The sequence below is a fragment of the Diabrotica virgifera genome, chromosome 7, assembly GCF_917563875.1.
Source record: "Diabrotica virgifera virgifera chromosome 7, PGI_DIABVI_V3a".
In the NCBI taxonomy this organism is placed as follows: domain Eukaryota; kingdom Metazoa; phylum Arthropoda; class Insecta; order Coleoptera; family Chrysomelidae; genus Diabrotica; species Diabrotica virgifera.
In genome coordinates, this window is record NC_065449.1 from 238226509 (window position 1) to 238499783 (window position 273275).

General features: G+C 32.3%; 10 protein-coding genes and 2 long non-coding RNA genes across 13 annotated transcripts; 5 read left to right on the plus strand and 7 right to left on the minus strand.

Moving 5' to 3' along the window:
- Positions 1 to 7084: 7084 nt before the first annotated feature.
- On the plus strand, positions 7085 to 76690 carry LOC114327925 (aldehyde dehydrogenase 1A1). Its single transcript, XM_050656360.1, has 10 exons — positions 7085 to 7253; positions 19750 to 19956; positions 22646 to 22811; positions 44335 to 44639; positions 46876 to 46978; positions 58671 to 58855; positions 58970 to 59134; positions 74702 to 74859; positions 74921 to 74998; positions 76490 to 76690. Exons 1-10 carry the CDS (start codon positions 7218 to 7220, stop codon positions 76557 to 76559), a joined length of 1473 nt encoding a protein of 490 aa, XP_050512317.1. The 5' UTR covers positions 7085 to 7217; the 3' UTR covers positions 76560 to 76690.
- Positions 32994 to 35727, minus strand: LOC126888263 (uncharacterized). The gene is made up of 2 exons (XR_007699480.1): positions 34046 to 35727; positions 32994 to 33175 (listed from the first exon to the last, which is right to left on the minus strand). It is a non-coding gene; the product is annotated as an uncharacterized LOC126888263 (long non-coding RNA).
- A 4844-nt stretch (positions 76691 to 81534) lies between the features above and the next one.
- LOC114327936 (FAD-dependent oxidoreductase domain-containing protein 1) lies at positions 81535 to 116870 on the plus strand. Its single transcript, XM_028276656.2, has 7 exons — positions 81535 to 81983; positions 83415 to 83683; positions 89966 to 90191; positions 96332 to 96480; positions 111908 to 112151; positions 112444 to 112558; positions 116625 to 116870. The coding sequence occupies exons 1-7, from the start codon at positions 81657 to 81659 to the stop codon at positions 116762 to 116764; spliced, it is 1470 nt and encodes a 489-aa protein (XP_028132457.1). The 5' UTR covers positions 81535 to 81656; the 3' UTR covers positions 116765 to 116870.
- Positions 116871 to 119329: 2459 nt separating this feature from the next.
- LOC114327942 (isoleucine--tRNA ligase, mitochondrial) lies at positions 119330 to 122315 on the minus strand. The gene has a single exon (XM_028276668.2). It carries the CDS (start codon positions 122172 to 122174, stop codon positions 119355 to 119357), a length of 2820 nt encoding a protein of 939 aa, XP_028132469.2. The 5' UTR covers positions 122175 to 122315; the 3' UTR covers positions 119330 to 119354.
- Positions 122316 to 122578: 263 nt separating this feature from the next.
- On the plus strand, positions 122579 to 138145 carry LOC114327956 (uncharacterized). The gene is made up of 6 exons (XM_028276675.2): positions 122579 to 122747; positions 122809 to 122895; positions 126224 to 126460; positions 129267 to 129484; positions 135761 to 135959; positions 136013 to 138145. Exons 1-5 carry the CDS (start codon positions 122693 to 122695, stop codon positions 135926 to 135928), a joined length of 765 nt encoding a protein of 254 aa, XP_028132476.2. The 5' UTR covers positions 122579 to 122692; the 3' UTR covers positions 135929 to 135959; positions 136013 to 138145.
- A 4216-nt stretch (positions 138146 to 142361) lies between these two features.
- Positions 142362 to 149404, plus strand: LOC114328348 (arginase, hepatic). The gene is made up of 4 exons (XM_028277181.2): positions 142362 to 142728; positions 145448 to 145633; positions 146657 to 147088; positions 149046 to 149404. The coding sequence occupies exons 1-4, from the start codon at positions 142554 to 142556 to the stop codon at positions 149402 to 149404; spliced, it is 1152 nt and encodes a 383-aa protein (XP_028132982.2). The 5' UTR covers positions 142362 to 142553.
- Positions 149405 to 152554: 3150 nt separating this feature from the next.
- Positions 152555 to 195164, minus strand: LOC114327963 (fumarate hydratase, mitochondrial). The gene is made up of 7 exons (XM_050656363.1): positions 195005 to 195164; positions 181083 to 181172; positions 180730 to 180855; positions 159534 to 159756; positions 158373 to 158688; positions 156959 to 157183; positions 152555 to 153157 (listed from the first exon to the last, which is right to left on the minus strand). The coding sequence occupies exons 1-7, from the start codon at positions 195017 to 195019 to the stop codon at positions 152653 to 152655; spliced, it is 1500 nt and encodes a 499-aa protein (XP_050512320.1). The 5' UTR covers positions 195020 to 195164; the 3' UTR covers positions 152555 to 152652.
- On the plus strand, positions 173784 to 176986 carry LOC114327970 (uncharacterized). The gene is made up of 2 exons (XR_003652076.2): positions 173784 to 174120; positions 176869 to 176986. It is a non-coding gene; the product is annotated as an uncharacterized LOC114327970 (long non-coding RNA).
- On the minus strand, positions 184529 to 194854 carry LOC126888264 (uncharacterized). 2 transcript variants are annotated; one of them, XM_050656361.1, is made up of 4 exons: positions 194181 to 194849; positions 193918 to 194118; positions 193730 to 193855; positions 184529 to 190122 (listed from the first exon to the last, which is right to left on the minus strand). In XM_050656361.1, the coding sequence occupies exons 1-4, from the start codon at positions 194797 to 194799 to the stop codon at positions 187796 to 187798; spliced, it is 3273 nt and encodes a 1090-aa protein (XP_050512318.1). In that variant the 5' UTR covers positions 194800 to 194849; the 3' UTR covers positions 184529 to 187795. The 2 variants fall into 2 exon arrangements, with proteins under 2 accessions (XP_050512318.1, XP_050512319.1); XM_050656362.1 differs by lacking the exon at positions 193918 to 194118 and having other exon boundaries at positions 194181 to 194854.
- A 4931-nt stretch (positions 195165 to 200095) lies between the features above and the next one.
- Positions 200096 to 212680, minus strand: LOC114327976 (fumarate hydratase, mitochondrial-like). The gene is made up of 6 exons (XM_028276708.2): positions 212479 to 212680; positions 207960 to 208100; positions 206773 to 206995; positions 204843 to 205158; positions 203514 to 203738; positions 200096 to 200659 (listed from the first exon to the last, which is right to left on the minus strand). The coding sequence occupies exons 1-6, from the start codon at positions 212602 to 212604 to the stop codon at positions 200155 to 200157; spliced, it is 1536 nt and encodes a 511-aa protein (XP_028132509.2). The 5' UTR covers positions 212605 to 212680; the 3' UTR covers positions 200096 to 200154.
- A 3898-nt stretch (positions 212681 to 216578) lies between these two features.
- LOC114327983 (uncharacterized) lies at positions 216579 to 249273 on the minus strand. The gene is made up of 10 exons (XM_050656364.1): positions 248853 to 249273; positions 242732 to 243001; positions 241638 to 241853; positions 240606 to 240857; positions 237676 to 237997; positions 230993 to 231296; positions 230200 to 230458; positions 222496 to 222790; positions 218778 to 219001; positions 216579 to 217072 (listed from the first exon to the last, which is right to left on the minus strand). Exons 1-10 carry the CDS (start codon positions 248991 to 248993, stop codon positions 216944 to 216946), a joined length of 2412 nt encoding a protein of 803 aa, XP_050512321.1. The 5' UTR covers positions 248994 to 249273; the 3' UTR covers positions 216579 to 216943.
- A 10372-nt stretch (positions 249274 to 259645) lies between these two features.
- On the minus strand, positions 259646 to 261396 carry LOC114327993 (dnaJ homolog subfamily A member 2). Its single transcript, XM_028276728.2, has 2 exons — positions 261213 to 261396; positions 259646 to 261052 (listed from the first exon to the last, which is right to left on the minus strand). The coding sequence occupies exons 1-2, from the start codon at positions 261279 to 261281 to the stop codon at positions 259907 to 259909; spliced, it is 1215 nt and encodes a 404-aa protein (XP_028132529.1). The 5' UTR covers positions 261282 to 261396; the 3' UTR covers positions 259646 to 259906.
- Positions 261397 to 273275: the final 11879 nt, after the last annotated feature.

Here is a 273275-nt window from a genome sequence, read left to right on the forward strand (position 1 = left end):
CTTGATCGTTATTTGTTGCAGCAGCTGGTATAGGTTTGAAACCTTCTTCTAGGTATTCGCCTAAAGTTTCTGCCTTTTCATTGTTTGTTCTGGCCCATGTTCCGTTGGATTTTCTAATTGGTGGGATATGACGATGTTGCTGTTTTAATTTTTTTGTAGCCTTCCACAGCGCATAATCGCTGGCATCTGACGGCGTTCAATTTTCTAGGTATTCTTGAACGCTGTTATTTTTTAGTTGTTTTAGTAGTTCCTTCAATTGTCGTGCTGCTCTATTGAGCCTTAACTTATCATCTGGATGTCTAGTTTGCTTCCAAGTTCTACTCAGATACCTTTTTTCAATTATTTTTTCTCTGACATTTATTGGACAATTAATTTTTTGTTTTGCTTTTGTTGGTGGAGGTGTTGATTTCCATGCAGCTTCCTGAATCGTTGTTGTGTAATTTTGGATTTCTTTTTCTAGTTCTTCTGGTGACTTTAGTGATACGTTTAGTTCAATATTTGCTTCAACCCTTTCTCTGAAAGCTTGCCAGTTGGTTTTGTAATTGTGCAACTTAGGCAGAGGCTCTTTTTCTTTAATTCCTGAATGTACAGTTGCTACTACAGGAGTATGATCAGACTCTATATCAAAATTTGATTCGATACTTAGATACCCCCTTGAGAACCCTTTTGTAACAAAGAAATCTAAACAGTCGGGAACTTTCTGCTGGTCTGATGGCCAGTATGTAGGCTGATACGTAGACAAATGGTCCAAGTGTTGTTCTGATATGATTTGATGTAGTACCCTGCCTCTTCCAGGAGCGCACAGTCTTGAACCCCAACTAGTATGTTTGGCGGTATAGTCTCCACCTGCCAGGAAACGGTTACCAAGTTGGTTAAAGAGATTACTTAAAGAATTTTTGTTAGCTCTATAATTTGGTGGGCAGTATACAGCAGCTATCGAGATTGGTCCGATCCAATCTTCTATTTCAATGGAGACTGCTTGTAGGTTCAATCTTGTGTAAAAGATGGTGTTTTATACCCTTTCTAATGATTATAGCTGCTCCAGCACTGGCTCTTCTTGCTGCGTCTGGATGGGCAGCATTGTACATTAAATAGTTGGGTATTTTAAAACTATTCTCTGATGTTAAGTGAGATTCAGATATTAGAATTATATCTAGATTGTGAAATTTTAAAAATGCCTCAATTTCATTCTTCCGATTTATGACCCCATTGGCGTTCCATAAAGCTATTTTAAATATTTGAGCCATTAATTGTTGGATTTAGTGTTTTGCTGTACTAGATCTCTCAAATGTCTTATTTCCTTGGTTAGTTCAAGGATTGCTTGCTGTTGCTTTTCTATTTGTTGTTGAAGTTGAACGTTTTGTTGCAGGAGATAATTATTTTGCAGTTGAAGGAACGTGGTGAATTGATTGTTTGTTGACTGCGGTAATAACTCTACCCTGTTTATATTTTGAACTTGATTTTGATTTGAAGCTGCTTGTGCATATGTTTTTACCTCTGCTGGAGCGTGTGAGCTGCTTATAGTGTTTTGTGATTCTTTTTCTTGTACTTTTGGTCTTGTCACTTGATTTTGTACAGCCACACCATTACTGGAGGGATATCTTCTATTTAAAATTTCAAGGTATACCTGACAACCTTTATAATTTGCAGGATGTGCTCCTCCACATAATGCACATTTTGCTGGATTGCCATCCTCTTTTTTCTTTTTGCAGGTACGGTAGTCGTGATACACAGCACATTTCACGCAGCGAAATTGTTGAGTGCATTGGTTTCTTGTGTGTCCATAACTTTGGCATCGTTTACATTGCACTATAGTTTGCTTTTTGTGGGGTGTTTCGAATCTAACAACTGCATTTAACAGTTTTGAGATTTTAAAGATATCACCGTTATTTCGATTTCTCTCAATGTCAATAAAGAACAAGTTTTTGGGTGATTTTGTTTTTTTGTCATGGACATTCATTATTTGTTTTACCTTATGACCTTTTCTGCTAATGCTGCTGTTATGTCTTTTGTGTCTGTGCTGTGGTGTATGTTACGTAAAACTACTCTGTACGATTTTTCTTCTGGTAGTTTATAGGTATGCCTGACGATTTTATTGTCGTCCAGCAGCTTTTTGATTGTTTTGTAATTGTCGATAGTAGTTGTCTGGATTTTTATTTTGTTTTCTGATAACAATTTGTAAGCAAAATCTGACGTAGATGAGCGAATTAATGTTAGAAGACCTGGTAAATTTGACACTCCATATAGTATAAAAGGAGGAACTTTATCTATTTCCTTTTTGTTATTATTTCTTTGCTCTGTATCATCTTCATTTGATAGTGAAGAAAAACGATTTTGTGTGCTAATAGAATTTTCAACTTCACTTACCTTTAAGGATTTCTTTTTCATTTGTGGGCTGTTGCTATTTCTTCTCCGCTTCTTATATTCAATTTTCTGGAACTCATTTGGTTGAAATACTTCATTATCTGAATTTTCTTGCTCCATTTTTTCATTTTCTGACAGTGAGACGTTTCTTATTTGGTTTTGATTACTTGTTGTTACTAACTATAGTTGTTACTAACTACATATTTGTTACTAACTATAGTTGGCTTTACTGCATCATAATAATAATTTATCTTCTGCTGAACTTTATTTTGGTGGCTTTGATCGGGAATGGCCTGTGTTGACATCGTGAATGGTGTACATTGCATTTGTTGTTGAGTGAGAAACATCCCCTGTTCGTAGTTGTTATGAGCCGCATAATTTTGTGGTACCATTGAGATGGATTGATTTGCATCAAATGCAGTTGGATACTGAACATTTTGCGTGCCGTAAATGTTTGGGATGGGTTGCATTTGTATATATGGTGTCATTTCCCCTATATTCGTATTTTGATACATTTTTGGTTTAATAATTTATTCACCTAATTTATTAAGTTACGCCACTGATTAAAATAGTCATACCGATTATTGTGTTTAACTTTTTCACAGTATTAGGTATTAATTGTTATTTGTTTGGTTTCTTAACGATGGGTAATTAATAAATAAATAAATACCTTTATACGATCACTGATAACAGCTATCACAAAGCCATAAGACACCTGCACCGGTTTTCGCCGTCAGATGCAGGTAACTTCTTTTTATGTAGCGTAAGTTGTTGTTAAGTTTTATTTTTAAAACACAGCACAGTTTGGTTATTTTATCGCATAACTTTTTTGTCTTTAATTTTTAAGAATTTTTGACTTTAGATTATTAAATTGTGAGGTATGTATTCTAGTACTAAAAGTTATCTTGCTATAAGTTGGTAAAACACACCGTTTTTTTTTGAAAAAATTTTTCAATTTTTTTTAAATTCCAAAAACGAAAAATTTTCAAATCGATTTTTCTAGAAAACGGTGTGTCCTACCGATTTAAATCAAGAGTACCTTTTAGTACTAGAATATTCTAAATATCATAATCCAGTATCAAAAATGCTTAAAAGTTATGCGATAAAATAACCGTTATCCTACCCAAAACGGACGCCTATGACCAGTACTAGAAATTCACAATGGATGAAATCGATTTATCTCTGGAAGATAAATATGTGTACCAATTTTTGTTTTTATAAAAAGAAGCGTTCTGGAGGCATTTAAGAAAAACTAATTACAAGACGCCATCTTCAAAGAGCTCTAGCTCCCTTATGAAGCATTTTCGGACTAGATGAATTGGGAATTGGGTAAAATGTCTTCAAATTATATGAGGAATCTCCTGTCTTTGTTTGTCAGTAGAGTTTCTGGACACCCTGTGTATGTAGCTGGAGAAGGAATCCAGCAAGTCGGACAGTGTAACAGAACAAGCCAGAAATGCTTTCTTTGAATCTTCATAAATTTCTGACTTATCGCACGTTCAATTTCAACCTAAGATACATAGTGCAGTCACTGAATGTTTTCACCTCCGATTTCGTTAAACCTCCATCAATTTTCATGAAAATTGGTGAGTAATTAGAGGATACCTCAAGGAACAAAGGTGACATGATGCTAACTTGCGCTTTTACCCTGGGGGTGAATGCCACCCCTTCTCGGGGGTAAAAATTATTTTATTAAAAATAATACCATAAGTCGATAGAGAGACAAATTATAAGAAAAATTTGTTATATAAAGTTATTAAAATAAATCAACACTTTTTGAGTTATTAAAGACCAAAGATTTTATTTTTTCGTAAAAAATGCATGTTTTAAATCGATTTTTCACGTATAAATCAAAAACTATAAGCTTTTACAAAAAAGTTGTTATTACTGAAATTGAAGATAATAAAAAATTTATAATGTTCATAAAGAACTAAACTAGTGTTAGTTCAAAGTGAGTTATTGGCAATTGAATGTGTATTTTTTCGACGTGTACTCAAATCTAAGTATTCAAGCTTAAATAACGGGAAAACGATGCAATGTATAAAATATTCCTACTAAACATTTGTCAAAGTACTTCGGAATACCTATCAAATGATCTTCAGAACAAGGTAATAGCGTCAAAATTAAGCAAGTTATAATGAAAATAAAAGAACCGTTTCGAATTTTGTAGTAAAAAGTGAAAAATGAAACATACGCCATTTCCACAAAAATGAAAATTTATAATAATCCTTACAAGAACTTCTTTATAGTAGCATAAGTAATGTTTTAGATAATTTTGACCGGTTTGGATTGCATATTTTTGAAAAAAAGATATAATTTAAAAAAATCATACTTTTTAAAATTATTATAATTCTCATATTCTTTTGATAATAACTCCAAAAATACTAAATATACGTAAAAAAATTATATATAACCAAATCTTAGTTTTTTTCTATGCCAAATATTTTACCTATTTTACTATTTCTATAGGGTAAAAAATAACCGAGATAGAAACGTTTAAATCTTAAATTTTGTTTTGCGAACCATGCAACCTTGCGAACCATGCATTTAACCTTTTATTTTTAAAAAAGTAAGGGGTATAAAAGATTAGTTTTAAAGTGCTTAAATAGCACTTGGAATTAACTTTCAAACAGTTTTTAGATGAACCTGATATAGTAAACACGAACGGAGTTATTAAAAAAAAAAAGTTTCATTGGTCCAAAGTGCTGTTTTGAAAAAAATTGGGATTAAAATAAAACATTTTTTTTAATTTTGAAAAAAATCGTAAATGTTTATGGAATTAACTTAAAAACAATTAGGAATACCAAAAATCTCAAAGAGTAATAAAATATACGTTTTGCTTTTCTGAATATTTTTGATTTTTTGTTTTATCTTATTAGACAAAAATTGGTTATGCTATGGCTGTTCAAAATTTGCCTAAACTCGTGATTAGTTACTCGTTCAAACCATTTTAACTACAGGTTTTTCAAAACGAAGCACTTTGAACCGATGAAACTTACAGATCATATAAATAATACATAGATAAAGTAACTTGTGAAGTGCTAATATTAAAATTTATATGTGATGCTAATTAGAGGGTGATTTTCGCGATTTTTTCACCAAAAAATAAAAGGGACCAACAATATTTTTTAGCGTAATTCACTTATTTTTAATATTACAAGTTTTTTTAAAAAACAAAACTAAACCTTTTTTTAAATACTTTAAAAAAGTTGAAATGAATTTTCCCCTAAAAGTGTTCCATTTTGTGTTATTTTACATTGAAATATTCGATTTGGAATTTGACGAAGAAGAACCTACTTTTCATTAGCTGCAACTCTGCTTCTACTGGGTCTACAGACCTCATGTATACACCATTTTTTTCAATTTTTTATGGGCTATATTTTTGCTAAGAATATTTTTTTCGCTAAAATACTTACTTTTTGAGTTATCTCCGAAAAACCGTCCAAAAACATGTTTTATTTTGTTAAACATGAACATATTCACTCGCAAATAACTCAAACAGTATTGACTTAGTGAAAAAATTCTATAGAAGAAAAGTTGTTTAGAATTAGACATTTTATTCAATTCCGGTATTATTTTGAATGTATTTTTTTCATCTTCGAGAGGGGAGTATTCCGGATGTAGAATTGTAAACTTTTTCTTATATAATAATAGACAATTTCAACTACCTATTCCCAAATTTTCATCCTTCCTTTATTTTTTTTGGGGTCAGATTGTTCTTTGATCGGGCTATAAGAAGAAAGTATACAATAATAATAAGGTATTGTTACAAAACTGACTTGACTTTTCTATGATTTTTTAGGCACTAATGTTTAGTTTTAGCTGACTTTATTTATTTTTAATAACTAACTTCTAAACAAATGAAGAGACTGAATTTATATCTTTTATTTTACAAACCACGATATTTAATTTATTTATTACACCAAATCTATTATCTAATTACAAATTATCTAATCACAAATTCAAAAATATTCCCTGCCCGTTACATATCAAAGTACAGCGACTATTTCTAATTCACAACTAACTTACTAATTCAAAATCCCCTATTTATACATTATTACAATGTTCCAAAAGAAAGATTATTACGGAAGAATTCATCTTATTCTCGAATAACAATCGAAGGGTTATTTACATTAATATCAAATAAGCATTGTCTTGAATGAAAAAGAAATATCGAGGTGTGTACCTGTTAAAAAGGTCCCCTTTTAAATGCATTCACAAACACATAAATCAAATTCGGTAAACAAAAAGGGTCTGTTAATCAGATCGATAAACACTTATTCAATATTTTTGAAAAATCTATCAAATGGCATCAAACACGACCCCCCAAGGAGGTGGAGGGGGGGGGGGTTAATTTAAAATATTAAATAGGAGCCCCCATTTTTTATTGCTGATTTGGATTCCTTACGTAAAAATAAGTAACTTTTATTCGAAACATTTTTTCGAATTATGGATAGATGGCGTTATAATCGGAAATATCGATTGTTGGAAATGGAAAATTAAATTAAAAAAAAATGGCAAGCGCTCACTAATATGGAAAACTTTACTTAACTTTTTTGGTTTTAGGACCTACTCTTCACAACCCAATAGATCCCCAAGGCGCTCGAGTGACTGCTCATTTAGCATACTTTGCTCCCCTACTATAATATATCTTTTGAATAAACAATGTATATTAAAAATATAGGCAAACTGTAAACTTCTATTTAACCTTCCACTATTATAGCTAATCAACAGGCAAGCGCAAACCAAAGTAAACTGATAGGTACAATTGATATCAACTTTAATGGGCGGCAGCTCATTTTCAAATTTAGTCTTCAGTTAACGTGTGGTTAACGTTTAAACCCATTCCCAACATGGCTTCGAAAAAGGTTGAAGTAAAATATACAAAAGTGAGTATATATATTTTTTAATAAAACATCAATATTTTTCCAAAAATTTATTATTTGAAATAATTACTGTTATGTTTTTCGGAAGTTTTTTTCAAAAATTAAATTCTACTGGGATTGATTTTTATACCTTTCACTAAGATTAGATTGGGTCAGGATGCAACTTTTAGATTTTTATCTTACTATACAGTGATGAGCGCACTAATAACCGGCAAAATAACACAAAAGATGCAAATCATATTAAGTTAGTGAGATAAAAAGCGATGAACCTAGTGGTGTTAAATTTAGCGATAGATATTAACTTATATTGATTGGTTCTCATCTTCAGACGTATCGGACGAGGTTGAGAAATGCCACTGTGACAGTTTTAATTGACATACTCCTCTGATACGTCTAAAGGTAGGAAACAATCAATATAATGTCAATTTATATGTTACTAAGTTACTATCGCTAAATTTAACAACTCTACTAGTTTTATTTCTTTTTATCTCACAATTTAATGTGTTTTCCATCTTTTGCGCTATTTTGCCGGTTATTAGCGGGCTCATCACTCTATTTTTTGTACCTGTACCTACATGTCTCTGAATCATGCTGGCATGCTGGTTTCGTTAAATAATGTTTCTTCCTTTACTCAGATACTCTGTAATATTTCATAAATATAAATTTTGCTTTCATGATTTTTGTTTTTGTTTCGGTTAAGAGTTTACATCCCTTAAGAGTGTAGGCGTAAAATTTCGGGCCAATGCTTTTTAAATGCATTCCTTTTTTCGAATCCTGAGAAAACTAATAAATATTTTTGAAAATTTTAAAAGCAGAATGAAAGATTACATTATTACCGAGGATCGAAAGTCCCTGAAAACCTACATATAATCTTTATTTTAAAAGTTAAAGGGGTGAAAAAAGAAAGAGAAAATTGAGTGTAATTTTTAATTTTAAATATCTCATTCAAAAGAAACTTCTTGTTTATTCTAAGGGACTTTCGGCCCTCGATAATAATGTAATTTTTCATTCTGCGTTTAAATTTTTCAAAAATATTTATTAGTTTTTTTAGGATCCGAAAAAAATGAATGCATTTAAAAAGCGTTGAGAATTATATTCTGATTTAGACTATTTACTTTTTTTGTTTCTATTGTTCTCTTCGAATAGTTTTATTTTTTGTTGACGAATATCTTAATGTTACGCTTTTGGGATTAGGTATTTTCTATAATAGTCGAGGACATGAAGCATTTTGGCTCGCAATTTTTTCGTCCAGCATGTATTTACTTGAAATTTCCACAGAAGGTAGGGAATAGTCCTATGATCATTTTCTATATTATGCCACTGTACGCTAAAACCTTGGGGGTGGTTGCCACCCCATCTTGGGGGCGGGAATTTTTTATTACATTTTAACCATGTGAATCGATGTAAAAAGTAATTCTAAGAAAAAAATGTTTTTTGCATTTTCTTCGCAAAACTAATATTTTTCGAGTTATTCGCGCTTGAAAGTAACAGTTTTTCGACGATAAAATCGACTTTTTTAGAGGGTTTTTTGAGAATACCTCGAAAAATATGCATTTAATCAAAAAAACAGATAACAAAATTGTATCTTTTAGTAACACAAACCAAATTCATTTTCTATAATATCTTTAAGACCAATACAATCCGAGATACGGCATGTTAAAAGTTAGCTTTTCTCGTCAAATGCATAATTTGAAATATTCAAAGCCAAATAACGCGAAAACTTTGCATTTCTCGAGGAAAACTTAAATTATCTTTTTCCAAGCATACAATTTAACCTTTCAAATAATAATAATAAAAAATTTCTTGCATGAAAATAGAGCGACTTATGATCAAAAAAAGGTCAGTACCTGCTTTTCTCTACGAAAACATCAGTGAAAATAACCCTCTAACTACCCTCCTAATTAAAAATTGCTATTCAGCTTTCTCTAATTCCTTTTATATTTGTATTGTCAATACACCCAAGAAGTTTGACCTATTTAAAGGGATTAATTTTCGAAAAATTGGAGTTTAAAGAAAAATTGATTTTTTGTAATTTCGTATTTTTCACCTTTTACTTCAAAATATCTCAGAAAATACTGGAGATACGAAAAAAATGATAGTCTACTAAATTGTAGGTTTTTTACTAACTAAAATTATATTTTAGTTAGTAAAATTTTATTTTAAAATATAATTTTATTTTATAAAATTATATTGTACCGGGTGTCCCAATAAGAATGGCTCTTGGCCATATCTCAGGAACCGTTTACAGTAGAGCTTTTAAATAAAAAATTTTATAACAAAACTTGCCTCAGGAAAAACCTGGAAATTATTTTCATAATTGTGGGTCCACCGCCAGAGGGCGTAATTGAATATCAAAAATTAAAAAATCTAAATTTTACAAAATTTTTCTAATGAAGGGGCACTGGAAATCCGATTATTGTATTCTTCATCAAATTCTGCGCATATTTGATTTAACAAGTTTAACTCTACCTTTGCAAATAAGAGGTGGGGGTGAGTGGGAACCTTGTTATGAAAAAATGGCTGTAAGTCCGGTTCTGCTAAATCAAATTTTGAAAACTGGGTCTTGTTGAAGACAGATTTTTTTCTTCAATGTAAGCGTGATAATTTTGAACCATCCTAATAAGTAATAAGCCAGCTGGGAGGCGTTATTTAATTTTTTTCAGAAATCTAGTTTTCTTTGGAAAATATTAAATACAAGTATGCATTTTTAATCATACTTTATAAAATTAGATTAAATTAGCAATAGAATAGCGAAAACCGCATGTCGATAACTTTTTTCTATCTCAAGATATCTCGAGAAACGTGTAAATTTTATACATAACTGTTACTATCACCGGTAAACTAAGTTAATGAAAAGTGGTGTGCTGTGGAAAAAAACAAAATAACATTTTCCAGATGTCAACGTATAAAAATATAATTAATTAAAACAACAATATAAAGAGAAACAATACTATTAAAATTAAATATAACACAGAACAAAAAGAACTACTTAGTGACGACCTAAATATTCAAATTGTTGCCCATCATACACTACTCTAGAATACATTATCCAGAGAATACTAAACGCTATTCAAAACATATCGAGAGCAGAAATTGAGACTGCTGTTCAATCTACTCTTGAAAGAGTAAATGTTTGCAACGAAAATGATGGGCAAAAATTTGAACGTTTATGTCATCACTAAATAGTTATTTTTATTTCTTTGTAATAGGGCTTTTCATCGCTTCTCATTTGTTTCGAGCCTCTGTCATATGCCGTATAATCCGTGTATAATATTAATATACGAGATATGAACGAGGCTCGAAACAAATGAGAAGCGTTGAAAAGACCTAATATACGTTGACAGCTGGAAAATGTTTCTTTGTTGTTTCCATAGCACACTACTTTTAATGAATTTCGTTTATCGGTGACAGTAACAGTTATGTTTTTAAATTTTGCACCTTTTGTAAGATATCTCGAGATAGAAAAAAGGTATTAACATGCGGTTTTCGCTATTCTGTTGCTAATTTTCTCTAATTTTGTAATATGGTATTAAAAATGCATGTTTGTATTTAATATTTTCCAAGGAACACTAGATTTCTGAAAAAAATTAAATAACGCCTTCTAGCTGGCATATTACTCAGTAAGTTGGTTCAAAATCATAACTTTTACATTGACGAAAAAGATCTGTCTTCAACAAGACCAAGTATGCAAAATTTGATTAAGCAGAACCGGACTCACAGCCAGTTTTTCATAACAAGGTTCCCACTCACCCCCACCTCTTATTTCTAAAGGTAGACCTAAACTTGTCAAATCAAATATGCGTAGAATTTTATGAAGAATACGACGATCGGATTTCCAGTGCCCCTTCATTAGGAAAATTTTGTAAAATTTAGATTTTTTAATTTTTGATATTCAATTACGCCCTCTAGCGGTGGTCCCACAATTATGAAAATAATTTCCAGGCTTTTCCTGAGGCAACTTTTGTTATAAAATTTTTTATTTCAAAGCTCTACTATAAACGGTTCCTGAGATATGGCCGAGAGCCATTCTTATTGGGACACCCGGTACATAGATTTTCATTACAGTAAATAGTTAGCGAGATATAGCTGTTTAAAACCTCTATTTATGAGCAAACACCCCCTTATTTGATCCCTTTTAACCCACCCCATTAAAAACTAAGCGATCTTACGGAATTAAATTTACACAGTCTTATAGCTCTTCAAAAATCGTACAAAATCATTTTTGAAAAAACTTTTTATCGCCAAAAATGAAGGAACTATGTTTAAAAAACGATTTTTTTTTCGAAATATTCGAATAGTCCGCTTATGGAACATTTTCAATGCATGTACAATACCACAGAACTGGTTCGTGTACTGGAAGATGACTTAAAAACTACTTGTATTTGTTCTTCTACATATTTGTAAATTCGTATTTTTGTGTAAATAAATGTTTTTGTAATTCTTTAATTCTACTTTTTTCTGTGTAAATTTAAATTCTCTACTTATAAAAATTGTAATGTTCTTAAGGGTGGTTTTTAAGGGTTGAAATATTATGGTATTATATCCTAAAGCATAAAACAATCATTATTTTTAGCCAATCAAAACCAAATTTTACCCATATTAAAGTTTACAATGTTTTTATATTATTTTTGACAATAAGGCGTAGTTTACACCCCTAAAAATGAGCCCACGCTCATTTTACACGCGTGGGCGTTTACACGCCCACTTGAGCATGATATAGAATATCAAGTACAGGGTGAGATGATCCTAATCCCAAATTTTTATGTAAATCGATGCAAGCCGAAATTATTTTTTCAGGATAAGTAATTTTTTATAGCTCCAACAACGGTGGATTTAAGTTGACAAATGTTGACAATATTAAAGTTTAAAATGTTATTTTATAATTTTTACAAGTAGTTTTTTAGGGGTAGTTTTCACCCTTAAACAACTAAAAGCGTACAACGGCTCAATATAGAAAATGAATTAGAGGGTGAAATGAGCCTAATCCCAAATTTTTGTACAAATCGATGCTGGACGATTTTTTCAGTTTCATTTCCTCGACTATAAAAGTTCTACCGCTGTAGTAGACCGTCAGATTTCAATACAAAGTTCAACTACGATTTTATCCCTTATTTCTTTTTGCTAAAAATTTCATATGACATAAGTAAAAAAGAAAAGGAAATTTAGGTTTGCACCGGGTTCGTTTTTAAAAAATCGAATTTTTCTCATTTTCTGTAACTTTTCCAAGGTAACATTTTTCGTTCCCCAGACCTGCTGCTATGCCCTTTTCTGACAGGCCCTTATCGTGAAAACTAACAAACTTTCAAGTGACATGAATGAGAAAATCACGGACACTGATCTATATTAACATTACATGTTTAGGCCATAATTAAAATCTTTAAAACACCAGTAGCCCTTATGTCAATTTTTTTAAAAATATAATCAATACTCCTCTGTCGATTCGTGAAATGGCACAAGGGAGAAAAAGATCGCAGTACAAACGATTTTCTTTACAAAAGAAAATTCAATTTTCCTAGGAAACTCCACAATTTTCACATATTTAACTCTCCTCTATTTCATTATATCTTAAAAAAATTACTGATAATAATATGAGTATGTACTTAAAAATTTAAGTGCTGGAATTTTTTTACCCGTCTGTGTTAGCTAAAGAGGCAAACTTTTGATATTTGTTTTGTTTATACACACACCGGCAAAATTAGCCGAGCACCTTAAAAATGGGACATGTTTGATGTCACGAATTTCCTAAACCAGTGGTCCGATTTGAGTGATTCTTTTAGCATGTTATAGCCTTATTATTTAAGAATATCGTTGTAATAATAATGTTGCTAGACAGCTAAATATCATTTTATACCGGGTGTAACAATAATACTGTGTTTTTTTTCTTAAAGTTTGGAACACCCTGTGGACTATTCTAGCATATATAAAATATTGAAATTAAAACTCAATTATAGCGTCAGGCTTTCTTAACATTCTATTTTTTGATTCATGTGCTTATGTTGGAAAATAAAAAAATTATGGGCTCTAACAACTAGCCATGTTTTTTATCGATAAATCCTCATAGTAGGGGAGGAAATTATGCTAAATTTGCAGTTACTCGAGCGTTATGGGGACCTATTGGATTGTGAATAGTATGTACTAAAACCAGAAAAAGGTTAAGTTAAGTTTTCCATATATTGGGGGACTTTTCATTTTTGAATTTATTTTCCATTTGAAACAATCGTTTTTTTCCGATTATAGCGTGATCCATCCATAATTCCAAAAAAATGTGTCCAATAAAAGTTGCTTATTTACGTAAAGAATCCAAATCTGCAATAAAAATTGGGAGCTCCTATTTAAGATTTTAAATTAAATTCCCCACCCCACCTCCGTGGGGGATGTGTTTGGTGCCATTCGATAGATTTTTCAAAAATATTGAATACGTGTATTTTGCAGTTTTTCGATCTGATGTTCAGCTAGTTCAGCTGAAATCCACGGGAGGTCGTCATTGTGACATCGCTTATTAATTTATTTATTTAATATATCTATTGAATTACTTTAGGCTTGTTTATTAAACTAAGCAGATAATGATGGTAGGGGAGCCCAATCGGGGATTTTTTCAGTTACATGGGGAGAAACTTTGTACCCTGTAAATGTACCTATACCATAAATTAGTTCTTAACACCAGGGAATTCATTAAGGGGGACAGAGAAAAAAATCTATTCTTAGAAATATAAAAAATCTATTCGCTTGGGAGGTAAATTAAAATTTTTTAATACGATATTTCGCGAAATGAACATCAGGTCGTAAAACTGCGAAATACAAGTATTCAATAGTTTTCAAAAATCTATCGAATGGCACCAAACACGTCCCCCCACGAGGTGGGGTGGGGGGTTACTTTAAAATGTTAAATAGGAGCCCCCAATTTTTATTGAAGATCTGGATTCTTGACGTAAAAATAAGCAACTTTTATTCGCAACATTTTTTTAAATTATGGATAAATGGCGCTATAATCGGAAAAAAAACGATTGCTTTAAATGGAAAAAAAAATAAAAAATGAAAAGTCCGCCAATATATCGAAAACTTAACTTAACCTTTTTCTGGTTTTAGCACATACTATTCACAATCCAATAGGTCACCATAACGCTCGAGTAACTGCAAATTTAGCATACTTTCCTCCCATACTATGAGGATTTATCGATGAAAAACATGGCTAGTTGTCATAGCCCATAACTTTTTTATTTTCCAACATAAGCAAATGAATCAAAAAGGAAAATGTTAAGAAAGCCTAAGGCTATGATTGAGTTTTAATTTCAGTATTTTATATATGCTAGAAAAGTCCACAGGGTGTTCCAAACTTTAAGAAAAAAACACAGTATTATTGTTACACCCGGTATAAAATGATATTTAGCTGTCTAGAAACAATATTAGTACAACGATATTTTTAAATAATAAGGCTATAATATACTAAAAGAATCACTCAAATCGGACCACTGATTTAGCAAATTCGTGACATCAAACATGTCCCATTTTTAAGGTGTTCGGCTAATTTTGCCGGTGTGTGTATATAAATTATTAAATTCTTTTATAATGCATGATTACAAGATTTATTTTGTTTGTTCAATTTAATATATTAAAAAACCCGTGTATCTATGTAAAATAAAACAAATGATATATACGTCATTCTACAACCTTATTTTAGTCCTTGACTTTGTTTTATCTATTTACAAAACTATTTAGTCCAGAGAAATAAGATTTTTCTCGTGACACATCCCCCTACAGGCTGAAACCAAATTTTGTGAGTAGGATGGACATCTATATTAATAACTTATTTTCCGGTAGCCGATTTTGATGATATACATTGTTATAAACAAATTTAGATAAAAAAATGGTAAATTTTCGCTTTTTTCGTCTATTACTAAAAAGTGAAGCATTCTAAACAAATTTGAGGTTAAGAAACTCATAAATCATATAAAAAACTTCAATATGGCGTTCGCTGAATATGTCTATCCTTATTTGTTGCTTAGAAAATTGCAAAATAAGTCATAAATTTTGAAATTTTATAAATGTTCAAAACTTATGTAAAAATTAAGTTACAACCTTCTTTTTACACGTAATGCTGAAACTTCTTGTGCTTAAATTATATTTTAAATTTCAAAGCAATTGGTCAAATAGTTTAAAAGTTATTTAATTTGTTTATCCCAAATTCATTTTTTTTGCAACACTATAAGTCATGAAATTACGAGGTTACAGTAATACTTCCGACAGTTTATGAAAGAAGAACATTTATAGATACTATTAACTTAATTTAAAAAAGATGACCAAAAATAATTTTAAACAGTGTAAAATTATTTTGCAAAAACGTCGATTTTTTGCTTACTTATAAACAATTAGAATAACTTTTTAACCGTTAGCCGTAGAAAAAATATATTCTCATATTTAGAAATACTGACTTTTTATATACATTTAGAAAGAAAAACAATTGTCCTAGGACAATTAGGGACGAAGTTAGCCCCCCTTTTTTAATTCACATGTTCTTGCAAAATAATTTTGAAATATTTAGAATTATTTTTTATAATTTTTTTTAATTAAAATAATAGTGTAACTCTTCTTCTTTTATAAACTATCCAAAGTATTACTGAACTTCATCATTTTCTGACTTATAGTATTGCAAAAAAAATTAATTTGGGAAAAACAAATTAAATAACTTTTAAACTATTTGACCAATTGCTTTGACATTTAGGGTATGATTTAAGCACCAAAATTTTCAGCATTCTGTGTAATAAGAAGGTTCTAACTTAATTTTTACATTCGTTATGAATATTTATAAAAACTCAAAATTTATGATTTATTTTGCAATTTTCTAGGCAACTAATAAGGAAAGACATTTTCAGCGAACGCCATATTGAAGTTTTTTATACGATTTATGAGTTTCTTACTCTCAAATTTGTCTAAAATGCTTAACTTTTTGGTAATAGACGAAAAAAGCGAAAATTTACCGTTTTTTGATCTTCATTTGTTTATAACTATATCATCAAAATCGGCTGCAGGAAACATATAAATTATTATTATAGCATACTCTCAATAAATTTAGTTTCAGTCTGGAGGGGGTTGTGTGTTGTGTCACCAACAGGATATTTTTTTTCCTTATTTCTCTGAACTAATTTGGTTTTATTCTGCATAGTTACCTACGTTTTTTTATAAAATAATTAAATTAAACAAACAAAATAAATCTTGTAATCATGCATTATAAAATAATTCTAATACTAAAAGTTACTCTTTCTTAAGTCGATAAAATACACCGTTTTATTTTGGAAATCATTTTCAAATTCAAATTTTTTTTCTAGAAATGGGTGGCTGCATCCTACCGCCTTAAAGAAAGAGTATCTTTTAGTAGTAGAATGCCTCACAATTTAATAATCCAGTGTAAAAAATGCTTAAAGTTAAAAACAAAAAAGTTATGCGATAAAATAACCGTTGCCCTACCCAAACGGACGCCTATGATCGGTACTAGAAATTCGCAATTGATGGAATCGATTTATCTCTGGAAGATAAATAGGCGCACCAGATATCGTTTTTCTAAATAGAAGCGTTCTGGAGATATTAAAAAAAAATAATTCTTCAAAGAGCTCCTTCAAAAAGGAAGAGCTACCTTAGGAAGTTTTTTCGGACTAGGTGAATTGGGTTGAATTATCTTAAAATTATCTGAGGAATCCCTTGTCTTCGTTTGTCAGGAGAGCTTCTGGACACCCTGGTTAAATGAAAGTTAAAGGTAAAATCAATATCATTACAATGATTATTAAAATTAAACTCACCAGGCTTCCGGAGTGAACCGCATCGATATTCTTTGGTAGTGACGGTGATTATAGTTACTTTCGAGTATTCGTTACAAATCGTTACTTTTGTATAAAGTAATCATTTACAGTATTCGTTACTTTGATTACTATGATTACTTTTGTTACTTTTGTATTTGAGTACCTACCGGTAATAATCATATCTAGAATCGTATTTCTCACCCACATAACAATTTCATGTTCTTAGTAGATTCATAGAACATACTTTTCAGAAAAAGTATATACTAAGAATATGCGTAATTACCATTGCGAATGTGCATAGCACATACTGAGTATAATATACTACATTACAGTACTTAAACGTTCTAAGTATATACTTAGAATGTACTACCGCACTTCTTTTCAGTATATACTAAGAATATTCTTTTTAGAACATTCCAAGGACGTGCTATAAACCTTCTATTTATATACTTATAACGTACTACCGCACATATTTTTAGTTTATACTAAGAACGTACTTTTTAGAATATTCCAAGGAAGTGCTATAAACCTTCTATTTATATACTTAGAACGTACTACTGCACATCTTTTGTATTAGAAGAATATATTTTTAAGGATATTCTAAGAAAGTGCTATCAAGTGCTATATTGCTCAGAAGTATGTTTTCAGCATCACCTAATCTCATCTTAGGTTCTACGGGTTCTACCAAATACCTATTATATTTACATATTTTAATGGCAAATGAGAATGTAGTTAGCACCTACATTCTGCAATATTAGTTAAAAAGTAAGTACATATTTATAAATTTTAGCTGTCTATATAAACTATTATATTATAATATTTAGCTAAACTAAACTACGTGTGAGTAACTAAAATTTATATACTTATATGTACTTACTTATATGTATTTATTAAATAGTATTGAGTTACCAAAATAGATTATACCTATTTTGAAGCACCGCAAACAAATTTGTTATTTAAATAAAGAGATTATGTATGTTCTTTAGTCCTAGTAGGTACTTTATTATCATTCGTCTTCATCCAACACTGCAACACTGCGTAGTGTGCATAGATACATAAATATTTTCGATTTCATGTTTTACCGTTGTTTCCTACCCTGATCCATTCTAAGAAATGGTCAGAATTAGACAAGACGGGGGTAGGGGGATACTCTTTTTTCCTTGTCTATGGGGGTAATGTATTGTGGAAGTGGAATAACAACATCGGTGCACCAGTGAGTGTTGCCAAACGGAGGGAAATTTCACTTTTTGCGGGAATTTTCAACATAAAAGGTGATAAAGGGACAAGTAAAAGGGAATTTTTATTCCAGTCCAAATTGTAAAATATTAAAAAAAAATCAAAATATTTGAAAATAATTAAACATATCTTCTCAGATTTTGTAAACAGGAAGGAATTTTTTTATAAAAGTGGGAATTTTTAAGGTTGACGGAAAAAGCTTACTCGATGGTTGGCAACACCAATGCCTTTGCGGTTGTGGGTTTTGGCATGCTTTGGTTCTGGAATGGCCCGTATCACAGCCTCCCGTATTGAATTGAATGTACCTAAATTCAAATTCCAACGATGTAAAAATACTCGTGATAAACTCGAAATGGTAAAGTTATTTCAATTATGAAAACGAATTTTTAATAATAAACGTTAATACAATTAATGTTTAAACTTTTTTACCATACAAAAATTTTGAAATGAAATTCGTCCAATACTACCTACATACATAAATTTTATTAATTATTCTAAAATATAAAGAAGTTGATAATCTACAAGGCTAATATTATACTTTGTATACATACTTATACATATTTATAAGATATTTTAAAAGTATCTACTTATAAGTATGTGTTAAGAATGTACTTATAAGTATGTGCTAAGAATATTCGATAAAGGTATATTCTAAGAATAAACTTTTACGAATATTCCGAGTAACTACGTACACGAATGTACTCACTATATTCGGTACGGGAATATACTTTATAGTATATGCAAAGAACATGAAATTTAGAATGTTTTTTAAGGTACATGCTATGCTTGTACTACGCATATACTAAAAATAATATACTCCGACGAATGTTGGTAGTATATGCTTAGAACATGATACGAACATCATTGTTATGTGGGCAGTAGGTAGCCATTTTGTATAGGTATTCCGATATTACAACGACCTTCACCGATCTGTTTAAGGGATAAAAATGATTTGATTAGAATGATTACTTTTGTATTTGAGTACCGGTAATCATATCGAGAATCGTATTCCTCAGTAGGTAGGTATTTTGTATAGGTATTCCGATATAATAATTAACGACCTTCACGAAGTACGAAGTAATCAGAGTAATCAAAGTAGTCAAAGTAGATACAATAGTCGTTACTCGCTCTAATACGATTGGTATGAAGTAACGAAGTAATAAAAGTAGATACAATAATAGTCGCTACTAGCTCTGATACGATTGGTACGAAGTAATCAGAGTAATCAAAGTAACGATTTGCCCTCTGTATAGTAATCGTTACTTTCGGTATTCGTAAGTAACGAGAATACTTTGTAACGAATAGTTACTTTTTCAACATCACTATTCTCTGGGCCGAGCTTTCGACGTCCTCCCTGACGCCATCTTCAGGATTTCCGGGGTCTTAGTCTCCTGAGGCTCCAGACAGGACACTCTTCACTACTACTGCTATAGTTGTTGTTATTAATTTTTTTTATTAATTTTCTGTTTTAGCTATTCATTAACAACCAATTTGTTGATTCCGTCAGCAAGAAAACATTCGAAGTTCTAAACCCAAGCACCGGAAAACCCATAACCAATGTTGCGGAAGGGGACAAAGAAGACATCGACAAAGCTGTACGTGCCGCAAAAGCTGCATTTGCAAGAGGCGCGCCATGGAGATCCATGGATGCTTCTAGTAGGGGAGCCATCATTAACAAGGTAAATTATTTTACATTTACCTGCGCTGTTCACCTTCCTTGATGTTATATCGAAATTTTGCAAATCTTCTTCTTCTTATGACACTCCATGACTCTGTCTGTTTTGTCAATGTGTTTCCAGTAAAGTTGTCGTTCCATAGTTTTTTGTGGTCTTCCCACTAATCGTCTTCTTATTGGGTAACCGTCTCTCACTCTCTGTCCTACTCTATTTGTCATTCAGATCTTGATCTTCTCCACTTTGCATCATCGTCGTTTATCTATACTTCTCGCTCTATACCATATTGTCTTACATTTTTTCACACTGCCTTTCACTTCTTTCCCAATATTTTTATTTCTCCATATTGTTTCATTCAAGCATCCTGCTGTCCTGCTGCTCCGTCTGCTCTATTCACACTTGATACTCCACTCCTGTTTCGAGCTTTCTGTAGCTAGATAGTCTGATGCCTTTATACTGAAACTTCATTACTTGTTATATTATCTGTCTCCCCAGCTCCAATTTTTATCTTAGTACATTTACCGTTCTGGCCATGCATTTTCGTTTGTTGGTGACAAAATCATGTTCAATTTTCTGGCAGTTAAATTAAATTGGTGAAGCATACGTTATAATAAATCATCTTCACTTTAAGCGATTAGTATTGTCAAATACCTTCTTAAGGTCTTCGAAACTCCATTGTATAATATCTCTATTGGTTATGAAAAGTTTTGAAAATCGACCAATAATATTTTTTGTTGTTTTTGAACACGATGAATTTTTAAGGAAATAGCAGTAGGAATTTACATTTAATCACAGATATTTGCAGATATAACTGATAATGTTATGTATTATTATTATCAAAAAATTTTACTGAGCTAATAAATATTTGATAAGATATCAAATTACATATTGGTTGTTTATTAATAAATACAGAAATAGTATGTAATTACTACCAAAAATTTATTTTTAAATTGGTATATTTATTTTGACAATAATAACATATTGATAAAAATTTTAACTTCTGTTAATATAGTATTGATAGATTATCAATATTTTTATTAGAGGTCAAAACCGAAAGTTGATAGATTATCTAGCTATTTTGAACACTAATAGTTCTTTTATTCTACTACAATTATACGATCATTTTTTGATTTTGCTAAACGAGTTTTAATTATTGACCAAGGTTATAATATTTAATGTGTTTTGTGTATGTTTTGATACTTTTGAATACTTTTTCAACATGCTGTCAAGTTCAAGTTTAAGCCGCTATTATACTCTTCCTACTGATTTTTTATTGACGCAATTTGTATAAATAATAAAATTTTATGTTTAGCTTGTGGTATCAAAAAACTTAATTGATTGCATATCATAATTACAAAAAATATTCAAGGATGATATATACAGATTTATCAATTTACAAATTATTGGGATAACAGCTGAAATAGAAGACTCAGTGTACTCTTTTCTACGATTTCAATATTTCGTTAACAGTATCTAATCGTAGAAAAGAGTCCATCTGGAATATAAAAGTCACATTCTAATGTTTTGACAGTTCTCTTAATGTTTTGACAGTTCTCTTACGTAAAAAATTTTGACCTACGTAATATCGCTTTTGTAGTAAAAATACTATATGCAAAGTCCGCAAATAGTGTGCTACTTTTTTTATAAACAAAATGGCGCCCGAAAATGGTGATTTTTTAATTTTTGCTCTATAACTCCAAAGGTTTTAACTTTACACCAAAAACACTCAAATAAAAATTCACCGTAATTAAATTCTGCATAGAGACGTGTTTTCTTCGATTTACTTCGACGAAAATTTTCCAACAAAATCTTTAATTTTCAACTAAAATTTTAGATAAGTAATTGTTTATCAATAATTAAATAACTTGGTAAGATAAAAGCTCTTTTCATATAGATTATAATTCCAGAAGCCGATGGAAATTGAATGAACAATTTAGCAACAACTGAATTGTTAATTTAAAATTTACGGTCGCTATAATAACCACAATAATTATGATACATAAGAATAAATATTATTTTTGTATAAAAAGATACTGTACCTATCTAATCTACTTTACATAATTAAAATTGGACTATTTAAGCGGCCTCAGGAATATTTTAAAATTATAAACAATCATTTGGCTTATAAACAATTAGAATATCTCTGGAAATATTCAATTAAATTAAATCATGAAAACGGTATTGGAAAAAAAGCGGCACCACGCTTCTTTTAAAAGAAAAACATTTAATTGTGATAAGTGGTTCCTGAGATACGATCGGTCAAAGTTGACTGGCATTTACGGCAAAGATATAAACAGTAGGATCATAATTTTTGAACCATTACCTTTTTATTTTGTTCTCTTTCTCCACACCAATTTTCATATCTTTAGAATACTCAAAAACACGTCTCTATGCAGAATTTAAATACGGTCAATTTTCATTTGGGTTCTTCGGAGTTGTAGAGCAATAATTGAAAAAAAAAACGATTTGTCGGTGCCATTTTGTTCATAAAAAAAGTAGAACACTATCTGCGGACTTTGCATACCTATAGTATTAATATATACAATCATAATATTCGATTCCAGCAATAAAATTGCTGGTAAATAACTTTGCCCAAAAATGGCCTATTTTCAGATAATCTGCCCAGACTACTCCTAATTGCAATCTCTATAGATTTTTGTTGGTCTACGTAGTTGTTAATGTAATATCTTTGTAGTTTGCAGATCTTGTAGAACAACATCTAGATGAAATATCAGAACTGGAGGTGCTTGAAAATGGAAAAACTTTGGAATTTGCTAAAATGTGTATCCAATTTGCCGTATCATGCTATCGGTATTATGCTGGTTTCTGCGATAAAGTATATGGACAAACTATTCCAGCAGGTAAGTGTTACTCTAATGACAGTTCATTGTTTTCTTAAAAATAAAGTTTCTTTGAGTAAGATAAAAAAGGGGTTCAAGGCAGGTTTTGTTTATATTCGATTCAGAGTTGGACTACCATCTCCATATAGCAACTATTTCAGCATCCTTATGCATCATCAGTGAAGTTTATGCAGTCACAACTCTGAAGGGAATATAAACATTCTGCCTCTTTTAAGGCAAACCAGCGCGATGCAATGAACCCACCTTTTGAGACGCAATCTAGCGACATCTCTCGTATTACGAGGAAAACAACGAAAAGCCCCAGATACAAAGTTTACTACTTTTTAAACAATTAGAATAGTTGAAATAAAAATATAATAAACAATATTTTAAATCTAAGACTTTTCGTTAATAAACTGCTTTCTGGCTGCATCCCATATCTCCGGATTTTACAATATATAATCACGTAGAGACGACGAAAATAGGAGAAAGCAAATAGAGGACACTTAGGCCACGCATTTACCTTCTCTTCGTCTAGGAAAAGGACCGAAAGACAGTTTCTAAATACTCAAAAACTGAGTAAAATGAAAAAGATAAAAAAGGGTTCAAGGCAGGTTTTGTTTATATTCGATTCAGAGTTGGACTACCATCTCCATATAGCAACTATTTCAGCATCCTTATGCATCATCAGTGAAGTTTATGCAGTCACAACTCTGAAGGGAATATAAACATTCTGCCTCTTTTAAGGCAAACCATCGCGATGCAATGAACCCACCTTTTGACACGCAATCTAGCGACATCTCTCGTTTTACGAGGAAAACAACGAAAAGCCCCAGATACAAAGTTTACTACTTTTTAAAGAATTAGAATAGTTGAAATAAAAATATAATAAACAATATTTTAAATCTAAGACTTTTCGTTAATAAACTGCTTTCTGGCTGCATCCCATATCTCCGGATTTTACAATATATAATCACGTAGAGACGACGAAAATAGGAGAAAGCAAATAGAGGACACTTAGGCCACGCATTTACCTTCTCTTCGTCTAGGAAAAGGACCGAAAGACAGTTTCTAAATACTCAAAAACTGAGTAAAATGAAAAAGATAAAAAAGGGTTCAAGGCAGGTTTTGTTTATATTCGATTCAGAGTTGGACTACCATCTCCATATAGCAACTATTTCAGCATCCTTATGCATCATCAGTGAAGTTTATGCAGTCACAACTCTGAAGGGAATATAAACATTCTGCCTCTTTTAAGGCAAACCATCGCGATGCAATGAACCCACCTTTTGAGACGCAATCTAGCGACATCTCTCGTATTACGAGGAAAACAACGAAAAGCCCCAGATACAAAGTTTACTACTTTTTAAACAATTAGAATAATTGAAATAAAAATATAATAAACAATATTTTAAATCTAAGACTTTTCGTTAATAAACTGCTTTCTGGCTGCATCCCATATCTCCGGATTTTACAATATATAATCACGTAGAGACGACGAAAATAGGAGAAAGCAAATAGAGGACACTTAAGGCCACGCATTTACCTTCTCTTCTTCTAGGAAAAGGACCGAAAGACAGTTTCTAAATACTCAAAAACTGAGTAAAATGAAAAAGATAAAAAAGGGTTCAAGGCAGGTTTTGTTTATATTCGATTCAGAGTTGGACTACCATCTCCATATAGCAACTATTTCAGCATCCTTATGCATCATCAGTGAAGTTTATGCAGTCACAACTCTGAAGGGAATATAAACATTCTGCCTCTTTTAAGGCAAACCATCGCGATGCAATGAACCCACCTTTTGAGACGCAATCTAGCGACATCTCTCGTATTACGAGGAAAACAACGAAAAGCCCCAGATACAAAGTTTACTACTTTTTAAACAATTAGAATAATTGAAATAAAAATATAATAAACAATATTTTAAATCTAAGACTTTTCGTTAATAAACTGCTTTCTGGCTGCATCCCATATCTCCGGATTTTACAATATATAATCACGTAGAGACGACGAAAATAGGAGAAAGCAAATAGAGGACACTTAAGGCCACGCATTTACCTTCTCTTCTTCTAGGAAAAGGACCGAAAGACAGTTTCTAAATACTCAAAAACTGAGTAAAATGAAAAAGATAAAAAAGGGTTCAAGGCAGGTTTTGTTTATATTCGATTCAGAGTTGGACTACCATCTCCATATAGCAACTATTTCAGCATCCTTATGCATCATCAGTGAAGTTTATGCAGTCACAACTCTGAAGGGAATATAAACATTCTGCCTCTTTTAAGGCAAACCATCGCGATGCAATGAACCCACCTTTTGACACGCAATCTAGCGACATCTCTCGTTTTACGAGGAAAACAACGAAAAGCCCCAGATACAAAGTTTACTACTTTTTAAACAATTAGAATAGTTGAAATAAAAATATAATAAACAATATTTTAAATCTAAGACTTTTCGTTAATAAACTGCTTTCTGGCTGCATCCCATATCTCCGGATTTTACAATATATAATCACGTAGAGACGACGAAAATAGGAGAAAGCAAATAGAGGACACTTAGGCCACGCATTTACCTTCTCTTCGTCTAGGAAAAGGACCGAAAGACAGTTTCTAAATACTCAAAAACTGAGTAAAATGAAAAAGATAAAAAAGGGTTCAAGGCAGGTTTTGTTTATATTCGATTCAGAGTTGGACTACCATCTCCATATAGCAACTATTTCAGCATCCTTATGCATCATCAGTGAAGTTTATGCAGTCACAACTCTGAAGGGAATATAAACATTCTGCCTCTTTTAAGGCAAACCATCGCGATGCAATGAACCCACCTTTTGAGACGCAATCTAGCGACATCTCTCGTATTACGAGGAAAACAACGAAAAGCCCCAGATACAAAGTTTACTACTTTTTAAACAATTAGAATAATTGAAATAAAAATATAATAAACAATATTTTAAATCTAAGACTTTTCGTTAATAAACTGCTTTCTGGCTGCATCCCATATCTCCGGATTTTACAATATATAATCACGTAGAGACGACGAAAATAGGAGAAAGCAAATAGAGGACACTTAAGGCCACGCATTTACCTTCTCTTCTTCTAGGAAAAGGACCGAAAGACAGTTTCTAAATACTCAAAAACTGAGTAAAATGAAAAAGATAAAAAAGGGTTCAAGGCAGGTTTTGTTTATATTCGATTCAGAGTTGGACTACCATCTCCATATAGCAACTATTTCAGCATCCTTATGCATCATCAGTGAAGTTTATGCAGTCACAACTCTGAAGGGAATATAAACATTCTGCCTCTTTTAAGGCAAACCATCGCGATGCAATGAACCCACTTTTTGAGACGCAATCTAGCGACATCTCTCGTATTACTTTGAGTAGATATTGAAAAATGGGTAATACAAAGAGTCTTGTGTTACAGCTCTACACCCCTCCTGTGCGGAAATCTTGTTCTAATCTCACACATATAACTGCATGACTTTCCGTGTCCAAATCATCAACAACTTGAAATTCTGTACTTCCAAGTCACTATTCTGAACCGCCCTACAGTCGCAGGTATCGTCCTCTTGGTATCCTAATTTTTTTCAGGTTACTAGCACAACGTGAAACGCTGGTTCTTAGTCCGTTTAACATTTTCCATGTCGGCAGATAAATAGGGAGAAGTGTACTTGGGAAGTGTACTTTTGAAGTGTGTAAAATAATTCCTAGCTGAGCGCTTTCGGCTTATAAAGCCATCTTCAGAGCTATGGTCAAAAAGTTAAAAATACCACTATGAAGAGAGATGGATCCCATGTACGATATAAAAATAGTTCAATTTCTTATGTAGTTTTTTAATAATGGAAAAAACCTTGTCTGTCTGTTGAAAAAATTGCTCACTTTTGCTGTTGGTTTTTGTAGCCGGGAAAGTTAAAAACATCAAATACGAGCACAAAGGACTTTCACACAAAAAATTACATTACATATAACGAATATTTGATCAGGGGCGTGCGGTGAAATTTGAAACAGGGGAAGCAATTTATAAAAAAATTGTAAAAACACCTATTTATAATGTAATTCAATTCTTCTACAATTTTTCGAAAACTTGCCTATAACTTCCTTGTACAAACGTGGATATTGTGACATTTCTTTAATCAGATTATATTTAATTGAAAAATAAAACAAGTAAAATCCTTTATAAAAGGTATACATACTACTAGGTATACTCCCTAGGTAGTAAAAGTACTTTGCAACCCTAGGAACGAAAAGTAGGTACGACTTTCCTCCCTACAATCAGGTCAGGAAATGTATACTTTCGGTAGAGGTAGGTGGAAAAAAATATTAGTAACTCACTGGCAATATTTTTTGTGTCAATATTTAATATCCTCAGTCTCATATAAAGCTGTTAGTTCTGAACGTAATGAAATCAAGTCAAAATATTGTCCATAAAGACGCATCAAAGATTTTGTTTGTTTTTCAGGAAAATGTGTTTTTTTTTAATGTATTAAAATTGCACAGCTAAAGAAAGTCTTGGTTATCAAAATTCTTAAAACCTATTTTCCATTCGTTGGCATATTTGATCTAAAATCTGGTAAATAGTATAGTCAGCGGTAGCACGATTCGACATCTCCAACATTATCAGTGCGTATCTATTCGTTTCCTTTTGGGCTCAAAACTTCTTGCCATCATATTATTCGAGCATTTTTCAAAGTCATCTCTCTCTTTGTTAAAAATATCTTTAAATACGCTAATTTTTTTACATAGAAACCAATCTAGTTTATCTTGCATTGCAATACATTAAATAAATTATCTGAGAATAGAAATATTGCTGAAAAAAGCTAAGTTAAAAAGTAAAATCAAATAATCTTTTAAACTATCCAAAAATCCTCTCGAGCTATTTATGGTTTCTGTATCCCACTTTTCACATTTTCACAATTTTCCAAAACACTAATACATATTTTATAATATATTTATATAAATAATATTCAGTATTTATAATATAAATAATTCTATGTATTTATTTATATAAATAATTCAATAAAATCCATCTTCATACTTTCAAAAAATCAGTCAACGAAGCCCGTCATCGTCAAACGCTGGTAAATCCCATTTAAATTCACGAAAAACATCTTCGTATGCAATTGACAAAACTGCTTATAAGCTAAAGATATGCCCGAAATTTGAACTCACAGCTCACCGTGTAACCCCGATGATTTTTACATAGGCTGGAGTCGCTGGAGAGAAGCAACTTGAAAATCAGATTATTATGCCGATATAACTCCGAATACCACCGTAGAAATACGATCATGGTCCAAGTACGGAAGGATGCAGCATGCAGCGCTGCTTATAGGAGTATGAGAGTATGAGTACCTATTTCATTGCTTTGTTATTTACTCTATGACAAAAATAGAGTAAAATACGTTTGTCTTTTCTTATTAGGTAGGTACTTGCTGCTTGTACTACATAATTAAATATTCTCGTATGCAACTTAAAATCATGTTTATTATGTGTTTGTTAATTTTTTTTTAATTATCTCAGTTACTCAGTTGGTACGGCATTACTACGGAAACCAAGGGAAGCAATGCTTCCCTTGCTTCCATGGACTGCACGCCCCTGTATTTGATCATGGTAAGTTCAAGAAACCCTACCATCTGAAGTGTACGGTGTCAGCATGCAGAATATTTCAGTCTTTACATTTTCCATGTCGTATACGGTAAATTGTGTCAAGCAACCATTTCCTCTGAGGGAGCAGAATGTGTTTTGGTAGGTGACGCTTGCCATACCATTCACTTGATTACATGGAATGTTTTTTAATTTGGCATAGAAACTAGTCTTTTGATATCAATAATTTTTAGTAGTTTAAATATTCTACAAATAAACCGTTTATTTGCAGATAATATAGTATCTATTGCATATGGCATTATATACAGCATATATTTTTTATTTTTGTATGGATATTGATACAAATATTTCAAAAATAAAATACTTCTTTATAGGGTTATAAAGTTGTCAATAGTTGTTTATTGATTTAATATTTATACAAACAATTTTGGGCAGAAATTTTTCATTTATTATAAATTAATAAATGGAAAATAGTTTCTGTCCTTGTGGGATCGGTACTCACCGGAGGGACCGCAGACGTTCGGATACAATTAGCGTCTCTTTGCAAAGACAATGACGTCGACTTTGCAAAGTAACAAGACACTTACTCAACACACACACTACACATTACTCCCCTGACTTAGTGATAAGTTATATAATTACGTGGCTAAAGGTTCTAGTTCTAAACCAAAGCCAGAATCAGAGAAAAAAAAACAAACAATTTTATTTGTTTTTTTTTATTTGTTTAATGTAATCTAAAATAAACAAGCTGAAAATACGAGCATTATCATAACGAAAACTTTGATTATATACCTATTTAAATTCATAATATAGAAAATTGCTATTACGAAAAACTGTTTAGAATTAAAAATTATGTTTTAATGTGCAAGTACATCATTCTAATTTAAATGTTGTGAACTATAAAGATACTTTACTGGAAATTCATATTTTTTTACATACCTCGTATAAAATTTGATTCATGATGGTTGCATCATAAGTCTTAGACCAAGAAGAGATTTTTATGAAGAATAACTTTTCTTCCTCAAATTAAAAATACAAGAGTTATAAATGAAAATGATGTTGGTATCCATAATTTGAGAAAATTCGTCAAATATTTTTTTCCATTAGGATATAATTTCATATATCAGAACATATTTTTTTATTCCAAACCACATTTTAAATAACAATTTTTCAATATTGTAAAATAAATAATACATACATGATAACACAAACCATACATACTCATAGACGTTTCACGACCATGTTAATCGTTCGGATCGAATTAACGCCATCTCTTGATTGGAATGGGAACTAAATTGACAAATTTTAAATTTTAATTACAGGGGAATTTCAAATTATAAATTTTGCGGGATTTTTGATAAAATTTCGCAGGAAATTAAAACAACAGAAAGACAATTCAATGTTTTATTCAATGTTTTACTGAAAACTTCAAATATTCCTATTTGTTTTCAAAATGCTAAACACTACTGCCATGTGTCACGTGAAAGCACTGATGTGTAATATTGAGTTGAATGAAAATTTTTGAAAGAATCTTGTAGGATGATTGTTTAGATAAATACCTTATAATCTTTTACACACTTCCAAAAATATATAGGCCCGAAATGTTGATGACACACTTGTCTATTGGAATAAACTGTTTCAGGATCTATTATACCTATTGGTTTTTTAAATGTGGAGAAACCAATAGGCCATTTCAAGACTTTGACGTTTATGACACTAATTGAAAGCTGGAAGGCAAACATTGAAATTATTTATATTTGTACCGCATTGAGTTTCTTAAGTTTTTTACGTTTAATAGTTTTTTTATAAAATAGTTATTGTTGTTATAAAATAGTGGTCTATATAATTGTTTTTATATAATAGTTTAATCGTTGTATAATAGTTTTTTATAGTTGTATTTTCCGAACATTTTGCTGTTGACTTCTGTAGCTTCCAGCTGTAGAAGTACTTTAACGACTGTATTTAGTTGTAAGCAGTGAATAAATAAACATAAGTAAATATTTTCAAAAGCTTTTGGTATATAGATCCATTTTCCCTCAAGGGGTATGAGTTAACCTACAGTAGAAAAAGTTTTTCAAGGGTGACAACATGGACAAATATAGTTACTTACATGGACATAGTTTTTTTTGTATTTGGAGCTTAGTAATAGTTTTTACACAGGTCAACAAATGAAGGCATTCAAGAGTTTAAATTCTTACAAATATTTTGAGGTAGGATTTGTATATAATTGTGGAGCTATAAAAATAAATAATTTCATCATAGTGGTTCACCCCAGATATCTTAAAAAATTGACCTTTTAAAGAATTTGTACAGTCGGAAAAATGAAAGAATACCCATGAACGGTCACGTCAAACAGGTACAATCACATATTTTGTATTTGCTGTTCTTTTTCTATAAATAACAAACGATAGAGATTATGTTAATAATATGTGATCGTTCATGGGTACTCTTTCATTTCTCCGACTGTACCTGCAGTGAAAAAATTTCAAGAGAAGAAACTGAGAATCTGCCGGAAGAGGTGAAATGTTTTTTGATTTTAGACAACGCTCCTGCTCATCCCTCTGAAAATATTCTATGATCAAAACATGGCAACTTTAGTTGTATGTTTTTGCCAAAAAATACATCGCTTATTCAACCCATGGATCAGGAAATAATTTTAGCAACAAAATGAATATATCGCAGAAAGTTTTTAGATGAAGTAATTGTATGATTAAGATAACACAGAAGATACAAGAGGGCAGCATACTTTGCAAAACTTAACTGTTACAATTTGAAATCAACAATTTGTTAAGTTTGCTACAGCATGGAAAGGCAGTTATTAAGGGGTTACATAGGTCTTGCGGGTAAAAAAGTGACTTTTTAAAAAAATTATATCTTGGAAACTAAAAATTATTTTTATTTATAATTGGAACATGTAAAAGTATAGTACACTCAAAAAAATTTCAGCCAAATATATTCATTTTTGTAGAGTTGACTGCAATTTTTCGACAACAGCCCTTTTTTGCGGTGAGCAGCATAACAAGTCCAGTCTCATCTGAAATTTCTTGTAGTTTATACCTCTGGTTAGTGAATGAACAAAGATTTTTTTATTAGATGAGGTCATTTTTGTTTTATCAAAAAAAAACTACTTTAAAAATGAGAAAAATTGGGGTCAAAAATGTGTTTAAACTTATGTAAAATCTTCAAATTTCATTTTTTTAAATTCCTTCGTTCATTTACTAGCCAGAATTATAAACTACAAGAAACTTTTTGATTTCAAATGAGACTGGACTTAGTTATGCTGCCCACCGCAAAAAACTTAAACTCTACAAAAATGAATATTTTTGGCTGAAACTTTTTTTGAGACTACCTTAAGTACTATACTTTTACATGTTCCAATTATAAATAAAAATAAATTTTAGTTTTCGAGATATAATTTTTTTAAAAAGTCACTTTTTTACCCATAAGACCTATGTAACCCCTTAAAAAAATGTTTGATGGCCAAGATGCATACATATATTTAGAAGGAAAGTTCCTAATTTCTGTAGTATAATACATAATACCGAAGAGGAAGTAGCTCTAAGAGCCGGACTCAACTTGCGATTTGTAGTCGTGAAGATTGAACACATTCTTTCAAATAGAAGTCAATCCATGATTATTTAGTTACAAATGGATTGACTTGTATTTGAACAATGTGTTCAATCTTCCTGATTACAAATCGCAAGTGGAGTGTGGTGCTAATAACACCAAAATATTCCATATATGTCCATAGAAGGTACACAGACATTGAAAAATTCCTGGAATATCCCCGAAAACACATTCCCTGAACATCCCAGGAAAATCCTGTTTCAGCATTTTAAAAATTACCTGAATGTCTTATTGGAACATTCCATGAATGTCCACGAATGTTCTTTGGACATTCAAAATATATTTTGTAGACATTCCCTGGATATACCAGAAATACAGTGATGAGCGCTCTAATAACCTGCAAAATAGCACAAAAGATGGAAAACGTATTAAGTAGTGAGATAAAAAGAAATGAAACTAGTCGAGCTGGGAAATTTAGCGATATTAACTTATACATTTAGATTGTATTGATTGTGTACCACCTTCAGACGTATCAGACGAGTTTGGAAACTACCACTGTCACAGTGACAGTTTTAGTTGATATACTCCTCTGATATGTGTAAAGGTGGGAAACAATCAATATAAAATAAAATTTAAAGGTTAATTTCGCTAAATTTCCCAGCTCGACTAGTTTCATTTCTTTTTATCTCACAACTAAATATGTTGCCCGTCTTTTGTGCTATTTTGCCGGTTATTAGGGCACTCATCACTGTACATCCTTGCTGATGTGACAATACCTCCTATCTGTTTTTTCATGAGTTTTGTAGGAGAGATGGAAAAACATGTTTTAAGGTCACCTCCTGTGTTCATATGTAAGTTTTGACTTGTTTTGTAGTTCATAGATAGTTTAATTTACTACAAAACAAGTCAAAAAATATCATATGAAAACAGGAGGTGACCCTAAGACAAGTTTTTAGTCTCACGAAACTCATGAGAAAACAGATAGGATGTATTATTACATCACTGACGATATGTGGCCATACCAATTAATACATCCTTGATAAATATAAACATTTTTATTGAACAAAATCTTTTCATACATTTTTTTAATGCAATTTACTGATATTCCTAAATATTTCAAAAAAATGTGTCACATTTGCTTTGTAAACCTTTCTTTTGCCTTTCGTAGCCACATATTCCGTTTCCTTCCTGGGTTTTTGTAGACCACTTCTCTCAGCTGATTCTAAAAAAATAAAATAAATGGTAATTTTTCTATCCTTTACAATTAACAATCAGAAGAAATATTTACAGGTAATAATATGCATAAATAATAATATTTTGTATTTTGACAATGACGTCTGATTTGGAAGTCGAAAGATTAATAAAATTATTTTTTAAGTTAAATTGTGGCTTATTTCCCAATTAGAATAGTTAATTACAAAAATGCCTCAAATAACTAGCTTCAGAACAATAAATAATTCGTTTCATACCAACATTCGTCCAAAGTCAATTATACCTGTAGTATTTCCATGAAAAGATTCTTTAAGTGAATTTTGCATAGTTTTCTTTAAAATATCTCTATCAGGCCAGAACACAAATTTTTTTTAACCTAAGACACATTATATACAAAGTATTTTTGAAATAAGTTGATACCGGGTAGGGTGAAATACTAAACCTATATCCCAAATCTTTATAATCTAAGTTTAAGCTTAGTTTAGCTAAAGTAAGCAATACTTGATCACTTGGTGACAAAACAGTATTTTGATGGTATTTGATAAATGGTGTAATATACTTTAAAGCTATTTTAAAAACATTGTAATTTGCTAAACCAGTAAAATTTTTAGTTTTGGCATCATCATTTTCTATACTTTCACAAGATAAAGCTAATTTCTTAGCTGATATTTAAAATCCTGTGTTAATGTTAATGACATAAAATGTATTTGTTAATTTTTCCATTGTAATATATGTTTGACTATTTGGCAAAATCTTGTCTTCTACTAAACTAGCTTTTATACCAAATAACTGCTATCTACCACTAAATCCACTGTTTCTAAATCTACTAAAGTAACAGTAATGTATCATTAATGAAAAATGTGTAAAATCATAGACCTACCTAGTATTTGTAGAATATAAGACAGTCCAGTGTCTTATAAATCATTTCAAGAGGAATAAAAAAGCAATTTTTTCTTGTAGGTACCATTTTCTTTTAATTCTCCTTTGGTACACTTCGCGTCAAAAAAAACTGGTACAAGTCTTATAACCGAAAATCATGATTTTCTAGTTGTGTAAATTGGTCTTGTCACATATGTCATTCTTATTTCTAGGCAACGTTGCCAGTTCATCTAAAATATTATATCAAACCAGGTAAAAGCAGGGCTGTGCGGCAGACCGTAAGTTTTTAGTAGGTTTACTAAAAATTAAAACAACATCGAGCATTCTCGATTAGTCAGTCACATTTATTTAAACAAGCATCCTAAAAAATTCTCTTATTAATTTTGTAATGTTCCGTCATCTCAATTAAGTACCCATTAAACTAATTCGTGTTCTATTATAATTTATGACAGATATGACATGAATGACAGATAATAACTCTAGACATGACATTAAATTATTATGTTTAATTTAAAATCGAGAAATGTGAAGGGTTTCTCGTAAAGGTGTGGGATACTAATAAATAAAACACACTGGAAAAATTAAAATTTGAAATTAATACAAAATGAATAACTTTTACAGTGAACAAGTGTGGAACTTAAATATTATGTATTACAATAAAATTCGAAACTGCTGAAATATTAAGCACATAGGTGGAAAATGTCGCCTGTCAAAATGTTCAATGTGTTTTATTAAATGTATTAATTTTTTTCGAATCATGAGAAATATAATAAGATTTTTTCACAGAGCGTTCGGTCACAGTGAAGTTATTATAAATATTGACAATTTGAACTGTCAAAATTTTTAATTTATCATTTCTTGTTTAAAAAATAATAAAATTGATAAGATAGTCTCAGTTGAGGAGAAAGTAATAATAATAAAGATATGTTATTCAGTCAATAGTGTGCGAACAATCAGGTAAATAATAACGTGGGCCTAACTTTTACACACATGCCTACTGTGGCAAATGTAGGTATTTTTCAAAATGTTGGAATGTGTTTAAATCCTAGAACAATTTTAGCTTTGTTTTTAATACAAATTTTAATCCCCTACAAATAGCTTCTCATGACTTTTGTTGTAAAATGATTATTGAAGCAGGAATTTAACAGTTTAGAATTTTACATTGAGTTACCTATGGCCCGTTTTACGATTCACCACCATGATTTTTATTTGAATGTTATTTTTTGTATTTAGATTTAGTGCAATTCCATTATCTGTGCTGGCAACAACGCCTTGATTCACGAGCCATTGTGCCCAGTGTGAACACAGGTTTACATTGGGAAAAAAAAGTGTACCAGTTTTTTTTGACGCGAAGTGTACCTTAATTCCCATTTTAGATTTTGGGGAACTCATTTCATTGTGTTTATATACCCCATATTTATTGAAGGAACCCAATCTGGATTGTTATTATCAGTTAAGTCGGCTGGTTTTCCTACAAGATTAGACTGTTAACATCTTCAAAAATCGTTAATGTTCAAATGTTGTAACTTACCAGATATAAGATGATTACAGGGGAATTTCCATTTTGCTAGTAAAATCTTTATATTTTATTGCATTTTACCATTGTTGTTGTCTCTCAGATGATAACTATAACTTATTTAGTTAAATTGGTTCAGTTTTGTGCTTAGAATGTAGCACTGATGGTAAGTGGTAAAAGCTAACTTTATCACGATTACTTTGCATTTCACACTTAAAACACAACACCAATGAGGCATATTATCTTTCTAAATTAATACTTCCAGAGAAAATGTTAAATTAATCTTTGTACAACAACTAAAATGATCTAAAACCATAAGAACCTGATAGAATAATATTCAATGTTTGCCTTCCAGTAGCCATATTGTTTTAATTTTGACAGCATCTTGGAACGGCCTATGAACTGTCAATACGGATGGAATAGGCCATAGCCACCTTTACTTTACAAGCCATGAAGTTGAAACTTGGCAACATCTAAGCGTAGACCGGTTAATTCTGACAGTTCTCATTTATTTTTAAATGTTTTTAAATAATATTCACTGTATTTACAGAAAAACTCAAACATTTTACAATATTTCGTGCTCCAAATTATAAAGAATATTAAAAGGTATGTATTAAGATGATTTTAGTTCAATATAATATATTTTTATATAATATATTTTATAGTATAATATATTTTTATATAAACTTACGTGCATATAGAAATGCGTCCACTTAAAATTTTTGTCATTTTTGATGTCTTATATTTACTAAACCTGTTGGCCGATTCAAGTGATTTTTTTAATATGTTATAGCCTGATTCTTTAGCAATACCGCTGTAATAATATTGTTGCTAAGCAGTTAATTTTTTATTGTATAACGGGCATTTATAAAATAGTGAAATTAAAACTCAACTATAGCCTCAGGTTTTCTTAACATTCTGTTTTTTATTCATTCGCTTATGTTGGATAATAAAAAAAAGTTAGCTACTTTAACAACTAGATAATATGTCTTTTATCAATACAGGGTGTTTCTAAATAAGTGCGCCAAACTTTAAAGGGAAAGTAACAAAATTCAAAATTTTGACCCCTGTCAAAATTTTCAATGTATTTTAAATGTAATCATTTTTTTCGAATCTTGAAAAATCTAATAAGTATTTATGAAAAATTTAAACGCAGAATGAAAGATTACTTTATCACCGAGGGCCGAAAGTCCCTTAGAATGAATATTCCATAGGGTGATGCGAACTTTGAAAAAAAAAAGACAGTTTAATTCGTACACCCGGTATATATACAATGAAGATTTACTTATTTAGCAACAATATTATTACAGGGGTATTGTTAAAGAATCAGGCTATAACATATTAAAAAATCAATTTAAATCGGCCAACAGGTTCGGGAAATACGAGACATAAAAAATGACCAAATTTTTGAGTGGGCTGATTTCTATGCACGCAAGTTTATATAAATTTCTTTAAGTTTGGTATTTTACATACGGCATACCTACTTATAATTTTTGTTTTTGTAGATGCCAAGCCGTTGCTGTGTGCCAGAGTGCAAAAGCAATTACGATAGCAGTCTTAAAAAGAATGAACAACCAGAAAGCACTTTTTTATTTCCAAAGGATCCAAGCTGCGAGAACTTTGGTTACAGTGTATCCACAGGAAAAATTTTGTTATTGGAACATCAGCGGTAGTATGTGCCAAACATTTTTATTCTGATGACATCGAGAGAGTTAGAGAATGGGTAGATAAGGAAGGCAACAAACATGTAGAGAAATTAACGAATCCTAAGTTAAAACCTTCTGCAGTTCCTCGCATTTTTCCAATTCAGGATGTTTCTAAATAAGTGCGAAAAACTTTAAAGGGAAAGGAACAAAATGCAAAATTTTGACGCCTGTCAAAATTTTCAGTGTATTTTAAATGCAGTAATTTTTTTCGAATCCTGAGAAAACTAATAAGTATTTTTGAAAAATTTAAACGCTGAATGAAAGATTACTTTATTACCGAGGGCCGAAAGTCCCTTAGAATGAATGAAAAGTTGTTTTTGAATGACATATTTGAAACTAAAAATCACACTAAATTTTCTTAATTTTTCGCCCCTGTAACTTATTAAAATAAACATAGAAGTTTTCAGGGACTTTCGGCCCTCGGTCCTAACGTAATCTTTCATTCTGCGTTTAAATTTTTGAAAAATACTCATTAGTTTTCTTAGGATTCGAAATAAATTAATCCCATGTATATTCTTGTTATTGGTTTTTTTTTGTATAATAAACGTTACTTACAAGGAAGTACTTTTAATTTTATTTTGTACAAACTTCTAATTAATAATATTTTCTTGTTCGACTCAAAAAATACTATAAATTTTACCAGAATTTCTACTTTAAAATTGTGTTTTCAAAAGCGGTAGTCCGAAAGTCGGACTACGCACGTCATCAATTGCGATGTTGCCTTTTTCTCTTCATGGCTTGTTAAGTAAAGGTGGCTATGAATAGGCACAAAGACAACTAATGCAGCCACGATACAAGAGAGAGGTCCTAGAGAGAGACAGACAAGGTGGTGGAAACTTTGACAGGCCGTGTAATTTGAGTTGCCTATATCAACTTAAATCGGGGAAATATAAAAGTCTAAATATAAAAGTAACATAAATAAAAACATAATCAAGGACTTCTTCACTTTGTATAAAACAGTCACTAATTTAGTATTTAAATAGTTTTAAAATTATTTAACTCCCAAATACTTTAGGAAAGTAGGTATTTGTTTTGATAAATACAAATAACAATTCTGAAAAGTATCTAAACACCAAGTATGGCACTGTGTACTCTATTTATCCCCTAAATACAAAAAAGTGGTTAAATTTTGAAATATATACTGCCAATCAGCATTAGGCCTTAGCCAAGTTAAAATATAAGTTAAAATATTCAACGAACTGTGAATACTGATTCAATCGGGTCCATTTATATAGGCAACTCAAATTACACGGCCTGTCAAATTCTCCAACACCTTGTCTGTCTCTCTCTAGGACCTCTCTCTTGTATGTTGGTGTCAATCTTGCTTCACTATTTGAATGGGACATGGCATAGCCACCTTTACTTAACAAGCCATGAAGAGAAAAAGGCAACATCGCAATTGATGACGTGCGTAGTCCGACTTTCGGACTACCGCTTTTGAAAACACAATTTTAAAGTAGAAATTCTGGTAAAATTTATAGTATTTTTTGAGTCGAACAAGAAAATATTATTAATTAGAAGTTTGTACAAAATAAAATTAAAAGTACTTCCTTGTAAGTAACGTTTATTATACAAAAAAAAACCAATAACAAGAATATACATGGGATTAATTTATTTCGAATCCTAAGAAAACTAATGAGTATTTTTCAAAAATTTAAACGCAGAATGAAAGATTACGTTAGGACCGAGGGCCGAAAGTCCCTGAAAACTTCTATGTTTATTTTAATAAGTTACAGGGGCGAAAAATTAAGAAAATTTAGTGTGATTTTTAGTTTCAAATATGTCATTCAAAAACAACTTTTCATTCATTCTAAGGGACTTTCGGCCCTCGGTAATAAAGTAATCTTTCATTCAGCGTTTAAATTTTTCAAAAATACTTATTAGTTTTCTCAGGATTCGAAAAAAATTATTGCATTTAAAATACACTGAAAATTTTGACAGGCGTCAAAATTTTGCATTTTGTTCCTTTCCCTTTAAAGTTTTTCGCACTTATTTAGAAACATCCTGAATTGGAAAAATGCGAGGAACTGCAGAAGGTTTTAACTTAGGATTCGTTAATTTCTCTACATGTTTGTTGCCTTCCTTATCTACCCATTCTCTAACTCTCTCGATGTCATCAGAATAAAAATGTTTGGCACATACTACCGCTGATGTTCCAATAACAAAATTTTTCCTGTGGATACACTGTAACCAAAGTTCTCGCAGCTTGGATCCTTTGGAAATAAAAAAGTGCTTTCTGGTTGTTCATTCTTTTTAAGACTGCTATCGTAATTGCTTTTGCACTCTGGCACACAGCAACGGCTTGGCATCTACAAAAACAAAAATTATAAGTAGGTATGCCGTATGTAAAATACCAAACTTAAAGAAATTTATATAAACTTGCGTGCATAGAAATCAGCCCACTCAAAAATTTGGTCATTTTTTATGTCTCGTATTTCCCGAACCTGTTGGCCGATTTAAATTGATTTTTTAATATGTTATAGCCTGATTCTTTAACAATACCCCTGTAATAATATTGTTGCTAAATAAGTAAATCTTCATTGTATATATACCGGGTGTACGAATTAAACTGTCTTTTTTTTTTCAAAGTTCGCATCACCCTATGGAATATTCATTCTAAGGGACTTTCGGCCCTCGGTGATAAAGTAATCTTTCATTCTGCGTTTAAATTTTTCATAAATACTTATTAGATTTTTCAAGATTCGAAAAAAATGATTACATTTAAAATACATTGAAAATTTTGACAGGGGTCAAAATTTTGAATTTTGTTACTTTCCCTTTAAAGTTTGGCGCACTTATTTAGAAACACCCTGTATTGATAAAAGACATATTATCTAGTTGTTAAAGTAGCTAACTTTTTTTTATTATCCAACATAAGCGAATGAATAAAAAACAGAATGTTAAGAAAACCTGAGGCTATAGTTGAGTTTTAATTTCACTATTTTATAAATGCCCGTTATACAATAAAAAATTAACTGCTTAGCAACAATATTATTACAGCGGTATTGCTAAAGAATCAGGCTATAACATATTAAAAAAATCACTTGAATCGGCCAACAGGTTTAGTAAATATAAGACATCAAAAATGACAAAAATTTTAAGTGGACGCATTTCTATATGCACGTAAGTTTATATAAAAATATATTATACTATAAAATATATTATATAAAAATATATTATATTGAACTAAAATCATCTTAATACATACCTTTTAATATTCTTTATAATTTGGAGCACGAAATATTGTAAAATGTTTGAGTTTTTCTGTAAATACAGTGAATATTATTTAAAAACATTTAAAAATAAATGAGAACTGTCAGAATTAACCGGTCTACGCTTAGATGTTGCCAAGTTTCAACTTCATGGCTTGTAAAGTAAAGGTGGCTATGGACATGGCCATTCCATCCGTATTGACAGTTCATTGGGAGAAACACAACACGGGATGATCATATGATCAATGTAAACTAAAAATTCTACTCATAAAAACGGAGAGGAGGTTAATACAATTGATTAAAATTGTGATTAAATCTAATTAAAAACGTAACACCACTATAATCAAATAATTAAGCCACAAACTGTAAAATAAAAAGTAAACAAATTAATTTAATTGTCAACTGTCAGTTGTTAAATATGACAAGAGAATTGACTGACAGCGACATCTCTGGATTGGAATGGTAACTAATTTACTGTCTTGACCACAAACCATACATACTCATAGACGTTTCACGTAAATTGTCAAGGTCAAGACAGCAAATTAGTTACCATTCCAATCAAGAGATGTCGCTGTCAGTCAATTCTCTTGTCATATTTAACAACTGACAGTTGACAATTAAATTAATTTTTATTTACTTTTTATTTTACAGTTTGTGTTGTGGCTTAATTATTTTATTATAGTGGTGTTACGTTTTTAATTAGATTTAATCACAATTTTAATCAAGTGTATTAACCTCCTCTCCATTTTTATGAGTAGAATTTTTAGTTTACATTGATCATCCCGTGTTGTGTTTCTCCACATTAAAAAAAACAATATAATAGATCCTGAAACAGTTTATTCCAATAGGCAAGTGTGTCATCAACATTTCGGACCTATATATTTTTGGAAGTTTGTAAAAGATTATAAGGTATTTATCTAACTAAACAATCATCCTACAAGATTCTTTCAAAAATTTTCATTTAAGTCGATACACATCAGTGCTTTCACGTGACACATAGCAGTAGTGTTTAGCATTTTGAAAACAAATTGGAATATTTGAAGTTTTCAGTAAAATATGGAATAAAACATTGAACTGTCTTTCTGTTGTTTTAATTTCCTGCGAAATTTCATCAAAAATCCCGCAAAATTTATAATTTGAAATGCTCACGTAACTAAAATTTGTCATTTTAGTTCCCATTCCAATCAAGAGATGGCGTTAATTCGATCCGAAAGATTAACATGGTCGTGAAACGTCTATAAGTATGTATGGTTTGTGGTCTTGACCTTGACAATTTACCTATGAGTATGTATGGTTTGTGCATGATAAAGATACTAGGGAGTTTTTGTGCACACAAATACGTAAACGTAACGCATCTTTTTGACATGTACGCTTGCGCATTAATGGTTGAACTCCCCTATCTCGATGCGTATTACCTAAAGTAACGTTCTGATTTTCTGATACGTACGTGAGAACGCATCCCTATCGAGACGAAAGTCACCGAATGCACACGAGGATCTTGCCCGATTACCTACCAAATGAACATTTCATCAGCGATTATCAACATTTTAAGGTTATATTGGTTTAGTCTATTTGAGTAAAATTATTCTGTTTGTAATTGGAAATTGGAACTTCATAATATATTTAAAATTTTATTGTTTTTAAGTTGTCTATTAATAAAGCAAAACAAACAGATCTTGTATTAATTTAAGAAATACAGTGATCACCACAATTAATAACTAGATAAACAAATGACCTAGTTTCAGTAAAATTTTCAAATAAATATTACCAAACTATTTACATTATACTGGAATTCTGATGTAGGTACAATAATTTACAACTAAAAAGTAGGTATAAACAAAAATAAAAAAAATTTAACCTAAGGAAAAATAATATATTTATATTTAAATAGAACCAATTAAAACCATACAATTTCATCATTCATTTATCTTTTTTTACATTTGTATATTAATTGTATATTGTGTGAACATTGTTTTATTTTTTTAATGTCAACGGAATTTAAAAATGACTTTACGATTTGCTTTACGTTACGTTAAGGGAGTTACAAAAACTACCTATTTTAACATTCATCCTCTACGACACGTTAGTTGCTTTACGTATACGGAGATGCGTACGTTACGTAGCAACAAAAACTCCCTACTGTTTACTGATGAACTTTACTTGGATCTACAGACCTAGCGAGTCTTGTAAATTCCACGGCTTTGCGCCACGCTTCACGCAACCGTATTTGCCTACTTGTGTTTTGAGTTGTGTGCGCTGGTCGCTGGTCGAGTGGAGTTATAGATAATTTACCAAATTTAAATATAATCGTTTCTACTGATTCATTATTAATATAGTATAATATGTATTATTGCTTTCAAAATATACTCAAATTGTATTTTTATACATTTATTACACATATTATTATAATAATTAAATTTACTATAAAATGTCATTTATATTTTATGAATAGCTAAATAATTTAAAATTTACTTTGACATTAACGAAGTGTCAAACTCAAATATAAATAATAACATTTGCTTTGCTTAACAAATTCAGATTAAAAAGTAGCCTACTTCCTAATCAAAGATTTCAGCTGACGTTTAGTGCCTGGTAGGAGATAACCGGATTGTGACGTCACATTTTAGATTTTGAGGTCGATTATCTCGAAGACGGTTTGAGATATCGAAATGCCGTTTTCAGATTTGGATTCAGAAGACAAAACTACATAAGAATCCATCGATACATCTGCTCTAAGCATTGCAGGAGCGGCGACGCAATAACACACAGACTTTTGCAAATTTATAAACGAAAAGTTTTCGTTGAAAAGTGTGATGTGTTGCAGGACAACCGAAAGAGAAAAAGCTTCTTATATATACATACATACAGTGTGTCTACTTAAGAGGAAACAGTAGCGATCAACAGGTAGCGAAAACGCGTTCCAAGATTGCGGCTGTAATTTTGAATATTTTTTCGAGATATTTGGCACACTTATTCGTAATATAATAAAGAATGGCGGTACAGAGCCCAATTTGAAAAATATATTAATATGTGGAAATTACTCTGTAATTAAATACTATATTAAAAAAACGAGCCTGTACCGCCATTGAAGAACAAAAAAAAATACACTTTCTTCAAATAAACTTTTTTATCCGATGCCTAGATTTTGTGTCATTTTGGAACTACCAAATTTTTTTATTTCATTAGTAGTTCCAAAGTGACACAAAATCTAGGCATCGGATAAAAAAGTTTATTTGAAGAAAGTGTATTTTTTTGTTCTTCTTAATTGCGGTACAGGCTCGTTTTTTTAATATTGTATTTAATTACAGAGTAATTTCCACATATTAATATATTTTCCAAATTGGGCTTTGTATCGCCAGTCTTTATTATATTACGAATACGTGTGCCAAATATCTCGAAAAAATATTCAAAACTACAGCCGCAATCTTGGATCGCGTTTTGGCTACCTGTTGATCGCTACTGTATCACCTTAAGTTATTTTGATTATTGATTTTACGAAAAAAAACTCATTCTTCACAAAAAGCTTTTGCATAATCTAAGATGCAATCATCTGATATAAAATTTTATCAATCTTATATGAGGTAGGTATGTCAAAAAATATGAATTTCGCTCAAGATTAAAGGACCTGTCACAATATTCAAAATTGATATTATGAAAAGTTGTTTTTAATCAAAAATTATACTTTAATAAGTATTAAGTATGTATCAGTACGTTACGTGTGAAACAATTCCTAGAAAATCATTTTAATGGAAGAGTTCTGAAATTTTTTAGCCTCCTCGGCCTCCATATTTTACGCCACTCGATTTTTTCTTGTATATTAATTTATACATGATATACATATAAAAATTGTTTTCAGATGGTCCAATTATGTGTATGACTCGCAAAGAACCTATAGGAGTCGTAGGACAAATCATCCCATGGAACTTCCCTGCTCTGATGCTTACTTGGAAGTGGGGCCCTGCTCTGGCCGCTGGTTGTACGTTGGTCTTGAAACCAGCAGAGCAGACCCCTCTCACTGCATTGTATATGGCTGCTCTAACTAAAGAAGCCGGTTTTCCAGATGGAGTTATTAACGTAGTTAATGGGTTCGGCCCTACTGCCGGAGCCTCGTTGGCTTTACACAAGGATGTTAGGAAGATTGCATTTACTGGCTCAACCGACGTAAGACGTTATCTACTACTTAATTAATTTTAGTAACTATTTACATTATCATCATCATCATCATTCTGTTAGCTTTTCTCCATTTAGCTTCCCTGCATTTCTCCATAAGTTTCTATCTTGGGTTACATCAATATTAATCCCCTTTACCAACATGTCCTGCCTAATCGTTTCCCCCCAGGTCTTCTTTGTTCTTCCTCTCCTAGAGGAAAGTCGCCAATTATGGAATACCATTTTGTTTTGGGGATATAAAATAATACCTTTATGGAAATAAAAACAATTTAATGTTATGACACATCAGTTCATACATTTTTATGTAGTAATTAAAAGCCTTCTATTAAATATCTTAATTAACAAAAAAAAATCGAACAAAATAACAAAATCCCAAATGACTTCCTAACCAAATATGGAATAGGTACCCATATATGGAATATATGGGTACCTAATAATTTAAATAAGAAAATTGTGAAAAATGAAAGAAGTAGCTTAATTCACTTGCAGACATCACAGATCCATGTATGAAACTCTGGACCAGCACAATCATAATGAGCCCACTTACACTTAATCCACTATTCCATAATTAGGCACCAACGACTGTCCACATTTGGATTTGTACATTAGTTCAAACTAGTATCAAAAATATCAAAATAAAGGTACTATTGATATACGCAAATAGCATAACAAGTCTGTATTCATTCATAATACCCAATAATACTCGTTGAATATATTTACCTTTGAAATTTTCTGCGAGACGATAAAACAAAACGCGCCTGTCGGACACGTATCGTTCGCGCATCTGACACAGAGTTGTGAATACGATAATAAAGAGAGCGACTGAAATAGAGGATGGTCTTGTAGTACGCTTCCAACTTATATTTTCGGAGAAATCAAGGAATTCCATATTAGGGCTCTATTCCATATTTGGTTACTTTCCTCTACTCTTTCCAGGAACCTGCAGTTCAAAAATTCTTCGTATTGGGTGACTGACGTCTCGACGTTGAACATGACCAAAACAAACCAAACAAAATGACCTAGACTTCCCCTAATATGCTCATTCCTAATCTTATTCTTCCTTGTCACTCCACTCATCTATTTAAAAATTCTCATTTCCGCCACATGCATTCGTTGTTCTCTCTCCCACATTTTCATGGTGTGACTAAGTAGTTTTGTGGCCCTGTAGTTTTACATTGTATATCTCCGTTGTTTTTGTAAACATGAGAGCAAAAGTTACGTAGCGATAGCTCTCATAACACTAACACTAGACTTTCTTTGTATTACTGGCAGCAATACAAAGATGTGAAAATTAATAATAAATCGTGCCACGTCTGAGCACACTCATAATGAGATTATCGATTTCCTCTTGAGGTATCTCATCTCAGGCTACTTGCATCTCGTGCCGAAATATGGATAGAGTCTGTGGAGGACGTGGTACTTAAATGAAGTAATCTTCTTCCTACTCGTATAATGTCCCAAACGTGTTTAATGAGTGAAAGATTGGAAGATCTAGGGGTCAACAAATCGACTTAATTGTCTTCCTAATCTTATTTTTGGTACGCCTAGCTGCGTTGGCGATCATCATGGCAATTTTTATCTTGTCTGCAGCAGAGCGTAAAAATTTTCTGAACCTCGCTTTCCAAATATTTTTCCTTGCAGGATGGCTTGTAGGAAGGCATATCTGGATTCATTTGGCATAATGTGTCCGTAGTACTGTAGCTTTCGAGATTTGATAGTGGTCAGTACCACTCGGTTCTTCTTCCGATGGAGCTTCATTTCATATGCTTCCAAACTTCTGCACGTATCTTCGTTCAAGGTCCACGAATTATCATAAAACAGAATAGGGAATACGCGGCATCGCAGCAATGTTACTTTAACACCAAGAAAGATATTCTGGCTCTTAAAGAACGTTCATCTCTTATCTAGGCGTTTGGTTGACGTTGATTTGATCTTCTATTATCTTTTTCTTGCTAATTATCATGAGTTGTGTCTTCTTTACGTTTATATTGATTCCATATTGTTGACTGGAACACGTGATTTTGTTCATCAGGACTTGTGGGGTTTCTAGGTTGTCCGCAAATGGTATGGTGTCATGTGATGCCATATGAAAGTAGAGTGTCTGATATTTAAGTTATGCTGTAGGTCGACCAAAAAATAATACATATAAAGAAAATGAAATACCTACAAAGATCACTTGTAACAGCACAAAATTTCGAATGTTAATATTTATTGATCTCTTTTTCAGATTGGACACCTCATAATGGAATATGCTGCAAAATCAAACTTAAAAAAAGTGTCATTGGAGCTTGGAGGCAAAAGTCCTTTAGTAGTTTTTGATGATTATGATGGTAAGGAATTTGTATAAAATTTTTCAAGGCATGTAATCTTATATATTCGTAATTCATTTTATACCTCAATAGATATTCACCAATATTGCATTGTTGATAAAAAAATTCGATCAAAAATAGAGCAATCAAGACAGCCCTTTTGAAGATGAGGAAATTTCTGAGTAACCAAAGACTCAATCTGCAAATCCGATATCGGATGGTAAAATGTTATATCCACTCTATTCTTCTTTATGGTGTCGCAGCCTGGACAGTTAATGTTTACTCAGTGAGAAAGCTGGAAGCTTTTTAGATGTGGCTTTTTAGGAGAATTTTGAAAATAGGACCGGTTATATTAAGAAGGAAATAGTGTTGCACAGAATGCACAGATTTATTTTTAATCCTATTTTTTTATTATTTTATATTTTGGTCTAATAGCATTTCCCATTTCTTCTTTGTCTTTTGCTTCTTCTTCTTCTTTCAGTACCCTGTCCGATTATCGAACTTTGGCGATTATTTTGGCAATAATAACTTTGTTTACGACAGCTCTAAACAGATTAGCGGTGGTCTCTTGATACCACTCCCGGAAATTTCGGAGCCCGGATTTTCTTTTTCGGTCTGTGCCTCGTCTTCTGGCGATCTTGCCCTTTATTATGAGGAGTATAAGGTTATACCTCTCTTTCTTTTTGAGTCTTTTGCTATTAGCCCAATGGCAATATCATCGGCCAATCTCAGATGGTTCAGGATTTCGCCGTCTATCGTCACTCCTTTATTTGTCCATTCTAAAGTTCGAATCATATCTTCTAGAGCTAAAGTAAATGGCTTGGGTGAGATATAATCTCCTTGTCTAACCCCTCTCTGTAGTTTGATCATTTCTGTTTTTACTTGCGATGTTGCATTATCATAAATATACCTACTTAATTATTCCTAATAATTCTTAAGTAATTAAAGAATTTGTCCTGTAGAACGAATTCTCTAGGAATTATATACAGGGTGATTGATTAGTGTGAGGAAGCTCAGTAGATCTGTTATAGTAAAAGTTACAAAAAAAGAATGTGTGTTGTCAAGTCCTTTGTACTTAAAGGACGTAAGTATTTGTAATGAAATAATACTCGATGTAAAATACTTTATTTTACAGAATTATGCACATGGTTTCCATTTTCTATCGCAGTATTAAGTAAGTGACCGCTGTCGTTCAGATGACAGTAGTACCAACCTACATTCATGGTTAAGGGAGTTTTACACGAACATAACACCTCCTCCATTGACCATGAATTACAAAAGTTAACTAGAAGTAAAAGTACTTACAAATTCAGTCTGGTAACAGGTTTCCTTACTCTAGTGGAACGCCTTAAAATGGGTTCCTCAGTTTCAGTTTGAGCCCCAGGTACACTATTCGAACTTTCCATATTGTTTGAAATTTCGGATTCATCAGTAATCACTTCGGTAGGTGGTGGTGAGACACTGTGCTCTGGAATTGATGCCTCCCTCGGAATCAAATTGTGAGTAATGGTATCCGGAATGTAACATGTTGGATTATTTTGAGATGGAGTATATTCCCAATTTGCCGTATTTGGTCTACATGACGTTTCCATGTTCTACCATCATCTAACTGAATTAAATAATGCAATAACCCTAATCTGAGTACAATAATGCCAAATTGCCATTTAGAATGAAAATAATCCCTCACGGAAACCCTAGTTCCTATATCAAAGTTTCTTAGACTCATATCAGTATAGGTAACTCTATCACTACATGAAGGTTTAAGTAAATCTAATCTATTCCTTATTTGTCTTCCTAACATAAGTTCTGAGGGACTTTTACCTGTAACTGTATGTGGGCTTCTGCGGTATTGCATAAGTAGCTTACATAATTCAAACTCCCTGTCATTTCCCTCACTTCGCATAGCCCTTAAACATTTTTTCAGTATTTGGACATATCTCTCTCCCTGTCCATTAGTTGCAGGATGGTAGGGTGCAGTAAATTTTTGTGTAATTCCATTATCTTTCATAAAAGTTCTAAACTCATGAGAGTCAAATTGTCTACCATTGTCTGTAACAAAAACTTTAGGAATACCAAAAGTTGTAAAAATTTTTCGGCAAATTTCAATAGTAGTTTTTGTAGTAGTATTTTTTGTAAAATGAATTTCAGGCCATTTACTGAAGGAATCTACCAATATAAAATAATAACCTCCATTGAAAGGTCCAGCGTAATCAGCATGCACTCGTTCAAAACAAAATTTTGGTGGCTCCCATATATGAGAATTATCTTTAATTGGGTTGTTCTTGTGCTTATTGCACTCTAAACAATTTTTACAAAGTGACTCAATATCCTGGTCTATGTGAGGCCACCAGCAATAACTACGAGCTAAAGATTTCATTCTAACTATTCCAAAATGTGCAGTATGTAATTCTGTCAAAATTTTATTTCTCAATTTAGTAGGTATAACTACTCTTTGTCCTCTCATAATAACATCAGATTGTAATGAAAATTCAGCTTGATTTATATTGAAGCTAAATCGTTTATCAACAGGTTTTCCTGTTTTTAACCCAACAAGTAATTTTTTTAAGGTATGATCATTTTTTGTATGAAAAGCTAGATCTCTAATATTTGTAGGCAAAGTTTCAATTTGATTTATTTCAAAAATATCTGGCTCATCATGTGTGAAATTTTGTTCTGATTTTATAGGTAGACGTGAAAGTGCGTCAGCATTGAGATGAGAATCTGTATTTTTGTAACGAATGTCATAATTCAAACCTTGTAAGAAAATTGCATAATGTTGCATTCTTGTTGCACTTAAAACTGGTAGGCTTTTATCAGGTGCAAAAATTTGAACTAACGGTTTATGATCAGTGAGCAAAGTAAATTTCCTAGCACATAAATAATTGTAAAATTTTTTTACTCCAAAAATTATGCTGTAAGCTTCTTTGTCTATTTGTGAGTACCTTTGCTGTGTAGTAGTAAGAGTTTGAGAAGCAAACTGTAAGGGTCTCTCTGTACCATCTGAAAAGATATGTGAAAGTACTGCACCTACCCCATAGGGTGATGCATCAGTTGCTAGGACTAATGGTAAATTTGGGTCATAGTGACATAAAACATTTCTAGAACAAATGAGTTTTTTTGCTTTGTCAAACGCAGTTTGACAAGTATTCGACCATTTAAAATTGACATTCTTTTTAAGTAAATTATTTAATGGTTGTAAAATTGTAGAAGTATCTTTTAAAAAACGTCTGTAATAATTAATTAGGCCACAGAAACTCCGAACTTGAGTTCTGTTTGTAGGTATTGGAGCATTTGCAATTGCAGTTACCTTATCTGCACTAGTAGACACACCTGTTTTACTCATCTTATATCCACAGTAGTCAATCTCGTCTTTGAAAAATTCGCTTTTATCCAAATTTATATGTAAATTATGTTCAGATAATTTCTTTAAAACTTGTTCAAGTCTTTGTAAATGTAAGGTATTATTTGGAGCTGTAATTCTTATATCATCCTGAAATATTGAAATACCATCTATTCCTTGTAGCATTTGCTCCATTAAACGTTGCCATTTGGCAGGAGCACTAGCAATTCCAAACATTAATCGATTTGGTTGAAATAAGCCTTTATGGGTGTTTAATGTAAGTAAATGTTTCATTTCATCTTTTATTGGCAAGTGTAAGTAAGCTTTCGTAATATCTATTTTTGTATATTTGTCCCCACCTGCTAATTGGGAAAGTAGGTCATCTGGTGTAGGTAAAGGGTATTCATCCACTTCAATGCAAGGGTTTAATGTGATTTTAAAATCACCACAAATGCGTATGTCCCCATTTTGTTTAACTACAGGAACAATAGGAGTTGCCCAGTCCGAAAATGCTACTTTCTTTAAGACTCCCTGATTTACTAAGGACTCTAATTCTGCCTCAACTTTAGGGCGTAATGCAAAAGCTACAGGACGGGCCTTACAAAATTTTGCTTTAGTACCAGGTTTTAGATAAATTTCAGCCTCTAACCCTTTTATTTCACCAACTGACTTTTCAAATAAATGTTTATATTTATCTAACAAAGTTGCAATTTCAAAATTTTCATGTAGAATTGTATTTACCTGATGTAAATTGATTTCCAGAGCATGTATCCACTCTCGACCAACCAGTGAGTAGCCATCACCATCCACCACATACAACTTTAGAGTGTGCTTTAATTCCTGGTGCTCAACCTCCACTGAAACTAAACCTAAAACATTCAAATTATTTTTGCAGTATGTAGTTAATTTAACATCCGATTTTTGTAATTGTAATGCAGGAAAATATTTTTCAAATATATTTTTATTTATGATTGTAACAGCAGCGCCAGAATCAATTTCAAAATTTAAAATATTACCATTCACTTTTAAATTTATAAAAAATTTATCTTTGCAATTTCCAGCATTTACTTCTAAGACCTCTTGAGCAGAGTTTACTGAATTTACTTGCCTGTGTGAATTTTGTTGTGCCTTTAAACAAACTTTTTGAATGTGTCCGACGTTTTTACAAAAGTTACAGATTAAATGCTTTTTATTACATTTATCGGCTAAATGCGAGGTGTCTCCGCATCTATAACAAGCTCTATTACGGTTATTTGACATTGTAAAAGTATTATTAGGAGAGCTACTATGATTATTTACTGTATTATTATCATTAAATTTACTAGTGTTTGTATTTTTATGAAAACTTTTTGCTTTCGCATTTAAAACATTTATACTAGCCTGATTGTAATTATTGTTGTGAGAAAATTGATTACTATCCTTTTCTGAAGTTTCCATGCTTGCTGCAATTTCTACGGCTCGGTCCAAGTCCAATCCCTTTGTTTCTAATAGTCTGGCTTGAATCCTCTTTGACTGTAAACCAAAAACAAACTGATTTCGTATAGCACTTTTTAAATATATGGAAAAGTTGCAGTTTATGGCAAGTTTCTGTAGAGAATGTAGGTATTCTTGTATACTTTCGCCTTCTGCTTGTCTTTTTGATTGAAACCTAAATATTTCAGCAATTTCAAGTGGTGCAGGGTTGTAAAAATTATCCATTAACTTAACTGTATCCTCATATGACTTGTCTTCAGGGACCTCTGGAGCTAGTTTATCGCACAGTGTATCGTATGCTTCCGACCCCATGTAATGTAGTAAATAGGGCAATTTCATTTCCTCTGGAATTTTAAAAACTTTGTATGCTCCTTCCAGCCGTTTTACCCACCTGGACCATTTTGTAGCTGTCTGGTTAAAAGGTTCAACGGAAAACTGGAATGTAGAAACTTGTGTAGACATTACTGGAGCTGTAGCAGGTGCAACTATCGCAGTTGTAGTCGAGGAACTCGTGTTTGTACCGGCTGTAGTTGGGAGCGTTGTAGTTGATGTAGTGTCTGTAATATTTGTATCCATTATCCTCGTCGCCAAATGTCAAGTCCTTTGTACTTAAAGGACGTAAGTATTTGTAATGAAATAATACTCGATGTAAAATACTTTATTTTACAGAATTATGCACATGGTTTCCATTTTCTATCGCAGTATTAAGTAAGTGACCGCTGTCGTTCAGATGACAGTAGTACCAACCTACATTCATGGTTAAGGGAGTTTTACACGAACATAACATGTGTGTACTTTGTACGCACGTAAGAAGTTATACTTCTATTATATGATTTAAACGAAATTAATATACGTTTTATTTATATTTTGTTTAAATATTAAACTAATTTATACTTACTACTTCTCAAACATTTTTATTAGAACAGTGCCAAAAATTAAAATAATAAAAGAATAAAACACACACAAACACATTAAACAAGCCACAAATGATGTCTGAACATTAATTGTCGAAATTTTTTTTAACTAAATACGTATTTTCTGAAAATACAATTATATAATAAATATACTTACAATCATAAAATGTATTAAAAAAAACAAAAAAGAAAGTTTCTATTGGGACTCGAACCAGCGCTGATAAGAGCGGTTGGTATTGGAATTCATTCGCCTTCTCCGCTTAGCCACGGACACTATGTGTCATTATTTACGAAGATCTACTAACTAAACGGATTAAACTTGTGATATTTTGAAAATTGATCAAATTATTTTAATTTTGAATTGAAATGATTTAGAATTGAAAAAATACAACAAAACATAGAGTAAAAAAACAATATATTAGGTGAATATTGATAGAAATTTTGATGGTAATCAAATTATATAAATAAAAGTATTACATACTATGTATTTTGGCAGATCAAATAGCCCACATAACAATTTCATGTTCTTAGTATATTCATAGAACATACTTTTCAGAAAAAGTATATGCTGAGAATATGCGTAATTACCATTGGGAATGTGCAGAGCAGATGCTGAGTATATACTACATTACAGTACTTAAACGTTCTATGTATATACTTAGAATGTACTACCGCACTACTTTTCAGTATATACCAAGAATATCCGTTTTAGAACATTCTAAGGAGGTGCTGTAAACCTTCTATTTATATACTTAGAATGTACTACGGCACATCTTTTTAGTATATAGGAAGAATGTACTTTTTAGTATATGGGAAGAATATTCCAAGGAAGTGCTATATATTGCTCAGAAGTATGTTTTCAGCATCACCGAATCTCCATCCTAGGTTCTACTTTCTACTAAATTTACATATTACATATGGGAATGCAGTTTGTACATTCTACAATATTACTTAAAAAGTAAATATGAAATATATAAATTTTAGTTAGTTATATAAATATTATATAGGTAAGTAGGTATATATATATTTAGTTTATTTGCATATAAAAATAAAAATGCTGAATATATAAATACCTATAATACCCAAATATATATTATGTAAAATATGTATGTAAATAACTAAAATTTATGTTTTGTTTATATGTACCTATATACATACTTACTATTTAAGTAATATTGAAGTACCAAAATGAATTTTTTATTTGTAAGTTGACCGCAAACAAAATAAAAAGGTTAATTATGCATGTTCCTATTCCTTGTAGAAATACTCGGTCTTCCTCATAACACAGCACAGACCAAAATACACATCCCACAGTCCCAAGTCCCGCATAGACAGTGATAGTGTTGACTGTAGATACAAATGCCAAATGCCTAACTGTTTTTCATATTTTGTATTTTGCCTTTGTTCCCAACCCCTTACCCCTTATGCAGGTATGCAGCGGTCGTTTCCTCATTGTTTGTGGGTTTTGGCTCAGCTTTGTCAATTCCATGTAAAAATAAAATTCTAAGAATACTCATGATAAACTTATTAAATCAAAATAGTAAATGCATTTCAATGATAAAAGCGAAACGAGAATTTCTCCTTTTTCGTTAATACAATTAATTTTTAAACATTTTTACCATACTATTAAAAACAATTTTAAATAATGAATTCGGTAGTTCAATAGTACTGCCTACATAAATTTTTAAATTTTATTAATTATTCATAACGAAGTTTATAATCTATAAGCTAACATTATTCTTCTTATCCATACACATATTCCTTGTAAGATATTTTAAAAGTACTTATAAGTATGTGTCAAGTATATACTTTTATGGAATATTCGATAAAAGTATATTCTAAGAATAAACTTTTTTGAATATTCCGAGATACTACTTACACGAATGTACTCAGTATATTCGGTACGAGAATATTCCTTAAAGTATATGCAAAGAACATGAAATTTAGAATGTTTTTTATGGTACATGCTACGCTTGTACTACTCATATACTAAAAAGAATATACTCCGACGAATGTTGGTAGTATATGCTTTGAACATGATGCGAACATCATTGTTATGTGGGAGGTAGGTTTATACTCATGATACATTAACAATTATTACGTACCTGTTGCTTTTAAAAACGATTTAAAAGTCACTACAATATTATAAACTTTTTTGTTTCTGTCCGCACAACAATAAAACTAATATATTATACATTTGTTTACCTTTACCTTTACCTCCAAACCACAGCTGCCATATCGGATAATTTTTGACATGTCATTTGAACATCCAATCAGAAAAAAGTTATAATGCGCATGCGCTGGGCTGATAGGTTTTAACATATAAAAAAATCACCCTCTATCGCCGGTAAAGAAGTAAACTTCAAAAACAATATATTATTAGGTGAATATTGATAGAAATTTTGATGGTAATCAAATTATATAAATAAAAGTATTACATACTATGTATTTTGGCAGATCAAATAGGTAGGTTTATACCCATGATACATTAACAATTATTACGTACCAGTTGCTTTTAAAAACTATTTAAAAGTCACTACAATATTATAAACTTTTTTGTTTCTGTCCTCACAACAATAAAACTAATATATTATACATTTGTTTACCTTTACCTTTACCTCCAAACCACAGCTGCCATATCGGATAATTTTTGACATGTCATTTGAACATCCAATCAGAACAAAGTTATAATGCGCATGCGCCGGGCTGATAGGTTTTAACATATAAAAAATCACCCTCTATCGCCGGTAAAGAAGTATAACTTCAAAAAAAGTTATTAACAAAAATTGTAGGTATCTTTAAACTTCACATTTTAAAATTAGTTACAATCTTACAGGGTGTTCCATAAGATGGTGGCAGCCTGTATTTTATTTTAAATCTGAAATCTGCTTCACTTCCACATCACAACAATGTAAAGTTTTATTATGTTATACCGGGTATTTAAAAAGTTATAACCAATGTTACCTGAAAATCGTATCAAGTTTAACTCCCTGTATAATTAAAAAGGAGTTTAGGAACATTGATCTATTGCAACCATAGTTTTTTAATAATTGCTAAAAATTATAAAACATATTCGTTTTCATAATATTCGTTAAATCAAATACAGGGTAAGTCATAACGCAAGTACATTATTTTCTTGGTAATTTTAAATAGAACACCCTGTATTTTATATCTCTATCGAAAATTACTACTATCGTACTTCAAATTTTATGAAATACTCCCTATACCTAAAGTTATCAGTTTTCTAGATATTTTTATTTTTCCATCAAAGTATTAATTTGGTAGATATTCTAACGTTTACCAATAATTATTGTGAGTTGGGCATGATTGATTTGTCAGAAACCGACAGTTTGACATTATTGTTTATTAATTCAGTATTGGGGTACACCGTAAATTAGCAACAATTATTAATTAGTAATTCAGTAATTAATTCAATTTAAATTAGCAGTAGGTATTGAATTTTACTACTTATGAAATGGTAGATAATATGATCTGGATTTTGGGAGAATGCAATAAAAATTCATTACTATCAGCAAGAATTTATCAAGAACGGTTTCCAGATAGGTGACAACCTAGACTAGATACATTTGAAAAATTGAAAAATCGACGTAACCGCACTGGTTCAGTGAATTATGAAAAACATGAACGAACACAAACTAATGTGACAGAGGAAAACGAAATGAGTGTGCTGATGGTAGTTACAGAAAACCCACACACAAGTATAAGGAGTATTTCCGATGAACAAGAACTTATTTACTACTCTGTTTAAAACATTTCATCTAAAAACAAGATGCATCCTTATCATATTCAAAAGCACCAAGAATTAAATAATGATGATTTTCAGAAACGAATAGTATTTTGTGAATGGGCCTTAAAAAAATTAATGAGCAGAGAGAGTTTTTTGATTATGTCCTATTTGCTGATGAAGCTGCATTCCATCGAAACGGTTCTATTAATAGGCATAACTTTCACTACTATTCAACAAGTAATCCATACCACATAATAACACATAGTCAAACAAGATGGTCTCTAAATGTGTGAGGAGGTATCGTCGGTAACCATGTAGTAGGACAATATTTTTTTGAAGATAACTTAAACGGTGAGATTTATTTAGATTTTATCGTAAATCAGTTACCTATATTATTAGAAGAGGTTCCACTTAATATCCGTTAACAAATGTGGTTTCTACATGACGGTGCTCCTGCGCACCACAACGAATTAGTACGTGCTGAACTTATAATGATCAGTTTGGTGAAAGATGGATCGGAAGGGATAGACATAGACGGGTAAGGTGGCCCCCAAGGTCACCAGATTTCAATAAAATGGACTCATTTTTTTGGGGTTACGTTAAGAACGAAGTATGTAAAATACCTCCAACAACAAGGGATGATATGAAAAATAGAATCCGAATTGCATTTTAAAATATTTCTTTACAAATGCTTAGTAATGTAAGCAACTCTTTCAATTACCGCTTTCAAGTATGCATAAATGTTTTGGGAGGTCATTTTGAACACCTTACTTAAGTAAGATAAGTTAGAATTACTGTTGTTTTTTTATTTTTCTATGTGTTATTTTTTTTTAATTTTCCGTCGGTTATTTTTTATAAATTTTATTTGAAATAAATTGTTTTCTTTTTAGGTCTGGATCCCGCGTATGAAAAAAAAGTTGATTATAATAGCAAGCTGAAAATTTGTTAATAGCTTAAGGGTGTCTAGTCGGATAAACTTTGATATATGGGAACACTGGAACAGGGGCAGTTTTAATTGTGGAACAGGTTAAAAATTTGGAACGGCCAGACCACGAAAACGGCACATTTATTTTGTCCGACAGAATAGACTTAAACTCTCCGAACAGAGATTAAACTCTCATGCAAAAATCAGAGTGCTATTTTTCACCAAATGGGCGTTTTAATGAGTGGAACATGTAGAATATGTCAAATGACAGGAATTATGACCGGTGATAAATAGCAGTCTGATTTTTGCATGAGAGCTTAATATCTGTTCGGAAAGTTTAAGTCTATTCTGTCGGACAAAATAAATGTGCCGTTTTCGTGGTCTGACCGTTCCAAATTTTTAAGCTGTTCCACAATTAAAACTGCCCCTGTTTCAGTGTTCCCATATATCAAAGTTTATCCGACTAGACACCCTTAAGCTATTAACAAATTTTCAGCTTGCTATTAATCAACTTTTTTTTCATACGCGGGATCCAGACCTATTTCTGTGTCGTTATTTCGTTACAGAATTAATAAACAATAATGTCAAACTGTCGGTTTCTGACAAATCAATCATGGCCAACTCACAATAATTATTGGTAAACGTTAAAATATCTACCAAATTAATACTTTGATGGAAAAATAAAAATATCTAGAAAACTGATAACTTTAGGTATAGGGAGTACTTCATAAAATTTAAAGTACGATAGTAGTACTTTTCGATAGAAATATAAAATACAGGGTGTTCTATTTAAAATTACCAAGAAAATAATGTACTTGCGTATTGACTTACCCTATATTTAATTTAACGAATATTATGAAAACGAATATGTTTTATAATTTTTAACAATTATTAAAAAACTATGGTTGCAATAGATCAATGTTCCTATACTCCTTTTTAATTATACAGGGAGTTAAACTTGATACGATTTTCAGGTAATATTGGTTATAACTTTTTAAATACCAGGTATAACATAATAAAACTTTACATTGTTGTGATGTGGAAGTGAAGCAGATTTCAAATTTAAAATAAAATACAGGGTGTTCCATTTAAAAAAACATAAGTTTGGTCTGCCACCATCTTATGGAACACCCTGTAAGAGTGTAACTAATTTTAAAATGTGGAGTTTAAAGATGCCTACAATTTTTGTCAATAACTTTTTTTTGAAATTTTTACTATAACAGATCTCCTCACACTAATCAATCACCCTGTATGTTGATAAGATTTTTATAGACCAAGAGAATATATTCTATTGTTACTTTTTCTATTTCCAGTTGATGAAGCTGTCAAAATTGCTGGCAATGCAATCTTCGGCAACCATGGCCAAAGTTGTTGTGCTGGTTCTAGAACATACGTACAATCTGGAATATACGATAAATTTGTGAAGAAAGCTGCCGAATATGCTAAAACCATTACAGTAGGTGATCCTTTTGCACAAGGCACAGTTCAGGGACCACAGGTATGTCGATGCTATAATAAAAAATGTGTTGTGTATTTAAAAAAAGTTTAAGTTTTTATTTATATAATTTGAATTGTGTTAAATATAAAATAACTCGACAAAAATCCATTTAAGATTGACGTACCATCTTTAAATAAAATTCTCACCATGATTGAAAGTGGGAAGAAACAAGGAGCGAAACTAGAAACTGGAGGTAGTAGGATAGGGACTCAAGGCTACTTTGTACAACCAACTGTATTTTCGAATGTCACAGATGATATGACCATCGCAAGAGAAGAAGTAAGTATATACTCACATATGAGATACCTTTCAAATTAGGTAGGATAGACAGCTTTAGGTTCCCTTATAGGTACTCATAAGTGTTTTTCAAATAAGAATAGCTTTTGCTGAGTGTTTCATAGATTTCATTTGCAATTTCTGTTGAATTTCTTACATTTTTCCCATTTATGCTACAGTTTCCCAACGGCTTCACTGAATAAAAAGAAAATTTTTGACTGTTTGGTATCTTTCTTGTCGGATAGTAAAATATTATTGTAATTAGTTATAAGTATTTGTAAAATATGTTTAAAAAAATATAAAAAAAATAAAAAGAAAAAAAAATTAAAAAAAAAATAAAAAAAAATTAAAAAAAAAAATAAATAAAAACATGAAACAAAAAAAAATAAATAAAAAAATTAATAATTAAAAAAAAAATTAAAGAAAAAATCACTAAGAGGATTTAAACCTCCGCGGGGATGATAGTCCTGTCGCCAAGGGGGGTACAACGGCCTCCTGTATTCAGATGGACTTACCCAAGTTTTTTTTATGTATTTTGACCTGTAGAACACGAATTTTTTGGGTAACAGTTGATCCGGATGTCGATAAGATTGTTATAAACCAAGAAGTCGAGGAATCACATAACAGCGATTTCTCGCAAAACAAAACATTTTTTTGTATTTTTTGGGTCATTCTAACCAAAAAATGTTCCTACAAGTTTTTTCGTAGGATGCATAGTTTTCGAGATAAACGAGGTTGAACTTTCAAAAAATCGAAAAATTGGAATTTTTGAACCCGAAAAACTTTTGATTAAAAAATAAAATAGCAATTCTGCTTACCGCATTTGAAAGTTCAAGTCAAATTATATCGGTTTTAATTATTTGTATTGCCAAAAATGTATTATTTTATTGTTAAAACAAAGCTGTAAACACCTAGTGCTTGAGTGACGTTTCAATGATTTCTCATTTAAAATCGAACGAGTACGTAGAGGAGGTAAAAGTGCAAGCGGGGCTATTTCTAAGTAGCATGCAATAAAACGCATTTATTAGGCACGGGAAACAGTATGTGTTTATAGCTTTTTTTAACAATCAAAAAATAAATTTGTAGCAATACAAATGTTCAAAACAGATATAATTTGACTTAAACTTTTAAAGGCGGTAAGCAGAATTGTTATTTTATTTTTTATTCAAACGTTATTCGGGTTCAAAAATTGCAATTTTTCCATTTTTTGAAAGTTCAACCGCGTTTATCTCGAAAACTATGCATCCTACGAAAAAACTTGTAGGAACATTTTTTGGTTAGAATGACCCAAAAAATACAAAAAAATGTTTTGTTTTGCGAGAAATCGCTGTTATGTAATTCCTCAACTTCTTTGTTTATAACAATCTTATCGACATCCGGATCAACTGTTACCCAAAAAATTCGTGTGCTACGGGTCAAAATACATAAAAAAAACTTGGGTAAGTCCATCTGAATTAAGAAGGCCGTTGTACCCCCCCTGGCGACAGGACTATGAACCGGGTTGACATCCTATCGTAGTGACAAAAAAAAAAACAAAACAAAAAACAAAAAAAAACTAAAATAACATACAAAAAAGAATGCATTTATTTTAATATTAAGATTAATATTTTTATTTGTAAAATGTATACACTATGTGTTCTTGATAAACATTAAGTAATATAATATATTTATATTTATTAACATAGTATGTACATTAGCTGTAATGAGTAGGTAAATAAGAAGTACAAAATTGTAATAATATAATAACCAAGTTTCACTAATTGGCAATATCTTTAATACATTTACTTTTGATTGAGACTGGCTGAATGACCATAGTCCAAGCCAAAAAAAAAAAAAAAAAAAAAAAAAAAACGGCTTCAAATACATTTTCAAGTACGGCATTTCTTGTGGAAGTATAAGATTCTGATGGTAGGTACCTATGCACTTTGGAAATCTATTGCACTAAGGACACTGAATTGTGATACTTTAGACACCATTTCCTCGATATTTAGTAGATGATAGACATCAAGTTGAGTGATTCGATTAATTGTCTGAGAATAATTAATGACAAAGCACTTCTTGTGAGTTTCGTTTTTGGTGATAAGGACTTGCGCTCTCCAAGGGAATTGATATTCTTCAATAATGCTATCGTTCAAAAGCTTCACCTCATTTTTAATACCTATTAACTTTGGAAGCAGGGCCGCTGCTACCATGTGTGCAAAGTATGCATCGCACACGGGCGGCCGATTGTAGGGGCGGCCAAAGCAGGCCACTGATGATAATACTTTTTTTAAAACGAAAATAAATTTAAAACATTAAATAGTAATGCTTCAGATATTTCTCTAAACTCTAGTATTCCAAACAATCTAAACAAAAATGCCAAAAATGTTATTTATTATATGCACTGCCCTTTTGCAGCTGTTGTCCGGGAAGTAGTTCCGGTAATGCTTTTTAATTCAAAGTGGCTGGCGGTTTTCGGACTTGTGTAAGATATTTTTATCTACGTAGTCCATATGCGATTGTTTCAAATTCTGAACATTTAGATTTGTTTAGAGAGTACGATACGACAATAGGATACTTTCCGTGAATTTAGATAAGTGCTTGTTAAGTTGCTCCCAGTGAGTAATAAAAAAGTCTTTTTTATTACTCGATGGTTGCTCTGTTATAATATTGTTCCTTTATGCTTATGTACCTATATAGATGGGTTATAGTTTAGTCTAAGTTGAGAATTTGATAATTTTAGATACTCCTGTTTCTTTTGCACACTACTGTATTTCAAATAGGCCTGGATGTCGCGTACCAAAAAAAGTTGATTAATAGCAAGCTGAAAATTTGTTAATAGCTTAACGGTGTCTAGTCGGGCAAACTTTAATGTACGGGAACAGTGGAACAGGGGAACTTTTAATTGTGAAACAGTTTAAAAATTTGGAACGTCAGCTTACGAAAACGTCCCATGTATTTTGTCGGACAGAACATCCAATTGATTTGTTACCCTTTCATTAAACTCTCATGCAAAAATCAGACTGCTATTACTAACCTGATATGTCCTTAAGTACCTTAACCATTGTTTAATTAATAAGACCACTGTCGATGGAATAATTCATATTTATTACTCATATGTTATTCAATACATTTTACATTCAGTTTTTCTATAACTACTGTCTTTGCCCCGTTGTTCTCTCCCCTACCTGTCAGTCCGCATGGAACATCACCGCAGAACAGTAAGTGCCAGATGGCCATCTCTCTCAGAGCTACCAACTCACTTTAAGCTGTGTTTACACTTAAAACATCCCAACTTATCACCCTCACCCTTAATTTATATCTACCCAAATATGATTAATATGATTATGTAAAACCTAACTGAACAATTTTTTTTTTTTTTTTTTTTTTGACTTACTCTAGAATGAAATCATTGTATTTCTTTGGCATATTTGTAACGCGTCTGCTTCTACCTGTTTGAGACATATTATCAGATGGATAATTAACAATAATGTTTTGTTCATTATCTGACCTGTAAACTGTATCAGTTGATGATCTGTTGCCAGTGTCTGAAGAAGTAGCCATGTCCAGCAAAACTGGCTCACCTTGGGTTTCCATCGTTAACTTCTCCAAATTTGATTCAGATTGTGTTATACTCTCACCTACCGGATGTACTACGTTTGGTAGTTTTATATATTGAAAGTCATTGTTACTGTCAAGTTCATTTTCCCTGTTGTTTGCAAACTCAGTGCTACACCTGCCTACCTGATTCGTATGACGCTTCCATACCTGACCACTATCTAATCTGCAATAATAAGTTTTCTTACCTACTTTATTTATTATTTTAGCTGCCACCCACAACTTTCGGTTTGTTTCCCTATAGTCTCTTACCATAACCCTTTCTCCTATTTCAAAACATCTTTTCTCCTTTATAGAAATATTTTGCTGTTCTTTACTGGGCTTTTCGGCCATCATTGATATTCTTGTTCGCAATGATCTATTATATACAAGTTCAGCTGGTGACTTTTCTGTTACTGGGTGTTTTGTGTTGCGATATGTTAGTAAATATCTTGATATTAATGTAGACAGTGGAATACCAGAGTTTCTTGGATCATCTAGGGCTGTTTTCAGCTTCATTTTAAATGTCCTGACATACCGTTCTGCAGCTCCGTTGCTGGATGGATGGTAAGGTGCCCCTGTTAAATGCTTAATCCCATTTTTCTTAAAGAATATTTCCATGGTTTTGTCAACTAGTTGAGGTCCATTGTCACTCACACATAACCTTGGTAGTCCCATTCTGGCAAAAACTTCCCTTAGTTTTTCTTGCGTTTCTGCTGCTGTCGCCCTACTCATAGGAAATACCTCTACCCATTTGCTGTAAGCATCCACCAATATTAAGCACAACTTGCTTTTTAATTGCAAAAAATCTATATGCACTCTGTCAAATACTTTGTCCACTTCAGGCCACGGTGAAAACTCTGATGGAGGGTTGTCTCTATTCTTTAAACATGGACCACAACTTTTTACCCTATGCTCTATGTCGGAATCTATTTTAGGCCAGTAAACATATGATCTCGCTAATGACTTGCACCTGACTATTCCAAAATGTCCTGCATGGAGCTCATCGAGGATTTGTGGTCTTAGACTTGATGGTACCACAATACGATGTCCCCACATTATTATGTGCTCATCTAAATACAACTCTTGTCGTTTATGGTAAAATGGCATTATTTCATCACTTAAATGTTTGGGCCATCTTTCCGTTTTAATATACATCTTTATTGCCCTTAAAATGCCATCTTTGTCTGTTTCTTCTCTAAGTACTTTGTTGTTAATTGGCCAGTATTCTATAGACTCCGTGAAATGAATATATGTCATTCCTTCCGCTGGTTCCTCTACTGTTCCCGTAACCTGCACTGGTGACCTTGATAAATAATCAGCTACAGGATTGTTTATTCCCTTGATGTGTTCAATACTGTAGTCAAACGATGACAAAAATAAAGCCCACCTTTGTATCCTGTTTGCGGACATTTTAGGGATGCTCCTGTGTTCTCCAAATAATGCAACTAGCGCTTTTTGATCTGTCCTTAATTTAAACTTATTACAGCAGAGGTACTGGTAAAATTTATTTATGGTAAAATGAACTGCTAAAGCCTCTTTTTCAACTGTAGAATATTTTTTTTCTGCTGGCATGAGAGTTCTTGACACACATGCTACTGTTCTCTCCTCTCCCTCTTTAACTTGGCTTAACATGCCTGAAATACCCTTGTCACTTGCATCTGTTGTTACTATTATTGGAAGGTCAGGGTCAAAATAAACTAAACAATTATCTGATGCTATTATATCTTTTATAATATTGAATGCCCTTTCACATTCTTTTGACCAGAAAAACTTTACATTACCTTTTAAAAGCTTGTATATTGGTTCTAAGATCTGGGCAGCCCGAGGTATAAATTTATGGTAATAATTTACTAGCCCTGTAAAAGCTCTAACTTCTGTTATATTTTCTGGTTTAGGTGCATTTATTATTGCAGCAATTTTACTATCTGTTTTCTTAAGGCCTTCTTTTGATATTTTGTACCCCAAGTATTCAACTTCCTCTTTAAAAAATACACATTTTTCTTTACAAACTGTCAGCCCAGCCTTTTCAAGTTTGCTAAGAACTTCCCTCAAGTTAGTCATATGTTCTTCTGCTGTTTCCCCCGTTACTATTATATCATCTAAAAAGTTTGTTACATTTTTCATGCCCTTAAAGAGATTTTCAATTTCTCGTTGAAATATACTACTTGCTGATTTTATTCCGAATGGTAATCTTTTAACTGCGTACAAACCCCTGTGAGTGTTCCACGCTAACAACTTACTTGATTCAATATTTAAGGAGAACTGCATATAAGCTAGTTGTAAATCAATTTTTGAAAAACGTTGACCTTTTTTTAGTTTATTCCATAATTCATCAATTTTTGGAAGTGGATATTTCACATCTTCTAAATGTTTATTTATTGTTGTTTTGTAATCCCCACATATTCGTATTTTCCCATTTGATTTTTGAACAAAGACTAAAGGTGTTCCCCAATCTGAATTGTCTATTAATTCTATTACTCCCTCTTTCTCTAACCTATCTAACTCTAACTCTACCTCTTTCGCATAGGCTAAAGGAACAGCTCTGTGCTTGCAAAAAACTGGTTTAGCATTTTCCACAACTTTAATTGAAATTTCCTTATGATTAAAGTTTCCTAACTTACTAGTAAATACGTTTGAAAAACTGTTTATTAGATCTAGAATTTTACTATTACTTACAATTTGATTCATCATTTCAAGCCTAATATTGAAGGCCTTTATCCAGTCTCTCCCTAGAATATTTGCAGAACCTTTTTGAACAACGTATAGCTTTACTGGTATTTTCTTGCTTTTATAGCCCATATCTATTATAAAATATCCCTCTGGTGAAAAGACACTACCTTCATAACTTTTTAGCAACAGATCATCACTGGTTAGCCTAAAATGAGAAAAATTATTTATATATGTTTCTTTTGTGATTGCACTTATACCAGCGCCACTATCAATGATCATCTCATATATTTTGCCTTCAATCTTTACCTGGATTTTAAAGGGATTGTCTACCTTGACTTGTACATGGCACAGATCAACAATTCTTGATTCTATGCTGTCTAATGTATAAATGTCCTCTTCCGCCTCACTATCTATAAAATTAACACTATTTTTATGTGCCAAACAGACCCTAGCCAAGTGCCCAATTTTTTTACATATATTACAAATGTAATCTTTATATTTACAACTATTTTTGTGTTTATTTCCACATATCTTACATTTTGACATCTGATTGACACTTGAATTTACATTGACGTTTGAGCTGCCATGCATTGTCCGCCTTGTCCCATGTTGCCAACCTCCATCCTGTCCCTGCCGACGAACTCGAGAACTCGACGATGACGAAGCTTGCTGATGATCTATCACATGAACATTTACAGTTGACCTCGAGCTTGTTTTTGAAGCCATAATAGCATTTTCTGTCTTCATTGCCAAACTCACCATCTGCTCCATCGTCACCTTTTCATCCTCTTCGCATAATCTGTCGAGAATTTTACTAGGACACATACCACTCACGAACTTATTTAGCAGCACTTTGGTTAGATCTGCCCCAAACTTGCACGTAACTGCAGCACTTCTTATCCTAGCATACCAGTCCGCTATTTTTTCCTCAGTTTCTTGCCGCAGGTCAAAAAATGTACATCTCTCTCTCCATGTACTCACTTGACCTCCGTAATGGGTAGCTAATAACTGTGATAATTCTGCAAATGTTTTGGTTTTGGGAGCTTCTGGAAAACATAGATCTCTCAACAAGGTGTATGTGGGTGCACTTACCGAACTGATTAGGATCGCCACTTTAATAGCTTCCTCTTCAACCCCATTTGCCACAAAATGTTGTTCCAATCTTTCTTCGTAAATATTCCACGGTTGTAAATCTGGAATAAATTCTTCGAACTTTTTGTTCGCCATCTTGATTCACTAACAAAGGTACCTGACATCGGTTTACATAAAACAATTGGTATTTACTTCGTTACCACTTTTATCCTCGTCGCCATTGATATGTCCTTAAGTACCTTAACCATTGTTTAATTAATAAGACCACTGTCGATGGAATAATTCATATTTATTACTCATATGTTATTCAATACATTTTACATTCAGTTTTTCTATAACTACTGTCTTTGCCCCGTTGTTCTCTCCCCTACCTGTCAGTCCGCATGGAACATCACCGCAGAACAGTAAGTGCCAGATGGCCATCTCTCTCAGAGCTACCAACTCACTTTAAGCTGTGTTTACACTTAAAACATCCCAACTTATCATAACCAACATGATTCCTGTCATTTGAAATGTTCTTCGTGTTCCACTCATTAAAATGCCCAGTTGGTGATAAACACCAGTCTGATTTTTGCATGAGAGTTTAATGAAATGGTAACAAATCAATTGGAAGTTATGTCCAACAAAATATATGGAACGTTTTCGTAGACTGACGTTCCAAATTTTTAACCTGTTCCACAATTAAAACTTACCCTGTTCCAGTGTTCCTATACATCAACGTTTGTCCGACTAGGCACCGTTAAGCTATTAACAAATTTTCAGTTTGGTATTAATCAACTTTTTTTTGGTACGTCTGATCCAGGCCTATAATTTAAATATATGTATTATTAAACAATTAAGCATACCAAATGTTGTAAGTAGTCTTGTAGATATAGTAGACATTGAGATAATAATAATAACTTTTTTTTGGTACGCGGGATCCAGGTCTAAAAGTAACGTCGAGATCAGAGCAATTATTATTCATATATGCGTTACGGTCTCCTGCACATTTCTATAAATACTAGTAGGTACCTATGTTGAAACGACTAAAGTGTTGGAAGGGGGCGGCAAATATTAAGTTGCACACAGGCGGCCAACACTTTAGCGGCGGCCCTGTTTGGAAGACACTTGCAATATAGGTAGGCAATTGTAGGTATTTGGGTGGAAATGGCAGAGCTCAACTTTCAGGTTTATGCAAATCAAAATCCAACATTCAGTGTTCTACCTGGTAACTAGCCATTCGAATCACAGAGCTCTTTAACGAATTCTGAAAGTGTCATTGCCAAGTTTTATCCTATTGTGTCTGTTTGAATTATATACAATTTTATGTTGATTAAAACATTATCATATAGAATTTGCTTTTTCATTTCAGTTTTCTTTAGGTGTATTTCCATCCCATTCTTGGTATGTTCCTGTTCCAGTTTTATCATCAAAAAATTTAGGTCATCTTCATCTTGTGCGATCACTACCCACATAACAATGATGTTCGCATCATGTTCTAAGCATATACTACCAACATTCGTCGGAGTATATTCTTTTTAGTATATGTGTAGTACAAGCATAGCATCTACCTTAAAAAACATTCTAAATTTCATGTTCTTTGCATATACTTCAAAGTATATTCTCGTACCGAATATACTAAGTATATTCGTATACGTAGGATCTCGGAATATTCGTAAAAGTTTATTCTTAGAATATACCTTTATCGAATATTCTTAACACATACTTATAAGTACATTCTTAACACATACTTATAAGGAGATACCTTTAAAATATCTTAAAAATACTTTGTATGTATAGGAAGTATAATATTAGCCTTATAGATTATCAACTTCGTTATATTTTAGAATACATAATTAATAAAATTTATGTATGTAGGTAGTATTGGACGAATTTCATTTCAAAATTGTTGTAGGGTAAAAAAGTCTAAACATTAATTGTATTAACGTTTACATAGATACTATTAAAAATTCGTTTTCATAATTGAAATGACTTTACCATTTCGAGTTTATCATGAATCATTAGTATTTTTACATCCTTGGAATTTGAATTTAGGTACATTCAATTCAATAGGCCATTTCGCAGAACCAAAACGTGCCAAACTGCACAACCAAAGCAACCAAAGGCTTTGGCGTTGCCAACCGTCGAGTAAGCTTTTTCCGCCAACTTACCTTAAAAATTCCCACTTTTATAAAAAAAAAAACTTCCCTCCTGTTTACAAAATCTGAGAAGATATGTTGAATTATTTTCAAATATTTTGATTTTTTCTTAATATTTTACAATTTGGACTGGAACAATAATTCCCTTTTGAGTTAACTTTTTCCCTTTATCACCTTTTATGTTGAAAATTCCCGCAAAAAGGGAAATTTCTCTCCGTTTGGCAACACCGATTTTGTTATTCCACAATACATTCATAACCCCCCCTCCCCCCCATCATATTCTGACCATTTCTATTCTTACCTGAATGGATCAGGGATAGGAAAAAACCGTGAAATATGAAAAAGAAAACAGGCATTATTTCATTATTTGTATCATCTATGGATCTATGCAGTTCTATGCATAGATAAATAATATAGTATTACCGGATCTATGGATGAAGGCGAATGATGTAGTACTAGGACTAAAGAACATACATAATCTGTTTATTTTGTTTGCGGTGCTTCAAAATACATATAATCTATTTTGATAACTCAATATTACTTAAATAGGTAAGTACATATAAGTATTATATAAATTTTAGTTACTTATTATGCATAGTTTAGTTTAGCTAAATATTATACCCTAACAACACACAACATTCCAGGAATGTACTACCAAAGTTCTATCAATATTTGAATGTCCTGGACATTTAGGGAACATTCGGTGAACATCTGTTTAAATTATTCCTGGAATGTTACCATAAGACATTCTGTGAACATACTACCAATGTTCCTATATTTTAAGTTGCGAAATAATACATACGTGTAACAGATACAACATTACTTATAACATACCAGACAAACTAAGTGACACTTTAGGCCTACAGTGCAATAATATGTCAAATTTAAAGAGTTTCCCAAGATTATAAACATACAAATGTAATAAAAATTATTGTTCGCGAATATTCAATTTGGAATGCGATTTTGTTAATAAAAAAAATACTTATAACTTATGCAAAACCCAAGAGAGGCATTTATATTTATTTCTTTTGCGTTCATTTTCAAATTCGCCGTGCATATATTTTTGTGCATGGCGCTTGAGAGGGCATCACGTGACTAAAAACAAACGACCAACCAACGACCTCGCTTCGGCCATCTTGGCATCTTCATCTTGGCGACCTTGCCTTGCCGTGGATTGTTTTTAGTTGTTTGTATTATTTGTGCTTTTTAAGAATATTTTTTTAATTCGGATACTTTTATAATAGCTTTAATAGTATTATTAACATAGTGCATAAAATGGTGTCCTGTTTTTAACGCAGTTGGAGTAGCAGAAACAAATGTAGATAAAAAAATCTGCAGGAATAACGTTTCAATTATGACAGAAGCTCAAAACAAATGACTGTGAATGAAAAGCCCTATTAAAAGGTTAGTATGCAAATATGTAAACGAAAGCATGCCCTGTATTTCAGAAAATAAATTAATACCCTAATAATACTATTCATAAAAAATCTTTTAAGTAACGTAGATATAACAAAGTGAATAAAAGGCATAAATCAGAAGAATTATTATTTTATTTTATAAGTTAATAATTGGTCATATCCATTTATTATTTTAATAATAATTGTGAATAAGCCACAAACTTCGCTTATTCCTAACTAAAATAGTAAATAGAGATAGGTAATAACAAAAGGATTTGTAAAACTAAAATAATTCTTTTTGCGTTTTTGCTAGTGTATGCGTTTATAAATAGGATGGTAGACCACACACTATAATATGCAGTACCAACTAATGAATACACAGAATATTATAGTCGATTTGCTAAACTCAGTCTCAGTACTAATTACTGTAATTTTGGCAAAATTGGCCAAAAACAAAAAAAATTACCTACTAAAATCACTAGCCAGTTGTGTCTGAGTTTGGGGAACCGACTATACTAATAAACAATTTCTAAGCTGTTTTATAATAATTTTGTGAGTTCATTAATCATATTTTTTATTTAAAACTAAAATTTGTTAATAATGCTTAGTAATGCATATATTTTGTATTTTTAGCTTTCCAGAAGATCCTGCGAAGAAGACATGAAGTATAGATCAGATTTGTTAATAGAGGAGTATGTTCAAAACACTTTTTAGAAAAAGATATTGACAGAACTTCACTTTCATCTGTTCGTTTGAGAGACTGTGCTGTTCCAATAGCTTATGTCACACAGGTATATGCATAACCTAATTAATAATACAGTCCGTACAATATAGATACTGTTGTAATTCATTATCTACATCGGAGATCTAAGTTGACATTGTTGCCCAACTACAAAAAATTTTTGAATTCATTTTAAGTCAAATATATCACATAATTATTGCGAAGTAGATTATACAACAAAACAGATTAATATTCAATGTAAATAAATAAAAACATCAGAAATCGAAAACAAGAATTAAGGTATAATCTTATGTTACAGTTATTAAGGTACCAAGGGTATTATAGGGATATACGTTGACCGAAAGCGTTATTATTATAATACCTGTGGTGCCTTCAACGTTTAATGCCCGACTAAATTATTCTTTATATGCGAAAAATTTGAATGAATTTTGAATTGATTAGTTTTTAAATAAGTACATTTACCAGTAACAGTAGTAACGTAATTGTGGTAACCATAGTTTTACTTAGGTTGATATTTGTCAACTTGACAGTATCTAAGTCGTTATTTAAATTTAATGCCCAAGGGCGTTATATCGTACTTAACAGACTTCGAAATGTCATTATTTGTCAAATAATGTACCAGTAGGACATTAAAGTAAATAATAAAAACAATAAATATAATGAATACTAAATACTTATTTGTTTGTGAAAAATCTATTTCTTTGTGGCTTTTTTGTAATTAATTATTCTAATGGGGAAATAAGCCACAATTTACTTGAAAAAATAATTTTATTAAGGTTTCTACTTCCACATCGGATGTCATTGTCAAAATACAAAATGTTCATTATTATTATTTTATTTATTAAATATTATTTATTATTTATTTAAATATTATTTAATATTTATTTTTTTATTATTATTATTTATGCATATTATTACCTGTAAATAATATTTCTTCTGATTGTTAATTGTAAAGGATAGAAAAATTACCTTTTATTTTATTTTCTTTTAGAATCAGCTGAGAGAAGTGGTCTACAAAAAACCAGAAAGGAAACGGAATATGTGGCTACGAAAAGCAAAAGAAAGGTTTACAAAGCAAATGTGACACATTTTTTTATAATATTTAGGAATGTCAGCAAATTACATTAAAAAATGTATGTAAAGATTTTTTGCAATAAAAATGTTTATATTTATCAAGGATGTATTATTTGGTATGGCCATATATCGTCAGTGATGTGACAGTACCTCCTATCTGTTTTTTTCAAGAGATTTGTAAGATAGACTAAAAACTTGTTTCGGCCACCTCCTGTTTTCATATATTTTTTGACTTGTTTTGCAGTAAATTCAACTATCTATTTACTACAAAAAAAGTCAGAATACGTACGAAACCAGAAAGTGACCTTAAAAAATGTTTTTCGTCTCCTGCAAACCTCATGAAAAAACATATAGGAGGTATTGTCACATTACTGACGATATATTTCAGTGAATGTCTAAAAAATATACTGTGAATGTTCAAAGAACGTTCGTAGACATTCATGGAATGTTCTAACAAGACATTCAGTCTAAAAATATACTGTGAATGTCCAAAGAACATTCATGGAATGTTCCAACAAGACATTCAGTCTAAAAAATAGACTGTGAATGTCCAAAGAACATTCGTAGACATTCATGGAATGTTCCAACAGAACATTCTAAGAATATTTAAAATGCTGACACAGCACTTTCCTGGTACTTTCCAGGGACATTCGTGTGCATTTGGGGACATTCCAGGAATGTTTTCAATGTCCTGTGTGTACATTCTAGGAACATTCATGGAATGTTTTGTGTTATTAGGGTATAATGATTTATATAAATAACTAAAATTTATAAATATGTACTTACTTTTTAAGTAATATTGTAGAATGTAGGTACTAACTACATTCTTATTTGCAATTAAAATATGTAAATAGATATTTGGTAGAACCAGTAGAACCTAAGATGAGATTAGGTGATGCTGAAAACATACTTCTAAGCAATATAGCACTTGATAGCACTTTCTTAGAATATTCTTAAAAATATAATATTCTTCCCAGACAAAGATGTGCGGTAGTACGTTCTTAGTATATAAATAGGAAGGTTTATAGCACTTCCTTGGAATATTCTAAAAAGTACCTTCTTGGTATAAACTAAAAAGATGTGCGGTAGTATGTTCTAAGTATACACATAGAAGGTTTATAGCACGTCCTTGGAATGTTCTAAAAAGAACATTCTTGGTATATACTGAAAAGAAGTGCGGTAGTACATTCTAAGTATATACATAGAACGTTTAAGTACTGTAATGTAGTATATACTCGGTATCTGCTCTGCACATTCGCAATGGTAATTACGCACATTCTCAGTATATACTTTTTCTGAAAAGTATGTTCTATGAATCTACTAAGAACCTGAAATTGTTATGTGGGTATTTGATCGTCACCAAAACTTAGGGTATACAGGGTGTTTCATTAATAATTGTCCATATAGTAACTGGAGAAACCTTAGCACAAAATACGAAGATTTAACCTAAAACACTTAAATAAAATGTGGTTCCTTACTGAGTTACAGGGTGTTTTATCTAAAAATTTAAAAATTATTTTTGCTCAGCATTTTGAAACTATTCGACATATCCTTTTTGCATTTGACAGGAAGTTTACGTACTGTACAAGCTACTAAATTATGTTAAACAAACGTTTATGGCTATTACCAGAGGCGTACGACGGGGGAAAGTGAATGGTTGACCCTTTCCAAATTCTACGCCACTAGCGAAATTGCTATGTTAGTTAAATTTTTGGATTCTAAAATACTTTATATGAAAATAATATACTCTTCATTCGTAACGATAAAGTCATTAGTTTTCGAGATATTTGAAGTAAAAATGAAACGACACGGTCACTCTGATCAGTGTATTGCGTCGCTTCATTTTTAATTTCAAATATCTCGAAAACTAATAATTTTATCGTTACGAATGAAGAGTATATTATTTACATAAAAACTATTGCAAAATCAATCAGTGGCGTAGAATTTGGGAAGGGTCAACCAGCCACTATCCCCTGTCGTACGCCTCTGGTAGTAGCTAGAAACGTTTATTTATCTTAATTTAGTAGGGTGTATAGTATCTACACTTTCTGCCACGTATGATAAGGATACGCCAAATAGTTTTAAAGTAATGGGTACAAATAATTTTTAAATTTTAATCATAATATGAATCATATCATAAATAATTAGGTAATCAAAATAACTGTGCCGTTTCATATTTAACTTCAAATATCTCAAAAACTAATGACTTTATCGTTACCAATGAAGAGTATATTATTTACGTAGAAAGTATTGTAGAATCTAAAAATGGCACTAAAATAGTAATTCCTCCAGTGGCGCAGAATTTGAGAAGGGTCAACCATTCACCATCCCCTGTCGTACGCCTCTGATAGTAGCTAGAAACGTTTGCTTAACATAATTTAGTAGAGTGTCTCGTAGTCACACTTTCTGCCAAGTATGAACAGGGTACGTCAAACAGTTTTAAAATGCTGAGCAAAAATAGTTTTTAAATTTTTAGATAAAACACCCTGTAACTCAGTAAGGAATCACATTTTATTTAAGTGTTTTAGGTTAAATCTTCGTATTTTGTGATAAGGTTTCTCCAGTTACTATATGGACAATTATTAATGAAACACCCTGTATAGATATTCGTTCCTTACTGGTATAATCATTCTTTCGCACTTTCTTTTCTATGGTTTCATGGTTTTTTCCAGGAATATTTTGAATAGGGTAAGAGATGTGGAGTAGCCCTGTAATAGTCCCTTTGTCGTCTTAGAACAAGGAATCTTGCAAGAACCAAGATCCCTTTTTGTAGACTGGACAAATGATACCCCTTTTACAAAATAACAAGTTACAAAGACAAACGAATGATTCCCGGTTTTGAGAGCATAACCATGTTCTAAAATACGTAATTTTTCAGATTTTTGGACCAGTCCAATCTATCTTAAAATTCGATACTCTTGAAGAAATTATAGAAAGAGCTAACGACACTGAATATGGATTAGCTGCTGGAGTTATCACAAATAATCTTACCACCGCTCTAACGTATGCGCGAGCTGTTGAGGCTGGTTCCGTTTGGTAAGATTAGATGTTTTTTTTTATTTCTTTTTTGACAATAACATATTTTTTATTACTTTAGGATAAACTGTTACGATGACGCGATAAGACCACAAACACCATTTGGAGGTTACAAGAAATCTGGAATTGGCAGAGATTTGTAAGTAATCTGTTGATATTATTTCGTACACAAGTATCAATTTTATTCAATGATGAGCGTGTACCAAGACATCATAAAGGTCGGTACACATATACGAGCCAAACTATTCGCGAACCGTTTGCAAACGCTATGTTCGTATAATTTGTACGGCAGGACGAATCACTTGCGAGATGTTCGTTCGTCGCTCGTCACGAACCACGGCCTGCCGGTTTTTGGGACGAATACAAAAGATATTCACAGTTCTTAGCAACGATATTGTTAGTTCGTGTCGTCGCATCGAGATTGTGTGACTTGTAAATTATAATAAGTTAATTTGCTTGCACTCCAAGAATACACCACACTTTTAAACAAAACTGTTACTTCGCACAAGTTGGTTTGTAGTTGGTTTGTCGCTTTTCATGGATCGTGATGAGTTTGTGATGGGATCGCTGTAAATATATTTTCAACGAGCTGCTCGCGAACAGTTCGGCTCGCATATCTGTAGGTAACGACCGAAGTGTGGGAATTTCGAACATACAAGAATTTGGTCCACTTTTATAAATCGAAAAAAGGTGAATAACAACTTCATAAGTATATGACTTCATTCAATGTTCCACGTTCATTGCTGCCACCATAATTTACCTTTTAGTATGGTATAACTAGACCCAAACCCAGACATCCAAAGTGAAAGATATCCTCCAACACCAAATTGTTCTATATGGTCCACATAATGTTCAGAAAAAAGTCACACCATTTTGAGCGTCGGGTTTGGGGGGAGAAATCGGTGAATATAAAAAGTATCGAAAACCTCCACTTTCACCCTCCGTAACTCTGGAACCGTTGATTTTATAACAATTATGCATGGACCTCTTTTGTTTTAAATTTTATGTAGAATATGTTTGTATAAAACATTGTTTACGCTAAAGCATAGTTTTAGAACTAACGAAAAACGTAAAAAAACTACTAATTTACCGACTTGTCTCCCATCTCCCCCCCCCCAAACCGAACGTTCAAAATGATGTAACTTTTTACTGAACAATATGTGAGCCATATAGAACAATTTGGTGTTAGAGGAAAACTTTTACTTTGGATGTCTGGGTTAGGCGTTTTTTTGGACCAATTACACTATACTACCTCCGTAACTTTGGAACCGTTCATTTTAGAAGGATTATGCATAGGACCTTTTTTATTTTAAATTTAATGTAGAACATGTTTGTATAGAAGGCGGTTCATACTAAACCGCATAGTTTTAGAATTATTGACGAGAAACGTAAAAAATCTACGAAATTACCGATTTCTCCCCCCTCTCCACCCCAAACCCGACGCTCAAAATGGTGTGACTTTTTTCTGAACATTATGTGGACCATATAGAACAATTTGGTGTTGGAGGATAACTTCCACTTTGGATGCCTGGGTTATGCCATTATTTGGATCAATTTTATCATACTATTTATGATTTATTTTATCCATATTTATTAGATCATATCTTTAATAGTTAAGTTTTATTTTTAGGGGTCCAGAATCGGTGTACGAATATCTAGAAACCAAGACAATCACTATAAAAATGCCTTCCAAATTCTGAAATTTATAATGAAAGCTAAAATGTTTTCATTTACAGATATTGTTAATCACTCAGTTATGAATGTTATTAAAATGTTTGTTGTTTTTACCAAATTATTGTTAATATTTTTTTAAATAAATTTTGCAAATTTTGGTTGTGTTTTTAATAGTTTGTCCAATTAAAAAATATGTTGTTAATCAGATTCTGACAGTACGGAGTACAATATTGGCGCCCTCAAAATGTATCAATACCATTCTTTATTTAAAAGCCTGCATAAAATTCAATACCTATAGAGCTCTCAGAGTTATAGCCGGATTTATGAGGTCTTCTCCAGTTCATATAATTTTGTCAGAGTGCGGAGAAACACCGTTAGATTTTAGAAGGATATATACATATCTAGCATCTAAATTTGTAGTGGTAGCATATGACAACCCAATAGATATATTCCTCAATCGAGCAATTTCATTAAGTCGTTCTGAATTTAGTTTCTGGACAAGAAAATACTTTCTACATTCATGAGGTAACACATAACTCCTTATTTCTCCTATGGTTTATGAAACTGTTAATATTGAAAAAAAAAAAAGAAAACAACCAAGCCAAATTTATGTCATTGGACCTCGACAACTGGTCTGGATATACTAATTTTCACAGATGGATCCAAAGATGGACAAGGTAATGTAGGTATTGGAATATACCCTAATGAGAGCACATAATTAACAGCACGATTCTCTCTCCTATGGCGCTACAGACCAAGTTGGGCCCTGGCCTCCCCAGCGTTCGCCTGCAAGTATTTCTCTCCCTGGCTGCTCTCCTCCAGTTGTCCATCCTCAATATCTCTTTAGTATCTTCATCTATCCACCTCTTCGTTGGTCTTCTCACACGAATGTGTACGAATAGTAACGACAGAACACCCCTACTAGCTGTTCTGTCGTTATCCATTCTTATAAGGTGACCTGCCTAGCGCAATCTTTGTATTTAATTCAACAGAATGAATTAAAAAAAACTTTATTTGCATTGATTCAAAAAGTGCTTTGGAGAAAATTACAAAACCAAGTTTAAGGCTGCAACAGACACACAAACTTTCCAATTCAAACACAAAATTTGTTAACTTTATGAATAAAATATAGAAATAAAAAATTTGTGTGGATTTCAAGTTCCACGTCACACAGAAATTGTGGGGAATGATAGAGCTGATTATATTGCTAAATTTGGAAGAAAGTTACCTATTACTGAAGAATCAAAGTATTTCAAGCAAAATATAAAGAAAACCTATATGGATTAGTTGGAAAAATCGGATCCAATAAATAGGACAGGTAAAAGGTGTTACAGTTTCGTATTGTCACATATATGTTACGGTCCATATAAAAAGTCTGGTTTATAAGGTTCATCAACCTGGGTCGAGGTATAATTACACAAATGTGTCTTATGAGGAGTGGGCACTGCAGTGTTTCATCAGTAGGTATAGGTATTTATTCAGATTAAAAGTAAGTAATGAATACAAATCAGTCTTTATGTGGCAGTTTATGCACTTTACAGCATGTTTATTGGAATATACTAGATACCAAAGAAAGTCCACGCTGCTTAGAAGGAAATTACAAGGTGATCCAACATTTAGGTAGGTACCTCATGTGTTGTTCAAAAATTTTAACCCTAAAGACAATACTGGCAGCGCAAAAAAATTTTAGCGTCAACAACGACAATGTACTTTATTTAGTGCGGTAGTAGAACTTATGTAAAAGAACTTATAAACATTAATTTTTATTTATTGATTTTTTTTTCTTTTAACGATTATTGCAAAAAAAAATTAAAAAAAAATTAAAAAAAAAAATTAAAAAAAAAATAAATAAAAACATGAAACAAAAAAAATAAATAAAAAAATTAATAATTAAAAAAAAAATATTAAAGAAAAAATCACTAAGAGGATTTAAACCTCCGCGGGGATGAACCGGGTTGACATCCTATCGTAGTGACAAAAAAAAAACAAAAAAAAAAAACTAAAATAACATACAAAAAAGAATGCATTTATTTTAATATTAAGATTAATATTTTTATTTGTAAAATGTATACACTATGTGTTCTTGATAAACATTAAGTAATATAATATATTTATATTTATTAACATAGTATGTACATTAGCTGTAATGAGTAGGTAAATAAGAAGTAAAAATTGTAATAATATTATAATAACCAAGTTTCACTAATTGGCAATATCTTTAATACAATTACTTTTGATTGAGACTGGCTGAATGACCATAGTCCAAGCCAAAAAAAAAAAAAAAAAAAAAAAACTATTATTGCAGATTCAGGAACTATGGAAGGCCCCGTCTCACCATCAAATAATTGACAGTTATTTGATCAAACTTGACAGTTAGTGACACAAAGTGACAGTTAGTATGTATAGTTTGTGTCACTAGTCAAGTTTGACTGTCAAGTTTGATCAAATAACTGTCAATTATTTGATGGTGAGACGGGGCCTTGATGAGCTTAAAGTTTAAACCAGTGCTCCCACATCACTGGTTTAAACCAACAACACAGCATAATAAACGAAACGTTTTGCGTTTTCTATGCTGTGCCATAGCCACCTTTACTTTACAAGCCATGAAGAGAAAAAGGCAACGTCGCAATTGATGACGTCCGTAGTCTGACTTTCGGACTACCGCTTTCGAAACTACGACTTTTTAAAGTACAAATTCTGGTAAAATTTATAGTATTTTTTGAATCGAACAAGAAAATATTATTAATTGAAAGTTTGTACAAAATAATATTAAAAGTAATTCCTTGTAAGTAGGTAACGTTTATTATACAAAAAAAAAACCAATAACAAGAATATAAACGGGATTCATTTTTTTCGAATCCTAAGAAAACTAATAAGTATTTTTCAAAAATTTAAACGCAGAGTGAAAGATTACGTTAGGACCAAGGGCCCAAAGTCCCTGAAAACTTCTATGTTTATTTTAATAAGTTACAGGGGTGAAAAACTGGGAAAATTTAGTGTGATTTTTAATTTCAAATATGTCATTAAAAAAAACTTTTTATTCATTCTAAGGGACTTTTGGCCCTCGGTAATAAAGTAATCTTTTATTCTGCGTTTAAATTTTTCAAAAATACTTATTAGTTTTCTCAGAATTCGAAAAAAATGATTACATTTAAAATACAGGCATCAAAATTTTTCATTTTGTTCCTTTCCCCTTAAAGTTTGTCGCACTGATTTGGAAACACCCTGAATTGATAAATAACAAATCTAGTTGTTAAACATAAGCGAATTAATCAAAAAAACAGAATGTTAAGAAAACCGGAGTCTATATATAGTTGTTTTAATTTCAGTATTTTATAAATGCCCGGTACACCATAAAAATTTAACTGGTCAGCAACAATATTATTACAGCGGTATTGTTAAAGACTAAAGGCTGTATGACACTATACATTTTCTTGTATCATTTCTAATATCGTTTCTGATATGTCAAAAAAATGCATATAGTGTCATACACAGATACAAGAAACGATATCAGAAACGATACAAGAAGCGATATCAGAAACGATACAAGAATTTGTGTCAGGCACAGATTATTGTACAAGAACTGCGCCAATTTCTGCGCAAAGAGCAAAAACGTAAAACCTGCTGGTAAAACATCTAAAATGTCAAAATTACTTACTCATAATGGCGGCTGAAATGAAAATGGGATAATGTATTGATGAATTTATTTGTGTTTTTGTAGGTATTATTTATAAATCTTTTATTGATACTTAATATACCGTTTGGTAACGACTACAGTTCTACTTATAACCATATATTTAGCTCCTAGTAAAGTTCAAACTATAAATTTAGGTTTCATGGTGCATAATTTTTTAATAGACGAAAATACAATAGTTCCTAATTTGGATCAAACTGAAGATAACTCTAATGCAAATATTTTAGCACAAATATCAAAACAAAATAAAAACACAAATAATCAACCTCAGTCAACGTAAAATTCTGGTTAACATTAAAATGTTAATTATATAAAAGTTTATAAATTTTATAAAATATTTATAATCAGCTGTGTCTGTAGATGCAGTACTACCATAACGTGACACAGGGTGACAAACAAAATTTCGATCAATCACGTGCCGAATTTCATACAATTTTCGATACAAGAACTTGCATATATAGTGTCATACAGGGCACAAATGTACGTACAAGAAATGATACAAGAAAATGTATACAAGAAACGATATCAGAAACGATATTAGAAATGATACAAGAAAATGCATAGTGTCATACAGCCTTAAGGGCCGGTTGTTCGAACGCTAATCAGCAATGATCATTATCAAATATTTAATTACTGTCACCAACTGTCAATGTCAACTTTGTTTGGGTTGCTGAAAACATAATTGATTACAATTATGAGATTAGTTAATCAATTAACATAACAATTATTAACATAATTGATTAATAAATCTCATAATTGTAATCAATTATGTTTTCAGCAACCCAAACAAAGTTGACATTGACAGTTTCATGACAGTAATTAAATATTTGATAATGATCATTTTTGATTAGCGTTCGAACAACCGGCCCTTAGGCTATAGCATATTAAAAAAATCACTTAAATCTGTCAACAAATTTAGGAAATATAAGACATTAAAAATGACAAAATTTTTAAGTGGACGGATTTCTATATGCACGCAAGTTTATATAAAAATATATTATATTGAACTAAAATCATCTTAATAACATACCTTTTAATGTTCTTTATAATTTGGAGCACGAAGTATTGTAAAATATTTCAGTTTCTCTGTAAATACAATGAAAATTATTTAAAAACAAATGAGAACTGTCAGAATTAATCGGTCTACCAATAGATGTTGCCAAGTTTCAACTTCATGGCTTGTTAAGTAAAGGTGGCTATGCCAACAATGTCCAGATGTACACGTACGGCTCTTAAAAAAATAGTTCAAACACACAGATCCTAGCCAAATAGCCCTGCTTGCTAGTAGGTAAGATCAAACAAATGAATGAAAGAAGAAGTTAACATAACCTATAATTTACTTTTAAAAATTAAAACTTAAAAGTAAAGTAGGATTTAGAATTTATAAATAAATAGTAATAAATAAAATGCGCTTATAACAAAAACAAATATGAATTCAAGAAGTTTGTGCACCATTTGTAACAAAGTATTTCAAAATAAAAGATATTTACACAGGAGTATTCAGTTAAACAAAAGACAACATGAAAATCCCTTCTGGAGGACTATTAGAATATTAGGTGATGACTTTAAAAAGTTTAAACAACATAAAGAGCCTACAGAAGAAGAACAACAATGGCTCTTAAGAAGGCACTTTCCAAGACATGCAGATATTGTAATTGTTGGAGGAGGAGCTGTAGGCAGTGCTATTGCCTACTATTTAAAGTTAAAATCAAATTACGATGGACTGCGAGTTTTAGTTCTTGATAAAGATCCCACAGTAAGTCATAAAATAGTAGATATTTACATACATACATAATCATTCCTCTTCTACCCTTAGGTGTCGAGGGAGGTGCATCTAGCTTTTGATGAATTTTCTGCATTATTTGCTGTTATTTGTCATGTGTGTTGCTTCCTGTCAAGATTTGCCCTTATTTTGTAATATATCTGCTATGTCGCTGTTCCACTCTTTTATTGGTCTGCCTCTTCTGTGTATCATTGGTTTAGCCTTCCCACACTCTTTTCACTTGCCTTGACTTGTTACTGTCCATTTCTGTTAAATGACTGAACCATGCTAATTTTTTTCTCCTTTATTGTGTTAAGTAACGGTTTGATTTTTAAGTCTGTTTCTTATTTCTGAGTGTCTGTCCTTCTCACCCCCTAGTGTTTTTCTGAGTTGTTTTATTTCTACCGCTTATATCCTACTCTGTGTCTTCTGTTTAAGATACAGTTTTCTGCTCCATATATCAATATATTGGCCTATATTGTTTGATATATTGTCATCTTCGTTTTCCTTGATATTCCTTTTTTGTTGAGGAATCCTCTATTTAGAGCCTGGAATAGTTTTCCTATACTCTAGTCTCTTATTGAGATCGTCCTCGATGCTTCCCCTATTATTTATTACTGTTCCCAGGTATTTGTATATGTTTGTTTGCTTTATTTTCTGTTGATCTATCTCCACTTCGATTAGGTCATCCTTGTCTTTTTTCTTGTTATTTTCATTATCTGTGTCTTCTCTTTATTTACATTTAGGTTGTATTTTTTTGCTTCTGAGTTCCATTTTTCTAAATTATGCTTTAGTTTTCTTGCTGTTTTGGCCAATAATAATATGTCATCTGCAAGTACACATATATCTGCATTTATCATTGGCATTCTATTCCATCCTATACAGTATTTTTTAAAGGTTTTCTTACATTCTTTCACTATCTCATATATTACATTTCGTCATCCTAATCTGTAAACTGCGTAACTCCACAATTCTCTGAAAATGAGTTATTAATAACTGCCATCTTTTTCAAAAAGTCCCTACTTATCATTTAAAAAAGGATGCACATGCATATTTTTACCAGATGAGTAAATAGCGACCTCTTTGTATACACAGTATCTCTCTTGCCACCAAATTTAGTATGAAAAATATGTAACTCCCTAGGTTGTCATACCACACGACTGACTTATTATTTCTGTTAGTTTTACTCCTTGTTTTAAGCAGATGTCGCCACAGCATCTGTATATCTTGTTTCTTTGTGAGTAGATACTACTGGCCTGCTTTTTTTCAGTTTGTTCAGAGAGAGTCATATATGCACTTTCTGAAGAGAACCTAACAAGGTTCGAAACCGGTTAAGGTGCTTATGGCACTCTCCGAATGAACTAAAATATAAGACAGCTCTTGTTTTGTTTTACAACAAAATTATTATTTATTTCTTTATTATAGTTTAAGAAGTGTACAACAGCAATATCTATGGGAGCATTAACACAACAATTCTCATTGTCTGAAAATATTCAATTGGCATCATATGGTGCAGAATTTCTGAGGAATATCAAGACCCATCTGGATGAAAGTGTTAACATAAATTTTGAACCCAGTGGTTATCTGGTGCTGGCAAGTGAAAATGGGGCATCACAGCTTGAAGACAATATAAAATTACAACAAGAATTTGGAGCTATTAATATGTTGTTAACTCCACAAGAGTTAAAGAGAAGGTAAATACAATTTAACACACATAAGTTAGTTTATAAAAGTGAATTTAGTTTATCATTGGTTGGTAAATTTTATGAAAGTTAGAAAATAATTTTTTTCAGTGTTTAATTGGTATATGCTGCACCAGATGGCTATAGAGTCACTGACAATGATGAGAGAATTTTAGCCCTTTTGCTCACCTTTATATTTGATCTCCCAAAACTTGTTTTTGGATGTCTTTTGAATGGATCATCTTAAAGACTTTCACAGTAACATTTAAATTCGGTACTTATTACTTCAATTCAGGGTGGAAAATGAAGACAAAGAGTGAAATAGTCACCATATATAGTTCCATCCGTCCTATGGCTCTATAGCCCAATTCGAGTTGTGGCCTACCTCAGCAAACCTCAGTCTGTAGCCATTCTCCTCCATGATCATGATCAACTGCCAAAGAGATTTCTTGCATCCTCATCCACATCATACTCCCATCATATTTAAGTAACAGTTTTTTAGAAGCGTCTTCTTCCATCCTAAATATATGGCCTATTCATTGGAGACGCTGTAGGCAGACATACTGAGATAAAGGTAGTTCCTTATATACCCATATTATATTATTAGTAAGCTTAGAGAATCCAGTTTCAGCGTTTCCAGAGACCAGACAAAGATGGAACTTGAGGCATATAAGGTGGCCAAACGAGAACTTGAAGAAAGAAAGGCTGCTGGTGAAGTTAATTTAAGTATAAAATATCTCAATGGTGTCCCTAAAATAATAGAAACCAAACAAAAAACTAGTCTCGTGCCAGGGTTGTTTTGTTTTAAACATTTTGTTTTAATCAACTGTTTTAAACATGTTTTAAAAGTTTGCTTATGTTTAAAACAGTTTTTGTTTAAAACACTTAAACAAGTTTTTTTTTTCATTTTCTTTATTAATATAACATCAAAAAAATTCTCAAATACATTATATAAACTTTTTAACATATATATTACATATTTATTTATTAATAATCTGAACACAAAAAAAATTGGAAATCTGAAAATATTTTGCAAAAGAGTTAATCAATCTCTCAAAACTGTTTCAGACTCATAGTAATCTTGTAATTTAAATCAGTCACGTCATCACTGATGGAATTAAGCTCTTTAAAAATTGAAACCAACTTAGCAGCTTTGACATTGCCTAGCCGATTACGTAGTTTGGAATGGTAAACCTTATGATGAGAAGAGTCTTTCTATGTTGGCTGACGATGCAACAGCTGTCTGAAGCTGTTGAGCAAGTTTCAATGCTGTAGTATACCCATTTATTTTTTTCTTAGAACGCCACCATGCCAATCGTTTTACATTCTCAATATAGGTGTTTAGAAAACATATGGAGTAAAGGGTACACACTTTGCCTGGTAATAATAATAATCTAAAATGCTTCTGGATGATAATTTATAATGGATGGTTGATAAGTTTATTTTCAATAAAGCGATGATCGAGCAAATTTGCCAAAAAATGAGCTGGGGTCACCAAATCATTTGCATGTTAAAAAAAACACTAAGCACCACCAGAAACAGCACAAAATAACTGACAATGGACGTTATTGCAATAGACAACTTGTAATGCGGATTTATAAATAGTAAATAGTCTGGGGTTCCCCAGGCAATAGCTCCTAATTTTGCAATTGGTTTTCTTATCTATTATTGAGTAGAATAATAATAATAGATCAAACACTTTCAATTAATATTATGTTTAGGAAAATATGATTTAAACAATGTTTTCTTGTAAGTTTTATTTGTTTAAAATATAAAATTAAAAAAGCATTTTTAAAGCAAAAATAACGTTTAAAAAAACATGTTTAAAACAAAAAAAACGTTTAAAACAAAAAAAAACGTTTGTTTTGTTTAAAATTAAAAAAAAACATTATTTTTTTGCAACCCTGTCTCGTGCCCATTAACAGTATATTATCAAAATGTTGGTGGCCTTCGAACCAAAATTTTTGATGTAATAAAAAGTGTTTCCTGCTGTTCCTATGACATAATCATTTTTATTGAAAGTAACCTGAACGAAAACATAACTAACAGTGAGATTAAATGTAACGGTTTTAGTGTCTATAGATGTGATAGATCTATGAGGACCAGTGCCAAGAAAAGTGGTGGTGGTGTTCTAGTTTTTGTCAGCAACAAAATACAATCTCATTGTATCTCTATTACTGAAGACCGAGTTGAGCAATTATTTATCCAATGCCACCACAATAAAAATAAATTTGTGATTGGAGGAGTATATATCCCTCCACAATCTCCTCAAGAATTATATACAAGGCATTGTGAGACAGTTGAATACATATGTCAGCAAAGTGCGTCAGAAAACTTGTATCTTTTCGGTGATTATAATTTGCCTAATGTCTTATGGTCAAACGACGAATTTGGAGTTGTGGTCCAGTGTCCAATGGGTGATTCTGCGTTAAATGTGGCACAAACATTTGGATATCTTAGACTATTTCAGATTAATACTGTACCTAATGATAGGAATGTTTTCTTAGATTTAGCTTTTAGTAATAATAGAGATATAGTAATTACGAGGGCTTCAGATAAACTTTTTGACAGTAGTCTTCATCATATTGGATATGAGTGTTCTTTACCTATTAGCTCTTCTAAGTGCGGTAATCTGGCTTATAATAAATATTATGATTTTAGAAATGCTAACTATAGAGAACTTAATAGTTTCTTGGCTTCTTTTGACTGGCAAATAATTCTTAACACAAATTATGTAAATGTATCTACTAATACTTTTTATGAAATACTTGCTATAGGTATAGCTTACTTTGTTCCATTGAAAAAGTATAGAACATCATCATTTCCAAAATGGTTTACAGTTGATTTGAGAAAATTAACCCTTCAGAAAAAAAGGCACATTCTATATATGTAAATAATCGTACTTATTGTAACTAGGTATAAAAAATTCTCAGATTTGCGTGCTGAATGCAAGCGTCTGTCAGAAGTTTGTGTTTCTAACTATATTGGGTGTTTTGATTTGAAACTGAGGGATAATCCAAAATCGTTTTGGCAGTTTATTAACGATAAAAGATCAAATTACAGTCTTAAAAATTCTCTGTCTTATGGAAATAGGACTGCTTCTAATGGTCAAGATATAGCCAATTTATTTATGGAGTTTTTTCAGACGGTGTATGTTAATAATCATGATTCAACTTTTTCATTTGACACAGTTGTGGATGATGTTGCTAGCAGGGATATTAACTGTTGCGAGATTATAATTAATGAGATATTTGATGCTATAAGTAGGCTCCCAAAGAAGCTTTCAAAAGGACCCGATGGAGTACCAGATTACTTGCTGAAAAAATGTGTTTGCACAATAGTCTTACCTCTATATATACTTTTTAATAAATCTTTACAAACATCTGTATTTCCCGATGCTTGGAAGGTGAGTTATGTTGTCCCTGTTTTTAAAAATGGTCAAAAAAATCAAGTAGAAAACTATCGTAGTGTTTGTATACAGTCTTCAATACCGAAACTGTTTGATTCCCTAGTCAGCAAGCAGTTGAGTTGGCTATGCAAAGGTTTAATATCCGATCAACAACATGGTTTTTGCCAAAATATATCAATTTTAACAAATCTACTCCATTATCAAACTGACATTTTGCAAAACATGGAACAGTTTAAGCAGATAGATTCCATTTACACAGATTTCTCGAAAGCATTTGATCGGGTGCACCATCGGATCCTTTTGCAAAAGTTGCAAAAGTTCGGGTTCCATCAACAAATTGTCTTGTGGTTTCAAAGTTCACTAATTGGCCGGGTTCAGTATGTTAAAATTGGTGGCGACCTCTCTGAAACTATATTCCCTACTTCTGGTGTTCCTCAAGGGGGACACCGTTCTCCTTTACTGTTCAATGTTTTTGTTAATGATATCGTTAATTGTTTTAAACGTAGTCACTGTTTAATGTTTGCAGATGATTTAAAACTTTGGAGGATTGTTGAGGGCCCAGACGATCAGTTGCTTTTACAGAATGATTTAGACCAATTACACTGTTGGTGTCGGGTTAATAAGCTGGATCTCAATGTTAAAAAATGTTGTTTTATTAGTTTTACACGTAAAATAATCAAATACCAGTCTTCATATGTCATTGAATCAACCACTTAAATATGTTACTACTATCAAAGACTTGGGAATCATATTTGATGAGAAATTAACTTTTATAAATCATATTAATTCAATAGCTGTAAAGAGTAGTAAAATGCTTGGTTTTGTGCTAAGAAATTGCCAATACTTTTCAGTTCATACTGTCAGGGTTGTTTATTGTTGTTTGGTCAGATCAATTTTGGAATACTGTTCAATAATTTGGTCTCCTTATTTTCAAAATCACATGATTTATTTGGAAAGAGTACAACGTAGATTCTTAAGAGTGTGTGCTTTTAAATGTGGAATTACTATAGCTAATCATAATTACATGGAGATTGAGCAGCACATTTCATTGACTCCACTAAGCATCCGTAGAGATATATTTTCACTAATATTCTTATTTAAGTTGGTTAATGGTCTGTTAGATTGTCCTAATATCTTAGAATATGTTACTTTCCACATACCACGTCGTGATTTAAGGCAACAACCAACTTTTCGAATTCCCTTTCATAGAACAACTTATGGTGTGAATAATCCTCTTGACAGATGCATGTCTTTGGCCAATAATCTGCAGATCGACATTTAAATACAGTTTGAACCAACTAAAGGGGTACCTATCTTGTGTTACATAGTATTAGGTTTGTTTTAAATGTTTTTGTTTTAATAGTTTAAAATTATTATTTTTATAATAGCCTATGTACTAGTTATCTCAATGATCTAGATTCATTAAGTCTGATACAATTATAATTACTTTGAATTTTTTTAACTTGGATATACCTAGTTATAAGATCTAACCTGTCTTAAATATTTAACTTATGTTTTTGTACTGTTAATGGGGGTTTCCCGTAAATAAATAAATAAATAAACAAATAAATAAATTATATTTCCAAGAGACATATTTACAAGCCCTAATTGAATTTCTATCAGTGTTAAACCTTAAAATGTTAAGGCCATCAGTACATAATTCGCAAAGTAGTAAAATTCACACTGGTATGAATATGTAAACATTACTAGAACGTCATTCTACTTGACAATGTCATGATTAACTTTAAAGGGATGGGCTTTTAAATGTATTTGGATAACTGTTATTTGTATAATTGCAAATTATTAATTCAGTTAATAAATGTGATAATTTTTTCACTAACTATGTATTCAGTGATTGTAATAATTTATATGTACAACAAAAATTAATACTCAATCGAGAAAAGAGGAAAAGTGTTAAAGTGATTTCTTAATAATATATTGTTACTATGGAACGCTTACAATTTTGAACATCTTTAACAACAAAATACTTGGATCACAGAATATATTATCCTGATGTATTCTCTGCTTAGATCTTCCACAAATAGTACACAATAAATAACTTTTTATTAAGTTCACATCTTAAATCAATTATTTATCAAATACACTATATCAACATTATTTAATCAACAACTAAAAATATTCCTGATGCCATGTCAAATATTTAAAATTGTCACTGATTGTCACTGTCTGACTGACAATATGCTGACAATATTCTATTCGACTGAGTGCGTTGTAAGACAAAGATTGATTTGGAAAATAATACCACGGACATTGTTTTCATTTTTTTCAAATCCTGGAAAAACTAATAAATATTCTTGAAAAATTTAAACGCAGAATGAAAGACTAAAAAATTATTACCGAGGGCTGAAAATCCCTTAGAATAAATAAAAAGTTTATTTTGAATGAGATATTTGAAATTAAAAATCACACTAAATTTTCTCTTAGTTTTTCACCCCTATAACTTATTAAAATAATCATTATAGAAGTTCTCAAGGACTTTCGACCCTCGCTAATAACATAATCTTTGATTCTGCGTTTAAATTTTTCAAAAATACTTAATAGTTTTCTCAGGATTCGAAAAAAATGAATCCCCATTTAAATAACATTGCAGCCGAAAATACGTACCCATCCCCTTAAAACGTCTGACTACAGTCCCAGTTACCTGAAAAGACTTACAATTTTACATAGCATCTGTTAATACAGTGCTGCTATCTCTGAATGAGGCCTAAAACTTATCAAACTACCTTAGTATAGGTATGTTTAAATATACCTGCATGGTTATTTGTACATTATTTCTTCTTTACATATATCTTTATACAAACCTTGGAAGAGTAGATGAGTAGATACTCCAATGAAAAATAAACTTATTACCATTTAAATTCTAGATTTCCGTATTTAGACGTTACTAATGTAGCTGCCGGCAGTATAGGACTAGAACGAGAAGGCTGGTTTAATGCCTGGGACATGTTAACAGCTTTAAGAAAAAAGTCTATGGACTTGGGAGCGCAGTATATTACTGCTGAGGTAGTTGACTTTTTATTTGAAGATAGAACAGATATAGTAATTGAAGGAGTGGATGTAGGAAATTACCAGAGTACAAATGAAATTGTGGTAAGGAACATTTTTCTTTGATATTTAACTTTGGAAATTGGTTAGTTGAGTTAACATGTAAATGATAAATTGCTTATACAGTGCTAGTCAAAAGTCCGTACCCCCCCTTTTATCTTTTGAACGGTTATAACAATGATAGTGAAATTTGGAGGGAGGAAATAAACGGATGTAAGCTTCTTAACTAGTCATGACAGGTGACGTAATAGTGACAGATGACGTTACAGAGCCACTGTGACCGATAATTTTAAATGGGACCTTATGGCAAGTGATACCTCGTTTGAAAGGTATTGAAAATACCTATTCAGTCATACTAATTTTGTTTGGGTTTAAGCTAATTTTGACGAATAAATGAAATAAATATAAAATTGTAGTTTCGCATTTAATTAATAAAAATTCAAAATTCCGCTTATGATTACTTGTCAAACAGTTTGACGTTGACGTAAAAACTATTAGAGAATTGAAAGGCGTCAACTTTTTTGACAAAAAAACCATAGGCGGACATTTGAATTTATATCAATTAAATGCGAAACTACAATATTATATTTATTTAATTTATTCACCAAAATTAAAATCAACTGAAACTCAAAAAAATTAATATGACTGAATAGGTATTTTGAATACCTTTCAAACGAGGTATCACTTGCCATAAGGTCCCATTTAAAATTATCGGTCAGAGTGGCTCTGTAACGTCATCTGTCACTATTACGTCACCTGTCATAATTAGTTAAGAAGCTTATGTCCGTTTATTTCCTCCCTCCAAATTTCACTATTATAGGTATAACCGTTCAAAAGATAAGAGGGGGGGTACGGACTTTTGACTAGCACTGTATATCAATTATTTTCTCAGTTCATTCACTAGTATCTATCAAAAATAATTTTAAGGAATAGGGAACTTGCATAAAATTTTAAATTCGAAAAAAATGGTATAAATCACAACAGAACATAATTTAGAATCTATATCAAAAATAAAAAAGTTTTGTTTGTCTTTCGTTTGGCCCCTAAAGACGACTAAAAATTCAACTTATACCAGCCACCCCAAAACGCGTCGTGACGTCACTGGGTTGTATGTTTACATTCTACACCAATTGTATATATATATATATATATATATATATATATATATAATTTTGGATTAGACATTATAAACGTCAGTAGAAAATACAGTTATGTGACGTTACAAATGTTTTTGATCGTTTGAACTATTCATAGAAAATTTGTACTTTTACAAAATGGTTTTATTTTCAATAGTAAACCTTCTTTCCTTTCCTTCAAAAACTGTATCAAACTGCAATCTCAACAAACTGGTATATTTTATTACAGTGACATACGATAAATGTCATTAGAATATAAATATTTTTCCTTTATTCCCCGACGACGATCTGGCTAAATACCCAAGTAGGTGGAGGCCAATAAACTAAAGAAGAAGAAGAAGAATATACGTAAATATAACCATAAACTGAACCACATAGTCAAATTCTGTGACGTCACGGGTCGTTTGAACTATTTTAAGATAAAGAAGACTTTAAATTTGTACTTCTAAGTTATGCGTGAAATTTTGGAAATCTCATTTTTATACAAAACTGAACATTATTATGTAATAAAAAATGTGCAAGTTCCCTATTGTTCATTTTCTTTGTGTAGACCATGATGCTTATTTTTAACAGATCCCTGGCAGAGGGTCATTTTCCATCACAGTTTAAGAAAGCCTATGTGAATCCCATACACAAATCTGGTGATAAGTCATATTTGTTTGTAATTATCGTTCCATAACAATTCTTTCTGCCATTCCTAAGATTTTTGAAGCCCTGGTAACTGATTTCTTGGCGGATAATTTGAAAAATCAACTCCATACTGATCAACATGGTTTGCTGTCTGGCCGTTCTATTTCGACCAACCTTTTTCTTTACACAGATCATATTGTAAATGCTTTCGTGGACGGTTTAAAGGTGGATTCCATTTATACTGATGTGTCCAAAGCGTTCGATAAGGTAGATCATTGCCTTTTATTGCATAAATTGGAATGTTTTGGTGTGAGTGGTAAACTTCTTTGCTGGTTGAAAACTTACTTGCGGGAGAGATCTTTATGTGTCAAACTGAATGGTTTCACTTCTAATGATTATTTTCCACTCTCAGGAGTGCCTCAGGGGTCCAACTTGGGACCTTTATTGTTTGCAGTTTTTATTGACGATGCTATTGGCCATGAGCCGATGGGTAGAGGGGATTTGACAGCTTTCGCCAGCGCTGTTAGTGGCAGTTTTGTGCATTTATCTGATAAATTTAAATGGCGCGCCATGGGTAGAGTAGAGGGGATTTGACGGTTTTCGCCACAGCTGTTAGTGCAGCGTTGCCACATTTAGTAGATTTTTACTTTTTTGGTAGATATTTGATATTTTTTAAAAAATTCTAGTAGGCAATATTTTTTAGTAGATTTTTGGTATATTTCAACATTTTCTTATGACTAAAATAAAATTTGCTTTTTAATAGTATTTACCCCATTTCTAAATTAATTTTTAGACGTTTTGTTACAATTTCCCAATGTCATTACCGAAAATAAGATTCAGGGGTGGGATTCTGTGTACAATCGCTAACACCGCCGACCGCTTTCTATCAATGTCAGTATATTTGAATTTTTAGTTTTAATTCAAATATTTTCTTGTTTTACAAGTGTCACTTCAGCATCAAGTAGCAAAACTAGAAAATAATTCAATTAAAGCTAAAAATTCAAATATTTTCACGACAATTGACATCGATAGAAAGCGAAGTGTAGATATCTACAGTGCACGTAATCTAGCCCCAGGACGTAGATGATGAATATTAAACAGAAATGAAACTGGATTCTGGTGTAACAAACTTGCAGATTTCAAGTAGCAGTGCAATCAGTACCTATTTCAGGTGTTATTGAAGAGTTCTGGTATTCGGTGGTCGGTGAGCCTGTTAGAAGCTAACGATGGAAAACTAAAATATCTAAGGCCCGGTCTTTTCACCTCCGAATAAAAGTTATTCGGAGGTTTATTTGACAGATTTACATGTAATCTGCCGGATAAACTTCCTAATAAATATTTATTCGGAGGTGAAAAGACCGGGCCTAATTATAATATATGTAACTTTGCAAAACAACAAATGTTGTGTTTGCGTGTTTCTAATGTAAAATGCGAAATAATTGTTTGAAGAATGTGATCCAGATATGCAGATGTTAAAATCAGTGGATGACAAAATATTATATACAAATATTAAATATGAAACTGATAAAAATTAATTATAGTTGGTCATTTTGTTCCCCAGTTAAAATATAAAAAAGTTTGGTTTTTGTTTACAAACAGTCATATTAATTTCTAGTTAAACTCCCTCTGTGGCTCAGTGGTAAGAGCGCCTACCTTTGGATCGAAAGGTCCGAATGGTCGTGAGTTTGAATCTCACCTGGGTAGAGAATTTTTCGTTTATTATAAATTAATAAATGAAAATAGTTTCTATCCTTGTGGGATTGGTACCCACCGGAGGGACCGCAGACGTTCGGATACAATTAGCGTCTCTGCAAAGACAATGACATCGACTTTGCAAAGTAACAAGACACTTACTCAACACACACACTACACATAAAGTCGACTTTACACTACATGATTTATCTACACTACATGACGAGCCGCATGACAATGCTTATGATAAAACACAATGCTTATGGCAAAATCATATGACAAATCACACAGTGTAAACATGTAAATTTTACTCCATGACCAAATCATATAACAAATCACATGATAAATCATGTAATGTAAAGTCGACTTAACACTAGCTACCTAATTGGTAAAATCCACTGTACCATCACCATGCCAATGCCCATTAGTTGTCGAGGCATTAGCTAAATAAAAAATAATTTCTAGTTAGTCAGCTGTTATTTTTATTATAAAAAATCATAAATTATATACAAATATATTAATAAAGTTTTATAGTATATTTTAGTTTTTGATAAGTAGATTTTAGTAAGCTAAACTTAAGTAGATTTTCTAAATAAAATGTGGCAACGCTGTGTTAGTGGCAGTTGGCAGTTTTGTTTTGTGCATTTGATAAACTTCACAAACTGAAATGGCGGGTAATATGGATTTTTCAAAAAAGAAAACAAGATATTGCAGCTGTTGTATTGATTCATGTAAAAATATTGAATATAACAGTACTGGATGCAGTTATTATATTCGGAAACATTGCGTACATGTCCTGTATCAACTAAATCCTTTCCTTTTTGGTGTTGCTGATTGAAATTAGATATCATGGGAAATAAGACTGAATCCAGTATAATGTTTAATATCCATTTTGATAGAATTCAAACAAATTACAATTCATACAAATTACAAATTTTAATAAGCAAAGCAGTAAGCACACAAAGATAAACAGAGGTAACCTTTAAAATGTTAAATAATTCATATAAACTTATTCTTTTATAGTTTAGTAATCAGGTTACAATAATATTTCAGTTCATAATTTGTGTCTTTCTAGATAAGTATCTATTTTTCTCGTTTTGTATATTTCACATACATAAATTTTATCAGAAAAGTATAAGTTTCAAACCGCGAGATAGCGCTACCGTCGAAACTCACAGCCAATTAAATATCATTGACTGACTGCGAAGTGTTGGCAATGCCGATGACATAAAATTGTTTTGTTCTGTTCGGGATTACTCTGATTGTGCTAGGCTACAGAAATCTCTCGACTTATTTGCGAATTGGTGTGATAATAACAGATTAAGCATTAATCGTGACAAGTGTCAGGTTATCCAGTTTCATCGATCAATGGAAATGGTAGATTTTGATTACAATTTGGATGGTTTTTTGATTGAGAGAGCAAGGATCTTGGTGTCATTTTTCAGAGAGACTTATCCTTTAATGTGCATATTGATTTTATTTGTAATAAGGCTCTTAGGCAGCTAGGGTTTATTAAGAGGCATACAAAGGATTTTCATAACATTTCTTCGCTGAGAATTTTATACTGTTCTCTGTATATTCCACTATAATCTGGTCTCCCTTTGTCCAATCCTCTGTTCAAAAGTTGGAGAGAGTGCAAAGACGGTTCTTTATGCACTGTGCCTTTAAACTACACAGACCTTATTCATATTCTGATATGATGAGATACTTAGAACTTGATCCTCTGTCAACTAGACGTATTAATTTCGATCTCATCTTCATGTTTAAATTGGTTAACGGAACGATACATTCACCTGAACTGCTTCAATTGGTTTGTTTCCACATTCCCCCCATGTCCTTCGTGAGAATACACTATTTCATATTCCTTTTCGTCGAACTAATTATTCTGTGAATATAGGTCTGGTCAGGCTTCTTGTTCATGTTAATCGGTTGCCTCATGAGACAGATTTTTTTAACTTGTCCTTAAGTGCCTTTAAACAATCTCTGAAGCGTTAAATTTAATTGTAATTCTATATACATATTTATTTTATGATTTTGTATTTTATTTAGTATTTGTTTGTAATGTTTATAAATGTTGCTTAATTGTATATTTTTGTCAATGGGCTATAAATAAATAAAATCCATAAATACCCAAACTCATAATAGGGTGCTCAACTACCCATTTAGTTCTGTACATAGTTGGTTTAACCATCTTGGCAGGGTCACCATATAATAGAACTCGTTAAATACGGGGTGTTGATTAACTGGAGGTGAGGGTTGGTTTGATAAAACACTACTTGTTCATACTTATTTATTGAATACTACTAAATATATGTATTAGTAACGAGTTGGTGTGCTTACGGTATAACCATCTTATGATGTATTTGCTTTACGAATGATAATTGATAACAGATCGAATTAGAATGAATCACGTTTCTTTTGCTGGATGTATAAGTAAAGTGTAAGGTGCTGTTGTTTTGAATGCTGATACAGCGTGGCCGTGAATTACAATAATATTGACTGGCTGACAAAGCGTTATTGCTGATTAGTGTACTTGTGTTGAGAAATCTGTGTCACCTACTTAATTGAAAACAAACGTGGTGTTTGTTTTTCTAGGACATTTAAAAATTAAAAGAATATGTCTTGCTCTTATTTTTGGATGTTGATAATCCTTTACAGCCCTATCCCCTAATATTTTCCATGGTTTTCCTCTTTTTACTATGTGACTCTTCCATCTGTATTTTTCAGGTACAACTTCCAGGAGAAAAGGAAACTAGAACTATAGAATTTGCGCATTGCATCATAGCTTCTGGACATGAATCAGCAACAGTGTCAAAGTTGGCAGGAATTGGAATGAAACCTGGAATGCTGTCAATACCGTTACCAATAGAAAATAGGTAAATTTTTGTTGTTTATCCGATGAGTTGGTAATGACTATTTTTCTTTATAGCTCATTCTAGTGTTCCTACTATTGAAAGGTTCTATTATGTCCTTTTCTTAAGAACCAATTGATTTCAATAACTGATGTCTGAGATCATTTTCATTAGTTTTTCTATGCCTATAATATAGTTAGTAATCGCCAGCGAGAAAGAACTAACATTCGCATCTTGGATGTCTTCGAATGGTCTTTTTCTTCAAGTTCTATCTTCTATTGACAGATATAATATCATGCTCCCAAGTATCTGTAGTTATAATATTTCTCTCAATTGCAATATTTTCAGTTGAATGTCTGCAACTACCGATTTATGATGATCATTCACTTTTTCTTCAAATTAATCTTCATTTACTATTCTTATTGGGAATAGGCCACCATTTTACTTTAAAAAGAGTTTCAATTTCTACTTTTCCATATTGTTCTGAAGCTATTTCCTTGTGGCATTTTTATAATCAACTATTTTAATGGGAAATAAGCCACAATTTTACCAAAAAAAAAATGATTATATTAACGTTTCGAAGCCCAAATCGGGTTTCGTTGTCAAAATACAAAATACTACTAAAATAAACAAAAATGTTGTTGCTAAGTAAAAAAATTCTAATAATTTATTTAATCTGACTCATTTATATTGGCAATTCAGACGTATATTATACATTTATATATAATTTATATATAATGCGCAGTAACGTAAAAATTTATGTTGGATCCTCTTGACCGTATCGATATGGTTTTGATAGTAAGGGGACCAAACTACCGAACAGTACTCCAACAAGGATCTAACAATTGAGCAATAAACCAATCTCGTTGCTACCACAGAAAAACACTTACAATTTCTCATAACAAAACCTAGAAGCTTAGATGCCTTTACAGAAATAGTATTAATGTGTTCTACAAAAGAAAGTTTTTCATCCATAATAACACCTAAGTCTTTAATGGAAGAAACGCGATTGAGTGGTTGGTTACATATAGTATAACTCGTTTCAACCCTCCCAACCTTATGTGTAAAACTTATGAAAGAGCACTTATTGGTATTTAAATTAAGTCTATTTTGAACACACCAGGCAGTCTAAATCCTCCTGTAGCAAATCTTGGTCTCTAATCGTTTCTATAACTCTCCAGAATTTTAAATCATCAGCAAACATTAAGACACTTACTATTACAAAAACAGTCAATTATATCATTAACAAAGATGTTAAAAAGGAGAGGTGAAGTATGACCACCCTGAGGAACTCCAGAGCTTACTTTTATTTCATCGGAGAGATGACTACCAATCTTCACCCTTTGACTGCTATCCGTTAAGTAATTTTTTATCCACTCGACAAATCCAGCATGAAAACCAAACAAGACCAGCTTACACAAAAGAATCTTGTTACATGACCATTATCGATCGTTGGATATTAAGTTGGCTACCATGTTCGCTATCGTGACTTTATTGAGAGCAGCTCTGAATAACGATGTAGTCGTTTTTCCATACCATTGCCTTAGACCTTAGATTTTCCTGCCATGATGTTCTTTTACCAGGACCACCTTGGATCTTTCCCTGGATGATCAGATGTATTGTTGTTGTTTGTTTGGGTTTATATGACTGCGGACACTAAATCCATTCGCCAATTTTACTATTTTTTATTTTATTAGTCATTTTTTCGTATCTTACCCTAAAACTAATACTAATATAATAAACAATTCTACTAATAAATAATTATTTTTGTATTTTTTTTAATAATTTTTTATATATTTTTTTTTATTTATTTTTTTTTTCTAAATGATGTTCTCGGAGTTCCACAGCAAAAACTGCAACATTCTTCTTTAGCCTTCTACTTAATTCGAAAGCTATTTTACTATAGACTGTCCAAGTTCGTCATTCATTTTTAGCTACATATTTTTTTTATATTTTTTTAATTATTATATATTTTTTTTTCTATTTTTTTATATATCTTTTTTATATTTTTTTCTTTCTTTTTTTGTTTTTTTTTCTATTTTTTCTTTCTTTTTTTTTGTTTTTTTTTTATTTTTTTTATTATTTTTTTATATTTCTTTTCTTTTTCTTTTAACATAAAACAATTTACAAGAAATACTTACTCTATATTTTACAATTACAATTTAAGCTTAATATCTAAAATATGTTTATACAATAGTCGGTATACCAACTCATTATTTTCTAATGTTAATAAATAATTTAAATTAATGGGATGGTGGACATCAGTCAAAGAATACAGTCAATTTAAAAACATATTAACTTTACTAGAGATAAGAGAACAGGTCAAAATTTTGTGTGGTAGATTGCCCAACTGTCCACAAATACATTGTGGACTATCAGCGATATTAATTTTTTAAACGCTTTTATTTAGTTTAATAGATTGCGTCAAATCTTTGGATGTTAATTTGACTACCTTTTCTTCCATGCAAATGAATGAAAATTTGCAGACATATGCATTCGCGGTGACAATACACGAATAGACAACAAAAGATTTTTGTTTATGTTTATTAATTGTTTAAATAAAAAAAAACGATTTTAATGGAAAAAGGCCTAAATTCTCTTGTTTTTTTACAATGTAGAAACTTGAAACTTTTACGGATGGTAGCTAATGATATAACCTATACATAATTTCACTTTTTACGTTAATTGTTTACGTTATGCGTCATAAATAAACAATAAAGTTTTAAATTTTGAACACTCATATATTTAAAAATGAATAACCATTTTCAATTTCGTTGCAAAACGAAAATACAGTGTAGAATTCCCTCATCTTCCTTAGTCTCAGCATCCGTATGGCTTGCAAATTGTAGAAGCCTCGGAGGTGTAACCAGAGAAGGTTCCCATTGTTTTTATTCTGGTGGGATATGTTATGTGCCATTAGAGTGAAAACTTAGTCTTTTGCTAGCAGTTGCCGCTAGGGCATCTATGCCATTTCGTTCGTTGCAATTCGGGACTGCACGCTGGGGTTTGTTTTGGTTGGATCAGGGAGAGCAGTATATGTGCCTACTGATGAGAGACTAATAAGTTTCAAAACCGGTAGAGGTGCTTGCAGCACTCTCTGATTGGACTGGAATATGGTTCGGCTGTATTTTCGTTTTGCAACGAAATTGAAAATGGTTATTCATTTTTGATTTACATTTACTCTGTGTGGAGTATGAAGGGAACCAGTCTCGTTGGAACTTTACCGCGCTGAGCAGATGTGACGTGAATTGTAAATTGTAGAATTCCCTCATCTTCCTTAGTCTCAGCATCCGTATGGCTTGCAAATTGTAGAAGCCTCGGAGGTGTAACCAGAGAAGGTTCCCATTGTTTTCATTCTGGTGGGATATGTTATGTGCCATTAGAGTGAAAACTTAGTCTACTCATATATTTGTTTATACAGTACGATGCAAGTGAAAGGAATAAATTCGTTATTTCGTAAAAAGGCGACTTGAACCCTGGAATGCTACCTGGGGTACACTTGTACCCCAACCTTGTTTGTAAGTTACACCAATTTGCAGTAGTGGGTGTAGAAAATATGAAAATAAACTTGTGAATAATAATATAATAAAATATTTTTGTATACAAAATAAATTCTTAGCATGTTATCTTAAGATTGTTTTTGTCATAAGTTCTTAAAACATACATATATAAATATTTTAGGTCGATTTTATTTGGGGTACCACTGTACCTCGATGTAGCAGATTGAGTTTAGAAAATAAGTGTAACAATCCAGGGTTAAGGAAAAATCCCGAAAGAGGTCGATTTTATTTTTAAATTGCGATATTTTGGCATATATGTCATACTAATGACGTCATCCTTCTGGGCGCGATGACGTAATCGATGATTTTTAAACGCTTTTATTTAGTTCAATAGATTGCGTCAAATCTTTGGATGTTAATTTGACTACCTTTTCTTCCATTCAAATGAATGAAAATTTGCAGACATATGCATTTGCGGGAACAATACACGAATAGACAACAAAAAATTTTTGTTTATGTTTATTAATTGTTTAAATAAAAAAAAACGATTTTATTGGAAAAATGCCTAAATTCTCTTGTTTTTTACAATGTAGAAACTTGAAACTTTTACGGATTGTAGCTAATGATATAACCTATACATAATTTCACTTTTTACGTTAATTTTTTACGTTATGCGTCATAAATAAATAATAAAGTTTTAAATTTTGAACACTCATATGTTTGTTTATACAGTACGATGCAAATGAAAGGAATAAATTCGTTATTTCGTAAAAAGGCGACTTTAAAGAAAAATCTCGAAAGAGGTCGATTTTTATTTTGAAATTACGATATTTTGGCATATATGTCATACTAGTGACATCATCCATCTGGGCGCGATGACGTAATCGATGTTTTTTTTAAATGAGAATAGGGGACATGCGATAGCTCATTTGAAAGGCAATTCAATTCTTTATTCAGTAATGTAAAAATTTATATAATTATTTGTACAGGGTGTCCAAAAATAATTTTTTAATTAAATTATTTGACAAAAAGAAGAATGTATGTAATTTATTTAACTCAGAATACATTTTACAGTTGCCCGTAAACAGAAAAAATGTGTATTACAGAAATAAACATTGCTTTTCGATTAAATTAAATATTCAAGCCAGCTCCCGCCAGCCACCTGCCTCTTGGAAGTTTTAACATTCAATTTAAGCGAAAGGCAATGATTATTTGTGATATAAACATTTTTGTCTGGTTTATGACAGCAGTAAAATGTATTTTAATTTAAATTTAATAAGTTACACACATTCTTCTTTTTTTAAACGCTTTTCTTTAGTTCAATAGTTTGCGTCAAATCTTTAGAGGTCAATTTGCCTGCCTTTTCATCAATGCAAATGAATGAAAATTTGCAGACATATGCATTCGCGGGAACAATACACGAATAGTCAATAAAAAAAATTTGTTTATGTTTAATAATTGTTTAAAAAAAAAACGATTTTAATGGAAAATGCTTAAATTCTCTTGTTTTTTACAATCTAGAAATTTGAAATTTTTACGGATTGTAGCTAATGATATGAACTATACATAATTTCACTTTTTACGTTAATTGTTTACGTTATGCTTCACAAATAAACAATGAAGTTTCAAATTTTTTGCCGGTTCCGACTACTTTTTATGTTTGTATATCATATGTTTTATATACATATTTTAATAAACATGACGATATATTTTAATGTTTGAAAAGTGTAAGACTAAAAAGTAAAAAATAAAAAAAATATGAAAAAAAAGTTTTTAGGAAACGCTTTTCTTTAGTTCCGGGTGACTAAAATTATAAATATTAAAAAATCAACTAAAAAGCAAAAAATAAAAAAAATTGAAAAATCCAAAACATTCGTTAAAGAAAATCGTGGGGCGAAAACCGTTTATTCGATGAAGACGCCCCACGCTTTTCTTTGACGAATGTGTTGGATTTTTTCAATTTTTTTTATTTTTTGCTTTTTGGTTGATTTTTTAATATTTATAATTTTAGTCACCCGGAACTAAAGAAAAGCGTTTCCTAAAAACTTTTTTTTCATATTTTTTTATTTTAAATAAATATGATGGAGTAAGACAGTGGTCAAATCTCATTCTGCATATGGTTTTTGTCATATCTTTTGTCGATTCCATTTTAGAAAACCAAGGTTTATCCGTTATATAGTTTCTGATTGATCTGTAGTGGTTGATCTGTATTTACGTTTTCATCAATATACCTTTCTTTCCATTCTTTCTTAATCTCTTTGAATAAATTTGATTCAATATCTTTTGGCGTACAAAGATAATGGGTTAATACTCCTTGTGTCACCGCGTTTTTAGCCAATTCATCTACCATTTTATTTCCAGTTAGAATGATCAGATGTAAGAGATCATATTTTTCAAGTTGTTTCATAATGTGACCGAAGTATTCCAGCTTGCGTCTCTTTATTATATTGACCAGTTGTGCTGTTTGGTTCAGCCGTCTAAAGCAGCGCCGGATAAAGGGGCGGGCGAGCCCGGCGACCGCCCGGGGCGCCAAATTTTTAGGGACGCTGATATAAAAATAAAATATTTTTAAAATTTTATATATGAATTTTGAACATTTTTCCTAAGACATTGATTGAATTATTTTCTAATATTATTTAAAAGAAAACTATTTTTATCTATAGTCAGAATTTATAACTAAAAAAAAAAGAATAATAGAATAAAACCAAAGCCCGCTATTAAAAATAATGCAACCTAAGAATCGTTATGGCTATTATCACTCATATAAGATTACTCCAGACTGCAGACAGATTAAAAAGTTTATTCATTTTTTTTAAACTGTTATTTGTCACGTATGCCAACAATCTACTTAAACAATACAAGAAGATAAATTTTAAATTATCAGCAAATTCATGAATAGACAACGATACTACTATATTGGCGCTTATGTCATCATACGCCTCATTGGTTAAATAATATTTTTATTTTTTTTTTTTAGTATTTCTGTAAATTTGCACGCGTGTGCTTTGTGAAACAAAAAAAGTTTTTTAAGATATTGATATTGGTTGTGGAATTAATGAATTTTTATTATAAATTTTATTATAAAAATTTTTATTATAATATAAAAATATTTTTATTATAAAAACTTACGTGCATAGAAATCGGCCCACCTAAAAATTTGGACATTTTTGAAGTCTCGTATTTCCTAAACTTGTTGGCCGATTTAAGTGATTTTTTAATATGTTATAGCCTTATTCTTCAACAATATCGCTGTAATAATATTATTGCTAAACAGGTAAGTGTTATTTTACACCGAGTGTAACAATGATAGTGTGTTTTTCCTCAAAGTTCGGAACACCCTGTGGAATATTCTAGCGTATATAAAATATTGAAATTAAAACTCAACTGTAGCCTTAGGCTTTCTTAACATTTTGCTTTTTGATTCATTCGCTTGTTGGATAATAAAAAAGTTAGGTATTTTAACAACTAGCAACGTTCTTCTTCAATACAGGGTGTTTCAAAATAAGTGCGACAAACTTTAAGGGGAAATTCTGCATGAAAAATAATGACCGTTTCATTTATAAACATATGTCCGCAAATGCTTCGTTTTCGAGATACGGGATGTTGAATTTTTTTTTCAAACTGACGATTTATTTACTGCTCTAAAACCGGTTGAGATATGCAAATGAAATTTGGTGGGTTTTAAGAGGTAGTTATTGCGCATATTTGACATACAATTAAGAATTTTATATTCACCATTGGCGTGCATACGGGTCATATTACCCGTATGCACGCCAATGGTGAATATACAATTCTTAACTGTATGCCAAAAAATGCGCAATAATTACCTCTTAAAACCTACCCAATTTCATTTGTATATCTCATGAACAAATTCAACATCCTGTATTTCTGAAACGAAGCATATGCGAACATATGATTATAAACCTAACGGTCATTATTTTTTCATGCAGAATTACCCCTTAAAGTTTGTCGCACTTATTTAGAAACACCCTGTATTGATGAAGAACGTTGCTAGTTGTTAAAATACCTAACTTTTTATTATCCAACATAAGCGAATGAATCAAAAAGCAAAATGTTAAGAAAGCCTAAGGCTACAGTTGAGTTTTAATTTCAATATTTTATATAGGCTAGAACAGGGGTTCCCAACCTTCTAGCAACTGCGTACCACCTGATACATTTTGAAGATTTTGGCGTACCACCAAACACCGATGGAGGGGGGCATGGAATGGAAAGAAACATTTTTTTTAGAAACATATTTGCTGTCAGAAATATGTCCATTGGCTTGTTTAATTTTATCCAGAAGTCAATTAAGGATTTCTCTTTAAAACTGTCTTCTGTGAAATCGATTAATGTTTCCTGTAAATCCTGTAATTCCAACTCATTTGAGAAATTCCAACTTGATCCAGTCAAGTTTGGAATAGTCTTCAGAGAAATATTTATTAAAACAGTCTTGAAGAGATTCCAAGTGAAGAATTATATCAGCAACCACATCTGGTATTGGAGATATTTCGTTTTCGTTAAAAAATGGTGACAGCGTAGGACACCTTTTTCTTGAAGGAGTTATTTTCTCATCGGCTGTGAAGGGTGTTGTGTTTGCTCCCTGAAGACCTATTTTCAGCGTGTTGAGTCTGTCAAAAATTTCAGCTAGATACGCCAATCTTAGCAACCATTCTCCATCATAGAACAACTTGTTCATGTCATTATTTTTTCCGTTAAAAGCATTAAAACTTCTGACCTCAGTTTAAAGAGACGGGTGAAAAGACGCACTAGCACTTCCTCAGACAAAGGCCCATCGTAATCGCTTGTTTCACAAAAAGCGACGCGTACCACCTGAATTCTTCCCGCGTACCACCAGTGGTATGCGTACCACCGGTTGGGAACCCCTGGGCTAGAATATTCCACAGGGTGTTCCGAACTTTGAGGAAAAAACACGCTATCATTGTTACACCCAAAATAAAATAACACTTACCTGTTTAACAATAATATTAGTACAGCGATATTGTTGAAGAATAAGGCTGTAACATATTTAAAAAATCACTTAAATCGGCCAACAGGTTTAGGAAATACGAGTTTTCAAAAATGACCAAATTTTTAGGTGGGCCGATTTCTATGCACGTAAGTTTATGTTAAATATGTTATGTTTATTATGTTATGTTAAATTAAATCCACGTAATAAAAAAAATTAATGTATAATTAAATTTATGGTAGGAAATCATATTATCTAATATTAAATTTTACATTATCATGACGTAAATGACGAGAATTTTGAACATTTCAAGTCATTTTTTAAAATTATTATACTCATCGATCTTAGTAAATAAATTTACCTATTCTTTCATTGTAAAGTGATGTATTTCTTCTTTTAAATTATTTTTCTACCAAACTGGTCAATTAAGAATCATAAGTTCTTCTTGATATAAATGTATAGAAACCTGTTTCGAATACCTTGTAAGCGTTAAGATGTTTTATTTTTTGCATAAAAACGGCGCGTCGTCGTATGAAAAAAGGGGTAGATTTTTTGTCATAAATTGAACGAGGAATTCCAAAATGATTTTTTTATTTTAAACATCTCAGTGACGTACTGCTTTTTTAATTCAGACCGATGTAAAATTATCGATATAAAATTCTTAATTGTATGAAAAAAAGATGCGCAATAACTTTAGAGCAATAAATAAATCGTCAGTTTGTTAGAAAAAATCCCAAGACATACATTTATAAAGCAACCTGTCATCATTTTTCATGTAGAATTACTCCTTAGGCCTTAGAGTTTGTCGCACTTATTTACATAGAAACACCCTGCATCATTTTTAAGGATTTACAGTTTTCAGTGTATTCCTTCACTCAACCGTTCTCTCCAGTTCTTTCTTTCATCTGCAGGAAGGGCCAGTCCCCTTCCTGCAGATTTATTTTTTCCATTACTTCGTCCACTTCATCTCTGAAAGATCTTCGTGGTCTGCCTCTCTTTCTTTATTCTATCAATTAGAGGACTATCAATTAATAAACAAATATTGTAGAAAAACGGATTCCCATGGTGGAGCGGCCGTTTTTTCTAATAAAAAGTTTGATTTTAGTCCAGTTGTTAATTTAGAAACTGTTTCAGTAGATAATAAAATTGAATTTACCGTTGTAAACAATCATAATCTAAAATTAGTAATTTCTTGTATTTATAGACCCCCCTCGGGAGATTTGCAAATATTTTTTAATCTGTTGTGCGATTTGTTAAGTGAACTGTATTTAAAATACAGAAATTACAATTATATAATTTGCGGCGATTTTACTATAGACTTAGATTGTAAGAATAGGAATGCTTTTGATTTTGAAAACATATTGACAATGTATAATTTAATACCAACTATTTTAGAACCTACTAGAGTAACAATAACGTCTGCTACACGAATAGATAATATTTGTGTTAATTTGAATCCTAAACTATTATTTGAGGGGTCTACATTTGAAGTAGGAGTGTCTGATCACAAAGCTCAAATTTTAACCATAAGTGTGGATAAAGCTGATGCTAATAATCAATATCATCTGGTTAGATCCTTCTGTCAAACTAATAAATTAAAATTTCTTGAGTATCTTCGTCAGTGCGACTTTAATGATGTGTATGAAATATCAGATGTGGAAGTAGCTTATAATGTTTTTAATGAAAAAATTGGTTCGGGCTTCGAATACGCGTTCCCGACTAAACGTAAAAAAATACATAACAAAAGAAATTTTAAAGGTTGGTTAACTCCCGGAATAAAAGTATCGTCAAAAAACAAAAGATTCTTATTACAACTAAAAAAATATACAAATAATATTACCATAAAAAACTACATTAAAACGTATTGTCGATGGTTACAACAAATAATTAAAGAGGGAAAAAATAAGTACTTCCACGGTATAATCAACTCCTCAAATAATAAATCTAAAGTAAATATATATAAATATCTAAATATATATCTAAATATATCAAAAGTAAAAAATCTAGTGATAACTATTTGCAGAGTTTACCGGCAAATAATGTAAGTTCATTGTTTTTTGGACTTTTAATAGAAACTGATGTCAGGGAGTGCATTTTGTCACAAAAACCAAAGAAATCCGCAGGGCTTGACAAAATTCCAATTACCCTTGTAAAAGAAAATATTGATACCCTTTGTAGGCCTTTAGTTTTTCTTTTTAATTTGTCTCTTGAAAACGGAATATTTCCTAAATGTTTTAAAAAATCGGTAGTTATTCCTGTACGTAAAAAAGGTGATAGGTGTAATATAGAGAACTATCGCGGAGTGTCTCTATTACCGTCCCTTTCTAAACTATTAGAATGGTGCGTAAATAAACAATTACTTCTTTTTTTAAATAAACATAAAATTCTAACAACTTCTCAATATGGCTTTAGATCTGATATGAGTACTACAGATGTGCATAAAGAAAATGTGCATAAAATCTTGGAAGCAAAACACCATCCTCTTGGTATTTTCTGTGATTTATCGAAAGCATTCGATTGCGTAGACCATCAAATACTACTGGACAAGATCTACTACTACGGCATTAGAGGTACACCACATAAATGGTTTCAGACATACCTATGACACAGAAAAATGTGTGTTAGAATAAATAATTCTGATAGTAGCTGTGAAGCATCCTATTCAAATTTCGTAGAAGTTCAGTGTGGAGTTCCACAAGGGTCTGTTTTAGGACCAACACTGTTTCTTATCTATATCAATGACTTGGTAGCTAGTTTCCCGAATACCACATTTTCACTTTTTGCAGATGATACGAGTATAGTAATTAAAGGCGATAGTTCTGATACATTAACATCCTGTGCCGCTACTACAGTTGAAGAGATATCAGACTGGTTTCTCGCCAATAAATTGGTTCTGAATATTAGTAAAACACAAAGTATCCGTTTTAATTTGTATCAAAATGTGGAAGATGTTGTTATTAAAGTAGATCAAGAAAGCATTACTTCTTGTCATACAATTAAATTTTTAGGCATCAACATAGACAGCAAACTTGATTGGAGTTACCACATAACTGAACTTAATAAAACCCTCAGCAGAGCTAAATATGCCATAAGAGCAATTAGACAAAATACAAATTTTTGTGTGGCAAAAATAGTTTATTTTGCTCAATTTCAAAGTATTATGCAATATGGTGTGGAATTTTGGGGCGCGGCTAGCACAGCAGAATCCACATTTGTGGCTCAAAAACGAGCAATTCGAGCACTATTCAACTTGACAAATAGAACTTCATGTAGACCTCTCTTCAAAGATCATGGAATAATGACGCTCATTAATATTTATATTTATAAGATGTCTCTACTTATACATAGAAAACGACATGAATTGTTAAAACCTTCTGATATACACAGTCACAATACACGCCGGCAAGATATAATTCTTCCCAATCATAATTATAGACGTACTCTAAATGGTCCATTGTACTCCGGTATTAAAGTATACAACCATTTGCCCACTGGGATTAAAGCACTTTCAATATGTAAGTTTAAAAAAAAAATTAAAAAATTGTTAGGTCAATATGTTTTTTATAGTCTGGATGAATTCTTTTTAATAAATTTTAATGATCTAGACCAGTGGTTCCCAACCTTTTATATCTGGCGACCCACCTTCTGATGTTTTTTCGTATTCGCGACCCCTCCCTCACCCATAATGATATATATTTACGTTATTCAGCTACTGTAAGAGCCCCTCCGCGACCCACCTGAAATCCGCCCGCGACCCACTAGTGGGTCGCGACCCACCGGTTGGGAAACGCTGATCTAGACGGTTCCAACGCTTAGGCTAAAATCACATATTGTTCTTGTACAAATATTTTTGTTAAAATTATATTTATTGTAAATTTGTGATTTTTTGGAATAAAGATAACTAACTAACTAACTATGGGGCTCCACTCTGTTATTCTGTTTATCCATCTTTTTTGTCTGCTCTTATGACTGTTTGTACCAGGTTAATTCCTTCTGTTCTATGTAGTCTATTATATCTGAGTTCGTTCCCATTCTTTTCTTAATCTCTTTGTTATTTATTCTATCTCTTTTTGTTACTCTGAAGCTTCTTCTCCTTCTTAGGAATTCCATCTCTGTTGTTCTTATTTTGTTTTTGGTTTTCTTATACAGTTTTCACACCCATATGTTATACTGGATACTTCTTGGATACTTCTTGTCATGGTGTATATATTCTTCTTTTTCTAACTATTTAGTTGTTTCTTTGTTTAATATTATGAAGCCTAAATCCTTGTACTTGTCTGTTCTTTTGATTCGTTTACCTTTGTCTATTTTCAATTGTTTTATTTCTGTATTCTACATTGTTAGGATTTCAGTTTTCTTTAGGTTTATTTCCATTCCAAATGTGTGCGATCACTATTTAGTTGTCAGCAAAACTTAGAGTATATACGTATTCGTTTCTTAATGCTATGCCTATTCCTTTACATTTTCCTCTTCATGATTACAGATATTTTTCCAGAAATATTTTTAATGGGAAAGGGGATGTGGAGCAGCCTGTAGCAGTCTATTTGTCGTCTTAATTGGACTGCATATTCTGTTGCCCATTATTTTGATAGCAACTTTGTTATTCTTGTAGAGTGCTTACACTGCTTTTATTAATATTCGTCCAATCTCGGTGGTTTCTTCCATTGTTCCTATGTCCTTGGGTCTAGGTATCGAGTCATAGGCCTACACCTGGCCTACATTATTATAGGTATAAAAAAGAATGTGTGTGTACTTTGTACGCACGTAAGAAGTTATACTTCTACTACATATTATGTGATTTTTAAGACAATACCAAAAATTTAAAAAAATAAAAGAATAAAACGCACACAAACACATTGAAAAATGCCACAAAGAAAAAATGATTTCTGAACGATAATAATTGTTGGCAAAAATTTTAAATACGCATTTTCTGAAAAAAAATTATATAACAAATATACTTACAATCATAAAATGCATAAAAAAATAAAAAATAAAAACTTGCATCGGGAATCGAACCCGTGAATTTCGGGGTGCTTTGATTCGTAATCGAAGCCTAGACTCACTCGTCCAATTCCACATTATTTGTCATGTGGAAAAATAGGGTAATTGAACGTTTTACTGTTTGACAGTTGTTTTGAATATAATTAAATTATGTAGTTTAAATTTTGTGGAAGAAAATATTAAAATATAACAAAACAGTAAGAAAACAATATATTAGATGAAGATTGGTAGAACTTTTGTTGGTAATCAAATTAAGTATGTAAATCAAAGCATTACATATCTACTAGATAAATAAATCTACGCCAAAAAATCATAATTTAAAACTAAAAATCGGACCTAATTTGGGATTTCTCTCTAAAATCCCCATTCTTGAGAAAATAAATGTACAGTAGAGCGTCGATTATCTGAACGTCGATCAACCGAACGACCGCTTATTCGAACTATCGACTCCCGCGTCCCGCACTCGAATACCGAGCAGCGTTAATAATTGACGCTTAAAATTTCTTCAATTTTCTTCAATATTGTATCCAAAAATAATTATTTTGTTGCAAAGACTGCACTTTTTTGTTTAGTTGCTAGTTGTCATTATCAAGATATAAAATAAATATGTAGGTATATAAATATGGCTTTTATTCACTTGTGGATAAATATGTTTGACTATAAATATGTATCAATATATTGTAGTTCGATTATCCGAACAAATCGGTTTTCCGAACACCTATGTCCCCCAATTAGTTCGGATAATCGACGCTCTACTGTATTTCAACCTAATCCAAATGTATAATTACAATATGATTATAATAAAAACTACTGACCAAATTAGAATGAGTTTTCCTTGTCCAAAATAGTCCAAAAGTCCAAAAATATAGGTATATGAAAACTATTTAAAAAGGCAGTATAACTATTAACTAACTTTTGTTTGTTGTTTCTTTTCACACAAATTTTAAAACGCAACAACCATAAATAATCTACATAAGCATCTAAATAAACTACAGCTGTGCCACAGCCGCCATATTGAATAATTTTTGACATGTCATTTGAACATCCAATCAGAACAAAGTTATAATGCGCATGCGCCGGGATCATAGGTTTTAACATATAAAAATTCACCCTCATATCGCCGGTAAAGAAGTATAACTTCAATAAAACAATTAATGAATGATTTTCAATTGAATTTAGATGATTGTAGAGGCCAAGGATATGACAACGGCTCTATAACATGAGCGGAAAAATAAAGGGGCGCAAGCTCATGTTTTGATGCCATGTGGATGTCACTCCATCAATTTAGTCTGCCACAATCAACATCTTTTTTGGTATTATACATTTATACACACATGTTTTTCTGTTTGTTGAAAATGTGCATTTATCTTTATCTTTTCTCGTTCCTTCGTCGCTTGAACTTCAAATGCGCTTGTTATGTTATGCCATATGTTGCATCAGTTATTAAAATATATGTAAAAATACCTATATTATAAATATATTCAAGAAATAGTACAATAGTTATTATTAATTATAAATAGTTATTTATAATAACTGTTGTACTATTTCTTGAATAAATATATTTTTACATAGTTCTTTATTATGAAATTTTGATGTTTTGACTTTTTGACTATTTCTAATATTTGCAGTAAATTTGTATGTTAGTATGAAAGGGCGCCAAATTCTGTTTTGCCCGGGGCGCTCAAAACTCTAGAACCGGGCCTGCGTCTAAGGACGTGGACCTCCTCATTTATAACTCTGTCGACCCAGCTTATTTTTAGTAGTCGTCTGTATACCCACATCTCAAAGGTTGTCAAGCTTTTAAGCATAACCTCACTTAGAGTCCACGCTTCTACTCTATACAGTAGGACAGGAAAGATATAGGAATACTATGTCATTCGAACGCGAAGGGCAATACTAAGTTACAAAGATAAACTGAACCTCTTTACTATGCATTTTTCTAATTAGCTCTGTTTTATTATTTAATCAAACTATTTATTTCAAGGCGGAGATTTGTGTTTGCCTTTAATTGCGAAAAAGATGTGCCAAGCATCAACACTCCGATGATCGAAGATTTCTCAGGAATATATTTCAGAAGAGAAGGATTAGCAGGTTCTTTTATTGTAGGTGTCGCTCCACAACCAGAGTTTGTACCGCTCAATGACACCGAGGAAGACAGGGCGAATTTTTTTAATGAAATGGTGCATCCGCTATTAGCAAATAGGGTTCCAGCTTTTAATGATATTAAGGTAACATGATATAAATAAGTTGTTTGTTCATTATTTGTTCAACTTTTATTGTTTGTAAATTATGCAAGGCATAATACTATTTTATTGTTGTTCTGAAGCTATTTCCTTGTGGCATTTTTATAATCAACTATTTATAATGGGAAATAAGCCACAATTTTACCAAAAAAAGATTTATTAACGTTTCAAAACCCGATTTGGGCTTCGAAACGTTAATAAAATCTTTTTTTTTTGGTAAAATTGTGGCTTATTTCCCATTATAAATAGTTGACTATTTTATTATTTAAAATTTTAGCTAACGGGGTCATGGAGTGGTGACTATGATTATAATATATTTGATGGAAATGGTCTAGTTGGACCCCATCCGTATTACTTGAACATGTATATAGCGACTGGATTTAGCGACCAAGGTATGTAATCCATACATTTTATTATTGATATAAATTATGATTTGAATACATAAAATCCTCCTTTTGTATATTTTGCAGTCATATTGTTCATATACATGTTTTTCTCAAGCTTGCAAGTCATTACAGTAACGCAAGCTTCTTAGAATTTCTCTAACTAAGCTACTCAAACAATAAACAATTTACATTGAAACGTTATAATAAACTTACGTGTATAGAAATCGGCCCACTTAAAAATTTGGTCATTTTTGATGTCTGATATTTCCTAAACCTGTTGGCCGATTTAAGTGATTTTTTGAACATGTCATTCTTCAACAATAACGCTGTAATAATGTTGTTGCTAAACAGGTAAATTTTCATTGTATACCGGGTATACCAATCAAACTGTGTTTTTTTTGTCAAAGTTCGCATCATCCTGTGGAATATTCTAGCATTTATAAAATACTGAAATTAAGACCCAACTATAGCCTCAAGTTTTCTTAACATACTGTTTTTTGATTCATTCGTTTATATTGGATAATAAAAAAGTTAGGTACTTTAACAACTAGACATGTTCTTCATCAATACACGGTGTTTCTAAATAAGTGCGACAAACTTTAAGGGATAATTCTGCATAAAAAAATAATGACAGTTGGCTTTATAAACGTATGTCCGCAAATGTTTCATTTCCGAGATACGGGATGTTGAATTTTTTCTTACAAACTGACGATTTATTTTATTGCTTTAAAACCGGTTGAGATATGCAAATGCAATTTGGTAGGTTTTAAGAGATAGTTAGCGAACTGATAAAGTTGGTCAACGAGAAAAACCTAGACATAATAGTGGAACTGTTCAACGCTATCTATACTACGGGAATCATCCCTAGAGAAATGTTGAAATCAGCATTTGTGTGTTTGCCAAAGAAAATGAATGCCAAAGAATGCAGTGACTACCGAACCATAAGCTTAATGTCACATACCTTGAAAATTCTACTGAAAATTATCCACGCCAGAATACACTTTAAAGTGGAGCTGGATATTAGTGACACTCAATATGGGTTTCCGCAATGGTATGGGTACCAGAGAGGCATTATTCTCGTTCAACGTGCTGACACAGAGATGTTTGGATGTTAACCGTCCTCTTTACGTCTGTTTTATAGACTACAATAAAGCGTTTGATAAAGTAAAACATGATCGACTATTAGAAATTCTGAAAACTAAAAACCTAGATGAAAGAGATTTAAGACTAATAACACACCTCTTTTACAATCAGCGAGCAATAGTAAGAATTGAAAAAGAAACATCTGAAGAAATGGAAATAAAGAAAGGAATCAGGCAAGGCTGCATACTATCACCTCTATTATTTAACGCTTATTCTGAAGAAGTAATGCGAGAAACTCTGGAAGATGAAACAGTCGGCATAAGAGTAAATGGAGTCTTAGTTAACAACATCAGATATGCAGATGATACAGTAATAATAGCCGATAGTTTACAAGACCTGCAAAGACTCATGAGTAAAATAGTAAGGTGTAGTAGGGAGTACGCACTCTCTCTTAATATCAAAAGACGAAGTTTATGAAAATTAGTAAAAACAACCATAATACTAACGAAATCTTAATAGTAGAGGGCCAACAGATCGAAAGAGTAAAAAAGTACACTTACCTAGGAACACTTATAACAGAAAATAATGACTACACTGCAGAAATCAAAGTCAGAATCGAAAAAGCACGTTCTAATTTTATGAAAATGAAAAAGGTCCTATGTAGCAAAGATTTAACATTGGCTCTTAAAGTACGCTTAACAAAATGTTACGTATACAGTGTACTATACTATGGAGTCGAATCATGGACGTTAAATGTAGAGACAGTGAGACAACTTAACGCCTTTGAAATGTGGACCTATAGAAGAATTATGAGGGTTTCCTGGGTAGATAGAGTTACGAACAACGAAGTACTGAGAAGAATAGGTAAAGAGAAGGAAGTTAAACTTAAAATTAAAAAAAAGAAAACTACAGTATCTCGGACATGTGATGCGGGGCGAGAAGTATGGCATCCTGCGACTCACAATGCAAGGAAAGATAGATGGCAGAAGAAGCATCGGAAGAAAACGAATTTCATGGCGGAAGAACCTGAGAGAATGGTTTCGATGCAGCTCAAAACAACTATTTAGAGCTACTGCCTCAAAAATTAAAATAGGTATGATGATTGCCAACCTCCGTAGCGGAGATGGCACCTGAAGAAGAAGAAGAAGAAGAAGAGATAGTTATTGCGGATTTTTTGACATCAAATTAAGAATTTTATATTCATCATTAGGGGTAATATGATCGGTCATATTACACGTATGTGCGCTAATGGTGAATATTAAATTCTTAATTGTATGTCAAAAAATGTGCAATAACTACGTCTTAAAACTCACCAAATTTCATTGGCATATCTCAACCGGTTTTAAAGCAATAAAATAATTGTCAGTTTGTAAGAAAAAAATCAACATCCCGTATCTCGGAAACGAAACATTTGCGGACATACATTTATAAAGCCAACTGTCATTATATTTTCATGCAGAATTGCCCTTTAAAGTTGGTCGCACTTATTTAGAAACACCGTGTATTGATGAAGAACATGTTTAGTTGTTAAAGTACCTAACTTTTTTATTATCCAACATAAACCAATTAATCAAAAACAGAATGTTAAGAAAACATGAAGCTATAGTTGGGTTTTAATTTCAGTATTTTATAAATGCTAGAATATTCCACAGGGTGATGCGAACTTTGAGAAAAAAACACAGTTTGATTGGTACACCCGGTATACAAGGGAAGTTTACCTGTTTAGCAACAATATTATTACAGTGGTATTGTTAAAGAATCAGACTATATCATGTTAAAAAAATCACTTAAATCGGCCAACAGGTTTAGGAAATATGAGACATCAAAAATGATCAAATTTTTAAGTGGGCCGATTTCTATGCACGTAAGTTTAGTTAAATGTTTATTTGTCTTCAAGTAATTTAAGTATCATTGGTAATTATCCTTCCAAGATAATCTTATGCGGTAACTATTTACAGTTGCGTATTTTTGCATTTTATATTTATTTCATTTTCTTCCTTTTCGCCGATGACCATTATTTTATTTTTCTCGATGTTAATTTCCATTTTTAGATCTCCATTTCCTCTGTCCATTTGGTTTATACGCTTTTACATTTTGGTCACTATTTTTACTGGCTGTAATCTGTGGTATCCTATTATTGTCCGTATTTGGTTCGTTCTTTCTCCAAGTATTTCCAATCAATTCGTTCATGACTACGATGAATAGTAGTGGGCTAAGACTGTCTCCTTGTTTGGTACCTCTTTCACAATTGAATTCTTCAAATTTTCCTCCTGCTATCTGTACACGCCATTTTCTTACTCTGTAAATACTTTCAATTTTTTATCAATGTAATTGGTACTTGCATTTTCTGCAAGCATTGCCGTATAATTTTTCTTTCTATAGAGTCGAACGCCTCTTGTAGATCTATGAATGCCAGAATTAGTTTTCCCCAGAGTCAATTCTTCTTTCTATTATATTTCTAATGATTTAATATAGTTTGTCTATCTTTCTGTTCTAAACGCTGCTTGTTCTTCTCCCAGTTGTTTTTCTACCTCTTGTTTTAGCCTCTTCTCTACTATTTTCGTGTATACGTACTTTAAAACTCATCGATGACGTACATATTTCTCTATAATTTTCGCCGTTGATGTGTTCTCCTTTTTTGTATATTGGCACCATAAGGTTATTTTGCCAGTCTTTTAGGATTTGTTGCTCTTTAATGGTTTCTTTGTGTATTTTCCATAACTAGGTTATCCCTTCTTCTCCCATGTATTTTACCATTTCCGGGTGTATGTCATCATTCCCTCCAGCTTTGGCTGTTTTTATGTTTGATACTTACTATTACTTCTTCTCTACTTATTTGCACTATTTCTTTGTTCTCGCCATCCTGATATGTTTCATTTCTAACGTCTGTTGTTTAATTTAAAGTATTTTCGTAGTATTCTTTTCATAGTTTAGCTATCTGTTCTGCATTTCTGGATGGTCCATATCATTAATCATTATTTTTTTGTAGGAATCCAACAAGCTCCTGGTATAGGGAGGGCAGTATCAGAAATGATTATAGACGGAAATTTTAGAACAATCGATCTTACTAGATTAGGATTTGACAGGTTGTTAGTCGACAAACCAATGTTCCAGTTGAAGATAACTTAGTTGCTGATTTTTAGTTGGTTGTTATAAAAATTTTATTTAATATAATTTTGTACATATTTGTTAAACAGTTTGAGAACTCCAATGGAATAAAGAAAATATTTATTAATATTGTTGTTATTTTTTCAAATTTAATTGATAAAGGACTTCGACAAGGATTATGCCTGTCACCAACTTTATACAGGGTGTTTCATTAATAATTGTCCATATAGTAACTGGAGAAACCTTAGCACAAAATACGAAGATTTAACCTAAAACACTTAAATAAAGTGTGGTTTCTTATCCTTACTGAGTTACAGGGTGTTTTATCTCAAAATTTAAAAACTATTTTTGCTCAGCATTTTAAAACTATTCGACGTATCCTTTTCATACTCGGCAGGAAGTGCGACTACTATACACTCTACTAAATTATAATAAGCAAACGTTTCTAGCTACTACCAGAGGCGTACGACAGGGGATAGTGAATGGTTGACCCTTCTCAAATTCTACGCCACTAGAGGAATTACTATTTTAGTGCCATTTTTAGATTCTCCAATACTTTCTACGTAAATAATATACTCTTTATTGGTAACGATAAAGTCATTAGTTTTCGAGATATTTGAAGTTAAATATGAAACGGCACAGTTATTTTGATTAATTTATGATATGATTCATATGATTAAAATTTAAAAATTATTTGTACCCAGTACTTTAAAACTATTTGGCGTATCCTTATCATACGCGTGTCCATAAATGTGTGGGTCTGACCAGCCGCCACTGGGGTGCGTACGTTATACAGATGGGTGAAAGTGATCCTACCAAAATAACTATGCTAAATAGACCAGTCGGAAGAAGGGGCAACCTAAACTCTGAGATGTGCTGGATGATTTAAAGGAGGTTGAGAAAACAGATACTCGACAGGAAAGAATGTTTTGATGCAGACCAAAGCTCACGAAGGCCTGTAGCCATGACTTATGATGATGGTTATTAGAGAGTTATCAAGTAACCCTATGAGAATACGGTAACGTTATAAATAACATGTAAAGTATACAGTAAAATAGCGTTACCGTATTCTCCTAGGGTTACTTGATAACTCTCTATTGTCTTATATTTGTGTTTCGTTACATCCATTTTTATTGTCTTCTTCTTTAGTTTGTTCAGCCCTTGCTTGTTTATGTTTAAATTTTCTCAGAGTGTCCTCCATAAATAAGAATATCATCATCATCATCATCATCATGGCATCCACACTCCTAGCGGAGTGATTGCCGCCCTCTTTGGGCTCTTCCGATTCGTTTGTCGCGGTGAATCAATCCGCGTTAACATTTTGGTTTTACAATTGGTTGTGTGACCTGGCATCTTCTACAATTTTTCTCCATTTGTTCCTGTTTTTGCTTATGGTTACCCATTCTCTGACTCGCATCTTCTTAAGGTCCTCGACTATCTGGTTCTCCCATCTAGTTTTGGGTCTTCCTCGTGGTCTGCCTGATACAGGTCTTCATTTGGAAATTTTCTTGATGACGGCTTCTGGATTTCTCCTTTCCATATGTCCCATCCATCTGAGTCTCTGTGCCTTGATAAATCTGACGATGTCTTCTCCTTTCAGAAGTCCTCTTACTTCGTGGTTCAAGAGTTTGCTAAATTCATTGTTACCTAAGTTTAGTGGATCTGCTATCCTCCGAATTATTTTCCTCTCTAGGATCCTCAATATTTCTTCCTCTGGGTCAGACACATTACTTCAGCACCATATGTGATTACTGGTCTAATTGCTGCTTTGTAAATTTTTAGTTTAGTATTCTGAGTAAGCTTCTTATATTTGAGGAAGTTATTGTATTTCCAGTAGGCTCTGTTTCCTGCCGGGATTCTTTCACTGATTACGATGCTTCTATCATTAGTTCCATTAACTGAGACTCCAAGATATTTAAAGTGTTCTACCTTTTCAAACTTATATTTACCAATATTTAAACTTGTCACAATAACTGGATTTTTTCTTGAGAATATTAGGCATTTTGTTTTGTTTTGATTTATTTCTAAACTTCTTTTGGATGCTTCCTTGCATAACTTCGTAAATTCTTCCTTTAAACTGTTCAGGTTTCTGCTAATTAATGCTATGTCGTCAGCATACGCCACAAGTTGCGACGTCGATGTTATAATTGTACCTTTTATTTCTGTAGCTCTTATTGTTCCTTCTATTGCGACATTAAATAATGACGTTGATAGAGAGTCACCTTGTCATACTCCACTTGCTATTTCTATATTTTTGGTGATACTGTTATCTGTAATTATTGCTGTAGTCAATCCTTCCATTGCCATTTTCGTAAGTTTTATAAGTTTCATTGGTATATCTAGGTTTTTCATGTCTTCTATTAGGTCGGGTCTTGTTAAGCTGTCAAAGGCTTGCTTGAAATCTATGAAAAGGATGTGTAAGTAGATATAATGTTCGTAACAAATAAGAATATACCTACCATAAATATTCTACAGAATATAAAATTTCCAATTTCGAAAGATACAAAACTGCGTACAGTAATAAAAATAGAAAGTTTCAATTGATATGAATGATTCAACTGATCAACAAGTAGAAAGAATAAAAGATTTTACTATTTTTTAAAAATATTTATTATATACCAACAGCTGTTTGACTTTTCATAGAATTACATGCTTCATAACACCTCATACACAATTCATTCTCCTTTTCTGAACTAACTTTTCTGCATCTCGGACAACTGCACATGTTACTCTGACTCACAGATATTTTATAAGGATCACTAAGGTCACTTTCAACAATATTCACATGAGAGACTTGTAATATGTCTACTAATTGTTTTTCTAATTCTTCCAGGCTAGTTAATGGTTTAATAACGTTTTTGCAGACATCTTTCGAAAATATAATATCGACAACTTTATTGACAGTGTTTGCTCCAGTCTCTTTATTTACTTCTCTTTTGCACCCTAAGATAACTTCAAATAACTTTTCAATTTGACTATCGTTCCAATCTTCAATGGGTTGCAAATGCTTACTAGTAAAGAAAGTTTTGTTTTCTTTCTGCGTAAAGTGTAAGTATAATTCTTCAACTAAATGCGGCAACATGGGAGCTACTGACTGTGCTATGATTTCAAAAATTTGGAACAACGTAAATTGAGCGGCTCTCCTCTCAGTACTAGTTTGTATATCACAGTAAAGTCTATCTTTTATGGAGTTATAATATAATGCAGATACAGAGTTTGTTAATAAATTGATAACAGCTCTTGACACTTTGTGGTACTCATAGTTTTGCATATGTTGCGTGATTTTATCGTGAAACTGATATAATAAATGCAACATATATCTGTCAATTAATAATAAGTGAGATTTATTCAAGTCTTTATGTTCATAGTCATTTAAACATCCAAGTGCAAATCGTAGCACACTTCTGATTTTTTGCACTTCTTCAGCACTCGATTCTAGCACATTTGTGCTCACATTAGCTAAAGCCTGTTGATTAGCATGACAAGCAACCCACCACCTTAATGTATCAACTCCATAGACATTCTTTCCTTTTTTACCTTTCGTAATTTCCTCAGGGTCTACAACATTACCTATAGATTTAGACATTTTTATGCCATTTTCATCAACTGCGAAACCATGTACATAAATCGTTTTATATGGAGCCTTGTCTCTAAGTGCTACGGAAGTAAGTAAAGAAGACTGGAACCAACCTGTGAACTGATCTACACCTTCAAGGTACATATCTGCTACTTTTGGACCTTCTAAAACCTTACCCCACGAAAGACCACTATCCAACCAGATATCCATTATATCTTCACATTTTTCGATGTCGTCTGACTTTGAACATGTATTTTCAGGTAGCAGTTCTTGTGCGTTTAATTTCCACCAAAAATCAGTACCTTTTTCATCAATTAATCGGCAATGATGGCCTATAGTGTTCTCATTTATGATTGTTTCTGAAGTAGTTTTATTGTACAAAACTGGTATTGGTACTCCCCATTTTCGTTGTCTGGAAATACACCAATAAGGCCTCTTTTCGATCTGATTAATTAAATTTGTTTTATATATTTGACTTCTATCGTGTGGAAGTATATTCACATCTTCTAAAATTTCAACAGCCCTGGATTTAATTGCTTGTGTGTTAATAAACCATTGCTTACTAGCTTTAATCATCACAGGTTTCTTTGTTCTCCAATCGTATGGATAACTGTGAGTCAACATTTCCTTGTGCAGTAAATTTTTACCTAATATTTCTAAAACAGCATCATTCCCATCTGTCAAACACTTTTTTCCTTGAAGAGAAGGTCCTGCTTCAGTTTTGTAACAACCTCTTTCATCGACCAGATCTACGATCTGCATTTGATTCTTAAGACAGACTAGGAAGTCGTCTGGACCATGGGCTCCAGCTAGATGCACTAAACCTGTACCTTTAGCATTGGTAACATGTGTTGATGGAAGAAAATTATACAGTTTATCTTTATATACAGGATGTTCGTAAACAATATTATCTAAAGCATTTCCCGGCACAACCTGTACTGTTTCGAAATTGATATTTAGAATCTTTGAAACATCGTTAACAAGATCTGTAGAAACTATGTAGATCTTATTCGTATCAGGATTTTTCAGAATTGAGTAAGAAAATTCCCTATTGAAACACACAGCTTGATTTGAGGGTAATGTCCATGGAGTAGTAGTCCAAATTATTGCGTAAACATCTTTCTCCACTAGCGAAGAAATTTTTGGCACACTTTTAATATGTAATTGAACATAGGCACTAGGACTCTTGTGTTTCTCATTATACTCCAACTCAGCTTCCGCCAGAGCAGTTTGTGATGACGGTGACCAATACACTGGCTTAATGTCTCTATAAACTAAATTTTTCTTGTATAACTTAAAAAACTGTCTGAGTTGCAATTTCATATAGTCTTTTGAAAACGTAGTATAGAAATGTTTCCAATCCCCAGTAACTCCCCATGACATGAATACCTTCTTTTGCTCCTCGATTGCTTCCTTAGCGAAATTTCTTGCCCTCTTTCTAATTTCAATAGGATCTTTCTCTTTCGAACCACTTAACGCTTTTAACTCGATGGGCAATCCATGGCAGTCCCAACCTGGAATGTAGTGTACTTTATTACCTCTTAAAATGGCAGTCCGTAAAATCGTATCTTTTAAAATTTTGTTGATGGCGTGTCCCATATGGGGCCGACCGTTTGCATAAGGTGGGCCATCATGTAACACAAATTCTGGTTCGGATAGATGCCCCCTCTGCCAATTGTATAGTCTCTCAAATTCGGCACTGGTGTATACATTTTCATCTCGTTCTATAAGCTTTTTACCAGTCAATTTTAAAGGAAATGTTGTCTTTGGTAACAATACTGCATACTTTTTTGCGTTTGTACAATATGCCCTTCCAACGTTTTTTAAACTTTTAAAATTTCCATTGAATAACATACTAGAACTGTTAAGTACGACCAGGGTCGTCGAGTTTTAAAATATTGATAATGGACATATAATTAATTACTTATTAAACATATTTTTCTTGGAAAACAAAAAAATTTATATACAAGTGAGGTTATGTGATTCATTCATAAATTTCCAGGACATTTGAACTATTCTTAGGCGTACATACTTAATTTTGATAAGGTTGAAAAATCTTATTTTTCAACATTTCCCATCCCAAATAGAAAATATTGATTAATCTATTATGAGCAATAACTTTAGAAACATTATTTTTTGACTGTAAATATTATATGAGGGTAACATATTGAGAAATTAATGTCTTCAGATTTTAAAATCATTCATTTACAATCAAGATCAAGCAAGTGGTTGAAAAATGAAGTAGTTCATTCGTTCATTGACATTTAGAAACGTGTGGATTAAATAAATCCTATGTCATTTAAAATAAAGAATTCAAAAAAATTTAAAGAAAAATCAGTTTTTTTTCAAGATTAGACGATATAACTCAAAATATGGATGTAGAGGGTACCTCTTCGTCTGTTAAAGGAGAATTATTTGAATCAGAAAGTAGGTATATCTACAATTATAATAACTAATATATTTATGATTTAATTTGTAATTGTTTTAGAATGGGTAATGACAAAAAATGTAAAAGGAGCTGTTAAAGTGGCTACTTGTGAGGCAGACGAAACTCAATTATATAACAAAACAAGAGGTATGCTTGTATAGTTGGTTCGCTAAACTCAGACGCAACTGGCTAGATATTTTAGTCAGTATTTTTTTTGTTTTTTGTCAATTTTGCAAAAATTGGCAAAATTACTAACTATTTAGTAATTATTAACTATTTAGTAATTATTTTTTGACAATTTTAGTACAATTGGCAAAATTACTGACTAAAATATCTAGCCAGTTGTATCTGAGTTTAGCGAACAGACTATAACACATTTATTTTATTTATACATAGTATCACAAGTAGTATAAAGCAAATGAAGGGTCAGGGGGAAGAAGGATGAATGTCTCATCTGGAAGCATTTTCGGTAAAATGAAAAACAACATATTCATCGTTTTCTCTCCTTGCGTCCAATATTCTGACGTGTTTTTAAGGTGATTCTTATCGTTATTTTCCCTTGGCGGTTCACAGGTTAATAGTACTCTTTTTAAGCTAACAAATTGCCCAAGAATCGCAAAATGATCAAGAAATTGACATCCATCATTTTTCCCTCTGACTCTTCAATTGTAAAATAAATATTAAGAAATTAGAAAGGAGATACCATTTGGAAAGGTGTAAATTTGTATGTTTATATTTTAAGGGTTTACATATACCTAATCATACTAATATGACAAGTATGAATGAACCTAGCATTGGTAGGCCCATCAACATAAACAGGCTGTGGTGGCTAGGCCACTTGAGAGAATGAATGAGATGGAACTGTCAAAACACACTTATAACTAAAGATTTGATGGAGTGAGTAAAAGAGGCAAGCTCAGAGAACGATGTAAGGATGACGTGGAAGATGACTTGACAAGTGTTAAGAGTATGAAATTGGAAAAGTAAGGTGGAAAATAAGGAATGGAAGCTGATCATAGAACAGTCCAAGGGTCACTATGGGTTGTAGAGCCAATGATGATGAATATGACAAGTAGTAAGATAGGTAGGGTTACTATATGTCCGGACAGTCCAGATTTGAAAGACATGTCCGGATTGGCATTCGGATATGAAAAATGTCCGGATTTTTTTCTTTACTAAAAAAATGGAAAACACTTGGCCCAGTGGTGGGAAATTTCGTTGACGTTTTGCCATTAATATTTAGGTAGTCAAAACACCAGTAATCTTGAGTTTTAACAAATACAATAAAATTATAGTTTCTCAGAATTTTACTACGTGAGAAATATTCAAATGCATAAGCGTAACCAGGATGATCCTAAGGGGGGGGTTACAACTACCTGAAAGGGGGGGGGTTACAACTACTGGAAGGTCTCTGAGGGCTATGGTGTTAAGCGTATAGAGCTCAAAGTACATCCCAATGGGGGGGGTTACAACCCCCAAAACCCCCCCCTGGTTACGCCTATGTTCAAATGAAAATCTTTGAGACATCTTGGTCTATTGTTAAAATTTATATCCTACCTACTACTTGAAAGTTTGTAAAACATTTTAGTTTAGGGTATAAAATAGGTTGTAAATATTATTCAAATTATCAAAGACTCGCCGAAGCATATTGTTTAGAGATTATTTATATAGTATAGTATTCGCGGTGTGCAAGTACTCGGAAGGGATACGCGAAACGATCGTGCGTGAATAGTGGAGAAATATTGCAACTGTCTTAAATAATTCATATTGTCAATTGAAATTGTCAAATTGACGTACATTTCATACCTATTGTCATTTAAGAAGAAAAATTATATATTGCTTCACAATATTGATTTGATATGCAATTATTATATAAAGGTAAATTTTATTAATTTTATTTTGCTTGCAGTACTGCATTTTAATAACTAATTTTATTTACTACATACAATTGTTCGCGTTTTAATAACATAACCTGAATCTTATTTTTTCTTATTATTTTTTTTGGACTATGGCATTGACAATTATTATCCAGTAACCAGGACCATATGATTGGCCAATATAATTAAAAGTGCGAATAAAAGTGCAGAGCGAAGAAACCAGGTGTCGCTTTTCCGAACTTGCACGGTCCCAATACTGACAGCATTTTATTATTCCACCTTCTGCGAAACCTTCGGCTTCGTGTTGGCCGAAGCCGAATTTTGGTTGAATGTTTAAATATTGGCTGAAGGTGACAGAAGCCGATTAATCGGTTGGTCTCTAATAATATGTATTTTAAACTTTCAGAGATTTTCAATGTTAGTTGCATCTTGTAGCGAAACAGCTGTACTTTTAATTGTGCCATATGCAATTCGCATATATATATACAATGTAGAGGTAGCAACACAGTCAAATTTACATTTTACATTTTCTACAACCCCTTGGACTACCCCTGTCCGGATTTGGCCTTAATAAATTATGGTAACCCTTAAGATAGGTCATATATAAAGAAATAGTAGTTAGGGTTTTAAGCTGAAAATAAAACACCTAACAAGACAAACAAACAGCAAGGTAGGTCCAGTGTTGTGGCACTAAGTTTTGTTACAGCATTTTGACAGAGCTGAAATGGATTTTTAAAAAGTGAATTGAAATCAGTGGCGGATCCAGAAATTTTTTCGGGGGGGCATGGGTCTTGAGGGAGATTTAATTACTTGTTGCTGATGCAAGGTCACTTAGCCTTACCAACCCTAGGATAAGTGGGTTTACAATTTTGGGGGGGGGGGTCATGACCCCCCGTGACATCGCCCATGGATCCGCCGGTGATTGAAGTGTGCATATAATAATAAAGAGGAAGATTGTTGTATGCTACCAAAAATAACTATGTAGGAACATTTTGATTTATGGTCTGTGGCCCATCATTAAAAAAATATTACCTCCCTCTTAAGACTTTTTTATTCAGTTATTCATATTGAGGCAGACAACTTTTCTATTTCGGAAAATTTTCGAGAGGGGGTCATTTAATAAATATGTATAGAGGTTACTAAACTCTGGTGAGTCCAACAACTTAAAAATTTTTCAGACAATATTACCAGTAAATTGTAAGTCATTTTATCAAACAATCCTGCAAAAATCAACTGAGGGTATAAATTTTATGAATCTTTGGCGCCCTATGGGGGGCTCACCATGGAGCCATAAATGATAAAACCCAAAAATTAAAAATAAACACAATCTAACTTTAATAATATTGGAATATTTTTCTTGTTGATTTATTTGCAGCTAATAAAATTGAAAAAAATTATTTTATTGGTAAAGATATTACATTTTCACAAGTGTTTGAATTTGTGTTAGCATATTTTTTGTTGAGTTGACTTCTTTCATCTATTTCCTTTCAGTGTCCCTTTCACTGTTAATGTGTATTTAACATTATATTATTATCTCTTATCCAAAAATTCTCTTGTTCAGTTATAAATTCTGTCTTTTATATACATTTATTTTTTAGACTGGATAGTTACTGAAGATGAAAAGGATCCAGAATATGGTCCAAAAAGTAATCCAAAATATGAACAAACTCCAATGACTTCTAAGAATATTGGAAGATTTTTCATCCGTGATTTACTTACTGCTGAAAAAGTCGCTGAAAATGCTTTTGTTTGTAAAGATATTACCTTTTCACAAGTACTTCTATGTGGTAATGTAGTTAATAAATATGAATATTCTGAGCATTACTTTATAGATGGTAAGTCAATTACAATTCTTTGTATCCATGTCACTTCCCGAATTTGTTACACATTCACAATCAATACAAAGCGGCACATTTTATGATAAAACCGTTGACTGATAAATTATACTGGTATAAATTATACCTTATTTATCAATCAACGATAAAACAGTATTCAATTTTACCGACTTTCTAAAAGTCACATTAGTGAGCATGTAAAGGTTGGAATAAATTAATTTTTTCATGGGTGATTTTGGAAATAAATCCTGAAACAGGTCTATTTTTATTTTTAAATTGTTATTTATTGGCATATAATATCGTTGGTTTGGAAGAACACTGTCACAAGTCGAAAAGTTCTAATTTTCAGGAGCAACGTTTTAAAATTTTAATGTGCTAGTTTTCATTATAATTTTGGTAAGGTAAAAATAAGAGGTAAAATCTTTTACAATATTAAAGAGTTCATTATTATCATTTAAATATAAATAGAAAGACCTTTCTACCTGTAATTAGTATTTGGAACAGTTTTTCCCAAAATTTGTTCGAAATGTTACTGTATTGCTCATAATAATTACATATATATAAACGCACATATCATATTATAAGGAATACTTACCTAAGACGAAATGTAACTGTCTTGCATTAAATATTAAACACAAAATCCCAAAAAAATACGTTCCTTTTTTAACTTGTATCACTGTTCTCCAAACGTGGTAACTTCCACAACAACTGAAACACAACTATATTGCGCCGCTCTTCCATAAAATGTAATGCATGGGTTTGACAAATTCAAACTGTGATAAGTCGCCATCTAGCGGAAATTATATGAGTGCAACTTCTGACAATTTTTCCCATAATAAAGTTTAATATTTAGAGTTGGTTAGAGGGTAAACCTCAAAAATGGCAATTTTTGAGTTGTTACATTCTTCTTCCAAACCAACGATATACCATACTAATGATGACATCTAGGCGTGATGTAAATGAGAATGGGGGTCGTGTGCTAGCTCATATAAGGATATTTAATTCTTTATGTAGTAATATATATATAGGGTGTCCCAAAAGTGGCGGAACGGTCGAATATTCCGCGAACTAAACATCGGATCGAAAAACTGAAAAATACGTTTTCAATCATTTTCAAAAATCTATCCAATGACACCAAACACCAACCCCCACTACATCCCCTGGAGGTGGGGTCGGGGTAACTTTAAAATCTTATATGGAAACCCCCAGTTTTTCTTGCAAATTTGGATTCGTTACGTAAAAGTAGGCAACTTTTATTCAAGACATTTTTTCAAGGACATTTTTTCGAACTGTGGATAGATGGCGCTATAATTGGGAAAAACGATTTGTCCGGATACCATAGGTAAAATTATAGAAACGGTCTAATATCTCCCGAAATACACTTTCAAATGAGAAACCAAAAAACAGATTTTTAATCTTTTTCGAAAACCTATCGAATAACAACAAACATGACCCTCCAACCCACCCCCTGGAGGTGAGGTGGGGGGCAACTTTAAAATCTTAAATAGCAACCCCCACTTTTTATCGCAGATTCTGATTCGTCATAAAGAATTAAGCAACATTTATTCGAAACATTTTTTAAAATTTCTGACAGATGGCGCTAATAAATCGTATTTTTCCAATTAAAGCGCCATCTATTAACAATTCTAAAAAATGTTTCAAATAAATGTTGCTTAGTTTTTCATGACGGATCCGAATCTGTAATAAAAAGTGGGGGTTGCTATTTAAGATTTTAAAGTTACCCCCCATCCCACCTCCAGGGGGTGGGTTGGAGGGTCATGTTTGGTGTTATTCGAAAGGTCTTCGAAAAATATTAAAAATCTGTTTTTTAGTTTCTCGTTTGGAAGTGTATTTCGTGAGATATTAGACCGTTTCTATAATTTACCTATGGTATCAGGATAAAGCGTTTTTCCCAATTATAGCGCCATCTATCCACAGTTCGAAAAAATGTCTTGAATAAAAGTTGCTTACTTTTACGTAACGAATTAAAATCTGCAAGAAAAACTGGGGGTTTCCATTTGAGATTTTAAAGTTACCCCCCACCCCACCTCCAGGGGGTGTAGTGGGGGTTGGTGTTTGGTGTCATTGGATAGATTTTTGAAAATGATTGAACACGTATTTTTCAGTTTTTCGATCCGATGTTTAGTTCGCGAAATATTCGACTGTTCCACTACTTTTGGGACACCTTGTATATTTATACACTGTGCTCAAAAATTTTTTTTAATTAAATTAATTGACACAAAAAAAAGGATGTATGTAATTTATTTAATTCAAAATACATGTTACTGCTATTAGAAAACAGAAAAATTTCACACATAAACATTGACTTTCGCTTAAATGTTAATCAAACTGCCAAGATTCAGGTGGGTGGCAGCTTTACCTTGAATTTACGTGAAAAACGATATTTATTTGTCAACATTTTTTCCTGTTTTCTGACAGCAGTAAAGTATATTTTGAATTAAATAAATTACATACTATTCTTCTTTTTGTGTCAATTGATTTATTTCCAAAATCACCCATTCACAAAAAAATGAACTTATTCCAATCTTTACTTGTACACTGTATATTTATTATAAATAGTTATCTAAATGAAATCAGTTGTCTGATTAAATTAGCATTTGCCATTTTCTTTAAAAAAAACTATCAACAGGGAAAACAGCAATTTCAATTATAACAGTGCCTCCTATGGAATTGGCCTAGAACAGTTCATTTCATCCTCATACATAAATATCTTCCAGATGTTAATTATAAAATTACCATTTTTTATTTTATTTTTTTATTTACATACATATTTTATATTTTTTAGTTGATGATGGAACCAGCGCCATCAGATGTATTATTGGTGTAAATGATTTAAATAAACTAAAAACATTAGATAGTGATTTAGAGACCTGTAAAGAATGGTTGCGAAGAAGTACAACAAAGAAGACTCCTTTGGTAAAAGGAGCGCAGATCACCTTGTCCTCAATTAATTATTTACAGAAAGCTATTCCAACCTTTAATGAAATTGAATTAGGAGATACGGTAAGTTAAAAATATAATGTAAAATACAATACTCTTGCTAGTCTAGGGCGCATCTGTTTTGAGATGGACGTTGAGAGGTGACTCAATTTTTTTTGCAGAAATTGCTTGAAAATAACTCGAATAATAATATTTGAGTTATCCTCCCACTTAAAATGGTCCGGAACATTGTTTAAATAATCAAAATGTCAAAATATGAAGGAAAAATTCGATTTTTTTATTGGTTTTATGATTATAGCTTTAAAAGTATTCATTTCTGAGAAAAGTTGTACTGACATAAAAGTTGCGTAATTAAATTTCCTACAATATAGAATTGGTTGAAAATTTAAAAAATAGTCACCCTTGTTGCAAAATAGCAATAATTGCGAAAAAAAACATACAAAAACAAGTATTCGCATTTTACGTTTTTCAACCATTTATGCTACACTTAGGACCTTCATATTTTACCCAGAAAAACTTTATGATTTAGTAAAACAACACTGTAAATTTCATTAAGATCGGTTTAATAGATTTTGCAAAATAAATTTTGCAATCCAGCTTTCGCAAAAAAAATTCATTTTTTTTAAATGTTGCAGGACTAAAAATAAAGCAGATAGTAAGTTGAATTTTTTTTACTTGTAGAAGTGTACTGTTCCTTTCATTTGCAATTTGCAAAATTAAAATCGATTAATTACCACGGCGTCAAGAATTTTTTTAAATAAACATTAATTTTTGGTGCTACGCGCAGGACAGCGGTGTTCAATTCACACAAGTTGATTTCCACCAAAATTTTTTCGAATCTTTATCTAATATGTTATTTTCGGGTCTAGGACATTTCGGCGTCGCCGTTTCGGCGTGGCCATTTCGGCGTGGCCGTTTGGGCGTAGAGCCGTTTCGGCGTAGGCCGTTTCGGCGTCGGCCATTTCGGCGTCAGAGATTTTATTTTAGTTGACTAAATACCTACATTGGAGTCTATTAGTAAGACATTAGATTATACCTACGTTACTTTTTTAGAAATTTAAGAGGCTCTTGATTTATATCTATACCACACTAAAAAAATATATTAAATGTTATTTTTTCCAACTTTTGTAAATGTAAGCTATTTAATTGCACATAATTAATTAAAAAATTAATATATTATATATATTATATATTATACAGTACAATTTTCAAAGGAGGAAGACCTAACCCTTCGGTCCAAACCTAACTTTCGGGTATTATTTTACATCTTCTAAAATTAAAATGTCGAAAATTGTTCTCCTGACTCTACATTTTTTGTTAAAGAAAATTTCAGACTATCATACATTAACAACTATTTTTTTTCTCTCTCACTTTGCCAAAGTATCTGTCGCCGAATCAGCCGGCGCCGAATCGGCGGGCGCCGAATCGGCGGGCGCCGAACCGGCAGGCGCCGAAACGCCGACGCCGAATCGCTGGCGCCGAATCGCCGGCGCCGAAACGGGCCATCCCCATGTAGGGTTATAAAAATATACATTCTGCAAATATTTTTGCTTAAAAAAGATATTTTAACAATATTAAAATTCTCCGTCTATATACCATATAATGTATGTCTAATTAAAGTTGAAAAATGTCAGTTATCATCTAATTAGCTCTGGGACAATTAAGAGAACAGCAATTATTATTAATATGCATTAATAAAAAATCCAATATAGGTATTTGCAGAATAAAATATAACAAAATGTTTATAAAAGAAATATATTTAGTTTATTTTTCTACTTGACCATTAATGTTAAAATTGTGTGACCAATGAACTCCAATGTATTTAAATAACTATATTAAAAGATTTTTTTCCAAAAAATTGCCTGACCAATAAACCTCAATGTAGGTATTTAGTCAACTAAAATAAAATTTCTGACGCCGAAATGGCCGACGCCGAAACGGCCTACGCCGAAACGGCCTACGCCGAAACGGCTCTACGCCCAAACGGCCACGCCGAAATGGCCACGCCGAAACGGCGACGCCGAAACGTCCCATTCCGGTTATTTTCTTCCTCTATATTTTGTTGTATTTTAATATTTTAATTCCACAAAAAACAGACTAATTTTATTATTGTTTGTGAAATATTGTTTAAACAATTGCATATGTTTAAAAATAATAAACTTTTATTCTCTAAGTTAAAATATATGAACAAAGAAAGTTTTTGCTAAAAAAAGTGTTATTTCAAAGGATAGAGTATGTGTTTTTATTTTGCAATAAACAAATTTATCTATTTATATCGAAATGTAATAAAAATTAAAATGTATCAATCATTATCAAAGGTCATTGGAATGCCCAATCAGAGCAAACTATCCGCGGTCCTGCGCGTAGCACCAATAATTAATGTTTATTTAAAAAATTCCTGACGCCGTGGTGGTTAATCGATTTTAGTTTTGCAAATTGCAAATGAAAGGTATAATACACTTCTATAAGTAAAAAAAAATTCAACTTGGTATCTGCTTTATTTTCAGTCCTGTAACATTTTGAAAAAATGAATTTTTTTGCGAAAGCTGGATTGCAAAATCTATTGAACCCATCTTAATGAAATTTACAGTATTATTTTACTGTATCATAAAGTTTTTCTTGGTGAAATATATATCTGGGTCCTAAGTGTAGCATAAATGGTTGAAAAACGTAAAATGCGAATACTTGTTTTTGTATGGTTTATTCGCAATTATTGCTATTTTGCAACAAGGGTGACTATTTTTTAACTTTTGAACCAATTCTATATTGTAGGAAATTTAATTACGCAACTTTTATGTCAGTACAACTTTTCTCGAAAATGAATACTTTTAAAGTTATAATCAAAAAACGAAGAAAAAAATCGAATTTTTTTGAGAGGGAGGATAACTCAAATATTATTATTTGATTTATTTTCAAGCAATTTCTGCAAAAAAATTTGAGTCACCTCTCAACGTCCAAATGTACTAATATTTTTACAGATGCGCCCTGGTCTATGCTCCCATTGTCTCATTTCTTTGTGATATTCTCAGTCTTCCTCTCTTTCGCATTCCTATTAAGCTCCAGTCTGTCAAAATGATTATGCATTCTGAAGATACCTTTATGTAAACAACATTGACATCAAATAAAATTTAAGAAACCTGTATACTAAGAAAATTTCGGCTCCAATGTTTTTTAAACGCATTAATTTTTTCGTATCCTGAAAAAACTAATACACGTATTTTTGACAAAAATTTAAACGCAGAATGAAAGATTACGTTATTACCGAGGGCCGAAAGTCCCTGAAAACTTTATAATGTTTATTTTAATAAGTTACAGGCGTGAACTCCATGAGCAATCAAATGACAATGGCAATAGGTTAATAAACCTAGCAAGATCACTTAACATGGTGATTGCTAGCACATACTTCGCTCGCAAAGATATACACAAAGATACCTGGAAATCCCTAGATGGACTGACAGTAAATATGATAGATCATGTTATTGTAGACTCGAGACACCAATCGAATATAATAAACGTCCGCACCAGAAGAGGGGCCAATGCTGATTCTGATCACTACCTGGTCAAAAGTAGAGTAAGGGCTAGAATTTCAAACATCAAAAAGGAAAGAAGCTCTAAACATGAACGATACAAGGTAGAAGGACTCAAAGAAACAAACAAAAATAAAGAGTATAAAGAAAAGATAAGCATCAAACTAGAAAACAGAACAAAACATGAAAACCCAAATAAGGAGTGGGAAGAGTGCAGAGAAATCATAAAAGAGGCAGCTAAAGAAGTATTAGGCATAGAAGGTAAAGAAAGAAGAACAAGAACGAATGACTGGTTTGACGAAGAATGTCAGATCATAACAGACAGAAAAAACAGAGCATATTTACTGATGCAGGGGCACAGAACCCGACAAGCAGAGGAAGAATATAAACAACTGCGCAAATAAGAAAAGAAAACTCACCGAAGAAAAAAGAGAGAATATATAAACAAAGAACTTCAAGAACTGCAAGAACTAAGTAGATCAACAGAGACAAGAAAATTTTATCAGAAACTGAACAAAAGCAGAAAAGACTTCAAACCGAGAACAACGATGTGTAGAGATAAGGAAGGTAATATATTGACAGAACAGCAAGAGATACTAAGAAGATGGACATAACATTTTACGGAAAAGCTTGAAGGAGATGGGAGTGGGACGAACCCTGATATACAATTAGACCAAGCAGACAACAGAGAAAAGAGTCCACCAACAATAGCCGAGATTAGAACAGCAGTAGACAAATTAAAGAACAATAAATCACCGTAATCGGATCAAGTAGCATCTGAATTACTGAAGGAAGGAGGAGACGCACTACAGAAAACAATACATGAATTGATAACAAAGATATGGTCAAATAAACAGCAACCAGCGGAGTGGAATAGCGGTATTATTGTACCATTACATAAAAAAGGAAATCAGTTAGAATGTGGAAACTACCGTGGAATCATGCTGCTGAATGCAGCATACAAAATAATGTCCAACGTCATTTATGAAAGGCTTAGACCACACGCTGAAAAAATAGTTGGCAAATACCAAAGTGGCTTCTGTAGACAGAAGTCAACAATAGACCAGATATTTGTTCTACGACAGATCCTCGAAAAAACAAGTGAACATAACATCGACACATCATCTCTTCATAGACTTCGAAAGCGCATATGACAATATAAACCGAGAATTCTTAATTAAAGCAATGAAAGAATTTAATATACCAACACAACTAATAGAACTGATAAAGGAATCTCTAAAAGTAGAAAGTAAAATCCGGATACAAAACGAACTAACGGAAATAATAGATGTGAAAAAGGGACTACGCCAGGGAGACGCTCTATCATGCATCTTGTTCAACATCGCACTCGAGCAAATAATGAGGGACACAACAGTCAATACTCGAGGAACAATCATTAATAAAAGCGTGCAAATACTAGCATTTGCAGATGATGTTGACATAATCGCAAGATCAAGAAGGGAAATGATAGAGGCATTCAATCAAATAGAACGAGCTGCACAAAATAGTGGCCTTAAAATCAACCAGAACAAAACAAAATATATGCAGGTAAGTAAAAACGCAGAAATAAGGTAGCCACAAAATATAACAATAGGAGAATACAACATTGAGGGGGTAAAAAACTTTACATACTTGGGATCCCTAGTCACGTCTGCTAATAACGTAGCGAGGAAGTGAAGAGGCGAATATTTATTGCCAATAAAAGTTGCCATGGCTTAATACGGCAACTAAGATCAGATAACGTCGCAAGAAAAACAAAATGCCAAATATACAAAACCTTAATAAGACCGGTACTCACATACGGCTCAGAAACCTGGACACTCACTAAAAGAGAGGAAACATTGCTAGCCACCTTTGAAAGAAAAATCTTGCGACACATATATAAGGGCACAAAAGAAAACGGAATTTGGCGAAGAAGGTACAACTTTGAACTATACAAAATATACCAGGATCCGGATATCATAACATTCATTAAAATATGACGGCTGCGTTGGATGGGACATGTAAAAATAATAGAAGACGGAGAAATACCAAACAAAATATTCAAACAGATGCCAGTAGAAAAAAGAACAAGAGGAAGACCGAAGCTGAGATATTTAGAACAAATAGAAAATGATATAATAACCTTAAAAATAAAAAAACTGGAGAAAAAAAGCACGAAACAGATCAGAATGGAGAAGAATCATGGAACAGGCCAAGACCCCGAAAGGGTTGTCGAGCCAGTGATGATGACAGGGGTGAAAAAAAATAGAATATTTAGTGTGATTTTTAATTTCAAATATCTCATTTAAAAGAAACTTTTTGTTTATTCTAAGGGACTTTCGGCCTTCGGTAATAAAGTAATCTTTCATCCTGCGTTTAAATTTTTCATAAGTATTTATTAGTTTTCTTAGGATTCCAAAAAAATGAATGCATTTAAAAAGCACTGTAGCCGAAATTTTGCTTCTATGCCCATAATAGAATGTATTAATTATTGCCTTTCAACTCCAATATGTGAGGTTTCAATCCTTCCTACATTCCAACCACGTGGGAAGAGTTCCTGTGTTGCCCTGGGTAATCCAGGAATATTTGCAACATCACAAAATATTATTAAAAATATGTAGTATATAATAACACTTTTCAACGTTTAAAGGGTTTAAACCCAAAACATTTTGGTGGCTCAGGCACAATATTGGCTTTTTTAAACACTGATGATGGATTTTTTAACCCGAAAACGTTATGTGATGTAGTGTATCCCTTATTTAGGGACTTTTAAATATACCTTTTACAAAGGATCTAGTATTTTTTTTGTATTAATTATATTAATTTTTAGATTAAAGTATATGGGCGTTTAAAAGAAAATTCTTATGGCAGAAATGTATTTATTTCGAAAATATGGATGGAACAGAACAATCCTTTAGTTTTTAATAAGTATTTGGAAGAAATGATCGATGTATATGAAAATCATTACAATATTCGATTTAATAATCGTTTCGATTAACTAACCAAATCGAATTCTATTAATAAAAAAGGTGGGTTATTTAGAAGACGTCATTTACTGAAAGTTTTAATATTTTCGTTTTAGGTCGATATACAGAATTCAACACCAGAGTTAACAGGTTTCTTGTAATAGTAATGCCGAGATCAATCGGCTGTAATATGTTGTGATTTGTCAAGCATGCATACAAAGACACTATACAGGGTTGCGAAAAAATTTTTCCTGTTATATTCCCTATACCTAAATGCCATAATTTCGGATTTATGGCTACATTTATTTAAAAAAAAAAAAAGAATGTGTGTGTACTTTGTACGCACGTAAGAAGATATTCTTCTATTATATAGGTAATTTAAACGAAGTAAATATACTTAACAGGTTATTTGTATTTTATTTAAAAATTAAACTAACTTTCTTATCTACCACTTTCAAAAAATTTTTATTAAAATAACGAAAAATAAAAAAAAGTATGAATCGTCCAGGATTAGAACCCGCGACCTTCCGTGTGCTTCCGTTCTCTGTCCCACCGCTCTGCCAACTACGCCATCGAGCCACTTTAAATGACCCGTATGTTTCGGATATAATTACACAACACGGCGACAACAATAATACATTTCCTAAAACCACTAATATATTCTTTTAATGACTTATTTGCACGGTTACAGATACATACATACCTATCTTGAAAGATTAGCAATGAACTACATACTGTCAGTGTGCGCAGGCGCGTGGTTCATGTACAATTTTACCCTCAAACGATTCGCCGCTAAAGAAGAATATCTTCAAAAACATTTTTAAACAAATTACAAAACTCAATTTTTTCGGCCCGGGTAGATATTATTTTAGGTTCATTGGATCATTTGAAACAAAAAAAGTCTTATGTAGTTTTCCTCTAAAGTTAATCGTTTCCGAGTTATAAACAATTTAAAACTGAAAAAATGGAAAAATTACGATTTTTTAGGCTCAAAAACACAAGTAAAAATACGATTTTTGAAACTACGAAGTACCTAAATTCAAGTTCAAACCTTATTTTATCAGATACCGATAAGCAATTTGGTATTGTTTTATTTTTTTCTATTTTATAATGGCTTTGGCTTAGCCAATTAGCCAAACTATTTGTTTTTTGTATGGTATTACAATAACAATTAATTTAATTATCTAAGCCTACTTATAATCTAAATTTACAGTGTTTTATATTCATTTTATTTTAAAATTATTGTTTATTAGTTGTGAATGCAGCCCGATCGCCCGTCCTCTCATATTATGCGCTTTATTAATAATTAAAAAAAAAACAATGTTTTACAATAAAACGAGCCAAAAACTCTTATAGGTAGCTGACATAAGAAGGTTTGAGCTTGAATCTGAGTATGTACCTTGTTATTTCAAAAATTATTTTTTTTAATTGTGTGTTTGAACCTTAAAAATCGTCATTTTTCGTTTTTTTTTTCAGTTTTAAATTGTTTATAACTCGAAAACGATTAACTTTAGAGAAAAGTTAAAAATGACCTTTTTGTTTCCAATGATCCAAAGAACCTAAAATCATGTCTAGGCGTGCCGAAAAAAAAAATGATTTTTATAATTTGTTTAAAATTTTTTTTTTTGATAAATGTAGCAATAACTCCGAAATTATGGCATTTAGGTATAGGGAAGATAGCACGAAAAATAATCAGTATTTCTTAAAGATTTTAAAACGCAAAAAATATACAGGGTGTTTCATTTGAAATAAGAAAGTTCAGTAGATTTCCAGAAAAACGGAAGATTTGGCAACAGTGTAATTATCACTATAATATCGGCCGCATTAGAAGACCCTTACCCATCAAAATTTATAAAAATCGTTTTAGTGGTTTCCGAGAAATTACCGTGTTGCCAGACTTTTTCGCAACCCTGTATATACTAATAAGACATGTTTTTTTATAACATCAAATTGCGTTTAATAGGTGAAGAATTAACGATCTACAGACATAGTTTTATGTCTTTTATTTCATAGAGAGAATAATTTCAAAAAGTTATTTTTATACATTTTGTTTGGACTGATTTTTCTGTAATCTTTGTTATTTACATTATATAGCTATTATTTTCTAGATATCTAAATATAATTTCCTTATAAAGCATCGAATCTGATATAATAATTTCTGTCTTAACTGTTTACTGTCTTAACTGTTGCTTTAATAGTAGCATACTATTAAATTTTTATACATTTTTATAATAAAAAAAAAATGATTGTATTTTGTCATCTTCATTCTAATGACAACCATCCCTGTAAAGAAATATGCGACACGACTTCTAAAACCAAGCCTCACACAGCGCAGTAGTAATATCCTAAATATCTACTTAAAAAACATAGAGGGCGTATAAGGCTATATAAAAACTATATGGTTGAGTCTAAAAGAGAAACAAGTAAGCGAAGACCTGATGAAAGCAATAATTATAAATAACTATATGAAAACAATAAATACAATAAAAAACAAAATATGCAATCGCAACCATTTGAAACAACGCAAGGAGTTAGACGAGGCGATAGTTTAAGCCCCGTACTTTTTATAAATGAAATAGATGAGATAATGAAAGAATGTAAGAAAGGTTTTAAAAATATTCTATATACATTTTATTGTATTTTGATAACGATTTCCGAAGTGGAAGCCGAAACGTCAAATACATTTAATTTCAAACTTAAATTGTGGCTTATTTCCCGAATAAAATAGGTAGTAAATTTCATAAGATGCCACATAGTCCATTCTTTCACGGTTTTTGCTCTAAATTTTAAAGAACCGCTTGGATTGACATGAAATTTGCCATACACATAGCTTACATGTCAAAGAAAAAAAGTGATATTGTGCCGACGTGTGCTTTTGCCCTGAATGTGTTTCACCCCCTCTTGGGGGTGAAAAAATATATGTCCAAAACAACTCCGGAAATGGGTAAACTGACTAATTTTAAGTAACTTTTGTTCTATAGAGCTTTTTCGCCAAGTCAACACTTTTCGAGTTATTTGCGAGTGAATATGTTCATTTTTCAACAAAATAACCACATTTTTAGACGGTTTTTCGCAAATAACTCAAAAAGTAAGTATTTTGTCGAAAAAACCGTTCTTAGCAAAAATATAGCCTATAAAAAAAGTAAAAAAAATGGTGTACGCGTTAGGTCTCTGGATCTCGTAGAACCAGAGTTATAGCCAATGAAATATAGATTCATATTAACCAAATTTCAAATAGAATATTTCGACGTGAAATATCCAAAAAATTAAGCACTTTTTGGGGAAAACCCATTTTAACTTTTTTAAAGTGTTTAAAAAAAGCTTTATTTCTGTTTTTACGAAAAGCTTCTAGCATTAAATTTAAGCAAGTTACGCTCAAAATAAAGTTGGTCCCTTTTGTTTTTGCAAAAAAAAATCGGGAAGACCACCCCCTAATTAGCAACTTAAATGAAATTAATCGTTGCCGCTCCATAAATTATTTTACTTATATTGTGTTTATATGATCTGTAAGTTTCATCGATTCAAAGTGTTTATTTTTGAAAAAATTTGGTTTCAAAGTAAAATTTTTAAAAATTTAAATTTTGAAAAATATGCTTTTTTCAAAATAACTTAAAAATTGTTAGAGATACCAAAAGTCTCGAAATACAAAAAAAGTCAGATTTGCTTTTCTGAATATCATGTATTTTTTTGTTTTTCTGTTAGACAAAAATTGATCAAGATTTGGTGTTTCTAAATTTGCATACATTCGTGATCAGTGACTCGTTCAACCCCTTTTAACTACAGCCATTTCAATAATAAGGACCTTGAACCGATGAAACTTACAGATCATATAAACAATATATACACGAGTCAAGAAACTTGTGAAGTCGTTACGATTAAGTTCACTTAAGATACTAATTAGGGGGTGATTTTCTCGATTTTTTTACCAAAACCAAAAGGGACTAACTTTATTTTGAGCGTAACTTGTTTAATTTTGATGCTAGAAATTTTTTTTATAAAACAAAAATTAAGCTTTTTTTAAACACTTTAAATAAGTTTAAATGAGTTTTCCCCGAAATGTGCTTCATTTTTGGTTATTTCACGTTATAGTATTCCACTTGGAATTTGACGAATATGAACCTATATTTCATTAGCTATAACTCTGCTTCTACTAAATAAAAAACGTGATATACTCACTATTTTTTTAAATTTTTTATAGGCTATATTTTTGCTAAGAATGCTTTTTCGACAAAATACTTACAATTTGAGTTATTTGCGAAAAAACGTCTAAAAGCGTGGTTATTTTGTTGAAAAAATGAACATATTCACTGCCAAATAACTCGAAAAGTATTGACTTAGTGAAAAAACTCTATAGAACAAAAGTTACTTTAAATTAGCCAGTTTACCCATTTCCTGACTTTGTTTGGACGAATATTTTTTAACCCCCAAGAGGGAGTGAAAACCACCCCCAGGGCAAAAGCACATATCGGCACAATATCACTTTTTTTCTTTGACTTGTTAGCTGTGTGTATGCCAAATTTCATGTCAATCCAAGCGGTTCTTTAAAATTTAAAGGTTTTGCAATATTTTACCGTTAATGAATGGACTAACAAGGAAATAGCTTCAGAACAATATTGAATAGTAGAATTAGTTCGCTCGTTGTCCATTCTTTCGGTATTATATTTTTACGAAAGTTGTATAAGATTGATCCCTCTTCGTTTTCGTCAAGCTGCTGTCGTAACAATATTTCTTTTTATAATTTTGTTAATTGTCCTATTATTGCTACTTGTTGTTAATTGTTATATTATTAAAAGTGTTTATAAAAGCTTTATTTTAATTGGCTATAAAATTTAGCATTAAAAATAAGCGAGTTACGCTCAAAATAAAGTTGGCCCTCTTTTTTTTGGTAAAAAAATCATGAAAATCTCCCCGTGTTTAGCTCCCCAAATGAAATTAATCGCTACTGCTTTACAAACAATTTACTTACTTATCTATTTTGTATATGATCTGTCAGTCTCACCGGTTGAAAGTGCTTATTTTTGAAAGGTATATAGTTGAAAAAGCTTGAACGGGTCACTAGTCACGTGTATGCAAATTTTGAACAGCTATATCTTAACCAATTTTTGTCTTACGGAAAACAAAATGGTACTAGCATATTTATAATAACAAAACCTACAGTAGGAAAAATGAAAGAATACCCATGAACGAATATATTAAACACGCTGTATTTTCTTGTCACCGTGTCACACAAAAAATTGGCCAGCGCAAGTACATGTAATCATTATTATTAGATGTACTTGCGCTGGGCAATTTTCTTTGTGACACGGCAGGAAAATACAGCGTGTTTTATATGTTCGTTCATGGGTATTCTTTCATTTTTCCGACTGTATATTTTTTTACTCTTTAAGATTTTTCTTATCACTAATACTTTTTTAAGTTATTTTGAAAAAAGGAAATTTTTCAAAAAATTGTAGAAATTTTTTTTTACTATGAAACCAATTTTTTTCAAAAATAAGCACTTCAAACCAATCAAACTTACAGATCATATAAACAATACACACAAAGTTACAATAAATGGTAAAGCGGTAACGATTAATTTTATTTAGGGTGCTAAATAGAGGGAGGTTTTCACGATTTATTTTACCAAAAAAAAGGGGCGAACTTTTTTTTCAGTGTAACTCGTTTATTTTTGATGCTAGAAACTTTTGTAAAAAAAACAAATATAAAGCTTTTTTTTAAATTATTTAAAAATATTAAAAAGCTTTTCCCGAAAAGCGCTTAATTTTTCGGTGATTTCGCGTTGAATTATTCGATTTGGAATTAGACGAATAAGAACGTATTTTTCATGAGCTACAACTTTGCTTTTTCTCAATTTATAGACTTTACTGATACACCATTTTTTTCGTTTATTTATAAGCTACACTTTTACTAAGAATATTTTTTTTATAAAATATTTATTTTTGGAGTTATTTGCGAAAAGCTGTCTGAAAACGTAGTTTTTTTGTCGAAAAATCAACATTTTCAATCTCGAATAACTCGAAAAGTATTGACTTTATAGAAAGTAAAAAACTGTATAGAACGAAAGTTGCTTATAATCTGTCAATTTACCCATTTCCGGGCTTATTTTAAACACGCGTTTTTCACCCCCCCCCCGAGAAGGGGTTACTGCCAACCCCCAAGTAAAAGCAACCAACGGCACAAATTCAACTATGAAGTGAAGGGTAAGTAGAATCTAAATCCAAATTTTCATGCAATTCGGAGTTGCCCCTGAAAATTACACTCCAAAACGGTCATTTATTGGGCTAAAGGTTAAAATTCAATTAAAAAAAAGAAACAGTAAAAAATTTTAAAAAATGGCTAGATCACAACGATTTTACTGTTTTTTGTATTACATGGTATACAGCCAACTACAGGAAACCTTTTTCGTTGTGGAAAATTAAATTAGTTAAACGACGGGAATAATGATATTTTTTTACAACTTCTTAATATCCGTCAATTGAATATTTAATAGTAATATAAGTAATACATCGATAAGATAACGAATAATTTGCGAAATTTATTTTAAATCTAAAATCTTGTTTTTAAACAAAGTGGTATTGCATTGTTCCAAAGATAACCTTTTGAACTACTGTCGGTTAATAGTGAATCTTCTTTAACGATAACATAGTTGAGTTAGACATGTTGAAGAAACTTATCACGGAATGTGTTTTCGCAAAACGCCAATATTCTGCGGAAGCGAAAAAAATTGGTATTTTGGGTATCCCTTTCAGTAAAGGGCAGCCTAAAAAAGGAGTTACAAATGGACCGGATGCGATAAGAAAAGGAGGGCTAGTTGAACAATTATCCCAATTTTGTAAGTTTTATTATTTTTATTTGTAAACAAATCAGTTTTTTTATTTTAAACTGTCATTTATATCTTCAACTGTCTAATTTTAATTTATTACCGTTTTGTAAAGCATGATTAGATGAACTGTCCGTAACCATAGACCGTTTATAACACATTGCGGTAGATACTATGGCGGTATTTACATAGTTGTCAGATCTTGCAGTTTTCTGGAAATCTAATGAACTTCCTTATTTCAAATGGAACACCCTATATATTCCTTGCGTTTTGAAGTCCTTAAGAAATGCTGATTAGTTTTCATGTAATGTTCCCTATACCTGAATGACATAATTTTTGGGTTATTGCTACGTAGGTATATTTAAACATATATGATAAAAATCAATTTTTTCAACCAGGGCAGATATATTATTTTAGGTTTTTTGAATTATTCGGTACAAAAATGGTCTTTCGAAAAAGGTTTTCGAGTTATAAACAATTTAAAACTGCAAAAAAATGAAAAATGATGATTTTTAAGGTTTAAACACAAGAAAAATATTTTTTAAAATTTCGAAATGCCTCAATTTAAGTTCAAACCTTGTTCTATCAGTTTTCGATAAGTATTTTGGGCTTGTTTCATTTTAAATACTGTTTTTTAGTTATTAATGCAGGTCAATCGCCCGCCCTCTCATAAGATCTTCTTCTTAACGTGCGTTATCAAGTCTCCTTGACGTTGGCGATTAACATGGCGAAACTGTCTCTCTCTCTCTCTCTCTCTCTCTCTCTCTCTCTCTCTCTCTCTCTCTCTCTCTCTCTCTCGAGCTATTCTAAATAGTTGTTCTGCTTTCTTTATTCCTGTCCACTCCCTGATATTCTTCAACCAAGGGTCCTGCTTTCTACCAATTCTTCTGCGTCCTTCGATTTTACCCATCATAATAAGTTGAAGAATATTATACCGGTCTCCCCTTAGTACGTTTCAAAATAGGCCATCTTTCTATATTTGATGTTATCAACAGCTGGCGGGCAGCATTTGCTCTCTTAAGGACTGCCACATTTGTCAGCATAGCCGTACATGGTATTTTCAGTATACGTCTGTGCAGCCACATTTCAAAGGCCTCCAAACGATTAATGGTGGATTTTTTTAATGTCCATGCTTCGACACCATACAAGAGGACTGGCCAAATGTAACATTTAATCATGCGCTTTCGAAGTTGAAGTTGCAAGTTATCATTACAGAAGAATGACCTCATTTTTAAAAATGTCTATTATTTATTCTATATTTTATCTCTTCATCTGGATCTAGTTGTTCAGTAATATGGCAACCAAGATATTTAAAACTGGGTTCATCTGGATCTAGTTGTTCAGTAATATGGCAACCAAGATATTTAAAACTGGGTACTCTTTGAATTATATGACCATCAACATAGAACCGTGAATCTTGATGGGTCAAACGGCTAAATACCATGTATTTGGTTTTTGAACAGTTTATGTTTAGGCCAAAGTCTATTCCCACTGTATCAATGGCATTTAAAAGGTGTTGTAATCTATTCATATCATCACTTAAAATAACTGTATCGTCTGCATATCTGATCGTATTTATCAGAATTCCATTAACTTCCACACCCCATTCCAAATTATGCAGCGCTTCCAGCGCTTATGCAGGTCTTCATTAACAATTAACAAAGAATATTTTAGAATAAAACATGCCAAAAAATCTTATCGGGAGCTAATAGAAGAAGATTTGAACTTAGGCACCTCATAATTTTAAAAATAATATGTGTTTCTTTGTGTTTTTAAGTCTTGGAATTAGTCATTTTTCGTTGTTTTTTTTTTCAGTTTTAATTTGTTTATAATTCAACAACGATCAAATTTAGAGAAAAATTACGAGAACCATGTTTTGTTCCGAATGATCCAAAAATAATAAATTAATAGATATCTGCCCCAGCTGAAAAAATTTATTTTTATAATTTATTTTAAAAAATGTTAAAATAAATGTAGCCATAACTCCGAAATTATGGCATTTAGTTATAGGGAACATTACATGAAAAATATTTTTCCACCTACCTCTACCGAAAGTATACTTTTCTGGACCTGATTGTAGGGAGGAAAAGTAAAAGTGACGTCATGCTATTTCATTCATGACTTAATTGACGCCCTGTACAATATCTATTTTCTATTACGTAAGTATCTATACATTTTAACGTTTATTTAAAAACATACTGTATTTTGCAGAATGGTTTTGACAGTTATATTGTACCTACTTGTTTTAGTTCTAATAAATTTTGTTGGTTAGTAACATAAATAAAGTAAAAATGAAAAAATTACTTGTTATTTGAGGAAGGTGAAAAAACCATATGTATAACATGGGAGTAAAGTGCCTTTTCCTCCCTTGAATGATTACTGCCCTCCGCTACGCGTCGGGCAGTAAACTTCATTCTCCGGAGGAAAAATAGCACTTTCCTCCCTTGTTGTACAAATAGCTATTCTTAAGGACTTCAAAATGCAAAAAATATACAGTGTATTCCACTTGAAATAAGACAGTTCATTATATTAGATTTACAGAAAAACGCAAGATCTGACAACAATGTAAATACCATCATAATATCTGCCGAATCACATGACCCTTCGTCTCAATTATCTCAGAAATCGTACATTTCTGAGATAATTGAGGCGTTCCATATATGATGTCCTCCCTAAAAGTAGTAACAGTAAGAGTAAAGGCTTATTTCAATAAGGTTTTTCTTTGTTTTAGATAACAAATCATTAATTAAAGACTATGGAGATCTTGACTACCCCCTTCTCAAAGAAATTGGTACAGTAGAAAACATGAAGTCCTATGAAGAAGTGATGTCGTGCAATAAAGAATTATCAAAGAAAGTACAAGAGATTGTAGCTGACAATCGTGTGTGTTTGAATCTAGGGGGAGACCATGCAATAGGTAAGAAATTATAAGCAATATAAATGTTTAGATTTTTCTTAAACATGTATTTACTTCTCCATTTAATCCCTGTTCACTTAGTTTTCTTTTCTTTTTTTTTCTTCTTCTTGTAACCTATCCGTTTCGAATGTTGGCGACCAGCATGGCAATCTGTACTTTGCACACTGCTGCTCTGAAAAGCTTTGTGGTTGTTGTGTTGAATCATGTACGTAGATTTTTCAGCCAGGAAATCCTTCGCCTTCCTGGTTTACGTTTCCTTCTACTTTTCTCTGTAAGATTAGTTGCAGCCGTCCATATCGTTCACTATTACTCATGATGTAACCAAGGTATTCGAGGTTGGCTGTTTTTACTGTTAGCAACGCTTTTTATTTTTGAAATCTCAATAAAACATTCTGATTCGTAACGTCATCGGTATAGATATCTTTAAGATTCGACGACATTTCGAAAGCCTCAATTTTCTTGCAGGTGGCGTCTGTGAGAGTCCACGACTCAACTCCGTACAACAGTACCTATAGGAAAGATACAACATCGTGGTAACCTGATTTTTATAGCTATTGATAAATCGTGATATTTGAATAGCTTAGCCATTTTTTTAAAATGCATATCTCGCTTTCTATTTGTTTGGCTGTTCACTCTGATTCGTACAAATTGCTGTTCCTTCTTAGAGATCATCATACATTTTGTTTTCTTAGTGTTTAGTGAAAGTCCATATCTCTTATACTCACTTCTATCATTCTATTTATTAACTCTTGGAAGGCTTCAGAACTGTCAGTGAATAACACCGTATCGTCTCTGCATCTTATTTTATTGATACATTATCCGTTAATTCGAATTCCGGCTTCAATATCATCCACTGCTTCTTGAAAGATTTCCTGAAAATATAGGTATGTTGAGCAGCAGCGGTGATAGTATACATCCCTGACGGACCCCACGTTGGATTTTGATATCGTTGGATTCTCATGCCTCTTTTTTTTTTCTACATTTCTGTATTTTCCTTCACCAGACTTTTATTTTATTTTTTAGCTATCGGATCTATCGATGGACATCTGAAAGCAAAAAAAGATATCTGTGTTATATACGTCGACGCACATTGTGACATCAACACAAACAAAACATCGGGAAGCGGTAATATCCATGGTATGCCAGTTTCTATTGTAACAAAAGAAATGTGCGAATATTGGCAGGATTTACCAGGCATGGAATGGCAGGAACCAACATTATCTGTAAGAAATATAGCATATATCGGGCTACGATCGGTAGACCCGTACGAAAGAGTGTTCGTCGATAAATTTGGCATCGCTGCTTTTAGTATGGCTGAGATTGAAGAATGTGGTATACATACTGTCATAAATATGGCCTTGAAAGCTATAGATCCTGAACAGAACAGATCCATACATGTTAGTTTTGATATTGATGCTCTCGATCCAAATGATGCTCCTTGCACATCTATAACAAGTAAGATTTTTTTCTATAATAGTTAAATTAGGGAACGTGGTAATCTTTTTATAAATTCTGTTATGAAACTACTTAAAAATTGAAAATTCGTTTTGTAGTGTTTGTTGTAAAAATAACAATTTTAAAATTTTTTATTTTATTTCCGTTTTCATATTGCATTTTGAATCTTTTGGAACAGACTGTACCTTTTTACGATAAAGATTTTCGATTTCAAGTGTGAACGCGTTGTGTTATATAAAAAAACATGTGTCCCATTAAGATAAGTGCCGTACAAATCCATCTAGCCAAAATTAAGGGCAGTACGCATCAAGTTAACCAACAACTGTGTTTCTTTCTCGCGAAAAGAAGAATGCGGTGGTAAGACTCTCTCGCTATTCTAACCCTGAAAAATTCACGATCTTATTACTGACTCCTTTCACTTCGTCCTAGTAAATTGTTTTTAAATTATTCTGTTATTAAATGTTCTCTCTCAACCGATTATTTTTTATTCCCATCTGAAGTGCAACATTACAACACCAAGCACGTCTTTTGAAGTTTGCTAATAATATCGAAGGAAAATATCCTCTCTCTTTTTCACAATACCATGGCCCTTAAATATTTAGTATTGTACCCTTACAGGAAAAGCATTGAAATAACCTTTTTGTCAACAATTATGGAAATTAAAGTAAAAAAGGAGTTAGATAGGGAGACACTATGTCTCCAAAATTATTTACTCTTGCTTTAGAAGATATGTTCAAGAAGTTAAATTGGAAACAAACAGCAATTGATGGCACATTTTTAAATCATCTAAGATTTGCCGATGACATAGTCATAAGCAACAATACAGAAGAACTAATCTCCATGCTAAAGGAGCTTAAGAGGAAACAGTAGCGATCAACAGGTAGCAAAAACGCGTTCCAAGATTGCGGCTGTAATTTTGAATATTTTTTCGAGATATTTGGCACACATATTCGTAATATTATAAAGAATGGCGGTACAGAGCCCAATTTGAAAAATATATTAATATGTGGAAATTACTCTGTAATTAAATACAATATTAAAAAAACGAGCCTATACCGCCATTAAGAAGAACAAAAAAATACACTTTCTTCAAATAAACTTTTTTATCCGATGCCTAGATTTTGTCATTTTGGAAGTACTAAAACTTTTTATTTCATTAGTAGTTCCAGAATGACACAAAATCTAGGCATCGGATAAAAAAGTTTATTTGAAGAAAGTGTATTTTTTTGCTCGTCTTAATGGCGGTACAGACTCGTTTTTTTAATTTTGTATTTAATTACAGAGTAATTTCCACATATCAATATATTTTTCAAATTGGGCTCTGTACCGCTATTCTTTATTATATTACGAATACGTGTGCCAAATATCTCGAAAAAATATTCAAAATTACAGCCGCAATCTTGGAACGCGTTTTCGCTACCTGTTGATCGCTACTGTTTCCTCTTAAACAAAAATCTGAAAAAGGCGGTTAAAAAATGAATTTAAATAAAACAAAAGTGATGACATATCAAGATATCACAATCGACTTAGATGGAAGTCAGATCGAAAGTGTCGAGAAGAGTATATATACCTAGGTCACACACTCAAACTAGGCAAACAGAATCAAACGTCAGAAATAACTAGAAGAATTCGAATGACTTGGACAGCAGTAGGAAGATTCAGTATGTGTTAAATAACAAAAAGATACCAATAAATCTAAAGAAAAGGGTATTCAACAGTTGTATCATCAAAGCAAAAATGGGGAGAAACTGGCACCAAATATCACAAAACAGAGAAGAATGGAGAACTCATGAGGAGGCCTTTGTCCAGGAGTGGATGCAAACAGGCTGAAGAAGAAAAAGAAAGTAAAAATTACACTAGTGTTGGAATTTCAATAACACCTCTTAACTTTTTTCTTAACTTTAAAATAACTTCTTGGGCTGAGTGACATTTTATTAAATATCTAATTATTTTTTAGTTCCTGGAGGGTTGACAGTAAGAGAAGGAATACACATATTAGAAAGAATTCATGATACAGGCCGATTGAATGTTATGGATATTGTAGAACTCAACCCAGATATAGGAACTGAACGAGACGCTCAAAAAACGGTTGGAGTCGCTATTCAACTTCTTGCGGCAGCCTGTGGTTTCAAGAGGGGAGGAATCAGGCCCAAAGATGCTACTTTACCTTTGCAAAACAATCAAAATAAAAATACTAATAGTTATATATTTTTTTATTTTATGCGTATCGCAACTTTCCTTTTTTACGAGAGATATATCGCTTATGATGCCATTTCGACCTCTCCTCGTCTCCTGAATGTTTCTCACCTCTGGTAAGCCATCAAAGGAGCCATATACTTTGAAGGCCATGAACGAAAACAATTTATTAATATTGTTTTGTCATTTGAACACAAAATATGCAAAAGTTTATATCTAAATCTAGCAAAGCTTGTAGGATTTTGACACCAGAGGGCTATCCATTTGGTGGATTAATGTAATTGTCCATTGGGCTAAGTCACAGGATTGATGGATTTATTAATGCCACTTTTGAAAGAAGTTAAACGCCATTTCAGGGGATCTTTATAGCAATTTTAACAGGAAAATTATTGAACAATTTATTGTTTGTCTTATGTATCTGTTTGTTTGAATTTATCTATGGAGCAGTGATATGTATAATGCCAGTTAGTTTATAGATGAATTGATCCTAATGATGCTCCATAAAAGAACTAGAAACTCAACGTAGCCAAGTTGGACGCGGCCTAATCCAGAAACTGAGTGTGTTTAATATTCATTTTATGCATGAAGAACTACTAAACATCATGAACCAAGCTAAGAAAGAAAAGAAAGTTCTACTAGGTTGGCAGATAGGCATTATAACACCGTTGTATAAAAAAAGGAGATAGCAAAGAATGCTCAATCTACAGAGGAATAACACTTGGCCACAGTAGGAAAACTTTATGATAGTATTATACTGGAAAACAGGCTAAGAGAAAAACTAGAAAACACCTTTGAGGAGAGCCAGAGTGGTTTCAGAAAAGAAAGAGGGACGAACTCCCTCGAAGAAGAGAATTAAAAGAGAAGATATTTGGAAAATACTAGAGAAGAGAAAAATTGAACAAGATCTAATAGAGAATCCAGAGTTTATACGAAAAACCGAAAAGCTATGTAAGGACAAGAAATGAAAAATCAAAAATATTCGACAACATTGGATTAAAACAGGGTTGTGTCCTGAGCCCACTACTCTTTAACCTAGATGACGTAATAAAAAATGCAAACACAAATGAAATAAATATAACGTAGTATATTGGAAGTTGAGAAAGTATACAAATAACAGAACTATGCTACGCAGACGACCTAGTGATCATTGGATAGCCAGAAAAACAAGTACGATAAAATATAAACCTACTGTATGAAGAGCTAAAAATCAGAAACATGAAACGGTACAAAGAAAAATCAAAAACAATTATAATTGGAAGATAAAAAGAAAATAGAAGTAGATGGCAAGCAACTTAAACAGGTAGACAGAGGTAATCTTTGGGGGTAATCATAAGCCGGGATGCAAAATTAGAAGATGAGATAAATGAAAGAATTGCAAAGACTGGCAAGTTGTACAATAATATCAAGTGTCACTTTTTAAATAAGAAAGAAATACCTAACGATATAAAACGGAAACAGTAAAAAATATTGTGAACCCCACTCTAACCTATGCCTGTGAATCTTAGAAAGACAAAAGAATAAACTAATAAGCACAGAAATGAGATTTTTGAAAATAATGCAGAGAAAAACAAGGAAAGATAACATTAGAAATCAAACCTTTGGAGAAAATCTAAAAATACATCCAGTTACAACAATCGAACAAGGACAACTTATATGACACGAACATGTACTGAGAAGAGAAGAAAAAATAGTAAGACAGATATATGAAGCGAAAGATATGGGAAGAAAGAAGAGGGCAAGACCAAGAAAGACGTGGACAGAAGAAGTGAGGGAAACGGCCGACAAAAGAGGAATAAAATGGGTGGAAACAAAAGCATTGGCCATGGATAGAAGGAAATGTGGAAGAAAAAGACGGAGAACCAACTCCACAATGACTCACACTGAAAGGTACTAGAGTTCTGGATTAACTAAGTAAGTTATACATGAGCTTGATTAGTTGGCCTAATCCTGGCACACACTAGTATAATAGGATTATTAAAAAACGCAAATTTTGAAGTATTACTTTTTTTAATATAGCCTTATACTGTACGATCCTGCATGTCACATTTTTATTAATAAACTAGCTGATCCGGCTGACTTCGTACTACCTCAATAGATAAAAACAAACTTTTGTAGGTATACAATAAACTTAAAATAAACAAAAGGAATTCGTAATTAATAAACCAAAAATGCTCGATGTGGATGAGGTTTTATTATTATTTTTAATTAATTACACATGATTTTTGAAGTAAAGTTTAGTTAGAAGTAACAAAATAAAGTTTGTAGTGGAACTGTTACAATCTTAAATTTGTTTATCTTATAATGAATATAACAGCTTTATTTTATCTACATTCAAAACAGAGTATTTATATAATTGGGTTCGGTGGTGTCCAACTAGATAGGTGTTGATTAATCAAAATAAAATTAAATATTAAATAAAATGAAATAAAATTTCATCAAATTGAATAAAAGTAAATAAAATAAATGAAACTGAATAAAATTAAATAAAAATAATAAATAAATTTAAAAAAATAATAAAATTAAATAAAATAAAAAAATAAATGGAATTAAAAAATGAAATAAAATAAACTAAAATAAATAAAATACTTAAATTAAACAAAATTAAATAAAATTTTATAATTTGCTTGTTCTTTTCGTGTGCTCAGAACTTTTCTCCTGCTTGCCGTTCTTCAGAAAAGTTCGGTTTAGAGATATTTTTTCTTCACTATTCTATCACTTTTCTTCGATGAAATTTGTTGCTCGTCCTTCTTCTGTCTTCAGAATATTTCGATGGCTTAAGATATTGTATTTCGGACACCGATTGGGCAGAGAAAAAATTTTAGTACGGTTCTGCTCGGAATTCAGCAAGGAGTCTACCTACTTAATTTCGTATTTTTCACGTCATTATTGTGAGAGTTATGGCGTCACGGGCAATCCCCTTATGACGTACGGGTATGAAATATAGATAACAACCTACTCCCAGTCCGGTCGAATATACCATATACCTGCCAAATTTCATAAAAATCGGTAAAGTCGTTTCGGAGGAGTATGGCAACAAACACTGTAAAAAGAGCATTTTACACATATAGATATAAAAATTTTGGTGGCTACTAAAATGACTATATAAAAGCGTATAAACCTTCCCTGAACTTCTACAAATAATTCAACATCAAAATTAGCCAAATCGGCCCAGCCATTCTCGAGTTTTAGTGAGATACACGAACAGCAATTGATTTTTATATATATAAGATAAGCCTACACTGCCTATACACACGAAATAAAACTACCAAGTCGAAAATAAATATTGTAATGAGAAAACATAAAAATCAAAAGTATATATACAAAAAAATCCTTGTAAATCCGTATTTAAATTACTGAATATATATTTTTTACTTAGGTCCAAGCATATCTTCAGGTTTGACCCACTTCGCGAACTGTTCTTCCGTAAGAAGTCCTAACCTGATAGCAGTTTCCTTCAAAGTGCTATTTTCCTTGTGAGCAGTTTTCGCAATAAGAGCAGCATTATCATACCCAATATGGGGATTCAAAGCTGTAACTAACATTAAACTCTCGTGCAATAACTTATGGATTCTTTCTTTGTTGGCAACGATACCGTCGACGCAGTTCTTGGTGAAGCACTTGGAGCTGTCGCCCAGCAATCGGATAGATCTAAGTACGTTCGACACGATCATGGGTTTGAATACGTTTAGTTCGAAATGTCCATTGGAGCCACCGATGGTGACTGCTACGTGGTTGCCCATCACTTGAGCTGCTACCATGGTGATGGCTTCGCATTGGGTGGGATTAACTTTGCCAGGCATGATTGAGCTACCGGGTTCGTTTTCTGGAAGGGATAATTCTCCTAGACCGCATCTGGGACCAGAAGCTAAAAATCTAGAAAAAGAAGAATACCGTTAATAAATTAGAAATAATTAAAAATATTTTTGTAAATAATATTACAGAAGAGACAGAAGCGGCTCATAAACATTAGAGATTTAATGCCGGTTAAATTTAAAATTAATTTAATTACTGAAAAGGAGCAGGTTTGCAGGTATAGGGATAGCCAGCTCGGAAAGCTGGACTGAGTAGGTTCATGACAACTGAACACGGAACGCTTGATCTGTATCTGCGAAATCTGAACATACTTGAAATGGTAGGGGAGACCAAGCGGGGATTTTTGCAGTTACTCGAGCGCGTCAGATTATCATATGGGGAGAAACCTTGTACCTTGTAAATGTACCCCTACCATATATTGGCTCTGAACACAGGGAAGTTCGTGAAGGGGGGGCCCGAAAAAAAAATCTATCCTTAAAAATAGTCGAAATTGTCAGATTAAGATAAGGTAAGTTAAGTACATGCAAAAGAGTGTATGTATATTTAAAAAAATCTGACGATTTGAGCGGGGCGTAAGGAAATGGGTGAGGCAAAAAGTTTCACAAAAAAGCGAATATTTCGCGAAATGAACGTCAGATCGAAAAACTAAAAAATACGTCTTCAATATTTTTGAAAATCTATCGAATGGTACCATACACGACCCCCACCGAAATGGAGTGGGGGGTTACTTTAAAATCTTAAATGGGACCCCCAAATTTTTATTGCAGATTTTGATTTTTTACGTAAAAATAAGCAACTTTTATTCGAGACATTTTTTCGAATTATGGATAGATGGAGCTATAATCGGAAAAAACGATTGTTGGAAATGGAAAATTAAATTAAAAAATGGAAAGTTCCCACTAAAATGGAAAATTTTACTAACTTTTTTTTGGTTTTAGGACCTAATAATTATTACAACCCAATAGGTCCCCATAACGCTCGAGTGACTGTAAATTTAGCATACTTTGCTCCCCTACCATAATCAGGGAATATGTCTATAGTCGACAAAGAAGGTTGTGAACTAATTGTGAGTGATATCCAGTAAAATTCCATAAAAGTTTAACTGCGCCAGTGAAACAGGCACAAAAAAGGTGATATTGAAGAGTTATTTCTATTAATATTCAAAAAGAACGAAGTAAAATATGGTAAACAGTGACGATAATAGATCAGATAATGGGGAAAGGAAGAAAAAAGATGGACAAGAAGAAATATTTTGCAGAAGTAAAAAATACACCGAACACCGAATAAGATAAAACCAAATAGAGAAAAAAAATTAACTATAGAAATATGACAGAAAGAAAACCAGAACAATAAATTAATAACGAAAGGTTTGCCAATAGATACATCAGATGAAGAGCCACTAAAAATCGAAATAGAAAACTTTATAAACAAAGAATAAAAAATAAACATATAGCAAAAAAATAATGTGCAAAAAAATAATGTACATAAGCAAAAAAATAATGTGTGTAATTGAATTTAAAACATTCAAAGAGAAATTAAAATGTTGTTCTGAAGCTATTTCCTTGTGGCATTTTTATACGCTCTGAGCTTCGCTGGTGTCGCTCCTAGCGGTTACTAATTCAACTTTCACCGGTAATGTTTAAATTTATTATTTAATTGTTATCGCTTAATATTTACAACGCTAAAAAGTAATTAAATTGTAATAGATTTTTTTAAGATTTTGCTAATCATTTTGACGTTCTATTGATGAAATATTAATTTCTTACTTCGGATACTTTCATAATTATCATGTAGATGGCGCCAAGATTTATTTATAATTACATATTACAGAACATTAAAAAACGCAAATTTAGTATTTAAAACGTAAGTATATTTAAGGTAAAAATATAAACCACAGCTTTGATCAACTAATATTTTTTATAATTAATGTTTTTAATTTTAATTTAAAATTAATCACTTTGACATTTATGTCAAATTTCCGGTAAACGTTTACAGACTTGTCACTACTGGCGCTCACGAATTTATAAATATCCCCTCTACGTACGAGCTCACAGCGTATAATCAACTATTTATAATGGGAAATAAGCCACAATTTTACCAAAAAAAGATTTTATTAACGTTTCGAAGCCCAAATCGGGTTTCGTTGTCAAAATACAAAATACTACTAAAATAAACAAAAATGTTGTTGCTAAGTAAAAAAATTCTTCTAATAATTTATTTAATCTGACTCATTTATATTAGCAATTCAGACGTATATTATACATTTTAAAGTAGAAGACTTTAAAATGATATCGTCAATATTTATGAGTTGCGTTCCTGGGACGACTTTACTAAAAGATAGTTCATTCGATTACATGAAACCAATCCCAACTCAAGAATATCCGTCACAAAAAAATATCATAGCATGTGATCTGTCTTTAAAAAGACAACCAAATGCAACGATGACAGTAAAATTCACGCGTTAGAGATTTTATAGTAAATCACGAGGGAAAACCAGGAAAAAACCTCGTGATACTATCCCGATATCGTAAGTATTTGGTCTTACATTTAATTTACTTTCAAAAAACTAATACCAAATTCTGACTTTAATATGTTTAAATTATAAATAATATTAATAATACATAGATATACAATAAGTAATACTAAAATATAAAATTTTAATACACGATTAGTAAGTCGATAACATATTGAGTTAGTACAAATTTTATATTTTAGTATTAATTATTGTATATCTATGTATTATTAATATTATTTATAATTTAAACATATTAAAGTCAGAATTTGGTATTAGTTTTTTGAAAGTAAATTAAATGTAAGACCAAATACTTACGATGTGGGGATAGTATCACGAGGTTTTTTCCTGGTTTTCCCTCGTGATTTACTATGGAATCTCTAACGCGAGAATTTTACTGTTATCGTTGCATTTGGTTGTCTTTTTAAAGACAGATCACATGCTATTTTTTTGTGACGGATATTCTTGAGTTGGGATTGATTTCATGTAATCGAATGAACCATCTTTTAGTAAAGTCGTCCCAGGAACGCAACTCATAAATATTGACGATATCGTTTTAAAGTCTTCTACTTTAAAATGTATAATATACGTCTGAATTGCCAATATAAATGAGTCAGATTAAATAAATTATTAGAAGAATTTTTTTACTTAGCAACAACATTTTTGTTTATTTTAGTTGTATTTTGTATTTTGACAACGAAACCCGATTTGGGCTTCGAAACGTTAATAAAATCTTTTTTTGGTAAAATTGTGGCTTATTTCCCATTATAAATAGTTGAGAAATTAAAAGTATTGACAACCAAAGATACATTAACAAAACAGAAAATTATTACTTAAATTCTGTTAGACAATAACATGAAGATCACGAATACGCATTTTCAACACAAAAAGATACAAAAGATCACAAGAGAAGTCCTGTAAAAAGACGAACAACCAATTATTGATTATACTATAGTGCCAAACGTGCCACAGAGAAGCTAGAATAAAGACGTAAGAGTGAGAAGAAACTATGAAGTACATACTCAGTGATCACTACCCTAGTAGAAACTACATTTAACAGCAAAGGAATAGAAATCATAAAAAGTACAGAAGACAAGAATAATAAAAACAAGAAAATATTTTTAAAATATATAAACTAAGGAAAGAAACAGCTAGAATCAAATGTAAGGAGAAGTTAGACAAGAAAATGGATAGAGAATCTCTCATAAGCGCTTTAGTAAAAGTTTTTTTTATAAGACAACTGTTCTAATTTTGGGATAGAACAAAACAAAAGTATTTAGAATTAAAAATAATACCTTTATTATTTTTCAAAATATTTACCGTTTTGTTCATTTGAATATTAACATTACCTGATATCATTGGCGATCTTCATTATGGATACTGCTATTACATTCAAGGCTCCAGAAACCTCAACCATAGCATCGTGGGCAGCGAGTGCTTCGAATTTATTTGGTGCTGACGTGAATGGCAATCCAGTTAGTTCTGAGATTTTGGCTGCACATTTTTCGGCGAATCCTTTTCTTGTATTAAGACCGGTACCGACAGCTGTACCACCTAAAGCCAACATCCTCACCCTAAAACACACAAATCAACCATTAGTAAAGTGCCCTAAACAATTTTTATTTGAAAGATTACTTTGAAACGTATTTTAGTCTAGTGTTCAACAGAATTCCGTCGATAGTTAGTAGTTTCTAGGCATTGATTTGTAGAATATTGTTACACCAAGCCCTTGCTACGCCCTACGTAGGAACCATCTATTAAGGAGGGAGCAATGTTACGCCAGCTTTCATGCTAGGGCCCTGATCGAACATTTCGGCGTTGGATCGAGATATGCCGCTCACCTGATATCGAGAGACTTTCACTGTCTTTCTAGAAAGACTCGAGCGATTATATTATAAAAACATAAAATAGATTTTGGGAGTCAACCAACAATTTACAATTTAGTGTAAAAAGACTAAATACATTAAAATACACATTACAATATAATGCATCGAAGTAGATAACAAAGGACACCGCACACATCTTATGGAAAATATAATGTCACTCAAATTCAATAAAATGTATACCAATAGATTCGTTTTAAATTAACGGTCAATTCTTATCAGTGCGCCAACTCTTAATTATGTTATGATTAATTACGTCGCAAATTGCAATTAAAGTTTATCCAAATCACATTTTTGGAGTCAATAAACGCGTCAGTTACAATCACTATTGCTCTGGGTGCTATTCAAAACAGCTTAAACCCCGCTAAGCCTAAGCGGATTAGTAAAACTATTATAAGGTTTGTTCGTAGAACGATCAGCAACCGTTGCCAACCATCAGAGGCATGCGCGTTCGTAATTTACGAACTCTAACTGTTAACTGCGCAGCGCCAACGGTTAACTGCGCATGCGTCTGATGGTTGGCAACGGTTGCTGATCGTTTGGATCGTACTACGAACAAACCTATAATAAGATGCTTAAGAGCCCGAGAAGATTTATGAAGTACTGATAATTTGGGTATTTTAAAATATTTTTTCTCTCTCTAACTTATGTACCTATCCATTTGATTTCAGATTGATTTATATCACAATTTCTGCTCTTATTATTGAAAATTAAGAGTTGGCGCAATCATAAGAATTGACCGTTAATTTGAAACGAATCTATTCATATAAATTTTATTGAATTTGAGTGACATTATATTTTCCATAAGATGTGTGCGGTGTCCTTTAGACAGCTACATATTATATAAACATACCATCCAATATAATAAAGAAGTACTAACCTTGGTAACGTAGCATTGATTCTATCGATTGCAAAAGCTACTTGTTGGGCGTACCCGCTAAATTCTTGCCCTAACGTTAAAGGTGTGGCGTCCTGGGTATGGGTTCTTCCTATCTTGATGATATCTTTGAACTCTTTGGCCTTTTTATCCAAAGCTTCGTGAAGCATCTTGAGATTTGGTAATAGAGTGTGTTCTATTTCTACTGCTACTGCGATGTGCATAGCGGTGGGATAAGTGTCGTTACTACTCTGGCTCTTGTTTACGTGATCGTTTGGATGAACGGGGGTTTTGGATCCTAGTTTGCCGCCCATAATTTCTGAAAAGTAAACGAAACATTGTATGAACAACAATACTAGGGTGTTCCAACCTTGTAACATATCGGCAAAAACATATTTCTTTCCTAATACGGCTGTAATATATTTCTAAATCGCTAGGAGCCAAATCTGGTGAATACTGTGGATACTCCTTTAATTCATGGATTTTAGCCACTGTTAAGATACTCATGTGACACGGTGTATTGCTTGATGAAAAATATTTTTTTTCCTTTGTACACCGGGTCTTTTTTCACAATTTTTTTCCTACGAAAATATTTAGAATTTTACCAGTTTGCAAGAAATCCACAAACACATTACCGCTAGCTTCTTGTGATTTAGGGTCATGGTGATAGACTCAAGTCTCATCCATAGTGATGAATCGACGCACAAAATCCACTATATCCTTTCGAAAACGCTCTAAATCTTGCTGAGAAAGTTGCATTCTAGCAAACTATAGCTTACACTGTCCAACGAGATGCCTAAGGCTTATACTAAATCTCTTTCAATCACTCGACGATATATGACATCCTGTATGTTTTCTACGATTATGTTTTCTACGATTGCCGGTTTTGTTGCTGTTTTTGAACGTCCTTGTGGTGGATAGACTTCAAGGCTTGTACGGCCACATTTAAATTCAGCAAATTATCTTTCTACTGTACTAATTGAAGGCGAGGAGTCCTTATACACTTGCGTTCATAGATTTCATTTGCTTCTAAACCTTTCAAAATAAAAATTCAGTCAATGAAGGATAGTTAACAAGAGGGTACCAACATAATAAAAAAACTAGGCTAGTAGCAACGCCCTCTCTTATCCAACCGCAAAACTTATTGAAAATATGTTTATTTACCTATAGCTCTGTTACTGATGACTTCGTTGGTGTTCATGTTTGTCTGAGTACCGGATCCTGTTTGCCAGATTACGAGAGGAAAGTGTTCTGAGTATAGTTTTCCTGAGATGACCTCGTCTGCTGCTTGAGAGATGGCATCGGCGACTTTTGGGTCCAAACCGTAGTCTTTGTTGACAATTGCGGCTGCTTTCTTTAAGACTCCCATGGCAGTAATGACTGGATACTGAAAGAAGAATGAACATTTTTTCAACAACATAAACAGCCATACTGTTCAAACGGTAGCAAATCAGTAGTTTTTTTGAATAGGGATTTGTATTACCCATACAGTTTAAAGGAGCTTCTACGTAATTTTTGTTATTTTTGAAGATTTCGTAGGTATTGTTGATTAATATCACTATATGTACGATGAAAAGTTTTCGACAAAGTAAACCACAGTTAATTTATCGATATTCTCAGAAAAACATGTAACTATACAAGATAATGATCTGAGGATCATAGGACACAACAAAAAGGCATCCTTAAAGTTGACAATAATTATTACGAAACATTTAATATCCCGAGAGGAGTTCGACAGGGTTGTGTTTTGTCACCCTTATCGTTCAATATTTACTTCGAATACCAATTTAGAGAGACGATGGCAAATATTTAAGGACTTTTGGTAAATGGGATATTTATGACTAATTTCCGATACGCTGACGTGAGACGGATACTGTTCTTCCTACTCAGGGGAGGTTTCTCCATTGGTTCACTTGTGCAGTGAACACCCCTTAAAAGTTCATTAAAATACAATTTTTTTAAATCTCATAAATATTATAATATAATTAAAATATTTTGTTAATCTCATAGAATCATTAAAATTTAACTTTATTTATTAATCATATTTACTTGCTCTACGCCGCTGGATGCACCTGGCAAAGTACAGATACTATGCCCTGGTGCAGAATTCAAATTGAACCAGCCAGTACTAACTTACCCCTGTGTTAGAAAGAGAAATCTTAAAATCGGTGAAAAAGCATTTCGCCTATCTAAAACAGTGAGGATTTGTGCAGTGCACACAGAGACCAGTGCAGCGTTTCGGTTCACAGTTTGTAATTTTCTGTTGAGGGATTTAGTTAAATGCGGTTAAATCTTAAATACAATATTAATAGTTTTATCGCTGGTACCTATGATTAATATGATTCCTAATACATTTCCATTGAAAATAATAACTCTTTGATAAGTATTGACGATTACAATTTTTTTTATATGCGTGTCCGCGAAAATTATAACTCCCAAAATATTTATAATGAAAAGAATTAGTTCATAATAGATGTCGACGAAAGAACTTTTTACTAATTATAATTTTCGTGGACCCACAAACAGAACTGATGTTTTTTGCCGATACTCCTCAAAAAATAAATTTTTTCGCTAACACTTTATTAGGGATTATAATTTTCATACGTGCGGTATCAGGGGTGACCAGACGTGATCGTATAAGAAATGAAGACATACGTGAAAGGTGCGGTGTTGGAAGGACCTTGACAGACTTGAAACGAAACAGTTATCGTGGTTCGGACATATGGCGAGAATGAGTGAAGGTAGAACTGTAAAGAGGGTATGGAAAGCGGCATCTGACAACAAACGAAGAAGAGGCAGGCCAGCAAGAACGTGGAATGCAAATATTGGAAAGGCTTGCGGAAAAAGAAATATTGGGTGGAGAGAAGCAGAAAGACTAGCTACCGACCGAAAGGCATGGAGACGTCTCATTTCTCCACTTACCTCGACACCGTAAGGCTACGGCTCCACGGGCGGGAAATTGACGCTAGCAGTAGCAGTAAAATGAACTTAAGGTTCCGCGGAACGGAATGGGAATAGCCGAACTGAACCGACTACGCACAAGTCGTGTAGTCGGTACAGTTCGGCTATCCCTATTCCGTTCCGCGGAACCTTAAGTTCATTTTACTGCTACTGCTAGCGTCAATTTCCCGCCCGTGGAGCCTTAGCCTTAGGTTCAAGAGGACGGCTTAAGTAAGTAAGTAAGTAATTTTCACAATCATATATTCGAAAATAATATTTTTCGCGGCGTTCATTGAAAGTTCTACTCTTAACGGCATTTTTCGGAGTTATACTTTTCGTAGGCGGCGGCGTTATGATGGAGCCTTATTCAGTGGAATTTATAAAAGAAAATGCAAATAGTTTTGAAAATCGACTTCTTATAAAAACGTATGGTCAACTTTGGCCGGAGATAGGTACAAGAATGTGCTATAAAAAACAAAAAGTTTAAATGTTGCTTTAAAGTTGAACAATATAAAAAACTACGTGGTTGTGCGGATGTGAACTACATTCTTTGTTTAGTTTTCCATGTTTAGTATTTTCAAAGAATGAAACTATTTCTTCAGAGTGGACAAAAATGGGCGTTCGGGATTTATCTCATTTATCAACAAAAATTAAAAAACGCTGGACGGAAGGGCCGCCCGAGAACTTTATCGTACCGATCTATTATCGTTATCGTACTAGATACTGGCATTCTATAAAAATAACAAAGTTACTCGTTATTTTGATATTTTAGAAACACCTTGTATACTTGAAAATATTTTATGGTTCTACGCATCATTAATTCCCGCATTTGAGAAAATGTTCGGGGACACATTATTGCATAAATCAATAGAATATTAGTCATACTTTCATTTCAAATTAGTCCATTTTTCTGAGAAATTAATAGTTTACAATATTTGCATTTTACTGCATGGATTGTAATGAAATTTTGGGAGTAGCCCAAAGCCCAATCTCCTAATTCAAAGTCTATCCTATATACTATGGTGCTTTTATCATGGGGGCGGTTCTCACCACTTCTCGGGGATAGAACATTTTTATTTTCGAATTGCATGGAGCAGAAGGAAGAATTTTAAGAAAATTTAAAAATGCGCTCTATAATTTGATCTTATTTTTTTCACCCGTCCAACTTTTTGAAAGTAGAAATAACACTATATTAAGAGGTATTGCAAAAGAAAAACAATGCATTTAAATTCTGGTGAATGAGGGGTTAAATGTATGTACTTCTCATTTTTCCTTAAAGTACATTACAGTATTTCTCATGATCATCTTTCAGTGCGTCACAGGTTTTCGATTTCTTTCTAACGCATTAAATTGTATGTGACAGAAAAAAAGGCACGTCGGTGATTACATTTCGTCGGTGACATTTTTATAACATTTATTCTAGTTATTCTAGTTGTCGATAGATGGCCCCATAATAAAAAAAATAATATTTTTTTAATTAGATAATAATATTACAAATATAATCTGTATAATTTATAAGACTATACAAATCAAAGAAAATATCATTTTATAAATGCAAGAAACACTTTTGATTTGTTTTTATTCCAAATTGAAAATAAAATGTGACAACTGTCAGATTTAACTAAAATGTCATGTTAGAATAAATGTCATAAATGTGTATTATCACGGACTTACCCTTTTTCCTATCATTTGTTACGCACTGACAAATGATCATGAGAAATACTGTAGTCATATATTTTTTTGCACCATATCTCGCTTAGTTTGAATGTAACCGACATTTAACGGTGCTCGTTTTAAAGGCCTTTTCAAACACTACAAAAGCATGAGCACTTTGAGCATGCACCAAAAAACAAACTCTTTTTACCTACCATATCTCTTTTTGTATTATAAATAGAAAATTTACGAAGGAACGAATCTCTTTGTTATTTATAATAATTTTTATATAGTGTTTTTAGTTTGATGCATAGTTTTTAAGGTATTCACAAAAAACCGTCCGAAAACGTGTCGTTTTTAAATGAAAATGGCCAATTTTCAACTACGCATAACTCAAAAATTATTGAGTTATGCTTATTTTGACCAATAAATTTTCCACCCCCTTGAAGGGGTGGGAATTGCCCCAAGATAAAAGCGCCATAGTATATAGGGTAGATTTTGTTTCTTGAGCTATTCCCTACTTACTGTGAAAATATCAAGTACATCGATGTAGTAGGATGGAATTCGGAGCCAATTACCCTCACTGACTGCCCTATTGGGACCGTGCAAGTTGTGCAAAGCGACACCTATTTCTACGCTCTGCACTTTTATTCGCACTTTTAATTGTATTGACCAATTACGTTAGTCCTGGTTGAGGGATAATTGTCAAGGCCATAGCCCAAAAAAAATAAGATTCAGGTTATGTGATGAAAACGTAAACAATTGTATGTAGTAAATAAAATTAGTTATTAAAATGCAGTACTGCAAGCAAAATACAATTAATTAAATTTACCTTTATATAATAATTGCATATCATATCAATATTGTGGAGCAACATATAATTTTTCTCCTTCAATGACAGTAGATATGAAATGTGCGTCAATTTGACAATTTCAATTGACAATATGAATTATTTAAGAAAGTTGCAATATTTCTCCGCTATTCGCGCACGATCGTTTCACGTATCCCTTCCAAGTAATTGCACACCGCGAATAATAATGCTCTGCTATGATCGCGTGAGAGGGGACACACACAAGATTCTAGCAAAATTTCAATTTTCTGTAACTTTTCGAGTTTTTGAGTTACAGCAACGAGTTTTATGTCATTGGAAAGATAATTTTACATTCTTTCAAAATATGTAAAAATATACAGGGCGTATGTAAAAAATTAAGATTTTTTTTTCATTTCCGGTTAAACCGGAAGCCATATTGTGGGTAAAATTTATTGTGTTAATAGATAACAAAGTACTATATATGTCTGCCAAATTTCAAATTTTAGTTTCTATTACAGAGGTAGTTACGGGCACTCGAATATTTTTTTATAAAAAATTCATAACTCCCCTCCTATGAGGAGTTAAGAAATCTGACCAATGTTATTCAATTTACCGATAGGATATCAAAAATATATCATAAAATAAACAAATTCCTTGGAGTCATTTTTGAGAAAATCTAGTTCAAATTTATGTCAAATTTTGACCCCTTAAATATAGGCAACCCATAACTTCATGAAAAACGATAATATTCTTGTTATAGCCCCATCTTTAGGCTATATAAATGTTTTTTTTCAAATTAAATTGATCTTAAACAAGTTTTTAGATTGGTAGGGCAATGTATCGGGTGGGCGGTCGGCCATGCTGGCCGCAATTTTGGATTTGGAAATGTCAAATTCCGTATTTCTATTTACCTATCGATGAGCTAACTTTAAGTTAAATTTCATTCGTTTTGGTCAAAATTTGCAAAAATAGGCCCCAAATAACCCCCCTATGTCGGCCCCCCTTTGAGAGGTTTTTTTCAAAAGCTTAGTTTCTCGACAAAATTCTCTTAAACTTACTCATACCGAATTTCATCGAAATCGGTCCAGTAGTTTTTGCTGGGCGGTGGTGGCGACATACGTACATACGTACGTACATACGTACATACTTCCGACATGTTTTTTTTTATTTGCTTTTTAGACTCAGGGGGACTCAAAACGTCGAAAAAAAGTGAAATCTGAAAAATTTTTTTTGCACGATCCTATAACTTTATCTATTATACTGCGTATGTAGTACGATAAAGTAAAACATGGATCTTCCCAAATTAATTTAAAAAATGAATTGCCACTCTCAGATATTGGCAATATTGATGTTCGCCAATTATTAGATTCTGGATAGGAAAAAAACGCGCCTTGCATTTTACCTCAATGGTGGCGTGGAAATGAATGCATTGTTTAATCAAAATTAGTTACAGATTTTATGTATACCTACCATACATAAATAATAAAAAATGATTAATATTCCACGTTTAAACAGGCGAAGCACTCACTATTGATAATTTTTTAACGAACGCCTATGCAATAAGTGAATATATAATTTGGTGAGAACCAGGAAAGTATAATAGTTTCACTAATCCGCTTAGGTCCCGCTGGGTTTTTTCCCCAAAAATTTTTCGCCTGTGCCGCAATTGCCCGCGGCTTTTATTCACCGTTTCCGTTTCTATAATTACATTCCTTAATTGAACACCCTTTTTAAATTACCACGAGCCGCCACTGTTCCTACTGATAGTTTTTGGGGTCGCTGAACACGACTACGCCATAAGAACCGACTCCCCGAGCACCAGGGTCACTGTTCAGGAAAGTCTCCTGGAGGTTAAGACGGTTACCGGAACTAAATTGATGCAAACAGATTACTTGCAGGTTTTTGGAGACGTTGAACACGAATACGCCATCAGAACCGATCCCCGGAGCAACTGGTGCCCAGACTGCTGAGGCACCTCATCTAGAGTTTCGAAGTTTTTCGACACTGAATGCATGCAAATAGATTACTAGGCGGTTTTTAGGGCCGCTGAATACGAATAGGTCATCAGAACGGACCCCCGGACCACCTGGTACCCAAGGTCACTGCTAAGGCACGTTATCCTGGATAAGGGTTTTTGGGCACCAGGTGCACCGGGGTCGGTTCTGATAGCATATTCTTGTTCAACAACCCCAAAAACCCCCGAGTAACAAATTCTAACCCTTAAATACAGTTATTTTGACATGTTTATGCACTTTTGAATGCATTTTATGCACTTTAAAATGCAAATATGTATTTTCACCCATTTTTCTATACCTAGTACACTTTTTTCTTGACATCATTCTGAACACAATGCAAAAAGTCTCTACACTAGATTCAAATAAGACATGCAGTGCATGTAAATAAAGATCACAGTTGTTAAAGGTACTCAAAACATACCTACTCGTTCCATAATAACAGTATATTATTAAGATCACGTTATCACTTTGTCTCTTTTCTCGATTATTAGATCTTATTGTTAGTGTAGAAACAGAGGTTGAACTTAGCAAACTCGACACAAGTCCGGTTTTATTTTCTTCTGGTATATCAAGCAGTGCGTGTATATACATATGAGCCTTACTTTTTCTTAAAATATTACGCCCCGGAATACCCATTTCCATCCCTTTGAAGTAGGTACTTTGTGGTTTTTGAGAAACGTAGCCCTTCCTGTAGGTTTTTGGAAAAAAATCCTTAATAGAAATATGAGGAGGACTATATTTCCTACAATTTATTCCGCGACAGCATATGTCTATCACCCACCATTTAGCGGGGTTGGTGCCCCAAAGTTGACAAGTTATTAAAAAAGATGTTTTAGGAAAAAAATTATTTTTTCCTAACTGTAACAGAAATCAAGAAGAAACCCTGCGGCAAATAATTGGTATAGGTTTCATTTAAGGGCAATTGACCATTTTTTAATTACAGGGTGTTAAATTAAAAAAAAAACCCCTTTTTATACCATCTGAACCGCTTATGCTAGCGTAAAAAAACTTTCAGCGGTTACCCATGTACAAGTGTTATTTACAAATTTGTATAATGCACCCCCATATTACCCGGAACCACCCCAAAAAAAGGAGAATTAATAAAGAGAATAATACGCAAAATTTGCTTTTGGGCCACTACTGTGTGTCAGACAGTGTGTTCTTTTATTTGCCATAAGTACGTTAAAAAAAAAAACAAAAAGTGGAGCCCGCCAAAGCATTTTTGAGGTTTACGGCGCCACTGTGCAGTAACGGTTGCTTATACGAAAAAAATACATAGCACCTTATTTTTAGAGAAAATAGTGGTCTTTAATCTGTGTAAGTTTTGTTTCAAAAAAATGCATAGGTAATGAGAAAATCGTAAAAACATGCTCGCAAAACTTATTTTCAGGGATAGGGGTAGTTTCCGCAGGGATGTGCATTAACCATATCTACACAGGGTGTAACGAAAATACAGGTCATAAATTAAATCACATATTATGGGACCAAAAATAGTTCGAATGAACCTAACTTACCTTAGTACAAATATGCACATAAAAAAAGTTACAGCCCTTTGAAGTTATAAAATGAAAATCGATTTTTTTGAATATATCGAAAACTATTAGAGATTTTTTATTGAAAATGGACATGTGGCATTCTTATGGCAGGAACATCTTAAAAAAGAATTATAGTGAAATTTGTACACCCTATAAAAATTGTATGGGGGTTTTGTTCCCTTAAACCCCCCCCCCCCCCAAACTTTTGTGTACATTCCAATTAAATTATTATTGTGGTACTATTAGTTAAATTCAATATTTTTAAAACTTTTTTGCCTCTTAGTATTTTTTCAATAAGGCAGTTTTTATCGAGTTACGGCTTCTTTTTTAATATGTTACCATAAAAATTTTATGGGAGTTTTGTTCCTTTAAACCCCCCAAATGTTTGTGTACGTTCCAATTAAACTATTACTGCGGTACCATTAGTTAAACACATTGTTTTTAAAACTTTTTTGCCTCTGTATTTTTTCGATAAGGCACCTTTTATCGAGATGTGGTTTATTTTTTAATATGGTTCAAAATATACCTAAAAATGTAAATCATAAATAAATTTTCATATTATTACCAAGTCTCCATAATCGTACTTAGCCATATACAAATAGGTGGTGGATTTGACAAATATTCAAAATATCTCGATAAAAGCTGATTTTTCGAAAAAGTACTAAGAGGCAAAAAAGTTTTTAAAACATTGTGTTTAACTAATGGTACTACAATAATAATTAAATTGGAACGTACACAAAAGTTTGGGGGGTCTAAAGGAACAAAACCCCCATAAAATTTTTATGGGGTGTCCAAATTTCACTATATTTTTTTCTTAAGATACTACTACCATAAGAATACCATATACCTATTTTCAATAAAAGATCTCTAATAGTTTTCGATATATTGGAAAAAATCGATTTTCATTTTGTAACTTCAAAGGGCTGTAACTTTTTTTATGTGCACATTTGTACTAAGGTAAATTAGGTTCAATCGAATTATTTTTGGTCCCAGAATATATGATTTAATTTATGACCTGTATTTTTGTTACACCCTGTATATTTATGAAAAACCCTATTGATGATGGAATATAAGCCCATATGGGTCAAAAAGCGAAAATATTTTTTTTCTTTTTCAACCCCCGTTTTATTTCTTTTTGGTTACAGCGTTTGAACCAGGAAATCGATTTTGGTGTCCATGCATGGGTAAAATAAGAACGTGCACAAATTAATATTATGCAGCATTTTAATAAAGGAATGTGTGTGTGAAGGATTTCAAGAAAACCACTTTTTTTATTATTTCTCTTTTTTTTTGGGGTAGTTTCGGGAAAAAATGGGGGTGCATTATAAAATTTGTAAATAACACTTGTACATGAGTAATCGCTGAAAGTTTTTTTACGCTAGCATAGACGTTTCAGATGGTATAAAAAGTGTTTTTTAAAATGTAACACTTTACTCACAAATGTAACTGTAGGTGCTGTATTTAAAAATCGATTTATTTTGTGCTAGATGCCCTGGACTCACTGATGTATAAGTTAACCTACATCTCGGACCGTAAAAAACCTAGCAATTAAATACAAATCACTTCCAAGAGAAAGCGATTTTATTACATAAGCCATAGAACTCTCTCGTTTAAGTGCAAAACAATACTGGTACCACCAGTTCCAAATCTAGATTACGATTCCGTTGTACAAATATAAACAAAAATTGATTTTTTTGTTAATTGTTTATGTTAATTGGAATTTATAACTAATATTGTGTTTATTTTTCAAGTTATATTGTGTTAAAAAGTTATAACATATTATGTATATAATAGTTATATTATTATATTATATATAGTTAAATGTAAATATACATTATAACTATTGAAATACGTCTACGGACAATAGGCATTTCCTATTTATTAGATTAATAATTGACAGTAGGTACAAATTTAAGCTTATAATTTTTCAGAAACGAATAGAACTTATATTGACTATTTCTAGTTGTATTTTTACAATAAATAATAATTTGGTAATAGTAGGCAACCAATTATTCAGCCACGTACTAGGGGTAAATAACATTTAGGTAGGTATTCTTGTAAATTATTATAATTGAAATCTCGAGTAGTTGATAATTAAATTTTTTACTAATTAAAATAAAAAAGGTCGTAGAAAAAGTATAGTATTCTACTCGCATGTAATGGCTATTACTCACTCTGATGAATTACGACACTCGCCGCAAACTTCATCATCGTGAGTAATAGCCATCATTACATGCTCGTTGAATAATATACTATTATTTTCTTATGAGTTGTTCAAATGGAATTTTTTTTAATTTTTATTGCTCAACAGGCCGTGTAGTACTGCAGGCTAAAATACAAATAGATCATTACACATTTTAAAATATACAGATTGTCCATTTAAGTGACTTCTAATTTAATCATGCTCCTTGTATGCTAACTTCATGTAGGTACTAAGCTCCTCCATTCATATCTGTCTATTGTTTTTTTCCAGTCATGAATCATATTTTTTTAAGATCTTGTACGCTATCAAATCAAATTTGTCTTGGTTGTCCTTTCCTCCTTTTCGTGATTATACCCCGTTTTGGGACTATCTTTAGCATCCTCTCATTTTCCAGTCTCATTCATCTAGCACTAGCTCATTGCGACCTCATGAAAAGGCTAATGCTAGATTCATCCGATGAGAAGCCTCTCGATGATCTATCATTTCATGTGTTATTCAGTATCATCTTATTAAGGGAGGGGGGGGGGTATGGTTTTAAATCAACATATCAAGCACATTTTTGTGACTTTTTTCGAAGCTATGGTAAAATTATTTTATTTTTAAATTAAACAAACATATTAAGTAGATTTCAGAGAATATTTAAAAAAAAATCAATCCAAAATATTGAAAAAAGTCATTGGTGACAAATTTTGAAAAATGGATTTTGCGGTGGACATCAGAATTCGTCACTGAATTATACGAAATAAAAAATTCAAAAAGATTTAATTAGCTTATGAGTTTCACGAGGTAACAACGTCGAGTTTTTTTATTTTTAATGATTTTTGAATTTTTGGTATCACTCAGAAATCAAAAATACGAAATTTTTACTAAAACTTTTGTGAAAATCAACAGATTTATTATTGTTGAACAAAAAATAAGCACAAAATGAAAAATATCTCGACGTCGTTACCTCATGAAGTGTCTAAAGAAAATCCATGCAAAATTTCAGGTAGATCGGTCAAGTAGTTTTTCAGTTACAATGACCACCGCATTTGAAAAAGCAGTTTTGAGAAAAATGCGTTTAAAGTTTTGACAACTGCATCTTCATCTTCTTATTTGTCTGCCAAATCGTAAAGTGATGCACATTATGCCAGTGATGCCATGTTTTTTGAATCGCGGAATAATCTACAAAAGAGAAGGTGAACAGTTGTTTAACGTTTCTCACTACGCTCAAGCGTGCTGGCCCGAAGCCGCGGCAAAGTGAGTTGAAGGTAGGGATATTCAACACGCTGCGCTGTATATCTGGTAATTTTACTCCGATCAATCTGAAATTTTCAGAGAGTTGTCTTGAAAGTATGCACTTTTATTTGAAATAATAAAATAAAATATTTCAAACCATACCCTCCCCCCCCCCTTAAATTAACCAGTTTCGTGGGTCTATCCAAGAAAGCTCAGTGTTTTATACATTTCATTACTTTTGATACTATAACGGCCGGTTTCACAAAGTAAAGTTAACTTGTGGTTAAGAGATAACCAGAGGTTACCCCATAATATGCGTTTTAGTTTCAGGTCAACGGCGAAGTATGGTTAACTCACAGAATTTTTAACCAGAGGTTGGAGTGGGTTACCCTTATGGGTATACCCAGAAGGGTAACAATTATGAAACTGAAACGCATATTTTGAGGTAATTTTGAGGTTATCTCTTAACCACAAGTTAACTTTACTTTGTGAAACCGGCCGTAATTCGCCTACTTAAAATACACGAGCAACACATAGAGAATTATCTATGCTTATAGCAATTGGTCTAGATATCTTAGTGTAAAAATCTTATCCGCAATTACTTCTCTTCTACTTTTATACAGAAAAATATCCTACTTTTCTTCGACTTAATCGATTTATTTTTTGATAAATTCACTGGACTTATCCCAAAGTGTTCAGATCGTGTAGAATCGAATATTAGGTTAAGTTTAGCTTATTGTACTGCACCGGTGTTGACGGTAAAGCTTTCTTTGTTTATGGTTTGGATCCCGTGGATTCCTAATACATGGTTCTGCTTCACAAGTGCATTTCGTGGGCGTACTGGGAAAATCCACTAACTCCATTTTTTTTTCAATTTTGACATTTTAATACCATTAAATCCACAAACATCAATATATTAACAGGAAAAACCGTATATCTCCAAATTCGTCATCCACCGTGGATAAATCGGTAGGTATATTCAAAGACAAAGAAAATCAACTAACTCTACCTTTTTCCAAGTTTTCATGAATAAAATAATGTTTTTCCAAATAATTTTATGTACATGTATGTGCACACCACCTGTGGTTAACATCCTTCAAAACCATATCCAGGTACCAAAACTTGAACAGCCACTGTACCCGATTTTTCAGAGGTAAGCCATAAGCTATAATAGGTTTGTTCCAACACGACCGAGAACCGTCACGAAACGGTAACGCTCCTGCGCAGTAAACAAAATCCGTTCCAACAAAAATATGATCGTCCTCGGATCGTCCTTCCCACTGTTCCAACAAGAATTGTGATCTTTTAGTGACGGTTTCGTGATGACCATTTCAGTAATTGGACAATAGGGTTTTTCATTGATTGTCATCTGTTTCGAGCTTCTGTCATGTATCACATAATATTAATATATCTACGGCATACGTCTTTGGTTTTTATCATTGGATTACCGTCATCGGACGATAACTGGGCGATACGGTTACGAACATGCGCACAACAAGCGGTACAAGTAGTTCCGTGACGGTTTCTGGACCGTCCAAAAGTTCATGTTGGAACAAACCAAATAATGTTTAAATGCGGTTTTCTCAAAACTTTACTTTTGTGAGTTAGTGGATTTTTCCAGTACGCCCACGATTTGACCATTCTTTAGTGAAAGTGACCACGACACTGATCGTATCAGCCCCTACCTCCGTCGGAAGGGTGGACACCATAGCACCTGTTTGTTAATCAACTTCTAATTACTTTAAACAGTGTCATCTTACCGACAATTGACTTAAAATAACGCGCCGCTTAACATGGGTCATGAATATAGTGTTCGGTATTAGCTTAAGGATCATAAATCACAAATTTTGAGAGACATTTCGCTATTTCACGTTGCGTTGATTCCTGTCTTTGGTTTTTATCTTTTTCTATTACAATTTCCCTCTCTTTCTATTACACTCCATTGGATTCGTTACATGAAATCAATGTTTTTTTTCACATATAGACGGGTCTTAATGGAAAATGGAATAATCAATTTTGTGCGTCAGTCTGTCTATAATAATTGCGTAAAAAATGTAAATATTTGCTTCTGACATTGATTTAATAACTTGAACGTGAAATCAGTTATCATCCAAATCGAAATGGAATTTAATAACACACAAGAACACAAACATACTAACTATTTATAGAAACGATTATTTTTATCGTTAGGTATTAAATTGTTGTTTACCAACTTAACACAAAGTTTGAATGGCTTAAGTTGGGACACTCGATAAGGTGATAACGTTTATTTTTTATTTAGTATTTCTAATCGTGTAAATGGAATGATGTCATGTATCCTGATAAAATTTGTTGCTAAGAATAAATCGGTATTTACCTATAGTCTGCAATCTAATATACTGTGTCTGTGTACGCCAGTTGTATATTTTTTATTGATCGAAAATGTGGTTATTCCGGTTTTATAAACCGGTAGCAATCTCATCAAACTATGACAAAATGATTATCACCAAAATAGCCCATGTTGCGAGATCGCTCCCGTGTGCAAAATTTCTGATTCGTTGAGAATCCCTGTTCAAAAATGTCCCCTTTAAACTAATCATTATTTTGTTCCAAGCGAAATTTTTGGACAGAAATTGTTTACACAATGTGTTTAAACAAAGTAAAAAGGTTATCTTTTTTGCTCCGGCTTAAAAGTTGACTGGACGGGCATAATTCACAATTAAAAACAACGGTCTATATTCAAATAAGCACCGGTTACTCGTCAAAATCTTAAAATTGAATGCTTAGACTTCAATTTAGACAATTCCAGATTTTACATCGCTTATAACTCGAAAAATATTAACTTTTGGAAAAAATTAAAAGAAAACTCTTATGATCAAAATGGCCTAAACCCAAAAATATCTTTTCCGGGACAAAGAATCTATTTACAATTTATGCCAAAAAAATTTCGCCCGGCACTCTTCTGATTTGTTTAAAGGGGACATTTTTGAATAGGAATCCGCAAAGAAACTGATTCAGAAAATTTTTCATACGGAAGCGGTCTGACAACATGGACTAAAATACCTGAACATCTGCTGAAAAAATGTGAATGTGCTGAAGTGAAATAAACAGCTTGTCAAAATTTATGGATATTGCTAGTATTCAATAAAAATAATATTTGCCATAAAAAATGTATGTTCTCAAAAAAATTCGTAGATATGTTTTTAAATAACTTGGGATGTAGGCGTTGTCAAGTGTTTGATCTGTTTCTAGCCTGATCAAATAAAATAAAATCAAAATAATTCCGTACAAGTTGGAACCAATTTTATATCAACGTTTAGGTGAAAACAAAAGATATTTTCAAGAAAGTATATGATTCATATGAGAGGATAATAATTGTTTAAATAATGAAAAAAGGGTAATTTTGAACACAATTTACTTTTTTAACTACTGAACTAATTAATTTATGTTTTTATGAAGTTTTTTCTGAAAGTTGAAGGAAAAAGCTGTCATTTAAGACTTGCCTAATTTATTTAAATAATCATAAATAAAGCTTGAAAAACAAATTTGCAAAAAATTATTATTTGCATTATAAATAAGCACTATAAATATTTTATTTTGCAGGAAAAGTTGCGTTAAGCTACCAATATAAAGCAAAAAAAATTAGGTGAAAAATATTCGCTAGTTTTGGAGATATTTAATTTATTTATTAAATGTTACTACACTCCTGTCCAAAAAAATCGGGACATCTTAAAAATGGGTAATTTTTGATGTCTCGAATCTCCTAAACGTGTTGTCCGATTTTAGTGATTTTTTGAATATGTTGTAGCCTTATTCTCTAAGAATATGGATGTAGTAATAGTGTTGCTGAACAGGTAAATGTCATTGTATACCGGGTGTAACAATAATACTGTGTTTTTTCCTGAAAGTTCGTAACACCCTGCGGAATATTCTAGCCTTTAAAAAACATTTAAATTAAAACTCAATTGTAGCCTTAGCCTTTCTTAACATTCTGCTTTTTGACTTATTCACTTATGTTGGATAATGAAAAGGTTAGGTACTTTGTGCGACAAACTTTAAGGGGTAATTCTGCATGAAAAAATATTTTTTTTTTTTGAAAAATGGCTTTGGCAGAGCCAATTAGCCAGACTTGTTTGTGATTGATTGCAGATTCATAGTCATAAATTTCTTATAAACATAAGTACATTCTACAATATTATTTTTATAGATACATTGGTACATTGTGTAGCTTTTTTTTTATTTTGTTTTTTTTTTAATTATTTTACTGTTTTTTTAATATATATTTTAATTTGTGCGAAACACTTCTTTTTTTTATGTTTGTTTCTATTTTTTTTCTTTTTTTTTATTTATTTTTGTTGTTGTTATTTTATTATGTGTTTTATATATATATATATATATATATATATATATATATATATATATATATATATATATATATTTTTAATTTTTTCAAACCACATTAACAAATTATGCCTATTATATTACGTTTACAACTTGTATTTACATAATTTAACATGTTTATAAATGAGATGAAGAATTTCCATATCATTTGCAAATATTAAAGTATTGGTTTATTGGGAAAAAACATTTTAAATCTTTTAATTCTTTATAAAGGTCGTTTACGTTATTTATGTTTAAATGACATTCTAATATGACATGTGTTAGATCTCCGATTTTGCCTCATTATTTTTTTAATAATTTTGAGTTACAATTATGTATGTTATATTCACCATTGGCGTGCATATGGGTAATATTACCTGTATGCAAGCCAGTGGCGAATATAAAATTGTTAGTTGTATGTCAAAAAATGTGAAATAACTACCTCTTAAAACCTACCGAATTTCATTTGCACATCTCAACCGGTTTTAGAGCAATAAATAAATCGTCAGTTTGTCAGAAAAATTTCAACATCCCGTATCTTGGAAACGAAGCATTTGCGGACATATGTTTATAAACCAAACAGTCATTATTTTTTCATGCAGAATTACCCCTTAAAGTTTGTCGCACTTATTTAGAAACACCCTGTATTGATGAAGAACATGGCTAGTTGTCAAAGTACCTAACTTTTTCATTATCCAACGTAAGTGAATGAGTCAAAAAGCAGAATATGTTAAGAAAGGCTAAGGCTACAATTGAGTTTTAATTTCAATATTTTTTAAATGCTAGAATATTCCACAGGGTGTTACGAACTTTCAGGAAAAAACACAGTAATATTGTTACACCCGGTATACAATGACATTTACCTGTTCAGCAACAATATTACTACATCCATATTCTTAGAGAATAAGGCTATACCATATTAAAAAAAATCACTAAAATCGGACAACAGGTTTAGGAGATTCGAGACATAAAAAATGACCAATTTTTAAGGTGTCCCGATTTTTTTGGCCAGGAGTGTATTTTTTCAATTGCAAAAACGCGGTTGTTGCCGACAGAGTATATATGTACTTTTAAAGTCGCATTTTTTTTATTTTATGTATTTTTATTCTTTTACACCTGAGGAGTCTTTGAAACAAACATATAGATTTGAAAAGCAGTATAGGCTAGTTCATATTTACCACTCAGATGTAGGATTTGTAGTGTACTTATAGTTGCCATCAAGATATTTCAGCATAACCTAAATTTTAAGCTTATTACAAAAAACCAAAGGAGTTTTTTGGCAACAGCTTGTTGAAGAATTTGCTATGCCATTAATAATTGAAAAGCAAGCTTTCAATTAACAGATCATGCTACATCATTGGACAAAACCAGAAAGTGTTGTGAATCCCAAAAGCCAGTGGGTGACGAGCATACCACCAAAATAACAAAATGTAGTCATTAATCTGGTTTGAATTGATTTATTAAAAGAATATATGTATGTATAAGCAAGTGTTGTGACCATAGATATAATAACTAGTAGATTAGGCAAGGTATGGCCAGCTCTGCGCATCGAGGTGTAACGCCAATATTAAGGATTGAGTAGTCTAGCCATCTTTGTCTGTCGCATGCATGGTATCGCTTGGTCAAAAGAGATAGATAGACTGCTTCCTCGTTACGCTTCTTTGCTCAGTATGCCTTGTCTACCCAGTACCCTTAATATGTCTATGGTTGTGACACTACAAGTATTTTGTAAAGTAGAATATGAAAATTGCTGAATTTCTTTTAGCTCTTATAGTGTATGGAAGCATTAAAAATGTTGTCTATGGACTTATCAATAGAAATTAGACATCTACAGACATTTGGTCCATCAACGTGTGAATAAATAAATAAATCATTAAAATTAATATTTGTTTAAATATAGCTATTTACTCCCTTTTTGCATAAAAATATTCAAATTTTACAAGAAATCCACGAGTTTCCTAAGTGGGTACCCTGGTAACAGGTTGGCATATATCGTCCCTACCATTTCCAACTATCGAATGTGAAAAATCGGGTTTTTCAGATTCGATACCTTGCCCTCGCATTATGCGATAACGAAAATGGTTATATTCGATACTTTTGTTTTGTATAAATATAACTAAAGGTATATTTATTGTACAACGCTAAATGTCGAATGTGTCTCATTCGTTAGTTTGTGTTGTAATTTATTTAACAGGTATTTAATTATAATCTGTAAACTGTCGAAAATGTTAAACTGCTTAGAAGAATACAATGCATGTGTTTACAATTTGTGCGAATTTTGTTTCAGTATCGCTTTAACAATCAGTAATCTTTGATTAATACAAAAAGCAATGTAACTAATGTGATTTTTTGGATAGAAAAAAATGATAAGCAGTTCAAATTTGTTATCAATCTAAAAAGGATTAAACATTACATACAAAAAATATAAAAATTTTCCCATTTGTCAATGAGCTGATTTAGGAGTCTCTAAAAGAGAGTTATTTTGTTCTCCTGAAAAGTACCACTTTTCACATTCGATAGTTGGAAATGGCAGGGATGATAATAATATGTGTCTTTATTTTCAAAATGAATATTTTGTGAGTTCAAGTCTATAACATCATATATCTATTAGTCGAGGAAATGAAGCATTTTGGCTCGGAATTTTTTCGTCCAGCATGGATTTACTTGAAGTTTTCACAGAAGGTAGGGAATAGTCCAAGGATCATTTTCTATATCATGCCGCTGTACACTAAAACCTTGGGGGTGGTTGCCACCCCATCTCGGGGACGGAAATTTTTTATTACATTTTAACCATGTAAATCGATGTAAAAAGTAATTCTAAGAAAAAAATGTTTTTTACATTTTCTTCGTAAAACTAATATTTTTTGAGTTATTCGCGCTTGAAAGTAACAGTTTTTCAATGAAAATATCGACTTTTTTAGAGGGTTTTTTGAGAATACCTCGAAAAATATGCATTTAATCAAAAAAACTGTAGATATCAAAATTGTATTTTTTTGTAACACAAACCAAATTCTTTTTCTGTAATATCTTTAAGACCAACACGAACCGGGATATGGCATGTTAAAAGTTAGCTTTTTTCGTCAAATGCATAATTTGAAATATTCAAAGTAAAATAACGGAAAAACTTTAGATTTTTCGAGGAAAACTTAAATAATCTTTTTTCATGTATCAGTGAGGCCTTTCAAAAAATAATAAAAAGTTTTTAGCCTGAAAATTAAGCGACTTATGATCAAAAAAAGGTCGGTACCTGCTTTTCTCTATGAAAAAATAAGTGAAAACAACCCCCTAACTACCCTCCTAATTAAAAATTGATCTTCACCTATCTGTAATTCCTTTTATATTTGTATTATCAATACACCCAAAAAGTTTGACTTATTTAAAAGGCCTAATTTCAGAAATATTTTGAGTTTAAAGAAAAATTAATTTTTTGGAATTTCTTATCTTTCACCTTTTACTTCAAAATATCTCCGAAAATACTGGAGATACGAAAAAAATGATGGATTACTAAATTGTAGCTTCTTTAATAACTAAAATTAATTTGTGCATAGATTTTCATTATAGTGAAACCTCCATTAAAACCATTAAAACCTCCATTTACGAGCAAACATCCCCTTATTCGAGCCCTCTAAACCCACCCTAATTAAAAACTAAGAGATCTTACGGAATTTAGTTTACACAGTCTTATAACTCTTCAAAAATCCTACAAAGTCATTTTTGAAAAAACTTTTTATCGCCAAAAATGAAGGAGCTATGTTTATAAAACAATTTTATTTTTTCGAAAACTTCGGATAGTCTGCTTATGAATAATTTTCAATGTATGTATAATACCACAGAACTGGTTCGTATACTGGAAGATGACTAAAAAACTATTTGTATTTGTATTTGTACATATTTGTAAATTCGTATTTTTGTGTAAGTAAATGTTTTTGTAATTCTTTAATAGAGACCGACCGATTAATCGGCTTCGGCATCGGCCACCATCGGCCAATATTTAAACCTTCGGCCAAAATTCAGCTTCGGCCAAAACGAAGCCGAAGGTTTCGCCGAAGGTGGAATAATAAAATGCTCCGAGTATACTATACTATATAAATAATCTCTAAACAATATGCTTCGGCGAGCCTTTGATACTTTGAATAATATTTACACCCTATTTTATACCCTAATAAACCAAAACGTTTTACAAACTTTCAGGTAGTAGGTAGGATATAAATTTTAACAATAGGCCAAGATGTCTCAAAGATCTTCATTTGAGTATTTCTCACCTAGTAAAATTCTGAGAAACTATAATAATTTTATTGTATTTGTTAAAACTCAAGATTACTGGTGTTTTGACTACCTAAATATTAATGGCAAAACATCGACCATCGACTATCCCTACTATAAATGCAAATATTTAGTCACCTTCGGCTTAGGCTTCGGCTTCGGCCAAAGGTATCCTTCAGGCCGAACTTCGGCATCGGCTTCGGCTTCGGCCAAAAAAGTCACATTCGGTCGGTCTCTATTCTTTAATTCTACTTTTTTTCTGTATTGATCTATTAAAATATCTACTTATAAAAACTGTAATGTTATTAAGGGTGGTTTTTAAGGGTTGAAATATTATATTATATCCTAAAGTATAAAACAATCATTATTTAACTAATCAAAACCAAATTTTACCCATATTAAAGTTTACAATGTTTTTATATAATTTTCGACAATAAGGGGTAGTTTACACCTCTAAGAATAATCAACGCCCTTAAGCATGATATAGAATATGCAGTATCGGGTGAGATGATCCTAATCCGAAATTTTTATGTAAATCGATGCAAGCCGAAATTATTCTTTTAGGATAAGTAAATTTTTTATATATAGCTCCAACAAGGGTGGTTTAAAGGGTTGAAATATTATGATAGTATATCTTGAAGCATAAAACAATCATTATGTAACTAATAAGAACCAAATGTTGACAATATTAAAGTTTAAAATGTTATTTTATAATTTTTTACAATTAGTAGGGGGTAGTTTTCACCCTTAAAAAACTAAAAGCGTACAACAGCTCAATATAGAACATGAACTAGATGGTGTTACTGGTGAATTATTTTTTAGAAAAAAATTATTCTACAAAATGTACCTCCATGAGTACCAGTTTGGAAACACAAGGGTTTTGGACTTGTTTGGATGACCTCAGCAGCTGAATGTAAGCACAAAGCAGCTTAGTGGTTGTATCCATCAGCAATAGGGAATGCTTAGTAAATCTAACAGTGGCTTGTGTCTGAACGCTACCGCTAACTCAGCTGTCCAGCCACTAAGGTCGTCTGAATGTACCCAATGTTTCTACTTTATTTAAATATCTGTTGTAATAGACTAGTCACTAGTCTATTACACCAGTATATTTTAGAGTTAGAGTATTAAATAGTACACCTTGGCTGCATTACGAGACAAACAGACCTCGTATTACAGGTTGACTGTGTCAACTGAGTGGTAACGCACTGTGGCAAATGTTCACTTCGAGACATATATATCTCGCAATACATTCAACGCACTCAACATAAATTTATAAATATCTCTAAACGCAGCCAAGTTGTTAAGTATAGTTAAAAAGTATGAGTATGAAACAAATATTACAAAAGAAAAAATTTGTACTCACCGGCATTCGCTCAAATTCTCCTCCAATGGGGAAATTCATAATAGATCTAACAGTTTGCGCCCCATAATACTTGTCCACCGGCACTTTCAGCTCTCCAAAGGTGTCTTTTTCAACTCTGTAGTCAGCCTGAAAATCTTGAACTCTTACATTTTTGTACTTACAGTGGACACAGTGTTTACATTTACAATCATGAGACTTATCTTTATGTGTGTGCATATTAAAATAATAATAATTCTAACATTTTAATACTGTGTTTTACTGTCAAAAATTTGATAGAATTGTGATTGTCATTTTTGATTTGATTAAATACTTTTCAAATATTATAGAGTATTTGCCGATGACATAACACCTACCATATTTGCTATTTGAGGGGTGAAAGATTCTCTGTAATTTCTGAACAAAAACGTAATTCTCGCTCCCAATCGCCGGCTGGGACTGTATAAACGCGATACACAGTACACCCCCCATAGTAATGCAAGTACCGTGTTAACATCTGGGGAGAGAGTTTCGGCGCCATCTGTCGATTGCGCCCAATATGTGCCCAACCGGCGGGAAATTCAAAAAATTTCTTCTTCTTATTTAACTGCCTTGTCCGTTGCGAACATTGGCTATTAAGGTTAATCAAAAATAATTTAGGCGGCAAATTCAAAAATTATGTTCTGAATTTTAGTTTAGAGCGCCCCCTGGTGAATGGGATGGTATATAGCCAACTGAGTGGGGTAGTATGGGCGCCAAATTCAAAAATTAGGATCTGAATTTTCGGCAGTAAATTCAAAAAGTGTGTTTTGAATGTGAATGAAAAATATAGTCGTAAAATAACAAATAAAAACTTATTCTATGCCAAAAAATATATTCTCTTACCAAGAATATACTATACACTTATGCATTATTATATTGCATAAGTGTACACTATATTTTTGGTCAGAGAAAATATATTTTTGGCATACAATAAGTTTTAATTTGTTATTTTATGACTCTATTTATTTTCCATTCACATTTAAAACATACTTTTTGAATTTACAGCCGAAAACATCTACATGTATGTATTATATAAATGTATCAGAAAGAGACTCATACGTTTTGGTACAAGATAAGTGTTTATTTATTATTTTATGGCTATATCTATTTTCCATTACGTTAAAACACTTTTGTCCATTTGAAAACAAAAAAAATAAAACATTCTTAAAAACTTATTTATTTCTGTAAATTACTTTATAAAATTATTTGAGCAATCAAAATTTGTATGGAATTACAGAAGTATAATATAGATATATTTTATAAGTGATTGCTACCATTCTGGTCTTCACCTATATCCTTGTGCAGGGATCCACGTTACACTCCATGGAAATAGGTCCCATTCTGAGCTTAGGCATCTATTCACCCTGACCTACAAAATGATAAATGGAATTACTCACGAGCAAGCAAGCAAAAAAAGTAAACCCACCTGTAGAGACTTGCATGCCCATATGGCCATTCAAGCATACAATTCATTGGGGTGAGAAGGATTGGTCCGAGTAAATCAGGGACCACTCATTCGAGCTCCAATGCTCTCCAGGCTTTCCTCCACCCCTTCCATAGCACGCTGATGCGCTATGGAAGGCTACTTTCATCAAAATGATTGCTAGATGAGAGTTCCGGCATAAAGAACCCTCATATGAAATATTTACCGAATAATGCTGAACCGTGTGAGGCACTTTAGTCCAGCTACGTCTTAACTGACGTATCATCGATTTGTTACTTGCCCGGGCGCCGAGTCCACGCTCTAGGCTTAGCCCAATTTGGTGACTAGGCGCAAATTACCCTAATGTGTGTGTGTGTGTGTGTGTGTGTGTGTGTGTGTGTGTGTGTGTGTGTATGTGTATGTATGTGTGTGTATGTGTGTGTGTGTGTGTTTTTTTTTTTTTTTTTTTTATAGAGGTAGGAAATACATTTACGTATCATCAGGACTAGGTGACCAGCCTGGTATGTCGGACTCGTGAGTTACAATACCGACTAAAACCCGTCCCCTTTCTTCTGCCTCTGTTTCCCCCGCGGACCTACCGTGAGGTATTACTGCGCGGGGGGAGGGTCTAGATTTTTTTTTTATTAATCTTTCTTCATGGTGTCAAAGTTTTCTTCTAATCGTCTCTATTTTCTGCTCGTGTTCTTTCAATTCGACGAAGTTCCTGGAGCACTTGCATCGCAAAGGTGCTTATGGCATCCCAAGCTGCTGTCGATAAAAGCATCGTTCCTACTAAAGTCTCTGGTCTTATTTGTTGGTTGATGATAATTTCGCAGCAAGTTGAAACGAGGACACACGAAGAACACGTGTTCCACGTCTTCACTTATTCCGAGACAGGATGGGCACTCTGGAGAGTCGTCATGTTTAAAGCGGTATAAGTATGCTCGAAAGCAGCCATGCCCTGAGAGCATCTGCGTCAAATAGTAATTGACCTCACCATGTTTGCGATTCAGCCAGAGATTTAGCTGTGGTATAAGACGATGTGTCCATCTGCCTTTTGTTGTGGAATCCCACTGTATTTGCCATCGTCTAATGCTGTTTTGGCGTTCTGTTCTTCTATGTTCACCTCTCTCATCTCTCTCATCTCTTTGTCGATAAAGGGTCTTCCTTTCTTCAGCTAATATTCCAATGGGTAACATTCCGGCTATGACGTGTATTGCATCATCTGATACTGTGCGGAATGCGCTGGCAACTCTCAATGCGCTTAAGCGATACACTGATGCAATCTTCCTCCGTGATTTTTGAGTTCCGAGGGCGTCAGCCCAAATGGATATTCCATAGGTTAATACTGATGTTATTACTGACGACAGTAACATTCTTCTGTTTTGTTTTGGGCCACCTATATTCGGCATTAGCCGTGACAAGGTTGTTCTGACTACTGACGCTTTAGCACTCACATGTTCTACCTGCTGCTTGAAACTTAGTTTGGTATCAATCATCACACCCAAGTAACGAATGAATGGTTGTGATGTAATTTCATGTTCTCCCATAGTCAGCGTAACAGTTTCTATCTGTTTCCTACTAGTAATAAGTACTGCCTCAGTTTTGTGCTTAGCTAATTTTAAATTAACTGTATTCATCCACTGGCAGATTCTCTCGAATATGATGTCAAACGTGAGATTTATTTCTTCAAGGTACTTTGTGACAATTACCACAGCCACGTCATCGGCATATGCCACGAGCTTAGCACCTCTTGGTAATTCTACCTTTAATAGTCCATCATACATAATATTCCACAAGAGAGGTCCTAGTACAGAACCTTGTGGTACTCCTCCAGTGATTTTGTATTCTTTCGGACCAGACTTTGTGTCATACTTTAAAAGTCCTAGTACAGAACCTTGTGGTACTCCTCCAGTGATTTTGTATTCTTTCGGACCAGACTTTGTGTCATACTTTAAAAGTCGATCAGTGAAGTAGCTCGTCACTATTCTCGTTAAATATGCCGGTACATTCATTTCGATAAGACCTCGCATAATGCAATCCCAGTTGGCGGAGTTAAAAGCATTTTTGATATCCAATGTGGCTACCAAACAATACTTCTTCGTGCCATTTTTCCATCTGGTCCCTGCAATCGCCTGTTTAGCTGTGTTAATGTTATGAGCTTTATTATTGATTTATTTAGTTATATAAGGGATTACCCCCATTACAGAAACAAATATATGCTAACATACAGTATAAAATCAATCTCTATAATTTCTTATAAACTAGAGTAAAATTAAAGTCTTAATTACACATTAAACAAAATATAAACAATTATATGTGACACAAATGAATTATTAAAATAAACAAAAAAGTACCTAGATCTGTCAAGCTCTTTTAATCTGATTCTTAAAATTATAATAAACAAAATATACAGAAATATGCAAAAAAATACAAAAAAAATATGCTAATATACAGTATTGAAGAAAAACTGAGAATAATAGAAAGAAACATTATGAGCAGAATACATGGTCCAATTAAGACAGATCAAGGAGAAATACGAATTTTGATGAATCACGAAATAAGAAATTTAATGGAAGGAGATGACATTGTGGGATTCAGTCAAGCACAAAGACTAAAATGGTTTGGCCACATCCAAAGAAGAGGAGCGGATGAATTAATTAGGCAGATAACAAATTGGACGCCAGTAATAAACAGACCTATAGGAAGACCGAAAATAAGATGGGAAGATCAACTGCGAGAGGATATATCCAATATGGAAATTACAAGCTGGACACCAAGTGGTTGATGCTAAAAGATGAGAAAGAAGGTCTATTCAGGGAAAGAATAGTAGACAAGATGGCCAGTAGTATTAGAGAGACTGCTACTGAAATACTTGGGAAAACGTCAGGAAAACATTTTCGAGGATAAAGAGACTTGGTGGTGGTCAAACGAAGTACAAGGAAAAATAAAAAAGAAGGGAAAATTATATAAAAAGTGACAAGAAACCAGATCCGACACAGATTTTCAAAACGATATGATCGCGAAACGAAAATAATAAAATACTAGTTCACGAAAAGGATGTCAAAAAGAGATGGAGGATGTACTTTGACAGCTTATTAAATGAAGAATTTGACAGACAGCCTGTGGAGTCAGTAACAGTAATGGTCAACACAATATCAAACGAGGAAGTGGCTAAAGCGCTTCAAAAAATAAAGAAAGGAAAAGCAGTAGGACCAGATGATATTCCTGGGGAAGTATGGAGAGCATTGGGAGAGACAGGAACAAGGTGGCTAGCAGGTTTATTTAATAGAATTATGGAAGTTGGACAAATGCCAGATGAATGGAGAAGCAGTATACTAGTACCTGTCTACAAAAAACAAGGGCGATATACAACAATGTACAAACTCCAGGGCTATAAAACTGCTTAGCCACACCATGAAAATATGGGAAAGAGTAATTGATAGACGGATACGTGAAGAGACTGAAATATCCTAGAATCAATTTGGCTTTATGCAGGGTAGATCAACAACAAATGCAATTTTTATTATAAGGCAGTTGATGGAAAAATACAAGAGTAAAGAAACAAACGCTCATATAGTATTCATTGATCTTGAGAAAACATATGATAGAGTTCCTCGAGAGATTCTGTGGTGGGCACTCAACAAGAAAGAAGTCCCTGGCGAATATGTAAAGATTGTGAGAGATATGTATGAGGGAGTAACGACTAGTGTTAGAACAGGTGTGGGAGAGACATAAATTTCATGTGAAAGTATGATTGCACCAACGCTCGGTGCTTAGTCCGTAATTTTTCTCATTAGTTTTGGACCAGATAACAGCGAAACTACAGGGTAACATTCCATGGTGCTTAATGTATGCTGATGATGCCTTGTTAGTAGGAAATAGTGAAAGAGACAAATATACAAAATATACAAAAAAAATATGCTAACATACATTATAAAATCAATCTCTATAATTTCTTATAAACTAGAGTACAATTAAAGTCTTAATTACACATTAAACAAAATATTAACAATTATATGTGACACAAATGAATTATTAAAATAAACAAAAAAGTATCTACATAATTACCTATACGAAATTATAATGTCTTCAAATTATTCATCTATATAGTAAAATATATAATGCATAATAAAAGTGTACTAACTATGTAACTATCTACAACAGAGAGTGAGATAAGGAGGCACCATTTCTCCCAAACTATTCCCCTTACTCCAGAAAATATTTTTAAGAAATTAGAATGGGACAAATGTGTAAACATCAACGTATCATAATTAAACCATTTGAAAACATAGTTTTATTAGAACATATTCAAGAACTAACTGAAATGTTACAACAATTAAATGTAGTTTCGAGAGCTGTAAGCTTAAAAATGAACTACAATAAAACAAAAATAAAGAGCCAGAATCAGACGAACATAACAATACAAAATCATAGCACAGAAAATGTTGAACATTATGTATACAAGGGCCATGTCATCAAACTGGGAAAACCAAATCCGGATGCTGAAATTAAAATAACACAACAGACATGGGCCACTTTTGGTAAACCAGCATATATCTTGAAAAGCACCTCCATTTCTATAAACATACATAGCACATGCATACTACCAGTTTGTACATACAAATTGGAGTGGATCATGGATATCATGGAACAAATTTAAAAAATGAAATGATGTTGGGCCGGTCACACAGTCAATTTCACAGTCACAGGTATGATGATAGCTGGTGGGTACAGAAAATTCTAGAATGGAGACCAAGGAGGATGAAATAAGCATGGGAAGACTCAAGAGATGGGTAGATGACATAAGAGCAGTGGCAGGCAAACAGTGGATCAGAATGGCGCAAGATAGAAAAGGATGGAAGCAATTGTGAGAAGCAAAATGGTTGGGAAAGTAGAAAATATCTATCGTGCTATGCATTAAGAGTATAAGTCAAAAATGGCAATTTTTCACTTCAGCCCTTCAAAGTTTTTATTAACATTGCTGAAATAACTATACAACTAAATAAACATCAAAATGGTGATGAAATATGATTCATAACTGTAGTAATTAACTATTTTACTTTCTATTTTGATAATAATTGATTATAAAATTCAAAATAGTACATAGCACGTTAGATATGTAAAACAATAAAAATAATGCTTGAGATTCATATGAGTCCAGTAAATGAAAAACACACAAAATGTTATTTGCTAAAAACAAAATGGAAATATTAAAATGTAAATGGAAATTGTCTACAAACAAAAACAGATGACTTTTTGTAAAAATGTATCAAGTATGATAAGCATAAAGTTTTAATGAAGGAGCTTCTCAAAATTCATTGAAGAGAACAATGACATACAATTTTGTCTAGTTTTACATTGGAACTGATAAATCTGTATTTCTGGACCTTGCAGGTAAACTACACTCTGTCATTTCAAGCAACTGTGAAGTAGAGCACTTTGAATGTCATAAAAATCTGATATATCCCATAATTATTGTTCGAAAGACAATGTGACCATATTTTAATGATATTATATAACCAATTTGTATATTCCAACTAATAAAATAAATAGATTAATTAAAGGAACTTATTCAAAACAACACCATGTGGACATAGCGTAGATTACCTCTGAGGTCCAGATTTATGATCGGTCCTTAAAAAATTGTTTTCTCCTTTTTTCATATTTTCTATAAGCAACCAATTTTATAGGATCTGTCTTAGTATATTCTGACTTACTTTTTATACCATTAATAAATTTCTGGTCTTTGCCATTTAGAATTGTATTTACACTTTTACACCACATATATACAGAAAGTCTAACAATAAATTTACACAGATTTGAACCAACATTTGAATGTATTTTACAATTGAATACTGAAAATGTTAAAAGTTTATCTTTATTAAGTTGTTCACACAATATAGAGTGTAAAGGTTGCATATGACAGACCCTTGGAATTAGGTAAAACAATTTTGCAAGGGCCTCAGATACATAATGAGTCAACAAATTCCCAGGCACTGTTAAATTTGACATATTATATTGCCTGGCTTCAATAAATTCTGTATCTCCTTTCTTGTCTCTAAATAACATATTGTATTTACATTGCTCACATGAAACCTTCTTCAATACTTTTTTTGCTACATATCCTGCAACATAAGTTACAGTACACCTTCCCACCCGAGTTTTCTTAACATTTGAAACTGACATAGGAAGTGAATAATTAAGGTCAGGTACTAAAGGTGTACAACCTGGTAATACCTCACCAGTTAAAAAAAAACGTAAGGTGTCTAGTGCTCCCTCACTAACATCTTTTTCACAATTGCTTTCAGGTGAATGGAAAGACATAAAATTATTTATAACCAAAGCTTTGAAGGTGGTTATAGCATCTGACACACTTACTGAATTATCTGTAGCTCTATAACTTCTAATTAACCCGAAAAAATTTTCTAAAGCATCTTGCTGAAATGCTCTTAACAGTAAGTAATTATTATTAGTTTTTAATAATTTGTTCTTTAAATATAAAAATCCACGAATGGTAAAATTCAAATTTTTTAATGATGGTACAGAAACAAATTTCTGTTTCTTTCTATCAAAGAATTTCATTTTGTTTAAAACAGTTAAAGATCGTTTCCAAAATTGATCATGGTTTGATGTTAAGGTAACACCACCTTTCAAAGGTTTGCTTACAGGAGCAGTTTTCTGATTGGAATTCAAAGAATCAAAAAGTTCATCTAAAAATAAAATTATACGACCTGTATCTGCCACTTCACTACACAGATTCACTTCAGCTTTCCACTCTACAAGTTTCACCATTAAACTTCCAACTTGGTGACTGAAGACTTGCATGCAGTTCTTCACTTTCATCTTTTTGATTTTGTTCCTCAACACATGTTCGTCTGTTAATTTTGGGCAAATTCTTAAGGGCTCCGATGCATCCAGCTGGTAGAATTGCTCTATGTGGTCCCATTTAGCAATACCCTTCTTTCCATGAAGCTCGAAATGTAGATCCTTGTTTAATAAGTTGTTCCTCAAGCCTTTAAATAGGTGTGGGGTATCATAGAGAGGAACAATTTCTTTGCCATTAACAAGAAATCCAAAATATTGATAGTCTTGTCCTATTCTTAAATATTCCGTCCGGGATTCCTGAATTAATAAGTTGACTGCTGCTGCATTTGGTCCTCCTTGGTCGCATACTGTGGCTACAACAGTTAATCCAATATTTTGCAGTTGTTTAATTACGTCGATTATCAAGTTTTTTAATTTTCTACTTTTTGTAGCTCCATCACTAAATGTATAACAGATTGGCTGCTTCCATTGTTTGTAAATACCTTTAATCATAAACACATTTATATAGTTGGCAAAATTTGGGCACCTTTCAGTACCATAATCTTCTAACCCCTCTATCTTATCTTCTTTTTGGTTGTATTGTAGACGTGTTGACAAAAACATTTCATCGAACATTAATACACAGTGCCGGTCCCTTGGCGTCATTTTGTGGACACTCTTTTGTAACATCTCAAACATGATCTCATTAATTCCAGGATTTAATTTAATCTTATTCAATAAATTTGTCAACGTTCTTTTAGATGGCAAAGAAAAAATTTTTGACAGCAGTTTGTACCCTTTTCCACTTCCTTTAAATAGTGTTAGAGCCAGGACCTTCTCATCTATGGTAAATTTTCTTCCCTTCAGTTTTTGTTGTTGGGTACGAATTTGAGACAAAATAAATGTATATGTTAATGGATTAACCTGCTCAGCCAATTTTCTAAATGGTACTGTTTCTGATAAACGTTTAGCAGCCTGTAATTTTTCTTGGTAACTTGATAATCTATATGCCAACTTATGAATTCTATTACTTGATGCAACAATTTTTGTATACATTTTCCTTTTCTTTGGTGTTAAGTACTGCTTCCTTGAAATTTGTATACTTTTTAAAATGCCTCTCCTTGCCTTCCTGCCTTGCTGTTTGCCTATAACAATGCAATAATATTACAATTAAAAACATTTTTAAACTACAGTAAAACCTGTGTTAACGGCCACCTGCCAAAAGCGGCCAGTGTAAAAATTCCCCTTACCAATTATATGTAGACTACAAAAACTGGCAATACCGGACACCTTTATGTATCGGCCAATAGTTCTTTCATTTTTAGTGGCCGTTACTGACAGGTTTCACTGTATTTCAAACATTTTTGCAAAACATTACAAAACATACAAATATTTGCAAACATACAAAACATGATTAGAGAGTTATCAAGTAACTCTAGGAGAATACGGTAACGTTATTTTAGCAATGGAGCATGCGCAGTATGAATATTGAATAACGGAACTGATTTTAACGTTAACGGGCTGCAGCGATATGAAAATGGTTATTCATTTTTAATTATAATGTACTTCTTCATCATGAGTAATTATGTATTGTCTTTTAAATGTGTATTTATTTTTGTAATTAGTATCAACTTGAAATGATAATATACATTTATCGTTTAAGGTATGACTATGTTTTGACTCTAAAATAAATGTTTTAAAAATCGAATCCTGCCTCTTTCGGTTAGTAACTACCCATGGATATCACAAATTGTGCTTACTGATAGGTTTGTTCGTAGAATGATCAGCAACTCTTGCCAACCATCAGACACATGTGCATTCGTAGTCTATGAATGCTAACTATTAACTGCACAACGCTAACTGTTAACTGCTCATGCATCTTATGGTTGGCAGCAGTTGCTAATCGTTTGTGTCGTACTATGAACAAACCTATTAGGTCTGGATCCCGTGTACCAAAAAAATTGATTAATAGCAAGCTGAAAATTTGTTAATAGCTTAACGGTGTCCAGTTGGACAAACTTTGATGTATTGTGGCACTGGAACAGGGGTAGTTTTAATTGTGAAACAGTTTGGAAACTCAGATTTGGAACATCAGATTACGAAAACATCCCATATATTTTGTCGGACAGAACATCCAATTGATCTGTTACCCTTTCATTAAATTCTCATGCAAAAATCAGACTGCTATTACTAACCAACATGATTCCTGTAGTTTGACATGGTCTTCGTGTTCTACTCATTAAAATGCCCAGTTGGCGATTTTTTCACCAGTCTGGTTTTTGCATGAGAGTTTAATGAATTGTAACAAATCAATTGGAAGTTTTATCTGACAAATTACATAAACATTTTCGTAGTTTGACGTTCCAAATTTTTAACCTGTTCCACAGTTAAAACTTCTAGTGTTCCCATACATCAAAGTTTGTCGGACTAGACACTGTTAAGCTATTAATAAATTTACAGCTTGCTATTAATCAACTTTTTTTGGTACGCGGGATCCAGGTCTATATGGAATAAATAAATAACAAAACAAATTCCCTGTCAAAACTGCATTTATTTTGAATAGAATGAAAAACAAAATAATATTGTTTTAACAAAATAGGGGATAAATGTTAAAATTTAGTATTAATAAAGTTTGTCACATTGGCCTAAAATTAATGTCACTAGTTACGTTAGTGTCACATATAAATAATTGTAATAATATTAATAAAAACCATAATTCCTAGCATGAGTGCGTCCTGTTTTTTGATAATTTAGTTAAGCAAGGAAACGTAAATGAGTTTCTAATAGGGCTTTTCATCGATTGTCATTTGTTTCGAGCTTCTGTTAGATGTTGTATAATCGTGTATAATATTACTATAAACGGATTATACGACACATGACAGAAGCCCACAACAAATGACTGTGAATAAAAATCCCTACAAGGGAACACGAAAAAAATTAACATTATCCGATCAGCTCGACTTCCACAGTTCACTACTATACAAGTTACAGGCATGTTTTCAGCACTTAAAATCACCAAAAACGAAAAGTTTATAAAATAATCAATCTAATGAATGTCTTTAAATACTATATTAAGCTCAAAATCACGACAAAAAACAAATTAAAATTAACATTATTCTGATCAGTTGGACTTCCACAATTCACTACTATAACAATTCACAGGCATGTTGTCAGCACTCAAAATCACCAAAAACGTAAAGTTTATAAAATAATTAATCTACTGAATGTCTAAATACTATATTAGCTCAAAATCAGGACAAAAAACAAATTAAAATTAACATTATCCCGATCAGTTGGACCTCCACAGTTCACTACTATACAAGTCACAGGCACGTTGTCAGCACTCAAAATCACCAAAAACGTAAAGTTTATAAAATAATTAATCTAATGAATGTCTTTAAATACTATACTACCTCAAAATCACGACAAAAAACAAATAAGAAAAATCAATAATTACATTGAGTTTAGGTTAAGAACAGTTTTGTGTGCCAACCAATGAACTGTCAATACGGAACAATATATACAATTTAAATTCCCGCCATATTTTTTCAATGTTCAACACGTTTGCAAAGTTCAACTTAAATATCTTATGTTTGCAAAAATGGCAACCGCTTTCCAAACATGTTTGACGTTAGCAAGTCGTTCAGAACCATAAAGCGCAAACTGATTGCCAACGTTTGCATCTGGTGAACGCGCCCATATGTATCTTGGGTAAAACAAACCAAAAATAGAAAAAAAATTAAACAAATTTAATTATATTGCTGTCAAATACAACATTTAGTGACTGACAGCTACCAACTTTTAACGTGAACGTCAAGCACAAATTCTACCACTTGATAACTCTAAAATTACATATACGTTAAAACTTATACCGTATAAAAATAGCGTTTACGTGTCAAAATAACGGATGGATAGAATTTTACTTGATAACTCTCTATTAACCCTAAACCTTATGTAGGTTCCATGTATGCGTAAGGGTGGGTAAAAAATGTCCACCTAAAAAATAGCTACAGTAAAAACTATGTTACCAGCCACCTGCCAAAATCGACCACCTGTACTAACGACCAGTTTAAAAATTCCCCAAACCGTTATATGTAGACTACAAAAACTGGTAATACCAGCCACCTTGCTATAACAGCCAATAGTTCTTTCATTTTTAGTGGCCGTTACTGACAGGTTTTACTGTAATACTGAGAATTGTTACAAATGGATTAAACTTAAGAATCTTATGCTTAGTAGACACAGCATTTCCTAAAATATTAATATAAACGATATAAGTACAAACCTTCAACAAAATTACAATGTAAATCAAAATTAAAATACTAGTAAAAATCAGTAATTCAGATCTGTCGATTTTCTCCACATTCTTCCTCTCAGCCTTCTCATTAGTGTGGCAGATAATTGTGTCGATTATGTAAGTGTAAGTCAATAATTATGTGGATTATGTTCCTGCCAACGAGAAATTATACAGAAACCTTTAGTAATAAGTTTTACCAACCCAGGGTGGACATTTTGTGCCCACCCATATTTAACTAAAAATATTACTTTTATTTTCAAAAATATTGGTAGAACCCAATTTACATTCCATATAGGGCAGACTTTTTAACAATAAATAATTTTTGAAAAATTTTGGAACACCTAATAAATATGTTACAAGGGAATGTACATTAAGTGGACTTTTTATCCACCCTTGGGCATTTAAGGGTTAGACCCACCCTTGGGTATTTACTATTAGAATAATTAATTACTTACCACCAGCATTTCTGTCTTGCTCCATATTGTCAGATAAGTCTTGCTGGGAAGTAGAAGGCCTGGCATTTCTGTCTTGCTCCATATTATCAGATAGGTCTTGCTGGTAAGTAGGAGACTTGGCATAATCTAGATAAATAAGAATATTATTACAATTAAGAATTTAGTTAAGGCACATTTTTATATATTACCATGATCAATAAACCTCTTTTTGGCTGGAGTTTCCTCAATATCTGTTTCCATTATGTCTTGCTGGGAAGTAGAAGGTCTGGCATTTCTGTCTTGCTCCATATTATTAGATAAATCTTGCTGGGAAGTAGAAGGCCTAGCATTTCTGTCTTGGTCCATATTATCAGATAGGTCTTGCTGGGAAGTAGGAGACTTGGCATAATCTAGATAAATAAGAATATTATTACAATTAAGAATTTAGTTAAGGCACATTTTTATATATTACCATGATCAATAAACCTCTTTTTGGCTGGAGTTTCCTCAATATCTCTTTCCATTATGTCTTGCTGGGAAGTAGAAGGTCTGGCATTTCTGTCTTGCTCCATATTACTAGATAAATCTTGCTGGGAAGTAGAAGGCCTGGCATTTCTGTCTTGCTCCATATTTCTGTCTTGCTGGGAAGTAGAAGGCCTGACATAACCTAAATAATTTTCTTCATCCTGATAATCTGAGGTACATTTCTTACTTTGTGGCGGTAAAAATAAGCGCGGGATGGCCCCTTTGATAATTCCTCTCCTTCCAGATTTCACGTCTGGTACCCTATCTTCTTCTTTAAAATGCCTAGAACAAATACAAAAATTCTTGTAAACACGTAGTGGTGTATACTTACTTAATCGATTCGTTTTGATTAGTTTCAACCATTCCAAAAACATGTCCATCGCATCATGTGGATTTGGAAAACGAAATCGTTTGCTTGTTGAATCGGTGCAACCAGGAACGCAACATTTTTTAAGTCTTGTTGTATGTTGTTCCATTTCAATAATGGTAAAACTCTGTCTTAGCTCAATTTTTAAAAAAACAAAACAAGACAAAATCAACACAAAGCAATTTGTAATGGCGTACATGCGTACATATTACAATAGAAATTGTGATAGCAAATCAACAAATCCCGCCAGCAAATGTGTCATGCGCAACGAAGTCATGTCATGCGTCATGTCATTCTACTGTCATGTCATGACTACTAGCACCGCTAAGCGGACGCGCCCACAAGCAGAACATTGTGATCGCTATTCCTATCCTACTTACATTACTATGTTGGTTTTTACTGTGACGCGATAAAGCCATGATTATTTTCTTTTATTTATGCGATTCTAGCTTCACCCCTGACCCTTTCACCTCCCGAAGAAAAGCACCAGTTTTTCGTTCAAAACACTACACACAAGGACACCTAGCGGCCGTACGTAAGAACTTCAAATTATCAACTTTGACAGTAGCTGTCATCGGGAGAAACAATTTTGCCAACTGCAGATTTCGTAAAAGCCTGTAAAAGCCGTAAAAGCTGCTGAATTGTAGGCAACTAACATTACGACAGAAATACCGAATAGAAAAATATCTTTATTTAAAAAATGCATTTTGGAAAAAATGTAAAAACGTTGAATTATCCACGTTCGTCTGTCCGTAAACACAACTCCTCCTGACAACTGAGGTGTGGAATGAAAGCTTATAACCCAATGTCGGTACTAAAGGTGAGAAATTTGACTTAGGACTTCCGATTTAACAAATGCGACCGGAAGTACTGTTTTAAAGTCGCCGGAATAGTACAAGCGCTATATTATTCAACGCCCCTTAGCAAGACGAGAAGAAACATATGCTTCCGGTTTCATGACTGTCTGTCCGCGAATATAACTCAGCCGTTCTCCGTTATTAATACAGATATAATGACAAATGAAAATGTCAAAACGGAAACCGTAGAAATCAAAAGAGGTGTTAGACAGGGTTGCGTGTTGTCTCCATTGTTAATTGTATGCGATTAGCCCAATATCATCCGCAAACACCTCATATCATTTAATCTTTATTGATCTACATTGATATGCTGATATCTTGCCATTGAGTGTCCTTAAATATTGACTCTAGACCTGCCGTGAACAATTTTGTTTTAGTAGGATTTCTCCTCCTGCTTGTATTGCCTGAATAACGAGTCCATCATCACCAAACGATGGATCTTCATTTCCTTTAAAGCTGCTCTTATTTCTGACACTGTGGTAAAAGTACTTCAGAGACATGTCAGGAAATTGTCTTGTGGTCTTTGGCTGGTGTAGAGGTCTTTATAAAACTCCTCGTAGTTATGTGTTCACTTCTACTGTTTGAGTAATTACATTAGTATTATACATATCTTAGATGTTTTCTGATGTCTCTCGAAATTATTTTAAGTATTTAGTTTTCTGCATTCTTCTTTGTTTCACGTTTTCTTCTCGCTTATGTTTCGTCGTATGTCCATTAAAGCTTTTGTATATTTGCTAATCTTTTCGAGTAATTTTTCTTGCAAAATTTGAGTTGCTTGTTTTTAACCGAGTCTGTTATTAATTTATCGTGATCATCGATACTTAGAGGTTTGAATTTATTACACTGTAAAGTTTCCCATATACCTATTTTTATATGTATATGCTTCTGAGTGCTTTGGTGGATTCCAAACTATGCGTTTGCAACTGTTTCATCATATTTGCTCTTTATTTTTGAAGGTTTATTGTTACTCTGGCTCTTATTAGTCTGTCATCGCTTCATAGATACTGACAGCCGGATTTAAGGCAGTGGGGGCCCTGGGCAGATTTGGTGAGGGGCCCTGGGCAGATTTTGTGAGGGGGCCCCTGGGCAGAATTGGTGTAGGGGCCTACCTCCTATCATTAAAAAAATTGTTATAACTATGGTATACAGCCAAGTATAGGGTCTTCCCTTTTAGAAATAAAAAAAATTCTGATCTACTTTTATAAATATATTTTAAAATAATAGAACAAATAATTGGACTTCGTAAGTCGTAGGTTTTCACCCAAAGTAATCGAAAGTAGAACTGGAAGTCGATATTTGAACCGAGATTTTACTAATTTGGAGTCATTTTTACTACACTTTGCGTCATCATTGTTTAAACAGAAATGACTTCAAAACCGGAACTAAAGATTCAAACTCAACTTTTCAATACGCTTCGATTGATGTGTTACATGTACTATTTTTGCGGCTATAATGGCACTTCTTGTTAGAACTTTTTAATCGGAAATGATATAAAAACCAAAATTTTACATTTGTTCTCATCTTGCTAAGGCACGTCGAATGATCGCTTATACTATTTCGGTGACTTTAAAACAGTACTTACGGTTGCAACTCTAAAACCGGAAGTCCGATGTCAAATTTCACATATTTAATACCATCCTTGGGTCATAAACTTTCATTCGCCACCTCATTTGCCATTATATCTGTATTAATAATGAAGGAGCTGTATTTGCGGACGGACAGATAGTCATGTATATCAGACAATATATGTACAATAATGTACAGATAATATATCACTTGTACTATTTCGGTGACTTTAGAATAGTACTCCTGGTCGCATTTCTAAAACGTGAAGTCCTAGGTCAAATTTCTCACCTTGAGTACCATCCTTGGATTATAAGCTTTCTTTCGCCACCTCATTTGTCATTCTACCTGGTATAGTGACGGGGGAGTTATATTCGCGGTCGGACGGACAGAGAGCCTAGGTCAAATTTATCACCGTTAGTACCATCCTTGAATTGTAAGCTTTTATTTGACACCTCATTTTGTCATTCTACCTGGTAAAATTTACTGCAAATAACTAAAATAATAATACTAGGTATTAGTGAAAAAATGTTATAGAACAAAAGTTCCTTAGAATTATGTAGTCAGTTTATCTATTTTCGGACTTATTTTGAACTTATATTTTTTCTTAGCCGAGAAGGGGTGAAACTCACCCCTAGAGCAAAAGCACAATATCACTTTTTTTTCTTTGACATGTTAGCTATCTGTATGCCCATATCAATCCAAGCGCTTTTTTAAAATTTGGAGCAAAAACCGTGAGTCAAGAGACTATGGGTACCAGTAACAATGAGAGCATACAGCACAATTTTATTTAAAAATTCGCACCTTTTGAATAATTTTAAAAATTAGCATTTAAACTTGTATCTTAATTCTTTACAGTTAAAAATCCAATGTACAATTTAAATATTTTCCGGCCTGGTCTGACCATGTTTGTATGAGTAGCATGACTTTATTTAAATTTTTATAGTTTAAAAATCCCTAACCCTCCAAATACTAAATACGAAAATTCTAGGCTCACAAAAATAAAATAAAAACTTACCTTTTTCAACAGGGGTCTAACAGTCCGAAATAATACAAACAGGTGAGTAATATTGCTGTTACTAGATAAGTCAGCAACTACATAAGTCAGAAAACAAATGAGTGGTTTAAGTGTTTAGTGCCAGATTTGCTTATTCCACGATTTTTGTCGAGATAATTTAAGGTCAAACTCGTAACCAAATTAGAAAATTATGACTCAACAAAAAGGACTCAATTCCACGTGATTACGTTCTGAGTATTTTGCAGTCCATGCAAAAAGGGTATTTAAAAAATATGTATTTATATGATCTAGTAGACAAATAAATTATTGTAGGTGTAGGGCAGGTTTGGCTCCAATTTGAGTTCAAACTTTTTTAATGTGGAGTAAGTAATAAATGTTTTGAATGCGGTATCACTGTTACTATACTCAGTGGCGTAGTGTCAAGTCAACATAACGATAAATAAGACATTATTTTTGATATAACATAATTGTGTGTTTGCATAAAACAAAAATTATTTCATGTGAATAATGTGTTGATTTTTTATGTTTAGGGGTTTTGTGGGGCCCCTCAAAATGTGGGGGCTCCGGACAGCTGCCCAGCCTGCCCTCCCTTAAATCCGGCTCTGGATACTGATAGTTTATTGAGTACAGTGTACAGTTACATTCTGAACTGTATTTGTTTTTCTCTGTTATGTAATATAATCACATTCACTTTTAGTTCTTCAGTCTGGATCTATCACGTCAATTTCCTATTCTATTTCTTCTTAAAAAGTGTTCATTGAATATAGTTGAGTTGAAACAGAAAGTTAGTCAATATTTCGTCTATTTCGTTTCTTAGGTACTCCAATTCCAAAATCTCCTATTACCACTTCTTGTTGGTCCTTTTTCTTTCCTGGTTCGCCGCTAAAATCTCCCATTATCAGGTTGTAATGGGCCACACTGTTAACCTAAAGAAATACACAATAATATGTTTCATTTAATTTGTATAAATGGATTATAAAGCGTTTTTCTGAAGCACATTTGTTCGGAATACACTGTAACTATAATCGAACGAAGGTGATATTTTGGCATAAATTGGTAACATTTATTTGACAGTTGCGGTGATGACACTTCATATTTGTTTATTTTCTTTACTATAAGTATCTGTTTTATTATATTTACTGTTTTTATTATTTACTTTACTATAAAAAGATCCTCTACTATAAAAATATAAATTTCACCTAATTTTATCACGACTTGGAATAATCGAGGTATCTGACAACTTTTTTAGTTGTTATTGTAGACATATACAAAGAAACCTACCGGCTTTTTGCCAAGAGTTCGGAGCCGTTTTTTAATTATTAACAATGCAGTGCAAAAACGCTTGCACTGCAAACCTTAAAAGATAATTTATTCTTGTTCTCTATTTCGTAAGTTTTCACTTATTTACATTGAATATTAATTTGTTTTGTTGTATAATCCACGTTTACAATAATTATTTATTATTGTAAACGGATACGGATATCAATTTTATGACCACGTATTGTCTTGCTTGTCCTTTGTATTATGATTTAGGACTAATGTATGTACCTACCTGACCTGAATAGCGAATACTGTTTAAGGATTGTTTGTGGCTTATTTTCAATATTTTCATATAGAAGATAATTTAAAACTAAAAATTATTTACCTATATTCAAATTTTAAAACAGGAGAAACTTATTTAGCACCATTCAACTTTATTATTTATAGCGAAATCTTGGTATTTCGACATAACTAAAGAACATTAAAATTTTTTCTCGTTATCAATTGCTTCAATATCCGACATTTCCGTAAATACAGGTATATACTCTTTGGGATAAACAATTTGAATAAAATTTAAACAATTGAGTGAATCGCTTTGAATTTTTTGTCACATATTAAGCACCGGCAGTTCCTGCTTTTTTGCTCTTTCGATTTCTTTATAAAAGGCTTCAACAAGTTCATCCTTGTAATCGCTGGTAGGGGTATATACCTGATTATTTTCAGATTGTATATCTTGTTCACTCTTAGATTTATTAAAAAATATTATAAATATACTTATATTAAAAAATATTTCATACTACAGGTAATATAAATTTAATAATAGAATTTTATAAATAAATACACTGTTGACACATTCTTATTTCGGTCCAAGCATTTTCTCTGGCTTAACCCATTCATCGAATTGTTGTTCTGTAAGAATATTCATTTTTACAGCCGTTTTCTTCAACGTAGAATTTTCTTTATGCGCTGTCTTGGCAATCTGAGCAGCTTTGTCATACCCAATATGAGGATTCAGCGCCGTTACCAACATTAGACTCTCATGTAACAATTTATTGATTCTTTCCTTATTGGCGACAATACCGTTCACGCAGTTCTTTGTAAAGCATGTGCAGCTGTCGCCTAATAATCTTATGGATCTAAGAACGTTTGATACAATCAATGGTTTGAAAACGTTTAGTTCAAAATGTCCATTGGCACCGCCAATAGTGACTGCTACGTGGTTGCCCATCACTTGAGCTGCTACCATGGTGATGGCTTCGCATTGGGTGGGGTTAATTTTACCTGGCATGATTGAGCTGCCTGGTTCATTTTCTGGAAGTAATAATTCTCCTAGACCACACCTAGGACCAGAACCTAAAAATCTAAAAAAAATAAGAAATATTAGTGTTTTTTTTCGTTAGGTTGTATCGAGTTTTTCAAGTTTTTTCGTCGTTTAAATTGAAGAGATACTTTTTGACGTCACTTTATAATATATTTGAAGGGTACACGGGAAAAACCGGCTAAGTCAATTTTTGTATAAATTGCATTTTTTACGCCATCTTGTAGTAAATTCCAGTTTGCATCTCCTGAAACCTTTAAACACGGCAATAACAAGACAAGTCACGAGAAAAAAACCGTAAAATATATGCCCATACACAAGAAAAGTAAGCTAAGTCCGCGCGTTAACAGCCAATAACTCAGAATGGTTAATCTGTGACTTAGCCGGTTTTTCCCGTGGTCCCTTCATTTATATTATATAATAATATTTATATTATTTAAATAAACTGCGCGTCATAGAAAACGGGCACCCTAAAAAATGGATCATTTTTGATGTGGCGTATCTCCTAAACCTGTTGTCCGATTTAAGTGATTTTTTGAATATGTTATAGCCCTATTCTTTGTCAATATCCCTGTATTAATATTTTTGCAATACAGATAAATTTTCATTGTATACCGGGTGTACGAATCAAACTGTGTTTTTTTCTCAAAGTTCGCAACACCCTGTGGCATATTCTAGCATTTATAAAATACTGAAATTAAAACCCAACTATAGCCTCAGGTTTTCTTAACATTATGTTTTTTGATTCATTCGTTTATGATGGACAATACACAAGTTATGTACTTTAACAACTAGGCATGCTCTTTATCAGTACAGGGTGTTTCTAAAGAAGTACGACAAACTTTAAGGGGTAATTCTGCATGAAAACATAATGACCGGTTGCTTTATAAACATATGTCCGCAAATGCTTCGTTTCTGACATACAGGATGTTGAATTTTTTCTTAAAAACTGACGATTTATTTATTGCCCTAAAACCGGTTGAGATATGCAAATGAAATTTGGTGGGTTTTAAGACGTAATTTTTGAACATTTTTTGATATACAATTAAGAATTTTTTATTCACCATTGGCGTACATACGAATAATATGATCGGTCATATTACCCGTATGCGCTCCAATAGTGAATATAAAATTCTTAGTTGAATGTCAAAAAATGCCCAATAACCATCTCTTAAAACCTACCAAATTTCATTTGCATATCTCAACCGGTTTTAAAGCAATAAATAAATCATCAGTTTGTAAGAAAAAATTTAACATCCCGTATCTCGGAAACGAAGCTTTTGCGGATATATGATTATAAAGCAAACTGTCATTATTTTTAATGCAGAATTACCCCTTAAAGTTTGTCGAACTTATTTAGTCCCTGAAACACTTTAGACTTATAACACCCTATACTGATGAAGAACATGGCTAGTTGTTAAAGTACATAACTTTTGTATTATCCAACATAAACGAATAAATCAAAAAACACAATGTTAAGAAAACCTGAGGCTATAGTTGAATTTTAATTTCAGTATTTTATAAATGCTAGAATAATCCACAGGGTGTTGCGAACTTTGAGAAAAAAACACAGTTTGATTCGTACACCCGGTATACAATGAAAATTTACCTGTTTTGCAAAAATATTAATACAGGGATATTGACAAAAAATAGGGCTATAACATATTCAAAAAATCATTTAAATCGGACAACAGGTTTAGGAGATACGCGACATCAAAAATGACCCATTTTTTAGGGTGCCCGTTTTCTATGACGCGCAGTTTATTTTTAGATATCATGTGCTATAGAAGAGCATTATCCCTCAAGGAACTGATAATGAAGTTGATATAGTGTCTCATGAATAAGAGATTGACGACGCGAATTACAGGAAATTATACCAGCTAAAAATGTTGTGGTTATGGTTGAAATTCATGTCTTAAAAGAAAAATAAACTGAAATATAATCTCAAGAAACTGGGGAATCTTTAAGCAAAAGAAGAGATTGTAAGGTCCAATTGGACAAAAATTGACGCTACATACTTAAGTACCTACTTACAATGATTCAGGAAAAGTCACTAAGTGTAAAAGCGAACTTATTGAAAACTTGCGAACTAAAAATCCTGTTGAGTATTTTGAACAACTATTTGATGAGTCAGTAGTGAACTTTTTAAGAGAAAGTTTAAGTTAGGCATGTCAAAAAAATTCTCATAGCTTTAACATTTCACACAACAATAACAACAACAGAGTGCAGATAATACATCGTGAAACTCAGAAACTGACTGCTCATCTAATCAGGTTCTAGCCAGGTGGTTACCGAAGTATTGTAAATACTGTTTGACATATACATTTTTTTGGGCTACTTGTACAGCCATGAAGAACAGCTAGAGATATGGCGTGCTGCAACTAATCTTGCAAGGAAAAGTAGAAGGAAAACGAGGACCAGGAAGGCGAAGGATTTCCTGGCTGAAAAATTTACGTACGTGGTTCAACACAACAACCACAAATATTTTCAGAGCAGCAGTCTGCAAGGTACATATTGCCATGATGGTCGCCAACATCTGAAACGAAGAAGTCATACAAGAAGAAGCTTGTACAGCTTTGCTCCGAAATTGTAAATAAAATAAACTATTTTTTGTGGACTGTAAGTGTATTGTGTATGAGTATAACCAACACGTCTCTATTCTATGCTAACAACAACGAGGTTCAAAACAACTCAAGCTTGGCAACTCAAGGACATTAGGCAAACGGAGGCAAATGCAGGACGAAGAAGGACTTCATGGTTAAGGAACTTGGTATGATATTGATCCAAGCATGCTATTTAGGGTGGCAGTGAATAAAATTAAGATAGCTATGATGGTAATCAACGTTTTGAAAGTCATGATACATGAAGAAGAAGAGAATAAGTTGAGATTTAGTTACCTAATATCATTAGCGATCTTATTAATAGACACAGCAACAACGTTTAAGGCTCCAGATACTTCTACCATAGCATCGCGAGCAGCTAGAGCTTCGAATTTATTTGGAGCTGTTGTGAACGGCAATCCAGTTAGTTCAGATATTTTTGCTGCGGATTTTTCCGCAAATCCTTTGTTGGTGTTTAAACCTGTGCCAACGGCGGTGCCACCCAAAGCTAACATCCTTAGCCTAAAATACAAACCAGTTTTTTAATTTAAATGAAAATAAATCAAATATAATGTTAGGAATGTAATACACTATTTTTTATATTGTATATTATTAGGTATATGAAAAATGTTGGATCATATATACTGCGTAGTGGTGCTGCGCAGTGTAAGCGGGAAGAGTTAGTTCTGTGAAAGACTCCAAGGTGGCAGCATCGTCCTATGTACAGTTATGTGGCAATTAGGAGTAGCATGGTATTTTATAGGCAACAAAGTTAGTTAAATGATGCCGTTGATATTTCAAACCACACCTCAACATATAAAAATTAAATTGCGGTAATTTCGATAATATCGATAAAATAATAGATATTATCTATCTATCCGTTGCCCTTCATTTGTCCAAAGTTAAACGTCCCTTATTTTTCCACTTTCCTCGGTTCAGTGCTAATACTGTCCATTTGGTCCCTGCGTATCTTTTTAGGTTATCCGACCATCTCAACTGTGGTCTGCCCCTTCCTCTTTTGCAGTTGCAAGGTCTCCAGTGAGTTATTTCTTCATTCCACACAACAGCAGACAAAGAGACGGAAGATGGAATAAAATAATATAATTACAGTAATTTGAAATGGCAGGGCCATATCAGAAGAAAAACTGAAGTACTAGAACTGAAATACAAGAAGTTATATTGGTTATTAGAAGCTCAAAACTAACAATCAAGAATAAAGTATAAGTTTACAAACATATTCTCAAACCAGTATGGTCCTATGGTCTACAGTCTACAGTATACTAGTGAGAGCAACTAAGCTTGCCTTACTGTTAGATAATCAATACCTATTTTGCAGGGACAAACGCACCAAATCTGTCAAACTTGTGTAATAGTGATAAATATATAAAGGTCAGTTCAAATTCAGACACTGAACCTAGCCACAATAGTGAAGAGTACAACAATAACAATAATTATTAGATTTTAAGGTAAACCACAGGGAATACATACAACTCAACGGAAAAACAGTAAAATAACAGATTAAGTTAAATTTAAAATGCCGATTAATCATAGGGTTAGATGCATTGTTTCTTTAATACACAAAAAATAGAATCGGTACCAATTTTATTTTTATAACCAGATACTAACCTTGGTAGAGTATCACAAACTCTGTCAATGCCGAAACAGATTTGTTGAGCGTAGCCACTAAATTCTTGACCAAGTGTTAATGGTACTGCATCCTGAGTATGGGTTCTGCCTATTTTAATGATATCTTTAAACTCTTTCGATTTACAAGCCAGAGCGTCGTGTAACATCTTGAGGCCTGGCATAAGAGTATGCTCGATTTCCAAGGCTACAGCGATGTGCATGGCAGTGGGGAAAGTGTCGTTACTACTCTGTCCCTTGTTGACGTGGTCGTTAGGATGGACGGGTGTTTTGGAACCAAGTTTTCCACCAAGTATTTCTATCAAATAGACAAATATAAATAAATAATCATTTGGTTGCAAAACGACACCAAAAACCGTCTTATATTTTAGTTCGTTCAGGGAGCGTCATAAACACTCTAACCGGTTTCAAACATTCTTAGGTTATCATCAGAGAACCTATATATGACTTTCTCTGACCCAACTAAAGCACATTATCGGGCTGTCAGTATCGAATCGCAACGAAATAACGTGACATGGGTGTCGTAGCGACATATGCTAAAAGCGAGCGAAAGTTTTGTTTAAATAAAATATAAAATAATACCAAAATAAAACTTTCGGCGTAATAGGGCCGGCGTAGCTAAGCGGTAGTGTACTTGGCTCGCGTGCCGGTGGTCCGGAGTTCAAATCCTACCGCCGGCAAGAACAACTAGACATTTTTAAAATGTTTATTGGCCCCAGGTAGACTCAGCCTGAATAAAATGAGTACCTTGGGTAAAACCAGGGGTAATAATAGGCGATTGAAGCGTAGCACTGGCCCTGTTACGTTCCTTGTATACCGTAGGCCCTAGATATAGCAGACTATGCTGCTATAATCCCAAAGCCACATGAGCGGTATAAAACGGGAGACTATTATTATTATAATAAAACTTTATTGGGACAATTTTTCTGTGGTTTCTAAAATTTGCAAGCCGAACGAATGCTGGAGCAAATATGAAGGCTGGGGGAAATCTAATAATTGCATGCATTTCACTTCTCGCCTGTGCAGCGCGGAAAAATTTCCAGCGAAAATGGTCAAAACGACAAAAAACCGGTTTGGTGTCGTTTTGCATAGGCGTAACCAGGGGGGTTTTGGGGGTTATAACCCCCCCATTGAGATGTACTTCGAGCTTTATACGCTTAACAGCATAGCCCTCAGAGACCTTCCAGTAGTTGTAACCCCCCCTTAGGACCATACTGGTTACGCCTATGTCGTTTTGCAACATGAAAATGTAGACCATGACACGTAATGTAAAGCTACAAGCTCATCTATTAATATTACAATTGTGAAAGCAATACAACTATTCTACAATGATCTTCAAGCAACGATAAAGATTAGCCAGTTCTTCAAAAATTTTATGTTAAGGCTGCAACCAGTGGTGTCATGGTGCGGGAACGCCGTTCCGGCACTGGTTAAGAAAAGAAAAAAAATAATAGAGAATTTAGGTTTTGTAAACCAAAATTATCAGTGCGTTCCGGCACTGCTAATTTTACCATTACACCACTGACTGCAACCTATATCCAACACTTCAAAATCTACCTGAATGAGGAATTTTTGGTACATATCAGCCGGTATATCCAGAATGAAGTACACAGCAAATGAAAGAATAAGACAAATCATGGACAAAACACTATCATAAGAGAAATGCAGAGTATATTTAGAACGGGCATGGACAGCTCGTGACTGACCAACGCTGACCAAAATTAATACTCTATTAGTAATCGCTTGCGCGAAAAAAAAAGATGGGAAAGAGCAGAAACCATGTGGCTTGATAGAGTCCATAAGGTAATGTCAGAGAAAGACGTGGCTAATGACAGGAGACTGGGCCAATAGAGGTGGATGGAGACTGGTGAACCGGAATGCGCAGGACCAGGACGCTATGGAGGATGCTTACCTATGGCTCTGTTGCTTATAACTTCATTACTATTCATATTCGTTTGAGTACCAGAGCCGGTCTGCCAAATAACTAATGGGAAATGATCGCAGTATAGTTTTCCTGAAATTACTTCGTCACAAGCACAAGCAATAGTATCGGCTATTTTCGGATCCAAACCGTAATCCTTGTTAACCAAAGCCGCTGCTTTCTTTAGAACGCCCATGGCACTGATAACGGGGTACTAAAAAATATGTATATTAAAGTTTTATTTTGAGATTGCAGTCATTTGTTTAAAAGGCAGGATTAGAGAAACTCTTTTTTAATATCGAGCTTTCGCAAAATTTGTTTTTTAAGTACATGACAATTTGTAACACCCAGCACTCACAAATCATTAAAATTAATAGTCTACCGAAAATTTACACGAAGACTCTCATCGACGAATGCTAGAAGATGGTCCGTCGGAACTACATAAAATAGAGATGGAGGTAACATAAAGTTAGTTCGAGCTGGAGAACTAATCTAGCAAAGACCTCACCGGGCTCCAACGGATTGAATTGGAGCCAATCCGGAGTCTTAGGGAATACTGATCTAAAAAGACTCCATGCCTTAGCTTACGAAACATACGCGTTGCACCATTGCGAGTGTCATTATCAATTTTCCGCTGTCACAATTGATTGCCACGTGGATTGGATCGATACGAATAGAAAATTATGGTGTAAAAAAAGTTAGACCTAAAGCGGCCCTATCTATAAGCTGAGCTGGGCTAAGCTGGAGCTTAAGATTTGTTGGTGGAACCAGGCATTAGTGGTTCAAGCTTGAGAGATGATGTAGCGAAAACCAACCGGGCTTTGACAAATTGAGTTAAAGCTAGCCATGTAGCGGTTCAGAATTGATAAATTGCTCGTGGTGACCGTAACCGTATATTCAACGGTTACTCCCATCTTCATCTTGGTAATTTATCGATGTGTGTGTGGATATACACAAATACATTTTATTTTTCCTTACAGATAACTGTAAATATTATTTTGTTACTTTTATTTTATTTTATTGTATTGAATTAAAAGAATATATTTTTATTTAAATTAATCCTGCATTTTACTGTGTTGTGCGAGAGAACTACCCGTTATACAATTAATGAAAACGAAAACTTGTATTGTCCTGTAAGAATAATAATAAACAAGTATTATTAAAATTATGGTACTTACTGGCATTCTTTCGAATTCACCTCCAATTGGAAAGTTCATTACTGATCTTAGTGTTTGCGCTCCATAGTATTTATCTGCAGGCACTTTTAGTTCTCCAAAACTATCCTTTTCGATTCTATGATCGCCTTTTTTCTGATCTTTCTGATTAAAAAATGAAAAATAGATATCAGTGATAGGAAAAATAACAACACACTAAGAGCAATTGCAGGGAAGACAAGAAGGGAGAGAATACAAAACAACATCATCAGGAAACAATGTGGCGCGCAAAATGTAGTAGGTAAAGACGAATAGAATGGTTCAGTCATGTAAAAAAAATGAAGGAGCACATACTACCAAGAATTGCGATAGAAAGAAAACCAGCAGGCAAGCGTCCTCCGGGAGACCACCACAAAAAGATAGAGAGATAGCTGGCAGTCTACCTCTCAAGAAATATTTCATCGTCGAGACAGATCTACAACAAGTATAAGAAGAAGAAGAAGTAAAATATTAAAAAGTGCATTATTGAGGATTAAATTTTGTTTATTTTGACAAAAAAATTTTTGATTAGCAAAAAAAGGAAGATGAAGACAGACGTCACCACGAAGAAACAGAGGCTGACGAAAACCGGCAAGGAGAAAAAAACTTTGTTAAGAAGCAAAGAAGCTGAAGAGAGACGTCACTAAGACGGAGAGTTTCTCGTGAGTCATATCAAAAATAGAGTCCTCAAAAGAGAAATCGAAGAGACAAAGGAAAGCATGATTAAAGAACAATAGAGGTCTAGTCGAGAAAGGACATGATGAGGTAACGAGAACTCTTAAACATATTCGACTAGAAATTGAATAGGCCAAACAACTTGTAGGGGAGTGCAATTAGAACGAAAAGATACAATGTTTCGGAAAAAATCAAACAAGGTTATATTTTTCTAAAACTTTTTTTGTTAGTTTATAAATATGTTAAAGTAAAAAGTTCTACTCACAAATTTCGCCGCTAATTGTTTATGAATTGTTTAAACAATAACAATTGTTTTGTATAAATAATGTTAAGAATATGGGTGAATTCAACATTTTATTTTGATAAAAAATGTTTTTATTGTAGTTTTGATTATGCTGAACCCGAATCTGACATTAAAATTTGCAAATTCAAAATGGCGGCTTTTTTCCTAAAAATCCTTAAAAAGTAGTTGTAAAATCCGATTTTTTTTATAAAACGAGTTTGTTTACATATATGTGGATATTTTTGAGAGGTTGCTGAACCTAAATCAAATCTGGATAATTTAAATTATAAAATGGCAGATCCAAAATGGCGGATAACTTAAAAAATAGTTGTAAAATCATACTTTCTTTACAAAATGTATTTATTTCTACATATATTTATTTTTGAGAGCTTTAATAAGCCTAACTTAAATGTTAACATTATAATGGCGGATCCAAGATGCGGATTTTTTTAAAAAGAACATAAGAAAGAACATTTTTCTAAAACATTTATTGTCTTTATTTTTAATAGGTTGTTGAATCTGAATTAAAGATTAAAAATTTAAATTTCAAAATGGGGGATCTAAAATGGCGGATATTTAAATGAAAAACAAGTAGAATCCAATCAAACAAATATGGAATTTCATTCTTAAAAAAAAAGATAAACAAATAATTTTCACAATGATATTAAAAATTAAAATGTATTAGAAAGAATATTTAAAAAAAAACAAATTTTCGATTAGAAGGATATAATTACATATTGAAACATAGTTTTTAATTCCAAACAACTTTTCTTTATAAACATTTTCGATATTGTGAAATATAAAGGTACTTTACTCCTGAGTGAAATTCATATTTTTTGACATACCTCGTACAAAATTAACAAAATTGGATATTTGATGGTTGCATCTTATGCTATATATGATGTAGAGTATTTTATAAAGAATAACTTTTTTTCGTAAAACTGATATTAAAAAAGTTATCAATAGGTTCCAAGTTACGCAGACATACTGTATAAGAGCTAAAAAAAAATTTTTTGTTGAACATTTATTATTGTTGAAGCTTATTATTAAATGTATTTTAGCTAATTTTTACAGAAAAAAGTTTTGATCACTCTGTATATACATTTTTTCAGCTGGTAATTTTCGGTTTTTGTATTACATTTTTGTTATCTTTCTAAGTTTTCTCAAAAAGAAATTGTTTATTTCATTTTTAAATTAAAATAATTCAGTGTTTTTTAAAGGTTACATCCCAAGCTTTAAAAAAATAACAAAAAATTTTTATTATATTTATTCAAACTTGACTAATACCGTCTTAAAGTGGTGGGAATTCTGTAAAACTACGAAGTTTTCAAAAATTACATTTTTTGAGACATCGTATTATTTGAATTAAATTTTTGAAATTTTTTTTGAATGAAACATCGTTTAGTCAGATGATTGAGAGGTAAGTTGTGCAAATTTGAGAGTTTTATAAGTAAAATTGTATTAGTTACACATTGTTAAATCATTTTTAAACAACATTCATGTAAGGCTCACTTTCCGCCCACACCGTACTTACGTCCATACATTTTATTTCTTTTTTATTACAACCATAAGACAGCTTATTTCATCTTCTTTCATGTCCAATTTGTAATATTTCTTTTGATCCATTAGTTAAAGAATTACATTAAAAAAACTCAACCGTGCACTTCTTCCAACGCTAGTTTACAGTGTGCCAATGTGTGTGAGAAGGGTGACTTTAGCGTTATAAATAAAAAATTACAGAAGCTAGAGATTTAACTTTAGAAAAATCTTTATATAAGGTTTTTTTTGTAGAATTTTCTGAATTTTTCAATGGTCAAGTCAGTTTTTTTCTAAAAATTATATTTTCGGAGTTATTTAAAAAAACATCTAACTTCGCTGTTCATTTGTTTAATAAAAAATGAAGCACCCACTTCTCGAGTAGAACTTTTTGATATGTTGTTTATTAAACATTTCTTAATGAAATTACAAAAAGTTTTATCTTGTTTGATTTTTTCCGAAGTAAAAATCTAAATGCACTCCCCTATTGAAAGTAAACCTGAAGTTATTTGTTCTCCTGTCAACGGAATATAATTAAGCATCCTACATTCGACGGCGAGACTTCCTGGCCAGTGTATAGAAGACAATTTGAAAGCGCTGCACAAAATAATGTATGGGCAAATGGACATAGGGCAGTAGCTCTCATATTAGCACTTCGAGGTAAAGCTGTCGAAATCCTCCAAAACATCCCAGATGACCCACAAAAGAGCGATGAGACCATTGTATCGGTTGTAGATCTAAGATACGGTAGCCAATATTTGAAGTGTACCAGAGTCAACTGAAAATGTGTAACCAAGGCTCCAACTTATCTGTGCACGAATACAGAACAGAAGTAGAAAAGATGGCACGACTCGCTTGGCCCGAATCCCCGGACGAGTTTCGGTATCAATTCACCAACCAACAGTCAAATTGTCCATTTTAATTCTTAGATTGCACTATTCAGATTTAAATTAACCCGCCATTACACGCGTCTTCTATTGTGACGTGGTTGCACGCGTATGAGCGTCGCCCTCACCTACATAAATTCGACTTATTTCGAGAAAGAATGAATGTCAACATGTATAAATATAAAATGGGTTGCACTCACATATTATAGAAATACTCGTAAACCAATTTTTTAAATTAATTTAACAAAACAAAAGTAAAAATAATATAGATCAAAAGCAAGTTTTCTTAATTTTCAATTTCAGCAAGCCACTGAAGAAATTAACGTTCTTTACGCGAATTCATTTTACTAAAAATACAAATTAAAATTAACAACTGTTCTGAAGCTATTTTTTTTGTGGCATTTATGTAATTAACTATTAATATTTTGTATTTTGATAACGACGTCCGAGTTGGAATTCGAAACGTCAATAAAATTAATTTTTCAAGTTAAATTGTGGCTTATTTCCCAATTAGAATAGGTAAATTTAAAAATGGGTTCTTAACCAGTGGCGCACCCAGAATTTTCCTCTGGGGGGATAGGGGGGTTTGCTTGGGCACCGAAAGTTTTTTGTATTATTTGTGAAAGACAAGTTACATTTTCCTACCTTCTTTTATATATATATTTCTATATGCTCTGGGTGGGATTTTAACCCCCATACCCCCCCCTCGGTGTGCCACTGTTCCTAACCTAATCCAAACAATAATATTTTAATTAAACCTACCTAAATATTGAATAAAAACCTAAAAGATTCTTTGAGATAACAGAAATGTGATTTCACCGTGATTGCACGCGCAGTGAGGAATTCCCTCACTTAAAGAGGGATGTCTCTTCTTTCAACTATCACACAGCACACTGACCGCCTGAAATATTCTATAACTTTTTCATACCCTCTCATGAACCATACTAAAGGCATTCCTGGGTGCTTAAGGTTATCGTATTAGTTTACACAATTTCATTGCTTATAAACAAATATGGTGAGGGATTTCCTCATAGCGCGTGTAATGGCGGGTTAATTAATTATAAAAGTAAAAAGTTATGGAATTTTTTTATTGATATAGGTACATAATCATAATGGCACTTACCTTCTCATTTGACGCATATCTAATTTGTGAACCATTAAGAATATTTTGCTTAGTAATATTTATTGCATTACAAAGGCTTAACGCAGCAGGGTTTATATTTGGTAGTAATCTTCGTAAAATGTTCATTCTATTATGTACTTCAAATAAAATATTTAAAATATATTTTTGAGTTTTCCACGAAAAATGACAATAAATAATTTGACATTAGTTCATAGATATCTATTTTTAAAAACAATGTTTTTGTCGATCATCATGTCGGTATCGTTATAACGTCACTGATTTAACGCAACATCTCTAGCTTATAACTACAATAATTTTTTTGTCATCCTCTAATAAGAGGATGACAAATCCTCTAATATTATTATTGAAACTTAAAGCTAAAATCAATATCAATAAAAGAATTAATATTAAAATTAAACTCACCAGGCTTCTGGGTTGAACCGCGTCGTTGGTTTCTAGACCGAGCTTTCGACGTCCTCTCTGACGTCATCTTCAGGGCTTCCGGGGTCTCAGTCTCCTGAGGCTCCAGACACAACACTCACTACTCACTACTTCACTACTCACTGCACTACTGTTGTTGTTGACGCTGGGGCGGTTATTTATACCGTGGATTGACGTGATTGTCGATGACTTTTCAGCGCGAAGACTATTCGGAGCGGGAATTGGATTGGCGCGAAGATTTTTGACGGCGGGAATTGGAGCAGACGATGTTTTCTTTAGGAGGGGTCTCCAAGTCGAAGGTAAACGGATGCCGTCATCTCTTTTATTGAGACAATTTGGCCGTTTTTCGATTTCTATAGCTTCTCGGATAATCCTTTGTTTATAGAAGCGGATGGGGGCTATGGTTCTGGAGTGTTCAAAGTCAATTTTGTGACCTGTATGAAGAGGGTGTTGGCCTAGGGCTGAAACTGAATCGGAATTGCGAACACATATGGAATGTTCATAAATCCTATTTTGGATTCTACGATTGGTTTGTCCTATGTAAGATCGGGGGCAGTCTGCACAAGGAATTTCATAAACTCCGTGTTGTTCATTTGGAATGTTGTCTTTGACGGATCGGACAAGAGATGAAAGTTTTTGTTGGGGGGTAAATATTGTTTTTATTCCTCGTGGTTTAAGAATTCTGTCGATTTTGTCAGTAACACCTTTGATATAGGGAAGAAAAGCTTTCGTATGGTCAGCATCAGACTTTTTGGGTTGGGAGTGAGCGGGAGTTTGAAGTTTAGGGATGCTCCTATTGATATGATTTTCGTGGTAACCGTTTTGGACGAGGGCTTGTTTTAAAGAAGAGAGTTCAGTAGATCTACTTGCATCATCGGGAAGGCGTATTGATCTGGAGACAAGAGTATTAACGACTGAATTAATTTGAGAAGGTGGATGATGAGAGTTGCCATGCGAGTAGCGGTTGATATGGGTGGGTTTTCGATAAACAGACTGATGAAAACCTTGGGATTGGTTCTTTTTAATAAGAACGTCGAGAAACGGTAAAGATGAGTTAGTCTTCAATATTATTATTATATATAGTCTAATATTTTTTATCTTTGTTTATAGTTAAAAAATATTAGACTCCAATGACATAATAAACGAGGTAAACATAGCTAGAAATTATTTTATGAGCTGTCCAAGGCATGCGCAGCATTTTTCTCCAGTACCATATCTCAAAGGCATCAATTTTTTGGCGCTCGCGTGCGTGGAGAGTCAAAGTCTCTGCCCCATATAGAAGAAATATTGAGAATATAAGGGCATTCACCAGTCTCATCTTCATATTTTGAGAGATAGATCTGTCTTTCCAAACTTTAGGTAGGCGACTAGTCGCATTTTTTGCCATACCAATACGTCTCCGAACTTCTGCTTCACAGTTACCATCGTTAGTTATATTAGACCCGAGATAGACAAAGCCGTTTACTATCTGGTCCTGTAACATGTTAGTCAGCTGTTTAGTGTGGAATCTGTCGACCGCCATTATTTTTATCTTAGCTTTATTGATTTTCAGACCAACTTTATTGCTTTCGTGCTCAACTCTTCGCAGGCAATCAAACATTTCTTACTCATTTGCTGCTATAAGTGTAGTGTCATCAGCAAATCTTAAATTGGAGATTTTCCTACCAGCTACTGTTACTACACCGACTCATCCTTCTAAAGTCATCCTCATGACATTATCACCACAAATGTTGAAAAAGTCAGGTGACAACACGCATTCTTGTCTAACACCTCTCTCGGTCTTGAATTGGTTTGAGAACTTCTGATCTAGTCGTACTGTCGCTATATTAGACTGGTACAGATTTTTAATAAGTGTCACCAAGTGCATTGTTGTGCCCATTTCTATTAAAACAGACCACAGATTTATCCAGCTTACACAATCAAATGCCTTTTGGTAGTCAACGAAGCATATAATCATGGTACTTGAAATTCCCTAGACTTTTCAATGAGTTGTCTATAGCAATCGGTAGTTCTACCTTTAGTATTTCTGGTCCTTCGACACATAATGTCTGTTGTTCTTCTAGTCTGATGTAATCAAATAGTTTATTTATGTATGTACACCAAGACACCAAGTAGTCTCGATTTCGTCTTCATTTATCATAACTTTTCCTGTCGAGGCTACAATTGTATGATTTTAGCATACAATTGTATGAATTCAATAAACAAGATTTAAAAATTTGACAAAATATAATATGGAGAATATTTACTCAATGACCAGTTGAGTATGGACAATTCGACGTAAATCTCAGGATCGAATTGTTTTGCAATGCCCCTTTGTCCGCTTCTTATCGATCGATGATGGTAAATAAATGTTTGAGTGTGGAGTAAAAATATGGTTTTATTGACAGCTACGTATAATTACACTAAAGATGTTGTTCAGGTAACTTTCTATGATAGACTGCCGTTAATGACAGCTACTGATAATAATTACGCTCGGCGTAACTTCCAACAACGACTTACGCACTTGTTAACGAGGTAACTATTTCAATTAGACTGCAACCCAAAATAGTCCCTTTGGTTAAAAATAAAAATGTATACCATTTTTATTCAGTTGCAATGCGAAGCCAAAACTGTCTTAATTTTTACTTAGATCAGAGAGTGCAGCCAGCACTCTTATCGACGATTTCACCTCTTGTTAGAGGTTCATCAGAGACTGCATAGGCTGCTTTCTCTGGTCCAGGTAAAAATTTTCGACATATTAATCCCCCATTGCAACTGACGAGAAGGTACTTAGTAGGTGCGTAGCGGCAGGTGCGGTTGAAAAACTTAGTCTTTTATTTAGCAGATGCCGCTACGCATCTACTACCTTCTTGTCAGTTGCAATGGGGGATTAATATGTCGAAAATTTTTTACCTGGGCCAGAGAAAGCAGTTTATGCAGTCTCTGATAAACCTCTAACAAGAGGTGAAATCGTCGATAAGAGTGCTGGCTGCACTCTATGATCTAAGTAAAAATTAAAACAGGCTTCGCATTGCAACTGAATAAAAATGGTATACATTTTTATTTTTATATTAGTATTACTCCTATAGAGTAACTAGGTCCATTCTCCGTTGGAACTTTACCACGCTGCAGACGGGGGTTGTGAATTGCATAGTGTAGAATTCCTTCCCTTTTGTCTCCACTGCAGCATCCATTTGGCTTGCATATTGTAGAAGTCTTGGAGGTGTCACCAGGAAAATGGGCCAATAAGTTTTTCAATTAAAAATGTTTTAAAGATATTTAATTTACAAATATTTTTATTATGTTAAAAAACTTAGTCTTTTTTTTCCCTTTGGTTAATTTATAATCTCGTCAAAATATACAATTCATCAATAAGTTGCATGACAACCGAACTACGGACTTTGCATGTTGAAAGATTGCAACTACAGTTTAAAGAAAGCTATTGCAAAACTTATAAAGTTCAATTAGAAAATATATTATTTGGCAATTTATTAAGTTTGCAGGTTGAATGGACTCTAATTATTAAAATATTACTCGATGTTTCCCAATGTTTCAATTATACACGGTGAAGCTATAAAAGTTTAGGAAGTTAAGAAAAAATGTGAGATTACAAATTAAGGGACTAATTTGAGATTGAACAAGTAACCCTAATGCAACTTTGTTAAGAACTAAAAGACAAATAGACTAAAAAGTAATTTTATTTCAGTATAAGATTCATCACAGAATTGCATGTTCGAGAATGTCAAATATTAAAAATTATTTTACTCAAATCAGTAAACTCATTAAAATTTAAAAGCAACAAACTAGAGAGATTGATTATAGTGTATAAAGTAAAGGTAAATATGTACATTTCTCCAAATTTATAAAATCAGATTATAAAATTTAAAGAGCCCTCAAGAAAATCAACTTATCTCTATTTACTGGAAACATGCACCAAATATAAAACATATAACATCGGAATAGTGTCTTAGCTTCGTGATCAGATCAATGGGAATAAATATTTTATGAAAGCCTTAGAATCCAAAGGTGCACCAGTTGAACGCTATCATGATCTATATTCGCCCGAAAGTTTTGTAATCGTGCTAAGAATCTCTTTCGTAGCAAGATACTGTTTAGTTGTTTCGGTCAGTTTGGCTTCTTTCTGTTCTAGAGTTTTCCGTAAGTCTTTAATTTGCTAAAAATCAAAGAATTAAAACACTAAACATTAGTAAAAATATATACACTTGCGAGCAAAAAAATCAACTCACTCGATGAATTGTAGTTTATGCTTAAGGGGATGGGTATGTATTTTCGGCTACAATGCTATTCAAATGGGGATTCATTTTTTTTCGAATCCTAAGAAAACTAATAAGTATTTTTGAAAAATTTAAACGCAGAATGAAAGATTGCGTTATTAGCCAGGGCCAAAAGTCCCTGAGAACTTCTATAATATTTATTTTAATAAGTTACAGGGGCGAAAAACTAAGAAAATTTAGTGTGATTTTTAATTTAAAATATCTCATTAAAAATAAACTTTTTATTTATTCTAAGGGACTTTCGGCCCTCGGTAATAATTTGGTCTTTCATTCTGCGTTTAAATTTTTCAAAAATATTTATTGATTTTTTCAGGATTCCAAAAAAATGAACACAATGTCCGTGGTAATATTTTCCAAATCTCTCTTTGTCTTACAACGCACTCAGTCAAATAGAATATTGTCAGCATATTGTCAGTCAGACAGTGACAATCGGTGACAATTTTAAATATTTGACATGGCATCGGGAATATTTTAAGTTGTTGATTAAATAATATTGATACCTATATAGTGTATTTGATAAAAATAATTGATTTAAGACGTGAACTCAATAAAAAGTTATTTATTGTGTATTATTTGTGGAAGATCCAAGCAGAGAATACATCAGGATAATATTATATTCTGTGATCCAAGTATTTTGTTGTTAAAGATGTTCAAAATTGTAAGCGTTCCATAGTAACAATATATTATTAAAAAATCACTTCACTTTTCCTCTTATCTCGATTGAGTATTAGTTTTTGTTGTACATATAAATTATTACAATCACTGAATACATAGTGAAAAAAATATCACATTTATTAACTGAATTAATAATTTGCAATTATACAAATAACAGTTATCCAAGAACATTCAAAAGCCATCTCTTTAAGTTAATGATGACATTTTCAAGTAGAATGACATTCTATACCCTATTCCACGAACATACGCCTGTTTTGGATTACTTCGACAACGAATATTTTACTGTGCAAAATAAGAAGAACGAGAGTAGATTCCAAATTACATTGTTGTTTATTGGAATAATTATTAGCGCCATTTACTTTCGTACTTCTTATGTTGCACAGTAAAATATTCGTTGTCGAAGTAATCCAAAACAGGCGTATGTTCGTGGAATGGCCCATAATAGTAATGTTTACATATCCATACCAGTGTGAATTTTACTACACGTAATTTGCCGTGTAAAGACAGAAAAAGTAGGGATAGCCGTAAAATATTTGCGAATTATGGCCTTAATAGTTTTATGTTGTTACTTTGAATTAAACAACTAATGCAAAAAATGTTGTCTATTATAGAGCTTCCAAAAAATAATTGTTTTACTAACTTTATAAATATTAGTGTCATTGCAATAAAAATTACTTCTGTTCATAATATTTTACCTAATTTTACATTTATATGGATAGACACTGGCCGAACAGTGTAGTAAAAAAATTAACTAGATTTTTTTACTGGCAAGTGTACTATTTCTTCTTTCTCTATCTACTTGTGAAAAATACTTTCTATTAAATGGATACAAAAAGTGAAAGAAGAGACGATCAAGTACTTTACAGAAATGCACAAAAGTTAAATAAACATGAAAAAATTAATACATACCCCATTAAGACCGTTTATATGGGAATTCGCATTATTAATTTGATTCTCCCTAGTTTGTAATTGCTTCTCTACTCTATTTCCGTTCTCTTCTAATTTTTCTATAACGCTTTGGAATTTTTTTATTTGTACTTCTAAATTTTCTTTTTGTTCTGTCATTTGTAGAAGCTCTACTTTGATTTCCTTTAATTTTGTTTCGTGGTTTTTTACACATCGTTGCCAGTTTTCTAAAGTCAGGAGCACACAAATTAATATTATCTTATATATGATGCTGAAGCTATTATATTGATAAGTTAATACCGGAATATATGCAACACAAAACTAAAAACTTATGTACATTTCGGAGATTCATAAAGCTACTTATTCCCAAAAGCTTCATTGACACCTATTGGATTTCGATAATTTTATCGGCGTGCATACTAGTCCTGTCGCCAGGGGGGGGGGGGTACAACGGCCTCCTGTATTCAGATGGACTTACCCAAGATTTTTTTATGTATTTTGACCTGTAGAACACGAATTTTTTGGGTAACAGTTGATCCGGATGTCGATACGATTGTTATAAACCAAGAAGTTGAGGAATCACATAACAGCGATTTCTCGCAAAACAAAACATTTTTTTTGTATTTTTTGGGTCATTCTAACCAAAAAATGTTCCTACAAATTTTTTCGTAGGATGCATAGTTTTCGAGATAAACGCGGTTGAACTTTCAAAAAATCGAAAAATTGCAATTTTTGAACCCGAATTACTTTTGATTAAAAAATAAAATAGCAATTCTGCTTACCGCATTTGAAAGTTCAAGTCAAATTTTATCGGTTTTAATTATTTGTATTGCTAAATATTTATTATTTTATTGTTAAACAAAGCTATAAACAGCTAGTGCTTGAGTGATGTTTTCAATGATTTCTCATTTAAAATCGAACGAGTTGGTAGCAGAGGTAGAAGTGCGAGCGGGGCTATTTCTATGTAGCATGCGTTAAAACGCATGTATTAGGCACGGGAAACACTATGTGTTTATAGCTTTTTTTAACAATCAAAAAATAAATTTTTATCAATGCAAATATTCAAAACAGATATAATTTGACTCAAACTTTTAAAGGCGGTAAGCAGAATTGCTATTTTATTTTTAATTCAAAGGTTATTCGGGTTCAAAAATTGCAATTTTTCGATTTTTTGAAAGTTCAACCGCGTTTATCTCGAAAACTATGCATCCTACGAAAAAACTTGAAGGAACATTTTTTGGTTAGAATGACCCAAAAAATACAAAAAAATGTTTTGTTTTTCGAGAAATCGCTGTTATGTAATTCCTCAAGTTCTTTGTTTATAACAATCTTATCGACACCCGAATCAACTGTTACCCAAAAAATTCGTGTTCTACGGGCCAAAATACATAAAAAAAACTTGGGTAAGTCCATCTGAATTAAGAAGGCCGTTGTACCCCCCCTGGCGACAGGACTATACGGGTAATACGACCTATAGTTGAGTTTTAATTTCAGTATTTTATAAATGCTAGAATATTCCACAGAGTGTGGTTAACTTTGAGAAAAAAACACAGTTTGATTGGTATACCCGGTATACAGTGACAATTTACCTGTCTTTAATTTTATTACAGCGATATTGTTAAAGAATAAGGCTATAACATATTAAAAAAAGAATGTGTGTGTACTTTGTCCGCACGTAAGAAGATATTCTTCTATTATATAATAGGTAATTTAAACGAAGTAAATATACTTAAAAGGTTATTTGTATTTTATTTAAAAATCAAACTAACTTTCTTATCTACCACTTTCAAAAAATTTTTATTAAAACAACCAAAAATAAAAAAAAATGAATTGAACCCGCAACCTTCCAATCTCAGTGCTAACGCATTTCCCACTACTCCAGCGAGGCCCTAGAAATAGACATGTAAGTTTCGGATATAATTACACAACACGGCGACATATAGTGTAAAAATGTTATGCTTACATAATATTTTATTATTGAAGTTATACTTCTTTACGGGCGTAATGACGGTGAAATTTTATATGGTAAAACCTAGCGACCGGGCGCATGCGCATTATAACTTTGTTCTGATTGGATGTTCAAATGACATGACAAAAATTATCCAATATGGCAGCTGTGGGACTGTGGTTTGGTTATAATGTATGCTTGTTGCGTTTTAAAATTTGTAGGAAGAGAAACAACAAACAAAAAGTTAGTTAATGGTTATACTGCCTTTTTAAATAGTTTTCATATTATATTTTTGGACTTATTTACATAGAAGAGATGGTTGTTGCATGCCAATGTGAAAGCTCATCAAACTGTGACTAGTATGAGTGCCGCAGATCTCGCTTATTCAAAGCTAAAGAATCTTTCACTGGTAAGTGTTTTATAAATAGTTGATCAAATTTTGTTATGATATTTGAACATAGCCACTTTGCACGACGCAAGTGATTGCGAAATTTATTAGTCGTTATACAGGCTCCGATACCTGCCTTGAACCTACCAAAATACATAAGTAGTATGTAATACTTTTATTTACATAATTTGATTACCATCAAAATTTCTATCAATATTCACCTAATATATTGTTTTCTTACTCTATGTTTTGTTGTATTTTTTCAATTCTAAATCATTTCAATTCAAAATCAAAATAATTTGATTTACATAAGTTAAAAATGTCAAAAAGGTTAATCTGTTTAGTTAGACGATCTTCGCACATAATGACAAGCTGTCTTTGTGGCGAAGTTTTAATGCGAGTGAATCCCAATACAACGCAAATACCAGCCGCGTGGTAAGTTGGTTCGAATCCCAGTAGAAACTTTTATTTTTTTTATTTTTTTTTATACATTTTATGATTGTAAGTATATTTATTATATAATTTTATTTTCAGAAAATACGTATTTAGTTAAAAATTTTTCCGACAATTAATGTTCAGAAATCATTTGTGGCATTTTTAATGTGTTTTTGTGTGTTTTATTTTTTTATTTTAATTTTTGGCACTGTTTTAATAAAAATGTTTGAGAAGTAGTAAGTATAAATTAATTTAATATTTAAATAAAATATAAATAAAAAGTATATTAATTTCGTTTATAATCATATAATAGAAGTATAACTTCTTACGTGCGTACAAAGTACACACACATTCTTTTTTTTACTACAGGGAAACACAAATCCAAAAACACAAGAATTATAATAAATAATACATTTCCTAAAACCACTAATATATTCTTTTAATGACTTATTTGCACGGTTACAGATACATACATACATATCTTGAAAGATTAGCAATGAACTACATACTGTCAGAACTACATACTGTCAGTGTGCGCAGGCGCGCGAATCATGTACAATTTTACCCTCAATCGATTCGCCGCTAAAGAAGAATATCTTCAAAAAATCACTTAAGCCTCGGTTTCCTCGAAAGCGGCACCGACACACTGCGACCGTAACATTGCGATGAATTACGTCAGATTACAGTGAAAAATTCAAGGTTCTTCACTGCGACAATGGAATGTGCAAACTCAGCAAGCGGTGGCCTCCAACGCATCCTTGGAAACCACCGCTATTATTTTGCGTGGTACAGTTTTTTATGACGTCATTTATCGCAGTGTTACGGTCCCAGTTTGTCGGTGCCGCTTTCGAGGAAACCGAGGCTTTAAATCGGATAAGTTTAGGAAATTCGAGACACCAAAAATGACTTATTTCTAAGAGTCTTGGAGTAGTGTATATTAAACAACTTACCTATTTCTGTGTCAGCCTTTTTCTTCTCGTCCAAACAATAACTTTTCAAGTCGTTCATAGCCTTTTCGCTTTTTTCCAGTCTATTATCATAATGGTGTATTAATTGTCCTAGTTTGTTGTGCTCTTCGGAAAATTGTGCCAATCTGTGCTGCAAATGTACGCATCTTTCCGATGCAGCTTCTAAATTTTTTGATGCCGAAAGTTCTGAATTTGCCAATGATGCTACTTTATATTCGTATAGTTCGATGACTTGACTTACTGATACGTTAGAAACGTTTTGTTCATCAATTAGTTTCTAGAAACACAAAGACAATGTTTTGGATAAGTTTTTGTAAAAAAAAACGAGAAGAATGTTATCGGAAAGCTTTGATACTGGACCAAAAGCTAGCACCGTAGAAAAAAAAATTATTTTAAGACAACTGGATCTTTAATATATTATTCCCTATGCTTCCTCGAACATCGTACCGGCCATATGGCTGCTGATACAGGTTGCGTTCATTACTGCGCAGCACATTTGTACAGGTAAACATATCGAATTTAAAATTATTGTAAGACGAAAAATTATTTTGTCATTACTTTTTAAACATTATTAGAAATATGAATTATAATTGCCAGATATTTTTGTGGTTTAAAAAGTAATGACAAAAAAATGTTTCATCCTAAAATAATTGAAATTCAATATACAGGGTGATTGATGAGTGTGATAAAGCTCAGTAGATCCGCTATAGTAATAGATAGCAATAAAAGTTAATAACAAAAATTGTAGCCAACTTTCAGCTTTACATTACGATATTAATTAGAATGTTACAGGGTGTTCTATAACATAGTGGCAAACCAAACTTATGTTTTTTTAAATGGAACACGTTATATTTTATTTTATATTCGAAATTCTCTTAACTTTCCCACCACAAAAATATAAAGGTTTATTATGTTATATAGGGCTTTTACAAAGTTATAACCAATTTTTTATGAAAAAGGTAACAAGTTCAGCTCCCTATATAAATAAAAATAAGCACAACAGCAATGGTTTATTGGTGCTATATTTTTTTATTGATTGTCAAAATTTATAAAAATGGTTGATATTCCTAATTTTCCTTATATCGAATACAGGGTGAGTCAAAACGCAAGTACATTCTTTTCTCAGAAATTTTAAATGGAACATCTTGTATTTTATATCACCATAGAAAAGTATCATTACCGTACTTAAATTTTTGTATAATATTCCCTATGCCTAAATTTGTTAGTTCTCGAGATATTTTCATTTTTCAGAGCAAGTTATTAATTAAGGTGTTCTATTTAAAATTCCTGAGAAAATAATGTACTTGCGTTTTGACTAATCCTGTATTCGATATAAAGAAAATTAGCAATATCAACCATTTTTATAAATTTTGACAATCAACAAAAAAATATGGCACCAATTAACCATTGCTGTTGTGCTTATTTTTATTTATACAGGGGGCTGAACTTATTACGATTTTCGTAGAACATTGGTTATAACTTTGTAAATACCCTGTATAACATAACAAACCTTTATATTTTTGTGATGGAGACGTTAACAGGATTTCGAATATAAAATAAAATATAGGGTGTTCTATTTAAAAAAACATAAGTTTGGTCTGCCACTATGATATCGAACACCATGTAACATTCTAATAGTATAAGAGCTGTGAGACATTTTTGAGTAGGTTTTTTAGGCAACCTGAAAATTTTTCAGGTGACTCTTCTATGACAGCCTAATACAAAAATGCCGGTCTGGCTGGAGGGTAGCGGTTATTTTCCCCAAAAATCCCCCCAAATTAAAAAAAGGGTAAAAATTGTTATTACAAAAAATATTATTGATATGACTTGAAAGTAAATTTAAGTATTCAAATATAAAGAAAATAAACAGACCAGGCGATTTGACTGCGATTTTAACTCTGCAAGATACTTGCATGGGCGCCCCAGGATTACTTTCAGGGGGGTGCATCTGAACTTCAGAAGATTTCATTGGAATATGTACATACTATTAACGAGTATAAAATATACAACTATACATGCATAGCTATGTACATTCCTTCCGGACAGGGAGGTGCAATTGTTATTTTGACAGGGTATTTTTTAATTTTAAAAATAAATATTCTAAAAAAGACAGGTTTTTTGGTGAAATTATCCAATTGCCATGTAATCAAACAAATTACGTGTGCGTATAAATGAAACCGCTATAGGTAAGCAGCAGTGTGAGAAAGGGCGTATACCCATAGCTGTTTGCGTCCTCTGTTGTAGCTGAGCGAGTCCGTTCACTCGAGAAAATCACGTGACCTGGCGATATTCATGTTGTTGTGCCTCGAAACGTTAGAATAATTATTATATATATTATAGTTTTTTAAGTAATTTTTCTTAATAAAAGGAAAATAATACGTACTATACAATAGATTTTGCAAATATGATAGAAAAAGACAAATTTATTATTATAAATATATAGGTAAAAAAGTATAAAACTTTTAAACTAAATTAATTCTGTGTCCGAATCTTGTACTTCTTCTTCAAACTCCTCATCTGAGCTTAAATGTTCATTCTCTTCTTCGTCGTCAGACTCCCCTCGAGACTCAGATTCCTCTTCTACATGATCTGTCAATAGTTGTAATATGTATTTAGAATTAATTAAAAATTAATCAGTGATTAATTAATTGAGTTGCTACGTATTCTCTGCCCTTTTATACGGAGTCGAAGCCTGGAAAATCACGGGCGCATCTGAAGAAAGACTTGCCATTGTTGAGATGTGGTGTTATCGAATAATGTAAAAAATATCATGGACACAACACTTAAAAAACAAGGAAACATTAAGAAAGATGAAAAAGGCAAAAGAAATACTCAACACTATGAAGGAAAGAAAAATGAGCTAAAATAAATATTCATTCTCTTCTCCTTCGTCAGACTCCCCTCGAGACTCAGATTCTTCTACCTGGTCTGTAAATAGTTGTACATAATATGTATTTAGAATCAATGAAAAATTACCAATGCTTAATACTTTTGCTTATATAACCAATCACATCAGGTTTTTTATTTCTTAGTATATGACCAAAGTAGGTCATGTTTCTTTCCTTTATAGTGTTGAGTATTTCTTTTGCCTTTTTCATCTTTCTTAACGTTTCCGTGTTTGTTACGTGTGTCCATGATATATTTAACATTATTCGATGATTCCACATCTCAACAATGGCAAGTCTTTCTTCAGATGCACCCGTGATTGTCCAGGCTTCGACTCCGTATAAATGGACGGAGAATACGTAGCAACTCAACTAATTAATGACTAATTAATTTTTAAATAATTCTACATACATATTACAACTATTTACAGATCATGTAGAAGAGGAATCTTAGTCTCGAGGGGAGTCTGACGAAGAAGAAGAGAATGAATATTTAAGCTCAGATGTGGATTTTGAAGAAGAAGTACAAGATTCGGACACAGAACTAATTTAGTTTATAGTTTTATACTTTTCTACCTATATATTTATAATAATAAATTTGACTTTTTTCTATCATATTTGCAAAATCTATTGTATAGTACGTATTCTTTTCTTCTTTAATTAAGAAAAATTAGAAAACTATAATATATAATAATTACTCTAACGTTTCGAGAAACAACAACATGTATATCTAAAGGTCACGTGATTTTTCTAGCTACAACAGAGGACGCAAACAGCTATCGATATACGATCTTTCTCACACTGCTGCTTACCTATAGCGCTTTTCATTTATATGCACGCGTAATTTGTTTAATCACCTGGCAGTCGGAAAATTCCAACAAAAAAACCTGTCATTTTTAGAATATTTATTTTTAATATTTAAAAATACCCTGTCAAAATAACAATTGCACCTCCCTGTCCGGAAGGAATGTACATAGCTATGCATGTATAGTTGTATATTTTATACTCGTTAATAGTATGTACAGATTCAGATGAAATCTTATGAAGTTCAGATGAATCCCCTGAAAATAATCCTGGGGCGCCCATGCAAGTATCTTGCGGAGTTAAAATCGCCCTTAAATCGCCTGGCCTGTTTATTTTCTTTATATTTGAATATTTAGTTTAGTTTTAAATTAGAATAGTTTTAGTTTAGAATAGTTTCTGTAATAACAATTTTTACCCTTTTGTTTAACTTTGGGGGGGATTTTTGGGGAAAATAACCGCTACTCTCCAGCCAGACCGGCATTTTTGTATTAGGTTATCATGGAAGAGTCACCTGAAAAATTTTCAGGTTGCCTAAAATACCTACTCAAAAATGTCTCACAGCTCTTGGACCATAACTAATTTTGTAATGTGAAGCTCTAAGTTGGCTACAAGTTTTGTTATTAACTTTTATTGCTATCTATTCTACTAAGCTTTATCACACTAATCAATCACCCTGATTTTGTATTTACCTGTACAGGTGTGCTGCGCAGTAATGAACGCAACCTGTATCAGCAGCCAGATGGCCGGTACGGTGTTCGAGGTAGTGATGGGAATAATCGAATTAATCTAATAATCGAAAGACGGCTACTCGAGTGATTTTAATAATCGAGTTATCATTCGAATTATGCATCACTCGTATACTATTAATATCTGACGGTCATTTTCTGAACTCGAAACTTGAGAACTCAAGGCCATCGTTACATGATGAACATGCAGAACATGTGAATACAAATATTCGAATGTTTTATTTTCATTCGAATGAATTACTCATCACTCCTCTGGCATCTCCCTTTCTTCCCATTCAAAAGTCAAATCGGATATTCGAATAAGCTGATTTTCCGAATACAGTGTTCGAGTAGTTCGAGTGATCTAATAATTCGAGTGATCTTGTTCAAGTTCTCGAGATATCTCGAGTTATTTCAATAATCGAATGGTCGATTATTTTTCATTCGAATTATCCCATCACTAGTTCGAGGAAGCATAGGGAACAATATATGAAAGAATCTGCTGTCTCAAAATAGTTTCTCGAAAACGTTGCTAGCTCTTAGACCATACGATAACTGTTTAGAATGCTTCACCAGTTTGTAAATTGACTTACTGAATGTTTCTTGTTCTTCACATAAGACAAGAACCAGTTTCTTAAATGGTTGATTATGAAGACTCTGATTATCTTTGTCGAGTCGAAGCAAGGTGTAAATCGGTATCGAAATGAATAATAAATGGAGATAGTTGTTTTATTTTGTAGCACACTTTTTACAAACACTGTACAATGAAAATTACTATATAAATTTAATAGACAACATATACACAATTGTGAGTAAACTTAGACCGCGTTGTGAGTGTCAAAATTGGACGCGATAATGAGAGGATGATGAATAATTCGCGTAATAAACATATAGAGCGGTCTAGTTCGGCTCAAAAATAGGAGTGAGGTTACAATAATTATCATCAAGCTGAAAATTGGCAGGATTGTTAAAATTATAAATCCGACCCGAGCTAAAAAATTTACGAGGGGTCAAAGGTCACCAAATATGGTTTTTAGCGATTTTCAGCGAAACGGTAAGTTTTATCATAAAATTAGTTCTAACAAAAAATGTAGATTAGATAATTATCTATAAAAAATATCTTAATACTTTTTTTCGTAAGAGCCACCGTTTTTGAGATACAACGATTCAAAGAGTTGAAAGAGTTCTAATCGCCATAATATGTATTAGTACACCACGTATATACATCACTGAAGCTGTAATAATATTCTATCGGTCAACTAAACTTATATTACAAATAATAATATAAGATATTATAAATATAATAATGTTTCTCGTATACAGCTTGAGGTCTACCGAGGGATGTAATGTATAGACTGTATTATATTACAGTGCCAACAAAAAATCTTTACAAAGTGAATGTAACGCGAAAATAACAAGAATTATTATTTCAATTTTACGGCTTATTTCCAACAAAAATAGTAAATTGATATGACAAAGTATTAACTTATAATAATTCTTCTTACTTATGCGTCTTATTCAATTTGTAAAGATGGGTTTTATCGGAATAAACACGTTATATCGGTACGTCGGCTAGGTAATCACCCTACCTATTCTTTTCTCAGAAGGGTTTGAACATCATAATGAAAGCCAACTTTCTAGGCAAAATGTTTATTGCTAAGTACTAATAAACATTTCAATATACAATAAACTTTATGCAAATTTAGTTTGTTTACCATTATGCAAATTACACCGTTATCTTCCTGGGTGGCGAAATCTTTCAGATAGATGACACCCTCGAGGTATTAGTCTTGAGTACTACTCCGGAGTGAAAATACGTGTTAAACATATTATTACTTGAATGTGCTGAAGTTTAAAAAAAAAACTAATTCAACTCCACAAGAAGTTATTTCCAACGGAATTAGCTTTCTTCTCTCTATGTATGGAGCGCCTAAATAACTACGTGCTTAGATAAGTTTCGATATGCATGTTTCTTTAAAAATACTCGAAATAAAACAAGTGCAATTATCTTGTCTTCCTCCAACCTCGGTGGCTGCTCATCAACATCTTTTTCGGATATATTATCAAGTTCAAGTGTGGCTTGGTTATCAGCTAGATCCAAAAGACTGGGAATGGAAATTAGTCGACAGTTCATTAGAACCAATTCAAACTTTACTCCCACCTGCGCCGGAAAAACTCCTGAACACAATTTTTTGCAACTGTAAAAAGGGATGTAGCGCTAGATGTGGTTGCCAAAAAGTTGGACTGTTTTGTTCGATAGCATGCACTAATTGTCAAAACCTGTCGTGCTCCAATGTTGAATCACCAACAATTGAGGATTCATTTGATTATATCGAGGAGCCATGCGATGTGTCATTATTGGGGCAATTTACTAGCACCCAGGATGAACAAGAAGAAGAAAACAAGAAGAAGAAGAAGAACAAGGAGAAGAGGAAGCAGAAGTATTAGAAAATTATGAACCAGTTGGATAAATTTCTTTTTTTTTAATTTATACCGTTTTTTATAACTTTTACCATTTGTAACCCATGTCAATATAAATTACTCAATAGCTTCAAATTAAACAGAATCATAACAGATCCGGGGAAACCACGTTAAAAAAACGCGCTAAGTACACTACCTCAAAGGTGGTGTGGAAACGTGTGCGCATATTATGACGATTACAACTTTTTGAATCGTTGTATCTCAAAAACTGTGGCTCTTAAGAAAAAAAGTAATAAGACACTTTTTATAGATAATTATCGAATCTACATTTTTTGTTAGAACTAATTTTATGATAAAACTTACCGTTTTGCTGAAAATCGCTAAAAACTATATTTGGTGACCTTTGACGTAAATTTGTTAGCTCGGGTCGGATTTATGAGGACTTTGTAGATTTCATTTATGATGGTATTTTGAACAATCCTGCCAATTTTCAGCTTAATGGTAATTTTTGTAACCTCGGCTGTGTAAGTTGACCGGAGTAGTAGACCGTCCAGCGTGGACGTGTAACGACGAGGATTGTGAATCGTGAATTGGGACTGCTTGACATTCGAGACTTTATTCTGAAGAAGAGAAATTCTGTAAGAAATCGGCTTCTTATAGATTTTTGCAACGAAGGTGAAAATCAATTAATTTTTGTGCGTAATTTCACTTGAGGCTGACAATATACTAAAGTAAGCTATGTGCCCGTGCCGATAGCATCAAAAGACGTCATCCGCCTGCGACTTAAACAGCGAATGACGTCTTTCGACATCATCTGCAGCGAAAGGGTTAATTTGTGATTGAACTCTCACCTTAAAATTCTTCAAAGTATCATCTACCATTTCCATTTGAGCGTACCCTAACATAGGATATACGGGATTGTACATTGTTGATGATGATGTCCAACTAGCCACCGAGTTCTTGTTATTACAAAACATAGTTTGTGAAGTTTCCAATGCAGATGCTATCTTGGAAATCGGAAATCTTGATGATCTTGTCAATTCTAAGACCAGTTGTTTAATTTCACTGTTACTTCCATAAAGGGCTATGGCAAGAATACTTTGAATGTTCCTGAAGATATTGAAATAATGTATTATACAAAATAATTACAATGGTATTTTTAGTACAGCAAGCGTTATTATAGATTATCAAAAGGCTTTTGATAGAGTACGACATCAGAAGCTCATAGAACTTTTAAAGAATATGGACAGTCAGGATATACGGGTTATTGTCAATCTGTGCTGGAATCAAAAAACAAAGGTTAAAATCAAAAATGTCGAAACGAAAGCCATAGAAATCAAAAGAGGTGTTACGACAGGGTTGCGTGTTGTCCCATTGTTATTAAATCTGTACAGCGAAGCTATTTTTAAGGAAGCAATATCAGAGGAAGAACAGGGTATATCAATAAACGGAAAAATCTTGAACAAAATAAGATTCGCAGACGACACCGCTATTTTTGCAGAGAGTAGCTAAAGGCCCTGATTTGCTCTGATCCATTTTAGACAAGAGATTGTGTTTTAGGTAAAAGATGTTAGTATTCTGCAGATACTTAAAACGTTACATCAATAGTACAAGCGACATATACAAGATAAAAAATTAACTCACCTATTCTCCATCAATACACTCAGACTCTCCAACAATTTTGCGTTATGTTGTGACAGTTCATAAACCAATACGATTGCATATACGTAAGTGTCAACATACTCCGTCGAAGACGTTTTGTCTTCGATGGCTTTCAAAAGCGGTAAATGTTTACCATTAAAATCTTCAGCAAGGATTGGAGCAAAAATGTTCATTGACAAATTCTCGTTTATCGATTTTACTACGTCACTTGTTATGGAATTGGCCTTAAGCATCATCCGCAATAATTGTAGAAGTGATCGTAATCTTTTACAAGCATCCATGTTAGCTAAAAGAATCAATATTAGTATAATAAACAATACAGAAGTAAAAACTTCGAGATGTATTCTGGTATAAAATCGTTTATTTAAAACTATAAAATGTCATGGATTGCAGAACGTTTTCGTTCTAAACAGAATATCTTCAGTGCCTAGAATGAAGTATTTCCACGTTAGTTTAAAGCAAAAGGTTAAAACTGTGACTGTTAAAATTAAAAATGTGGGAATACTTACATCCTGCCGAGTATTTTGAAACTAGCACACTGTAAATAGTGTTAACATCATCGTATATGGTTTACATAATGTAATATTTTAATATATTATGTAAACATAATGTAATAAACAAACAATGTATGTAAACAATTATGTTTACATAATGTAATATATTATGTAAACCATATACGATGATGTTAACACTATTTACAGTGTGCTAGTTTCAAAATACTCGGCAGGATGTAAGTATTCCCACATTTTTCATTTTAACAGTCACAGTTTTAACCTTTTGCTTTAAACTAACGTGGAAATACTTCATTCTAGGCACTGAAGATGTTCTGTTTAAAACGAAAACGTTCTGCAATCCATGACATTTTATAGTTTTAAATAAACGATTTTATACCAGAATACAACTCGAAGTTTTTACTTCTGTATTGTTTTTTAAACTATGGTATAAAGCCAACTATTGGGATTTTCCCATTGATTTTTTATTAGCATAATAATCCATATTAGTCCAGAAAAATAAGGTTTTTCTCCGTGACACTGGCCCCTCCACTCAAATGACCCTTTGTAACCACAATGTTTCCATCAATCTCTGTTACAGTACAGAATGGTTAAGTATGTATGCCGTATAGTCCAGGGCGCATGTGTTTTGAGATGGACGTTGAGAGGTGATTTATTTTTTTTGCAGAAATAATTCATATAATAATAGCTGAGTTATCCTCCCACTCAAAAAGGTCCGGAACATTGTTTAAATAATCAAAATGTCAAAAAATGAAGGAAAAATTCGATTCTTTTCTTCGTTTTTTGATTATAACTTTAAAAGTATTCACTTCGGAGAAAAGTCGCACTGACACAAAAGTTGTGTAATTAAAAAAAACAGTAAATCCTTTATAAAAGGTATATATTTAAAATCCCTAAAAAGGGCTACATCACAATCACATAACTAGTTTTCGACTGGTTTACCAGTCATCATCATTGGTGGTTAGCATGTAAACTTCACGTAAGCACTGATGATGACTGGTAAACCAGTCGAAAACTAGTTATGTGATTGTGATGTAGCCCTTTTTAGGGATTTTAAATATATACCTTTTATAAAGGATTTACTGTTTTTTGTATTACATGGTATACAGCCAACTACAGGAAAACTTTTTCCTTGTGGATTTTTTGCGTAATTAAATTTCTTACAGTATAGGATTGGTTAAAAATTTTAAAAATTGTCACCCTTGTTGCAAAATAGCAATAACTGCGAAAAAACCATAAAAAACAAGTATTCGCATTTTACATTTTTCAACCATTTATGCTACACTTAGGACCTTCATATTTTACCCAGAAAAACTTTGTGATACAATAAAACAATACTTTAAATATCATTAAGATCGGTTCAATAGATTTTGCAAAAAAAATTTTGCAATCTAGCTTTCGCAAAAAAAATTCATTTTTTCAAAATGTTGCAGGACTGAAAATAAAGCAGATGTTAAGTTGTATTTTTTTTACATATAGAAAAATACTGTGCCTTTCATTTGCAATTTGCATAATTAAAATCGGTTAACTACTACGGCGTCAGGAATTTTTTAAATTAGTAAACATTAATTTTTGGTGCTACGCGCAGGACAGCGGTGTTCGATTCACACAAGTTGATTTCCACCAAAATTTCTTCCAATCTTTATCTAATATATAATTTTCTTACTCTATATTTTGTTGTATTTTAATATTTTAATTCCACGAAAATCAAACTAAAATACCAAGTTTTTGTAAAAGGTATATATTAAAATACCCTAAATAAGGGTCACAATACAAAGCGTTTTCGGATTAAGGAATCCATCATCAGTGTTTAAAAGCCAAAAATTGCAATTGCATTTGAAATCCAATATGAGGTTTTCTCAAAAAAAATTTCAACCACGTGGGAAGAGTCCTGTGTTGCCCTGGGTAACATCCAGGCATATCTTTCACATCAGATGATCTTTATATAAATATGTAAAACAACCATATCGTTTACATTTAAAGGGTTTTTATCCAATACATTTTGGTGGCTTAGGCATGCAATTTTTGGCTTTTAAACACTGATGATGGATTCCTTAATCCGAAAACGTTTTGTATTGTGACCCTTATTTAGGGTATTTTAATATACACCTTTTACAAAAAACTTGGTATTTTTGTGATTTATGGTATACAGCCAGCTACAGGAAGTTTATTTTCCTCGTGGATTTTTTAAAAATCAAACTAATTTGATTATTGTTTGTGAAATATTGTTTAAACAATTGCACATGTTTAAAAATAATGAACTTTAATTCTCTAAGTTAAAATATATGAACAAAGAAAGTTTTTGCTAAAAAATGTTATTTCAAAGGACAGAGTATGTGTTTTTATTTTGCAATAAACAAATTTATTTATTTATATCAAAATGTACTAAAAATTAAAATTTATCAATCATTATCAAAGGTCATTGGAATGCCCAATCAGGCCAAACGTATCCGCTGCCCTGCGCGTAGCACCTAAAATTAATGTTTATTTAAAATAATTCCTGACGTGGTAGTTAACCCATTTTAATTTTGCAAATTGCAAATGAAAGGTACAGTATTCTTCTATACAGGATGGGGCATTAGTGTGACAAAGTCCAATTACTCGTTTGTCGTAAGAGATACGAAAAAAAGTTATTTAGGTAAAAGTTGGGGCACACATAGTACCATAATTTAAAAATATTTTCAAATATACAGGGTCGTCCGTATTGACAGGGTGACACAAACTTATGTTTTTTTTAATAGAACACCCTGTATATTTTTACATTTTTGGATTCTCCTCGATGTTTCATTTCTTAAAATATATGGTTTTGTAATATTATACGAGGTAGTTTAAAAGTTAATTACGTTTTTTTGTTAATTTCGTAGCAAAATCTACACCCTGTAGAATTTTAGTGATTAACCATCAAATTTTTATTTTATGTTCAAACGATTTTTAATATAGTCTACTATTGTTAAACATCAACAGTATAGCGAAATGTGTAATTTTAGTATACAGGGTGGGTCAAAACTCGGAATGAGTATTTTCTGAGTTTTCTTAAATGGAACACCCTGTATTTAAGTATTGTAATGAAATGATATTTTATGGTACTATTTTATTTCTTAAGTATTCCCTATACCTAAGTGCTTTAATTTGTAAGTTATTCGTGATTCTTTAAGCCAAATATTAATTGTAAGAAAAATTACGTGAAATTTTATTAGGTGGCTGTGAAAATATTTAATCAAAAATAATTTTTGGAAAAGAAAATACATCATAATCTAGTCTGATCCTTAATTTATTACTATTGGATGAAATATCCAAATAAATTCGTAGTTAAGGTTGTTGGTGCGCAAAATATTAATAAAAACATACAATATTCTACCTAGTCGGCTATGACACTAAATTTCCTTAAAAATTTGACATACTATTTTTATAGATCCAGTTGCTTTGTTACCTTTACTAATATGTATTTTTCTTATGAGAAACTGAATAATAAGATTTTGGTGCTAGTGGAATGTAACAAAAATGTGCTACTAGCAATAAGAATTTTTCATCAGAAATTCCCTGATAGACGACAACTAAGAAGAGAAACGTTTAAAAATATACTAGAACGGTTTCAATGAACTGATCACTTAGATTATGATAAATCTGCTCGAATAAAAACTATTGTAAGTGAAGAAAACAGCAATTAAATGTAATCCTTAGTGTCACTGAGGATCTGCATATTAGTACAATCGTTCTTACAATCTAAGTATCTAGTCTGTTGAAACCGTTTTAGTATACTTTCAGAAGTTTCTCTTTTTGGTTGTCGTTTATCAGGAAATTGCTGATGATAAATTTTTATTGCAAGTAGCTCATTTTTGTAATACTCTCCTAGCACAAAGCCATTTTAATCCGTTCCTCATTAGAAAAATTAGTATTAGTAATGGTATCAAATCAACTGGAACTATATAAATAGTATCATGTCAAATGTTTAAGCAAATTTTGTGACATAGCCAACTAGGCAGAATTTTGTATGTTTGATTCATATTTTAAGCACCAACAACCTTAACTACGAATGTATTTGGATATCTCATCCAATATTAATAAATTAAGGATCAGGCTAGATTATTATGTATTTTTTTTTTTTCGAAAAATTACTTTTGATTGGATATTTTCACGGCTACTTAATGAAATTTTACGTAATTCTTGTTGCAAATGTTTTCTTAAAGAATGACGAATAACTTACAAATTAAAGCACTTAGGTATAGGGAATGCTTAAGAAATAAAAAAGTACCATAAAATATAATTTCATTACAATACTAAAATACAGGGTGTTCCATTTAAGAAAACTCAGAAAATACTCATTCCGAGTTTCGACCCACCTTGTATACTAAAATTAAACATTTCGCTATACTATTAATGATTAACAGTAGTTAGACTATACTAAAAATCGTCTGAATGTAAATAGAAAATTTGATGTCAAATCACTACAATTCTACAGGGTGTAGATTTTGCTACGAAATTAACAAAAAAACGTAAATAACTTTTAAACTACCTCGTATAATATTACAAAACCATATATTTTAAGAAAGGAAACATCGAGGAGAATTCAAAAATGTAAAAATATACAGGGTGTTCCATTTAAAAAAACATAAGTTTGTGTCACCCTGTCAATACGGACTCCCCTGTATATTTGAAAATATTTTTAAAATATGGTACTATGTGTGCCCCAACTTTTACCTAAATAACTTTTTTTCGTATCTCTTACGACAAACGAGTAATTGGACTTTGTCACACTAATGCCCCACCCTGTATGTAAACAAAAATCAACCTGCCGTCTGCTTTATTTTCAGTCCTGCAACATTTTGAAAAAATAAATTTTTTTTGCGAAAGCTGGATTGCAATTTTTTTGCAAAATCTATTAAACAGATGTTAATAAAATTTACAGTATTTATTTATTATATCATAAAGTTTTTCTGGGTGAAATAAGAAGGTCCTAAGTGTAGCATAAAATGCGAGTACTTGTTTTTTTATGGTTTTTTTTTTCGCAATTATTGCTATTTTGCAACAAGGGCGACAATTTTTAAAACTTTTAGCTAATCCTATATTATAGGAAATTTAATTACGCAACTTTTATGTCAGTTCAACTTTTCTCGGAAATGAATACTTTTAAAGTTATAATCAAAAAACGAAGAAAAAAATCGAAAGTTTCCTTAATTTTTTGACATTTTGACTATTTAAACAATGTTCCGGACCTTTTTGAGTGGAAGGATAACTCAAATATTATTATATGAATTATGTTTAAGCAATTTCTGGAAAACATATGAGTCACCTCTCAACATCCAAATGTACTAATATTTTTACAGATGCGCCCTGGTCTAATATTGTTTTAAGGCATGGAGGCATGGACGTTGAAAATATCTTCCATTAATAAGTTGGAGACCTTCGAAATGTGGACCTTGCGCAGAATGTTCCGCATACCATGGACGGATGCAGGGTGAGAAATGAGGAGGCCTTAAGAAGAGCAAATGGTGAGAGAGTATTGCTGAACTTGATCAAGGTACGAAACATTAGATACCTGAGCCATATCCTGAGAGGGGAAAAATACGCAATCCCTCAACTAATCATAATCATCCAAGGAAAGATTGAGGGCAAGAGAGGAGTAGTGTCATAAATAAGTGTGTTGTTAATGTCTTCTGGTCCAAATTAATTAAATAGAATAAATAGGTCTTCAATAAATTATACTTTATTAACGGGTAACGGACAATATGTAAATAATAACACTAAAGATTCATAGCGTCTCGACCTCGACAAGTTAATAACTATCTATCTATATCACAATACTGATTCCTCAGCGTATTTTATATCGATCTAAATAATAACAAATATTTATCTTAGTTCAAGTTCACACATATTAAACATGTGATAGAAAACTATAAACTGATATTGTTTTTATATCTGTTCAATACCTTAAAGGTTAATAACATCTTATTTAAAATATGTTTTATATAGTGTTTATATTAATCTACAGTAGGTCGCAAATAAATGTGGCTAGAAAATAGAAAGAACTGGAAAATTCTCAAATAAACTAGGTTTCATTTCTTGCTAAACATGGTATTTCAATGGTGTCAGTGTCACAGAGAGGTTACTTTGTTTGCTTATTTCGCTGAACTATATGTAGTTGTCTATACATACCTGGTAAAGATTCAGTTTGAATCATACTTAAAAACACCGGCAATTTGGATCCCAGTAATTTCAAAATTGCTTCATGGTCAGTACCTTCACACAAATTTTGTGTAACAATAGTCAACAACATATTAGCGTGAAAAGACACTTTGTCACAATTCACCCAGTCCAAAGCCAATTTCACTATGGCTGAATACAATTTTGAAAAATCTGACAGCTTGTGATATTCCAGGGCGTAAATAAATTTCATGGTCAGCATCACGCATTCGGGATCTTGCTGAGGTAAGGGTGTTGTTTCCAGTTCTGATATAACTTGTCTTGAATGTATGGACTAAAAAAACAATTAAGCAGTGATCAAATGTAGCCAGTTATTTAGTACAATAAAGTAATAAACGAACAGCTCGAAACCTCCCTACGCATCTGGTATTTGTAGATCTGGAGAAGGCTTATGATACTGTCCCTTTAAAACTTTTATTTAGTATCTTGACAAAAACGGACCCTAGTAAAACATATCTAAAAGCACTACTGAACATCTATAAAAGTCCTCAAAGCACGGTAAAAACAGGAAGTACTTTCTCAAAGGTTTGAGATAAGGATGCTGTCTTTTCCCTACCCTATTCAAAATATATATCCAAGAAGCACTGCACCAGTGGAGACAAAAATGTGAGGGAATGGGGTTGAAGCTTAACAACCATCATTATCTGGCAATGCTGTTCTTTGCAGATGATCAAGTACTAATTTGCAAGCTGTGAAGAAGATGCAGATTATATGGTTAGAAAGCTCAAAGATGAATATGAAACATGGAGAATAAGTATGAATATGTCGAAAACAGAATATATTATGCGAATAGGCAGTGAAGACGAAGACACAGATCTGAAGTATTATCTGCAGTAAAGGAACAAAGGAGCGAGATATCGATTATAGAGTGCAACAAGGCAGGAAGAGTGTTCAAATTCTGAATTCGATACTTTGGCCCAACAGAGCTACTTTGAAAACTAAAATGACAATCTACTAAGTAATTGTATAGCCCATTCAAACATATGGAGCAGAATGTTTGCAAACGACAACAAAAGGAAAGAAAAAAGTTGACATAGTTGAAACAGCCTACCTGAGAAGAGCTTGTTGTATATCAAGAGTAGAATGTATTGGGATCGTGCAAGTTCGGCAAAGCGACCTCTATTTCTACGCTATGTACTTTTATTCGCACTTTTAATTATATTAGCCAATTATATTAGTCCTGGTTGCTGGATAATTCTCAAGACCATAGTTCAAAAAAATAATAAGAAGAAAAAATAAGATGCAGGTTATGTTTAGCAAACGTAAACAATTGTATGTAGTAAATAAAATCAGTTATTAAAATGCAGTACTGCAAGCAAAATACAATTAATTAAATTTACCTTTATATAATAATTGCATATCATATCAATATTGTGGAGCAATATATAATTTTTCTGCGTCAATGACAGAAGGTATGAAATATACGTCAATTTGACAATTTCAATTGACAATATGAATTATTTAAGATAGTTGCAATATTTCTCCGCGACTCGCGCACGGTCGTTTCTCGTTTCCCTTTCCAAGTACTTGCACACCGCGAATACCTAATAAAAAATAAAAACCTTATCTTGTAAAAGGTATATTTAAAATTCCTAAAAAGGTCTGTATCACAACAAAACGTTTTCGGAATCAATATTCCATCATCAGTGTTATCACAGGTTTACATGCTTTAAACCACCAAAATATACGGGTAAAAACCCTTAAATTGATTTTAAACAGTTGGGGTTACATTATATTATCCGATTTTAAAGGATGTTAAAAATATTTCCAGATTAACCCCTGGCATCACATGACATCAACCATATTGGTTGGGAAATTGTAGGTAGAACCTTACATGGCAGAGTTTAGGTGACAACTCTGCCATGTAAGGTTCTATCTACAATTTCCCAACCAATATGGCTGACATCATGTGATGCCAGGAGTTAACCTGGAAATATTTTTAACATCCTTTAAAATCGGATAATATAATGTAACCCCAATTGTTTAAAATAAATTTAAGGGTTTTTACCCGTACATTTTGGTGGCTTAAAGCATGTAAACCTGTGATAACACTGATGATGGAATATTGATTCCGAAAACGTTTTGTTGTGATACATTGTTGTGATTTTTAGGGATTTTAAATATACCTTTTACAAGATAAGGTTTTTATTTTTTGTGATTTATGGTATACAGCCAGTACAGGAATTTTTCCTTGTGATATTTGTATACCTAATACTGAAATTAGAAGAAAAACCGAGCACATAAAATTTTGGAAAGCATATCAACTAGACAGTTAATATGGTATGGACATGTGCGGTGGATGGACGACAACAGATGGCCAAAAAGAGCTATGGAATATAATTCAAGTAATAGAAGGAAATGAGGAAGACCAGCCAAGTCTTGCATACAAGGTGTTATGGAAATAATGACAGACAAAGACATTGATGAAGACACCTAGAGAGATAGAAAAAGATGGCGATTTTTTTATATATTTATTAATAGAAAATTATATATAAGTGTTAAAAGTCTTTACAAAGTAAAGTCACAACAGTAATTTAGTGTAACACACTTTGTTATTAGTTGCAATATGTAGATACATTTTATCACAATGATACCAGACAGCTTAAAATTATATGATCTGTCTTTCTGTTTCATACAAATAGTTTAAACTCTGTCAAATTGATCCAGTCATTCTCAACTTGTTATAAAAAAATACATATTATATAAAATTATAATAAGTGTATATGTATGTATATTTACTGTAAACCGCAAGGTTAATGCATGTGTCTCGATTTTTGGAATTATGCTAAATAGGATTTTGGGCCCATGCAAAAACATGATATCGATTGATAAGAAGTATTCATTTCAATACAAAATTAAGAGTAATTAACTTATTAACATACCTTTACTAGGGCTTCTAACTGTTCGCTGTAATGTCCATATTCCTTAAACACTTCTTTGTTTTCAGAACTGATCATGTCAATAAAAAAATCAATGACAGATCTTAGCATTACCGGATCATTTTTGGTCAATGATTCTTGTATGGAATTGAAAGTTGGTGATATTAGGTGGAGTAAAGTAATTTTTGGAATGTCGTCATTTAGATGATTTAGAAGTATCATCAATTTACATACATGAATTTCTACTAATGGTCCCTAGAATAAAGAACAGAACATATGTTGAAAATAATATTCTGATACTTGTATAACATAAGTATAAAAGATTTCATGAACTTGAGCAAGTGAAATAGTCTTGTTAATTTAAATCTTACTACTGCATCACATAATATACGGTATGCAGCAAAATAAATAGTACTGAAATCCGTATGCCTCAAATTTACTCCTGAGTGGTTTTTGAACGTCATTATAACGTATGTAAATGTCGGGATAATGTTAGGTGCTTCAGGGTAGTTCTCAGTTTTGCAGAAAATTTTTTTATCGTAGAGTACTAAATTCGGTCTTGCGGAAAAGGTCGCGAAAATGGTCCAAGTTTAAAATCAACAATGGTTTCAGCAGGACGGGGCAACCAGTCACACGGCCCAGTAAGTCCCTTCGAATACTGCGTGATAATTTTGGGAGATCGCCACCCACCAGACCTAAGGCCACCTGATGCGTACATGGGAATGCTGAATTAGGCAGACGGATCCACTGTCTGACATTCGGAATTGAACACTAGAAGTATGCATTTTTTTCGTGCCAGAGGGCAGCTTTAACATCTGTTTTATGGGGAACGTCGTCGTGAATAACGTTTGTAAGGCTATAGCATGTATACTAAATATATAAATAATCTTAAACATTTCAATATTCATTTAAGTACTGTTTATTTTGCCACATACTGTACAATCAAATTCCATTAATCAGCGAGAGGATCATCTGTGACTAGATGGAAACATACTTGTCAAGTTCAACTAAAAGATGTTAAAATAGTATACTTACTTGTAAAGGTAGACAAAACCGTAAAAATTTCTTAATATCTATAATTCTTGATAAAGTGTACACTACAGGTAAATTCTTAAAACACAGATTTACTAAAACGCTTAAAGAAAGACATGTGATATCTTGATTCTTGTCTTCCACCCATTTGGTAAGTATTTTCAATAAATGAGGCAAATGAGAAACTTGCCAAGATAACTTTATTCCACATGTTAAATCCTAAAAAATGTTTATTAATTTAATGACAAAATATTTACGAACATTAGCATTCAATGTAAAAATATGGTATACCTAGCATTTTTTTTAATAATTTGAAAAAATATTGGTTTTTGATAACATAAAGTAATCCATTTAAAAGTCACTATAAAACTTTCCTGACAACGCTTCCTCTTTAAATAAAACTAAAATAACTCTAAAATTTCAAGTATGGTTTGTTCAACAGTAAATGGTTTGAGTTCAATTAGTGCGGTCGTAAATATTATTAAATTTATCTGACCTGCCCATTGTTAAGACCCACCCGGAGCGATAAGCCACCGAGGTAGACAGAGTTGGTCTTTTGCAATTAACACTGACTAGACGGTACTCCCATAATAAAGCCTAAAATAAATTTTACCTGAAACCGGGCCTTTTATACTATTATCGGTTAATCCGGGCTGTTTATAGTGGTAACTAATTGAACCATTTACTGTTTAACATACCATAATTTTTTTTTATAAACTCAAGAATGTTTTTATAAAAGAAAAAAATATTCAATAAGTATTACATCATAACATAGAATACTTCATATTTCACAGTTCTTAAAATTCACCATTGGTAAATCCCAGATGTTAGTCGCCTTTCCCTAAATCGCGTTTATCGCGAAAAATATCGTAATATTTAATCATAATTTAACATCACAGTGACTCAATCATTGGTAGTGAAATCACGTCTCGTGACTATTATTGTATAATATCACAATAGTATGGTAAAGAAAGAAAGTTTGATCACTTAAATCAGATTTTTAACACATTTATGAAATCTTTGCGATTTTCTCAAAACTCTAAATTTTTACTTATTTCTCTATGGACCTGAGATATCTATATAAAGAATGAACTTACCTGCAAAAGAACTAACAATTTCTTCTTCTTACAAGTACTTAGTTGATCATTTAAAAGTTTTGATAACATCGGCACAAACTGGTACGTTTCTATAAGAGCTTGTCTTGCTGAGGCATTTCTGCATGCATTACACAAAACATCTACACAATTCCAAGCCATGTCCGAATCAGGTTCTAGACTATTAAAAAGATTATGCAGGCTTACGTAAAATTGAGCACCCAGTCCATTTTCTGGATCAAAAGCACTGGCATCTATTGTCACACTGTATGCCTAAAGCAGGATATAGTATAAATTGCAAGTAAAAAGATATAATAAAATATACAGTGATGAGCGCGCTAATAACCGGCAAAATAGCACAAAAGATGGAAAACATTAAATTGTCAGATAAAATTAAAAAGAAGACTAACCTCAAAGTTGACCACATGTGTTTGTTATGCTTGTGATTTAATTTCCCGAATTTAACTAAAATAAGTGATTAAAAATAACTATTTTCATACTAAAAAGTGAAGATTGATAAAGTTCTTTGGATCAAAGTTGTTAGTTTGACATATATTATCATTGGGACTTCATTTTTTTGAATCAAAATTTTTGAGGTTATTCTATGAAAATGAAATCTTGTAATAAATGTGCAAAACCAATCAATGACGAGCAAATGGAGAAAGCTCCTAGATGTGATAGCTGCCGTGCGGTTTTCCACTTGGAGGAGAAATGCTCAGGACTTTGTGCAAGTGAGCAAAGAGCCATTGTTGTTCAAAAACGGATAATTTTGTTCTTCTGCGAAGACTGTGTGCTTTCCTTCAAAAAAATACCTGTTTTAACTAACAAGTTCATTCAACTAGAGGAGCAAATCAAGTCCTTAAAGGAGGAGCTAGACGCAATTAAGCAACAGCAGTGTGTTGGTGGTACAACTAATGTGGAAACATTATTGCATGAGGTTGAGGATCGTGCTGAACGTGCTAATAATTTGATGGTGTATGGCATCCCTGAATCACCAAGTAATAATATTCAAGAAAGAATAAATGCTGATAACAGTGCACTTACTCCTATCTTCAACAATATTGGTCTTGTTCAGAACGATGTGGTGAAGATATTACGTGTGGGGCAGACATCTGATGGCAAAAACAGGCCAATAAAAGTTATAACCAAAAACCGCCATATAGTCAAAAACGCAATTAATAAGCGCAATCGTATTGAGGATGGCATAAAAATAGGCTATGATAGAACGAAACTTCAACAGGAACAGTTTAAAACTGTTTTGGCAGAGTTGCGTGCTCGTGAACAGAAGGGAGAATCTGACTTAACTATTAAATTTATAAATGGACTTCCGACAGTTGCTAAAAAACCTTCAAAAAACCAACCGCAATAAACACCATGTCTATATATTATCAGAATCTTGGAGGAATACGTACACATCTAGATGAACTTCGAACCTCCATCTCTCAATGCAACTACGATGTCATCATTCTAGTAGAAACTTGGCTAAATCAAGATTATTCGGATAATGAATTGTTAAACCCTGGCTACCACGTTTTCAGATTGGATCGTAACTTAAGAACTAGTACTAAGCAGCGTGGAGGAGGAGTTTTAATTTTGTTACGAAACCATTTTAAAGCTAAACAAATCAAATCTGACATTGATAATGTTGAGCATCTGTTTGTTCAAGTGGATTGTGAAAGAGCATCAGTTGTCTTGGGTGGAGTATACATTCCTCCGAACTCATCAGAAGATATCTACCTTGGTCATTGCTCAGCAGTTGAAACTATTAGAAACAATAGGCCAGACATACCAGTATATTTATTTGGCGACTACAATTTACCACTGGCTTCTTGGGCTCACTCAAATGAAGAGGGCTTGCTCGTTGACTGCCCACAAAACTATCCAGCAAAGCTGATATGTGAATGCTTCTCTTACCTAAACCTGAGGCAATCAAATATCATACCAAATCAACGTGGAGTATTTTTGGATCTCATTTTCCACAGTATTGAAGATTTTCAGAAACTGTCAGTCTATGAAGCAGTTGACACTTTGCTTCCCAATAATTTTCATCATGTGGCAATTACTTGTGATCTTAGTTTTAGTGGTAATGTTAAACAATTAGATTATAATACTACATATTTTGACTATCGTAATGCAAATTTTGTGGGTCTAAATAATTATTTTTCTTCTGTTGACTGGAATATTGTTTTTGATGATGCAAATATTAATATCTCAGTAAATAATTTCTATGAAGTAGTCTCTGAGGCAACATCACTTTTTGTTCCGAGAAAAATATATAAACCTTCAAAATTTCCTCGTTGGTTTTCTCCAGAATTAAAAAAACTTGTTATTTCAAAAAAAACTGCTCATACTAGATTCAAACACACTCAGTCAGCTGCTGATTATACCTTATTTTCAGATCTTAGAACACAATGCAAAACATTAACAAATCAATGCTATAGATCTTATATCTCCAACATTGAGGAATCTATTCACTCAGATTCAAAACAATTTTGGAATCATGTTAACTCATTGAATAAAAGCCATGGAATTCCAAGTGTTATGCATTTTAATGACTTGTCAGCAGAATCAAGTGAGGAAATAGCAAACTTGTTTGCGAGCCATTTCTCCAGTGTCTATCGCTCAGACAAAGTTAATTTAAGTAACTACGATTTTAAATTAAAAAATTCAGTCGACATTCCGTTTATTCAATTTTCACTTTCTGAAGTCTTTGAGTCTATGAATGGTCTCAAGGATAAACTTAGTTATGGCCCTGATAACATTCCAACATATTTTTTAAAAAGATGTGTGTACAGTTTATCTAAACCTTTACATGTATTATTTAATTTATCTTTGAGACTACATACCTTCCCTAGTAAGTGGCGTGACAGTTATATAACTCCGGTATTTAAAAACGGTGACAGAGACAATATAAAAAATTATAGGCCTGTTGTTATGTTATCTGCCATCCCCAAACTTTTTGAATTAATTTTAAACAAATATCTTACTTGGCACTGTAGAAATCTCTTGATTAATGAGCAACATGGATTTAGGCAGGGCAAATCTACGTCTACGAATCTTGTCTTATATCATGATTACATTGTCAGGGCTTTCGAAGATGGGTACCAAGTGGACTCTATTTATACTGATTTCTCGAAGGCCTTTGACACAGTGATCCATTCTTTACTCATCTTTAAATTAAGATGTATTGGTTTTCCTGAATGGTTTCTTTTATGGTTGAGTAGTTATCTTGATGAAAGAGTTCAGTTTGTTTTTATAAAGGGTTCACTTTCTATTCCTATCTTGGTCAGTTCAGGGGTCCCACAAGGCTCACATGTGGGTCCTCTTCTCTTTAACTTGTTTATTAATGATATTTCTGAGGTAATAAAAGTTTGTCAGTTTTTGCTATTTGCTGATGACCTTAAGCTATATTTCAAAGTTTCAAATCTGTCTGATTGTCTAAGGATCCAGGAAGACTTGACTTCTCTATACAATTGGTCTCTTTCCAATTGTCTCCAGTTAAATAAAGATAAGTGTTTTGTTATATCCTTTAGCAAATCTAAAAATAATGTTGTGTTTGACTATCACATTAATACAAGCGTTCTATCAAGAGTGACTGAAATAAAAGATTTAGGGGTGTTATTTGACAGTTCCTTGTCATTTATCCCACACATTAACAATTTGTCAAATAAAGCATACCGTAATCTAGGTTTTATCACAAGAAACTCTCGAGATCTTTCTGTACCTACATATAGAATTTTATATCTTACTTTCGTCCGTAGCATCCTGTCTTATGCTTCTATAGTATGGTCACCATACTATTTTAACCATATTTACACCCTTGAAAAAATTCAAAATAAGTTTCTCCGGATTTGTGCTTATAGATTAAATTTAAAGAACATGTCTTCGGTGGAATTAAGGTCAAGGCTAAATATCAGTTCCTTAGAAGACTATAGAACTAAATGTGATTTAATTTTTCTCTATAAACTACTTGATCATACCACTGACTGTTCTGATTTATTAAGTCTTATCAACTTTAGATGTAGCACTAGAATTCTTAGAGATATGCCCGTATTTTCTATAAAACACTATCACACCAACTATGGCAAATTCTCTCCAATTAACAGGATTCAGACACTGGGAAATGACTTTAGTCAATCTTATGATCTGGTGGATACAAGATTTGTAAGATTTAAGCACTGCCTGACTGAGTATGTAAGGAATCGAAGATAAGTGACCTTTGAATTGGAGTCTTCATTTCATTTGATTTTAATTGTCAGAGATTTTCATTTTAATAATATTTTCAGGAAGTTAATTTACTTAAATTATAATCATTTGTTTAACAATATTTATTAATTATTTAATACTTAGTTTAGTATTTGTGTTATGGTTAGGATACCTTATTTTTGTTATTTGTAAAAATGGGGACATCCCGTAATAAATAAATAAATAAATAAAATGAAATGAAACTAGTCCAGCTGGGAAATTTAGTGATAGCTTTCTTTTTATTTACATTATATTGTTTCCCAGCTTTACACATATCAGAGGAGTATGTCAACTAAAACTGTCACTGTGACAGTGGTATTTGCCAAACTCGTCCGATACTAATATATGTATTGGGACCATGCAAGCTCGGCAAAGCAATATGTTGGAATACAAAATGTAGACTTCATTTTCTATTCTATTCAGAACTTTTCAGATGAGTTCTTTGAAATATTTACAGTAGAAGAGTGGAAAAAATTGTAGACAATGTGAAAATTATTGAGGATGATTTCATTTTAAATTTTAAAGGAGCCAGTATTTGATGCTGCCACAGAATCATGTATTATTAATTTAGGTGAAGATTCTGATAGCGAAAATATATTCTCAGATAAGACACAGGCTTCACTGATGACAATTTGATTTGATTATTTCTATATTATAAAGAATTTATAGTAACAGCAGATTGTTAACACTCTCGTTGCCAAGTGTAACATTAATGTACACTCTGTATTGACAAGTGTGTAACATTAATGTACACTTGCAGCATTTCACTTAGAGCACTGGTATAGTTTTGGTACAGAACGAAATAATTTAAAATATTATTGGCGGCGAGAGTGTTAAATACCAATTAAAATTTACAAATTCTATGTAATTACATGTAACCTGGATCCCGTGTACCAAAAAAAGTTGATTAATAGCAAGCTGAAAATTTGTTAATAGCATAACGCTGTGTAGTCGGACAAACTTTGATGTATGGGAACACTGGAATAGGGGAAGTTTTAATTGTGAAACAGGTTAAAAATTTGGAATATCAGACTACGAAAATGTTCCATGTATTTTGTCAGACAGAACTTGCAACCGATTTGTTACCATTTCATTAAACTCTCATGCAAAAATCAGACTGGTGTTTATCACCATCTGGGCATTTTAATGAGTGGAACAAAAAGAACATATCAAATGACAGGAATCATGTTGGTTCGTAATAGCAATCTGACTTTTGCATGAGAGTTTAATGAAAGTGTAACAAATCAATTGGATGATCTGTCCAACAAAATACATGGGATGTTTTCGTAATCTGACGTTCCAAACTTTTAAACTGTTCCACAATTAAAACTTCCCCTGTTCCAGTGTTCCCATGCATCAAAGTTTGTCTGACTAGACACCGTTAAACTTTTAAAAAATGTTCAGCTTGCTATTAATCAACTTTTTTTGGTACGCGGGATCCAGGTCTAAAACTAAACGTATAAACAACATTTTAAAAGAAATCAGTAAATATTTGTAAGAACTGTGGCAACTCTGTAATTTAAGCCCTGAATGAATTTTGCATCTATTCTCTGGTTTGTGTGTATCTCACGTACATTCCTATATCGGTCGGAGTGTACCAAGAGACCTCCAAAATTATGATCAAATGATTACGTTATGCTGCGTTACAAATAGACCTCGTATTAGATTAACATTTGGCTGCGTCGACTTTCTCGTAACGCACGGTGGCAAATGGGGCATATGGGACATATATGCCTCGTAATGCACTCAACATACGTTTATAAATATCTCCAAACACAGCCAAGGTGTTAAAATTCATACTTTTTTTTCGCGAATTGGATTTGATATCGTTCTGGTATATGAATTTAAATAAATTTAAATATAAGCACAGAATACTTACCTGAAGGAACTTGTTAATCACCAGAGCACTGCTTCCTGTTCTGTTCTTTGTGTACTCATTTATAGCTTCAATCAATTCTCTCATCTTCAGACATATTGACGATTGGTTCATTAAACTACTGCCATTATTAGACCCTTCCATAGCGACAAATGTTTTTTTTAACTTTTCTCTCAAGAAAAATTTCCGTTAATTTAAAATTATGAGGTTATATTGTTTACAAACTTTCACAACACTTTTGTATCCTTGGCGTTCGAGTCGAAGAAATGTACATCGTTTACTGTTTTAAGCTAATCAAAGTATAAAGCTTGTTTTCCTTAATGTAACATAAATATAATAAATGGAATAAATAAAACTGAATAAGAAATACCATAAATAAAGCTTCTTTTCAAAGTTTTCAAACCCAAATAGACGTGCCTGTCAAACGTCAGATTAGCAATGACAAGTGACTTTGACGCTGTTGTGATCATAGACATATTAAGCATAGACAAGGCATACTGAACAAAAAAGCGTAAAGGCGAAATTACACGGTTCACTTTTGCCTTTCAATTTGGATAAAGCAACCAAAGTGATCCATGTAAACGTAAAAGTGAAAATCATTCAACGTTGTCTTTCACTCGCATTGAAAGAATTGAACATCTCAATATTTTCACTTCTGGCGTTCAATCTTCAACGAGGGTGAACGAAAAATGAACGTGTACATAAATACAAGAAATGAACATCGAACGATTCACTTTTGCAGTCAGTCGTGCTCGCAAGTTTCGAGAAACAGCCGTTTAGATATATTTGAACGAAAAGTGTAATAATTTAAGATATAAGAATTAAAATTTACCTACCGACGGCAGTTCCTTAGAGTCTTTTTAGATAATTCTTTTTTGCAACTCCTAAACGCATGACTTCATTCGACGACATCTTTCGAAGAATATGTGTTGAACACTTCTAGGCCTGGATCCCGCGTACCAAAAAAAAATTGATTAAAGCAAGCTGAAATTTTGTTAATAGCTTAACAGTGTCTAGTTGGACAAACTTTGATGCACGGGAACACTGGAAGTTTTAATTGTGGAGCTGGTTAAAAATCTGGAATGTCAGACTACGAACAGTTACCCTATCATTAAACTCTCATGCAAAAGTCAGACTGCTATTTATCATCAACATAATTCCTGTCATTTGACATGTTCTACGTGTCAGACTTATTAAAATGCCCAGTTGGTGATAAATACCAGTCTCGATTTTTGCATGAGAGCTTAATGACAGGGTAACAAATCAATTGGAAGTTCTGTCCGACAAAAATACATGGCACGTTTTCATAGTCAGACGTTCCAAATTTTTAACCTATTCCACAATTAAAACTTCCCCTGTTCCCGTACATCAAAGTTTGTCCGACTAGACACCGTTAAGCTATTAACAAATTTTCAGCTTGCTATTGATCAACTTTTTTTGGTACGCGGGATCCAGGCCAGATATCGTGTAAATATCACTGCTTTCACTTCTGCTCTATTCAACCAAAGTGACTTAAATTTGGATGAACCGTGTAATTTTGCCTTAACGCGCGGGTAGTCGGTCGATCTATCTTAGTTTACTCTGTCTAAATCCTGACCCACTACTTTGCGCCGTGTAATTTGGGTTGCCTATATAATTTTGAATCGACGAAATGGGCCTTTTTATAACAATTATGTACAGTTTATCCACTAATAATTTTCCAACATAATCAGCAGTCATATTGATATCAAAGAGACCGGCTTTCGAATCAAGGTTGTCAGATATATTTCCTAAAATTCCAAAGTTTATATATCCTGAAAATGTTTTCCCTACTTTAGTATTCAATTGTTAGTCAATGACACTATTAGAAAGATAATATGAAAAAATTCTTAAAAAATATATAAATTAGTTAACTAGGTACTTAAAATTTCAATGGGCCTTCACTAATAAATTGAAGCAACTTTGTATATATTATACTTTAAAGAAATTTTGGAGTATCGGCAACACTGTAGTCTGGACAAAATTAAGAAGCTCCTTTTACATTGACGTTGCCATGTTGATGATTTTAGATAAGAGACAGGATATTAAGAATTTGCTTTAATGTTAGTAAAACAAGTTTAAACATCGAAAGTATCAAATTTTAAGTAATAAAAAACCAAACTGTTTTGGTCACATCCATCCTATATTTCGTTTCAATTCAACAACAAAAGAACACTATTAGTTTATTAGTTAGTTCTTCCCTACTCTGCCTAACGTTAACTTGGCATCGTTTTTCATGATAACAACACCGCGGAACATCAGATGTGTCTCTACAACCAAAATTTGTTCATCCAACAGTGGCGGAGTTGTAACTGGAAGGCTAGGTTATATTTTGCTACTAAATAATTAGTCGAATTAAAAAATAACGATTTGCACGTTCAATGTGAACTTGTTTAAAAATATATATACTGGAATGACTGATAATGCAATTGTTTCGAGAATTCAGGAATTAACAAAAATCGAGTATAAGACGATCTATAACATTGTTAAATTAGGAACTGTTACATATCATTCCTTAAAACGAAAGCGACGAAATAAAAAACCGGTTAGGGTTGACACTGCTGCAAAGGACGTTTATCAATGAACAGTTTATAACTTATTAGTTTATTACAAAGAAAATAGGTAGATAGTCCATATTGTGAGGACGTTCAAATCTGAAAAAATTTATAATTCGATTTCTTTGCAGATTCCTGTTCAAAAATATCCCCTTAAACAAATCTGAAGGGCGCCGAGCAATTTTTTTTGCAGAATTTGTTTAAACAATTTTTTTAAACAAATTTAAAACATCACCTTTTTTGCTCCAAAATATATTTTTTAAAATTATTTGGTCATTATAAACAAGACAGGTACCCTGGCATTTTTCTCAAAAGTTGATAGTTTTCGAGTTATAGGCGAATCAAGTTATAGGCAATCTGAAAAATGCAAATATACGCATTTTAGAGGCTTAAAAATTGATATTTAAATTGTTATTTTTGAAGTTGTCAAAAGCTTAAATTGAAGTTTAAACATTCATTTTCAAGATTCTGAATAGTAATCGGGTCTAACCTCAATTTAGACGGTTGTTCTTTAATTGTTAATTATGCGCGTCCGTCCGATTTTATGCCGTATACTATTTCAAAAATTTCTTATTTTGTCCTAAAAAACATTTTTTTTAGAATTTGTAGGTCATTCTAAACACAAAATATTTCTTTTCATTTTTCTGAGAAGTTCATAAGATTTCTGAAATGGTATACGGCATAAAATCGGATGGACGCGCATAATTAACAATTAAAAAACAACGGTCTAAATTAAATTAGACCCGATTTCTCTTCAGAATCTTGAAAATGAATGTTTAAAATTCAATTTAAGCACACGATAACTTCAAAAATTATAATTTATATAATTATAATTATATAAATTATATAATTATCATATGTAATTATATAATTATAATTGTTTTCAAGCCTCGAAAATGCGTATTTTTGCTGTTTTCAGATTTTAAATCGCTTAGAACTCGAAAACTATTAACTTCTCAGAAAATAACAAGAAACCTTTTTTGTTTATACATACAAAATACACAAAAAAATGTTTTTCAGAACAAAGCAAAATAAGAGATTTTTGAAATAGTATACGGCATAAACATGTGATGGGTGCGCATAATTAACAATTAAAAAACAACGGTCTAAAAGTCTAAATTGAAGTTAGACCCGATTACTGTTCAGAATATTCAAAATTAATATTTAAACTTTAATTGAAGCTCTTGAGAACCTCAAAGATAATAATTTAAATATAAATTATATATGAGTTTTAGGGCCTCTAAAATGCGTATTTTCGCATTTTTAAGATATTAAATCGCCTATAACTCGAAAACTATTAAGTTTTGAGAAAAATGACAAAGTAACTTTCTTATTTAGAGTCACCCAAAAACCTAAAACAATATTTTTTGGAGCACAAAAGGTGATATTTTGAATTTGTTTAAAAAAAATTGTTTAAACAATTTATGCCTTAAAAATTAAGAGTTTTTCCTGAACATAATTATGCAAAAATATATAAAAATTATATGATTTTTCTTGAAATATGCGTTTGATGAACTGATCCTTTTTCTTAATTTCCACGCCAATGGTCGGCATTGACATCAAAGAATCTCAAAAGCCGACACTTGGCAAACTGACTTTGGAAAAAGAATAGAATGTAGAGGACCTTTTTTGTTTTAAATTTTATGTAGAACATTTTTGTACAGAACATTGTTTACCCTAAAACGTAAAAAAAAACTACTAATTTACCGACTTCTCCCCCATCTCCCCCCCAAACAGGACGGCTCAAAATGGTGTAACTTTTTTACTGAACAATATGTGTAGAACATTTTTGTATAGAAGATTGTTCATGCTAAACCGCATAGTTTTAGAAATATTGACGGAAAGCGTAAAAAATACGAATTTACCGATTCCCCCCCCCCCCCCAAACCCGACGTTCAAAATGGTGCGACTTTTTTCTGAACATTATGAGGATAACTTCCACTCTGGATGTCTGGGTTTGGGTCTAGTTATATCATACTATGTGTACAGGTAATACAAACGCGACAGAACTGTAACTATGGTGCTGAGCCACTACAGGGTAGTTGCGTCGTTATTGAAATACGCACCATTTTAGACCTTGTTTTAGAGATGACTAATGACGCAACTGTAAATAGAGTTGAAAATGGGGGGACTAAATTAAGATAATAAAATTCGGACCAACAGGGATGAAAATAAAAGTCATCACTGTAAGAATAAATGGCATACTAATTATTTAAAAAGTTTTTGTACAGAAAAATTGTAAGATCAAGAATGACGCAACTGTAGACATAGTTGAAAATGAGATTAAATTAAGATAATGAAATTCGAACCAATAGAAATGAAACTACGAAAGAAGACGAATTTCATGCCTGGAGAACCTGAGAAAATGGTTTGGATGCAGCTCAAAACAACTATTTAGAGCTACGGCCTCAAATATTAAAATAGCTAGGACGATTGCCAACCTCCGTAGTAGGAAATGGCACCTAAAGAACAAGAAGGGATAAACCTAAAGCCATAATTGTAGAATAAACGCCATACCGATGCTGCTGGACGGTTACTCTTTATTTAATCACTATTTCAAATTTTTAAAAATTTTTAGATGAACAATGACGCAACTGTAGTGAGGCAACTGTTTAAAATGAGGGTATTAAATTAAGATAATTAAAATTCGAACTATTTTAAATATTTAAAAATCGTTTTTTTTTCTCCTGAGAAAGGACCCCGCAGAAACTTTACGAGAAATGGCTCTCTGTCAAATACTCTGAAACTTTGGGTTCTGGTAGTCCTTGATGTGTAGAACAAAAGATTCAATGGCGCGTAGCTCCAAAAAACATGGTTTTAAGATATTATAAGCCTCTGAACTTACAGGTATTGTGAGGACGTGAGTTGGAATAAATTCATTTTCTCGAGAATGGGCCACTCTGGAGATAAATTTCGAATCAGGTCGATTTTTATTTTTAAATCATAATTTTTTGGCATATATATCATACTAGTGACGTCATCCATCCAGGCGTGATGACGCAATCGATGATTTTTTTTAAATAAGAATAGGGATCGTGTGATAGCTCATTTGAAGGCTTATTCAATTCTCTATTCACTAATATAAACATCAACATAATTATTTATACAGGGTGCCCAAAATTTTTTTTGAATTAAATTACTTGAGACAAAAAGATATAATTTATTTAATTCGAAATGCATTTTACTGCTGTCGGAAAACAGAAAAAAAAATTTAATTGGAAAAGTAAACATTGCTTTTCGCTTAAATTAAATGTTCAAACTGCTAAGAGGCAGGTGGGTGGCAGCTTTAATATTGAATTTAAGCGAAAAACAATATTTATTAATCAAATAAATATTTTTTCCTGTTTTCGGACAACATAAAAATGTATTTCGAATTAAATAAATTATATACATTATTCTTTTTGTCTCAATTAACTTAATTAAAAAAAATATTTCCAATTAAATAAATTTACATTCTTCTTTTTGTCTCAATTTATTCAAAAAAAATTTGCGGGCACCCTGCATAAATAATTAGGTTAATGTTTATATTAGTAAATAGAGAATTGAATAACCTTTCAAATGAGCTATCACACGACCCCTATTCGTATTTAAAAAAAATCATCGATTGCATCATCACGCCCAGATCGATGACGTCACTAGTATGATATATATTATGCCAAAAAATTATAATTTAAAAATAAAAATCGACCTGATTCGTAATTTATCTCCAGAGTCGCCCATTCTAGTGAGTTTATTCCAACTCAAACGTCACTGTACCTATAACTTCAGAGGCTTATATCTTAAAACCATGATTTTTTTGGAGCTACGAGCCCATCGAGTCTTTTGTTCTACACATCAAGGGCTACCAGAACCCAAAGTTTCAGAGCATTTGACAGAGAGCCATTTCCCGTAAAGTTTCTGCGGGGTCCTTTGGCTTTTTGCAGTTACGTCATTCTTCTTCCAGACCAGCGATGTAATATGTGAGATGCGAGCTAAACATTCCATATGAGCTATTAATTACCGAACTAGCCAAAATTCTTCTTTTGATTAAAAAAACACATGCAGTTCACATGAAATTGTTTGGTTTATTTTTAAAACATGTCTATTTTAAATTATTACATTTACCTCAGGTAATGAGAAAATGAAAAATACTGTCCACATCACCATTATTTACAAAGAAATCAAAATAAATAAAAAAAATTCTCAAAACGAGTTTCTGTCAACCACTTAAATAATCAAGAAGGCAAGCTTGGGTAAATTTCAATTTAAAAAAAAGGGAATTAACAATTTGAGATGCTTAGAGCAACAGTGGTCAAACCCACAATTTTACCAAAACGCTTTTATTACATTAAAGTTATCCCTTATTTAAGTATATTCTAATGCAGAGTGGCTCAAGGATTGATTGCTTGAGCCACTCTGCACCTGAAAATACTGAAAAACCAGTAGGAACACATTCGCTGCCCATTGATAAAGATGTAACTCGGCTAGGAGCCATTCTATTGAACGGCACCTGACTGAAATAACCATATGACGCGCTGGCGTGTCATTAGCAGCGAATGGGTTAAATAAGGGATAACTTTAATGTAATAAAAGCATTTTGTAATATTGTGGGTTAGACCACCGTTGCTCTGAGCATCTCAATTATCATTTACTTGTAGAGAAACCATTATAGATTTATATTTTTTATTAATCTCATAAGAAGATGATTTCAAAGATTTTAATCAACATGCTCAATCAGAAAAAGTGGTACATCATTATTTTCCAGGCAATGGTAAAATCATTCTTTAAACATTACTACAGTAGACTCCCTCTCTAACGAGAACTGAAATGGCAGACTAATTACTTCGTTATAAGCAGATCTCGTTATATCAGACAACAATAATATTGTGCAAACCACCACCACTGAGATGTTTTGATCCCTCTTACGTAGTTTATTAGGTGTCGATGGTCGACCTCAACAATAAAAGTTGGCCATCTTAAATTGTAAATTTCCTACAATATTCAATATCGGTTGATAGAAAAACAAGAAGGAAGAAGTTTATTACCGGCGGTGGAATTTATTACAGCATTGGTCTCAATAAGCACACAGATGTTGGGCATTCCTGTATACAGGCAGTTATGGTATTTATTTATGGCCATCACCACGCCAAAAACAGGTAAAGAAACATTCTTCGATTTAATTTTTCCTCGTTATAACCAAATATGCCTCGTTATAGAGGTTATATAGTTCAATAGGAATTTCATGGGACATCTAGTGTACCTCGTTATAAGCGAAACCTCGTAATAGCCGTGTTCGTTATAGAGAGAGTCTACTGTATAAGGTAATGAATGACCTCTGGAACTTCAAACTCTTGTGCATCATTTATGATAAGGTTACAGCCAGACAAGAGGCAATTTACAGCACTGTAAGAGCAGTAAAATGAAGTGCGAAAATGAGTTCCATGGTGAGTGTAGTGGATGGCCAGACTGAGCTGTAAGATATCGCGCAGCAACATAGGACAGGACCCATTTTTCGCGCTTCATTTTACTGCTCTTACAGCGCTGTAAATTGACACTTGTCTGGCCGTATCCTAAGAGATGAAATTGAACAATCCAATCAGAAAACAAGCCAGCTAAATTCTGAATCAAGGAAAAAAATGGGAAGATTGACAAGTACAATTTGCATTTGTCATAAATCAAAATCGGTTAAAATTGATAAAATACATAACGAATAATGATAAATAAGCAGTGGCTAATAATTCTCAAAATTAATAGTTCAAAATTACCAACACCTAAAATTTTGGGGTATAAACCAGACAAATTATATTCTACATTATGAATCATATCGAATGTTGACAAAAAAAGCGTTTGTGATAAGAAATAAACCATCCCATAGTTAAAAATTGATTTACCAAGACATAATGGATTAAAAATTTACGCTGCTTAGCTATGTGTCATAATTTTTCAAAATAATACAAAAATATAGAGGTATACCACATAATTTAAGTACTACAACATACATTCCATACCAATATCACAGTATATTTGTCTTTAAGCATGTATATGAAGCGGATACATTATTTTGTAAAATATTCGAATACATTATCACAAGTGTTTTAAGTAGTAGTAACTCATCTATATTTAATTGCTTATGACGACATTTTTATTTATTAATATAACAGAAAAATGATTGTATCAAGACATAATTTGTTTCATTGTATGGCATCTCGATTATTTTTTCAAATATCTTTTGAAAATAGCCACAGATTGATAAATAATTTTTTTATTATCAGTTTTTAAACTAATGTAGATAAAGATATATTCTATGCTCTACTTAACTGTGGTTACGCATTACGAGTTTACTGAAAAAATCAATTAACTTTTAATTACCAAAAATAATCAAATTATACCAGACTTACAAATAAAAGCACTCAACCTTCTATTAATGAATAATATTCTCCATTAATACCATAGAAGCAGCATACAAGTAATAGTAGATACAGTAGGAAAAATGAAAGAATACCCATGAACGAACATATAAAACACACTGTATTTTCCTGTCACTGTGTCACACAAAAAATTGGCCAGCGCAAGTACATGTAATAATTATTATTACATGTACTTGCGCTGGGCAATTTTCTTTGTGACACAGTGACAGGAAAATACAGCGTGTTTTATATGTTCGTTCATGGGTATTCTTTAATTTTTCTGACTAGTTTCCTATTTATTGGACCTATAGTGCAAATGAAGGCAATAGAGATAGAGCTTCACATAATATCGCCATTTCAAAAAATATTAGGTACTTGATTGTTAAGAGCAATGAAAATGTTTATAATAAGCATCTACAAGTACTTTGAAAGTTATCTAAAAAAGTGGAGGCCATGACAGAAATAAAACATTTTTAATGATTATTCAAAGCTATATTAGTTATTTTACTATTTTTGATGGGAATAAGTCACAATTTTACTTTAAAAAATTAAGTTTGTTTGACATTTTATAGTCCACTATGGAAATCATTTTAAAAATTTCCAAAGTGGAAATCAAAATGTCAAATATACTTAATTTTAAAGTCAAATTATGGTTCATTCCCAAGAAAAATAATAAACTGCATCAAGATGCCACAAGAAAATAGCTGCAGAACAATATTGATATTAGTTATTTAGTTCCTGTATTAATATAGTACTTCTATAATAAACACTTATTTACAAACAATTTTTTGTTAATTTCAAATTAAATTGATAGTTTGAAATTCTACCAACACCTTAAGGCGAAAATACACCATTCAATTCGGTTGAACAATGTGGATGAATCAATGACATTGTTCAACCAAATTGAAAATCATACATATACAAGCTTCAATGTATTCTTCATTCAATTCGGTTGAACCATGTGGATGATTAAATTACATTGTTGTTAGTAGTTCTGGCATATATATCTCGTTCAAATACTTTTTATTTTTAATTTAATGTCATTTTCTGACAGTTCCGCAATATTTAATCCTGATAAAACGGGTCTTTCTTACATTCTCTCTCAAAACCCTGTATTTATAATTTTCTAATTTGTTGATCCCGAGGCACTCATGATTTTTATAGAAGTCGAGAAATATCGGAGTCTCTTTGTCTTTTCATCTATGCACTATTCTGCCCTCCTAAGCCAAAATAATGTAACTCAGTTTGCTATATTTGCGTAAAAGGTTGTGTAATAGGATGTTTATACCAATACGCATCAAATTTACCAAGTGAAACAGACGTATCTCGCATGAAACCGCTTTAACAACGTGAGATACATCTGTTTCGCTTAGTAAATTTGATGTGTATCGGTATAAACACCCTATTACACAACATTTTACTCAAATATGGCAAAATGTTACTCAAGAGGGCGGTATTGTTAAATGAAATTATTACGTATTTCTTGTAATAAAGTATGACAATCACACAGCACAAGTCAAAATAAAAGGTTGAATTGAACATAATCGACAAATGCGTCAATTTTATTGGAAGTTTTTATTGAATTGCAAAATACATGATTCATTTTGGTTGAATCATCCACATTGTTCAACCGAATTGAATGGTGTATTTCCCACTTTAGGGTAGAAGGGTTATTGTTATTAATTGATAGTTTGATGTTTCAAAATTTTCTATCCTACAATAAAATTGTCAGTATCAGTAGTATTAAATCTCCAAAAATCCTAGATATTGAGATTCTTGGCAAAAAATGTATGTTGCAGAATTCCTGTTGAATTCACATGTTAAAATAAGAACAAAGTTATGTTAAAATAATTTGTATTATTTCATCTATGTAGAAATATGAGTAACAGAAGTATACAATGCAATAAATAAGAGCAAATGATGAAAAACAATAATGGTACCTTCTACACTACAGTCTGAAGTTGCCATCTTTATGTAAATTACAAAATAATATTAAATAAAAACTCATTTTTCTACGGAATCAATTTCAATACAATATCCTTTGTCAGAAAGAAGCGCAGAACAACATACAGATTTGCAATAACTAAAAAGTAATATTCTATTGATGTGCACATTGTAAACCTGGCCCATGTGATTGTTCTTCATCATCACTAGCGTAAGCTTCACCTCGAGACGAATGGCCTTTATCAGTTGGATCAACTTCTTGTAAATCAACTTCTTCTACATGTTCTCCTACAGGCATTGTGAATAAAGATCTAGGGGGTAAAAGAGTTTCTAATGCTTTTAGATTATTCTCACTAGTGAAATGATTTTCGGGAAACTTAACATCGAATGATATATACATGTTACCTTTTTCGAATGGGTTTTTGTAATGGGGCATACCTTCACCTCTTACACACTTTACACCACCTGGTTTAATAACTTCTCCTGGAGGTTGTCTTACAAGAATATCTCTTCCATCTAGATGATGAATCACAAAGGAAAAGCCACAAAGTGCTTCTGTTAAGGAAATATTATGTTTAACATGTAGATCATCACCATTTCTTTGGAATCTTTCGTGGGGTTTCTGCTGCAAAATAATCACTACATCTCCAGGTTCTACATCTGGCTGTTGGTCGCCTTCACCTCTGAAGAAAATTTTTTGGTTTTCTTTCATGCCTTTATCAACATGAACCTCTAGTATTTTAGTCTCGTTACATACTTTTTTGCCCTTGCAACTAGAGCATCTATCTTTTTCCTTGATTATTTCACCTTCACCATGACAGTCTGGACAGCGTGTTTGAGTTTGTTGTGCCATTCCTGGAACCACTTGTCTATACGTTACTTTTAATCCACAACCATTACAAGTGCTGCACTTCTCGGTGTTTCCGCTTTTACTACCTTTACCACTGCAAGTATTACAGATCACGTTCTTACTTAACTGTAGTTTTGATGTTTTTCCATTATACATGTCTTCCAGGGATACTTTTAGGGGATGCACTGTGTCTTCACCTCTTAGTCTCCTCCGCGGCCCCCCTCCACCGAATCCTCCAAATAAACCACCGCCGAATAAGTGTGAAAGTAGATCGTCTCCACCAAATCCATCGTGAGCACCCTCTTGCATACCTTTGAGGCCCACTCTGTCATACAGGGACCTCTTTTTTGGATCTGACAAGACTTCGTAGGCATAGCTAATTTCTTTGAATTTGTCGCCGGCAGCTGGGTTTTTGTCTGGATGAAATTCTTTCGCTAGCTTCCTATATTGCTGCAAAAGAAAATCACGACGTCAAAATGTGACCATAGTACGTCTCGGCTGTCGTCCTTGATGTGAAAGTTTCGCCATGAAACCTGCACACCGTCAGCTGACGACACAATTTATTCGTACAAAGTAGATTGGGAAATATTATTGTGAATCGTTGACTTACCTTTTTAATGTCGTTTGCTGGTGCGTTTCTGGGCACACCTAAAATATCATAAAGTGTGTTGTCTGCCATCTTTCTAAACAAGGAATAAAAGATCTACCACAATGGAGCATGCGTAAAAATCGTATAAGCACTACCACTACAAAATCTGTAATGACAGCATTGTCACTAAAAGAAACAAAATTAAATGATATTTTCTGTAGATAGAGGATATAAACATAGCACTCACATTTAAAGTTTAATGAGCTTCTATTTATTGAACATTTTACATTTAGAAAACAATATTTTATTTAAATAATAAAATTCTGTTTCTGCTAGATAGGCAATTGTTATTACATAAAAGAATTAGTGGGAGTATAATTACAAGGATGTATATAAGTGTTTTTAAATATTTTATTAACGGATTTTAAAAACGGTTATTTTGTGGGATTCCCAAATTATTTTCATAGCGTATTTAATTTTGTATACAAATACATAGTCTTTTATTTGTTCAAAACGAAAGATTTTAAACGAATAATCATTTTTTGTTGTTATCAGACTATGAACATTACAAAACCTCGATATAACGGACTAATTGGGGGGACGGGATGTCCGTTAAAGCCGAAAATCCGTTGTATAAAAGTAGGTTTGAAATCAATCAAACTTTTTTTTGAATTTATGTAGCTATTGTATTTAGATACAGTGTGTAAGTTAAAAAAGGAATAAAGTTTTGTTCGCTACTTTTTTACTTTTCTACTTCATTTAAAAACTTTCTGCAATATACTCATTTTGGTTGACAAAATTATTCACTGTTTCCTGAGTTGAATAAGCGATGTATTTTTTGGCAAAACACATCTAAGTACAATTAAAGTTGCCATCTTCTGAATTTAGAATAGGTAGGTACTTTAATACTTTCAGGAGGATTAGCAGGAACTTTGTCTAAAATCAATAAGCATTTCACCTCTTCAGGCGGTATTACCAGTTTCTTCTCTTGAAATTTTTTCACTGCAGATACAAATCCTTTAAAAACCAATTTTTGAAAATATCTCTGGTGAACCATGCCCTATTAATGAAACGAGCAGATGATACCTTTGATGATATATCTTTGACAACACTAGGTTTACGAGATTTATCAACAATTATTATAGTAGTCAATCCATGCGATCCATCGGCGTTAGCACAAAGCAGTGCCGAGATCATGTCCTTGTTGTTTTCCCTCTAGATTTCGATTTTTCATATTTTTTTGCATTCAATTTTTTTTACATTTGAACTGATTTTTTGTCCGTTATATCCAAAGTCCGTTAAATAGCGGTCCGTTCTATCCAGGTTTTACTGTACTGTCTTTGTATGTTTCTGTGTAATACTCCTGATTATTATTACCAATAATGATCTGCTTAGTTTTAGTTCATTGTTTTGTTGTACAGTTTACGATTTGTTAGTATATCACTTCAGGTGTTTAGAAACTAGTGAGCATTTCCGTCTCTCATTTAATTTTTTTCCGATTTATCTATCTTAAATTCTTGCTAGGTGTGACTATAAACTGATATTTCTGTTAGGCGTTAGCACTATAAACTACAGAATAAAACATCCTCCGAATGTTTGCCACATTATCGATTCACGAAATCTTATTCAGTTTGCTTTAATGTAGCGTACTATGTTTTCATCTCCGTATACTGTCTGGAGTTCATCATTGTGTCTTCTTCTCCATTCTCCATTCTCCTGTTCTGTTGTCTAGTCTCTGCAAGGCCCATAGATAGTCCGCAGTATCTTTCTTTCAAGTACCAGTAATTTTGACGTTTCCCACTGGTTCAGAGTTCATCTCCACGCAGCAGATATTACCTGTAATAGGAATTGCATCCCCAATTATCAGAAGAAAAGTACTTTTTGTGAATGGATGAAAGAGGCAAAAGAGTAACCATGTCAACTCATATTTGGTCAGAAAAAGCATTCATCAAAATTAATATCACGTAGAAGTTTCATGAATTCAACGGCTCCAATTGAAACCACTACTTCAGCTTTGGATGGAAACTTTGCCTGCTGATTCCGCAGATCAAAAAGAAGGATTGCAAACTAAAAAAAAAATGGGTTCAGAAGTGGACAGAGTCGACTGGTTTGCATAATCTTTAAATGTTTAAAGATTATGCAAACACTGGTACTTATTGGTTTGCACGGTCTTAAATCAATAATGCACTTGATTGACCTAATGACAAGGCCATTATATCGGTGGAATATTGTCAGTACAAGATTTGAAGAATTGATGCAGATATGGAATGTACATAACTAAAATTGCTTGAAATAACGTTCTATAGAAATAGTTTCTTTATCAATGAGACGGAAAATAACAAATCCAAATACTTAATAGCATCTTCGGTAACATACATTCGCTTAAAACTAAATTCACATTTCCGAACAAAAATTTTGAAAGAAAAATAGAATGAACCTGGACTGGAGAACCTGGCGGACATCAACCGCATACGTACCAGGTGTTGCTCCTGTAAAACAGAACCTCATTAAATGGGGCATCAAGACTGATAACGACGCACTTTGTGAATGTGGGGAAATACAGAACGTGGAGCACCTGAGAGTATGCAGACTTTGCCCATAACAGTGCACCCTCGATGATTTATGGCCCGTAAAACTGTAGTCGGTTCCAGGGCCCTGATTCTAAATCAAATTTCGACCAAAAACAAGTCGCTTTCAATATGGCGACTGTCGAAATTATTTGACACGGAGATGAATCATGGTACAATAAAATGAAACTTTATTGTACCATGGAGATGAATGAATGGCCAAAAGCGAGGTTAGGTTTAGTTTAGATGTGTTTTGTTTATTTCTTGCAAGGAAAACTAAATCAAAAGGTATTATAATATAGCTGGGTTTAATTGAAATTTGCTTGTTTTGAGGAATTAGATAGAATAGTAAATTAGAAATATAATAATTGAGAATGTCCACAACATGAATCATCAACTCAATGAAAGATGTGAGGTAATAATCTGGGAAAATTAGTAAAAAACAAGGAAAATTAATTACCAGCTATTTTATTGCTGGACATGCTGAAATCAAATCTTAAGATTTCCTATATTAGTAATATAGCTGTGCAAAGTCCACAGAAAGTGTGCTATTTTGTTTATAAACAAATTAGCACTCCGAAATCTTTTTTTTTATTATTGCTCTATAACTCCGAAAATTTTAACTTTAAACCAAAACACTCACATAAAAATTGACAGTAATTTAATTCTGCACATTGATAATTTATTCCAATTTCCTTCGACGGAAATTTTCTTCGGAAAATTCGGGTTTTCCAAACAAAATCTTTAATTTTCAACTAAAATTTGAGGGAAGTAATTATTTATCAATAATTAAATAATTTGGTGACAGTGACATAAATCTTTTTTGTTATGAGTGTCTTGAAGATATGAAAATTTGTATGTACAAAGAGGACCGGAATTAAAAGGTATCTAATGGTTCAAAGATTAAAATCCTGTTGTTTATAACTCTGTCGCAAATGCCGGTCAAATTTGACCGGTTATACCTGGAATCACTCCTCGCAATTCAATTTGTTTTTCTTCGAAAAGGACACAGAAGCCGTGCTCTTTTCAACAGCGTTAACTTAATTTAATTTAATCTAATATTTTCTGAGGGGTTCTATTTGTTTATAAGCCAAAAAATTGTTTCTTTATAACATTCCTGAGACCGCTCAAATGGTCCAATTTCAATCCTGTAAGGTACGTTGAATAGGTATAGTGCTTTTTTATATGAAAATCATAGTTATTCTGGTGTATCATAATCTTTCTGGTTATTATTTCGACTGAAATTTTTTAATTAACATTTTAATTATTGCTGAACTATTGGTTAGATTGTCGCCGGTCTCCTGATATACAGAGAGGGGCTAAATTGTGGAATAAATTCATTTTCTCTAAAATGGACGATTTTAGAGAAAAATCCCGAAACAGGTCGATTTAATTTAATCTAATATTTTCTGAGGGGTTCTATTTGTTTATAAGCCAAAAAATTGTTTCTTTATAACATTCCTGAGACCGCTCAAATGGTCCAATTTCAATCCTGTAAGGTACGTTGAATAGGTATAGTGCTTTTTTATATGAAAATCATAGTTATTCTGGTGTATCATAATCTTTCTGGTTATTATTTCGACCGAAATTTTTTAATTAACATTTTAATTATTGCTAAACTATTGGTTAGATTGTCGCCGGTCTCCTGATATACAGAGAGGGGCTAAATTATGGAATAAATTCATTTTCTCTAAAATGGACGATTTTAGAGAAAAATCCCGAAACAGGTCGATTTTTATTTTTAAATTAAATTTCTTGGCATATATTTCAAACTAGTGACGTCATCCATCCGAGCGTGATGACGTAATTATTTTTTTAAATAGGAATATGGGTTCGTGTTGTAGCTCATTTACAAAGGCGTTCAATGCTCTATTCAGTATTATAAACATTAATATCATTATTTATACAGGGAGGCCAAAAAAAAATTTGAATTAAATTAATTGACGCAAGAAGAAGAATGCATGTAATTTATTTAACTCAAAATACATTCTATTGCTGTCAGAAAATAGAAAAAAATGTTTATTTTGCAAATAAACATTGCTTTTAGCTTAAATTAAAAGTTCAAACTGCCAATAGGTAGGAGGGAGGCTGTTTGTGATTTAATTTAAGCGAAAAGAAATGTTTATTTGTGAAATAAACCTTTTTTTCTATTTTCTGACAGCAGTACAATGTATTTTGAGTTAAATAAATTACATACATTCTTCTTGTTGCGCCAATTAATTTAATTCAAAATTTTTTTTGGCAACCCTGTATAAATACCTAATGATATTAATGTTTATATTACTGAATAGAGAATTAAACGCCCTTTCAAATGACCTACCACACGACCCCTATTCCCATTAACAAAATGATCGATTACGTCATCACGCTCAGATGGATGACGTCACTAGTATGAAATATATGCCAAAAAATTGTAATTTAAAAATAAAAATCGACCTCTTTCGGGATTTTGCTCCAAAATCGTCCGTTTTAAAGAAATGAATTTATTCCATAATTTAGCCCCTCTGTATAATCTACTATAATAAATCTTTCATGTCTTCAATTATTTAATTATTGATAAATAATTAGGTACTTCCCTAAAATTTTAATTGAAAATGGCAGATTTTTTGGGAAAACTCGGATTTTCTGAGTAAAATTTTTGTTGAAGGAAATCGGAAAAAAAATAACTTTGTGCAGAACTAAATTACGGTGAATTTTTATTTGAGTGTTTTTGGCTCAAAGGAAAAATTATAGGAGTTACAGACCACTAATTGAAAAAAAAAAAGAAGATTTAGGAGTGCTAATTTGTTTATAAATAAAATAACACACTTTCTGCGGACTTGTCATACCCCATATTACTAATATATGCAATCTTAAGATTCGATTTTAGCAATAAAATAGCTGGTAAATAATTTTTCCCAAAAATGGTATTTTTTCGATAATTTTCCCAGACTATCAACAAAATCCAAGAAACCGAAGCGCCAACCCAAATTCTGAGCAGTCTCAACATGATAAGGTTAATATCCCCAAGAATCGCTATACTCTCCGGCTGTCATGGCGGTGTCGAAATAAAATTGCGACTGTCGAAATGAATTAGAATCAGGCCCCAGGTTCGAAAAAGTAAGTAAGTAAAACTGAAATATTGTAGAAATCAAAGTGGGTGTGTATAGTCTGGGTTGATTATCGGAGAATAGGCCATTTTTGGGAAAAGTTATTTACCAGCAATTTTATTGCTGGAATCGAATTATAAAATCCTATATATTAATAATATAGGTATGCAAAGTCCTCAGATAGTGTGCTACTTTTTTTATAAACAAAATGGCGCCCGAAATCGTGTTTTTTTCAATTATTGCTCTATAACTCCGAAGATTTTAACTTTACAACAAAAACACCCCAACAAAAATTCACCGTGATTAAATTCTGCATAGAGACGTGTTTTTCCCGATCTGCTCCGACGAAAATTTTCCTCGGAAAATGCGGGTTTTCCCAACAAAATCTTTAATTTTCAAAGAAAGTTTTAGATAAGTAATTATCTACCAATAATTAAATAATTTGGTGACTTAAAAGCCTTCTTGGTTTAGATTATAGTTCCAGAAGCTGGTGAAAATTAAACTAATATTTTAGCAACAATTCAATTGTTAATTAATAATTTACGGTCGCAATAATAACCAAAATAATTATGATACACTGATCAAACTTTGAAATCTTATAAAGATGAGATGCCTATTTAACATTTTGTCGACAAAATATAAATTTTTCATTTTTTTGCATAATCTTAAAATGTTTAAAAAAAATAGTTATAAACAAATTAACGTTTCTCAGAAAGCTTTTATTGTATTATAATTTAAAAAAATAGCTAAAATGCGTATTTCAAATATCTTGAAAATTATTGCTTTAAAACTTTTTTGCAACCATTTGCAAAAAAGTTATGAAACAGCAAAGTAAACATACGATTACTACGGTGTTTATAATTTTTTTAAATTCTTTCAAAGCGTAGAAGTGAGTTTAAAGTATTATTTACAAAAAAATATCGATTATCAGTTTAATGGTTATATTTTAATTAAATATTATAAATATATTTTTTTGTAATTTACACGCGTGAAAGTAGACTAATACAGTACTGTAGCTAAAATTTTCACTCGGAGCGACGACAGGCCGCGCAACGTACACTTTTAATAAATAATTAATGTATGCTGCGTGTCAGTCGCTTCGAGTGAACATTTTAGCTCCGACTCTGTATCAGGCCTACTTTTGCGATAAAAATTACAAAAAAAGTATTTTTAATCTTTGATTAAAATATAACCATTGCACTAATTTTTGACATTCTTTGTGAGTAATTAGTTTGTACCATAGACTCACATTTAAGCTTTGAAACAATTAAAACAAATTATAAACAACGGAGAAATCGTATATTTACTTTGCTGTTTCACAGCTTTTTTGCAAATGGTTGTAAAATTTTTTTAAAGCATTCATTTTCAAGTCCTATGAAATACGCATTTTAAGTATTTTTTAAAATTAGAATATAATAAACAATTTCTGAGAAATGTTTATTTTTTTATAACAATTTTTTTTAAACATTTAAAGATTATGCAAAAAAATGAAAAAATTTATATTTTGTCGACAAAATATTAAGTAGGCATCACACCTTTTTAATCTTTCTAAGTTTGATCAATGTCTCATGATTATTTTGGTTATTATTGCGACTGTAAATTGTTAATTAACAACTGAATTGTTGCTAAAATATTCGTTTCATTTTCACCGGCTTCTGAATTTATAATATATACCAAGAAAGCTTTTATTTCACCAAGCTATATAATTATTGATAAATAATTACTGGCCCAAAAAATTTATTTGAAAATTCGAGGTTTTGTTGGGAAAACCCACATTTTCCGAGGAAAATTTTCGTCGGAGCAAATCGGGAAAAACTTGCCACCAAGTAGAATTAAATTGGGGTGAATTTTTATTTGAGTGTTTTTGGTGTAAAGCTAAAATCTTCGGAGTTATAGAGCAATAATTGAAAAAAATACGGTTTGTCGGCGCCATTTTGTTTATAAAAAAAGTAGCACACTATCTGCGGACTTTGCATACCTATATTAATAATATACATATAGGATCTTTTAATTTGATTCCAGCAAAAAAATTGCTGGTAAATAACCTTTCTTTGTACTTTACTAATTAGACCAGCGTATTATAACTATTTTTTTTTTCAAAATTTAAAGATTATTCAAAAAAAAGAAAAATTTATATTTTTCCGATAAAATATTAAATAAGCATCTCATCTTTATAATCTTTATAAGTTTGATCAATGCATCATTATTATTTTGGTTATTATTGCGATCGTAAATTGTTAATTAACAATTGAATTGTTGCTAAAATATTCGTTTAATTTTCACCGGCTTCTGGAATTACAATCTATACCAAGAAAGCTTTGATGTCACTAAGTTATTTAATTATTGATTAATAATTACTTACCTAAAACTTTATTTGAAAATTAGAGTTTTTGTTAGGAAAACCCGCATTTTTCGAGGAAAATTTTCGTCGAAGCAAATCATGAAAAACAGGCCTCTATGCAAAATTTAATTGCGGTGAATTTTTATTTGGGTGTTTTTGTTGTAAAGTTAAAATCTTCGGAGTTATAGAGCAATAATTGGAAAAAATACGATTTGTCGGCGCCATTTTGTTTATAAAAAAGTAGCAAACTATCTGCGGACTTTGCATACCTATATTATTAATATATAGGATCTTATAATTCGATTCCAGCGATAAAATTGCTGGTAAATAACTTTTCCATGAATTTTGCTAATTAGTCCAGAGTAGTATATTCAGGCACCTACTAATAACCAAGATCAAGTAAGTACATAAAGTTTAAAAATAACTGAATAACATCATCAGTCTCCTTACTTCATAGCCACACCTCGTAACAGCGATGAATAATATCCCATTGAATATTATTAACTTATTTCTCGTTTTAGTAGTTGATAATGCAGCTAAGGTCTCTTATCAAATTCTGTTATGATCTTACATAAAAAGATAAACATTCATTCGTTGCATCCAGAAGAACCACATGCATTATATACGAACATATTGCAATCGTAAAGATATCTTTATATGACGCAATCCACGAAATCGGGTCAACTGACAAATTAAGAAAATTGATACAGGGAAGAATTTTTTACGAAAATAGTTTTGAGAATAATATTTATTTTTATTATTTTGGTCGTTACGCATCTAAATTTTATTTTTAACAATAAAAATAATTAAAATATTAATTAAGTGTGGGTTGATGGTTTGAAAATTTTGAAATTTTCGATTTTTTTATTATTTTAAATTTAAATGAAAGGACATAACTTCAAAAATAATCTCTGAAAATTCAGCGCCATTGAACGTAGTGAGAAACGTTCAACTGCTGTTCCCCTTCTCTTTTGTAAATTACTCCGCGATTCAAAAACATGTTTCGGTGTGCATCACTTTACGATTTGAGAGACAAAAAAGAAATTGAAAATAAAAGTTGTCAAAACTTTAAATGCGTTTTTCTCAAAACTGCATTTTTCAAAGGTGATGGACATTGTAGATAACTCAAAAGCTACTTGACCGATCCACTTGAAATTTTGCATAGTTTTTCTTTAGACATTTGAGACATTGAGCGAAAAATCGTTAAAACTAAAAAAAACTCACCAGCGTTACCTCGAGAAACTCATAAGCTAATAAAATCTTTTTATGTCTATTTCACTTGATCCAATGACGAATTCTGATGTCCACCGCAAAATCCATTTTTTGGCATATTTTTCAATATTTTGGCTTCAATTTTTTTAAAATTCTTTGAATTGTACTTGAATTGATTTCAAATCATACCCCCCCTAACACACCAAAGATAACAAAATTTTACATAAAAGTGTGCCAATACGTATCCGAAAGGATTGTAACAGCAAAGCATAATGGGGAAGGAAGACCTGAACATCATTGGAGTATAATACAGCCCAGAAAATAACAAGGCTCAAACAACAGGAGAACATTTTAGATTTTATGACGAATCAGAACAAGTAGTAGATTGAGTTGACAAGGAAGATGACAATACTGAGGGATTTTAACGCTCGAACAGGCAACCAAGTAATACTCGGAATTAAGCAAAATATAACGAGAATATTAAAAACAAAAATGGAAAATTTCTGCACAAATATCGAACTTGGAATAAACAGCACATTTTTTGGCCACAAAGACCAACACATCTACATTTAATAACACCTGTGGATAAAGATCTATGATAGATTATGTTATAACCAGCAGAGATATACATACATCCATAAAAAATAGTCGATGTAAGAGGACTCAGACTCAACTCATCAGATATAGATAGTATTATGTAAAATATTGACTCATTATGAAGTACTTCGCACCCAAGAGAGCGGCACCAACACAAACAAAAATCAGAGTCGAGGGACTAGCTACGGAACTCACGGAATTCTTATATAGAAAAAGAATACCAGAGAAGATCGCTAAGGATGAGATATTAAAAAAGGATAACTTCGAGGAAAGCTGAGAAACACTCAAAAATAACATAATTAACGCAGAAATAGAATCACTTGGAGAAAGGAAAGTAATGAACACTAATATAAAAAAAGAAAACCCCATGGTCTAGAGAGGAAGCGAAGACAAAAGGTGAAGAAAAGAAGAAAGCCATTAAACACTTCAGACACAAAAACACATTAGGCATACAACCAATATAAACGAATCAGAAATAAAACGAATACTTTCCAACTTTCTTTTCAAAACAGATTGAACACGACTTCTACAGAACACAAAAATAAAAAATATGGATAATGATCAAAGGACAAAGAAAAGAGATGAACGAACAACGAACTAATAAAAACGAAACAAATTCAGAAGGAAACATGGGTAGACTAATTTCGATCCTTATTTGCTAAAGCTGAGGAAAATCAGCTGAACCACATACACCAACATCAGAAGTGACCACAAACGAAAAAATAAACACTGAGGAGGGACAGGTAAAGGAGGCATGACAGAAAATGAAAAATATCCATCCATATCCAAATATTCATATTTTGCTCCCTCCAGACGAAAAACATAAACATTTTGAACATGAACGTCCAAATGAGCCGATACAGGACCCCCAGGATTATTATCTTTTTTATTTTCAATTTTTTAATCCTCGATACAGTCGTAAATGTACTTAAAGAAAGATGGAAATAGTTAAGCAATCATAACCAACGTTTTCAATTAATGCATTCTTATCATAAACTCAAAAATTAAAAAAATATATACTAAATTCTTGTGAAGATCTTAGGAAATGGAAAGTCCAAAGATATTGACGGTGCTCAGTTATTTCATGAATTAAATGTCTTGAAAATGCAATTATCTCAAGAACATTGCGATAAGTCTTCAGAAGTCTTAAACTATATCAATGGAAATAAATTATGTGTCGTATATCCCAATGAGTTTGCTGCATTAAATATTATTTCTACATATATATTCCTACAGCTCTACTGTCCCACAGCTTCCTGTGTCTGTGGGACAGTAGATAACACCACACGAACAGAATTACGTGAAACGCGCCTAGAAAGCAAGACCTAACCTCAAATCTGGTTCACACAACGTTTTCTCAAAAGCTCTGGTAGATGCTCAGAAAATTCTATTTCCGTCTCTCCATATAAAACTTGGCCTTATGAAAAATTTTGTATATTTTGTTAAATTCACGAAGACAATAGAGCTTTTGCATTTCTGAGAGAAAAAATCCTACGTATATGTGAAGCCAAGCTAGAGACTGGCGTTTTTGAAGTTCCCCATATTAGGGAGCTCATGCAAGACTCTAAATTTGATGAAAATATGCAGACAAAATAGAGAAATACTTGACTTTTATTGAAGGCTATTATTAAAAACTTTCTGGACAACTATAGCAGCCAAGACCATGAGTCTATTGTAGAGGAATTCCTTCTGAACTTCAATGCTCTTGAAGCAAAACAGAGCGCTCTTGAAAAATTGCGATATCTCGGGTTCTACGAAACATAAAGCCTTTTTTTATTTGGAGTAGTTCGTCCAAATAATAAGTTCTAACATATTTCCACCTCTACAAAACCACCACCCACCTCTAAAAATGTAGTGGCTTATCATTTTTTCTATTTCTTCATTTTTTGCAGAAATATAAATCGTAAGAAGTATGGATGCCTCATTAGATTTTTGGGAAAAATCACTCACCCAAATACAAAATATAATGCAAGGAAAAATACAAGAAAAACGGAATACAGGCCGTAGAGGAATGTCATGGTTGCGGAATTTGAGAGAGTGGTTTGGCTGCACCACTAATCAGCTCTTCAGGTCAGCTTTAAACAAGGTCAGGATAGCCTTGATGATTTCCAATTTCCGATAGGAGTGGCACAAGAAGAAGAAGACAGTTTAGAATCGTTGGTGGGGTGCAGGATAACAACACTCGTGGTGAAACAATATTGTGACACGTCTTCCAGACCATCCAGGTCTCGATTGCACGTGGCTGACGATGATGGCTGGTCTGGTATCTCCCACCCGA

Bases quoted from the DNA above. Each gene is read 5' to 3' on its own strand.
- LOC114327956 (XM_028276675.2), top strand. From the start codon at position 122,693: ATGGATGTAGAGGGTACCTCTTCGTCTGTTAAAGGAGAATTATTTGAA. The intron at 122,896-126,223 runs GTATGCTTGTAT...TTTATTTTTTAG, and splicing joins ATTATATAACAAAACAAGAG to ACTGGATAGTTACTGAAGAT. The intron at 126,461-129,266 runs GTAAGTCAATTA...TATATTTTTTAG, and splicing joins TGAGCATTACTTTATAGATG to TTGATGATGGAACCAGCGCC.
- LOC114327942 (XM_028276668.2), bottom strand. From the start codon at position 122,174: ATGTTATTCAATGGAAATTTTAAAAGTTTAAAAAACGTTGGAAGGGCA.
- LOC126888264 (XM_050656361.1), bottom strand. From the start codon at position 194,799: ATGTACGCCATTACAAATTGCTTTGTGTTGATTTTGTCTTGTTTTGTT. The intron at 194,119-194,180 runs GTAATATATAAA...TTATTTATCTAG, and splicing joins AAAGAGGTTTATTGATCATG to ATTATGCCAAGTCTCCTACT. The intron at 193,856-193,917 runs GTAATATATAAA...TTATTTATCTAG, and splicing joins AAAGAGGTTTATTGATCATG to ATTATGCCAAGTCTCCTACT.
- LOC114327976 (XM_028276708.2), bottom strand. From the start codon at position 212,604: ATGAACATTTTACGAAGATTACTACCAAATATAAACCCTGCTGCGTTA. The intron at 205,159-206,772 runs GTAAGCATCCTC...TCTATTTGATAG, and splicing joins TATAAGCAACAGAGCCATAG to AAATACTTGGTGGAAAACTT. The intron at 200,660-203,513 runs GTAACTAAATCT...TATTTTTTTTAG, and splicing joins AAGATCGCTAATGATATTAG to ATTTTTAGGTTCTGGTCCTA.
- LOC114327993 (XM_028276728.2), bottom strand. From the start codon at position 261,281: ATGGCAGACAACACACTTTATGATATTTTAGGTGTGCCCAGAAACGCA. The intron at 261,053-261,212 runs GTAAGTCAACGA...TTTCTTTTGCAG, and splicing joins CAGCAAACGACATTAAAAAG to CAATATAGGAAGCTAGCGAA.
- LOC114327936 (XM_028276656.2), top strand. From the start codon at position 81,657: ATGAATTCAAGAAGTTTGTGCACCATTTGTAACAAAGTATTTCAAAAT. The intron at 81,984-83,414 runs GTAAGTCATAAA...TCTTTATTATAG, and splicing joins TTCTTGATAAAGATCCCACA to TTTAAGAAGTGTACAACAGC. The intron at 90,192-96,331 runs GTAAGGAACATT...TGTATTTTTCAG, and splicing joins AGAGTACAAATGAAATTGTG to GTACAACTTCCAGGAGAAAA.
- LOC114328348 (XM_028277181.2), top strand. From the start codon at position 142,554: ATGTTGAAGAAACTTATCACGGAATGTGTTTTCGCAAAACGCCAATAT. The intron at 142,729-145,447 runs GTAAGTTTTATT...TCTTTGTTTTAG, and splicing joins TGAACAATTATCCCAATTTT to ATAACAAATCATTAATTAAA. The intron at 147,089-149,045 runs GTAAGATTTTTT...ATTATTTTTTAG, and splicing joins TCCTTGCACATCTATAACAA to TTCCTGGAGGGTTGACAGTA.
- LOC114327925 (XM_050656360.1), top strand. From the start codon at position 7,218: ATGGCTTCGAAAAAGGTTGAAGTAAAATATACAAAA. The intron at 46,979-58,670 runs GTAAGGAATTTG...TTCTATTTCCAG, and splicing joins AGTTTTTGATGATTATGATG to TTGATGAAGCTGTCAAAATT. The intron at 74,999-76,489 runs GTAAGTAATCTG...TTTTATTTTTAG, and splicing joins TCTGGAATTGGCAGAGATTT to GGGTCCAGAATCGGTGTACG.
- LOC114327963 (XM_050656363.1), bottom strand. The intron at 180,856-181,082 runs GTAGGTGTTATG...CAAGATTTTCAG, and splicing joins CCCCTCAAATAGCAAATATG to GCTGACTACAGAGTTGAAAA. The intron at 157,184-158,372 runs GTTAGTACTTCT...TGTGTGTTTTAG, and splicing joins ATCAATGCTACGTTACCAAG to GGTGAGGATGTTGGCTTTAG.
- LOC114327983 (XM_050656364.1), bottom strand. From the start codon at position 248,993: ATGGAAGGGTCTAATAATGGCAGTAGTTTAATGAACCAATCGTCAATA. The intron at 230,459-230,992 runs GTGAGTTAATTT...CAATATCTTCAG, and splicing joins AGTGTATTGATGGAGAATAG to GAACATTCAAAGTATTCTTG. The intron at 219,002-222,495 runs GTAAGTTGTTTA...TCCTGACTTTAG, and splicing joins AAAGGCTGACACAGAAATAG to AAAACTGGCAACGATGTGTA.